The sequence below is a fragment of the Rana temporaria genome, chromosome 12 (genome assembly GCF_905171775.1).
Source record: "Rana temporaria chromosome 12, aRanTem1.1, whole genome shotgun sequence".
In the NCBI taxonomy this organism is placed as follows: Eukaryota; Metazoa; Chordata; class Amphibia; order Anura; family Ranidae; genus Rana; species Rana temporaria.
In genome coordinates, this window is record NC_053500.1 from 21886947 (window position 1) to 22175304 (window position 288358).

Here is a 288358-nt window from a genome sequence, read left to right on the forward strand (position 1 = left end):
AATGTAGGATTGCACTGTGAGTACGGGGATAAAAAAATCAAGACAGGCATACTGTAGCTCGCGCTACAATGCCTCATTTTATGCTAGAAGAAAACAAAAAAAAATTTTGTTTATAGGGTAAACCCCCGCTTTAAAGCGACACAGTGCCGGAAGCTGAAATTTCACCTGGGCAGGAAGGGGGTATATGTGCCCAGTAAGCAAGTGGTTAATAAAGCTAATACAACTATTTTGTGACCGTAGTCTCTATGTTAACTACCTGTCACCAGTTCTCAGATTCGAATACTGGCAGTAATTAAAACCAGTCCTGAGTCGACATACACCAGTGCTTAGAGTGAGCCCTGTCTGTGCTGGGAAGCTGTCATGTGTGTGACAGCTTCCAGCACAGGGCTCTATCTCTGGCCCCATTCAGCTGTCGGCCAGGAGATTCCCCGGCCAAAAGCGAAAAGTAAAAGAAAAATGGCTGGGGTTAGTGGTAACATCATTACCTAAAGATGACAGTCCCTATATTTGGGAAATGACTTCACTGGCTGAGCAGAGCCTGATGGAGAACTGAGAAACTTGTTCCCCCAACAGGTCAGCTTTACTTTTGATTTACAGCACACAGTAGTGGGGGGATTCCCAAGGCACCATTGAACTGAATAGTGGCTGTGAATTAGCCCACTGCTGTGTGCTGGCAGTAAACAGCAAGGTGGACCAAATGGAGAACTTGCCTCTTAGTTCTTCATCAGGCTTCGCCCAACCCTTCTACAAAGCCTTTCGACCATGCACCTGGCAGGTACATGAATTGGGCACAAGCACCAACACTTTCGTTGCTGCGTCCCGAAAGAAGTCTAAAGAGTGTCGCCAACACCCTTTATGAATTCCTCTAAATATCTTTATTGATTTCATTATTCTGATAAAAAAAAGTGCAACATCTGGTACAGCTGTGCATAGTTGCCAATCATCTTTTAACTTCAGCTTGTTCAATAATGGTTTGAAAATAACCCCAGGTTCACACTGACAGCAGGAATTAAATTGTGCGAGTTCAGCTGAACTCGCACGATTTCATTCCCGCATGTCAGTCCCGAATTTCGGGGGCGATTTCAGAGACATCTGTGCGGGTTTCTGCAAAAAGTAGTACAGAAACTACTTTTTGGGGAATCGATGCAGCATCGCACCGATTCGGACAGTGCCATTGCCGGAAATTGCTGCCGATTTGGGATGCGATTTGACATGTCAAATTGCATGCCAAATCGCATCAATGGTAACCAGGGCTAAAACCTGGAAGCTGATTGGTTTCTATGCACATCTGTACCAGTTTTTAGGAATTTAACCCTACTGAGCTTTTCTATTTTTGAGACAATTGACATGTGTTGATCCAACTGCCATTAAGCCTTTGAAATCGCGCTACTTCACTTGAAGTTGCGTGATTTCAAAGTAGCAAGGTCAGCGTGATTTTGCTTGCTACTTGAGAGAGATTTGTGGGGCTTCATGCTCAGATGTCTATTGAAGTTGCACCTGAAATCGGAAAAGGTAGTGCAGGAGCTATTTTTGCAAATCGGTGCAGTGCCGCAAAATCAGTGTCGCACCAATTGGAACAGTGCCATTGCCTCCAGTAGGCTGCGACTTGTCATGCGATTTGGTCTGTCAAATCGCATAAAAAATCGCTCCAATGTGAACCTAGGCTGAATGTGTTTGGCTACTATGAGGTCAAAGCAAAGAGCAAAGTTGATGTATAAAACAAAGGACTCTATAGCAGCCAATCAGATTGAAATTTTCCTACAGTATACTTCGCACTGCAAAAGACTTAAACTCACCTTATTAACCCTTCACCCCCACCCACCCAATTTAATTGCTAACTAAAATATATATATAATTAGTAAAAGACAGGTCTAGGCGACTTCACTAGGCATTACAGAAGCACATTCTTAAGATATTTGGGATCCTCAGGTTACCCGGAAGACTGCAGGAAGTGATACTGGTGGCACCTAAAAAACATTAGCTGTAGCCATATTAGGATACTTACCACAGCCCAGGTTCTGCATTTAGCTTAGGCACAGGTGACATCGCTCAGGCTTCCTGGAAAACCTGAGGCCTAGACGAGTGGCCTGGAAACTGAGGTCTTCAGTAAGTGTGCTATTCTTATTAACCACATCCAGCCTGGCCTATAGTAAAACAATGGCGGGGCAGTGCTTTAACCACTTAAGACCCGGACCAAAATGCAGCTAAAGGACCTTGCCCCTTTTTGCGATTCGGCACTGCTTCACTTTAACTGACAATTGCACGGTCGTGCGACGTGGCTCCCGAACAAAATTGGCGTCCTTTTTTCCCACAAATAGAGCTTTCTTTTGGTGGTATTTGATCACCTCTGCGGTTTTTATTTTTTGCGCTATAAACAAAAAAATTACTTTTTGCTATAATAAATATCCCCCAAAAATATATAAAAACATTTTTTTTTTTTTACTCAGTTTAGGCCGATAAGTATTCTTCTACCTATTTTTGGTAAAAAAAATTGCAAAAAGCGTTTATCGGTTGGTTTGCGCAAAATTTATAGCGTTTACAAAATAGGGGATAGTTTTATTGCATTTTTATTTTTATTTTTTTCGTGACTGCGACATTATGGCGGACAATTTTGACACATTTTTGGGACCATTGTCATTTTCAAAATGCATTTAAAAAAAATGCATTTAACCACTTGCCGACGGCGCACCGTCGAAATACGTCCACAAGGTGGCTCTGCTGGGCGAGAGCACGTAATATGACGTCCTCTCTCCCAGCCGCCACTAGGGGCGCGCGTGCGCCCCCCGCTCGCCCCCGACTCCCGTGCGTGTGCCTGGCGGGCGCGATCGCTGCCGGGCACACGCGATCGCTCGTTACAGAGCGGGGACCGGGAGCTGTGTGTGTAAACACACAGCTCTCGGTCCTGTCAGCAGGGGAAATGCTGATCTTCGGTTCATACAATGTATGAACCGTGGATCAGTGTTTCCCCTAGTGAGGCCCCCCCCCCCCCCCACAGTAAGAACACACCCAGGCATACTTAACCCCTTCCCCGCCCCCTAGTGTTAACCCCTTCACTGCCAGTGGCATTTTTATAGTAATCAAATGCATTTTTATAGCACTGATCGCTATAAAAATGCCAATGGTCCCAAAAATGTGTCAAAAGTGTCCGAAGTGTCCGCCATAATGTCGCAGTACCGAAAAAAAAACCGCTGATCGCCGCCATTACTAGTAAAAAAAATATAATAAAAATGACATAAAACTACCCCCTACTTTGTAAACGCTATAACTTTTGCGCAAAGCCGCAAACCAATCAATAAACGCTTATGCGATTTTTTTCTTACGAAAAATATGTAGAAGAAAACGTATCGGCCTAAACTGAGGAAAAAAAATGTTTTTTTTATATATTTTTGGGGGATATTTATTACAGCAAAATGTAAAAAATATTCATTTTTTTCAAAATTGTCGCTCTATTTTTGTTTATAGCGCAAAAACTAAAAACCGCAGAGGTGATCAAATACCACAAAAAGAAAGCTCTATTTGTGGGAAAAAAAGGACGCCAATTTTGTTTGGGAGCCACGTCGCACGACCGCGCAATTGTCTGTTAAAGCGACAGAGTCCCGAATCGCAAAAAGTACTCTGGTCTTTGGGCAGCAATATGGTCCGGGGGGTAAGTGGTTAAATTGCATTGTTTACTGTATTGTGAAAAATGACAGTTGCAGTTTGGGAGTTAACCACAAGGGGGCGCTGATGGGGTTATGTGTTCCCTGAAGTGTGTTTACAACTGTAGGGGGGTGTGGATGTAGGTGTGACGTCATCGATCGTGTCCCCCTATAAAAGGGAACACACGATCGATGCAGCCGCCACAGTGAAGAACGGGGAAGCCGTGTTTACACACGGCTCTCCCCATTCTTCAGCTCCGGGGACCGATCGCGGGATCACAGAGCTTCAGACCGGGTCGCGGGCGCGCGCCCGCGACCCACGGCTGGGTACTAGTACAGGACGTACATGTGCCCAGCTGTGCCATTCTGCCGACATATATGTGCAGGAGACGGTCCTTAAGTGGTTAATTGTTGTGACGTCATATGTGATGTCATATAACGTCCTGCACAACATGCCGCTTGTGCGCGCCCCTGGGGCATGCAGCGCGCCGATCGGTGGTGTATTGTGTTGCTTGGACACACCGCATCTCACATTAAAGAGCCTATGACGTAGGCTCTTTACCATGTGATCAGCTGTGTCTAATCACAGCTGATCACAGTGTAAATAGGAAGTGTCGGTTATTGACATTCCTCCGCTGACAGTGCGTGAGTAGAGGAGAACTGATAAGTGGCTTTCCTGACAGGGGGAATCTGTGCTGATAATCAATGCAGTGATTATCAGTGCAGCCCCATCAGTGATGCTTGCCAGTGCCCACCAGTAGTGCTTACCAGTGATGTCCATCAGTGATGCCTGTCAGAGCTTCCTCATCAGTGCTGCCCATCAGTATCACCTATTGGTGCACATCAGTGCTGCCTATCAGTGCTCATAAAGACTGCCTATCAGTGCTGCATATTAGTGCCGCCTCATCAGTGCAGTGAAGGAAGAAAATTACTTACTAAGTTCGATAACAGAAAATGAAGAAAAACTTTTTTCATTTGTTTTTCAGTCTTTAATTTGTTTAGCAAAAAATAAAAAACCCAGTGGTGATTAAATACCACCAAAAGAAAGCTTGATCTGTCTCAAAAAATGGATACAAATGTATCTTGGGTGTAGTGTTGCAGGGCAACGCAATTGTCATTCAAAGTTAGACAGCGCTGAAAGCTCAAAACGGGCCTGGGCAGTAAGGGGGTAAAAAAAAGCGGGAATGGAAGTGTTAATGTTAGGTTGACTCAACGTTAGTTCACTGAATGATTGATTCTGATTGGTTTCTGTGGGTTGCTGCTCATTGCCTTTTGCTTTACAGAATAAACGTCTGCTAGTGTCTAGTCCCTGACTTTGTGCTGATGATTTGTGTCCTAAAGCTTTTCCTTTAATATCTGCAAAACTGTTTGTCTGCCTGTAGTGTTCCTGCAGCATCTGACATGACATACTGTACTCTGGACAATTCACCAAAATAAGGAACAGTTTTCAGAGATGATGAGTACAGATCTGCAGGATGCTGCTACCTTGCTGGCGTGTTGCCCTGCACTCTACAGAATGTTTATTTGAAGATATCATTGACTGGCTTTCAAAGAGCTCAAATAAGGGAGATTTATAACTTGGTGAAATTTTAATCTTGTCTCTTTTTTTTTTATTATTCTTTGGTAAAGCAATCCATAAATGTATGTGTGATCTCCGCCATGAAAGGTGAGTGAGACTATTCTGGGCAATGACATCCAAGCATTAAACGCATTGTAATATTGATGTTGCTGTTCGGTGGAGAGGAATTATAATATTTATTCATTGTGTGTATGTATGTATTCCAATTAAAATGTCTCTGCATCCTGTGCCAAGCCCACCCTGCTAACTGGCTTGAAAGGCAACAGTGCCATCTATAGGGGAAATGTGGAAGGTGTGAGCTTATCAGCCTTACCAGTTTTTAGAGGTGCAGTGCCACTAGGGAGGCTGCATAATACCGACATTGTGACATTTTATATCTCTATATTCATAAAGGCCTGAATGTGAAATTATGGTTATTGTTCCATCTGTTTTTATTCTGTGTTTATTCCAAAATAATGGTTTAGGAGACTTTTCTTAAAGTAATTAGTTCCCTTGTGTCTATTCCTAATCCAATTCAGCATTAACATGAAGCATGACTACTGGAGTCATTCTTAAGTCATGCTTAATTTTTTCCAGAATGACATTATGTATGGGTTAATACAGTTGTGTATCTTAGAAACCAAAATGTGCTGCCTGCTATTCTTTGCTATGCAATTCTCTGCTTCCCAATAAATGGTAGAACATTGCATTCAGGGGCGGACTGACCATTGAGTCACTCGGGCACTGCCCGAGGGCCCCATGCCACTAGGGGGCCCCATCAGGGTTGCCAGGCTCAGTAAAACCAGGGACAGTATGTAAAAATCTGTGTTTTTTTTTACATCTGTCCCTGATATGTCCGAAACCGACATGCTTTTAATGTGAAAATCCTGAGATTTTAGCTGCCCCGCCTCTGCACTGCCTCCTGGCGTGGTGGCCATCTGTAAGCCCAGGGGCCCCATAATATTCTATTGCCCGGGGGCCCCATGAGTTGTCAGTCCGCCCCTGATTGCATTACTGGTTGTAGATTGTAGATTATATCCAACCAGTGTGGATATAAATCAATGTTTTTTGTTTTTTTAAATAATCAAAAAAATTAGATTTTTTTTTATTTAAATCATTTTTTTTTTATTTAAATCTATTTTTTGGATTTCTATAACATTTATTTTAATAAAATGCCTTTGGAGTAAAAATCTATCTAAAGATAGCTTTCTATTTAAGTTACATTAACCACTTCAGCCCCGGAAGAATTTACCACCTTCCTGACCAGAGCACTTTTTGCGATTCGGCACTGCGTCGTTTTAACTGTCAATTGCGCAGTCGTGCGACGTTGCACCCAAGCAAAATTGACATCCTTTTTTTCGCACTAATAGAGCTTTCTTTTGGTGGTATTTGATCACCTCTGCAGTTTAAATTTTTTGCACTATAAACAAAAAAAAGCCACAACTTAGAAAACAAAACAACATTTTTTTACTTTTTGCTATACTAAATATCCCCCAAAAATATATAAAAAAAATGAATTTCTTTCTCAGTTTAGGCCGATATGTATTCTTCTACATATTTTTGCACAAAAGTTAGAGCGTCTACCAAATAGGGGATAGATTTATAGAATTGTTTTTATTAATTGTTTTTTATTAGTAATGGCGGTGATCTGCGATTTTTATCGTGACTGCGACATTATGGGGGACACTTTTGGCACTATTTTGGGACCATTGTCATTTATACAGTGATCAGTTCTATAAAAATGCACTGATTACTGTGTAAATGACACTGGCAGGGAAAGGGTTAAACACTAGGGGGCGATCAAGGGGTTAAGTGTGTCCTTGGGAGTGATTCCAACTGTGGGGGGGATGGGCTACCACTGACATGACAGAGATCACTGCTCCTGATGACAGGGAGCAGTAGATCCTAGTCACGTCACTAGCCAGAACAGGGAAATACCTTGTTTACATAGGCATTTCCTTGTTCTGCAACTCCGTGACAGGATTGCGGGACACCAGCGGGCATCGAGTCCGCGGGTCCCGTGGGCATGGTCACGGAGCAGGGGGTGGGCGCCCCCACTAAGCCATGATTTAAAGGGGCCAAACATGTACGTCCATTTGCGCAGCTGTGCCATTGTGCATGTAGCATGAGGCTGTATATTCTGCAATATTTACATTTTATGAATCCAAGCTCTGCAAGCTGAGCTAACATGCACTTTGATACATTCACACAATTTCACAGTAACCATGAGATAAAGTTCAGGAATATTCCTTTATCCCATTGTTTTGCTAGTCTATGTACACTACAATCTGTATGATTGAATCGGTTCTGATATCGCAAAAAAAAAAAGCACTTGTGGGTTTAACAAATCATGATTTAAGTCACTAGTAAAAAGGCTTGATTTAAATCATAATTTTTAAAGAGCAACTGTCATTTCTGTCATGAGTGGCTCCTCCTCTGACCCGCTGTTGACTCACCAACAGTCCCATTCACTTTAAGACCCATTTCACACTGAAGCAGTGCCAGCATTGGCAGTAAAGCACCACTAGTTTTAGCGGAGCTTTACCGCTGTTATAGTTATACTTTTTGGGCGCTAGCGGCCGTGGAAAGGGTTAATAGCGCCTGTGTTGCAGCGTTGTCGAATCTCTTTGTAGGCACATTCGGCAGCCCTGCCCATTAATTTCAATGGGCAGGGGCGGTATACACCGCTCCCCCACCGCGCTAAAGATGCTGCTTGCATGACTTTTTTTCCCACCCTGCAAGAGCACCGCCCCAGCGTGAAAACACTCAGGCTTTCACACTGGGGTGGCTTGAGAGGCGCTATTTTTAGAGCTAAATTGCCTGAAATGCACCCCAGTGTGAAAAGGGTCTAATGGGACTTCTGGTGATGAGGCATTTACACAACAAGATGAGGAACGTGGCATCAGCAGGTGAGTGGATGCCCACTAACAGGCACTGCTATGATGGATCTGAAATGACAGGTGCTATTTAAATGTAAGGACTCATTCTTGCTGGTAGTTAGAATCTTTTATATTTGCAAACAAAATGAAGGTTTCCTACTTAGAATAATAAGCGGCCAGGTTAGTAAAATGAGGAGGAATGAGGGACCAAATGAGGACCATATAGTTGTATATAAAAGTGCATTTTATATACAACTATATGGATCTGACCAAAATGAGGAGGAATGAGGGACAGAGGGACATTGCTCCAAATCCGGGACAGTCCCTCGAAATCCGCGACAGCTGGGAGCTATGACTATGTAGTGCAAGAACCTAAATGATCTGATACATATTAAATGGATTATTTGCATACCTCCCAACTTTTTGAGATGGAAATGAGGGACACCTACTAGCAGAAGTATGAAAACATAGGAAACGCCCCCTGCCATGCCCCCTTAAAGGAGAATTGAGTGGTTTTTTTTTTTTACTATTTCTTTATATTGGCTTTTCAAATTTACAAATGCAGCAATTTAGGATTTGGATGAAAGGTTTAGCACTGGGAAACACTTTTTGAAGGGTACATAGTGCATTTTATATACATCTATATAGATCAGACCAAAATGAGGGACAAATGAGGAGGAAAGAGGGACAGAGGGACTTTGCTCCAAATTAGGGAAAGCCCTCGAAATCAGGGACAATTGGGAGCTATGCATTAGAGTGGTTGTAAACCTCAGACGTGAAATATGAAGGAAAGCCTGACAAGAATCTCGTCGTGTGTACGAGGCCTAAAAGTCCTGCTTCAAGTATTTCTTATTAGGCCTCGTACACACGACCGAGAATCTCGTCGTAAAAGAAACATTGTTTTCCTCGATGAGGTTCTTGTCAGGCTTGACGAGAATCTTGGCAAGCTTTCCTTGCATACACACTGTCAAGACAAAATCTCATTGTTCTCAAACGCGGTGACGTACAACGGCACTGTAAAGGGGAAGTTTGATTCCACTGGTGCCACCCTTGGGGCTGCTTTTGCTAATCTCATGTTACTGCATGTTAAAGTAAAAGTTTGGTGAGAGACGATTCGCGCTTTTCAGTCTGTTACAGCGTGACGAATGTGCTATCTCCATTACGAACGCTACTTTTACCGAAGGTGCCCTCCCGTCTCATACTTTATTCTGAGCATGCGCGGGTTTCTAAGCATACACACAAACGTGTTTCTCGTCGTAAACCAGCCCGACGAGAAACACGACGAGAAAATTGAGACTCCCGATGAGAAAAAAGAGAGCTCTTTTTTTTTCTCGTCGAGATACACAACGGTTTTCTCGACGAAAAACATACACACGACCGTTTTTCACTGCAAAAATGCTCTGCCGACATTTTTCTTGATGGATTTTGCAGAGGAAAACTGTCGTGTGTACGAGGCCTGACTTTTCCTGGATTCTTTGCCAGCAGGAAATGACTCGTAAATAGAGAGCAGAAGCTAGAGTACTGGAGAAGGAAACAAGTAAGAGACATTTAGAGATTGATTTATTAAGGCAAACAGACAGTTCACTTGGCAGGTGCAGCTGTACTCTGTAAAGGAATTTGCCCCAGAGCTTAGTAAATAAGTTAAAACTTCACTTTGCAAAGAATACCCAATCACATACAAAGAGGGGAAAAAAAACAGCATTGTTGCTTGCACATGATTGGGCGATGGAAGTCAGCAGTGCTTGACCTCATTTACTAAGCTCTGGGGCAAATTCCCTTGCAGAGTGCAACTGCAGTTGCAAAGTAAACGTTCCTTTTGCCTTTAGTAAATAAACCCCACTGAATAGCATAGCACCTCTTCTAATGAACATTGAGGTGGCTTATAGTTTTATCTGTTCCTTTACTACCACCCACCTAGTTTTTGGTCTATCGGTAAATAGGTTTAGGTGAGTTAAAAAAAAAAAATTCCTTTTTTTTTAAAGTTGTCGCTCTATTTTTGTTTATAGCGCAAAAAAATAAAAACCGCAGAGGTGATCAAATACCACCAAAAGAAAGCTCTATTTGTGGGAAAAAAAGGACGCCAATTGTGTTTGGGAGCCACGTTGCACAACCGCGCAATTTCCAGTTAAAGTGACGCAGTGCCGAATCGCAAAAAGGGGCCAGGTCCTTAACCTGCATAATGGTCCGGGGCTGAAGTGGTTAAGTGTCAATTTACTTGGCGTAACATCATATGGGCTAGCTTTGGTATTTTTATAAAGGGCAACGTACCTGTACGTGCCTGTGCCCAGCCGTGCCATTCTGCCGACATATATCCGCGTTAGGCGGTCCATAAGTGGTTAACATGTTATGCTTTAAAATTGCACACACTCGTGGAATGGCGCCAAACTTTGGCACTTAAAAATCTCCAATTTTTTTTTACAGGTTACATGTTTAGGCTGCATTTACACCTGAGCGTTTTCAGCTCGTAAATCACCAGAAGGAACACCCGAAAAATGCCCAACAACCAAAATCTCATTCATTTCAATGGCACCTGTTTACATCTGAGCACTTTGTCACCTGAAGCAAAATGTATACAAAAAAAATACTGCACAGGTCCAAGGACAAGTGAATAGTGCTGAAACTATACAAAACTAAAATAAAATAAAATAAAAATAAAAAATAATAAAAATACTACTGCAGCTTATATGTCAGATAAACATAAATAATAAACAGAAAAAGGTAAAGCTGCGCTGTAACAAGAATCAGCATAAATATCAATTATGCTTATAAGTGATGCACACAAAACACCAGTGTAATAAATGAATTAAGTGAAAAAATTATGTGCAAAAGTTCATGAAAGGATGTATCAGAAAAGTTCAAATGAGTGACAGAACGTTCTCCGAATGGGTGATTAAAGATGTCCAGATGATATTGTGAATCTGTATAGCAGATGACAGAATCCTCCACCACTTATAATCTAACTGCTTACCAGAGCAAGAAGTTAGTCAGGCATATAAACATATGAGCCATTTAAGGCAGTGGTCATCAACCCTGTCCTCAGGGCCCACTAACAGGCCAGGTTTTCTGTATTACCTTGGGGAGATGCAGACTAGAATACTGCAATCACTGAGCAGCAAATGATATCACCTGTGATGTATTTCAGTTATCTTGCAAACCTGGCCTGTTAGTGGGCCCTGAGGACAGGGTTGATGACCACTAATTTAAGGGATCCGGGAAATGCTGTCAGTCTCTCTCCAATCTCACCAATCCTCTACATCAGACCCAACTCTCTCCATAAGTATAACCCAGAGGAAAGAAACACTAATATAGCGTAATACCGTTGAGAAAGGTTTTAATAATAAAAAGTAGTGCACTTACAAGTATGCAGATAAAAAAGTGCGTGTATCGATAATAGCCGGCCGGCTCTACTGTCCGCTCGTCCTTCCGGGTAGACAGCGTGGTACGAATCGTGGTGACGTCAGCACGTCGCTCCTCCCTACGCCGTTTCGTCACAATAATGACTTCTTCCAGGGGCCTGAAGCAAAATGCCTGAAGCTTAAAGAAGTACATGAGCTTGTTTTAAGGCATATTACAGGCGCTGTTCTGCTTTTTACCCTTTTGACCTGTACAAAATCGCAATAAAAACGTGTGACTTTCTGCCTAAAAAAATACGCTTAGGTGTGAATGCAGCCTTATGCCCCGTACACACGATCGGAATTTCTGTTGGGATAAACTCCGAAGGAATTTTTCTGACGGAATTCCGTTCAGGCTGTCTTGCATACACACTGTCACACCAAATTCCGACTGTACAAAACTCGGTGACGTGCAACACTACAACAAGCCGACAAAAATTAAGTTCAATGCTTCCAAGCATGCGTTGACTTGATTCTGAGCATGTGTGTTTTTTTCTCCGTCGGAGTTCCATACAGACGAACGGAATTTCCGGAATTTCATTGCAAATTCATCGAAAAAAAAAGAGAACATGTTCTCTTTCTAAGTCCGTCGGAATTTCCGATGGAAAAACTCTGATGAGGCACACACACTTTTGGAATATCCGATGAAAAAATTCCTTCCGACTTTTTCCATCGGAAATTCCGATCGTGTGTACAAGGCATTAGAATAACAGATGAGGTCTAGTGCTAGAATTATTGCTCTCGCTCTAACGTATCTGGCTCTGATACTAGGCAGTGCCTCACCGGCCACTGACCTCGCTGCACGTCTCTGGCGACTGGCATACATTTAGCTGCAGCTTTTATCAGGGTTATAATGAATCTATGTTTTCAATAACCATGAGCTTTTTGCTTATTCCATGGCTTTCAGTGTGTGCAATAATCCTTATAGCTGAGCACATTGGTAAAACATTTCTATGTAGACTATTACACAGCCTATTCCTCATGAAAGCTCATCATAAACATTGTTGCACTGGCAATATGAGCTGAGCTTTAAAATTACCTATTGCCTATTTTGCATGTGCTGACTTTGCTAAACCTTTATTTTGGTGTCAAGCATAAAAAATGACTGCATTTTGTTTTATTGAGTTTTTTGTCTCATCTTTGCAGGACAGCTTTTTTACATTTTTTTTATTTTTTTTATTATTGTTTCTGTAAAATAAAGTTTGTTACATTTTGGTATGATTTTTTATTTTTTCTGTAATGAAGAATTAATTATTTGTCGCCCAGGAATTATCAATTATCAACAAGTTCTCTATTTTTCTCGTTGTGAGATTCTAGGCAGTTTTCTTGCTGAGAAACCCGAGAGTGTGTTTACTTATGCCGCGTACAGACGAGCATACATGTACGATGAAACCGGTCCGCCGGACCGTTTTCACCGTACATGTATGCCCAGGGATTTCTGTATGGTGGCTGTACTCACCATCATACAGAAATCCGCGCGTAAACAATACGCGGGGCGTGTCCGCGCCGTCGCCGCGACAATGACGTGGCGACGTGGGCGGCCCTGCCAGTTAAATGCTTCCACGCATGCGTCGAAGTCATTCGACGCATGCGAGGGATGGCGGGCGCTCGGACATGTACGGTAGCTCTGTACAGACGACCGAACATGTCCGAGGGGACTGGATTCCAGCGGGCTGTTTTAAAACAAGTCCGGAAATATTTGCCCGCTGGGAAAAGGCCCGGCGGGCAAATGTTTGCTGGAATCCTGCCCGCTCGGGCCTACACACGACCGAACATGTCTGCTGAAACTGGTCCGTGGACCAGTTTCAGCAGACATGTTCGGTCATCTGTACGGGGCCTTCCATGTCGCTGTGGAAACCCACGCATGCTCAAAATGACTTTCGACGCATGCGCGGTAGCTTCCTAGGCATAGGTAGGGTGCAGCAAGATGGCAGCGACGGCATCGAATGTGACGAGCGCATGCTCGTCGTACGCGATGACGTCGCCGCGTTCTTTACTTTCAAGAGAACCGCGGTTCTTTTGAAACAAGAGTCTGTACTACGTTGTTTTCCTGACGAGATTCTTGCCCGTGTGTACATGGCTTGAGAGATAGAGAGGAGAAGAGATACAAAGTATCTTTTAGTTCTTTTAGATCAAAGGGAAGAACTTCGGGCTCTTAATGCGGTCGGTTTAACCCCTTAAAGACTAAATATATAATATATATATATATATATATTAGCAGAGACCCTAGAGAATAAAATGGTGGTCATTGCAATATTTTATGTTACACTGTATTTGCTCAGCAGTCTTTCCAACTCAATTTTTGGGGAAAAAATACACTTCAATTAATAAAAAAAAAGTAAAGTTAGCCCAATATTTTTGAAAGATGATGTTACGCCGTGAGAATCATGAGAGAATTGTGATCTTTATTCCAAGCAAAAAAAATGTGATTCTCATCTTATCCAGAATCGTGCAGCTCTACCTGATATGTGTCTATTGTGCTATGTACTTGTGTTAAAAAGTATTCTGACCACGTTAAGTATAGAAACACATCCATCTCAGTGTGGTCATTTTTTAGGCTGTGTTAAGAGCACAGCCTGCTTGTCCTCCAATGATCAGATTTGTGCTGACACACGTCTTGCACAGCTCTTCCCTTGGAATATCAGTGCTCTGCTGTTTCTCCACCTTCATTTGTCTAAGCCCCTCAGGCAAACTTTAAATATTTTTTTTTTTCATATCTATAAAACATATAAAAACTTATAAAACTATAAAACAAATGTTTTGCCTTTCATTTATATTTTAAACTGAATGAGTTGTTTTACAAGGTAAAGGTTCACATATACTTTACAAACACAGTGACATGTTGCATTGTAAGTTAAAGTGCTTCTTAAAGCGGTTCTCCACCCTAAAGTGGAGTCCCGCTGATCGGAACCCTCCCCCCCTCCGGTGTCACATTTGACACCTTTCAGGGGGGAGGGGGGTGCAGATACCTGTCTAAAGACAGGTATTTGCACCCACTTCCGGCCCAGCATTCACGGGCAAAAGACGGGCATTCCGTCACATCCCGTCTGTCCCCCATTGTGTGCTGGGAACACTCGGCTCCCAGCACACAGCGGGAGCCAATCGGCGGGCGCGGCGCGACTCGCGCATGCGCCGTAGGGAACCGGGCAGTGAAGCCGCAGCGCTTCACTTCCTGGTTCCCTCAGCGTGGATGGCGGGGGGAGCAGCAGAGAGACGAGCGATCGGTCGTCCTCTGCTGCGATCGGCGCTGGACTCCAGGACAGGTAAGTGTCCGAATATTAAAAGGCAGCAGCTGCAGTATTTGTAGCTGCTGGCTTTTAATATTATTTTCCCGTGGCACATCCGCTTTAAGTCAGAAGGCGTTTTTTTGCAGTTTGCTATGGGGGCACCCGAGCCACTGCTCTGTGTGTCTATTCAGACTAGGAGCTGCGACTCGGCCCCACCCCCTCTCTCTCCTCATTGGCTCACTCACCAATGGCACCTAGCTGCTGTCTCAGCCAATGAGGAGGGGAGTCCCAGGCAGCCGAGACTCTTGCGCAACATCGCTGGATCAAGAAGGGGTTTTCATCCTAATGCATAGAATTCATCAAATTAATTAATTAAACCTACTGCCTTTAGAACCACTTTAAGGTCAGAATTGTTACTGTACTGGCCCTGACATTTGGCACTGGAACTAGCACTGCTTTCTTTGTCTGTCAGCCAGTAGACGCTTTTAGTGTGGGGTGGAAGCCTTTGCTCCTGACAGGTTATTCTTGACAATTCTGCAGTTTGCTTAGTCTTTGTGAACCTGGATCCCCCCTTCATGGCCAGGCTATTGTTTGCTATTTAGCATTGATCTACTTTTACTGGCAATTGCTCAGTTATGCAACACCGTATGCAAATTAAAATTAACCACTTCAGCCCTGGAAGAATTTACCCCCTTCCTGACCAGGCCATTTTTTTTGCGATACAACACTGCGCCGCTTTAACCCCTTTTGGTGGTTTTTGATCACCTCTGCGGTTTTTACTTTTTGTGCTATAAACAAAAGAAGAGCGAGAATTTTGAAAAAAAAAACACAATCTTTTTTAGTTTTTGCTATAATAAATATCTAAATAAAAAAAAAACACATTTCTTCATCCGTTTAGGGCAATATGTATTCTTCTTCTGTACATATGTTTGGTTAAAAAAATCACAATAAGTGTATATTGAGTGGTTTGCTCAAAAGATCCAACGTCTTCAAAATAGGGAATAGATGTATAGCATTTTTATTATTATTACTTTTTTTTTACTAGTAATGGTGGTGATCACCGATTTTTATCAGAACTGCGACATTGCAGGGGACAGATCGGACACTTTTGACACTTGTTTTGGGACTATTGATATTTATACAGCCATTAGAGCTAAGAATAGCCACTAATTACTGTATAAATGTCACGGGCAGGGAAGGGGTTAACACTAGGGGACAATCAATGGGTCAAATGTATGTTCCCTACGTGTGTTCTAACTGTGAGTTGATTGGACTGACTGGGGGAGGAGACATATCATTGTTCCTACTAACAGAAACAGACAATCTGTTTTTCCTCCCCTGACACAAATCCCCATTCCTGCTCTCGTGCCCGCAATCGCGGGTGGCCGGCGGGGATCGCCACCACTGGCTATGTGCATCTCAGAGGCCAAGGAACACACCAGACAGATCAGGGATAAAATTGTGGAAAAGTTTAAAGCAGGGTTGAGTTAAAAAAATATATATACATCTCACGGAGCTCTGTTCTATCCATCATCCGAAAATAATAACAGTATGGCACAACTGAAAACCTACCAAGACATGGGCGTCCACCTAAACTGACACACCTAAACTGACAGGCCAGACAAGTAGAGAATTCGAGTGGTTGTAATGCTCCCGCAGTGGTCCAGGCACACGGCACATCAACTGAAACAATGGCACGATTGATGACGTTGGCACATGCTGATACAGGGGATATCTCCTAAACCGTGCAGGTTTAGGAGATATCCACAGTAGCTACAGTTAAGTGTTATTATAGGCTTATCTGTAGGGAAAAGTGGTCTGTAAGGGTTTACAACCACTTTAATCAGAGAAGCAGCCAAGAGGCCCATGGTAACTCTGGAGGAGCTGCAGGGATCCACAGCTCAGGTGGGAGAATCTATCCACAAGACAACTATTAGTCGTGCATTCCACAAATCTGGCCTTTATGGAAGAGTGGCAAGAAGAAAGCCATTGTTGAAAGAAAGCCATAAGAAGTCTTGTTTGCAACTTGCGAGAAGCCATGTGGGAGACACAGCAAACATGTGGAAGAAGGTGATCTGGTCAGATGAGACCAAAAATTTTACTTTTTGGCCTAAAAGCAATATGCTATGTGTGGTGTAAAACTAACACTGCACATCACCCTGAACACACCATCCCCACCGTGAAACATGGGGGTGGCAGCATTATGTTGTGGGGATGCTTTTCTTCAGCAAGGACAGGAAGCTGGTCAGAGTTGATGGGAAGATGGATGGAGCCAAATACTGGGCAATCTTAGAAGAAAACCTGTTAAGCCGTGTACACACGATCGGTTTGTCCGATGAAAAAAAGACAGATGGACTGTTTTCATCGGACAAACCGATCGTGTGTGGGCCCCATCGGTGTAAAAAAATAAACTGTTTTAAATTTTTCCTATGGATAAAAAAAAGATAGGAAATTCCGATCGTCTGTGTGGAACTCCATCGGATAAAAATCCACGCATGCTCAGAATCAAGTCGACGCATGCGCGGAAGCATTGAACTTAATTTTTTTCAGCTCGTCGTAGTGTTTTACGTCACCACCTTTTGCCACGGTCGGAATTTAGTCTGATAATGTGTATGCAAGACTGATGAAAGTCAGCTTCATCTGATATCCGACAAAACAATCCATTTGATTCCATCAGAAATCCGATCACGTGTACACGGCTTTTTAGAGTCTACAAAAGACTTGAGACAGGAGATTCCCTTCCAGTAGGACAACAACCCCAAACATACAGCCAGATCTACAATGGAATGGTTTAGATAAAAGCATATTCATGTGTTAGAATGGCCCAGTCAAAGTCCAGACCTAAATCAAATTGAGAATCTGTGGCAAGACTTGAAAATTGTTTTTTGTCACAAATGCTCTCCATCCAGTCTCACAGAGCTTGAGCTATTTTGCAAAGAAGAATGGACAAAAGTGTCACTCTCTAGATGTGCAAAGCTGGTAGAGACATCCCCAAAAAGACTTGCAGCTGTAATTGCAGCCAAAGGTAGTTCTACAAAGTATTGACTCAGGAGGGCTGAATACAAATGCATGCCACACTTTTCACATATTTATTTGTAAAAAAAAAATTGAAAATCATTTATCATTTTTCTTCCACTTCACAATTATGTGCCACTTTGTGTTAATGGGTCTATCTATCACATAAAATCCCAATAAGGATAGATTTATGTATTAAATGTGGAAAATGTCAAGGGGTATGAATACTTTTTCAAGGCACTGTATATCTGAAAATGTATACGTACTGACGACCTACCTAATTTTTGGAGGCTCTAAAATCATAGGACCGTTCAAATACCCTCCCAAATTGCAATTTTTTAAGTAGACCATGCACAGTATTTCATAGGCATGGCGAGTTGTTTGAAGTTGTAATTTTTTGTCATGTTTTTTTTTAAAATTAAGAAACAAAATATATATATATATATATATATATATATTTTTTTAACAACTCTTTTAACATATTGTCGCAAGTGCAGTACAGCCTCATCATATGACTGGCGTGGCACTGGTCAGGGATACTGACTGGTGACAGTATGTAAAAAAATTTAAATAGATTATTATTCAATTGTGTAGACATTTTTTTACTTTTTTTTTTTTTAACTATTTTCTTTTTTTACATCTTGTCACCATAGTGACACTGTGCTACTCTGAGGTGGGGGTGATCAGGGTTTTTTTTTTTTTACACTATTATTTCTTATAACATTGATGATCACTGTTATAAGAAATAGTTTTAGCTGTCATAAATGGCTTTCATTCATAACAGATTGATTAGTATTGTGATCTGTGATTGGCTAAAGCTAATCACATGGTACAGGGCACTGTGATTGGCCCTGATACATGTATTAGCTGTGGGCCAATCACAGCATCACAATAGTAAGCAAAACAATCATGAATGTTTTGTGAACATTCTAATCATGTGACCATTATGACCAGCCATAACGAATACCCCGACTACTCACAGTGGCCAGGCACTGATCACAGAATCACGCCGCTGCATGGCCTGAGGGGCGCGCCAGTGCACATGATCTGTACGATGTATCAGTACGTCAAAGTGCCTGCAGCTGCTGCCTGCTTGCAGTAAATCTACTGTAAATGTGTTGGCGAGCGGATAAGGTATGCTCTAAATAAGGCATCTATATAAGAAGTACCTAAATATACAATACATATTTTTTTCTCTTTTCGACACTTGATGAATATTAAGGAAACTGTTATTTTTGTACCCAGTCAGGTGTTGAACACAAGACTGTTTGATGAGAATGTTCCTGATGCTCACAGACAGAGTACTCTGTCTAGTGTTCTACTGCTTTTCTAACATCGGCAGCTGAATCAAGTAACAGGTAAAATATTCTGTATATCACATTTGCCTTCTTTTTATTCAGGTCATGTCTTCACAAATCCGTGCAGTTTCTGGTCATAAAGCAGCTTGTTCTTCTGCCTTCAAAATCAGTGTTTAGCAAATCGATTATGTTGTATTTCTCTAACTTTCATTTAGGAACAAAAATGAAATGATTTCCTTTCATTTTATCCATCCAGCGTCTCTTTCCTACCTTTCTGGTCCCTGGTGTCTCTTGCCTGAGCGTCGACCTAAGGGATTTTTCCATAGGTAAGTGCTGACCGTTTTCCTGCTGAATTTAGAAGTTAGCAAGGGCCAGACAATAAACCAAACAAATTCTTCAAGACTTTCCATTTCTCTATATTTTGTTGTACCACAATTTTTTTTTAGGGTTTTGCAACTGTTGTACACATTTTCTATTCTGCAGCATGCAGTTGTGTGGCCACATTTGTAGTTCTTTTGCATTATATATACTACAGCTATCTGTGACAGTTGACAGATGTAGAACATCAAGGAATTGTGATCTCAAACAGTCACACAGAATAGCGTGCAATGCATTTGAAATTAAAATCTACCTGATGATAGGTGTGCTTTAAAGGGGTTTACGTTTTTTCACCTTAATGCATCCTATGGTGAAAAAACATCTGACAATTCCGCCCCAACCCCCCGTTTTACTTACCTAAACCCTGGAAAGTCCTGCGTCGCGAACACGCTCTTCCTTTGCCAGTTCTTCTCGGCTCTTCATTGGATAAATTGATAGCAGCACAGCCATTGGCTCCAAGGAGCCGAGACAGCCGCCGAGGGACCCCAGAAGAGGATATTCGGGGCCAAACTGCGCAAAACGAACTGCACAGTGGAGGTAAGTATGATATGTTTGTTATTATTTTAAAAAAAATTTAACCAAACCTATACAACCACTTTAAAGCTAAACTCCAGGCTAAGGTCTAAAAACACAGAGAACATTTTATATAAATGAGATGTCAATGGTTTTATTTTATTTATGTCCACCCAGTTCTAAGAGCTATGCAGCCCTGCTACAGTTAAAGAAACTTATATTTTCTGTTGCAGGTCAGTAAAGCCTAGTAAACATGGATTAAATGTCAGCCGGCATCGGCCGGGTCAATAGAAACGGCATTCGGCCCATGTGTATGGAAGCCGGTCTGAAAGAAGCCGGATGGCCAATGACTGAGAGCACCGACCAAAATGTTTTGTCGGAACACAATACCTCAGCAAGGGAGATCGCTGTACTAACATCGCATTGTTAGTACAGCAGCTCCAACCTGAGCTGACAGGTTTTTTTTCCTTCAACACGCAGGGTTGAAGAGAAAAAAAAACTAGTGTGTACCAGGCTTAACCTGGGGGTTAGGACTTTAATAGTCCATTCCCCACACCCACATTGGTTACGTGACAGTAAAAGTATAAATATCAGACTGATGAGCTCATCTCCTGTCACTCTTCTGTTTCTTTCTAATAGCATGCTCGTTATAGTTCAGCACAACACATTGGCTTCCTGTGCCGCTTCTCCCACCCCCAGTATTAAGTCTTCTGTACAGAGATTGCAGGAGGCCTATACCAAGTCAGATTTGGGTACTTACACTGCTTGCCGTAAAAAATACATTTAATGTTGTAATAATGAATACATTAATTTGTGTCATTTGATATCTTCCTGGAGTTTAGTGTTAATTAGTTAATTAGAAATTAAACATAGGTTGCCACCAAGTGCATTCTTATTAGAAGCCTGGCAAGGTTTGAAAAGTGAGCGTCATGTTAAAAAAAAAATATTTGTTGAGCAAAAATGTTTTTTTTTTAAAGTTCAAATGGGGTCCCCCCCACCCCCCCTTCATGCCCAATCCCCTATCTACACTACAAGTCTGTATAAGGACAAGTGATGACAGGTATGGCTGTTAATCAGCATTGCCAGCACACAACACTGGAGCCGGAGAGCAGAAAGCAGCATTTTTACAGAAAGCAAAGTGTCTATTAAAGCATTTCCAGGTAAAAAGCAGTTATGAATCATAACATGTACAAAACTAATAAAAAAGATAAAAAAAAAAAACTTGAACCTTCAATTTGGCTTTAAATTTCATATTAATAATGAAAAATAAACCTTTTTGTATAAACTTTCCATTTACCAGATCTCTGTCAGTGGACTTGCAGTCACATAAGCGTAGAGGTAAACAAGTCCTTATGAGTACGAGAGACAGAAGTATGTGATTAAAGCTGCTCCTTTCTGCTCGGTGGGCTGTATGTTCCTGGCTTTGCTCTACATATTTTCACAGCACTCCAATTCTGCAAAAATATTTATTGTAGTTCCTTAAATATTTATATCTAATATACATTTAATACATTTATTTCAAGGTACATCGTTGGTTTAAAAAACATAAAGCAAAAATCCGGAAGGTGTTTTCAACATTTTGGAAAACTGCCATTGATATAGACAAGCAAGCACTAGTTTTAGTAATAACTATGCTAAAAAAAATAATAAATCAGACTGGAATTCATGATGGCTAACATTTTACTTTTCAGGGTCCAAACATTTAAAGAATAATTTTAGGTTTGATATATTTTTACATAGTTACATGCCAAACCTAGCCAATACCCCTGGAACTTGGAAATCACTGAATAGTTATCTACTTCAGTGATCTCTACCAGTTTTTGGGTCCCATGCCGAGGGGCTAGCCTGATGCATTGTTACATCTCCACCTTGTCCAATCAGAAAACACTTTGTTTTCATTCAGAAAATAGCACCCGTGCTGAACAACCGACCGCCTGTATTCAGAATTTGTTAGACTGGTCACTTAGCACAGGACACGTAAGCAAGTGGAGAAAACTTAAAGCGGGGGTTCACCCTGTTAAAAAAAAAAAAAATGTTTTTTTTTATTAGACCATTACATTCGGCATCGTAGCGCGAGCTACGGTATGCCGGTCTTACATTTTTTATCCCCGTACTCACTGTGCTATGGCTCATTGAAGATTCCGGGGAATGGGCGTTCCTATGGTGAGAGAAGGTGTTTGACGGCCGGCCCTGGCACGTCACGCTTCTCCGGAAATAGCCGAAATAGGCTTGGCTATTCACGGCGCCTGCGCATAGCCTGTGCGCACGCGCCGTGAAGAGCCGAGACCTACTCCGGCTGTCTTCGGGGAGCGTGACGTGCCAGAGCCGGCCGTCAATCATCCTCCCTCTCCATAGGCACGCCCATTCCCCGCGGGAGTCGGATTCTACAATGAGCGATAGCACAGTGAGTACGGGGATTAAAAATTTAAGACCGGCATATCGTATCTCGCGCTACGATGCCGAATTTAATGGTCTACTGATGTGAAGGAGGGTGAACCACCGCTTTAAGTAACGGCGCCTATTTCAGTGTTTTCCAGCTATCAGAAACATTGGCCCGGTATGACATATATATATATATATATATATATATATATATATATATATATATATATTTGTAAAAGGAAGGAAAAATTTGCTCTAGGTGAATAAAGGAAAATAAATTAATATAAACTAGTGAAAGGTTCTGCTGCTAAACACAAAAGCTAAATACAAAGCAAAAAACAAATGTGGATAAAAAATGTGTAGCGCTAAAATAAAAGTCATGCCGTCACGTTTTTTTGCACTGCGCATGCGCGAAACGGCAACCCGTGTACTGATACGAACGGAGCTTCTTTTTTATACATCCTTGCAAGGAAATTGTCTGCAACTCTTTATAGAGAGTTTTTTTGCTGCAATTGTGCATTTTACAATACATTTTTATAACGTCTGCACTATTGGAAGCCTTTTCTCTTTTTTCCTATACCATTTGGCTTCACTAAATTTTCAAAATCTGGATCACCATTGCTTCTCTTGTGCTGGAACACCTGTCACTGGAGCACCAGAGGGATTGCACTGACCATCGCTACAGAGGGGATATATAATGGATCATTCCTGGAGGTCTCCACAGGACACCATTCGCAATCATCTGTATCTCTGCAGAGCTTGTATTGACCCCCCTGAGAAGGGCGGTCACAGGCTAGCTGGTAAGCCTCCCCTTACATTCATTGGTGGTGGGTCTTCACATATTTTGGAATAACACAGGATTACATCTTCCTCGTGGGAATATTTCCCATATGAACTTCATTCACCTTTTATTGGACACTATTTTTGTTATAATTATTTTTGAATCATTTTGGCAACATGTGACATTTTTCAGTGCTACACATTTTTTATCCACATATATATATATATATATATATATATATATATATATATATATATATATATATATATATATATATATATATATATATATATATATATATATATTACATTGGTCCAACTGAACCAGTGTAACTATAGGTACTTCTAATTTTCCAACAACCAGGTCAATTAAACAAATTGGTTGTTAAATGAGGAGCCACAAGTAATCAATATTTTAAGCATTCTTAACTACTGTACTGTACTGTATTGCAGAAAAAAGGTCTTAACAAAAAACTCCAGCTCAATAATATTGTTTTAATTTGCATAAGTACAGAACACAAACAAAAATTCTGTACTGTATTGTACTATACAATGATGAATAGCGCGTTGTTTGGGTGGGGAGCGCTGGTTGTAAGTCCGAGTGGTCGTTAAACAGGTTAGTCATTAAACGAAGAAGCATCTGTATGTAAAAATATACCATGCCTGGAATTATTCTTCAGGCTGCTGGAACCAGACTAGCAGTCCGGAAGAGACTGCAAGAGCGGAAGATTGGGTACTGCTTTTCCAAGTGCCCTAGACCCATATGATCATTTAACCCTGCCAGTGCGGTCACAACTCCATTGCAAGAAAGAATTTTTTATCTTTCTTGGAGTTCAGCTTTAACCTTATTATAAAGACACCAACTACTGCAGAGACATCTCACCATTGTAGTCTCCAAAAAAATAAGAAGCTGACAGGTAATTACATTTACAAGGAGGACAGGGGAAATAACGATTCTTTCAGCTTGTAGTCTTTTAAACATAAGAGCACATCATGGTTTGTGTTATACACATTGCTCAATTCGTCAACTGCCAAGTAGCGATTGAGAGGGCCAGAGAGGCATTCATGTGCTTCTACACTATTGGCATAACGAGAGGACAACACGGCTTTCTCAATTCTTCTTGCTAGGAACACACACTGGTTACTTTTTTTGGAACAGTGGTAGATATGCAAATCACAATACTTGCCTCTATGACACATCAGAAATGAACCATAAAGCAGAGCCAAGGTCGAAAACACAACAATGTTTTCAGCAATACCTGCCCGCTGCTAGAATTATGCCATAAAGCAACCCTTTTCTTTGCCAATGTTTACAGAATCCGCTGCCAAATATGAACTTCTCAGAATATAAACAACTTATAATTGCATAATCACTGAACAAAAACTCCAGCTCAAGTTTTTCCCTAGAGACTTAGTTAGTCCTCAGTTGAACACCACCATCTTGCTTCTCGCATAGCATAGAGAATACAAAGCCAGACTGTCAACTACAGCCCACATATCTAAGACACTTTTGCACTTTCTGTGACACTTGAGTGTCACTGCTGCCTGCATACTTTACCATACATCAGTGGTCAATATGAGTGGTTTGAGATGAGTGCTTGGCAGTTGACTTTTGACAAAAATTCTAATTTGCATATTAGTAACAGTGCTTTTTCATCAGATCCAGTTGCATGTTTTCGGAATGAAAAATTATATTTTAAACAGCTGGTGGAGCAGAAAGTACCACTATGTTTACATTAATGGTAGAGTTCACTTTTATTAGGCCTTTTTTTAGATTGTTACTCTGTGTTTGGGAGATTTGGGAATACTTACTGTTTGATTATAGGTTCAATTTAAAAAGAAATCCTTTTTTTTTTAAGATTAAATTGAATCAGTTAATTCATTATGGCAGTTGTCCCAAGGTGCTTCTCTTGCCAGTCACAAAAGCCCAAATAAAAGGAAGAAAATAAATGTTTCTTTTGTAAAATGGTAAAAAAATCAGTGGGTATTTCATTCACATCTGTGTGATAACAGCAGTCACAGAAACAATGGTTACTGGCAGAGATGTGCACAGAGGAAAAATCATGCATATTATGTTATCATTTTTAGCATTTCTCTGATCTTAACCATCTGATATTTCTAAGCTGCCTTGATAAAATAAAGCAGTTTTTTTAGCAAGTGAAATTAATCAGATTGGGGTGCTGCTGCTTTATTTTAAGCCAAAATAAATGTTAACAAATTATTTACACATTCAAAATATATGATGCCAGAATACAGTATCGCTGCTGCTGTTTGTGAAAATCATACCGTTCCGTAAAACACTACATACAGTTTAAAAACATCTCCCAAGCAGGTGATTGCAAGGATTGGTGTTTCTACTATGTCATATTCGAAGTGGCAAAAAGAGAGAACCATCTTTCTACTGAAAGGTATTCAAAAATGTTTTTATATATATATATATATATATATATATATATATATATATATATATATATATATATATATATATATAATGTCCCCCATGGCATTGCTCAGCACTCTGACCCTTTTTTACTATAGCCTGCATATTATTCCTAAAAATCGGCAGTATATGGTATCAAAATTTACCTCCTATAGACTTCATTGGGGTTTTGCAGATTTTAAGTAAGATTTGACCAACCTCTAATGAATCACACCTGTGGAGATCCACTAATCTCTAGTCCCCAGCTGACATAGGAACAAAATTGGGGGCTAAGGCAGCCACCTAGTTTGCTAAAATTGGTAATAAATGTGAAACTATAAAAAACAAACAAAAACCTTTTCCCCTGAAAAGCAATGTTTTAATCTTCTAGTATGCATCGCAAAGTAGCACATTATGTTAAACTTACCTTAAAACAAAGCCCTCCAGCTGCCCACTGTCACTGCTGACAGGGCTTCCTTCTTCATTTGGTCTTCCTTCCAGGTTTGCGAGCCTTGGAATGGACGAGCTGCGATGATGTCACTCACGTTTATGCTCGCGCAAGTCACTGTTAATGGCACAGGGCTCTGGAGGAACAGCACGGGTATTCCATGCCTGTCAGAGCGCTTGTGCTGGCTACATAAGTAAATATCTCCTAAACGATGCAGATTTAGGAGATATTTACAGTACCGACAGGTAAGCCTTTTGATAGGCTTACCTGTAGGTATATTATCAATATACAGCCTTTTTACCACTTTAAAGACACCTCTACATCACATTGGTTAGATCATGGCTTCTACACATATATTTAGCTGTAAAATTGTTCCTGATTGTATAACTTATCCTAGCTACACTATCAAAATAGAGAAGAACCAACCATTGTAGGTTTGTAAAATGTAAAACATGCCCCAAATCTCATTAAACATGTAAAAAAGTAAACTATTTAAAAATTCCTCAGACTAGGATTGTCATCTCAAAATTATTTTTCAGAAGCAGCTTTATTTTCTACGCTCAGATGAGGTATGGAATGGGGAGTCCATGAGTACTTACCTGATCCATACAGGGATCAAAACTCTTAACTCAAGCTTGTCATTAATGTACGGAACAAACTCAATGAAAGCTTGCTCTGTCTTTGTCCATAAATCAACTTGTAACTCAGAAGAAACCCATTAGCCGAGCATCAGCTTATAAACAGACTGCACACTTTGAAAAGCACCAGGAAGATTTGGAATCACTGTCTGAAGCCTTTCTTTTCACAAAGAAGCCATTATACAGCACAGTGAAACCTTAACTCATGCTTAAATGGTTTAAGTCACATAAACATACCTGTACCAAGGCAGAGTGGATAGTAATGACCAATGAGGTATGCCCTACTGTGTCTTTGTCTGAATTACAAGGACACAAAGCAGATACTGAAGGCTTTTAATGGCCTCTTAATATGGCCCAGTGGCATCACACTTCTTTCAAATTAGCACTTAACCTTGACAATTCATATGTGATACGTAAAATAGTAGAACTGTCTGCACTGTTAATTAAACTCATAGCTGGGTACATCCTTGCACACCTGCTTCTGACAAGGGGATTGAGCTATAACTGAATTATCTTTTGCAAATTCATCTTCATTCAGAACAGATTTACTATAATATAAGCCTGTGATAAGTATTGTGACAGTATTTATCAGATAAATGACAGTTACATTATATTGGTACAGAATTACTGTTAACAAAATACTATGGATAGAGAAAAAAAGAAGGAATAATTTAAGTATATTACGTTAAGCTGTATTGTTCTCTGTATATCTATTTCATTTGGGAATATATAAAATATTACTTCACATTAAAATTTAAAATGCTTGGTGGAGCTAGGAATTCATTGAATTTGTTTTAATAAAATAACCGTCAAGTGTTTTGACCTGTTTATTAAAGACCAATTCCACCAACATCTAAAAATTCTGGGCTGTTTGAGCATTGATCATTTGCACTGTTGAATACAGAGTGTATATATATATATATATATATATATATATATATATATATATATATATATATATATATATATATATATATATATACACTGTATATGTATTTATTTTGTTGCATAAACAAAATGTTACTATCTTTTCAATCATGTAAGTATTTAGTTTTCATTTTTATATATATTTATTCAGTACTTACAGCAAGGAAAAGCTTTTCCACAGGTTCCTTTTGCAACTATGGTAAAAAACACTCAACTGAATGATTTGGAGGAGAGACACACCCCCTCCCCTAGAAACAGTTGGATATTTGTTCCACGTTAGTGTCTGATCAAACATTGAAACGAGTGGGTCAGTTTTACAGCCAGGCAACTAATATTTACAGAAGGGGGGTCGCCAGCTTTTGTCTGTACCTCATGTCAGGTTTATCTTAGAGAAACGCTGTTACCTTGCCCATTCAGTGTAAAATGACAAAGCCTTTGTAATATTAGTTCTTTCCTGCAGCTTCTGTCTCGGCAGCAACCAGAAACAATAATTGGTGCTATGGTGTGGGTATGGTGAAGTATGTAAACTTCTCCCATGTGAGGGTGTTTTGGTCTAGTGACCATTTGATTGGCCTGACCACTGTTACATGAAGGCAGTCTTATGTGCGGGAGAAAACAAAGATTAATACCCTAATCTCCAACTTTTTAGACTTGTACCTGATAGTATTAGGAAAACATGTTTGGAAAATGTTTGCATGATAACCAAGTACTGTATATTAATCGATAATATAGGAAATGTGTATTAGGAAGATATTCAAATGTAAGTGATGTAGAAGTGATGTAGTTTTAGTTCTAAAGAAGATTTACAATTTTAGGATATATGTTTAAACGCTACAAAAGTCCCCTTTTTGTATAAATGAGAGATATACGGTAATACCTTAATGCCGCGTACAGACGGTCGTTTTATGCGATGTAAAAAAACGACGTTTTCTGTGAAGTAAAAAACGACGTTTTTGAAACTTCAATTTTCAAAAACGATGTTGCCTACACACCATCGTTTTTTCACAATGCTCTATCAAAGCGAGGTTACGTTCACCACGTTTTTCCATTGAAGCTCGCTTCATAACTAGCTTCTGGGCATGCGCGGGTGTAAAAACGTTGTTTGAAACTTCGTTTTTTGCTACACACGGTCAATTTCTGTGAAGTAAAAAAACGACGTTTTGAAAAACGACACATAAAATTGAAGCATGCTTCAATTTTTTTTTGTTGTTTTTTACAAGACATAAAGCAACGTTTTCCCCCACACACGGTCAATGAAATTGACGTTTTTAAAAACGTCGTTTTTTTACATCGCATAAAACGACCGTCTGTACGCATTAGGGTTCTAAGTAGTAGTAGAAAGCCTAACATTCTTTGCAGAATGATAGTTATGGGTACACACTGCAGTAAATGTCCCCCCTTAAAATATAAAATAGCGATGTTCTCTGTAGAACTTGAAGGTTTGATGGGGAAGATACTATGCCAAGGTAATAAATGTCAACAAGGGTGAGTTGTGTGTTGTAAATGTGTAAGCTTACGTTTGCACCTCTAGCTGACTAAGCGCTTTCAAAATATGCTTAATTTCCAAAATATTTTACAACTTTCTTCGATCCAGTTGTCAGGGTAGGTTTAAAGTAAAATAATGTTATCTTCTATGTATGCATCACTTCTTTCCTGAGCTTGCTGTCACTTAAGCTGTGGTGTGAAAAGCATGATACAACTTCTTTCAGTTTGAGTAGAATCTAGCACCCCTTTTTTTTGCCAACCTTTACAGGGTAGACCTCTGTGCGAGGGCCTATCTTGGCAACCAGCAAAGTGAGAAAACATGATGCAGAACTCCTTTGAGTGACATGGACCTGCTGACTACAGAGAGCCTACCATGACCATGGCTGGAGTGGACTCTAAGGAATGGGCAATCTTTTTTAGTGCTCTTGATGGTGGAGATGGGTTGACTGCTTTTAACTCCCAGGTCGCTAACCCAGTTATTACTACCAGCCAAGGCAAGGTAAGTGTGAGGCTCTGGTGGGGTGCCGGCCACTGGAATGATGAGCTGTAGATCAATACCGCACACAGTCAATGGGGGACTGAGTAACGTGCAGAGTACAGGGGTCTGAGTGGACTGGAGGTTGTTCAGCGCACATGATTTCCAAGAATGGATAATGACTCATCGCACAACATTTCTAGAGACAGGAAAGCAGATTGCACAGTGGAATTTCAGGGGCAGGGTACTGCTCAGTATGCAGGATTTCTAGGGAAAAATGAGCAGATTGCACAGAGGAATTACCAGGGCCAGGGTCTTTCCCAGCATGCAGGATTTCTTGGAACAGATGAGTGGAAGCCTAATGAAACTTCAAAGGACAGGGTACTGCTCAGCATGCAGGATTTCTAGGGACTGGTGAGCAGAGTTCTCAGTAAAAACTTCCAATGACAATCAGTCACAAAGTACAGGACCCACGTTGCTTGAGCAAGTATGACTGATCTGCTGAGCTTAAACAGAGCTACTGATTGCCAGACTGGGTGGAGATTGGTCCTATTTCAGATAGCAGGTGGAAGGCTGCAGTGCACAAGGCTGCCGTGTGCAAGGCCACCATGCCGAAGGCTGCCAGATGAGTGTAAGAGTCAGGTGAGAACAACCATCAGTCTCAGGTACACCTGGGACAACAGGTAATATCAGAGTAACATCAGAAAGTCAAAATAACTCTTTCTCAGTGTTTAAGAGACATACGATTCAGAAATAATTGGATTATATTGTTACCTATAGGATGATTTGGACAAGCAAAACCGCAGTGACTAGCCTGGCATAAAGCCTCCCACCCTCAACATGTCTTGTTTTTTGCTCGTATCTTAGGAGAATTTATGTATTTTTTCAACCTAGAAAAGTTATACCATATGCGCTGCTTGAGCTAGTAAGCTAACTAAATAATCGCCCGAAGAAAGAAAGTCACCGCTCCAGGTGGGTCTACTATACGGTCACACACTGTTACAGGATTCCAAGGGTGCTGGCGGTGCACTAGGCAAGCATAAAAGATAGATGAAGGATGGATGGCCGCACTCCAAGTTATACCATATGCGCTGCTTGAGCTAGTAAGCTAACTAAATAATCGCCCGGACCTCAATAGGCTGCACAGTTGTGGGGCCTGTCTGGAATTTGACCTGCAGGCCTTACTACGAATTAGGAGAGTGGTCATTAGGGGAATGTAACACACACTCCGTGTTCCTCTTCCAGGGCCATTCTGCATGAGGTTAATCCTTGCTGCCTACTACAATGACCTGGTCACCTCTGACCATAGAAACTTCACCTGCTTTCAGCAAGTTGGGTATTGAGTGCTCAGGGTTTTATTCTTTTTTTTATGCTGTATTCACATCTACGCGTTCATAGGACGGTTGAAGTAACGGTTGAAGTTCCATTCATTGTTAATGGCACTCCAAATGCAGCAAGCAGACATGCATTTTCACACATGTCAAAAAGCACAGTGAAAAAACGTAATGCTGGTTGAAATAAGAATTAGTGGACCTGGACTTGGTCTTTTTTGTGTTGTCATTTTTCTATGTAGCTATGTTTCTATGTTGGGTTGCGGAACAGTGTTTTCTGCACATGTACTTTGAGTGGCAACCTGGATGTTACTTGGAGTAAAAGTACCCATCTACCCCAGCCGAAGAAGCCTGGTCCGTAAGCTGGGAAGAATGACCTCTCAACTCTAAACTTCTGAGCTTCAACTTCTAATGCCGCATACACACCATCACTTTATGTGATGGAAAAAAACGACATTTTCTGTGAAGTAAAAAATGACGTTTTTGAAACGAAGTTGCCTACACACCATCGTTTTTTCACAATGCTCTAGCAAAGCGAGGTTACGTTCACCACTTTTTTCCATTGAAGCTCGCTTCATAACTAGCTTCTGGGCATGCGCGGGTTTAAAAACGTTGTTTTAAACGTCGTTTTTTGCTACACACGGTTAATTTTTGTGAAACAAAAAACGACGTTTTGAAAAACTACACAAAAAATTGAAGCATGCTTCAATTTTTTTTTGTCGTTTTTCACAAGACATAAAACAACGTTTTCCCCCACACACGGTCATTTAAATTGACGTTTTTAAAAAATTTGTTTTTTTTTCCATCACATAAAGTGATGGTGTGTACGCGGCATAAGGCAAAACCCAAGCCATTAGCCCAGTTTCACTGCAAACCCTGGGCCCCTAAATTCCCCAAATCTGCAGACTCTTTAGTCGGGTACATACAGATCAAAATTGGTCGGTTCAGCAAAAACTGTACAAACTTAGATTTTTGTGTGGTCCTCGCTGTTAGACAGAAGCCAATTATTAGATTGGCTTCTTTTAGAATGGCTCTGCTTAAACCTTATTTGATCAGTGGTCTGTAGCCAATGGCCAGTTGCACAGCTTATAACATCTCGCTTGTGTGGATGCAGGAATCTATAATAGAGTGTTTAGTGTTATAGAGGCCAATATCTTGCTCCTTTGTATTTCAGCAGCTGTCCTTATCTCCACTACCATTCATTATTGACCTTTTGGCTTGTTCCTTGACTATGCTTCCGCTTGATCCCAACCTATTACTACTTGTTACTTGCCTTTTGGCTTTTTTACTGTCCCTATTTGCCATATCTGCTAGTGGACCTTGGCTTGCTCACCTCCCAGTTGGGCGATCTTGAGAACCACGACCTAGTACTAACAGGCAGGAAAACCCATCTCCAGCATCAGGAGTTAATGCTTAGACCCCATACCTTGGGTAAGCCCACTTCATCCGCCAGGGTGACCTGCTTATGTACTCATCCTGCTGGTTGGTGGGAGCCTGCTATACTACTGCTAGTTCCTGGTCTCAAAACCTGACCCCTGACCATAACAGTGTTTTTCTTCCACAAGAAAAACTTTAAACTCTCTACTCCCAGACTCTGACTCTTCCACCTAGGAGACAGCAAGTACTGGGACGGATGGTAGCGTTTTTTTATGCCATTTGACCAGTTTCACTTCAGCCCCGTACAACTAAACTTTCTGTCACCACGAGACAAACTGTGTCGGCGGACATCAAAAAACTGTTTTTCTCTGGCCTAGCAGCTTAGGAATTCTGCTCTAGAGTTAGGGAAAACTCTCTCTCTCCAATCTCTTGGTCGATCATTACAATGGAAGCCAGCCTGTCCAGGACCTCCTGGCCTCCAGGTTAAACAACAAACTGTCTCTAGGTGCAGATATCCTCTGGCGGAGGAAATAGATGTTCTGATGGCTTTGTTGAATCAGTATACCTGGATCTAGGCCTTTCCTCCCCTGCAGCTCCTTGCTCGTTTGCTTTACAGGATCAAGATAAAAAGGCATTCCAACGATCATCATAGCTCCAGACTGATCCCTTACTGTGGGTTCTTCCAGATCGATTGGATCTTTTACTATTGCAAGGACCAGTTTACCTCCCTGCTTTAAGGTCACTGCTCTTAATGACATGGTTGTTGGAAGTCCAGGTCTAAGGTACAGGGGCTATTCTGACTCTAAGATTCCCACAATGTTAAAAGCAATATTTATAAAACTAAAAATTGTACAGTTCCCTTTTACATGCAAAATTTTCACATTTGATAGAGTATACCTTCGAAGCCTACTGATTTTTATCATGCACTGGGACCACTTGCTGTAATAATGACAAATACTTCAGAATTAATGTCAGCTGCTTTTGGCCTTGAACAATTTCTTTCGCTGTTGCTTGTATGTTAAACCGGTCAAGGAAACAAAGTTGTGTAGCCTGCTGTGTATTGTGATTGCCAACTGGCAAGCCCTCTTTATCTCTCCATATGACACACAGTTTCATGTTTTACATCTTCAGATCAGGGCGTGCAAGGGAGTATGTGATACTGCTGATATTTAAATATTTACCAACATTAAAAACACTAAGGCCCCGTACTCACGACCAAACATGTCTGCTGAAACTGGCCCGCAGGCCAGTTTCAGCAGACATGTTTGGTCGTGTGTGGGCGCGAGCGGGCCGAATTCCAGCAAACATTTGCCCGCCGGGCCTTTTCCCAGCAGACAAATATTCGTGGACTTGTTTTAAAACAGTCCGCTGGAATTCGGCCCGCTCGGACATGTACGGTCGTCAGTACAGACCTACCGTACATGTCCAGGCGCCCGCCGTCCCTCGCATGCGTCGAATGACTTCGACGCATGCGTGGAAGCATTTTAAAGGCGGGCCGCCCACGTCGCCGCGTCATCGACGCGGCGACACCGCGGACACGCCCCGCGTATTGTTTACGCGCGGACTTCTGTACGATGGTGTGTACAACCATCGTACAGAAGCCCTCTGGCAGACATGTATGGTGGAAACGGTCCGACGGACCGCTTTCACCATACATGTTTGCTCGTGAGTACCCGGCCTAAGGGGTGTGCTGAATTTCCACAGGGATCACACATTTCCAAGCTAATATTCTTTGTATAATATTATGCAAATAGCAAGAAGTATGTTTTTTTTTTTTCCTCTCTCTTTGCTTCAAGCTGTGTATCCCAAGGCATTCACTCACTAAGTTGAGACATATCACGTTTTAATAATAAATAGTACAGACAAACAAGTTGGAAAGTTTATACTATGTTAATAATGCTAGAAGATAGACCACTGGCAGTTTATTAGATAAACAAATATACTGCTGCTAAAAAAGTGGCCTTGTTTTCTCCACTTTGAATTATTGCATTTCATTTAGAGTCCTGCTAATTAGCAAGGAGCAAATTGGTTTTCAAATGAGGCAAAACTGTGAATGTATTTTTTTCATTACCTGAATGTATGCATGTATATCATGTAATTCTTGAATTACAATTACCTGGATTGTGTAATCGTGTGTAATCTTTACCAGATTTGTATGTAAATATTCAGGTTAATCGTAAATTAGCAACTTTCTAAATCTCATAATTAGATAATCACTAATAGTAATTAAAAGAACATTACTGACCCCTTTTAATGTGAAATACAATTACACTTTTTAATTAATTATGCTTTTCTTACTTTTATGAGTAATGGCAGACTTGCATGTGCAGCTGGTTAATTAAAACGTATCTGTAGCCAAAACCTTTCATTTTGAATACTGTTGTTGATACTTAACACCCTTCGGTTCATATCCTGTCCTATAGACAAAACAGGAAGTAAGTGGAAATCCCCAGTTTATATAGTCGTCACTGGAACATGTGTCCTCCTTGGAGTTTTTTTCTGTCAGTAACGTTTTGAATTCTCCATTTTCCATCTCAGTAACAGTGATCTCCAGGACAAATAAAATGAATCTCACTAGTGGGGACACAGACAGCAATATAAGCATGTCAATCTTACCCTTTCCTACTTTTCCGAAGCTAAAATATGTTTTTCTCCTTTTTTTTATAAGTGATCACATACCCTCTGCTGGAGGAGAAAAAACAGCAGGACACTGATCTTCCCAGTAAATGACTGCATGGGGGGGGGACATGTCAGGACAAGTTTTATCATTGAAGGAAAGCAGGCTTAGATTCAGGTGGAATCTCTGCCTTCGGCTCTTGAGACTCTGTTGTCAGATGAGGATCTAGTCAAGCTATTATCAATGACGTATAAGGAATTTTTCAAAAAAACACCACCGGCTCTATCCAAGTGCAGGGAAAGGTGGGCGGCAGAGGTTCCTGACATACATGGGGAAGAATGGGATGAAGTGTGGACACAGCCTTTTAAACATTTGGTATCTGCCAGGGATAGATTAATTCAGTTAAAATTTTTACATAGAAGTTACTACACCCCTGCTAGATTAACAAAACATTTTCCTACTGTCTCGGCTGAGTGTTGGAGAGGTGCGTTGAGGGTCGTCGTAGAGTTGAGACATGCTCTCAAAGAAAGTTTCCAAGGAATTCACAAGAGGGCTCCTTTGTTCCATCAGACTGTGGGCCCAAGCCTGTGGCTCTTCGGACAACAGGGAGATGACAAATCCCACTTTAACTACTTCCAGTCCTGGGCTGAAGGGCTAAGTACAAGGAACAGGCATTTTTGAAGGCTCTAAACTTTTTGCGGTCAGATGAAAATCGCTCCAGCGTGGGCACCCTGGGCTCAGGGGAAGCCATAATCGCTGTGGGGCTTGATGCAGGTTGAGAAGAGGCGGCCCCGCTGGTGGGTGCAGGAGCTGCGGCTTTTGGTGCAGCTGATCCTGAAAGTTGCTGGAGACGACCGTCAATCTGTGCATAGCCTTCCTGCAGTTTCTGGACCGCATCGGTGAGGGCTCAAGAGGAGAACGTGCTCTGTCGGCCTCTGACATGGCTGGTTTGTACTATCAGAATAGGGTACTTACCAATGCTGAGAGTGGTTCGCTGTTGCGACTAAGCACAGTCCGCCCCCTGGAGGTGGTACAGAGGGTGGATGGCACCAAGAGGCACAAGCGCTACCAGCAGGCAGGGTAGAGCTTGCGTGGAAGTCCTGTAGAACTGGAGCAGGGACCGATGGGTATCAGGGTACAGCAGAAGAAGACAGGTAGAAAGTCCAGAGCAGGCTGAGGCTCAAACACAGGTAAGCAGACAATCCAGGATACAGACTGGGGGTTAAGGCACTGGAGACGGGAGGCAAAACCGAGACACAAGCAGAAGGTCAAAGCACAGTAGACTGAAGGTGAATCCGGGTCACAGGCCGAGGGTCAAACACAGGAGGCAGGAATAAGTCCATAAAACAAGCCGAGGTCGGGTCCAGGAGAAGATCAGAGTAAGTCAGGGTCAATCCAGGTCACAGCAGGATATCAATCAATCAGGAAACAGGAACTCAGGTACAGGAAGCTGAAGACAAGCCAGCTTTTTCCTTTGGGCATCTGCTCAGCTTTATAGGCAGCCAGGAAGTCATGTGGTGCAAGTCATGTGACAGCCAGTCTGCAGCTGAAGGTTTCTTTGACAGCTCCCACTGACAACTTTGCTACCATCTAGTGTTCAGAATCCAATATGTTTCTCTGACACCCGGGTTCTCAAACACGTTTTAAAGCCTAATATGCAAGTTATTGTCGTAAAATGTGTTTGAGAACACGTTTTATTGTCGTAAAACGTGTTCTCAAACACGTTTTACGACAATAACTTGCATATTAGGCTTTAAAATTAGCACTTTTGAACGTTCGAGTCCCATAGACTTCTAAATGTTTGCGCGAACGGTCGATCCGTTCGAAGGTTCTGGTGCGAACTGAATGGGGGGGTGTTCGGCTCATCCCTAGTAAGGATGTATTCAAGGGACACAATTTGTGCAATCCCTGGGGAATTCTGTGGGACTGGAATACTGATGACATTGTTTAAAGGGGTTGTAAAGGTAAACATTTTTTTTCCCTAAATAGCTTCCTTTACCTTAGTGCAATCCTCCTTCACTTACCACATCCTTCGATTTTGATTTTAAATGTCCTTATTTCTTCTGAGAAATCCTCACTTCCTGTTCTTCTATCTGTAACTACACACAGTAATTCAATGCTTTCCCCCTGATGTGGAGAAAGCCTCTTGAGGGGGGAGGGGGCGAGCAGGGGTGTTCATTATAATGGTTTTCCCTTAAAAGCATATGTAGCTTTATATATCCTGTGGCACTCCCCAGTATACCTTACTCTTAAATATTTCAAATCTAAGGAAACAATACTAAACCCGTTTGTATGTGGAATCAACAGACATAAATTGCCTTGGCGTACAATGAAGAACCCCACCGATCTTGGAGGCGTGAGTGAGTGAAAAACTTGTATAGCGCAACACATGCAAACTGAATCGCCTCCGGGCGCATGGTATTCATTTCCTACTATATTTTGCCTTCAGAATAGATGGGTTTTGAGTTTTTTTCTGAAGGCCTGGTGATTCACTTCCGTTGGCATACTGGTTGGTAAAGCATTCCACAGTCTAGGTCCTTGGACTGCAAATCTTTAATCTCCTTTGGACTTGTAGCGAGCCTTGGGTATTTGGAGTAGATTTTGGTTGGTAGATTGGAGAGCAGGGGCATGTTGTCGTAGCAAGTCTCTTTTGGTTGGCGTGGAACAGAAGAAGTTCTGTTTTTAATCCATTGAGTTTAAGGTAACTCTCCGTCATCCAATTCTCTATCAGAGTAAGGTATTTCTCTAGTCCAAGATAATGATCCTTTTTTTTGCTGCTACGAAAGTAGAGTTGGGTGTCATCCGCATAGGAATGGTAGAGTAAATTCTGGTTACTGATGATTTCGAGGAGAGAGCGGAGATAAATATTGAATAGTACAGGCGACAGGGGAGACCCCTGAGGGACTCCGCATGACACTGTGCGTTTTTTAGAAGTGAAAGGACCTAGTTTCACTATTTGCGATCGATTTTCCAGAAAGAAGTAGATATTAGCCTACTAATATCCCTTAAATGCCCCAAAACTGGTAAAGACTGTGCCTTGGTTACAGTTATTTTATTAAGCTGGTGCTGTCATATTAATGGTGGTGATATACAGTGTATAATAAAATTGATGTTGGTACCTAGAGGCAAACGCAGCCCACCAATCAGAGGTAAACTCAATTCCAGTGTGTGTAGCTTTAAGATCTAGAAGCCATCTGACCAAAAAGCTGACTTCCTCCTGCAAAAGAAGACCAAGAGGGCCTAATGCAGATGAGGTGTGAAACAGGGCAGCTACAGGTAGGGAATATATTAGCGTCAGAGCCTTGGCTGTGCACATGTGTTTTTTTTTTTGTCTGATAAGAGGTGTACTTTCTGCGATTTTATTTTTTATGTTATTTTTCACATTTGTACTTTACATATCATACTTAAATAGTTAAAATGTGTGTACATATGTACTGAATGTGTCTTTACAGGACAGAGGTCATGTGTCTATGTGAATTTATGTTCTATAGAATAATTTTTAAAGTTAAGCATGTTCTTTATCTCCTTCATCCACATGCACGTTACCACACTCGCCAGAGGCACCTGCAGCACAGATGTGCGCTTCCTGAGCGTACCTGTGTCTCGTCATGGGGAAGTAAGTCAGAAGAGCACTCTTGGCAAAAATTTGCCAATCTGTCGCTGACTAGTAGAATGCTGACTAATTGTTTTGTCAGAATTTACAGGCAAGCCCAGAGCAAGAACAGCAGGACATTCCGAAAACATGAACCGAGTGGAGTCATTTAGAGGAATTTTCTCCCTTCCAAATACCAAAAAGAAATGTTGTGTGTAAAGGAAACAGGGAGAATTAGTATTTCCCTCATGTTTTCTCCGAGCAATGAATGCTATAAGTCCTGCTGAAATGGCAGCTATTCAAGTGTCCTAATGCCCGTTAGGAAACTAGCTGCAGAAACCTTCATCTTATGCCCGTGAGAGGTCATGTAGGCATTTTAGTGTCAAATCATAATGGAGTCAATCCTCCTAAAAGCATCTGCCAGAGCTCATTGTCCAAAGCTAGTGCTGTCTTCACATAGAACAAGAATTAACACAGTTTCACACTTGCTGTTCATAATGCGGTGCAGGAAAACAGCAAAACTCAATTTCATCAAAATACTTTGAAAAAAAATATGATTTATTTTTGTGCTGTTTATGTAGGGGTATAATAATAACATCATAGTCAGAATATAAGACATACTTTAATATGGTTTGGGCCCTGGGCAAACTTTTTTTTTGCCCACCCCCCCCCCCCCCCCCCCAATGCAATATTGCTCTTCATCCCAACATCTCAATAAACAGACACACAGATAGAATTATCTTTAAAAAAAAAACTTTGCAGACCTCTTCACAGCAGTCCCACGTTGTCCTCAGTTCCCTTTCATGTCACAGGGCTTTATTACATTGCAGCCATTGTCACATCACACATTCACATGTATGTGTTTGGGCGGCCCACATTTGCGCAGGCACAGCAGCCCATTCATTTGAATGGGCTGCCGTGCCTGCGTTTGACTGCGCAGAAAAAAAGGTGCATGCAGCATTTAAAAAATGCAGTAGCCTTGAAATCCATGTTGCTTTTGCACCATGCGTTTCCTACACACACAAACGCATTGTGTTTTTTAAAGCGTGTCTTAAACATCTTAAAATGCAGCAAGTTTGCCGGTGCAGGAACTGCAGGTAAGTTACATGATGCATAAGCAGAATGTGAGACAGTGCTGTATTTCACTGCTTTATGGGCATAGGTGTGCAAGCCTATTACATGATGCATGCACCTTTTTTTTTTTTTTGTGTGCAGGAAACACAGCTATGGCAGCCCATTAAAATTAATGCAAAATGTGGCAAAATTGCACCATGAATTTGCCCCAGTTTGCATTTCCAGCAGCCGGCAGTCAAAACTTTCCTATCCTGAATGCAATTCACACTTCCACTCCAGCTTAAGTGTTAAGAGTCACCGGTTATCTGAAGTCTGACTGGAGCTGCCTTTTGAAATGCCTGTCCTCATACTATAACTTCTGAGTGCATAAAGGTATCAAATAACAGACCCTTGTAGTTGTGTACATCCCTCTTATCTATGGAGCATTTTTAGTTGACAATTCATGCTCTCTTAGCCATTGGAAAAACGTATGTAACATTGAGCATTTGACAAGCAGACTTTGGGTGACCACTCACCCCTGATACTGATACTGAAGTGTCAGGAGTAGACAAATTAAGTAAAAATAAATAAGGGGACACATAAAAATATGTTAAAAATAAGGCTACCTCCACCTGTGTTCAACCCCCTTATGAATGTGATTAAGGGTATTCTTGCCTTGGGATACTGGATTAAGCCGCGTTGGGAGGCTGAGGTTATGGATATGGGTGATGAGAACTGGAGTGAGGTTCTAAATACTTGTAAACTAGTATCGCCTAAGTTAACAGCCCACCTTACACAACTAGTGTATATATTCTCCATTAAGCCTATATCTCCCCAGTTTGACTTGCCTGCTAGCGATAGGATCAGAATTGCCTTTGTCCTATGTGCACTCTTAGTCCGGGCACTTTTTATCATCTGCTCTGGGCCTGTCCTATTATTTAGGAGTTCTGGACAAATGTGGTGACATTTTTTTATGACACCATTGAGCTCCCCACTGACCCTACACCCCAAGCTGTGTCTGCTAGGACTTTATCCTAATCCAGACATGCAGACGTTGACTAAACTCTTTCTACATGAAACTCTATTCATAGCTAGAAAACTAATTGCAAGAAATTGGATGATGGCTGAACCCCCTAATTTTAACTCCTGAATTTGTGAAATCGTACATTACTCTATAAGAAATGTATCTACAGTATGTTCATAGAGGCTGCCCGTCCAAATATACCAAAATTTGGGATAGATGATTGCAGTCCTCAGCAACATGTGGATGACTGTGGAAACTGTGTATATATGTTACTTAGAGAACAGCGAACCAATTTGTATACCAATTTGTCCCGGATTGCGTTATGCTGAGATTGTCCAAAAATAGGGTTCTTTATTAATGGGCTATACACCTTCTATTGGTAAACTTCCACTGATCACTTATTAGACCCTATCTTAGCTCTTGTTCCCTCCAACTCACTGTTATGGGTACTCGGTTGACTCGGAAAAATTGTTTAGGAGTAAATCTCTTTGTCAGTATTTGTAATATTGTATTACATTGTCCATTGTACAGTAACGCATTATATTATCAGGGATTCCTCCCTTTCATGTGCTTGTATTTCCCATCCTGTAATCAGCGTGTTCTATGTAATTTCCCAATGTGTCGTGTTTTGAACAAAAAAAGAAAGAAGATAATGCCACAATTTTAAAATCATTTTGGGCTAAAAGTTCACATTCTTGCACAGTATAAGCCTAGGCATGTATTGTTCTTTTTACAGTTAACAAAGTAGTTGATATAGTTTGCAGACAACAGTGACATATTATTAAAGAATATGTCTCTTGATTGCGCATCCACTGAGACAGTACTGGGAAGAAATATTGTGATGCGTACTTCCTGACTTCATGTTTTTACAGTAGTGTTTTAAAGATGCAGAGAACACATCGCATATATCACATGAAGAAAAATATCCTGCAGTAAGTTTCTCCTATCCCAGCGCTATAAATATTTCACGTTAATGAGGCTTCCCTCAATGTTCACGGCTGTTCATTCTGCAAATCCATGCACAATTGACTATCTTTACAGCCAATAAGAAAGCACGTTAAAAAGAGAGGATTTTACTTAGCAACATGACCTGCAGCCATGCAGCATGCGCAAAGCCTAGTGGCAAAATGCTTTATTGACCAATATATCTTTATTGCTGCTTAACAGTGAAAGAATATGGAGAGATAAAAGCCAGTGGAGTACTAAAACAAGCTACATGTGGGTTTTACTGCTAAAGTGAAATTTACCTTCACAATTTTCTTTCCCAGTTAAACTGCAATAAAGTACAAAATAGTTGGTAAAATATTTCTTTTTTGCCATTGTTCAGTGGATATATTTGTTCTCCCTCCACCTGCTCTGTGCAGGAAGATGCCTAAATTATTATGAGTTCTACAAGCCAAAGATAATTTAGGCACATATTCATGGTAGTGTTATAGTGGGTGTTTGAGTACTATATTTTGTATGTGTTGTTATTATAATTATGTATACCTGCATCCCCCCCCCCCAAAAAAAAATACACCCCCACCTTCCTGCCCTTCCCCACAGTATATGTATATATTTTTACATACTTTCTGGCTGGTCTAGTGATGTCACGGGTCCTTCATGTTCACCAATGGAAGTTGCCTTTTTGGTGTGCTTGTGTAAAACTGCTCACTAGTGTGAAAGGGGCCTTAAGATAACTGTCTGATAATAGCTGCAGTTGCCCCCCCCCCCCCCCACAATTTGGTAGAATGTAGGCTACTTGGGTTGAATAAGTGCATGTAAAGTCCTTATCATATATTACTTTTATACAAAAGACTTTCCTTAGGTATAGCTGTCTATCCATCATACTAGAAAGCTGGAAGGCATTTGGAGCTTGAACAGATGAATTCTACACTTCACTTTTCCTACAGTATACATAGCGGAATATACTGGTAATCTAATATTTTGATAAGGGCGTTTTTTTGGCTTCAACGATCTTCCATTTATCTGCTCCAAACCTGCTTTTTAATTCAAGGTATCTACTAAATACTGTTTGGCCTCATGTACACTGCACCTGCTAAACTCATGTTTAGGAGCAGCAGAGCGTTTTTTTGTTTTGTTTTTGGAGCCCCTGAACTCTCCTCAATGTTGTCCATGCACACATAGTTGTTTAGAAGATTTTACAGGGAGCTGAGTTTACTGGCATTTCTCTGAAAGCACAAAAATCGCATTCAGGGCAATTGTTTTAGATCCATCATGGCAGTGCCTTTTAGCGGGCATTGACTCACCTGCTGGAGCCATGTCCCTTACCTTGTTGTGTCACTACCACATCACCAGACGTCCCATTAAAGAGAATGGGACTGTCGGTGAGTCAACAGCGGGTCAGAGGATGAGCCACCGCGGGACAGAAATGGCAGTTGCTCTTTAAAATGATTTAAATGTAATTGATTTAAATCAAATCCACCCTTCTAAAGGTACAGGCTGACTTTGCCACATTGAGGGGCCAATGGATGGGGTCATGTATTGTAAAATCTTGGATGAGAACCTTCTTCCCTCCGCCAGAACACTGAAGATGGGTTGTGGATGGGTCTTCCAGCATAGCAATGACCCAAAACATACCGCCAAGGTAACAAGAGTGGCTCAAGAAGAAACACATTAAGGTCATGGAGTGGTCTAGCCAGTCTCCAGCCCTTAACGGGTCACTAAAGGAAAAAAATGTTTGTCTTTAAAATAACAAACATGTGATACTTACCTCCACTGTGCAGTTCGTTTTGCACTGAGTGGCCCCGATCCACCTCTTCTGGGGTCCCTCGGCGGCTGTCTCTGTCCTCCCCGCAATTACTCACCACAGTCATGCGAGAGCTTGCATGGGGGTCAGTAATTGCGGGCGCGCTCCCGTGATACAGCGAGCGGCCATAGCCGCTCACTATATCACTCAGCCCCGTCCCTCGGCGCGCCGCGTCACAGGATGTGATCAAAAGCAGCGCCAGCCAATGGCTGCGCTGCTCGCAATCCATCCGCTCTAGCCATTCAGTGGCCAGGCTGAGCGGCGAAGAGGCTATCGGGAACGCGCAGGACTTTCGACGGGTCAGGTAAGTAAAACGGGGGCTCGGGGCGGCAACACCAGATGTTTTTTCCATGTTTTTTCACCTTAATGCATAAATTGCATTAAGGTTAAAAAAAATCATTAATTTACAACTCCTTTAATCCTGTAGAAAATGTATGAAGGGAGCTGAAACGTCAAGCCCACCGGGTGATCTATGTACATTGCAAGGATTATAACAAACCTTTGTTGCAGATTCCTACCTATTGTTGTTCTGAAGAAATCCATGTGTGTTTGGCTGTGCCTCTGTGCTAAGTGGGTCTAATAGGAGTGGTTTCATAGTTTTGAAACAAGGCTTGAATCAGGTCGATGGTGAGGGCTGGAACGCGGCGCCGGGCATGATGACATCACTAGTGGGTTACAGCTGTGTTTTGGAGCATGCCCACTGGTAGATGGAACCCCAGATGGGCTCCTTTGTCAAGCTTTGTCAATGCAGTTTCATGGCCATGGTCCCACAGTTCCTGCTGGCTAGGATTTCTCCCCCACAGGGAGAAAAATCAGCAGTTCAGAATGCCGCTCTGCAGTGAACGCCACGCCAGTGTGGATGCACTTGTGCCTTACTTCCTTAACCTCCATGTAAGTGGATAATGCACCTATATCTCATTAAAATGTTTACAGTTCTAACCTAGAGGCACCTGTGTTTCTCTTCTCATTTGCAAAACTGGAGTCTGCTTTCAACTCCCCCCCCTCAAAGGCTGCCGAGGTTGTTTTGGACTGCTAAAGTAATCTATACAGGTCTCCCCCCTTCATCTTTCCTCCACATATACTGAGTATCCACTTCAAGGACTAAATGATGCACTAAAGTATTAAATCTCATACTATTTAGCAGTGCCACTACCCATTTTTTTTGTATATACCCAGCCAGGGCCTTTTATTATCCAGGGAGATCACGCTCTTGAGCCTCCACTGCCCAATGGACTCCAAAAAAAGATAAAGCCTCCATAGTGTGTAATCTTTTTAATGTAAAAAGATTTTGATGGTCAGCAAAATGTCAGCAAAAATGTCAAAAGAAAAAAAAACAAACAAATCAAAACCCATTTAAAATGACTCGCGGGTTAAAATTGCTGACACCCAGCTATTGAAAAAATCGCCCTTCCCTGACCTGTCAGGTTGCATGCCCGAATAAGGGGACCCCACAGATTTTTTTTTATACATTTTGGCATGGGGTTCCCCTCCAAATCTATACCAGACCCCAAGGGCCTGATGAGGACTGGGGGGCGGGGGACGACGACGACTCTACGCAATTTTTTTTTTAGCAGAATGTATCAGTTTATCAGTTTACATGGATGAGTAAAACCACTTAACACTGATTCAAATTATTAGGTTTTATTTATTCATGCAAAATTTGTATCCTAAAATAAAAAAAATCAGTTTGCTGTAACTGCTTATAAAGTGTAAGCTAGAGTTTAGCTTCAATTTGCTAGTGGTTCTAAATCTGCTAAAACATTTAACAATGCCCCCCGACTTACAATGTTTCTGTTTGCTGTGCTCATTCCTCCAAAGTTATGTCTCACTAATGGAAACTAGTGTGTTACTGAGCAGATCACCAGGTGAAAGGAAAAAAGCCAAAGAAAAGAAAACTGATGCAGCCACCAGATCTACAGTAGTCATTGGTAATCTGCAATATATAACATTTTTGATTTTGCGTTTAATAGCACTATTTTGATTCTCAAATAAGCCTAATTGTGACTTGCGTCTAATCACTTGCCGATCAACTGCCGTCATTATACTGCGGCAGGTCGGGATGTACGCCATAGGTGTACGTCGGCACCTTTTAAGGGTTATGGCAGGCGCGCACACGCCCCTGAGGCCCCATACACACGAGAGGATTTATCCGCAGATACGGATTTCAGAGGATTTCTATGCAATGGCGTGTACACACCATCGCATTGAAATCCGCGCTGAAATCCTCTGCCGATGACGTGTCGCGCCGTCGCCGCTATTATGACGCGGCGACGGGCGCGACGCTGTCATATAAGGAATTCCACGCATGCGTCAAATCATTACGACGCGTGCAGGAAATCCCTTTAGACGGATGGATCCGGTAAGTCTGTACAGACGAGCGGATCCATCCGTTGGAATGGATTCCAGCAGATGGATTTGTTGTGCATGTCAGCAAATATCCATCTGCTGGAAATCCATCCCAGGGGAGATTTTTCTGCGGATAAATATCCGTTGGCGTGTACACACCATAGGATCTATCCGCAGAAACCCATTTGATGGGATTTATCTGCGGATAGATTCTATGGTGTGTATGGGGCCTGATGGCGGGGTACCCGATACGCGTGGCCGGCGGCCACGGTGTCCGCCGGCCACCAGCGATCGAGGGCACGAAAGACAGAATGGGGATTTGTGTGTGTATGTACACACGCAAATCTCCATTCTGACAGGGGAGGAGAGACAGATTGTCTGTTCCTAGTAATTAGCAACAGCCATATGTCTCCTCCTCTAGTCAGTCCCATCCCCCCACAGTTAGAAACACACAATGAGGGAACATATTTAACCCTTTGATCGCCCCCTAGTTTTAACCCTTTCCTTACCAGTGACATTTACACAATAATCAATGCATTTTTATAGCACTGATCGCCATATAAATGTCAGTGGTCCCAGAAATATGTCAAAGGCATCCGATCTGTCAGCCACAATGTCGCAGATCGCCACCATTACTAGTAAAAAAAAATAATAATGATAAAAATGCCAAAAATCTATTCCCTATTTTGTAGACGCTATAACTTTTATGCAAACCAATCAATATACGCTTAATGCAATTTTTCATCGGCCTAAACTGACAAAGAAGTTTGTTTTTTTTTTACATTTTTTTTGTATATTTATTATAACAAAAAGTATAATATATATTTATGGTCGTTACCCTCTAACCGAGAGAGATGTGGATCACATAAACACGCGACAAGACTTACAACATAAATAGACCTGAAGTGTGCCTTGGTGGTCTGGTCAGTATGCCAAGAAAAGGGGGCATACCCAAGGTAAGTAATGGGTAGTTAATTGAAGAAGGACATGCTGAGAAGTGCCCTGAAAAAGGGAAGGGCGGGAGGGTGTCGAATGCGATTAAATGCGCAGACTCACGGATATGAGGTGAGCTGGGAAGAGTCGGCCCAGTGACGTGTAGTACTGCACACTGAACCGACAAAGAGCATGTGTGAGTGGGCTGCTTAAATACCCTCCGGGCTCCTCCCATAAACTCAGGCCACCATACTGGCCTTCTTATTTATGGTCGTTACCCTCTAACCGAGAGAGATGTGGATCACATAAACACGCGACAAGACTTACAACATAAATAGACCTGAAGTGTGCCTTGGTGGTCTGGTCAGTATGCCAAGAAAAGGGGGCAAAAGACTCAGATAGGGAAATAGTTTATATTGATTTCTTGTATTTATTGAGCCAGCTTGGTAAAGGCTTGTGCCATTCCTTCATGAGGATTTGGGATGTATGTGGCAAAACAAGGAGACTTCCATCAGCCTGGTATCTTGATTACGTAGTCTGGTACTCCCTGTTGGGAGGCAACTGAGGCTGCTCCAATTCGGAAAGAATGTCCAGAGAACTGACTGGGGTTTGAAGCACAAGTTACTTAGGAGGATTCTGACATGCTTGACACACTGGCTGACACTCAGGGAGCTGGTTTAGAAAGGGTAGCAACGAGCTACCCTCAGATTGGCTGGGTAGATGGAGCAGTAGTGGGTTGAGCACCGTCACTGGGCGTCAGGCTGAAACAGGTTGATGTCAACCCCAGGGGCCTGTTTGTTGCGTTTGCAGACTGTGAGAGTGTAGTGGTTCGAAAGCAAGTCGGGTCGCGTCGGAGCAGTGTGTGACTGCCGGAGCCGCTGACTAAATTCACTAGGTTGTAGGGAACCGTAGAAGGCCTGGTAGATGGCTGTTGGGTGACTAGACTGGGCAAAGCCCTAAACAGGGAACGAGTAAGGATTTTAGACATGTCCCTAAAGAGGGGACTCTTGAAAGCTAGGCGCTTGCCACTGACTACAGTGCTTCTGTATGCCCTGTAGGAGGGATTTGACTGCATGGGCTCGAGAATACTGACGGTTTACTGGGGTCCTGCAGGGACAGGAAATGCTGGATGTCATCTAGATATGGCGAGATAGTATTGAGAAATGGTCAGCTGCATGTGGCAATACGATATGAAGGCTAGGATGTGTCCAACGTTGCCTATTGCTGCTCCGGGGCAAGGGGCCAAAAATTTGCGATTAGTGTTCCAAGCAGTGCGATAGGCCTTCAGTGTGTTGCGTGCCAAGGAGTGGTTAATAAGTTGGATTGCGTTGGCGAGATGCGACTTCAGTCCATCGTCAGCAATGTCCATGGTGGGACAGGGATAGTTGTTGGGTCGGCTCCAGGCTCTTGCTGGAAAAAACATCCATTCCAAGGTTGGAATAGGAAAGCGCATCAGCTGCTTTTTGCATTTGCCTGGAAAAGGTCTACATAAGATATTAACTGGTGACGGAGTGACAGCTGCGCGAGCCTGCGCAGGAAGTGATGGGGAGTGACTTAGATCTATCTTAATTGATGATGTCGGCTGTGGCCTGATTGTCTGTGGTGAAGAACAGTGTCTGTCCTGTTCAAGTGTGGACCCAGACCTGGGCAGCTGCCACGATGGGGTGCAGCACGAGGCGTGATGAAGACTGGGTGAAGCAAAAATTTAAGAGAATTTCTGGGGGCCAAGTTTTGGAGAACCAGTGGCGGCCTAAAAATGGCTGCAAAAGCCTTTGGTGGCTCGGCTGACACTGCCGGGATGAAGATTGAAATGATGTTCTATCAGGTGGGGAAGTTGTCCCACATAGCTAAGTCTGCTACTGATGCTTGGTCTAGTTTGAGAACTTGGACTGGATCTTGCATTGGTGTGAGAAAATCAAGACAATACACAGGTGCTCAACAAGACGATATACATGCACTCGCAGGCCAACGTGCACTCGCAGGCCAACGTGCACTTGCTGGTGCTGGATGAAAACCTGAACTAACCGCAGGGAAAAAACTGAGAAAAGATGAGTGGCCCGCGTGCCACTGAAGATGAATGGCCAACTGGGTGCCACTGTGTGTTTGTGTGGCTGATTGTTTGTCACTGAGGTGTGTTTGCAAGTTTAGTTTGTATTCGGGTTTGCACGTAGGTGCGTGCCGCTACGTGTTTTATACTACTGCAGACAATATTGTGCGGTTGCAAGGGTGTCAGTGAGTGTCAGGTTGCTGGGACGATATTGTGTGGTGGCAGGGGCCTTGAGTATGAAGGTTTGATGGTATTGGTGGTTGCAAGGGTCTCAGTCTGGTTTGCTGAGACGATATTGTGTGGTTGCAAAGGTCTCGATGATTATGAGGTTTGTTTTGAGATGGCATGGTGTGGTTGCACAGGTCTCAACAAGTGAGGGGTTGCTGAGACGATCTTGCGTTTTGCAATGGTCTCAAATGAGTGTCGGCCGCTGAGACAACTTTGTATGGCTGCAAGGGTCTAAATGGGTGTCAGGTTGCGGAGACGATATTGCATTTGCAATGGTCTCAAATGAGTGTCAGGTTGCTAAGATGACTTTGTATGGCTGCAAAGGTCTGAACGGGTGTCAGGTTGCTGAGATGAGATTGTGTGGTTGCAAAGGTCTAGAAGGGTGTGAGGTAGCTGAGATGATATTACATTTAGCAAGGGTCTCAAATGAGTGTCAAGTTGCTGAGACAATATTCCCCTTTATTTTTTTATTTTTTTTATGAAAACGACTGTGAATGAAACGCTGGTAAACATGAGTTACCGCATCTGGCAGTGTTTACAAGCTGTTACAGGCATTGGCGTTTCGAATGCCTCTGAACATCCGTCTGAACCCATTTTTTTTTTTTTTTTTTTTTTTTTACCAACAGCAGTGTACATGAGGCCAAAGATGATTTGTCTGGCTGCAAGGGTCTCAATGAATGCCAGGTTGCTGGGGCGAGACTGTATGGTCACAAAGGTCTTTGACGAGTGGGAGGTTGCTCAAGACAGTATTGCGTGGTTGCAAGGGTCTCGATGAGTGTGGCGCTGCTGAGACGGTATTGTGTTTGCAAGGGACTCAACAATGGTGTGAGGCTGCTGAGACGGTATTGCGTGGTTGCAAGAGTCTTGATGAGTGTGGGGCTGCTGAGACGGTATTGTGTTTGCAAGGGTCTGAACTATGGTGTGAGGCTGCTGAGACGGTATTCCGTGGTTGCAAGGGCCTTGATGAGTGTGGGGCTGCTGAGATGGTATTGCGTTTGCAAGGGTCTGAACTATGGTGTGAGGCTGCTGAGACGGTATTCCGTGGTTGCAAGGGCCTTGATGAGTGTGGGGCTGCTGAGACGGTATTGCGTTTGCAAGGGTCTGAACTATGGTGTAAGGCTGCTGAGACGGTATTGTGTGGTTGCAAGGGTCTTGATGAGTGTAGGGCTGCTGAGACGGTATTGCGTTTGCATGGGTCTCAACAATGGTGTGAGGCTACTGAGATGGTATTGTGTGGTTGCAAGAGTCTTGATGAGTGTAGGGCTGCTGAGACGGTATTGCGTTTGCAAGGATCTCAACAATGGTGTGAGGCTGCTGAGACGATTTTGCATGGCTGCAATGATCTCAACGGGTGTCAGGTTGCTGGGCTGAGATTGTGTGGTGACAATTAATTTTTTTCTGCTTTTTTTTTTTTTTTTTTTATATATATTTTTTTTTTTTTTTTTTGCGTTTTGTAAGGGTCATGTGTTGCAAGGGTCTTAACAAGGGTGTCAGGCTGCTGAGACAATTTTGTGTGCTTGCAAGAGTCTCCATGAGTGTGGGGCTGCTGACACGGTATTGCGTTTGCAAGGGTCTCAACAAGAGTGTCAGGCTGCGGAGACAAATTTTGCGTGCTTGCAAGAGTCTCCATGAGTGTGGGGCTGCTGACACGGTATTGCGTTTGCAAGGGTCTCAACAAGGGTGTCAGGCTGCGGAGACAAATTTTGCGTGCTTGCAAGAGTCTCCATGAGTGTGGGGCTGCTGAGACGGTATTGCGTTTGCAAGGGTGTCAGGCTGCTGAGACAATTTTCTGTGCTTGCAAGAGTCTCCATGAGTGTGGGGCTGCTGAGACGGTATTGCGTTTGCAAGGGTCTCAACAAGGGTGTCAGGCTGCGAAGACGAATTTTGCGTCATTGCAACGGTCTCAACAGGTGTCAGGTTGCGGGGCTGAGATTGTGTGGTGGCAATTTTTATTTTTTTTCTGCACTTTTATATTTCTTTTTGCGTTTTTTTTTTTTTTTTTTTTTTTTTCCGTTTTGTAAGGGTCATGTGTTGCAAGGGTCTTAACAAGGGTGTCGGCTGCTGAGACGATTTAGTGTGGTTGCAAGAGTCTCGATGAGTGTGGGGCTGCTAAGACGGTATTGCGTTTGCAAGGGTCTTAACAAGGGTGTCAGGCTGTGGAGACGAATTTTGCGTCATTGCAACGGTCTCAACAGGTGTCAGGTTGCGGGGCTGAGATTGTGTGGTGGCAATTTTTTTTTTTTTTTTTCTGCACTTTTATATTTTTTTTTTTTTTTTTTTTGCGTTTTTTTTTTTTCTTCGTTTTGTAAGGGTCATGTGTTGCAAGGGTCTTAACAAGGGTGTCGGCTGCTGAGACGATTTAGTGTGGTTGCAAGAGTCTCGATGAGTGTGGGGCTGCTAAGACGGTATTGCGTTTGCAAGGGTCTTAACAAGGGTGTCAGGCTGTGGAGACGAATTTTGCATCGTTGCAACGGTCTCAACAGGTGTCAGGTTGCTGGGCTGAGGTTACGTGGTGGCAATAGTTTTTTTTTTTTTTTTTTTGCGTTTTATATATTTTTTTCCTTTTTTGCGTTTTTTTTTTTTTTTTTCGCATTTTGTAATGGTCATGTGTTGCAAGGGTCTCAGCAAGGGTATCAGACTGCTGAGATGATTTGCATGGTTGCAAGGTCTCAATCAATAAGAATTGGGTTACTGAGAAAGGATAAAAACACCTGGTTTGTTTGTACCTTAAGCAAGCAGTATAAGGTAAAAGGACAACGCCTGTTTGAATCGTAGGTTCCATAGGGGCCACTAATGAACGATATGGGAGACAACGAATGGTAGCAAATTGATAGGACATAAAGAATGTGTAAATCTTACTTGCGACAGTGGGCCATGCGAGTGAGTTTGCGGCGGACTGTGGCTGGAGTGAAACATGTCGGGAATGTGTAGCGTGATGCCGTGCATGGGGCAAAACAACAAGGTTTGGTGTAGAAAATAGAACACGAGAAGTGCGTATCAATGCTTTGTAAGCTCCACTGCGGGAACAAGCAATTCCTAAGTTCCGCTGCGGGAACTAAAACACACGACATGGGGAAACAATGAATGACAACGGTAGAAAGTATGCAATGTATCTGATACAAAATGGTTGTAAAATGCATGAAATGAATCCGATACGAATTGATAGTAAGGAGTATTGAACGAATCTAATACGAATTGGTTGTAGAGTGTATGCTACCCCTTGCTTTGAAACCGAACACCTACCAACCACCCATCCCCCCAGGCTAATCAAGTGCAGACAAGGCACCATGTGAGTCCAATTAGCACCTCAATCTGCCAAAGAACCCATACAAACACATGTCAATCTCCAAATGGATTTACAAATGAATCGTATGTTTGGCAGAAGGAAGTTACAAATGTACTACGCCTGAGCCAAATGATGTTGGAACATGAGCAAAAGTAACTCAGAAGCAGATTTTTTCCCAAAAGGGATGCAGGATAGGAAGCATAACGAATTGTAAGATTGCACAAGATACGAAAAGGTTTGAATCCTACCTGCGAAGTAAGCGGGAACCGCCGGCGAAGACCATGAAGGGAGAAGCCGCAAAGCGCTTGCGATGTCGAATGCGATTGAATGCACAGACTCACGGACATGAGGTGAGCTGGGAAGAGTCGGCCCAGTGACGTGTAGTACTGCACACTGAACCGACAAAGAGCATGTGTGAGTGGGCTGCTTAAATACCCTCCGGGCTCCTCCCATAAACTCAGGCCACCATACTGGCCTTCTTATATATATATATATAATTATTTTTTTCAAAATTGTCAATCTTTTTTTGTTTATAGTTTAAAAACTAAAAACCGCAGAGGTGATCAAATACTACCAAATGAAAGCTCTATTTGTGGGGGGAAAAAAGACATCAATTTTGTTTGGATACAGTGTGGCACAACTGTGCAATTATCAGTTAAATCGATGCAGTGCCATATAGCAAATAATGGCCTGGTCATTAAGGGGGAAGAATCTTCTGAAGTGGTTAAAAACAATAACTACGTTGTATGATAAACGAAGTTAATTTACAGTGTTTTTTATTTCAACATATAAATATGTACAGTACAGTTAATTAAAACTATATCCAATAATTATGTTCAAGGAACAGAAACACTTTTAATAGTTTTAGTATAAATCCCTTCATGACCTTTCTGGTCTTCACTTATCACATATTAGCGAATGCGGCACTGCTTACATTACTTAAACTGCCATGTAAGAAATGATTCTAAGAGTTTAAATTAGCTGTACATAATTAGATAGTGGGTGTAACAGATTCAGTGAATAATGAAGGCTTCTGCTAAAGTACATTTACGTTTATTGTAGCCCCCCCTATCAAAGTGAATAGAAGATTGTTTATTTAAAAAAATAAACAAGTGCTTTCGATTTTTGTTCCAGCACCATTTTGAAACAGTACTCCGGACTCTCTTGGTTCTCTTGGGTCATGTGTACCTATACAAGGATGCTCATCTGCACAAATCTGCAATTTTACAGCCGTGCGAGTGTGGATATGTGGCTCTCAATGCAGACAGTTTATTCTCAAGAATAACCAAGGAAAACATATATATGTATCCAAATTTGCTACTGAATTAAAGCCCTATCTGTCACAAAAAATTAATGTAAGGGTAGACTACAAATGCTAAAAGGTAAAACGTGTGGTGGTTAGACATCACCAAAAAAAAAACACACTGGCACTTAAAGGCAGAAAAGGGCTTGGGGACTCAAGTGGTTAAAATTATAATTAAAATGGCACTTTGCTTAAAAAACACACCAGATGAGATTACTTGAAACGGGTAAACTGGTAAGAGTATAATGGTACCCCCCACTAGCTCTCCTCAATATTAATATTACTACTATTCCACCCCAATTTCCAAGTATGATGACACATATCTTGATAGCAGCTCACTTGTTCCATACGGTACAGTTGTTTATTTGTCTATTTTATGTACTCTTTATTTACTCCTTTAATTTTTTTTAACGTTCCTTTTACTGTTATATCATTGTTGTGTTTTGAACATTGGGTTATCAATCTCTACCTGTGTAAGTCTATCTACCTTGTGTGGACGCATATAGGTAGAACATTTTTGATCATTCATGAAGATTGACGTATATATACTTTATTTTCTTTGGTATCTTCTTGGCTTCTTTCAAATGTTTATGCCAGTTACCAGTACTTTCCTATATAGGAGGCCGTAGCTCCACATTGAGTAGTAGGATGCGCGGCCTCAGATTATTTGTGTTCTCCACCACACGGTAACACTGGGTTATGTATCACGACTTATTCCTTTTCTAAATACCGGTATATGTAGACCAATGTTGTACCTTTTGACTTTTTTTGTTTGTATTGAAAATCTTATAAAAACTAATTGAAAAAAGAGTAAAGAGTATAATGGTAAAAGTACATTATATATATATATATATATATATATATATATATATATATATATATATATATAATATATATATATATATAAAGAAAGCTACCTTGAACTTCTTTTGCCAATCATCTAGGGGCCAGATTCACAGACATTTGCGGCGGCGTAACGTATAGCATTTACGTTACACCGCCGCAAGTTTTACGGGCAAGTGCTTGATTCACAAAGCACTTGCCTGTAAAGTTGCGGCGGCGTAGCGTAAGTCCCTCTGGCTGAAGTCCGCCTAATTCAAAGGGGGCGGGGATCATTTAAATTAGGCGCGTTCCCGCGCCGAACGTACTGCGCATGCTCCATTTTGAAATTTCCCGCTGTGCTTTGCGCGAAATGACGTCGCACCAACATAATTTTTTGAACGTAGACGTGAGTTACGTCCTTTCCTATTCACTTCTATTCTCCTCCTACAAGCTTTAACCAGTAGACACAAGTTGTAAGACTGCTATAACCGCTGCTGAGAAAGGGTAGTTAGCAGTTTATATTTACTAAAATAATTGCATGTCCATGTGCTGTGTTCTGTGGGAGACCAGATATAGTGAATGCAGAGTCCTGGGTTTATTATTATACAAGATTTATATAGCACCGTCAGTTTACGCAGCACTTTACAACTTGAGGGTAGACAGTACAAATACAATACACTTTAATACAGTGGGAATCAGAGGGCCCTGCTCGTTGGAGCTTACAATCTAAGAGGGAGGGTCAAGACATACAAGCGGTAATAACTGTGAGGGATGTGCTGATGTGCTATGGAGAAAATAAATGTACAGTTGTTAGGTGAGCCAGATAGGCTTTTTCTGAAGAGATGAGTTTTCAGGGATCGTCTGCAAGTAGAAAAAGTAGTAGATAGTTGAACAGATTGGGGTAAAGCATTCCAAAGGATGGGAGAGGCTCAGACGAAGTCCTGGAGGCAAGCATGGGATGAGGTGACAAAGCTAGAGAGCAATTTTGGGAGGAGCAAAGAGATGTCGCTGGGGGCCAGGTTGTGGATGGCTTTGAAGGTTACTGTTAGTGTTTAGTAACACTTTAAGACATGTTTTTATCACCCCCCACCTCAACTGCACCCCCTTTAGCTGCAGTGGCCAGGGGTGTACACATATCGCAGCTGCAGCAGAAGTTATACACCCTGCCCTGGTTGGTGGGTGTAGCAACTGCCAAGAGGCCACTCTGCAAAAGCCCTGCAACCTTAAAGCAGGCATCATTGTGTTGCTTTCTCGCCACCTGCTTTAATCCCTTTGACCCTGCAGAAGAATGCATTTGGGGGGGGGGGCACTTGCAGAGTGGCCCCATTTACTTGAATGGGTCGCGATTGGCAGGCAGTAGCACCCACCAAAAGCAATATGGGGTTTAATTCCTGCTGCAGCATGTGTACACCTTTGAATATGGGTGTAAATACTCCTGCGCTACCAAATTGCTGATATATTGTATGATATATTGCTATCCTATTTTAGTATAAATGTTTTATGAATTGTCCACATAGGAATAATTAGCATGTGCACGTTTGTGCAGCACTTTACACTCTTCAGATTGATGTGTGCCTTAGCGGCTAAAGGGGGTAGGGATTGGGGTTGGTAAAACTGCAACTCAACTACAGGGTTTTACAAGCAAAATTAAAGCGACCCGTCCCACCGTGCTTACGTGTAAATGTGAACGCATGCGTTACTCCCGCACGCATATGTAAACGGTGATCACACAACATATGTGAAGTATTGTTACGAGCGTCAGAGCAAGAGCAATAATTCTAGCACCAGACCTTCTGTACAACTCTAAACTGGTAACCTGTAAAGGCGTTTAAAGCGTCGCCTATGGAGAAAGTTAAGCAATGTGGTTTGCCACCATTCTACGGGCAGATGCAATTTTGAAGCATGACATGTTAGGTATCTATTTACTTGGCGTAACATCATCTTTCACATTATGCAAAAAAATTGGTCTAACTTTAGTGTTTTTTTTTTTAATTCATGACAGTTTTTTTTCCAAAGAAATTGTGTTTGAAAAACCGATGCGCAAATACAGTGTGACATAAATGTCAATGACCTCCATGTTATTCTATAGGGCCTCTGATAAAAATATATACATATATATCTATAAAATTGATGTTTGGGGGTTCTAAGTAATTTTCTGCCAAAAGAAAGTAGATTTTTACATGTAGGAGCGAAGTGTCAGAATTGGCCCCGATAAGAAGTGGTTAAAGGGGTTGTAAAGGTTTGTTTTTTATTTTATAAATAGGTTCCTTTAAGCTAGTGCATTGTTGATTCACATACCTTTTCCTTAAATTTCCCTTCTAAATAGTTTTTTTTCTTTGTCTTAATTTCTCACTTCCTGTTTCTCCTCAGTAAGCTTGCCCCCATCATCCGAGCTGTTCTTTTTGGAGGTTAGTCAGCCAGAACAGCTTACTGAGGAGGAACAGGAAGTGAGAAATTCAGACAAAGAGAAAAAAAACATTTAGAAGGGAAATGGAAGGAAGAGGTTAGTGAACCAACAATGCACTAGCTTAAAGGAACCGATTTAGAAAATAAAAAACAAACCTTTACAACCCCTTTAAATCAGGTGTGAGGAGGCAACATTGGAGGACACTCTGCCTGGTGACCTTTGACTTCTCCTGTGTTGTTAAGGTAGATCTCCACCTCTAGAAGGTTGCCTACCCCTGATGTAGACTTAACCTGTGTTCCTTTAAAAGAGTGTACAGTATGTAAAGTAGCATTGTGTGGAATCTCACTCACCTCCATTGCCTAATTTTGTTAACCAGTCGAGTTACATTTCTACATCATGCACATCTTGGAACTTTTTTGGCCTACAGCTCTTTATTAGGCCATTGGAGATTTCCATTAAACACCTTTTAGGATGACAGTTCAGACAACAGAATTTAACAATTTGCAAATGCAAAGCTACAGAGCAGTCTCTTTGCATTGTGCTAGTGATTTTTTTTTCTGTCTGAACAGGTTAGCTATTTCAGGACCAAGGATAGCTCCCATTACTACAAGTTACAAAGTTTGTTTTCTATCCTACAGTATGTCCAGTATGTTGATTCAGTATATTTATGACTTGCAACTTGGCTGTCATATTCATTTATTTGTGATTGCCAATGTTCTAGAGAATCTATATCAGGTTGGATAAAGTAAATTGGTGACTTTACGTAAATGCAGTGGGACTACCCTGCTAAAGGCAGATAGGCTGCCCCAAAGCTTAGTGAATGTGGTGATGCAAAAAAAAAAAAAAATCTGCATTCTTGCTTGCAAATGGTTGATGGAAGTATGTATTCTCAAGTGCTTTTTTTTCCCTTCACTTTAGCAACAGCTCTATGGATAAAATGTTTTTAGTACAGAAAGCATTACAGTGATCTGTTTTATGGCAACCAAGACAAATAGCTCTGCATGTCTACATAATACATATCCAAAAGACACAAACGCAAAATTTTTAAGTAAAAAACAGTGTTTAGACCTATATATTTTTTTGAGTTTAAGGCTGGGTTCACACTGGTGTGAATTGGATGTGGTTTCCCGCATCCAATTCATAAGACAGGAGATTGTGACCGGCTCTCTATGGAGCCAGTTTACATATGTCCATGGCGGCTTCAGAGCTGCTTGCACAGTAGTGCTGTGTGTCTTTTGCTCCATTTAAGGGCTGAATTCAGGTGAAAATTCGTCCCTGATTCGTCCCTGAAATGGAGAACAGAGACGCGCCCCCCCTGCTGCGCGCCGCATCCATCTTAGATGTCAACCCAGCCAGAGTGGGCTCTTTATTAGTTTAAGCTCTGATCTGGATAACTTCTGGCTTTTGTGTTTTTCAAATAACAGCCATTACACATCATGCAGTTTAAACATGAGCTTCAGCTGTAAGCTGTTCACATATTGGTAGCCTCAAAGCGTACTCAAGTGATTTGCCATGCACCTAAAATGCTTTTAAATATTCCTTTCCTAGTGCTGGCAAGGCAGAATATACAATATGTGCTATGTGGCCCCAACCCCAACCTACATACATTGCTGGAGATAATTATAAACAAATGCCTCAGTCATTTAATTCTCCCTTTGTTGTCCTCAAGCATAGTATGCTGACAACACTGCATCTGCTGCATTAAAATTACAAGCAGTTTTGTACCATAAGGGGGAGTTGTTCTGTGATTCAGCAGGGGAGAACTCCAGCAGGGCTAACAACACTGCTTGAGATCAGAAGATGCAGTAATGTCAGCTCAGTCCAGGAAGTTGTGATCTCTCGATGGATTTCTGGCAGGATTTCTGTAGTACTTGTAGTGTTATTTAAAGTGGAAGTAAAGTTATTTTTTAATCAAATGGCTGACAGGCAGGGTATTTATGACAAAAGAGACCCCATTGATTATTTTGTTATAATCGCACCTAAAAGTTGGTGGGATATATTAGGTAGCAAGTGAACATGTTTTCCCCAAAGTTGATGTGTTGACAGCAGAAACAATGGGTAAGCGTAAGGATTTGAGCGACTTTGACAAAGGCCAAATTGTAATGGCTTAACGACTGGGGTCAGAGCAAGTCTAACACTTCAGCTCTTGTGGGATATTCCCAGCCTGCAATGGTCATGTGATGCATGTGATCCATGGAAAGAAAACCTGTAAACCGGTGACAGGGTCATGATTAGCCAAGGCTCACTGATGCACGTGAGGAGCAAAGGCTGCCCTATGTAGTCTGATCCAATAGAAGAGCTACTGTAGCTCAAAGTCACGTGATCGATGACAATATGCGTATGCAGAGCTGGGTGACGTCACATTCGGGAAGTTGTGTTGACAGCACCGAAGCAACACTCCGCATTATTTGGATGTTATTCTGAGTCCCGGTTTGTGCATAAATGAATGTAAGTGCAATACATCTTTTAATAAAGCATATTTTTGAGGTACACTGCACAAAGGGAGTGATTATCTTTGTTTGAGCAATACATTGTTGGTTCTGATCTAAACAAGAGCTGCAATCCCCCTTCAAGGGCATACACCTGAATGTGTATATGAGATCCAAAGGCTGAGAAAGGAGAGTTTGAAGTGCATTAACCCTGTAGATCAGGGGTCAGCAACAAGTCCCTGCTTTGCTGACCCTCTAGTTCAGGGATTACTAAAAGGCGGGTGTCAGTACAGTGCTGGTCCTTCCCCCTGCCTCTGTGCTCTCATCCTCACAGCAGAGTTGAGAGTGGGAGGCAGCACAGTTCTGGATGGAGGAAGCGTGAGCTGCCCCAGTAATCCTTTCAAGTTAAGGGTCAGGTGATTGGTTGCTGGGATGCAGGGTGAGCTTAACAACCAATCACCAGCCTTGTTAATATGTAAACTTTACTCTAGCAGCTCCTGCTCCTGCACATTGCCCAGAACTGTGCTACCTCCCGCTCTCCGTGCTGCTGTATACCTGTATACGATAGGAGAGTGAGGCTAGGACACTGCTGTATGTTTCCGTGGGGGAGAGAGGGTGATGTGAAGGGGACCGAGGACACTACTGTGGGGGGCAGTGGACATTACTATGGGGAGCAGAGGACACTGCTTTGGGAGGCACAGGACACTACTGTGGGGGGCATAGCTAATGCTTTTGGAGGCACAGGACACTACTGTGGGGTGGGGGAAGAGGACACTGCTATAGGGGGGGGGGCATAGGAGTAAAGAACACTACTGGGGGTATTGTGAAGGGGGCAGAGGACACTGCTCTGTTGGAAGAGGGTCAAAGGACACTTACAGTGGGTAGAACAAGTATTTAATACACTGCCGATTTTGTAGGTTTTCCTACTTACAAAGCATGTAGAGGTCTGTAATTTTTATCATAGGTACTCTTCAACTGTGAGAGACGGAATGTAAAACAAATCCAGAAAATCACATTGTATGATTTTTTAAGTAATTAATTTGTATTTTATTGCATGACATAAGTATTTGATACACCAGAGAAGCAGAACTTAATATTTGGTACAGAAACCTTTGTTTGCAATTAAAGAGATCATACATTTCCTGTATTTATTGACCAGGTTTGCACACACTGCAGCAGGGATTTTGGCCCATTCCTCCATACAGATCTTCCCCAGATTCTTCATGTTTCGGGGCTGTTGCTGGGCAATACAGACTTTCAGCTCCCTCCAAAGATTTGATTTTGGGTTCAGGTCTGGAGACTGGCTAGGCCACTCCAGGACCTTGAGGTGCTTCTTATGGAGCCACTCCTTAGTCTCTCTGGCTGTGTGTTTCTGGTCGTTGTCATGCTGGAAGACCCAGCCACGACCTATCTTCAATTCTCTTACTGAAGGAACGAGGTTGTTGGCCAAGATCTCGCGATACATGGCCCCATCCATCCTCCCCTCAATACGGTGCAGTCATCCTTTCTCCTTTGAAGAAAAACATCCCCAAAGAATGATGTTTCCATGCTTCACGGTCGGGATAGTGTTCTTGGGGTTGTACTCATCCTTCTTCTTCATCCAAACACGGCGAGTGGAGTTTAGACCAAAAAGCTCTATTTTTGCCTCATCAGACCACATGACCTTCTCCCATTCCTCCTCTGGATCATCCAGATGGTCATTGGCAAACTTCAGACGGGCCTGTACATGCATTGGCTTGAGCAGGGGGACCTTGCGTGCGATGCAGGATTTTAATGCATGATCGCGTAGTGTGTTACTAATGGTTTTCTTTGAGACTGTGGTCCCAGCTCTCTTCAGGTCATTGACCAAGTCCTGCCGGGTAGTTCTGGGCTGATCCCTCACCTTCCTCATGATCATTGATGCCGCACGAGACAAGATCTTGCATGGAGCCCGAGGGAGATTGACCGTCTTGAACTTCGTCCATTTTCTAATAATTGCGCCAACAGTTGTTGCCTTCCCACCCAGCTGCTTGCCTATTGTCCTGTAGCCCATCCCAGCCTTTTGCAGGTCTACAATTTTATCCCTGATGTCCTTACACAGCTCTCTGGTCTTGGCCATTGTGGAGAGGTTGGCGTCTGTTTGATTGAGTGTGTGGACAGGTGTCTTTTATACAGGTAACAAGTTCAAACAGGTGCAGTTAATACAGGTAATGAGTGGAGAACAGGAGGGCTTCTTAAAGAAAAATAACAGGTCTGTGAGAGATGAAATTATTAATAGTTGATAGGTAAACACATACTTATGTCATGCAATAAAATGCAAATTAATTATTTAAAAATCATACAATGTGATTTTCTGGATTTTTGTTTTACAGTAGATTTAGATTTTTATCGTGACTGTGACATTATGGTGGACACATCTGACACTTTTGACACTATTTTGGGACCATTGTCATTTATACAACGATCAGTGCTATAAAAATGCACTAATTACTGTGTAAATGACACTGGCGGGGAAGGGGTTAACCACTAGGGGGCGAGGAAGGGGTTAAAGGGGTTATAAAGGTTCATTTTTAATTTTATATTTTAAAACAAACATGTCATACCTACCTTTACTGTGCAGTTCGTTTTGCACAGAGTGGCTCCGATCCTCCTGTTCTGGGGTCCCATGGCGGCTCTCTTGGCTGCTCACCGCAATGGATAACCCCCTCGGGAAGCTCTCTCCCGAGGGGGTTACATTGCGGGCGCGCTCCCGTCTCATAAACTCTGCATCCACAGACAGAGTGTATGTCTCGGTCCCGTCCCCCGGCGGGCGTGTCATTGGATTTGATTGACAGCAGCGGAAGCCAATGGCTGAGAAGCAGTGGAGAAGAGGACGCCAGGGAGGAGCCGAGCAGGTGAACGGGCTCAGGTAAGTAAAAGGGGGGGGCAGTCATTGCCAGGTGTTTTTTCATCTTAATGCATAGGATACATTAAGATGAAAAAACACAAACCTTTACAACCACTTTAAGTGTGTCCTAGGGAGTGATTCTAACTGTGGGGAGGCTGGGCTACGAGTGACATGACATTAATCACTGCCCCCGATGACAGGGAGCAGTAGATCAGTGTCCTGTCACTAGGCAGAACAGGGAAAGGCCTTTTTTACACAGGCATCTCCCTATTCTGCAGCTCCGTGACATAATTGCGGGACATCGGCGGACATCGAGTCACAGAGCTCATGGCAGGGGCACGCGCGCTCCCGCACGATGGCAAATTCAAAGCAACGTACCTGTACGCAGTGCGCAGCCGTGCCATTATGCTGACATATATCTGCAGGAGGCGGTCGGCAAGCGGTTAAGGCTTGGTTCACATATGAGCCGCATGCAGGGGTCTGGTGCGTCCTGTTTCACCGTTTCAGGCCCAGATTTCAGCCCGAATTTTGGGCTGAATTCATTTTTTCACCCCAGGAGTTTGTAGTTTATTATTGGAAAAATTGTGAAAATGTGGCTGTAATGATGTGCTCAAACATATTGCTTAGTAAAAAAAAACTAGGGCTGTGGAAATTAACTTTTAATTAATCGATTAATCTTTAATTTTTTTGATCGATCAAATTTGTTTTGATCGATCAAAATTATTTTGATTTGTACTCACCTCTCCGCTGGCTTCAGGGAGTTCCGTCGGAGATCCAGTGATGTCACGGCCACCGGCGGGGCTTGCCATGTCCATCTGAAGGGCTCCTTTGCTGTGCCTTTATATCTGCATGTCGGCGGGACCTTACTATCTGCCACACGCAAGGGCTGTTACACTTTCCTCTATCAACCTGGGATTCTACAACCATCCACTGGGAGTTGTGATAGTTCCCTTCATGGGACATCTACATGCCGACGAACTGATGTTAACTTCTCCTCATCTGGATTCAGCAGTGGCATCGTTGTACACATTTTTATACCAGTATCATACTTAGCTACATGTTTTTATGACTGCTTTTGTTTCCATTTGGTATTACTCGCACCATTTTACAGTTTATGTAGCTACATCGATTTTATCTCCAGTGCAATATTTATTTGGTTACCTACTTGAAGACTATAAAAGTTTTAATGCTATTCGAGCGCTGCCTTTGTGTGTTTTTTGTATCCTGCTATCCATTTTTCCAGTGGTTGGTACAGTAGCTGCATTGGGAATCAGCCTGCAAGGAGGAGATCAGCTAAAAGTAGTTGGATCTGTATGTGTGTTATAAGTAACCGAAATTAGTCGATTAATCGATTAAAAAAAAAAATCTATTAATCAAACACAAAAATTTTGATCAGTAACAGCCCTAAAAAAAAAAAAAAAAAAAATTAACAGGAAACCTTGTACATCCAGCAGGGGCGTTGCTAGGTAGCAAAAAGACCAGGGGCTTCAGCCCGAAGCCGGAACCGGCTTATGCGCGCGTGTGTCAGTACACACACTGACGTGTGTGTGTGTATGAATGTCAGTTACACACTCCATGAGATCAGCATGCAAGGAAGCTCTTAGGCACACTAGCATGTCTTTCAGGGTTGTTTCTGATGCCTGACCTGTCCCACATACACTGGCCTGTCCTGTCCTACATACACACACTGACCTGTCCTGTCCTACATACACACACTGACCTGTCCTGTCCTACATACACACACTGACCTGTCCTGACCTACATACACTGACCTGTCCTGACCTACACTGACCTGTCCTGTCCTACATACACTGACCTGTCCTGTCCTACATACACTGACCTGTCCTATCCTACATACACTGACCTGTCCTGTCCTACATACACTGACCTGTCCTGTCCTACATACACTGACCTGTCCTGTCCTACATACACTGACCTGTCCTACATACACTGACCTGTCCTACATACACTGACCTGTCCTACATACACTGACCTGTCCAACACTGACCTGTCCAACACTGACCTGTCCAACATACACTGACCTGTCCAACATACACTGACCTGTCCAACACTGACCTGTCCTACATACACTGACCTGTCCTACATACACTGACCTGTCCTACATACACTGACCTGTCCAACACTGACCTGTCCAACACTGACCTGTCCAACACTGACCTGTCCAACATACACTGACCTGTCCAACATACACTGACCTGTCCTACATACACTGACCTGTCCTACATACACTGACCTGTCCTACTAACACTGACCTGTCCTACTAACACTGACCTGTCCTACTAACACTGACCTGTCCTACTAACACTGACCTGTCCAACACACACTGACCTGTCCAACACACACTGACCTGTCCAACACTGACCTGTCCAACACTGACCTGTCCAACACTGACCAGTCCAACACTGACCTGTCCAACACACACTGACCTGTCCAACACACACTGACCTGTCCAACACACACTGACCTGTCCAACACACACTGACCTGTCCAACACACACTGACCTGTCCAACACTGACCTGTCCAACACACACTGAACTGTCCAACACTAACACTGTCCTGTCCAACACTTACACTGTTCTGTCCAACACATACACTGACCTGTCCAACACTTACACTGACCTGTTCTGTCCTAGCCTCGGGCCCACAGTAACCTCGAGCCAAAGGCTAAAGGGTTCCTTCCACAAATTATGTTTGGGAAGTATACCTGACAGTGACAATCATAAAAAAAAAACATATTAAGAATATTAAATACATCTTCGTCGCAGAGATGGTAAATAGGGCTTACTTTGAGTTGGACTAGCAGCTGAAAATGACTGACGCCGGCGGCCTGCTTCCTAAGTTGTCCGGGGCGGGTTGGGTGTCCTCCCGGGCCGGCTCTCCCCCTGGAGTCACTCACGCTGGCTGGCTGGCTGCTCTAGCCGTCGACTGGCCCAGCCGTTCTCCACGCCGGCGCCATGGTCCGGCGCCATCTCCTCGGTCACACACAGACTCCAGTCTGTCAGCTGCGCCGTCAGGGAAGTCACGCTTTGCGCGCTTTTCCCATTTGAAGGGTCCGGCCAATGTAAACAAGACACGTCACGTCCCGGCTGCGGATTTGTCCACTGTGATGTCCATCATAACAGCACAGCGCGCCTATGATGGACATCTCACTGGCCAATCCTGGGAATAGCGTGCATGCGTCGCACTCGCACGGCACAGACAGTGAGCTTGAATGACTGCACTTGACTAATTTTACGGGGACCCGCCGATTCGGGGCTAATAATGTTAAATTAAACGGCCGAGACTCGGGGCTTTTCGGGGTACCATTCGGGGCTCCAGCCCACCAAGCCCCGCCCTAACGACGCCCCTGACATCCAGTCATGACAAGCTTAGTGCTTGTTAGGAGTGTGATAAAAAAGCTTTTTATATTAAAATGTTAGCATTCCCATGAGGAGTGTATGTTGCACATGGACAGAAGGTGTCCTGATAAATACCGCAAATTAACAAACCTGAAGATAATTTGTGGAGACCTGCAGCTTACAACAAACACGAGAGTCTGTATTTTTCCGGGACAGAGCAGTGTGCCTTAATCTTGGCTGCCTCTATTGACTTAAACGCATTTGCCAGTCTCGCAAGGCAACTCTTAAAAGTATATATATATATTTTTTTTTTTTTGACGGCTGCTTTCGTTTGAAGCCAATTTCTCAGCTGGAAACATGTTTTTTATTTTTTCAGAACTGTCTGATTTTCTTCTCTGGTGTTTTGGCCAGTCTCCACAGTTTCACTGATTAGTGTACATGTTTCTAACAGGCTGGTAGACTGAGGAGGGAGTATTTTTTATTGTAACCGAGAGATTATTCAATCAAGTTCACAGTGAGGACTGTGGTGGGAAAAAGCTTTCCAGAAGACCCTAAACAAAGCCCACCTCTCCAGGACTTATAACATCAAACAGGCCATTTTTAACAAAATATATTTTCGTGTATAGCCATTTTGGTTTGTCCTTGTAGTCTTAACCCTTTCAGTGACTTCAACTTTCCCAAAGACCTAGTGGTTTGGTGGAATACCCATCCTTGATGTAGCAGATGAGTTAATCAAGGACACAGAAAACCAATTATTTCTTATTTGAACCAGCATCAGTTCTTAGGCCCCATACACATGATAGAATTTATCCGCAGATACGGTTCAGCGGACCGTATCCGCGGATAAATCCTCTCTAAGATTTCAGAGGATTTCAATGCGATGGCGTGTACACACCATCGCATTGAAATCCGCGCTGAAATCCTCTGCCGATGACGTGTCGCGCCGTCGCCGCTATTATGACGCGGCGACGGGCGCGACGCTGTCATATAAGGAATTCCACGCATGCGTCTATTCATTACGGCGCGTGCGGGGAATCCCTTTGGACGGATGGATCCGGTAAGTCTGTACAGACGAGCGGATCCATCCGTTGGAATGGATTCCAGCAGATAGATATTCTGTGCATGTCGACAAATATTTATCTGCTGGAAATCCATTCCAGGGGAGATTTATTTGCGGATAAATATCCGTTGGCGTGTACACACCATAGGATCTATCCGCAGAAACCCATTTGATGGGATTTATCTGCGGATAGATTCTATGGTGTGTATGGGGCCTTAGTAAAGCTTACACAATGGAGGGAGGCAGCACAGGATGCAGTTTGACAGACAGAAAAGGTAGAAGAGAATTTGTGGCAGCTTTTTAAATACCTCAAACAATATTGCTGGAGGATACTGAGAGGCTTCTTTGTAAGGGCTGTTTCAATTTTTTTTCACAGAGTGATTTTTATGTCTTCTCACCCATGCAACAGATAGGGGTATATTTGTAGCTGCACGATCCATTCTCTTCACAATCACTCCTTCTTTTGCCTGTCAGAAGATTTTTAGACATTCATAAAATATATTCCCTGTGTTTTTTTTCAGAAGAAGCCACAGAGGCGGCCGCACCCCTAACTTTTGTTTTTTCCATTCTGCATTTGGTAATATTTCACGTATGCCTATGAAGGTTCTCATTTATCTAAGCCATAGTTTAGTCCTATACTGTAAAGAAAGGGAAAATTATTTTAGGCTCCATTCACACTTGTGCGACTTCAAAATTGTGCAATTTCCAGTGTGACTTTGATGCGACTTCTGTCCGCATTGATGCAACTTTGTATGGGTGCGACTTGGATGTGACTTATGGTTATAGAGCTGGCGGCCCCAGCTCCCGGAAGGATTTGCCCCATTAATGACCAGGCCATTTTTTTGCGATACGGCACAGTGTCGCTTTGCGTGGTCGTGCGACACTGTACCCCACAAATAGAGCTTTCTTTTGGTGGTATTTGATCACCTCGCGTCTGAGTGCCCACAAAAGCAGAAGCTAGTGCACAGATCACTGTACCTGTATGGCAATTCACACAGGAGAGACAACCTTCTGCAATATATCTGCAGCGGCTGGTCAGGAACCGGTTAGCAACCAGGTTTTTCTTTAAAAAAAATTGTCCCCCCCCCCCCAAAAATGCCCAGCAGGCCAGGAAAGGGGGGTGTTTTTAGGTAGGGGGGCTGCCCCTCAAAGCACCTTGTCCCCATGTTGATAAGAGCCTCTTCACCATAACCCTAACCTGGTGGTTGTGGGGGTGCGGAGTGTGACTTATCGGAATATGGAACCCGGCCCTCCCCCATGTGAATGAGTGAATAGTATCCCTACTCATTCACAAAAAAAGAGTTGTGCAAAGACCAAAAAAATTGTCCCCCGGTGTAGATCCATTGTCAATCACGATGAAAGCCGCTCTGCCGACTCGCATTAAAAAATAACATTGCAAGAGGGCGGGATCACCTGTTTGTTTATTTAGTGGCAGCTTCGAAGCAGAGCTGTCAGTCAACCGGAGACCTTTTTTTTTTTTTTTTTTTTTTTTTGAGGTGGCAGCCGGCGTTTATTATGATTGACATTGGATCTTCTGTGGGAGACGTTTATTTATTTTAAGCAAATGTTCATCCACTGACACCCGCAATCTCATAGGGACCAATGTATGTCCCTTTTTCATCCGCAAACGGATGGATGAAAAAGCGCACATACGGTCCGCAGGTGTGAAAGAGCCCTAAGGGCTCATGCACACTGCAGCTAAAAAAAAAAAAAAAAGCTTTTTAGGCGTTTGAGCTTTTATTTCTGCCTATAAAAGATGGAAGAAACTTGTTTTTTTTTTGTGCTCTCTCGCGTTATTAAGCTCTTTCAAGCTTTTTTAAGCATAAGCAATTTTTTCACAAACCCTCCTAGATAGAATTTTCTTAACCACTGTATAATCAAAACTAAAAGTCGGAACAAACATTTTTACTAGTTTTTGAGCTTTTTTTGAACTCTTTGGGGCTCTAGCTTCTTTTAAAAACACGAGTTTGGTGGATTTTGTATTTTTTTCTGCCTGTAGGAGCATATGCCTGAAAAAGCCCTAGTGTGCATGGACACATTGGCTAACATGGAGGGGAGTTTCTAGGCAGAAAAAAATAAGAGCTCAAAAGCCTGAACTCTTTGAACTCTTTTGAGCCGCACTTGTTCTAAGTTCAACTGTGACCCATTATTTTGGAAATTATATTGGATTAGGGTTGCCACCTCATCCCTTTAAACCCAAACGCATATTAACCACTTCAGCCCCGGAAGGATTTGCCCCCTTAATGACCAGGCCATTATTTTTAATATATTACTGCATTGCTTTAACTGACAATTGTGCGGTCGTGCAACGCTGTACCCAAAGAAAATGTATGTCCCTTTTTCCCCCACAAATAGAGCTTTCTTTTGGTGGAGTTTGATCACCCATGAGGTTTTTATTTTTTGCACTATAAATAAACAAATAGCGACAATTTTGAAAAAAATAATGTAATTTAAAAAACAAATGTATTTATCAGTTTAGGCTATATATATTCTTCTACATATTATTGGTAGAAAAATTGTAATAGGCATATATTGATTGGTTTGCACAAAACTTATCGCATCTACAAAATATGGGATAGATTTAGGGACTTTTATTTATTTTTATTGTTTTTACTAGTATTGGCGGCGACTGCAATTTTTAGCGGGACTGCGACATTGCGCCAGACAAATCTGACCCCAAATGACACTTTTTGAGGACCAGTAACATTGATCAGTGCTATAAAAATGCAGTGATCAATGTAAAAATGACACTAGCAAGGAAGGGGTTAACAGCAGGGTGCGATTAAGGGGTTAACTGTGTTCCCTAGGTGAGTTCTAACTGTAAGATAGGCTGGAAGGAACATGACAGAGATTACTGTTCCCGATTACTGGGAACAGATCTTTGTGATGTCATCTGTCAGAATGGGGATTCGCCTTGTTTACAAAGGCAGATCCCATTCTGCCTCTGTACTAGGTGATCACGGGTCGCCGGTGGACATCGGGCCCGCCCGACCCGTGGGCACGCTCCCTCAGTGTGCAGCGGGCGCGAGCTTGCGCCACCATACAATACGGCGATTTGCACAGGAGAGCCGACCAGCCCACCATATAGTGGTGGCAGCTGGTCGGCAAGTGGTTAATTCCACAGGTTCTGTGGCTTATTAAGGTGGTTAATAAACTCACTTGGTGCCTTATCTGCATTCAATTAGCCTCAGAACCTGTGTAATTCAAACATGTTCGAGTTTAAAGGGAGGAGGTGGCAACCCTAGGGCCTTGTTCACACAAGCGGATCCGCTGAGCGGAGTCCGCCAGATCATCAGGAGGTCTCATCGTTAATCTCCGCTGAGCCTGCGGATGACAGGTCCATCTCTGCTCACTGATTGTTCCTTTTGTATCAATAACAATTATGCTATTTTAAACAATCCTATATCGTAATCTAGTTGCCCTCAAAGTCCCGTTCCCAATAGGAGATAATTTATTTTTCCCTTACAATATTGGGATGTTGGCGACAGGATACTAGGTTCATGGTGGAACCCCCTTTTTACTGATCATCTTGGTACATTCAGCCTGCCCACACATGGTTCGAATCTCGGCCGGTTCCTGCTGACTATGGCTGGCCTTAAAATTCCTCCCCCAATGCCATACTGCAACTTGGAATATAAGAAAATGACTAGTACTTACTCAAAAATTACAGCTAGGCTTAGGTGTGTTTTAAACAGTTAACTAGCTAATGTATATTTCTAAGGACATTAAGTTAGAGATCTCCACGGTGAAGCTTCTGGCCAGTAAAAATGAGGCTCAGTGATGGTATGCACAAATTTCATGTCCTAGTCATCAAGTTGAATGTATTTCATGCTTACCCCACCCCTCTCACCCACTCCCTTATTTGTGGACTTCTACTTTGAATCTAATCTGAAAAATGTGCCATGGGCCAGTGTTGGTGTCTGAGCAAGTTATTGAGAACTTATTATTGCCACTTTCCAAGTGGAGGTAAAGGATGTCCTTATGCTGGAGTTTCATAAAGCTCCAGGTGTCCTGCAGCAAAATTATTGGGCAGGCCTGGACATATTCAAGTTGAACTTAGGAGTCAGTCTGTTCAAATTTGAAATTACCAGAAAATTGAATGGAAAACTGTTCCATTGACAACAGAAGTCTTCACAAAGAAAAGACGCTAGGTGCCAGACATGTTGGTTGCTGTACTCAACTTCTGTAATTACTGTAGCAGAATTTGTTATTTGGGCACCAGTCTTTTAAAGATATGTGCGCTTACTAGAATTGCTTGGATTTTGTCAGGTTACCTTTGTAGCATCTGGCATGCCGTGCATTAAACCTTGTCCTAAACATTTGGGATTTAAAAGCATCTACAGTATACAGTATAGTTCTGCTAAAGATTGTCTCACTAAAAGCTTGGTTAGTTAACAGCAAAAGCCAGGAACCATGCTTTTTAGACTGATTTTAATTTCTTTTTTTCCTACAAGTTGGCAACAGACGCTTTTTGATCTTTACAAAACACACAGTCGTTAGGCTGGGTCTTACATCTCCACTTTGTCTAATTATCCCTGACATCTCACAAATGTTTGTAAAGTTCTTCAGGGTAGGAAATACACAAAGCTTTGTCTCTCTGACAACAAAGAAGAAAGGAACGAGATGTGGTATTTGCATGGTGGGAGACATCTGTTTACTTCTTCGAAAAAAATGTGTTTTTCTTTCTCATAATAGATTATTTGAAAACCTGATAGCTGTTAGTTTTCCTGGTTATTTGTCATTCCTTGTAAATGTTAGATATATGGTAACCAAATAACAGACAGCTCATAGGTCTCTCTAATGTGTTGCTCTGAGGATCTTTACAATCAAATATTCAGACAAGGGAACGAGAGAAGATGTACTCCCCTGTTTGGTTCATAGAAGACTTTCTTTTCATTATAGCTGCTTTGTTCCACATCACAGAACAAAATACCCCTTTCTGGATGTGCCATTTGATGACTGGGTATTCCTTTTTTTTTTTGCACAGCCAGTGAAAGTTCTGTAAAGCAATTCCTCAAAGCCATGTCATAAACCATAGTTTTCATAGTGATATTGTTTCCATACCTATGTCATTTTCAAAAGTGATTCATCTGAGTATTAATTCCAGCGGTTTACCTCTTGGAAAACTAAATGTATTTTGTCTTTATCATGAGGGGTATATTAACCACTTCCATACCAGGCACTTACGCACCTTCCCGCCCAAGCCCATTTTCAGCTTTCAGCACTGTCGCACTTTGAATGGCAATTGCGCGGTCATGCTACACTGTACCCAAACTAAATTGGCGTCCTTTTTTCCCCACAAATAGAGCTTTCTTTTGGTGGTATTTGATCACCTCTGCGATTTTTTTTCTTTTTTTTGCGCAACAACTAAAAAAAGACTGAAAATTTTGAAAAAAAATTAAGTTTTTATTTTTTTCTGTAAATTTTTTTGTAAATAAGTAAGTTTTCTCTTTCAATTATGGGCACTGATATGGCGGCACTGATGGACATCGATGAGGTAGTACTGACGGGCACAGATAATGTGGCACTAATTGGCGGCGCTGGTATGCGGCACTGATGGGCACACATAGGCGGCACTGATGGGCACACATGGGCGGCACTGATGGGCACACATGGGCGGCACTGATGGGCACACATGGGCGGCACTGGGCACTCATAGGCGGCACAGATGGGCACTCATGGGTGGCACTTATGGGTGGCACTGATGGATACTTATGGGTGGCACAGATGGGCACTGATAGGTGGGCACTGGGCATGGATGGACACTGTGGGGTGGCACTGGACACTGTGGGGTGGCACTGATGGACACTGTGGGGCGGCACTGATTTACCCATGTTGCCAGTCAGTGCCCATTTGTGGGCACTGATTGGCATATTTTTTTTTCCAGGCTTTTTTTTTTTCTTTAGTTTGCCCTTCCCTGGTGGTCCAGGGTGGGCTTCCCTGGTGGTCCAGTGTGGTGATCTGAGGGGGGGCTGCACTGATAAACAATCACCGCAAACCCCCCCTGTCAGGAAAGCCGCCGATCGGCTCTCCTCTACTCGCGTCTGTCAGACGCGAGTGAGGAAGAGCCATTAACGGCTCTTCCTGTTTACATCGTGATCAGCCGTCGTTGGACACGGCTGATCACGTGGTAAAGAGCCTCCGTGAGAGACTCTTTACCGAGATCGGTGTTGCGGGGTGTCAGACCCGGGGGCGCGCAGCGGCTCAGAATCCTGAGGACGTCATATGACGTCCAGTCAGGATTCTACAACCACTTTGCCGACATCAATATGTCATTGGCGGGCGGCAAGTGGTTAAAATCAGGTAAGTGCTAGCTTTCCAGGGTTTTGCAGGCGGCATCACCAAATGGATTTGCAACATCTCATTAACCACTTTTTAACGGCTTTGTTCCCATTATTTCCAGAGCAGTTTTTCGATTTTGGAGATGTAGAGATGATAAGTTGATTATGTATTATTTTTTCTTCCAAGTCGCCTTACTAAATTTGAGAGTATTCTATTTAGGACAAAGTATTATGACAAAAATTATTTTTCTTGGACCTGTTTTTATAATGCGCTAGAACTTACTGATTCTTGCTAACAAGAATATATTTTTAGAAAGATTTTCTCTAGAATTGTATAATTCTATGTTGTATTTGTATACTATTATAAAAAGGCCAATTTTTCAAAGGGAAAGTAATACTTTATACTTACATCAAAATGTGTTTTTTAAGGCACATTTTCATTTTATCATCTGCTTGTTTTGAGTTATGAATTGAGATGAATCATCAGCTTTGATAACTGGCAATTTTGATTCCTTTTTTCCTTTTATTTAATGGCACAGGCAGCTTCATTAATTTAACTGGCAAAATTACCTATCTTGATGTATGTTTTTATGAAATGTCCTGTGTGCAGTGGCAGCTGGTGCTAAACATTTTTTGGGGGGGTGGCAAACAGGGCAATAACTTTTCCGCAGGATGTAGAAACCTTTCAAAAAAATCTGAATGGGGTAGGCAACTACAAGGCAAATGAGGTTAAATGTAGAAAAATGTATAATGCATTTGGGTGGCAAAAATATGAATGCAATCTATACACTGGGGGGAGAACCTCTGGGGGTATCTAGGATGGAAAAGGGCCTGGGGGTCCTAGTAGATGATAGGTTCAGCAATGGCATGCGATGCCAAGCTGCTGCTAACAAAGCAAACAGAATATTGGCATGCAATAAAAAGGGGATCAACTCCAGAGAGTACAAAGAAGAGCAACAAAGCTAATAAAGGGTCTGGAGGATATTAGTTCTAAAAAAAGGTTGTGAGCACTGAACTTATTCTCTCTGGAGAAGAGACGCTTGAGAGGGGATATGATTTCAATTTACAAATACCATACTGGTTATCCCACAATAGGGATTAAACTTGTTTGCTGAAGGGAGTTTAACAAGACACGTGGTCACTCAAAAAAATTAGAAGAAAAGAGGTTTAACCTTTAACTACGTAGAGGGTTATTTACTGTATAAGCTGCAAGGATGTGGAATTTCCAATAGGTTGGACTTGATGGACTTGTGTCTTTTTTCAACCTCACCCACTATGTAATTCTGTAAGGAGAAGCCGGAAACCGATAGCGAATATTGATTCGCTAGTATCACAAGTGGGAGAAAAAACTTTTTCAAGCCAATTAGAGCCTCAGGCCCCATACACACCATAGAATCTATCCGCAGATAAATCCCATCAAATGGGTTTCTGCGGATAGATTCTATGGTGTGTACACTCCGTCGGATATTTATCCGCGGATAAATCTCCCCTGGGATGGATTTCCAGCAGATGGATATTTGCTGACATGCTCAACAAATCCATCTGCTGGAATCCATTCCAACGGATGGATCCGCTCGTCTGTACAGACTTACCGGATCCATCCGTCTAAAGGGATTCCCCGCACGCGTCGTAATGATTTGACGCATGCGTGGAATTCCTTATATGACAGCGTCGCGCCCGTCGCCGCGTCATAATAGCGGCGACGGCGCGACACGTCATCGGCAGAGGATTTCAGCGCGGATTTCAATGCGATGGTGTGTACACGCCATCGCATAGAAATCCTCTGAAATCCTCGAGAGGATTTATCCGCGGATACGGTCCGCTGGACCGTATCTGCGGATAAATCCTCTCGTGTGTATGGGGCCTAAGTGTGCTTGAAAAAAAAAGACAGACCTCATAGAAAGGAATTAGGCCATAACCCCGCGTGCAAAATAGGGGGGTGGGGCCCCTTATGGACCTGCCGCCACTGCCTGTGTGCCTAATATGCACTAATCAAACTGTTACCATCTACAGGTATCATGCTCTTGTTTCTTTTATATTTTGTTGTTTACAAACTTTTATTGTAAAAATTCAAAATAACAGCACATGAGATTATGAAAACAGACAAATGTCAAATAATGACAGATATATATAAAACAATACAGTAGAATTGTAATAAGGTGACATAAATATACTAGATGCTCATTATTCCTGTCACCGAGTCTGGATCCCCAGGTGATGGTTGTCCAATAGCAAAACAATCTGAAATCAGAGGGTTATACCCAAGATGTTGAAGGGACAACTGTATATCATCTTAAAAGAAAACAACATTAACCACTTCAACCCCCGGACCATTTGGCTGCCAAATGTCCGGGCCACTTATTGCCATTCAGCACTGTGGCGAATTAACTCACAATTGCACGGCCGTTCGACGTGGCTCCCAAACAAAATTGATGTCCTTTTTTTCCCATAAATAGAGCTTCCTTTTAGTGGTATTTGATCACCTGTGCGGTTTTTATTTTTTGGGCTATAAACAAAAATAGGTATTTTAGGTAAATCCTTCCAGGGCTGAAATGGTCAATGTGACAGTATGTACAAAAAAAATTTGTATTTGATTTCTATAGTTGCAAAAAATTGTGACAAAAAAATCACAAAAACTACACATGCCTCTTACTAAATACCTGGGACTGTCTACTTTCCTAAAGGGGGGGGGGGTATTTATACTGTCCTTAGGGTCTCAAGAAATGAGACAGGCCATCAGTACATCAGGATTGATCAGTTTTCATATATACTGTATATACCATAGTTTGTACAACTCATTTTACACAGATTAAACAATACACACTGATTTTGGAGGGGGGGTTTACCAAAGAAATGTAGAAGAATACACGTTGGCCTAAATTTATGATGAATTATTTGTTTGCAAAATGTTATAACAGAAACTAAGAAAAAACTATTTTTACAATTTTCAGTATTTTTAAATTGATATAGTAAAAAAGATAGAAAACCCACTGGTAATTAATTGCCACCAAAAGAAAGCTCTATTTGTGTGAACAAAAAAAATACATTTCATATGGTTACAGTGTTGCATAGCCAAGCAATTGCCAGTTTAAAGTGGAGTTCTGCCCCCCCCTCAGCAAAAAATTAAAAGTCTGCAGCTACACATACTCTAGCTGCTGACTTTTAATATTAGGACCCTTACCTGTCCTGGAACCCAGTCAATGTCTCCATCGACTCTTGGGTGCTACCGCTGCCATTGCTGCGCTTTCTGAATGGCCCGGGAAGGAGAAGGGGGGCTGAACTTCAGAGTGATCACGTGGGGATGGGTACTTGTCAAAAATAGCGCATTTTTCCTTTTTTATATAGTTTCTGTTTTTAGGCAAGAAAAAGTATATTTTCCATTAATACCAACATCACATAAGCTCACCAAAGCATGCCTAACCTAAAATTATAAAGCTGGGAACTCTCCTAGAGGTATTCCACTGCAGTTCCTAGAGAATTTATCATTAAAGGGGTTGTAAAGGTTCGTCTTTTATTTTCTTTTGTTCGTCTTTTAGGTTCTTTTAAGCTAGCGCATTGTTGTTTCACTTACCTTTTCCTTCGATTTCCCTTCTAAATGTTTTTTTTCTTTGTTTGAATTTCTCACTTCCTGTTTCTCTGAAGTAAGCTTTCCACCATTATCCGAGCGGTGGAAAGTCAGTCAGAACAGCTTACTGAGGAGGAACAGGAAGTGAGAAATTCAGACAAAGAAAAAAAAACATTTAGGAGGGAAATTGAAGGAAAAGGTAAGTGAATCAACAATGCACTAGCTTAAAGTAACCTATTTAGAAAAAAAAAAACTGAACCTTTACATCCCCTTTAAGGGCCTGTTCCTACTGCTGCGTGGTGCGAGATTGCATGTGATTCACACTATAGTGCAAATTACAAATGATGTCCTTGCGATGAGAATTCAGCCATACAGATAGTATGGCTAAATTTGCATCGCATTCGGACCAAACGTGCACAGGACCTATATTTTGGTCTGCAGCAGAATCGGATCGCATGGGTGTTCACACTCATGCGATCCGATTCCTGTCCGAATTTGCAAATCGCACTGCGAAATGCGAACTGCTTTGGAGGTGTCATTAACTTTTAATTGACACTCCCAGCAGTTTGCATAGGGCAGTGTGAACTGCCGCCGGGAGACATACGATGCGGGAACCAGCAGTGAATTTGCAGGGTTCCCGCAGCGCAGCAGTGTGAACCGGATTTAAGACAACAAAAAGTTATATATCTGCAAAAAGGATGTTGCTTAGGAAACTAAAGGGATTTAAAAAAAAAGAAAATCTTGTACAGAACAGGTTTACTAAAGGTGGGTGATGAACGCTTTCACATCAATCATGGAGACTGTAATTACACATTCTGCCAGTAAATTCAGTATGTAGGGATAATCCCTTCCCTGCTAGTTAGATCAACTGTAGCATGCAGAAAAGCATTACATAAATGTACAGGGTGTACATAAATTGCAGGAAAGTTAGCTTTTTTTCAACTTTAACTACAGTGAACTTAAAAAAAAAATGGCCCAAATGTATTCCTGGTTCTGATGCCGCATACACACAACCGTTTTTCGGGTTCTAAAAAATTATGTTTTTGTTTTACCCGATCATTAAAACGGCCTTGCCAACACACGATCGTGAAAAAAAAAATGCTCTAGCAAAGCGCGTGACTTACAACACGTACGACGGCACTATAAAGGGAAAGTTCCGTGCGGATGGCGCCACCCTTTGGGCTGCTTTAGCTGATTTCGTGTTAGTAAAAGACGATTCGCGCTTTTCAGTCTGTTAAAGCGTGATGAATGTGCTATCTCCATTACGAACGGTAGTTTTACCAGAATGAGCGCTCCGGTCTCACTACTTGCTTCTAAACATGCACGTTTTTTTCATATCGTTAAAGCCCAAACACGACCATTTTTTTAGAACCTTAAAAACGTTGTGAAAAAAATAGAGCATGTTCGGGAAAAAAAAATGCCCATTTTTTAGATCGTGAAAAATGCTCTGAAGCCCACACACGATCGTTTTTTATGACATTAAAAAAAACTTCATTTTTTAGAACCCGAAAAACGGTCGTGTGTACGCAGCATTATAGTCTATCTAAGGCAAAGGTTTTACAAAGTCCACTGGATGAATGTTTCTTTGAGTCATGGCTGAGCGTAACTGAGCGGAGAGGTAACTGTCAGCGCAGATACAAAGTACATGTATAGGTAGGGTAGGGTGATTAGTCCATTAGAAATAATAGTAACAGGCAGTTCAATGGTTAAAAATGCAGGTGATTTGGCTGTTCAATGGCGGCTGCTGTCCTCAGAGAGCTGACTCTGTGGTAAACAAAAGAGGGGTAGAGAAAAGAAAGCGCCAGCTAAGTGCAGTATTAAAGAGGTTCTTTTAATGACACATTGTACAAAACACACTTAGAAGGTAAGGAAAGAAGGCTCATCTGTAACATTCTGTAGTCCTCATCCCAGATCCATGGGCTGCTTAGAAGTGAAGATAGCAGAATGTGTGGCATCTTCAGGCTTGTCCTGTGGCCATCAGGATGAGGCCTGTTGAAGCCTCACGGGTCACGTAACAGGTCACGTGATTACTTCCGACAGCCAATAGAAGGAGGAGTGGCTCCGAGCGCGTAGCTCAATCAGCCTTTGTTCTCCCTGTCTGACCCTCCTCCCGGGAGTGTTCTTTGGAAGTAATCACGTGACCTGTCACGTGACCCGTGAGGCTGGAACAGGCCTCATCCTGATGGCCACAGGACAAGCCTGAAGACTCCACACATTCTGCTATCTTCACTTCTAAGCAGCCCATGGAACCCGGGACGAGGACTACAGGATGTTACAGATGAGCCTTCTGTCCTTACCTCTTGTAAGTGTGTTTTGTACAATGTGTCATTAAAAGAACCTCTTTAATACTGCACTTAGGTGGCGCTTCTTTTCTCTACCCCTCTTTTGTTGACCAAAATGAAGCTTGCTGGATAGGGCCTGGAGAAGTTTGAATCCACCAAAACACTCCTAAAGATCATTCTTTAGAATACATCAGTGCTACAGAGATAAGTTTGAAAAAAAAAATGAAGGTTTGTGTTTTGCATCTATTCTGTAATGTATTAATATCATCTCATTACTAATGTATTTTGGTTTTGGAAATATTTAAGGTAATTGTTTGCCCTGGGCACCTGCCCTTCCTCTAGGAGTTGAATTCTATAAAATCCAAGCATTAGTTCACAGGCTTGCTGCAGGCGCCACATGACTGTCAGATCTGCTTTCATATTTAGAAGACACAGCATGATTAGAACGCTTGCAACAAAATAATGAGGCTGAAACATTCTTTGCCAGTATCAGAATTTTATACCTGGATTTCTTATGGTGTGAGTAGTCTGGCCTGGATATTCACTCTTGGCATACACAGCAGGGTGAGCCAGCAGCAAAATAGATGAATTAAACAAATTAAATAAATGTAGAGAACTCTAACTGTGCCAAAACTACAGATATTCTAAAACTTTATGTCCCCATACAGGTTTCTATGTTTCTTCTAAAGCTAATGATATTTCACACTTTTCAAGTACTATATTAAATTACAAAGTCCAACTTAGTAATGTAATAGACCAGTGAAAGGTTACAACTTCTGTTTTTGTTGCTGCCTGTGTCCATATAGGGGAGATTGTGCTGACTAGCTGGAAAGTGTGCTGGGGAAGTTTGCTCTGTATATTAAACTGCCCATGTGCTCCTTTACCCTTTTTGCTAGTTTTGTTACCTTTTTTGAATTTGGTGCCGGATCACACTGGTTGTCTTTAGCATCATTGAGTGATGTTGGTGGTGTATTGCTGTACAATACAAGAGACCCAGTTACCTCTAGCCAAGGTTACCAAGATTGGCAACAACAGCAAAATGAATTGAACGTAGGCTGAATATACTTACAGAATTGTATATTCACAGACATAAATTAATCATGGTATGGGGCCTCCCAGTCCCCCTAATGCCTGGGTAACCAATATAGAAGACCTTTGCAATATTGTACTGCACAAAGCAAGTATGTTCACATGTTTCAAGGTATATACCCACTTCAGCTTTTCTTCATATATAACACTGACAATTTCACAGCAGGCAGTCCATGTACAAACACGTGTTGAATAAAGTATAACAAATTGCGGTTCAACTGTTCAATCTTGGCATTCTACATAAAATGGTAGATACATTTCTTTCTTCAGTATCTGTACTCTCACTTTAATTTATTTAAACACTTTATGATCTCTCTGAGGCTTAATCAATAGTTTTGCCCACTCTATATTGCTGTTTGCTGGAACGTTTGCTATTGCAGTTTGATAGCACGTTTGCTTGTTTGACCATTTGCTGTTTGTTTGTTTGTTTTGAACATTTGTGGAAACTATTTTGACCATTTGCTTCCATAAAACAGAACTCTGAGTGGTGTGTGTCTGCTCAGATCTTCTCTCTCTGGTGTAATGAGCTGTAGCAGCTCTGCTAGGGAACTTTCCAGACAGAATGGGTGTAAGGCTGGCTGTGATTGGTCAAGACTCCTGCTCAATGTGAGATTGGCTGTGATTGGCCAAGACTCCTGATGAGTCACACAAGCTTAAAGGGGAGTTCCAGCCTTTTTTTATGTTTATTAAAAGTCAGCCGCTACAAAAAGTGCAGCTGCTGGCTTTTAATAAACAGACGCTTACCTGCTCCATAGTTCCAGCGACGCGCCGGCCAGGGATCCGCTCCTCTCCCCCCCTCTCCGGCCGGCGTCTTCATCCCAAGTGTGGGCACCCGAGCGTCACTGCGCGAGCGGAGCTGCACCGTCCGATTGGACAAGCGATCGCCTACAGGGAAGGGGTGCAGTAAGGCGATTAAGATATTGGCCTTACCAGCCCCTCGGCCGAAGGAGGAAGTCGGACAGGAAGTCCCACTCTTCCTGAAGCCCCCACTCCCCCCCAAAAAAATTACATGCCAAATGTGGCATGTAAGGGGGCGAGAAGTGGATTAAGCGGAAGTTTCCATTTTCCGCTTTAACTCTGCTTTCTGGTTTCAATTCTGTCGTGTCTTAAGCTTCCTTGCAGTATATAGAACAAATCTTAAAAGGCATATTTTCACTTTTGTTTCTGTGAACACAATATACAACTGTTACATGACATTCAAAACATGAAATCACAGTAAATCGCTCTGCTTTTATCTCTTACATATGAACATATGAACTGTATTAAGGTTATTAGAAGGTATAGCTGTATATGCATGTAAGTCATATTAGCAACCTAGGACAGGTCTTAGCTGGCCAGCTACACACTGTAAGAGATGTTTTGTACTTGTAGAAGAAACACTGCAGTGGCTTAGGGTCCTCACAATGTATGTGTTGTTGTAAATATGTCCCATGCTTCACCTTTTAAATGAGACCCATTCATTTTTTGACTCCTGACTGGAGTTGAACACTTGCTTTATCTGTAACCTAAAATAATTTTTAATTTCTCCTCACTCTATTCACTTCTAAACTAAACACCAATCCCTTGTCATATACAGTAATTAAGTGGGGTGTGTATTAAAGGTGGCGCTAAAACAATAATTCTGTGCCATAGACTAAATAGTGTTAGCATAAACAAATAAAGTGCATGGTGCTTAATAATTAATTCATAAGTGAAAAATACAGTGGCTGAGAATGATTCATCAATAAACAAAATGCATCAAAGACAGCAAACAAGATGATTGGAGTATTGGATGTAATAAAATGTCCAAAAATCCTTGTAAAGCAACTCTGGTCTTTACACCATCACCACTGCCCACAATTTTAAAAGACAACACCCGGTGAATAAGGCTAAGTAGCCTACTCACCAGACCACCAAGACCGGTCAGGTGGAGCTTTTATAGTTAAAGATCTGTGGTCTTTAGTGGGAAACACCATGAGGATATGCCTGGGATCTAGTAATTGCTCCACCGCAATGTAATTCAGAAAAAAAATGAAGAAAAGCAGGGCCATAGCGTAATACAGTTTTATTAAAATGATATACTTAAAACCACAAGCCAAATGGCCGCTTACTTTAAAATGTGCCTTTCCTCTGCACTGAAGGCAAACCGCATCTGTTATCAGATGGATTGAGAAGCAGCCGTTTCGCTCACGCTGTGGTGGATCAGCGTGCATACCACCGCCTGGATATTCAAAGACCAAAAGTGTCCGGAAGTACAATCATGACTGGGATGCGCCTAGACGTACGTTTCGACTTAGTGACGTCGTCAGGAAGGGGGAAATCCTAAACTAACTACCATTGTGTTGAATGAAGTGTTGTATAAATGGTTCAGAGCTTGGTAACTATGCTGGAGCAAGTGCATTGAGTCAGGAAAAGGGCTGCAAAGAGACTAGAGGAAGCAAACAGTACTCATATGTAAAAAGTATGTAAAAGAAGTAATAATGGTAAACAAAAAAATTTAACGCAAGTAGGTACTAATAAACTAAAGGCAGCTAGCAAACAGAAAACAAAAGGAAGGTAATAATAGATTGCAGGTGAGTAGATAAAAAATATGGGCAAGCTGAATGTCATAGTGTTTAAAGCGGAGGTTCACCCAAATAACATCTATATTAGACCAAATTCTTTATACTTCTAACATGTACAGTAGGCATTTTTTTTTTTTTAGGCTGTACATACCTTATAATCTATATTAGCAATCCGGCTCCCGGGTACTCACTCCCGCAGGAGTAGGCATTTCCAAGCTGAGCCGCAATGTAATCTGGGAGTTCGCCCAGATGATTGATGTCCTTCAGAAAATGTTCCCCCCGTTGGATAAGGCCCCCCCCCGTATTGCTTAGGCGCGTCACGAGAGTCACGGAGTTTCTGAAAGGATCCGAACATGTAGAGCTGCGAGTCGGCTCTTTACGGCGCCTGCGCAGTCAGCTCTACACGGCTCCTAGTCGGTGCACAGGCGCCGTGTAGAGCTAACTCGCGGCTCTACATGTTCGGCTCCTTTCGGAAACACTCTGTGACTCTCGTGAAGCGCCTACGCAATACGGGGGGGGCCTTATCCGACGGGGGGAACATTTTCTGAAGGGCATCAATCATCTGGGCGAACTCCCAGATTACATTGCGGCTCAGCTTGGAAACGCCTACTCCCGTGGGAGTGAGTACCCGGAAGCCGGATTGCAAATATAGATTATAAGGTATGTACAGCCTAAAAAATTTTAAAAAAAATGCCTACTGTACATTTCAGAAGTATTAAGAATTTGGTCTTTATATAGATGTTATTTGGGTGAACCTCCGCTTTAAATTTACTAGTTGTCTAGTTTTCTATTCAGTATTGCCTGTTCTGGAGTAGCTTAGGAAGCATGAAAGCTGATGTTTGAAATTCAGATATGTATGTAGAAAGTTAAAATAATACAGGTCTTCTGTCAGGATCAGCAGGTATTTTTCTGTACTTGCAGAAAATGTGTATAACCACCACATCTATGGACTGACAAGCTGCAATATACATGATCTCACAAAAGAGATCACACCCCTAACATCTGTGTAAATATTTTATTACATCTTTTCATGTGACAACACTGAAGAAATGACACTTTGCCACAATCTAAAGTAGTGAGTGTACAGCTTGTATAACAGTGTACATTGTCTGTCCCCTCAAAATAACTCAACACAGCCATTAATCTCTAAACCGTTGGCAACAAAAGTGATACACCCCTAAGTGAAAATGTTCAACTTGGGCCCAATTAGCAATTTTCCCTCCCTGATGTCATGTGACTCGTTAGTGTTAGAAGGTCTCAGGTGTGAATGGGGAGCAGGTGTGTTAAATTGGGCATTATCACTCTCACTCTCTTATACTGGTCACTGGAAGTTCAACATGGCACCTCATGGCAAAGAATTCTCTGAGGATCTTAAAAAAGAATTGTTGCTCTACATAAAGATGGCCTAGGCTATAAGAAGATTGCCAAGACCCTGAAATTGAGCCGCAGCACGGTGTCCAAGACCATACAGCGGTTTAACAGGACAGGTTCCACTCACAACAGGCCTCGCAATGGTCGATCAAAGAAGATGAGTGCACATGTTCAGCATCATATACAGAGGTTGTCTTTAAGAAATAGACACATGAGTGCTGCCAGCATTGATGCAGAGGTTGAAGGGGTGGGGGGTCAGCCTGTCAGTGCTCAGACAATACACTGCACACTTCATCAAATTGGTCTGCATGGCTGTCATCCCAGAAGGAAGCCTCTTGTAAAGATGATGCACAAGAAAGCCTTCAGTTTGCTAAAGACAAGCAGACCAAGGGCATAGATTACTGGAACCTTGTCCTGTGGTCTGATGAGACCAATATAAACCTATTTGGCAGCAACCAGGTGAGGAGTACAAAGACAAGCGTGTCTTGCCTACAGTCAAGCATGGTGGTGGGAGTGTCATGGTCTGGGGCTGCATGAGTGCTGCCGACACTAGGGATCTACAGTTCATTGAGGGAACCATGAATGCCAACATGTACTGTGACATACTGAAGCAGAGCACGATCCCCTCCTTTCAGAGACTGGGCTGCACAAACACACATCCAAGATGACCAGAGAATGCGACGAGCGTGCGTAGCTTCGTGGATCGCCGTAAACAGCTAATTAGCATACCCGACGCGGAAAACAACGCAAACTCCACCCAGCGGGCGCCGAAGTATTGCATCCTAAGATCCGAAGGCGTACGAAGCCGTACGCCTGTCGGATCTTAGCCAAATGCCGTTGTATCTTTGTTTGAGAATTCAAAATAAAGATACAACGCTGCAAATTTGAAAGTACGCCGGCGTATCAGTAGATACGCCGGCGTACTCTCACTGTGAATCTGGTCCCTGTTCACACTTCATATACTGTGTATTTGAAATGAAAGTGAGAGCTTCATTGCTGAGGCCAGTTGTCATGGAGCCCAGCCACCCTGTACTGCCATCCCTTAGGGGTGGGGTTGGCCTCCACTACATAGGAGCCAGTATTACCCATGATACAGAATTAAATGTGCTGTGACTGTGGATTTCTGTGGCCATCTTTGAAAGATATGTAACTACACTCAGACAGTGGGTCTCTCACTTTTGAATCTGTATAGAACATGATGCTGGGTGAAAGATCTTTAAGTCCTCAGGTCATATATGGATGTCTACATATGTGTGAACAAGCTTCACATTTGAGAAAACTCTAACAACTGTGGGCAACAGAAGAATCCTTTTTGGAAAAGGGCATTGTTAGGATGTGATCATAGAATTGTGTATTTCAACTTTGCTCACAGAGGCTTATGCACAATGCAATAAGACCTCACGTTCCGAAATTGCCGTAGGCCCTACATTTTGTTCAAATGATTTACCCTAAACTAGAATTAAAGGGAAACCTCAAATTAGATTAACCTCAGTATGATATAAACCAAGAACAGACAGAACCCTTGTATGATCTGTGTGGATCTTCGCCTCATACATTCCTGTCAGTCCCAGCATGGCTCAGCAACACACTCTTGAGCTTGCCTAGTCAGATCTCTAAGGCACTTGCACCTGAGTGGCAGGCCAAATGTGCACAAAAGCACCACAGAGACTGATACATGTTTAAATGTGTCTTTTGAAAAATGTAGGTCATGGTGCTGAAGAGAAACTTTCATACCATATCCTCTGTCTCAAAATCTGTACTTCTACTTCTTCAGATTTAATCTATAAAGGACATGCTCTTTAATATACTGAAAATAAATATATATATTCACAATAAAATGTTTGTTTAGCTAGTGAACTTTGTCAGTGTTTATCTTTAAATTCCCCAAAAGCTTCACAGCAGCAGTTATTTTTTTAAATATAGATTTAGTATTATACTGTTTTCAATTTGAGCCACCATATTAAGCTCTAGTGATGATGTGGTTTAATGTAGCTATTGATTGCAATATTTGTTGGTTGGTAGCGCCCAAGGGACCAGAAGAAAATTTGGATTGCTATAAAAGTGAGCCTAGAAAACTTTCATTATTCTAAATATGATGTGTTCTTCAATAAAAAGCTTGCAACTATTTTACAGAATAACAGGACGTTCAACCTAATGTACAATTTACTTAAAATCCAATAACAAGTGAATTTGACTAAAAAGCTAACATAAATACTATCATTTATCTTTTTGATACATTCTCCCTTAACCACTTCCCTACCGGGCCTATTCTGGCACTTCTCTCCTTCATGTAAAAATCATAATTTTTTTTGCTAGAAAATTACTCAGAACCCCCAAACATTATATATATTTTTTTAGCAGACACCCTAGGGAATAAAGTGGCGGTCATTGCAACTTTTTCATGAATTAAAAAAATAACAAAACAGTAAAGTTATCAGTAAAGTTATCCCCATTTTTTTGTATAATGTGAAAGAATGATGTTATGCCGAGTAAATAGATACCCTAACTTGTCACGCTTTAAAATTGCGCACACTCATGGAATGGCGCCAAACTTTGGTACTAAAAATCTCCATAGGCGACGCTTTGTGTAAACATCCCTTGTAATAGGAATATATTGTGACAGGTCCTCAATAAGACCCCACATCTCTCCTCCAGGCTGGAAAGCATGAGATCAGGGAAAAAAAATGTACCGATCCCATGCTTTCAGCCACGATTGCGGCTTTGTTTACTTTCGGGTACCCAGGAGTGACATCATAACGTCGCGCCCGGGCCTCAGACGGTCATAGATAAATCCTTATTCTCCTCATCTAGCACCAACCGATTCGTTCTCTGAGCATTCGATGGCACGGGAGAGCCCGGAGAAGCACCGGATGGCGGCGGGAGGGGGGTTAATTGTCCCTTCTGCTTAGCTAAACTGGTGATGGTAAAACCCAGCTTTTTTTCGACTGTGGTGAAGTACTGGATCGTTTGTCAAAACAGGGTCACTGGACGCCAGAGGACTCAGGGCTACCGATCAACATGTTGGAACATTGGGCAATCCATCTGTCTCTTCTGCGCTGCATTGATTGTTTGACAGGTCTCCATATGTGGGAATAGTGAACAGAAGCCATGGTATTAGTAGCATCTGATTCACGTGTTTCACCTCTGAAGCTCTTGCCTTGTAGGATCGAGGCAGAAGGGATTCCAGTCATTCTAGTGGCTCCAGATTCGCCTCTCAAGCCTTGGCACGTGACGTCAATGCCCTGATGCTTGCCTCTTTGTCCAAATCTTCTATCTCAAGGGCCTTTTTACTAACTATGCTCCAGGAATGGAAGGGCACTTCTCATTGAATCGATTATCGGATGTGTAAAGTTTTTTTTGCCTAGTGTGAGTCTGAATTGATCTCTCTGCAAGTTTATTTGGTGGCCAGGGTCTCGGTCTTTCTTCAGTGAGGGGGGGACCAGGGTCTAGATCTCAGGACATTCCTCAAAGCCTGTTAACCTTGTATTCTACAGGGTGTACTTTCATTCAAGAAGTTGTGCATGTTGTCCTGTCTTATCGACCTTCTGCAATGCTGTTGGACTGGAATTTAGCACTTTGGATCTTACAAAAGCCCTTTTTTAAGCATATGCCATTAATTCCCTTGTTGATGCTGTCTCGGAAGGTGGCTTTTTTGGTGGCTCTCACCTTGGCCCATAGGGTCTTAGAGTTGGATGGTTTGTCCTATAAGTCCCCCTTTTTGGTGTTGCACAGGAAAGAGGTACTGCTCTGACCTAAACCCTCCTTTCTTCCAAAAGTTTTGTCAGCTTTTCATTTGCATGAGGTTATTGTGTTACCGCCTCTCTGTCCCAAAGCAGTTCATCGGCAAGAAAAGGCTTTGCATTGCCCAGATGTGGTTCAGGCTGTTGGGGTAAAACCGGATGCTATGGCTCTCTTCCGTTAGATTGATTCACTTCCTGAACAACAGTCCTGAAATGGATTGGACTGATTATCATCCAGACCTTTTTTTTTTTTTTTTGGGTATGCAGCTTCCAGCTTCTGTCACTGCTCATTCCACTAGTGGTTAGTATGTCCTTGGCCTTTCGACACCTCGTTTCAGTTTTTCAAGTTTGTAAAGTAGTCACTTAGTCCTCTGTTTATACATTTACTAACTTTTATAAAATGTATGTTTTCGTTTCTTTAGATGCTTGTTTTGAGCAGAGGGTTTTGCAGGCAGCAGTTTGATTTGTTTCTTTTGCACCAGATAGTTTTTCTGTTTGCCTGCCCACCTGTGGGCACTGCTTTGTGACGTCCCAGTGGTCAAGATCTATAGATCTTCACAGTTTTCTTTATTGAACAGAAGAGAAAATAAAATGTTTGTACTTACTGATAAAATCCGTTTCCCTGCAAGCATTAATGGACATTACTTGTTGGGCATTGCCATTGGATTTGTCATGTTCCCCTTTTTACTGCTTGCTACTGAGAATGTGTTTGCAAATGGGGGGGGGGGGGTGACCAACAGTAGGGGTCGCCCCAGGCAGTTTTTTTTGTGTGTTGTACCCGGCATTGTACTCCAAGTGGCAAAATAACCAAGTGGTCAAGATCTTATCTGTGTCCCTCAATGAACATAGGGAATAGGATTTTACAGTGCGTACAAAAATCCAATTTCTCTTATCGTCCATGGACGGACACAGCTCCTTAAATCTTGACAAGTGGGTTATGTTCCCTGTTTACAGGAGAGGACTAGGCAGAAACATGTTAAATAGTTAAATACATGTTACATTAACAGAGTTGAACAGCCCCGCCCAGGGGGCGGTCCCTCCAGACATAACCCTCCTCACTGCAGCTTGCAGCCTCAGTTTCGTTCTGCCTAGCAAAGGAGAAGGACGTATGGCTCCCTTTGGGCCCAGCGCCCTGAGGAGAAATTTTATTTTATTTTACTTTACTTTTTCTTGAGGTCTCTTCGGAGTACTAGATAGGGTTTCCATCTATCGACAGAACAAAGTTCTGTCCTTGTGTCTTCCCCTCCCGGCACGTCGGTCTGCCTTGGGCAGTGTGGGATTTGCTAAGCTGCAAGGTAATTTTACCTTTCCTGCAGGACGAGAGTTTTGGGGTTTTCTATGGGCCTCAGGCCCTAAATACCTTTGTGAACGTCGGGTAGTTCCGCATGGAATCCATTTGTTCGGTGGTAGCTGCGCTTCATCCGGGGGATGTCCTGACGTCCTCGGACATCAGGGACGCATACATGCATGTCCCGTTTTGCACATGTCACAGTGTTTTTTTCTGTGCTTCGTGATGAGAGAAGGGTCTCTGTCAGCCTGTGGCCCTCCCTTTTGATCTGGCGTCAGCACCATGGGTTTTCAGCTAGGAGCTCGCACTTATTTGAATTTTGTTGGGACAGCGAGGCTTTGCCTCATTGGCTACTTTGACGACTTTCTTCTGAGAGCAGCTTCTGTCTCCGACCTAGTGGATGGGTTATTCCCATTCAGACCCTCCGAAGATTCGGGTGGATGTTAAACGTTTAGGCCAGAAAGTGTAGCTCAGTGGCAGCAAGCCTGCCCTACATGTGTGCGACCCAGGGTTCAAATTATGGGCATACTAGGTTCCGACTCAGCGTTGGAGTATCTAGTGTTGATCCAGACTCCTCAGTGGCAAGGTCCTTCTTCCCCTGGAGAAATTGCAGACTCTTCAGTCTGCGGAGAAGGTATTGGCATCACGCAATCGGTCTTCTCTCCGGGCGCCTGCTGGTTCAGGGTCTGTGGGTAGCCTCCTTCAAGGTGGTACTGTATGCCCAGTTCCACACCCTGGTTTTCCAGTGGAACTACTGTCCAGGTGGTAAAAATCTCTTGTCTCTGAAATCATTAGATTCCTGTGCGCCACCTAGTCAGAGTCTCTCTGAGTTGGTGACAGAGATTCCCGACTCTTCGGTCCGGGAAGTTGTTCCTTCCTTCCAGTGGTCGGTGTTTACGACGAATGCCAGCTCACGGGTTGTGAACCTGGAGGTTCACAAAACTGGGGGGTCCAGTCGGCCCTGAGTCGCTGGACTTGCGTGGACCTATGACCACACCTCCTTGAATGTGTCTGGTCTCGGTAGCTACCCAGGGTCGGGCCTGGCTAGTGCCTGGTGGAAGACCGCCTGGGAATACCAGGTGCTGTCTACTGTTCATTGTCCTACTATTTTAGGCGATCAGGCTATGCTTCTCCTTGTGGTCGACCAATCTGGTTTCAGCCGGACAACGCCACGGCCGTGGCTTCAGTCTACCATCAGGTATGCCGGCAGGCAGACTACTGGAGTCGCCAGATGCTGGACCAGGGCGACTGGTCTTTGTGCTTGGGGTGTTTCGGCTCCCTTGCAGGAGGTGAGCCTCACATGGCATGGATCTCCTGGCAGCTTGTCTCCGCCGCAAGGGTGTCAGTTAGTGGCCAGGTCTAGTGATCTTGTACAGACGCGTCAGTCGCGCTGGTGGCCCTGTGTTGTCTGTATCGGTGATTTTTTGCCATTCCTCCATGGTAGTTGCTTCCTCGGCCGCTCCACAGAGTGGATGCTGAGGAGATCCCGATGATTCTAATCGCTCCAGATTAATCTCGGCGTCCTTGGTACGCTGATATCGGGCGCCTGGTAGCGGAGGCACCCTGGCGATTGCCAGGGCAGGAGGTTCCTGTCTCAAGGTCCCATACTTCCTCCTGTTGTACAGTCACTGACTTGCTTAACATGGTTATTGGAAGCCAGACTTTAGGTGACCAGGGTCTGTCTGACTCGGTCATCTCAACAGGGCACCGTAGTCTTCTTCCGGAGGATCTACCGTCGCACCTCTCTTGGTGCGAAGGGATGAAGTGACGTCCACGGGCGTACTTTCAATGTCCAGGGTCCTGCTGTTTTTAAAGCTTGGATTGGATCTAAAAATTGCTTAAAGCACCGTTTGGGGGCAGATTTCAGCCTTGGCTGTGTTCTTTTAGTGGCCTTTTTGCGGCCCGTTCCCTGGTGGGTCCCCTTTTTTTTTTGTGTGCAAGGGGTTTGTCATATACTTTCCCCTCTTGGCCCATCTCTTCCCCCATGAGTTTTGACTCTGGTGCTCTCGGTTCTTCAGGAACCTTCCTTTTGGAAACATCAGAGAGATTTTCTCTTGACACTATCTCAGAAGGTGGCCCCTTTAGTGGCCTTTACCTCTGTTAGAGGGGTTTCTGAGTTGGCGGTCTTGTCTTGCAAGCCGCCATGCTTGATCCCCCATAAGGATTAGGTGATGGTGCGCCCGCGACCTTCCCTTCTTCCGAAGGAGGTTTCGGCCTTTCATACTTTAGGCGTGGTACGCGCTTTGCGGGTATACCAGCCTACTACGGCTCCATTTCGGAGCTTCTGACTCTCTTTTGTGTCGGTGTCTGGTCCACAAAAGGGCCTGGCGGTCTCGTCGACCACCATTTCTCGGTGGATCGGGCAGGCCGTCATACAGGCCTATGCTCCTAAGGGCGGGCCCCCCTTTCCGGTCACGGCACTTTCGACCAGGGCAATTGGTGCTTCCTGGGTTTTTTTTTCCCGACATCATGCGTCGGTCTCACAGGTGTGCGAGGCGGCGATTTGCTCGTCCGTTCACGCTTTTTCCAGAATTTACATGGTTGCTGTGAGTGCATCTTATGATGTTTTTTTCAGCCGCTAGTTTTTGCCGGCGGCTGTTTAAAGTTGCACCTCCTCCGTTGAGGAGCTCTGCTTGTTTTGGGGTGAAGTTAAAATTGTTTTTACTGATATATTTCCCACCCCTCGTTTTTTGACACTGCTTGGGGACGTCCCACTTGTCAAGATTTAAGGAGCTGTGTCCGTCCATGGACGATAAGAGAAAATAGGATTTTTTGTACTCACCGTAAAATCCTTTTCTCTGAAGTCCATGGACGGACACAGCTCCCACCCCTCCTTTTTAGGTTTGTACTGCTTGTTACGAACTGAGGCTGCAAGCTGCAGTGAGGAGGGTTATGTCTGGAGGGACCGCCCCCTGGGCGGGGCTGTTCAACTCTGTTAATGTAACATGTATTTAACTATTTAACATGTTTCTGCCTAGTCCTCTCCTGTAAACAGGGAACATAACCCACTTGTCAAGATTTAAGGAGCTGTGTCCGTCCATGGACTTCAGAGAAAAGGATTTTACGGTGAGTACAAAAAATCCTATTTTTTTTCACAGTCCAGTCCTGAAATTGACACAGCTCTTCCACACAGTAGAACGTTCTTTGGTAATGCATATTTTTTTTCCTGATTGATATTCAATAAATAACACGTACATGACTTGTCCCTGTCCCCATGCTGTGACTGGACAGTTAACAGGAAAGCAGTAGTCTGATAAGCTAATTTCTGTGTCACTCTGTTCTCTTCCCCTATCAGCATACTTCTTGCACTGCAGCTCAACTGATGGCTCCTGTTTGCCACTTCTCCCTCCCCAGTCTGAGCTATGCTGTACAGTGCACTGCAAGAGGCTGGTATCAGGCCAAATTATTTCATTTATTAATGCATTCATTAATACAGAGCTGCATTCATTTGTGTATTTTACTGTATAGTACTATATACATGAGTTCAGCTTTAAATTAAAACTCCAACTAACAACATTTTTGTTTGTATAGATCCACAGTCCAACGCTGTTTCTGGCTGCCTCCCCGACCCAGTGCCGGCAGCATAGGCGTGCGCACAGGGTGTGCCAGTTGTGCCCAATCACAACCTAATCAACCCTGTGCAGCACATTTTCTCTTTACTGTCCTGGCTCCCCCCCCCCCCCCCTCGTCCCTTCCCCTGCTGCGGGCACACACAGAGGGATGTTTTACAATAAGTGGTGGAAGGGGGTGGTAAATATGTCATTTGACGGCCCCTTTCCTTTCTGAATGAACTTGGTGAGCGATCAGTAGCATGTGTTTGAGGTTTGGGGTGCACACCCTAATGCAATTGTGGCCAGCAGTCCTCTTCGGGCAGGTCATTCTCTGGGCATTGCTATTCTGCCCATTTCCTGTAAACCCGGCCTGTTATTTACATGCCCGCCTAAGAAACTTACTCTGGTCGGATCTAATACAAATTTATGCGTAACTGGACTAAGGCCCCGTACACACCATAGAATCCATCCGCAGATAAATCCCAGCAAATGGGTTTCAGCGGATAGATCCTATGGTGTGTACACGCCAGCAGATCTGTTTCCGTGGATATATCTCCCCTGGGATGGATTCCAGCAGATCGAATATTTGCTGACATGCAGAACATATCCATCTGCTGGAGTCCATCCCAACGGATGGATCCGCTGGTCTGTACAGACTCACCGGATCCATCCGTCCGAAGGGATCCCCCGCATGCGTTGTAATGATTTGACGCATGCGTGGAATTCCTTATATGACAGCGTCGCGCACGTCGCCGCGTCATAATCGCGGCGACGGCGCGACACGTCATCGCCAGAGGATTTCGGCGCGGATTTCAATGCGATGGTGTGTACACTCCATCGCATGAAAATCCGCCGAAATCCGCTGGACCGTATTCGCGGATAAATTCTATCGTGTGTATGGGGCCTCAGAGTTACAACGGCATATCTGGAGATACACCGGCGTAACTCGTTTGAGAATCCGGGCTCTTCTAGACTGAAGAACTTATACTAAAGAAATGTTTATGTAACACATGCATATGACAGTAAAATGTTCTCTGTCATTATATTTTTTTAATTTCAATTTAAAAAACATTTGCAAGGTTCAGAAGGTTACTATAACCTGATTCTGGCAGAATTTATGTCACAAAGAAGCGATTATGGAGCTTATCTCATTATCTGTTATTATTCTGACACATTCAGGCACAATAAATGGCAGTTCTGAACTGCATTGTACCTGGATAACGCCTGCATATACATATTGGAGTTTTGATGTAAATAGCTTTATGTTTTATCCTCTGGCTGTCAAAATATCACTGATTGCCAATCTGTAGATATCGTTTTTTTTTGTTTTTTTTTCTGGTATATTTTTCCTTATATGCTGTAGCTTTAAGCAAATCTAACAATAAACATTCCTGGCTCTGTTGCATTGTATTGTATACATCACGTCCATTTATTTTCATACTTGTCAGCTTATGAATCTGTTGTTTTCTTTCGTATCAACTAGTTTTAGTTGTGTTTTTTGTATTTTTCTTTTTTTAATTTGTTCTATGCAATCTTACTTGTGTTATCACCTCTCATTTGTTCATTATCCTGAGAGCTCAGTAGTGGTAATGATCCTCTGACAATTCCGTTATTCTTACACTGCCTCACTGGTTACTTCTTTTAATTGGTCATTTAGAGGACATTTCTTTTGAACGGGTGTGTAAAATGTATTTATCTCTTTGTCACTGTCCTGTCCCCTTATGTTTTGTAAATTTGGCTGCAGTCCTAGTCCATGGTGATTACACGTCTTTAAAAGCTAGAACAATGTCTAATAAACAAACCATTTAAAGAATAAGCAAACTTGATGACATTTACTGTAGCTTGCTTAAACGACTGTTATTTTTCTTTCAGAAAATACCATTAACGTTTGTAAGCATTTTTCTCATCTCAGTGTTGCTATTCTTCTGCAGTCACTTTCTGTTCACCCCAGTGCCATCTGCACATACTTTCTTAGGGCATGCTTCTTGATGACAATGGAAGCATATTCTCCGCTGGAAGCATATGTGACAGGGTGACAACACAGGAAGATAATTGGAAGATCGGGACAGAGAATGGTCACCCTGTGACAGGAAGTGCTTCAACAAGGACCTTCATAGCAGGATCACCGGATGTAATTTTAAAGAAAGCTGCAATTTTTAAAATATGAAATTGGCTATTAAAGTTACATCAACTTGGTTAAAATGATGTGATAATTTAGTGATTGGATTTACGCCTACTTTAATTACCAGGGTTTGCTATAGTATTGGTGCTCTCCTATTTTCCATTATAAAATTCGATACACATATAAGCAGGATTAAGTATGCCTTTTAAGGAAACCCCTCCTGTTAGTGGGGCTAGTCTGTCCTATATAATCTTTATCAGGAAGAGCCTGAGATAGAGGGTGGTGGAAAAAGGCTGCTATGGAAGTGTGTTGCATTAGGAAAGGAATGCTCTTTGAGGTAGGCATGTAAAAGGCTTGGATGGAGAACCGACCTATAGGGGAGCAATGGTAAGGGCCATCAAAGACTTGAGCGGCTATCCCATGTTGTTGAAAATTATGATGTTGGGGCTATCATAGTGGAGGTGGATGCAGGGCCGGCCTTACCATGGTTCCCGCAAAGTCCATGGGATCCAGACAGTAGTTTAATAGGGGCGACACCAGTGTCATCTTTCACGCAGGGCAAATGCCCAGGCCCAGTCACTGTTTTAGGGCCCAAAGGAGCTGCCCCTGGAGCCCACGCTGCCTGCACATTGGGGGGGCGCCCCACGATGCCTGTAGTCCACAGGGGAGGTGGCGGGGCCAGAAGCGCTGCTCACTCTCAGACCCAGCCCCGATGCAGTCTGCATTGAGGAGAAGGATGAGGCTGCAGGTACACCGTGCAGCTAAGTACTGGGTCTGGAGTGGGAACGGCAGCTCTGAAATCCCTGGAGCACAGATTGGATGTGGATTGAGCGGACTGGCAGGTAGGTCCTTCTCCCCAATGCAATGGCTGCCTGTGAATTGTCTGATGAGGCACCACTGATAGGCTACACTGGTAGGCACTGATGAGGTGGCACTGATGGGCAGTGTTAGGCTGCACTGGTGGGCACTGATGAGATGGCACGGATGAGCACTGATAGGTAGTGATAGGCTGCACTGATAAGATGGCACTGATGGTCTGAACTGGTGGGCACTGATGGACACTGATAGGCTAGGGCGACAAGATTGGGGAGTGGAAACATAATGGTATGTCATATAATTTTGCATATAGACAAGGTGCTGTTGCATGTAAGTCTGACTTCCTTTTTTTTTATATAAATTCTTTATTTTCTCTGCAGCATTAATATTATACAATAATATACATACGTGCATTAACATTTTCATTCTACTTATGCTACTAATATTCTCTTCAACAATTACCAGCCAATACCACGTATTCACACAGTTGCATTATCTTAACATACCTATGTTCATCCTTAACTAGTATTTCCTCATAATTCTAATACAACTCTGTTATTATTCCCTAACATTAATGCAATACATTTTCCTTAACCAGGGTGAAGCCCTAGTTATCCTCCCAGACAGGTATAGATAGACTTATTAAGAAGACAAAGATAGATAAAGAATAGAGAAAGAACAGAGGTAGAAGGGGGAAAAAAAACAAAATTATAATAAGATAAAATGGAAAATTAAATATTAAGCCCGCCCCCCCAGGCCACCACATATCCACCTATGGATTTTGTTCCCTATATTTAATATATGGTATCCAGACCTCCCGATATTTTTCTTCTTGCTCTCTCAGTATCATAGTCAGATTTTCCATTTGCTGGATCTCCGCTATTCTCCCCATCCATTGTATTTTAGTTGGAGCTATCGCACTTTTCCAAAGGATCGGAATACAAGCTTTCGCTGCCGTGAGTAAATGCCTTACAAGAGAATTTTTATATTTTTCATTAGATAACGGGATATCATGCAGCAAAAAGGCTGATGGGTTTTCTCCAAGAGACACATCTGTAATTTCTTTAACTGTTTCAGACACCATTTCCCAAAATTCTTTCAGTCTGGGGCATTCCCAAAATATGTGTAGTATAGTACCCTCTGCATTTTGACAGCGCCAGCATTGATTGGATACTTGTGGAAATATCCGATTCAATACTGACGGAGTTCTATACCACCTGTTTAAAATGTTATACCCTCCTTCCTGGTACCTAGTTGCCATTGACGCTTTGTGTGCAAATAACAATATCTTCTTTTTCTGTATCTCCGAAAAGGTAATTCCCAAATCCCTCTCCCATGCTTGTAAAAAAGCCAATCCTTGAGGGGCTTCTGAATCTATCAGCAGGGCATACATAGCTGAGAGTGAGTGTCTAAGGCCCCATACACACGATAGAATCCATCCGCAGATAAATCCCAGCAAATGGGTTTCTGCGGATAGATTCTATGGTGTGTACACGCCAGCGGATCTCTTTCCGCGGAGAAATCTCCTCTGGGATGGATTCCAGCAGATCGAATATTTGTTGTGCTGCACAACGAATCCATCTGCTGGAATCCATTCCAACGGATGGATCCGCTCGTCTGTACAGACTTACCGGATCCATCCGTCCAAAGGGATTCCCCGCACGCGTCGTAATGATTTGACGCATGCGTGGAATTCCTTATATGACAGCGTCGCGCCCGTCGCCGCGTCATAATCGCGGCGACGGCGCGACACGTCATCGCCAGAGGATTTCCGCGCGGATTTCAATGGGATGGTGTGTACACTCCATCCCATCGAAATCAGCGGATATCTTTGAGAGGATTTATCCGTGGAAACGGTCCGCTGGACCGTATTCGCGGATAAATTCTCCCGTGTGTATGGGGCCTAAGTGGCATATCTGTTCAAACCCAGATGGTGTACGTGTTACTGGCATACGTTGCGTAAGTGACCGTAAAAAAGCATTGAGCTGTATTCGCCTAAAGGGGTCAAGATCTTCAGAGAACACACTTTTAAGTCTGATTTTCTGATAAATGTTATTTAGTATTATTATATCATGAATCCATAAAATAATGAATGTGGAGGCCTTTTGGTGGGTGTTTTTTTTTTGGGGGGGGGGGGGTTGGGGCATCAGTTCATTCCTGAACTCAGGCAGCACAGAGAATGGGACTGACCAAAGATGGTGTTGTTTCTTCATGTTACAGGTGTGTGTGTACTTTGTCTTGTTCCTGAGTAGTAAGATGGTGGAAGGGCCCTTGGCCAGTATGGCGGCTGTTGGTGATGAACAGGGACCCTGCTTTCACACATTACCAAAAAAGAGATAACTTACCTCAGGTTTCTTAAAGACGTTGTAAACCCAGAGAAAAAAAAACTGTAAGACAAAGGCATAAAGAGCTAGTTTGCATTGCATACTAGATCATTATGCAACACTTACCTTAGAATGAAGCCCTGCAGCGGTGCCAACACACCACTGAGACAGCTGACATCTTCCCCAGTGTTTCTTCCAGGTTCGTGGGCTCCGCTGCTGTGAGTGGCCAGAGCCACAATTACGTCACTCCTACAGATGGCCACGGGAGCCATTGTTTATGGCACCGCCTCTGAAGGTCCGGCACGGTGAGCCGGACTTTCAGAGCACATGCGCCAATGACGTCATTGGCTGCATGCACTGTGAATATCTCCTAAACTGTGTTTAGGAGATATTCACAATACCTACAGGTAAGCCTTATTATAGGCTTAGCTGTAGGTACAATTTAAAAATAAGACATTTTCATTCCTCTTTAAATCTACCTTTTCTGCTAAGTGCCAGATAACAATTGGTACATTGAGATTGAAGGCTTTGTACATCCTAGTACTCATTAAGGCTAAGGATGAGCTCAGGCGTGTTCGCAAACTGCACATGCAGAGCCCGCCAAGTCAGCACTGAGGAGCGCTAATCACAAGCAGTGAGAGATTGGGGTTATTTACGAAAGGCAAATCCACTTTGCACTACATGTGCACTCGCTATAAATGGGTAGATCTGAAATGAGGGGAAGCTCTGATGATTTTATCATCCAATCATGTGCAAGCTAAAATACTGTTTTTAATTTTCTTTGCATGTCCCTCTCGGATCTAGAGCGACTGCACTTCCAAGTGCACTTGTAGTGCAAAGTGAATTTGCCTTTTGTAAATCAACCCCATTGTCCCAATGTGCAGCTGCAGCGATTGGGAAATGTTTTACTGCCTGTGATTAGCGCTGTGCAGTGCCGACTTCCTGGCGGGCTGTGCACATGCCGTTTGCGAACACGCCAGAGCTCATCCTTAATTAAGGCCTTATACATGTAGCGGCCTGCTCCTGTTGAACACGCGCTGCTGTAAATTTAGAGGGGGCCAGAGTTATTTGATTTAGACATGTTTAATTATGGGCAATTTAGCCTCTGTTCCAGCCATGGCTGTGCTGGGAGTAACCACCATTGTTCGTCTGGGGGTGCTATTACCATCCCAGGCCAAGGGTGGTAGCAGCAGAGTCAGGGTGTATTGGGTGTCCCCCTCGGCAGCCAATCAGTGGGAGTGATCGTCCCGCTGAGCATGCTGGGGAGGGGTACTTAAGGGACAGACAATATTGGTAAGGGGTCTGTCGTCCCACACACCTCGTGGTCTGCCTGGCCGGGGGTGCGTGTTCCTGAATGCTGGCTCTGGACCACGTTGGTCCAGGGTTGTGGCTTCGTTGGTAGGCCCAGTAGTCAGACTGGGGCCTGCCCTTTCAAGGTGATCCTGTGCTGTCTGTCTTGCGGGAGGAAGCCACTTGATGAGGGTAACCAGGGGTTGACCTATCCTGGAGAGGACCATGCAAGAGGCTGGTATCTTGGGAGAAGGCCTGGAGACTTAATCGAAGGATGCGCCATACACTGAGAGGCTTGATGGTGGTCGCCTGTCAGATCTAAGTTCTACTAAAGTTAATCTGGAGATATCCGGTGCTGAATCCTGTGGCATAGGATTCTGGACCAAAAGTGTCTCCTCATAAAGGAAGGTCTGTGGCAGAGACTATACTTTATTCCATATGTATACAAAAGTACTGCTGTGTACAGCCAATCACTTGTATGGCAGGCTGCATGTTGTTCCTGCAGCTCCTCCGGCAAAAAGAAATGCAAAGAATGTGTTTACCTGGGCATATTTTCAGCCTCTCGCTTTCCTTGTACATGAGGCCTAAAGAGTCGGCTTCTCTGTTAAAATGAACGGGAACTGGCTGAATGAGGCTGACAATGCTGTCATTCCTGCCAGCTTCTGTCACTTGGGAAAATGCTAGACAAAGATCAACAAAACCTTTTTTACAAATCCGCTTGATGTTCTTTTGAATCCAGGTCCTGTATGGACCAAGTCAATTGCTGCTTCCAAAAGTAACCACTTTGGAGTATATTGTGCAAATTTTGTTATGCTCATTATCCTGGTCATATCGCATGAAATGATCAGCAACAAAAACAAGTGCAGCAAGCTTGTGTCAGTGTATTTAAAGCTACACTGGATCTGAGCGCCACAAATCTAAATCCGCTATTTAATTCACTTTTAATAGTCAAAGCAAATTCAGCCACCTATCTATCCATGTCTCCGTGCTTTATTTTGCTGAGAAATCACTTTAAAAACCACCCTCTGGCATTTCTGACAGGTGAGTGTCTGATTATCAAAAGTCAGCAGCTGCACTTTTTGTAGGTGCTGACTTTTAAATAGGTGGAACTTTGCTTTAAAGTGAAGCTCCGACGTAAAAATAAATGAAATTAAAAGCCAGCAGCTACAAATACTGCAGCTGCTGACTTTAAATAAATGGACACTTTCCTGTCCTGGAGTCCAGCGACGTTGGCAGCAGAAGACGAGCTATCGCTCATCTCTCAGCTGCCCCCACCGCCATCATCGGTGAGGGAATCGGGAAAGTGAAGCGTTGCGGCTTCACTGCCCTTTTCCCTACTGCGCATGCGTGAGCCGCGCTGCGCCATCCTCACTGTTTCCGCTGTGTTCTGGGAGCCGTGTGTTTCCCAGAACACAATCCGGGGAGGCAAATGATGTACTGCCCGCAGGTCCCCGCAGAGTCTATGCCTGGAAGTGGATGCAAATACCTGAAAGGTGCCAATTGTGGCACCGGAGGGGGGGAGGAATCCGATGAGCGGAAGTTCCACTTTAGGGTGGAGCTCCGCTTAAAGTATGGGGAGATGATTCATGCAGTATTTACTTCATGGAATCCATATGCCCTTAGCTTAACCACTTACCGCCCGGCCTATAGCAAAATGACAGCTAGGCAGTGGTTCAGTTATCCTGAATGGACGCCATATGACGTCCAGCAGGATAACAGCCGCCACGCGAGTGATCGGTGGTGTGGTGTGTCAGTCTGACACACCGCTACACCGATCTCGGTAAAGAGCTTCCGACGGAGGCTCTTTACCATGTGATCAGCCGTGTCCAATCACGGCTGAACACAATGTAAACACAATGTAAACAGGAAGAGCTGTTGATTGGCTTTTCCTCACTCGAGTCCTCACTACTCACAAGTAGAGGAGAGCCGATCGGGGAATCCCCTAACATGTGGATGGCCAGGTACGTCACCCATGGCCATCCACATGCCAATCAGTGCCAACAAATCGGTGATGCCCAGCAATGCCACCCATCAGAGTCAGCAGTGCCACCCATCGGTGCCGCCTATCAGTGCCCATCATCAGTGCCACCTTATCAGTGCAGCCATATCAGTGCCCATCATTGAAGAAGAAAGCATACTTATTTACAAAAAAATGTTTACAATGTTTGTTTGTTATTTGTTGCGCAAAAAATAAAAATCGTAGAGGTGATCAAATACCACCACAAGAAAGCTTTATTTAGGGGAACTAAATGCTAAAAAATGTGTTTGGGTACAGTGAAGCATGACCGCGCAATTGTCATTCAAATTGCGACAGCGCTGAAAGCTGAAAATTGGCTTGGGCAGGAAGGGGGTGTAAGTGCCTGGTATTGATGTGGTTAAGCATGGAGGCAGGAAGATGTGCGTCTCCCCTCCGGAAGACTCCTGGGATGTATGACATAATTTGCCTAGGCATGGAAGCTACAGAAATGTAAAAAAGTAAATAAAAAAAAGTATAACACAAGTAAATATGATCTACTTTCCTATCTAAATACCAATGCTAGCAGCAGAAAGATTACAAATAGTGAATCTTTACTTAGCATTACTAAGCTTTTACAAGCATGACTCCCTGAGGCTGGGTTCACACTACGACACTACTTTCATCCTACTTTGCTCTGCTACATTGGTCCTACATTTATCCTACATTGGTCCTACATCCATCCTACTTTCATGAACAGGATACTACTTTGGTCCGACTTCAATGATATTCAATGGGCCTGAAGTAGGATCAATGTAGGACCAAAAGTAGTACAGGGAGCATTTTCAAAGTCGGACCGACTTGTGTAGGACGCTACAAGACGCTCTCATAGGGAAACATTGAACACAGAGCAAAGTAGGATGAAAGTAGTGTAGTAGTGTGAACCCAGCCTGAGGCAGAGGTATGATGGGAATTGTAGTTCGGCAACAGCTGGAGGGCCACAAGTTGAGCACTAATGTTTTATACAGTGCACCTGGGCATCCCACATCTACACTAATTAAATCCCACACAACCATACAAGCCAAACCCCATCCCATACCCACAGCTGCATTCCACATGGCTAAATTAACTATATGAAAATGTTCACACAATAAATGTGTGAAGTCACTTAAATTATCCAGTCACATGAAAAGATTCTTGTTTATTTATTGTGCACTTTCTTGTATAACTGAAGTGAATCAAAAAATAAGTTGCAAACATCTCAGATTGTTCGGTAAACCAGCCTCATTTTGTGTATGGTCTTTCTTAGGAGATTAGATTGAATGTCGCTATCAAATTTTTGAGATGTTGAATGAAGTTTTAGGGCCAATTCACACGATATGCATTGACAGACTCTTTACGGCTTTGTAAAATGTCTGTCACTACAGAAACACACAGGAAACATTTGTGTCCCATTCACACTGTAACACAGCCTAGCACTGCACAAAATTGCAGATGTGCTGCATTTTATCACAGAGCACCGGGCCAAATCGCAATGCAATGTCGGGCAGTGCAGAGCATTGTGCTGCCTGACATTGCAGTGAATGAAGTGTACATTTGTACACTTCAAATAAAGCTGAAACAAAAAAAAGGAAGCCGTGTGGTGGGCTGAATCTGGCACCATGCTGCCCACTAGCACAGGTGACAACACAGTGGCTGCAGCAGTGAATCGCTCCGGCTGCTCTGCGATTTATTGGCCTTTAGGTGTGAATTTTCTCTTAGACCCCTTTCACACTGAGCCACCCATAGCGTTGGCGGTAAAACTTCGCTGTTTTTTCCACTGACGCTATGGGCAGATTTGGGGGTAAAACCGACCCGTTAGCGGCCGAGAAAGGGTTAAAACTGCCCGCAATGCGCTGCTGCAGCAGCGTATTGCGAGCGGTATAGCCACGCTGTCCTATTGATTTCAATGGGCAGCAGCGATGAAGGAGCGGTAAACACACCGCTCCTTCACCGCTCCAAAGATGCAGCTAGCAGGACTTTTTTTACCGTCCTGCTAGCGCAACGCTCCAGTGTAGGGATGAGCTCCGGCGTGTTAGCACAGTCCACGTGCAAAGCCCGCCAGGAAGTCTGCACGGCGCTGCACTAATCACAGGCAGGGAGACATATTCCCCATGCTCGGCTGCAGAGTGCACGCGGCCTGGTATGGTTCAGGCGGGGCGGCATGCTCAGGTAAGGGTCTGGTGTGGATTTTGGGGGGGACCCCACGCCTTTGTTTTTTTTCGAAATCCATCCTAGACCTAAAGGCCCTGGTATGGACTTTGGGGGGAACCCCATGCCGTTTTTTTGTGAATTTGTTTTTTTACATTCAGCGGGGAAGCCCACTGACAGCTGATGACTCATCGGTTGTTAAGGATGCAGCGGATGACTTCCCGGCCCTCTCCTTAGCAAACGGCTATATACAGCATTTTAAACTGAAAAATACAAAAATCTCACCACAGACACAACACTTGCATTTCTGGTGCAATTTCATTACCCGCAGATCGCAAAACGCATAGATGTGAACTTGTACCATGTTAAATGGACTGTTGTGCGTTTCTGCAAACTGCACAAAAAACGCATAGGTGTTAACCTAGGGTTACTGCTGTGAGAAAGGGTGATATCCTTGATCCTGAGACACTGTGCTGCATATCTGCTTGACCCTAAGGCTCCATTCACACTAATGCGTTTTTTGATGCATTTTGCAGAAATGCAGAGACATTTTTTAACATGGTTTTCTATGTTCACATCAATGCTTTTTTGTGCCTCTGCATTATTGTAAAGCAGCATTTTGCATGTAATAGAATTTAATGGACCCGCGTCCAAATCGCAAGTACTGCGTTTTTGCTGCAATTTTAACCTGTTTATAGCTGGTTAAAGCAAATGTAAAAAAATTTAAATTGCCGTCTAAAAAAATAAAAATTTATAAAAAAAAAACGCAAATCGCAGTAAAATTGCGGTAAAAACAAGTGTCGAAAAACGCAGCAAGCACCGCAAAAAGCACTGCAAAAACACTCAAAAGCAACATGCATAGGTGTCAATCGAGCTCTAGATGCCATGCTGCTGGTTGAAGACCTGGCCTGCTTGAAACGCTGCGCTGCTGGACGGGGAACTGGTCGTAAGCTTGCAGAGCTGTTAAACAGGTTTAGGTGAGGAATGCCTGTATTTTTTTATCCTATGCTGTATATGAGATAGGGCACTTTAAATAAAATATTCTAAAACACTTCCTGATCAACACCTGAGGCTGGACAACACACAGGAAGGCTGTTCCTCACACTACAGACATGAGGGCTCAAGGTACTTGGACAGACACCAGAAATGCTGGCTAGAAAACTCCATGCATTCTTGTGTTACTGCATTGTCCTCTCAATCATTGCTTGTTGCACTGCCTTATTATATTAGCCTTAAGGGGATGTTATTGTTAGTAACAATCCTCCTTTTCTAGGCTGCAAGAATGTGCTGATTCTTGTGCAGCTATTTGACTAGCCCTCCGCATGGGGCTGTGATAGCGGAGTATGTTCTGTAATAGTATTATTGCAAGGAAGCAAGATTTTAAATGAGGGTGTGTTTTGTTTTGTGAAGCAGTCTGTTCCCTCTTTATAATGACAAGTGCTCCCCCCTTATTTTATTTATTTTTTAAACCTAAATGGTTATTATTGAAACTTTCATGGCACTGTACAGATCCCCCAATCCATTTTGCTGGCCCTGCGACTCCGTATCAGTGTGTTAGAAGTTCCAGAAAGTCACTGTGTTATTCCATTTCTTGGCAATGCTCTGTATATTTAATCCTGCAAAGTAAAGTAACTCTTTCAGCTGGGAGGGGCTGTGCGTTGTCTAGGCATAATTCATCTTGTAGGAAGGTATGCTGTGCTACATGATATAAAAGCATTACATCCTTCCACTCTATGCTATCAAATGTAGCAAGTTCTAGCTTTGCTTTTTTTAATAGTAGGGTTTATCTAATGTGATCAGCTGGCTTTACTTTGAGAAGTTGTCTGGGTACAGCTATAAGACGGCTCAAAAACAAAAAATAAAAAGGACATCCTAGCACTCTTACACACGATCGAAATTTCCGATGGGATAAAATCTGATGGAATTTTCCATCGGAATTCTATTCAAGATATCTCGTCCGACCGTCCAAAACGCGGTGACGTAAAAGACTACGACGAGCCGAGAAAAATGAAGTTCAATGCTTCCGAGCATGCGTCGACTTGATTCTGAGCATGCATGTTTTTTTATCCGTCAAAGTTCCACACAGACGATCGGAAATTTCCATCGGAAAAAAATAAAACCTGTTCTATTTCTAAACTCCGATGGAAAAAATGCAATGGGGCCCACACACGGTTTGAATATCCGATGAAAAAATGATTTTCATCGGAAATTACGAATGGGTGTACAAGGCATTAGGCTTGATTCACATTAATGTTTTTTAATGCATTTTGCAGAAATGCAGGGAATTTTTTTAACATGGGTTCCTATGGAACACGTTCACATCAATTCATTTTTGTGTCTCTGCGTTTTTGGAAAGTGCCAGGGACTTTTTTCCCCCTGCAAAATACCGTTGTTCTTGTAGCAGCTAGCTAGTTACCATAATCGCAGTATCCTTTTCAAGAGCCAGCGGTTCTCTTTCAGATAAAAGTGGTTTCTGCGGCAGATTCGCCGCAAGATCACTTTTATTGGCGACAAGAGAGGGCCCCCCCTCTCCCAGCTCTCAGTAAAAATTCCATAAAACTATTCCATCGTTTGTAGATGCTATAACTTTTGCGCAAACCAATCAATGTTCACTTATTGGGATTCTTTTACCAAAAATATGTAGCCGAATGCATATCGACCTAAATTGAAGATTTTTTTATTTTATTTATTTATTGGATGTAAAATAGGAAAATATTGCTTTTTTTTTTTTTTCTCTAAAATTCCGCTCTTTTTTTGTTTATAGTGCAAAAAATAAAAAACGCAGAGGTGATCAAATGCCACCAAAAGAAAGCTCTATTTGTGGGGGAAAAAAGGACATCAATTTTGTTTGGGTACAATGTCGCACGGCCGCGCAATTGTCAGTTAAAGCGACGCAGTGCCGAATCGCAAAAAATGCTCCGGTTAGGAAGGGGGTAAATTCTTCCGGGGCTTAACCACCTAAGACCCGGACCTTTAGGCAGCTAAAGAACCCGGACAGTTTTTGCGATTCGGCACTGCGTCGCTTTAACTGACAATTGCGTGGTCGTGCAACGTGGCTCCCGAACAAAATTGGCGTCCTTTTTTTCCCACAAATAGAGATTTCTTTTGGTGGTATTTGATCACCTCTGCGGTTTTTAGTTTTTGCGCTATAAACAAAAATAGAGCGACAATTTTGAAAAAAATTCAATATTTTTTACTTTTTTCTATAATAAATATCCCCCAAAAATATATAAAACATTATTTTTTTTCCTCAGTTTAGGCCAATACGTATTCTTCTACCTATTTTTGCGCAAAATTTATAGAGTTTACAAAAAGGGGATAGTTTTATTGCATTTTTATTCTTTTTTTTTTTTTTTTTTTTTTTTTTTTTACTACTAATGGCGGCGATCATCAATTTTTTTCGTGACTGCGACATTATGGCGGACACTTCGGACAATTTTGACACATTTCTGGGACCATTGTCATTTTCACAGCAAAAAATGCATTTCAAATGCATTGTTTACTGTGAAAACGACAGTTGCAGTTTGGGAGTTAACCACAAGGGGGCGCTGATGGGGTTATGTGTGACCTCATTTGTGTTTCTAACTGTACGGGGCTGTGGCTGTAGGTGTGACGTCATCGATTGTGGTTCCCTATAAAAGGGAACACACGATCGATGACAGCACCACAGTGAAGAACGGGGAAGCTGCGGGACTCCAGCGGCGATCGGGTCCGTGAGTCCCGCGGCCACGGAGCTTCGGACTGGGTCGCGTGCACGCGCCCACGGCTGGGCTTAAAGAGCTATGTACGTGGATGTGCCCAGCCGTGCCATTCTGCCGATGTATATCGGTGTGAATGGGGCCTTAAGTGGTTAAAGGGTCGCTAAAGGAATTTTTTATTTTTTTAAATAACAAACATGTTATACTTACCTCCACAGTGTAGTTCGTTTTGCACAGAGTGCCCCCGATCCACGTCTTCTGGGGTCCCTCGGCGGCTGTCTCAATGCATAGATTGCATTAAGGTGAAAAAACATTTTCCTTTACAACTCCTTTAATCTGTGGTTAATTTGTCCTCTTGTTCTTTAGGACCCCTGTGCAGGAGCACAGGCTGCACAGATACAAAATCAGTTTTTTCATTTCCAAACAAGATTCTGTGCAGGATGATTGGCTTTGCCAACATCTTTTAGAGAATGTGTAGAGCAAATTAACTGAAAGTATACCTTGCTTGAAAGTTCTTTTGTTCTTTAAACTTAACAAAGCAGACAAAAAGATATGTGAAATGTTATCCCGGAGTTTTCCAATTGAAAATTTATCACGCGCAACTTGGATTTCTTCTTTCTACTGGTGGTGTAATTCCTGTCTGACCCACTTACTAGTCAAAATCTTCATGTAGTCAGGAACATATATATATTTCAACATTTTCTCCTACTTGGAAATGAAAAATTTACTTTCTGCTTGGAATTAAAAGGGTTCAGATTCTAACAGATGCTGAAAGTTTCCATTTACTTAATTGTTCATTGATCCAGAGAAGTTTCTGCCAATCAAAGTGTAACATTTTCAGACCATTTTGGGTTATTGCCTCATTTATTTAGGTTTAGGTTCACTACATCACATTCAGTCACATGATTTTTTTTTTTTACATATGCCCGATGCAGCAAAAGAACATTCTGTTAAAGCAGAATTACATTTAATTTTAAATGTTCAGATGTGTGTTTTTTTTTTTCCATTTTTGTAAAAAAAAAAAAAAAAACATGTCATACTCACCTGCTCTGTACATTGTTTACTTAGAGCAGCCCCTATCCTCCTCTTCTCGTATCCCTCGCCGATTCTCCTGGCCTCTTCTCCCTGCCAGACACCCCCGCCGAGTGCCTCATAAGCTAGCTGCTTGCTGTGGGGGCACTCGTGCGTGCTCACTCCTGAGCTGGCTCTGTGTGTGTGTGTGGCTCTTGCTTCCTGCTACCTTCCCATTGCTGTGTCTGAACCGATGAGGAGGGAGAGAGCCAAGAGTGCCTCTGCTCCCATGCACATCGCTGGATCGAGATTGGGCTGCATACCAGAGGTTTTCTTACCTTAACCACATTAATTGTGGGCAATTTCTCCTCCTTCCTGCCCTGGCCAATTTCAGCTTTCAGTGCTGTCGCACTTTGAATTACAATTGCGCGGTCATGCAACTCTGTACGCAAATTACATTTTTATCATGTTTTTTTGTTTTTTTAAACACAGTTTTTTTTTGGTGTATCAGCACTTTTTAATAAAACCAAAATTGTTTATATTTTGATAAACAAAAAAAGACAACGTTTTGAAGAAAAAAAAATGTTTTCTTTGTTTATGTTGGCACTGATAGGGCTGCACTGATAATTGGGGCCATGGTTATCAGCATAAACAATGTCCCGACAGCTTTGCTGGTTATCGGCTTTCCTTTCCTTACACAGACAGCATGTGAGGAAAAGACTGCCGTTAACCAGCAAGTCTGTTTACATGTGATCAGCTGTGTCCTAAGGACACAACGGTCACAGAGCGTGCCTGTCAGGGAAATAGCCATGGAAGAAATGGCCGTGGAAGTACTGGCAATCTTGCCAGTAGAAGAAATGGCCGCCAGAGGCACATCATGTGACAGGTGGATCCCCCTGCTGGCCTATAAAAGGCTGCCACTGTCTGACCCAAATTGCTGGATTGTCGTCAGCTTCCTGTCTTCCTGTGTCTGTTTACCTTGTAACTCCTGGCTTGACCTCTGCTTTTGGCTTGACCTGTGATCCCGATTATCTCCTCGCTCTGACCTTGGCTTAGCTGACTATTCTTCGATCCACTGCCCACTGTTTATGACCCGGCTTGCTCCTGTTTGCTCTTGGATTGTTTCCCGGTATAAGACCTCTGGCCTGGCTGCGAACCCTGCTCCTGGTTTATCCTGCATACGCCTACTCAGGACTTCTTCTTGCACAGCTACTGACATCACTACCCAGCTCACCCCAGCTACATTCTGCTTACCAGCCTGTTGCAGCACTACTGGCAACCCGTGCACCTTTGGGCACCGTATCCCCTGTATCACTCCCAGGGGAGCGCTGCACTTAGCCGCAAGGGGCACCCTCTCTGCCACTCGGCCTCACATCGGAGACTTGACAGTGCCCAATGCATGCCCCTGGGGCACTTGGGGGACATAGTTCTGGGTGGAGGATGTCCATGGATGTCTTTCCCAGAAGTAGAGAGATGTTTATTGGCAGTTGCAGGCATCATCCTGGTACCAGTTTTTAGAGCAGGCGGTCGGCTCTTCAGAGATACAGTAACAATCGATTTGGCTGTTATCTCGGAGACCTGCACTTCCGCCGGCTAGCTTGAGACTGGAAGGAAGCAGGAAACGGCTTTGATCCAGTCTCCTTAGTGTAAACATAGAAGCGACGTTGCAACGTCACTTCCGGTTTACACGGCTGCCAATCACGGACGTGGGTTTAAAAAAAAAATACAGTATTTTAAATCTCAGTTTTTGGCGATCTGAATACTTTGAAGTGCAAAGGAGGGATTTGGGGTCTTTTAGACCTCTGATCCCTCCATAAAGAGTACCTGTCACCACCTATTACTGTCATGGATGTTTACATTCCTTGTGACAGCAATAAAAGTGATACATTTTTTATTTATTTTTTGAAAGTGACAATATAAAGAATGAATAAATAAGAAAAATAATAATTTTTAATGTGCCTCCTTCCCCCACACAGCAAAGAAAACGCACACGTAAGTCTCGTCCGCCAATGTAAATGGTGTTCAAATCACACATGTGAGGTATCGCCGCTATTGTCTCCTCTTCCAACCTGGTAACCGTTATTTGTGTTTGAAAGATCACTGCGCAAATTCAGTTTGACTTAAAAAATTTCAACGATCGCCATTTTATTCTCTAGATTTTCTCTAAAAAAATTATAATGTTGGCGGTTCTAAGTAATTTTCTGGCGAAAAATACAGATTTTAACTTGTAAACAACAAATGTCAGAAATAGGCTTAGTCATGAAAGGGTTGAAGTAGGGCCAAAGCTCTTTATCCTTCTCCTTAGTTCTGCACTCCTGTGACCCCCCTATTGGGCTGAAAGCAGGCTAAAGTCTGCTGTCAGCTGACGTCATTCAGCTGGTCCAGGATCTGGGTGGATCCCAACTTTAATGTCGGGATCCACCCAGATGCCTGAGGGACAGAAAATTCACCCATTCAGCGCAATGCAGAGAGCCTGAGCCAACTATGCCTATCCACAGCCCAGCGCTATAGTGAGCACTGAAGGGAAGAACAGAAAGTTGCAGTACAGGGAACATTTTCAAAGTCAGACCGACTTGTGTCGGACCAGTTAAGATGGCTCTCATAGGGAAACATTGATTTTCACACGTCATGCGACATGAGCTCCCAATGTCGGAGCGTTTGTCGGACAAGTCTGAACCCAGCCTTAGGGTGCCACAAAGTTTCTGCAGCTGGACTTCACCTGACATATTTCTGCTGTTTGCTGCAGGGAAAACCCTGGATTGTGCCTCAAGTTTTCTGCACTTGAATGCTTTGGCACTCCTGTGTTATGAACACATGTAAATGCATATGCAAGTCCTGCATGCATACGTGAACGAATAGCGATCGCACTACACACGTGAGGTATCAAGCCTCGTACACACGACTGGTTTTCCCAGCAGGAAAGCTGCCATGAGAGTGCTTGGCCGGTAAAACCAGCTGGTGTATGCAAAAAAAATAGAGAACCTGCCTTCTATTTTGCCGTCGGAATTCCCGTCTGACTTTTTCCCGTCAAGAAAACCGGTCGTGTGTATGCTTTTCCGAGGGTAAAAAAAACGCACATGCTCAGAATCAAGTATGAGACGGGAGTGCTCTTTCTGGTAAAACTAGCATTCGTAATGGAGATAGCACATTCTTCATGCTGCAAATTATTAAGCCCGAATTGTCTCTCACCAAACTTTTACTAACACGCGATAACACAAGATCAGCAAAAGCAGCCCAAAGGGTGGCGCCATTGGAATAGAACTTCCCCTTTATAGTGCCGTTGTACGTGTTGTACGTCAACGCGCTCTGGACCGGCGGGATTTAGTATGACAGGCTGCAGACAGACAGCAAGAAAAGCTTGGCAGGAATCCCGTCGGGAAAACTGACGTTTTTTTTCAGAGGAGAAAACCGGCCGCGTGTACAGGGCTTTTCTGTGAGAGCAATGACTTTAGCACAAGGCTTCCTGTTTAACTCTAAACTGGTAACCTGGAAAGGCTTTTAAAGTGCAACCTAAATTCACAAAAACCCAAACATGGCAGTCAATATCACTGTTTTCTGAGCAGGCTGTTGTAAAAAATGAACTGAAAATATACAAAGTGAAAGGGTACACCAGCCTAGTACATTATTTCTAAAACCATTTATTTAGGGAAAAAAAGCATAAATTAATCCATTCCAACATCCAGACTAGCAAAGCATGTTAAAAATTAGCAATCAGTTTGTCCACTCCACTTTCTCCAGAGGCTAGTGGTTTTCCCTTTTCGAGGACCGTACCCTTTTCCTCAGAGCCAAACCTCCTTTTAGTAGTAATACAGATAAAAATACTATTTCCAAATGCTTCCCCCCCCCCCCCCATATATCCTAGTCACATAACGTCTCTTCACTTGCTCCAGACTGCACCATCCAATTGATGGGTGAAGCAAGCTATTTGCCGCCTTTTGCGTTTTCCTGTGGGCAGCAATCAAAACGTTCCTATCCTGAATGCGATTCATCTGCGTTCAAGAGAGAGAGGTTTAACCTCACCTAAACGCAGCAGCTCGTAAATGCTGATAAAAGTATATATGTACATGGACATATGTACATGGAATTGAGTTTAGGTGCTTTAGAAAAAAAATGCCAAAAGCTCCAACTCAAGTTTAGGAGCTGCTAGTGTACCTAATGCCCAAGAGTCCATGGGGAAAAAATAGCCAAAACAAAGTTTATATCTTTTTGTTAATTGTCACAGGAGACAAGTTTCGAAATGGTCATATGCTAGAGATGCTATCTTGGGGGGAAAACAAGTTAAAATATAAATTCTCCTTTTTGGGTAAGTTATAGCATAACAAAAACTGAATCTTTATGAAACTGGACAGCTATTCCCTTTGCTAGAAAGTAGTTTTTTGAGTAATCCCTTATATAAACTAAAAAAAAGTTTCACCTAGTTTTTCAGCTTTTTTCTCCTAGCACAGCCAAACAGGCATAATTCCAATTACATTTACAATTACACCTGCTTTACACGTTACAGGCAATTTACATCTGGTAAAAGAATCCCTTGTGCAGAAGGACTTTTATCTCTTTAACCCTGTACGCCCCTGCCAATGAATGTGTGCCGCGAGGAATAAATAGCTGGCAGAGAGGTGCAAATATGTGATAAGCGGAGATGGGGAAATATTTACAGACAAGCTTTCCATTTAATCAGAGGGAAGATTTCATATCATCTGTGTTCTCAAATAACTCCACAGAAAGAAGAATCACTGCTCACTTGCCGCAGAAAAATAAAGCAAAATGATATGCTGCCAGGTTCTGCAGAGAAGATATTTAAGGCCCCATACGCACAGAGTTTGCCCAGTTTTGCCTAAACACCATTCTTCCTGGCAGCAGCGCGTGGCAGAAAAAAATGATTGACGCGTGTAAACCCATTTAGGTGCGTCAAGCACTTAGGCGTCAATTAACTTAATTTATTCTGGAAATTAAAATGAATGAACACTTATGCGCTCGGATGGTCCACCTATACATGTGTCAAGCATTTTTTCTTCCAAAATTCTGCTGCTCCTGGACACGCTGGTAGTGGGTTTCTTCTGCCTCTATATGTCTGTGTGCATAGACACATAGGGCCAGATTCAGGTACATTTACGGCGGCGTAACGTATCGCATTCACAAAGCACTTGCCTGTAAAGTTGCATCGGCGTAGCGTAAATTCCTCCGGCACAAGCCCGCCTAATTCAAATGATCCAGGTAGGGGGCGTGGATCCTTTAAATTAGGCGCGTTCCCGCGCCGAACCTACTGCGCATGCTCCGTTTTGAAATTTCCCGCCGTGCTTTGCGCGAAATGACGTCGCACCGACGTCATTTTTTGAACGTAGACGTGAGTTACGTCCTTTCCTATTCACGGACGACTTAAAAAAAATAAATTCAAAATTTCGACGCGGGAACGACGGCCATACTTTAACATGGCAAGTCTATCTATGCGCCACGAAACAGCAGCTACGACGTAAGAGAATGCGACGGCCACGCGTACCTTTGTGAATCGCCGGAAAAAGCTAATTAGCATACCCGACGCGGAAAACGACCGGCAAACTCCACCCAGTATTACACCTACAATCCGAAGGCGTACAAAGCCGTACGCCTGTCGGATCGAAGCCAAAAGCCGGTGTATCTTGGTTTGAGGATTCAAACTAAAGATACGACGCGGCAAATTTGAAAGTACGCCGGAGTATCAGTAGATACTCCGGCGTACTTCTTCTGTGAATCTGGCTCATAGGGCCTAATTCACTAAGAATAAGGAGAAAAAGTAGTCGCTCTACATCTAGCTATTCCCAATTAGGACCTCAACTAGATGAACATGCAAATATAAAAGTGAGCATTAGTAAATTCCTATTTGGCATAATCGCCAACGAATTTCCTATATGGAACTGCACTGCGGTATTTATCTTTGATCATGTGTGTACATGTATGCCAATATACCATTCTTATATGGGATGTGCTCTACCTCGTTTATGGATATTTATTTATATTACAATTATTGTGCATCGTTTGTTTTCTTCTTTTGCTAACGAATGCTGTTCTGAATGATTATTACAGAGTAATGTCTGCTATAGTGTAAGGTTACATGAATTTATCATTTACAGTTACATATCTGTTATGTTAATGATTTTTTTTTTCATGTTCTATTTCTTTTTTAGGAGACTATAGATTTCTAATTATCTATGTTCATCATTTAACCACTTGCCGACTGCCACATGCACTTTTATGTCGGCAGAATTGCACGAACCGGCAAATGGGTGTACATGTACGTCCTGTTAAATTTGCCGCCGTGTGGGAGCGCGCAAGGTCCGTGACCATGGGACCCGCGGACTCGATGTCTGCCAGTATCTCGCGATCATGTCACGGAGCTGCAGAATGGGGGGATGTCTGTGTAAACAAGGCATCTCCCTGTTCTACCTAGTGACAGGACACTGATTGTCTGCTCCCTGTCATCGGGAGCAGCAATCAGTGTTGTGTCACAGTAAACCCAGCCCCCACACAGTTAGAATCACTCCCTAGGACACACTTAACCCCTTCCTTACCCCCTAGTGGTTAACCTATATCCTGCCAGTGTCATTTACACAGTAATCAGTACATTTTTACAGTACTGAACGCTGTATAAATGACAATGGTCCCAAAATAGCGACAAAAAATAATAATCAAGGTAGGGTTTGCTGAATGGACTTTCTGACTTGGAAACAGTATTAGTAGTTCACTCTTGTCTGTTCTTTATAACAACCCTATCACTGCCAAAAAACAAACAAACACAAAAGCGCTTGTATAAGAAGATGAGTTGGGATGCCTGGTCCCTCACTGTGCTCTGTAGTTTCCACCTGTCAGCTGCTATGTCACTACAGTGTCCTAAAGTTGTCTTCTGGTTCTCTACCCACTTCTATATACCCAGGTTGGCATGTCCCTTATCAAGTTGTCTGGGCTCACAGGAGAGGAGAACACAGCTTATTTTGCTAGATGAGTGCTGTTCTCTGCAGCTGGATTTAAAGTATGTATAAACAGGACTTTTTTTTTTAAAACTGGTGTTGGATGGGTAAGTTAGTACTTTGTCCCATGTCTTTAAAGTGGTTGTAAACCCACTATTTGGACTTTTACCTACAGGTAAGCCTATAATAAGGCTTACCTGTAGGTAAGGAGAATATCTCCTAAACCTGCACGTTTAGGAGATATTCCCCCCGCAATGCGGGCGGCGCATGCGCAGGGGGGAATCCACGGCTGAAGGACCGGCATCCGCCGGACCCTGCCGATTTTAAATCTCCCGCTGGCACGCGCGGGAGTGACGTCATCGCCGCTCCAGCGAATCACAGTGCTGGAGCGGCGATACCCGGAAGACACGCCGGAGCAAGATGACATCCTGCTCGGCGTGGACCAGGTAAGTGGTACACACCTCGTTCCGAGGTAAGTATTTCATAATAGGCTAGTATGCGGTGCATACTAGCCTATTATGCCTTTTGCATTGCAGGTTTGGGGAAAAAAAAAAAAGTTTATGCGGTTTACAACCGCTTTAAGTACTGCTTTCTAACCATAGTTATGGGGTCTGACCTGCCCTCCTCCACCCCGGACACAGTCGATGCGACAACACTAAAGCGGGGGCTAATTCAAGTGCAGTTTGTCTTGCCTGTGAGCACCTTCCACAGGCAAGAATCTGCAAGAGGAATACAAAGGGTTGGGCCTGTGTCAAACTCTGTTCCTCCTACTGCTGCTGCTGCTTGTCGGTGGAAATTGGTCACAGCGATATGAATTGGCCATCTCCTTCACGACTGTTCCTTTCTATGGTTATAAAAAAAAATGGCAACACAGGACAAGGTACTACATGTGCAGAACTGTACCTAAAAAATGGATCTTTAACTATGCAGCAGCATACTTTTGTTCTTCTAAATTCTCTTACACCATGATGGGGCTCGCTTTAATTTCTCCCTACCTGCATTCCTCTAAGTTTATTAAGTTTGGCCATGATTAAAAATCAGTCACTTCCCACAGCCTGCCTTCTAGCTTTATCAAAATGCCCTAAAGAGTGAGTAGAATGATGTTACACATCGCCCCCTCCTTGCAGCTTGGCATTTTAAAAGCATGCCAGCTTTCAGACATACTTTGAAAATTTCATGTGAAAACAGTAATGAATCCTTTCAGCAGTTGAGCTAAAACAATCTCTGAGCTCAGTAAAGTAATCTGACAAACTGTGCTATTTAAAATGTATAAAACCCACTGAAAGCGGTGTGGTATCACTACCCAGAATCCCTTGCAGCACTGAGAACTGTGTGAGATAAAGGTGCCTGCTGTATAGAATGCATGTAGATGTTTCAAGCTATCACGTATAGTATGTAGGGGGTAGACAAAGGCTGTCTCACTGTAGCGTTAGCTGTGTTTTTATGTCGGCTTCCAAAGACAATAATAGCAGTTATGCCATAAATAGAGATTTCTGTTTGTTTTATCGCAAATTAGCTTTTTCTGTGACCATGTTGTTTTCAAGGTACCTAAATGTAAATATCAAGACTGTACTGTATATGTTTCATAGTTGCCAACCTTCTATAAAAAAAAAAAAAAAAAAATCCAGGGACACCTTCCTCCCCTATAAAATGGATGTATTCCCTCTACTTGAGTCAAATAAGCACAGCAAATTTTCCACTCGGGCACCACACACATGGGAGAAAAGGGAATAATTCACATGACCCTCTATCCATAAGTACTTGGCTCCAGTAGGGGATCTGTATTGGCAGACAGTGGGCTATCCGGTGAAGCTGTAATTTATTCCTAAATGGGCAAAGTGTAGGATTTACTTCATTTATATTAAAATATAAATATTTTCAGATCTAGTCAGCCCGACCCAGTGAAATAAGATCTGGGGATTTGGGCTTGCTACCCCTGGCTTGTCTCCATTAGACCTAATTCTCAATAGGCTATTGACTTAACGTGGGAACTCAACCGCTCAGTGTGTCCTCACCCTTGGACTGAGTTTAATTTAAAGTACTGGGGAAGAGATATGATGAGAATGTCTTCCTAAACTATATCAAGGGATGCATATACTGTGACATTTAACGACTAATGGCATCTCAGGTTCAATTTGTTTTATAAACCTGCTTTGGCTATGTACAAAAACATTCATCTACTTTGTATTCTGTGTAGGTATTGTATACATGTAATACTTCAGAATGTGCATTGTTTATTGCACTGTTAAAAGTTGTTAATAAACTATTCTGGTTTAAAAAAAGGAAAAAATATTTTCAGATCTGACCACTCAAATGTCATACATACCAACCTTTTTTTCCCCCCCTCTTGTTGCAGTTCCTTCAAATAAAAACAGTAAATCAATGTATATACTTCTCGCCTGTCCAATGTACATAAACAGCTGGGTGGGTGGTCTGTAGTAACGGGAGGACATAAGTCCTCCCAGAATTGTGCACCCCTAGGGGATACACAGCAGCACGATCTGTAACCAACTGTGTCCACTGGTCCACAACTGATATCAATCACAGTACTGCGCTGCTGTGATTGCTGTGTCCAATTACAGTCAGGGCCGCTGATAGAGGGGACCACCAGTACTCTTGTAGGGGGCCCGAGCACACAGGGGGGCCCACACAAGGAGGATGGACAACAATTTCAGAACTCTTTCTCTCTGAAAGCTGGTCTCTCCCCGTCTCCCTGCTGCGGGCTTTTATCTGCTGAGAAAGAGACACTCGTCCCTCTCTAATCCCCTCCCTGTGTCGGGCTCCCTCCCTCTCGGCACTGGCTCTAAGGTTAGCTCTGCTCTTGAGTTTGTTACCTCTGTAACTTTGTTTCTCTCCCTCCCTCTCCATTGTCTCTGATGCCGGAACTCCAACAGCCCAGCCTGTATATTTTTTTCATCTCATCTTCATTTTTATTAATTAACTTTTATCTTTTAGATTTAGCAGGGATTATGTGAGTTATGTTGTATTTGTGTCTGCTAATAAGGATTTTTATGTATATTTAGCAAAATATAGCTTTAATATTTTCTTGGGGGGGGGGGGGGGGCTTGTCAGGTAGTGTGTATGGGGCCCCCTGCAATTTCTATCAGCAGCCCTGATCACAGTGATCATAGTTATAATAGTAAGGCTTTCATTCATAAACGCTGTGTTATCTTTGATTGGCCCTGGTACCATATGATCACTGTGACCAATCACAGTAGCTCTTTACCATGTTATAGTAGTAAGGTTTCATGCTGTCAGTCGGTGTCCCTAATCATCGCTACACCAGTCATATTGTCCCTGATCACAACTACACTAGTGCAGTATTGCCTTTGCCTGCCACCTGTACTAATCCTGGCTTGTTTATTGACCACATTTCTTCCTGCTGCTTGGACAGATCCTTTGCCTGTTTTGCAGATCTGTTTCTGCCTGTGGCTTGAATTGACCCATTTGCACATCCCGCTGACTACATTCGTGTAGGACACCAGACCAGTGGGCAGCTATGTACCAGTAGGCTAGGATTGCTTGACTTGAAAGACATGGTTTGATGGGTAATGGAACTACGGTTGGTGACGCTACACTAAACTAGATTGCCCGACACCTCATACAGAGGTGGCTATTACAGTTCATTTGGTTGATTTGTGTGATACAATGCCAGTACATAATCAGTCAAGACAGTGGAGGTCTCACACATGAGGTATCTCCATATTCGGGAAGTGTAGCAGAATGTGTTTTGGGGTGTAATTCAAAGTATGCCCATGCTGCGTGTGTGAAATCTTTTTAAACTGACAGCTTTGTGTAAAAGAAATATTTTTTTAATTTTCTTTCTGCATTTTCCAAAAACTTGTGACAATATGAAGTCTTCAAAACAAAAACAAAAACAGTCTAAAATGTGGGCATTTTGTGCAGACTGGCTATATTTGTTGGAAAAAAAGGACGCCAATTTTGTCTGGGAGCCACGTCGCACGACCGTGCAATTGTCAGTTAAAGGGACGCAGTGCCGAATCGCAAAAAGGGGCCAGGTCCTTAACCTGCATAATGGTACGGGTCTTAATCGGTTAATTGAATATAGCAAACAACAACTCGGTTATGATTCAATACCACTTAAAAAAAATTATAAATCTAATTTGGATACAGTGTTGCATGACTGAATAATTGTCGTTCAAAATGTGACGGTACTGAAATCAGAAAATTGGCCTGGGGTAAAATATCTGGTCTTGAGGTGGTTAATGAAGCCAGATTAAGCCCCTTAAACTGCTACTTGCTATTTTGCTAATTTTGCTCATTCCTACTGATATAGATCCTGTGTATCTAAATAATTAATTGCAAAGTACTCCACAGTGGAAAGAGGCAAAAGTTTTACCATTAGAATCTTGTTTTTCCTCGTTACTGCTCTTTGCAAAAAAAAAAGAATCTGCTTTCAACATTTACACAATATCACAAACTTCAATTAGGATAAGCTGTAAGATTGATTTAATGTTTTAACATACTGTAAGTGACAATCCAATACAATGGAATATACTTCTCTTTTTATATACTCCCGTTTAGCATGAATAAATATTCCGCAGTCTCTTCAGGGATGTCGCAGTGACAGACAGAACTGTATGTAATGACATAAGGGACTTATTGGAGTACTTATGATCTGGATTCTTGCCGTCTTCAGCTCAGTTGTCATGTTGATGCATTCATTCTCTACAATAATCTATTGGACTTGCATTACATATTGCTTCTTTCTAAATTGACCCAACATATACTTATAATTGGTCTATTTTTTTTGAATGGACCCACTAGCTAAAACTAAGCTTATGCCTGCCATCTGCTGGCTTTTATAGAGATTTGCAAGTATTTGTCCCTTCATAAATGCACTAAAAAGTTAAAGGCACCCACCAATCAAAATTGAAGTTTTTAAACCTTGAGCTGCATGAAGAGAACATGAATCTGCTCAGCACTTGAAAACCAGCTTAGGTTTTTACACAAAAAAAAAAAAAAAGCAGCTGTGGCTCGGCCTTCCCACTTGACTGGTGCCTAGTGTCACTCAACTTAAAAAGCTGAAGAGACTGTAAGGGCAAGTCATCGTGGCCTGACTCCATGAGCATTACACCCTGCACTTGCTCTATATTGATACATCGAGTGGCACTAAAGTAATAATGCTGGCACTTCTTTCTGCATCATCCAGGAAAAATGCCAACTACTGTTTAGGAGAGAAGAGGACCTAGCATGGTATGTGACTGGTCAAAAAGCATTAGCGTAAGCCAAGTTAAAACAAATTGCATAGGCCCTCCCGATACACATCCCAGCGGAATACTTTAAACAGGTCTATTCGACATTCAAAACATTCCTTTGGGCAGGGAAACATCCTAGAATACACAAGACGATAATTTCCCTCCCTAAACAATACGGAGGTATTGCGATGCCGGATGTCCGTACCTAGTACCACGCGACACACTTAGGCCGGCTGATCGACTGGTGCCACCACAGGGATACCAAACTTTGGCCGAGATTAGAGCAGGCTCAGAGTGAGGCCCCCCTCCAGTGCCCCTGGCACCCCCCTGGTGCCACACTGCTACACAACAGGATGTCAAACGACACCCGCTCATAGGAAACACCATCAAAATATGCACACGGCTACTGACAGTCATTTTTGTGCTCTCGCACCTCACCACTGCGCCCAGTGTTGGGCAACCTACTCTTTGAACCAGGTATGCAAGATCGAAGGTCCCGTGCCTTGAGAGAATCGGGACTCTATCAAACATCCCACTTCAGTGAGGCGGGGCGGTGGAAGACACGAGCGGAGTTCACGGTTGCCAAGATACGAGCGGCGTAAGTCTCCTACGCCGTCGTATCTTGGGGTGCATATTTACGCTGGCCGCTAGGTGGCGCTTCCATTGATTTCTGCGTCGAATATGCAAATGACCTAGATATGCCGCTTCACAAATGTAGTTCCGTCCGGCGCATCTATATACGCCGTTTACATAAGGCGTCGGTCCGGCGTAACTTTACCCCTCATAAAGCAGGGGTAAGTCATGTTAGGTATGGACGTCGGAACAGCGTTGTATTTTACGTTGTTTGCGTAAGTCGTCCGTGAATGGGGATGGGCGTAGGTTACGTTCACGTCGCCTAAACATTGAGCCGACGTATCTTAGGGAGAAAATTTGACGTGATACTGAGCATGCGCCGTTCGTAAAGCATGTCATTTACGTGGGGTCACGAATCATTTACATACAACACGCCCACTACCAGCCTAGTTTGAATTAGGCAGGCTTACGCCGGCGCATTTACACTAGGCCGCCGTAACTTAGAGCGCAAGTTCTTTCTGAATACGGGACCTGCCACTCTAAGTTACGGCGGTGTAGTGTATCTGAGATACGCTATGCCCGCCTAAAGATAGGCGATTCTCTCTGAATCTGGCCCCTAGTGTCCCTGACATGGGAAACCTATGCCTCGTTTCCACTGAGCGGATCGGTTCGGTACGGTTCGGTACGGTACGCTATTTTGGGTGTTTCCATTATGAAAGCGTGCCATAAAACCGAACCGTACCGCGCCATTCAGGGTCCTGCTTCTCATGTGGGTCCATAGAAAATGGAACGGTACGGTTAGGGCGGAGCTACTGGCGTCACACAGTACTTTCCACTGATTGGTGGTCAGAAAACATCAATGCTGACGTCAAAGCAAAGCGCCAAACAATCACCACGTCGCCTTATTAGTCCATATAAAGGAGAAGGATGCCAGCAAACAACAGCAGGGTTTGGTTATCTGAGGAACTATCTACGTTCTTAGCAATCATCGGCGATGGCGTTATTCAGAGTGAGCTTGATGGATCAGTGAGAAATGAAAAGGTCTATAAAGATATTTCTCAGCGGATGGCAGCCGAGGGATTTGAACGGACGTCGGGCCAGTGTAGGGCAAAGCTTAAAAAGCTTAAAGCACAATATAAAAAAATTAAGGACGCCAACAGCCGTAGTGGAAACTGTCCAACTGCTTGGAGGTGGTACGACGCCATGGACGCCATTTACGGTCATCGGCCAGCAAACCAAGGCAGGGAGGGAGGTCTGGACTCTGCAACTGTAATTCTCGAATCCATGGTAGACCCCTTTGGTAAGTTTTTTTTTTTTTAAACTTCGCTTAGAATATCGCTCTGCTTACCATTTAAAATATAATATCTAACCATATGTTTATTTTCAGAAACAGTTGATGGACTCTCCACTGATGCATCAAACTTATCAGAAGATGGACCTTCAATGTCTTTCAGCAGCAACAGCAGCAGTATTTCCTCAAGCCAACCACAGAGTAGCCAACCACAGAGTAGCCAACTACAGAGTACTCCCAATGCACCAAGGCACAATGGTAAGACATGATGATAATAAAGTAATTTTTAACTGTGCATTTTCTTAAACTAAAACAGCAGTGGGGCAGATGTGCAGGAGGTACAGTGTTGGAATAGATGAGAAGGGGGGGACCAGCTGTGGGGGAGATGTGCAGGAGGTACAGTGTTGGAATAGATAAGAAGGGGGAGATCAGCTGTGGGGGAGATGTGCAGGAGGTACAGTGTTGGAATAGATAAGAAGGGGGAGATCAGCTGTGGGGGAGATGTGCAGGAGGTATAGTGGTGGAAGAGATGAGAAGGGGGGGATTAGCAGGAGGTACAGTGGTGGAAGAGATAAGAAGGGGGGATTAGCAGGAGGTACAGTGGTGGAAGAGATGAGAAGGGGGGGATTAGCAGCAGGTACAGTGGTGGAAGAGATGAGAAGGGGGTTCAGCAGTGGGCAGATGAGCAGTGCTGTGTATTGGTGTAGCAGATGAGCAGGGGGAACAGAGGTGTGGCAGTGAATCAGTGTGGGGCAGATGAGAAAGGAGCTTACAGTATTGGTTTGGCAGATGTTACCAAAAGCAATATTTCGGTCTTTTGTATATTACAGGTGAAAGGAGAAGGTTACAGTTGGATCTGCGCACAGTCATGGAGGATATGCGGGCAGCAGAAGAAAGGCAGCTGGAAAGAATGGATAACCTTTCTGAGAGGCGGTTTCAAGCACTACGTCAGGATGCACAGGAAGCTATGCGCCAGGAGGCAGAAATTGCCCGGCAGCAGATGGAGCAGTTGGCTACCTTCAACCAGGCCTTCCTCGGTGTCCTTGGTCAGCTTGTTCAAGTGATTGGAGCCAATCGTCAACCCAGGTCACCACCCAGACATTAGTGCCTTTCATGCAGCACAGGACCTGTACCCATGTTTACGTTTAAAAATATATAATTAGAGTGGGTTTTAAAGGTTAGATTTTTTTTTTTTTTTAATAGGCTCCTTTGAGCCATCAGCGATCACACAAGATTGGACACATTTGCTCCTTGCTGCACATGGCTTTCTTTGTGCTGCTGCTTTGATTCCCTTCTGCCTCCTTTGCGTTATCACCCCCCCTTGGACGGTGGAGCCTGGATTTCAACAAAGGGCACCCCCGATCGCTTAATTTCTTCTCATTTTTGCATTGTAGATGTAATTGCGAATATACTTGGCATTTTTGGTTTACCTTTTCCTTTAATTTCCTTTTTAGATGTTTTTTTTCTTGGTCTGAATTTCTCACTTCCTGTTCCTTCTCAGTAAACCTGACAACATCATCTGAGCTGTGTTTAGTCAGTCAGCACAGCTTGTTGAACAGCTTACTGAGGAGGAACAGGAAGTTAGAAATTCATACAAAGAAAACAAAAAAAAAACATTTATTGGAAGTGAAATTGAAGAAAAAAACAACAATGCAATAGCTTAGGGATATGCAATTAGTGGATATCCAACTGTTTCAGAACTACAATTCCCATGTGGCATAGCAAGACTCTGACAGTCACAAGCATGACACCCAGAGGCACAAGCATGATGGGACTTGTAGTTCTGCAAAACAGCTGGATTTCCGCTAATTGCGTATCCCTGCACTAGCTTAATAAAAAACAAACCTTTACAAGCTCTTTATTGTAAACAATGTTTCTACATTATCAAAATTTTGCCTTTACAAAATATGTAGGAAGATGATTTTTTTTGTGGAATAAAAAACAAGAACGACTTCTCTGAGTATGTCTGATTTTATTTAGCATTTAGCAAAAAGTAATTAAAGATTTTAATTATTCACGGTAACAACGTTAACGTTAAGGTGCCTCATCAGAGCCTGACGTATTTCACTGCACTCTTCTTCCATATCCTGTGCTGCTATTACTGGTACTGGCTCTTCTGGAGATGTATTCCAATCCTGGTCAAAGTCTTCTCCATGGCTTTCACAAAGATTGTGAAGAGCACAGCACGTTAGGACCATGGATTTGGTAAGTTGAATGTCACTGTCATTCCTCTTCATAAGACACCTCCATCTACCCTTAAGTCTTCCAAACGCATTTTCCACTACAACACGTGCCCTGGATGTTTTCTTGTTGTAGATTTGCTGCTCTGTTGTTAGGCGCCCATTGTCAGGAAATGGTTTCAGGAGCCAATTTTGTAAAGGATAGGCAGAGTCCCCAAGCACATAATAGCCAACATTCACCCCACAAATGTTCTTAGTGCTAACAGGGTACAGGCCTCCCTGGCCAACCCAATCCCAAAATGTTGACAATCGGAGAACCCGAGCATCATGCAAACTCCCAGGCTTTCCTACATTCACATTCCAGAATAGTCCCTTGCCATCCACTACTCCCTGGAGGATGATGGAATGCCAGCCTTTTCGGTTGAAGTAGTCAGTGTGGTATTCTTGTGGTGCTATTATTGGTATGTGTGAGCCATCAATAGCACCAACACACTGTGGAAGGCCCCACCTGTTCTCAAAGTACTCAGCCATGTCTTTGAGCTTTTCCCTGTTAGGAAAATGAACAATTTCAGGCGCTAGCAATGTGCACACAGACTTACAGAAGTCCTGCACACACCGGCACACTGATGATTTGCTGACACCAAAAAGATGACCTATACTCCTGTATTCACTGTTGGTAGCCAGCTTCCACAGTGCAATGGCAATTCTTTTCCTTACAGGCAAACAGGCTCTGAAGTTGGTGCTTTTCTTTTCCATCACTGGACGTAGCTTTGCACAAAGGAATGAGAAGGTTTCCTCTGACATCCTTAAATTCTGCACCCACTGTCTGTGGGTGAATCCTGGGACGGTCACATTCCACCACTCATTGGCACGAGGGAAAGCCCAAATCACTGGTCGGCGGCGCTGCTTTGCCAAAAGGAGAAGCATCTGTAAAAAATGCAGTGTGTCAGTGTGTATAGGTCAGTGTGTGTGTCAGTGTGTGTGTGTAGGTCAGTGTATGTGTGTGTATAGGTCAGTGTGAGTGTGTCAGTGTGTATAGGTCAGTGTGTGTATAGGTCAGGGTGTGTGGGTCAGTGAGTGTGTCAGTGTGTGTATAGGTCAGGGTGTGTGGGTCAGTGTGTGTATAGGTCAGTGTGTGTGTGTGTGTCTGTGTGTCAGTGTGTGTCTGTGTGTCAGTGTGTGTATAGGTCAGTGTGTGTGTGTCAGTGTGTGTGTGTAGGTCAGTGTGTGTGTAGGTCAGTGTGTGTTTCAGTGTGTCAGTGTGTGTGTGTTTCAGGTAAGTCAGTCAGTTGTGCTTACCCTATAGCGCTGCTGTCTTTGTCTTAGCAGCACAAATGTATACTTCTCCTCCCGGCTACACATCCAAGCTAAAAGTTTTCTTCTCTTTTCGGCTGTGTTTCTCATTGCCGCTCGCAACCTTCTCTCATACAGTGCGGTATGAATTTTGCCTATAAAGAACCAAAAGGCTAGCAGAGAAAAGACGAGCTGCTGAATGACCTCCATTGTTGTTGTTGTTGTTTGGCTGACGCTGAGTGACGCTGCATCACGTTTCTCGTCGCACTAGTGTGACATCATGAGAGGCATTTTTTCTAAAACCTGTATGGCCCTGGCGGTCCGATTTGCAGTGGAAACGCTCACCAGAATAGACCGGACCATTCAAACCCGTTCCATTCTAAACGACCCGAACCGATCCGCTCAGTGGAAACGAGGCACTAGTAACCTAATAGTTCTAGGAATCCTGTAGTCGGACACCTTGTTTCTAGTGACTGTTAGCAGGAATTTCACAGTGCCTTCCAGTGGATCTCCCAAAACCCTCTGTGTTTGTGCACTGCAGCCATCTCTGGCTGTATGCCTACTGGCCTGTGATTCCTGCACCTCAGTGCTGCTAGAGATTCTTACCTGCTCATTAGCCCTTAGTTCCCAGTAGCTGCCTGCTTGGGTGAGTCTGAGGACTGCAACCTGGGAATCATCTACAGCGCAATCCATCTCTACCATCAGGAGCTCTGGAGAAGACCAGGCTGTTTCTTAAACTGGCTAAAACTATACAACTTTTATACAATTTTCTTGTATAACTTTCCTTTTTGATTTACCAAAACCATATAATATGAGGTCAAACCTAAACACTTTCAAATTGTATGCAATCAAGCAGACCCTTGCACTACATAGTTGAAGGTAAATCTAAAGAAAATTGAACAAAAGTTGTATAATGAATATCCAGCTTCAGACTCTGCACCTCGGCCCTTCTAAGGGCCCTCACCTTTGCTGTACACGTGGGCATGCTGGGTTCTCCTTGTCATTACCAATAGGTAGCAATCATATACACAGTTCCTTTCGGCGCTATCAGCCATATGCATGGGCATGTGAAACCTGGAGAATATAAAATTAGCTAATTCCCAGTGCAGCTGCCAACCACTGGAAAAAACAAGGAGCAGCACTCAATGGCAATAGCATAAATAACTTATAGTACTTTGAATAGGTAACAAAGTTAATTTATTGCACTTGAAGTAGAATCAATAAAAACTGCAGCAACTGTCAATAATGGTAAAAGTACTTTCAGATGGTTGCAAAGACAGTCCTAAAAGCATATAGCTTAATAAGATACTGGTATAAAATGATCAATGATACCACTGTTGAGCCCCGGTGAGAAGGGGTTAACATCAACCAGTCTTCTTGCAAATGGAACGTGGTGAGAGCTGTCACAACTCCTACTAAATGATAATGAAATCCCAGTGAAATAGGTATCAATAGGTATTCTTTTCTTAGACTCCTCATGCACCCCAACTCCTAGGACCCCTGTGCACCTGCATGTTCTTCATACGCATAGTTGCTGTTTTGTCCCTGTAAGTTTGGAATCCCCCTGCAGCCTGGTGCTGTAAGGGTACCTTACTCTTAACTCCTGTATGCTTGTAAGACCAATACCTTTGTGCTGCACTATACACTTGTAAATTCCTGTGAGTTCGGTATCCCATGCTTTACCAGTACCATGCCAGTACTATGAACCCCAGATATTTTCCCAGTATTATGCCATCCAATACTTTTGCCATCCCATACGTGTCCTGCTTGTCCTGTTGCAGTATGCCCAGATGCTACATTGGTCCATGTTTTTGTTTTGGCAGACCTAAGGGTTACCTCTACTAGATTGAGCTTTGATATTTCTGGTACCTTAGAATAGCCCAATATTGGATATGTCCTTTTTTTGTCTAACTCCTGAAGCGTTCTTTAGGGCAACAGTGGGTAGCAGTATGTTCCTCTGTGCTCCATGAGAGATTTGTAGGCTTATTCTCCAGTGAGCATGACTTGGCTGCTAGTGGCTGTGTTGGGCTTCACTCAGTGGGTTCTAACCTTGCTTGTCTTTGCTTCCTAGGTTCTAGTTTTGCTGGGTATAAATCTGCAGGTTCTTACTTTGAGCACCACTCAATGAACTTTGATGCTCCAAAACTACCATATGGTGGCATGACATAACCTGCTGGCTTAACCCTCCATTGTAGTTTTGATTCCAGAAGTTACCTCCCACCCGATCTGTGCTGCTAGATCCTCCTTATCTTTCAAGATCTTCCTAGTGCCCTGTTTAATGCTCTACCTTGCATCTCTTGTAATTTGCTCTGTCTTTTCAATGTTCCATTCTGAGCTTCATACACCTCTGTTGGTAGAAGAAAATTCCCAAATGGCCTATCTCCGTTGAGGTGCCCTCAGAGCGCATATATTGTCACCTCCATTCCCAAAGACTAGCAAGCATGCTGTTATATTTCGTTTTGCTATCAAAGTTATGCTGTTTACATGTTATCGCAAAAGACTTGTGTGTCCACGACTGGCTGTCCACCTGCTGCTGATTCAGTTAGCTACATGCCCAGACAGGCCATCTCCCTTTTTTATTTAAGCTGGGCTCGCTTCTCAGGCATGGACAGAGCATCCACAGTCACAAACATGTCTCCGGCGCTTGGGAATGGGCTCACTCAGGAAGGATATTCAAAATTTTCAACACGGTTCTATAAGGATATGTTTCATCTTGCTGCCCTCTAAAGACTGGGAAAGTCTGAAATTCTGGAACCACAAGAAAAAGAAAGGGTGCACCGACCTAGTGCAAATTTACAATAGAATAAAAACTAGTCTCATGGTACAGCCTGGTGCTAGCTACATCCACAGTGTAGTGTCAAGAGACAAGCAGTCATCTGTACCTAGGACCGCCAGCTCTGGCTCATACAAGTGTCAACAAACCTGACAGGGGAGCCGCACGGGCCCCCTGCAGCCTGGGGTTGGGTCATGACTCTTGCGTCTCCTATAGTTACGCCCCTGTGTTTAGGCATACAGGTGTGTGTTTGAATTATAAAAAGACCAGTTTCAGCAGACATGTTCGGTCGTGTGTACGGCCGACCGGACAAATGTCCGGCGGATCGGACAGGTTACCAGCGGACAAATGTATCTTAGCATGCTAAGAAACATGTCCGCTGGAAGCCTGTCCGTCGGACATGTTCGGTCGTCTGTACGACTTACCGGACATGTCCGCTCGGCCGAAAGCCCTCGCATGCGTCGAAGTGATTCGACGCATGCGTGGAAGCATTGACCTTCCAGGGTCGCGCACGTCGCCCCGTCACGTCACCGCGTTTGTTTTCCGCTGGGATTTTGGTCTGATGGTGTGTACAGCCATCAGACCAAAATCCGGCAGCGGACATGTCCGATGAAAACGGTCCGCGGACCGCTGGTGTGTACAAGGCCTAAGAGATGGGGCTTAGATTTAGAAAGGACACTGTGTTTTATAAGTAGCAGATTGGTATAAGGTAGGCATGAAGACATTTGTAACTAAAGAGAACTTGTTCAGAAGTGGTTCTAAAGGATACATTTTTTTTTTTTTACCTTTGTGTATTCTATGCAGCGACCCCCCCACACACACACACACACACACAATACTTACCTTAACTTCCTCTGATCCAGCAAGGTTCATGATGGTCTCAGCTGTCCCAGGACCTCTCTGATCAGCTCTGTCTTATGGATGCATAGAGCAGCGGTTTAGAAGCGTACATGCAGTGGTGCCCCCAGGGCAAGCGGCTTTCTCTGAGGGTACTGCTCGAGGGTGAGGAGCCAGGAGCATCGGCAGGGGACAGGTAAGTATAACATGTTTGTTAAAAAAAAGAAGCTTTATTAACACTTTAACCATAACAGAACATTATCTAAAGCTTTTATAACCGATTAGTCCAATTAGCCCTATAAACAGCAGCAGAAGACATTGCACAACTAAAGTTCCTATTCTGGATTGATCCTGTGGAATTTCCTCTGGTATTTCTGGAAGGAGGGCTTGCTATATCTTACAGCGATACAAAAAACGCCTACAATACAAAATTCCCACTGAATGTAAAAGATGAAATTCATGGAGTGATAAGCACATGCAACTCTCACGTTTGCAAAGTGAGAAATAACAGTTTGCAAAATGCCATTAAAAGTTGAAAGTAAACCTGTATTAGGATTGCAAAGTAAAAATTAACATAGCTCAAAGTAAAAGGTGCCTTGGCTGTGTGACATAAACTTCCCACCTACACCTTTTGAACCCTATAGAATCTACAATTTCTTAGATAATGACTTTCTAAAGAAAAAAGCATTTCCATAGCCTTGGGCACATCATTTTCTTTCTTTCTACATTGGAAATTTCACCCAGTATTCACTTAACCTAATTATGAAACATTCAACCCATCCGGAAACTTTAATCAACATTTACTAGGATGTGGATTTAAAAATTATTTTATGCTGCTATATGTATAACAGTCTCCATATTTATTAAGCCAAGATGCTACAGGATTGACATTGTAGCTCTGAACTTATGATAAACGAACCATTTAAATTATTCCCCAAAAATATCTGTACAATTTCTTTGACTAAGTCTACCATTTGACTCACTTCTGACAAAGAATTACATGATTCCTCAGCTAACATTAGCTGATGTTCTTTATAAGACTAGAAAATGCTGTTAGTGAATGCCTATTACTGTCTTTATTGGAATAGTTTACATGAGCCCCCTGATGACATCAGCATGCAGCTCCACATGCTGATCTGAAATCCGCTTACATTCGTTTAACATTTTTTGGTTTTATTTGCAATTACTGTTTTACTTCTGGTGACCACTTCAGCCCCGGAAGGATTTACCCACTTCCCGACCAGGCCATTTTTTGCGATACGTCACTGCATTACTTTAATTGACAATCGCGCGGTTGTGCAATGATGTACCCAAACAAAACTGATGTCATTTTTTACCATTTTGGTGGTATTTGATCACCTTTGTGTTTTTTTTTTTTTTTTTTCGCTATAAACAAAAAAATGACTGACAATTCTGAAAAAAACAATAATTTTTTACTTTCTACTATAAAACATACCCAATAAAAAAAAATAAAAAAAATCGAATTTCTTCATAAATGTAGGCCCCTGTTGTGCGGTGCTTCCAAAGCACTTTTCAGGCATTTCGGCAGTGGTTCCCATTCATTTCAATGAGCAGGGACAGTGTGGGAGTGGTGTATACACCGCTCCCACACTGCCCCAAAGATACTGCTTGCAGGACTGTTTTTTGCACATCTTAAATATAGGCTTTTCAATGACATACTGATTGTTTGTTTGAAATGCATATGCAGTATTTGTAGAGCATGTACATGGATAGTAAGCATTTGAGTAAATTACAAATTTGGAAACCCCCTTTTAAAAATCTTGCTCTAACCCCAATGCCAAGTCCAATATAAGCCAATCACCTTTCATTATTCCCTGAGAATACATAATGCATGCTATTTATAGAAGTATACACTAATGTTTGTACAAACTGAGATTCCATCAGTGTAAATCCATAAGACACTCCAGATTTTCCTTACATGTGGAGAATGTTGCTTTTCAAAGTTTGCAAAGTATATCTTGAAGATAAGAGTTGTGAGTCCATTAGTTGGGCTACTTCACTTACATTAGAGTGCAGAACTTTGAATATGCAGCCACTTACACCAGAGAGTTTGAAAAGATTCAGCACTTGTTCATTCATTTATCTTTCCAGAAGACATTCGGGTAACTGTAAAATCCTGAAGATTTGTTTAAATGCAATTACCTGTTCCAGTTATACTGTTCCCAAGTCTAACATTTCAAAGGCTGTCAATGGATGGGCATGATGAAATGAATAGAATATTCAGAACAGGTTTTAAAGTCACTACATATCTAAAGTCCTTTTTGCATGTGTAAATATGGTAGTGTCTCATTCCATGTGCTGGTTGTTGAGTGGAACAGGTTCTTGGAAGGTCAGCCAGAGTTCAGACCTGTATTAGGAGGCTCCCGATATTGCATCAAGGACATTAATGGATAACTGGCTGCATAGAAAAAGCAAACATTTTATAGGCCGGGTTAAGTCATTTTAACTGCCTAGAGAGAGTTAGCTTTCTTGGATTTGTTTTGAGTTTATATACATGCTGCCTTATAATATCTTCTGGCACACAAACTATACTTGCTGACTCTGTAGACTAAAGCCTTCTGTTTTAGGGTCAGTTTTTGGGAGGTTCATATGGTGTTCACAAATACTCTCCAGAATGTTGAACTTGGATCCAAAATTTTGAAGGCTTGACAGATGGACACTACTTCCCGAGATGCTAATGGAGTCCAAAGAGCACACCCTAGAAAGTTCCCCTTCCTCTGCATACACCCGAGGCTGGTACAGTTCTGTTTCATTCATATTGGCACTGAGCTTCTGTAAATGATGATAATACAACATATCAGTTTTGTAAGGGGACACTTCACTACAATTACATTTCCAGTGATTTTTCAAGAAGCAAAAAAATGTGTTTATTAAGGTTCATAGAACTTGGGCTGTTTTACCATCAGAGTGATTGCTGTGCAATTCAGTGGGAAGCAGTGTGGCACTATCTGACATACACGTCTTTTTGGATTTTTTTTCCTTTTTTTTTTTTGTTTAAATAATGCCAGTCATGAAACCGAAGACTCAAACTCGTTCATCTGATTCAATTCAGAGTTATATTATTTTTAACTGACAGTTGAATACCTCTTGGTGCTTTAGCAGCTTTTGAAGAATTGATGTAGCATGTGTGTCGCCACTTGTTGAATAATACCTGGGCTTGACCACACAAAGATGAACGGAATCGCCAGTTAATATAGTTAGACTGATTTGCTGCTTCCTTTCAAATGGCCCTGGAACAGATAACAAATGGCCAGGGGCTCTCCTTGAAGTTTCTAACACAGAGACAGAGTAGGACACAATGCACCCCTAGGGAATGTAGCAGCTTTTGACCACAGCTGCACCCCCACATAAGGATTGCAATAGTCACAGGGACACTGACCCATTTTATTTACCTTTTACTGGCATTGACTTCAGACACCAACTGCTGTGTTTGGAAGGAGCATGGTTGGGCCCCTGGTCATTCACTAAACCATAGGGTTCAGAATAGTTTGCCTTGTGGATGATCTGGCCCTGCCCTGCACACCAGTGGCAACATTAGTTTAACAAGGCACATATTTTTAGAGAGTGTTGTTTTTGAGCAGAGAGGTTTGCTCTATCCACCTCGCTTTAGTGTGTATTTGTTATTGTTTGTGTTTTAGAGTATGTGTGATTGATATTTTAGTCAGAGGGTGAAGTGGGCATTCTTCCTCCTACTGACCACCAAGGTAAGGGGGCATTTTTATGCTCTCTGGCCACTGCTGTAAGAGGGATTTATCCCTCTACTAACCACCAACATAAGGGAGCCTTGTCGTCGTCTATCCACCGATGTAAAGGGCACTTTTTTCTGCCATACATATAAGGGAGAAGTCTTCCTTCTACTGACCACCAACATTAAGAAGGCATTCTTCTCACTGACCTGCAGTATACAAGATTTAGGACTCCTTTAGGAACTCAGTCTTTTTTTTGAAGCATAATGGAGCCTCTGGCTCTAATCACATGCTTAAAAAAAAAGCCATAAACTGCCACACTCTTAAACAAAAGTCTTGATTTAAAAAGTAAGAAGTGTTAGCAGGCAATCAGCCACGTCAAATTTGTAAACCTAAAGGGCCATTTCATTGGCAGACTTGATGAAGTGTTACTATACTGTCCCTTTTTTTTATTCTGAACACGTTTTGTATTTATTATATTTTTAGACTCTGTAATGCAGTATAATGGAATGGAGCATAACACTTGAGGACTAGAGTGTTTTTGAGTAAAGACTGTAATTTTTTAGTACAGAATCATTATTTTTCCTGTTTGCTGATTTGTGTTGGATCTGGAAGCAATCATTAAGTGTCTATAGAATATAGTCTCTCCTTTACAGAGAAACCTATAGTATTAAATATCATATCTTGGAGAAGTATTACAATGTAAAGATTCTATAATAATTATGTCATGGAAAATAGACTGTGAATTGGATATTTTGAAATGTTTCGCTATGTATGACACTTTGTGAGCGAACAATGAATATTAACATTACAAAATTACAGGAAATGTAGCTAGAATGTGGTAGACTGCTTCACCTGTGATAGAAATTCTTTCTGCCCATCCAGTCTTGTGATACAGATGTCACTTTGGATTGCATAACCAGGTAAGTGATACTATTTCCTGGTTCAGCTTTCAGCTTCACATGTCGACTCTGACTTTACTCATGCCTGCTCATAGGACAAGAAGTTCATACCTCCCAACACTTGTTCACTGGCAGAGAGAAAAGTGAGATGGGCAGGGACAAGGACGGTAGTTGCAGGCAGGCTATTCCTCTCCCTGCGTGCTTGCCTCTGTTCCTCCTGCATGTTTGTACCTGGATGCTGGACCAGGCACCTGTGTGCCACCAGGAAGCAAGAAGGAAGGGGATAAAAGCTGTAACTCTTAAGTGGTTTCTTTTCTCCCTGTTGTATGTTCCAATCCTTAGTGCGTGTGTGTAAGTCTACCACCCACTTTGCACTTTTTATCCAAGCTATGCAATTTCTTGGGAATTCTTCCTCCTGACTGCAGACACTAGGGCAATTCTGCCTTCTGATCCCCAGGGCATTTTTTTTTCTCCGACTGCCTGGCAGGGCATTATTCCTTCCTCCCACAGACAGCCAGGGTATTCTTCCTTCCACTGACCCCAATTCAAAATGTAATTATGAAGTCATTTTTGCTTGGCACTGTTGAGCTTGATTGGCATTGGCCATTAAACACCAGAATTGGCAGGTCCGCCACTGGCGCCCTGTGTTTTTCACAGATAAAGAGCAGGTTCACCTTGAGCACATGTGACAGACGTGAAAGGGTCTGGAGAAGTCGTAACATCATTCAGCATGATCAATTTGGTGGTGGATTAGTTATAATCTGGGAAGGCATATCCATGAAGGGATGCACAGGCTAGACAATGACACCCTGACTGCCATTATGTATCAGGATGAAATTCCTGGACCCATTGTCGGATAGTGCAGTGGGTCCTGGGTTCCTACTGGTGCACGACAATGCCCAGCCTCTCGTGGCGAGAGTATGCAGCCAGTTCCTGGAGGATGAAGGAATTGCATCAACGCTCGCCTGACCTAAATCTAATAGAACACCTCTAGGACATGCAATGCCACCAGCTTGCACCTCTGTCTGTTTAGGAGCTTAGTGATACCCTGATCCAGATCTGGGAGGAATTACCCCAGGACACCATCTGTGGTCTCATTAGGAACATGCCCCAACGTTGTCAGGCATGCATACAAGCACGTGGGGGCCATACAAACTACTAAGGACCATTTTGAGTTGCTGCAATGAAATTTCAGCAAAATGGACTAGCCTGCTGCATAATTTTTTTCATTTTGCTTTTCAGGTGCCTTTGAATCTAGCCCGCTGTAGGTTAATCATTTTCATCAAACAATGTGGCATCTTTTCATCCCTAACACATTATCCAGTCCATATCAGTATAGATATCCAGCATGATATTTCCCCCCATTGAGATCTGATGTGTTTTCAAAGTGTTCCTTTAATTTTTTTGAGCAATGTATTTTGCACACAGACCTGTTCAGTTGCCCCATAGTGTTTTTGACTAGATTTTTTTACCTGTAGTAAAGCAGACTCCAGGGTCTTCAGTGGTTTTCTTTGCAGGGAAAGGCTACTGGCAGTCACAGAAGAGTATTGTCTAATTGACTGCAGAAAGAGGTTCAAAGAAGTACATAAATATTAGGATAATGACTAAAAGGTGCAAGTTAATCCAGAACCCCAATGGTTTTTGTAAGTAACCCAAAAGTAAACATAAAAAAAGCATCAATTTGTGTAGGTGATCCAAAGAAAATATACAACAGAAGTCCTCTATGTGTGACCCCAGTAAGCAACATAGAGACTTACCAGAAAGCAATGACCACCTGCTTTAGAGTGGTCAAAATATGCCTGCATAAACACTCCACAGCTTGCATCCTCCTTAATTTGTAACCAGCCTCATGCAGTCCAGTGTAAATACTGTATATCAAAGGAAGAGCCAAATGTTCCCAATGATGTGACCCCACAAATAAGTTATTAAAAAAATTAATTCAAGCGGAGCTCCACCCAAAATGGTGGAGCAGGTACCTGGTTTTGACAGTTACACACTCCTACTTTGGCCCCTCCTCCTTCCCCCTCACCCGGCCCATTGACAAAACGCAGCATGAATATTTGCGCATGTGTAGTAGGAAACTACTTCCAGTTTCCCTTAGCCTAGATGTAGGCGCCAGCACCCGAGAGCTGATTTAGGAATAAATCGGGTAAGGACACTGCTGGATGCCTGGACAGGTAAGTGCCCTGATAGTAAATGTCAGCAGCTACAGTATTTGTGACTTTTAATTGTTTTTTGGAAAAGTGGAACTTACGCTTTAAATACTCCTCACCCCCTGACATGCCACTTTGGGGGGTGGGGGGGGGCTGGGTACGTGGGTTGGAGTGGAAATTCCTGTCCCACTTCCTCTTTCTGACTTCCTAGGCGACGTATCGCTGGCTTGTGGGACAGATGAGGGTCTGTTTATTAAAAGTCGGCAGCTATACTTTTTGTAGCTGCTGACTTTTTTAATAAACTCCACTTTAAGTACACCAATATAAAAATAGTATTAACAGCACTGTATGGAAAATCCTATTTTGGGGACATGGTGATGCACTTCTGGTTGAGTATGGTGGTAACGGCTTTCTGGTAAGCCCCCATGTTCACTGTGGTGACATGGAATGGGAGTAAAAGCACTGTTGAAGACTTTGGAGTTGTAACTTGGACTTTTTGCATATGGACTTGTGTTGTATAATTTCTATCACCTACATGATTTGATGTGCCTCACTTTTTATGATTACTTATTTTTTTGGGTCACATACAAAAACTATTGGAGTTCTTGATGAAGGTGGTTGTAAAGTCCTCCTACATAAGTTTAACAGTATACTATACATAATTTACTCTAAACACTATTAAAATATGCTTTGAATAGGAGATTACATATTACATATTGGGAGAGACTAACTGAAACTGAAGTTTGAAAATCTGGTGTAGCACTGCACAGCTTTCAGGTTTTATTATGAAAGGTTAATTTAAAAAGCTGAAGTTCGAAGCTGATTGGCTACCATGCACAGCTGTACCAGATTGTGTGCTAAAGTTTTAGTAAATCTTCCCCATTGTGTGAGCAACATTTCAATATACATATGATCACTATAGAGTGTGTGTGTGTGTGGGGGGGGGGGGGGGGGGGGGGGGGGTTTAACTTACGGTATGCCTTAAGGAATGGTTGCGATTGACGTGGCCATATCTTCTCTGCCTGTGATAGTTTTCCCTGTGATAGCTCTGAAAAATAAAACATAAATTATTGAATGGACTGCTTTAGAATATAGATAACTATAAAGCCTCATAATTAGAAATATACATTCATTATTTCATTACAAAAACTACTATTAAAAGAGTAATATCACGAGGGATGACGTGGTGCACGTGAAGCACGCACGTCTGAGGGAGGGCTTCCCCATGCTACGGGCCTGAGCCGAGAGGAGGAGACGGAAGGAGGAAGATCCGACGGCGTCTCAGCGGCAGCAGCTACGATGCAGAGCGGGAGTCTGCGGAGCTGCTAGAGACTGAGTACGCCGGACACCTGACACGCTGCTCCACGCTGCTCTCCAGGAACCCAGCCTCCCCCAATCCACTGCCCCCCCCGAGGAGAAGGTAGGCACGGTACAGTGCAGAGGAAGGCATGGACGCCTCCATCGGCTGGTTAACATAGCAGCCGCCCTCCACCCCCTCTGCCTGCCGTGATATCTACTATTTTAAATCTCCAAGTTGTGTAAGGGAAAAAAAAAAAAAAAATCGCCTACCAGGTAATGTCAGCCCTCTGTTTGTTCCTTTCCTATGGAGATGATGTGGGACTGGGGAGGTAGATCTGTGTGTTGGACCCAGGATTGTACCTGGACAGAAGAGTGATGTGGTAAAATGGTCAAGCATACCACTGCACTGTAAGGCTCATTCAATATGCAATACATGCTATTTTGCCAGAGAAATTAGCCATGGTAATAGTTTGAATCAACCTGCGCAATACTGTTTTAAGCACCATATGACATCTAGCTGTTTAGTCTCCATCAAGATACATTAAGACATAACCCGTAACCATCATACAGTCTGTTTCTGAATGCTTTAAATGAATTAAATATTCACGGACGATCAATTTGTATCTCAAAAATACCCCATAAATACTGAGGTTATTGGTAAGGGGGTGCGGTTGAAAGGACCCCGGCTGCCGAGAGACATTGTATCCCCCTCGGCTCCAAATACCGTCAAATCACAGCGGGTAGGACCTGAAGCACGGGCGGAAATATTGGAGCCATTTATTCACCTATTCATTTTTGTCAGCTTTCTGTTTCTCCTTCCCACCCCCACTATTTGACCGTGGGTCCACTGTATGAGTATTGTCTGGTTTGTCATATTGGCTTAGTGGGGGGTAAAACATCCCCAAAATAGTGCGTGGGGGACCTCCCTTGCCCATAGCTGGGAGACGACCCCGTGATCCCCTAGAACACCAGTACAAAATCCTCAGAAAGTGAGGTTAAGGCTGTTCGGATTACCCTCCCTTCCCAAATAAATAAAAACCACTGCAAAAAAAAAAAAAAAAAAAAAAGGGGGGGAGGCGGGGAGGCAACCATCTGCTGTCCAAACTGGGGAAACGTATCAGAGGGACAAAGAAATATAACATGAATAAATCTACAAGGGGGGCCGCCCCTAAAATCCCCAAAGATAACCCCCCCACCAGTACGATCAGACACTACATGACATCTGAGGGGAGTTCTAAGAGCCCAGGCCTGTCAAAAAAAACAGAAAAAACTAGCACAACTAAAAAGGGTGTAGGGGGGGCAGCTACCCCAATCACGGACACCTCAATAGAAAGTGAACATGAGGTTAGTCAAATGGTCGACTCCAGACTGGACACTCATATCCCCACAAGGGGGGAAATGGATGGGATGTTAAGGAGAGTGGAAACTGCGATAAGAGAAGAAATTAGTGCATTAAGAAAGGACTTATACCATATGTTGGAACGGGTTGAGGAAGCGGAAAAAAAAATGGAAAAACAGGACTTAGAATTAACCGACCTAAAAATTCAACATCAGACGATGAAACAAAACCAGAGGTGGTTACAATACCGACTTGAGGACCAAGAGAACCGTAACAGAAGACAAAATTTAAGGGTGCGATCTATAAAGGAGGAGAAAGGGGAAGACCTGAGGAAAATTCTTAACGACCTATTCCTCCCCCTCTTAGACAATGGCGCGGAGGGCCCCCTCAAAATGGAACGTGTACATCGTGTTGGAAAGATGAGAGAGGGAGAAGGTAGTTGGCCCAGGGACATTATTGTGAGGTTCAGATATTTTGAGGACAAAGATGAGATCTGGACAAAACTCAGGAGAAAGGCCCCCCTACACTATGACGGGACTGATATTCAGATTTTCACGGACTTGGCCTGGGAGACTCTGGCCAGGAGAAGGTCCCTCAAACCCCTCCTGGAACAAATGCGCCAGCTTAATATTAAGTATCAATGGGGTTTCCCGGCATGTCTGATTGGCCGCAAAGAGGGGACCTCGGCAAAGTTGATATTCCCCGAGGACTTGGTAGGGTTCTGTCGCAAACTGGACATGCCGGTTTTGGAGATCCCAGGTTGGGATGAATAGTTCATTTTTGATACAGATAGCCTCCTCAAGCGGTTTAACGAGGGTTGAGCTAGGATGATCAAGGGGGACAGGGGGGTAAGGGGGAGGGAGGGGGGGGATCGAGAAGGGGAGCAAGGAGGCTAGGTCCGTACCCTACCCATGTAAGATCAACCCCCAGGAGAATATCTCGGGGGGAAAATGGGAGGGCGGGACGGTTGGAGGCCTACCTCATCCATGAGAACCGACGGGTAGGGGAGATCGAGGATCCCTACGGTTCAGAGGCGATGGATAGGCCTAGGTGGGGGGGGGGACGTGGGTGTTTTTGGGGGGGGAGACGCGGGAGGGGGGGGGAGGGATGGAGGAGGGTGGGGGATGGGGAAGGGAAAAGGGAACTTGGCTCCCATGGAATCTCATGGACAGTTCATTAAGAAATGATCCAGCCATAGAATAATGACTGAAGTAAAATTTTTATCATACAATGTTAAGGGTTTGAATTCAGCCGTTAAAAGACTCAAGGTCCTCGCAGAGATCGAACAACTTAAAGCGGAAGTCGTGTTTATTCAGGAATCTCACTTAACCATAGAGGCGAATATTAAACTTTTTTCACCCGCATATCCCACTTGGTTTTATGGGGATTCCATCTCGAAACGCGCTAGGGGCGTGGCAATTGGGTTCTCAAGGGGGTTTGGATTTACCCTAGAGGCAAGGAAGACAGACCCAGAAGGGAGATTTATATTCCTTAGGGTAAGGATTGACAACATTGTCTATACCTTAGCAAATATCTACGCCCCAAATGTACATCAAACCCAATATTTAGGGAAAATTCTGGGAAAGTTAAAAGACTTCGCCGAGGGTTATACGATCCTGATGGGGGACTTTAATTTTGTCCTGGACCCGAAAGAGGATAGTACGTTCCGTGGGAGGGTGACAAAAAATGGGCTTCTACAAAGAATTAAACAAAAGATTCATGACCACCAATTAGTCGATGCCTGGCGGATTTTTCATCCCAAGGAACATGACTACACGTTTTACTCCCCCCCCCACGGAACGTACTCCAGAATCGACTACATCTTGGCGGACCACAGGCTTCTGGACTCTATAACGGAAACGGACATAGGAATAATGACGGTGTCAGATCACGCTCCAATTTCTATGAAAATTAAACTGTCCATACAAAAGAGACAGAGGCCGGTGTGGCGCCTGGATGATAGCCTGATACGCGATGAAGGCGGGGCAAGCAGGGTGGAGGAGGAATTAAAACAATTCTTCCTCATTAACGATACAGAAGGGATAACCAGCGCAACCCTTTGGGAGACACACAAAGCCTACATCAGAGGAATCTTAATTGCGGAGGGTGTAAAAAAAAAAAAAGAGTTGAAAAGTAAAGCAAACACCCTGATTAAAGAGATAGAGACCTTAGAACGCGAACATAAAGCGCAGGGATCAAAAGAAACATATCTTAACCTAACAATAAAGAGAGACGCCCTCAAGGAGACCATGGAACAGGAAGCGAGAAATAAACTTAACTGTATCTCTAAAGAGAGATACGTATGGGGTAATAAACCAAGCAAGCAACTAGCTAAAATGGCTCAAAAAAAGAAAGCTAGAAACTATATCGATAAAATAAAAAGGAAAGACGGGAACTTGGTTTACGCAAATAGAGAAATAGCGGATACTTTTAAAAATTACTACGAGGAACTTTATACTCTAAAAAATCCAGGGTGGCAGGCAGGGGAAAGGGAGGTGAAGACCCGAGAATTTCTAGACAGGGCAGGACTTCCTAGTTTAGAGGAGATGGAAAGTTTTAATATGGACCGCCCCATAACTGAAGAAGAAATAAAAGAAGCTCTAAATTCCACCGCGGGGGGTAAAAGCCCGGGGCCAGATGGGTTTACCCCCCAGTACTATAAGAGATTCAGCAACATTTTGATCCCAAAGATGTGCAAATACTTCAACGGGCTAGGGTCTGAATTTGAAATCAGCAGGGAAGCTACTGAGGCCACCGTTGCAATAATTTTAAAGGAAGGGAAAGATAGCTCTCTCTGTTCGGCGTACAGACCTATCTCACTGTTAAATACAGACACTAAGCTCTTTGCCAAGATTCTGGCGGGGCGATTAAAAGGGGCTATGCACGTTTTGATACACCCCGACCAGGTAGGATTTGTGCCCAACAGAGAGGGCAAAGACAACAGTCTCAGGGCTATCCTCCTGCTTCAGACCATAAGGCAGAATGGGCCCCCAGGTCTATTCCTGTCAGTTGATGCTGAAAAAGCTTTTGACAGGGTAGACTGGGGGCTCATGATGGAGACTCTCAATGCTATGGGAATAGGAAAAAGGATGTCTCGCTGGATTACAACACTCTACCATCACCCTTCAGCAAAAATAAAAATCAATGGGATACTATCGGACCCCTTCGAGATGAAAAATGGGACAAGGCAGGGATGCCCCCTGTCCCCCCTTCTTTTTATTCTTTCTTTAGAGCCTCTGTTATCTACCATTCGTAACGACCCCGACATTAATGGAGTCAGAGTAGAAGGGGAGGAACATAAATTATCGGCGTTTGCCGATGATATTTTGTTCTATCTAACCAATCCGGCCAAATCTATCCCAAAGCTCTCCAAAGTGTTGCAACAATATGGTGCCATCTCTAATTTTAAAATTAACGAAACTAAATCTGAAATTCTGAACATTAATTTAAACAAAAAGGAGGTGGGTCGGGTCAAGGAGATCTGTGTGTTCCCCTGGACTAAAGAATTAAAGTATCTAGGAGTCAAACTGGCCAATACAACCCAGAAGATGTATAAAATAAATTATATTCCCTTATTAAACGAGATCAAGAGCGAATTAAAAAGAACGATTAACAAACCCATTTCATGGATCGGACGCATTAATATGCTAAAGATGGTTGTAGTCCCAAAAATTCTTTATAAATTTTTATTACTCCCAATAGCACTCCCTCAGCAATTTTTGAGAATTCTTAATTCCTTGTTACTAAACTATGTTTGGAAAAATAAGAAGCATAGAATATCCCTCTCTATCCTAAAACAGGGTAAGCCATTCGGCGGTCTGGCAGTTCCGGATATTAAAAGTTATTATAAGGCGGCGGTTTTAGCGCGTGCGGTAGAATGGGCACGGGATAGGAAGGACAAAAGGTGGGTGCAAATTGAGAAAGCACTAACTAGTAAACATTTGAACAATATTATTTGGATTCCTGCACAACACAGAGTACTAGACCACAAAACACATGATTTAACACGGGACACTTTAAGAATGTGGGACAAGACCCTGACACAAATAGAGGGTAAATTTAATTCCCCATTAATGAACCTCAAAGAAAATCCTTATTTTGCACCAGGGGAAAACAAAATTGGAGGGAATTGGATTAAGGTAGACACGGTATATTTAGGGGATATTATTAAAGAGGGAGAGATAATGACCTATGAAGATCTGAGATCCAAAACGGATTTTTGGAACTTGGATAGGTGGCATTACTCCCAATTGCATCACTTTGTGAGGCACCTCCCCCGTCCACTACGGACAGAGGCGGAGCTAACTCCACTCGAGAAGATTTGTAAATCTAAGAATACAAAGGGCACTATCACTAAATTATATGGATTATTGGTAAAGATAGGTTCACGGAACGAAGCACCCTTCATAGGTAAATGGGAAAGAGAATTAGGAACCACAAGAGGGACAAACAGTCATAAAAGGATTATGCATCTTACCCATTCATCCGCAATTGACGTACGAACCGCTGAAACAAACTACAAGTGTATCTCAGGGTGGTATATTACACCAGATAAAGTAAATAAATATAAAGCAGATCAGACCGCAGAGTGTTGGCGGGGCTGCTCTGAAAGAGGCACGATGGCCCACCTTTGGTGGTCATGCCCAAAAATACAAACTTACTGGGACATAATTTTGAGTCAAATTAAAGTTATTACGGGCAAAGAATTAAAGAAAGACCCCTGGGTCGTGCTCTTTCATTGTAGCCAAGAGGGGAAAAAAAAATATAAGCAGTCTTTGATTCCTCATCTCCTAAACGCCGCAAAGAAACTTATACCCAAAAAGTGGCAGGAGATGGAAAGTCCACACGTTTGGAACTGGATAGATGAAGTGGAGGAAACGTACAGGCTGGAAGAGTTAAAGGATAGGCACCTGGAGACGAGCGGTGGACACGGGGAAAAATGGGAAAAATGGCGGGAGTATAAAAAAACATGGAGTTATGCAGAAAGAGTTAGGGTATGCTACTAACAAGCCATATGTCGGCAACATGGAAATTATAAACATTTCCTAGGCTAGAGTCCTTCCCTAGAGTGAGTCACATATGATTCATGATCAATGAACGTTGGAGAGTGTTTTAGCTTGCGAAGGAAAAGTTAGGAGATTCCGGGGAGCCAAGAGGGGGGGCGGGGGGGTGTAAATCAATATAGAGCCATAATGGTAAGCTATTGTTACAATCCATTACCATCATTATTATAGTGTTGGCCTATATTTATTAAAAAAAAAAAAAAAAAAAAAAAAAAAAAAAAAAAAAAAAAAAAAAAACACAAGGAGCATAGTAAATATACCACACATGATGCAAACCACAAAACGAGACGTAAGACGCATCAAACCATGAGCCGGTCTCAAAGATTTGGTAAAAGCTGAGGTGGTAGTAAAAAAAAAAAAAAAAAAAAAAAGAGTAATATCACACTTGTGGCCCCCATATCGAAAAGTTTGGGTAGCCCTGCCCTAGAATAAACAAGCTTTTAAACCTTACAGTGAGGGGGAAGGGTGGCAAGATATAATATATTACAACTGTAGTGCTTTCCTTGTAGGAGCTGCTTAGTAGTTTTGCCCAGATCTTTTTCCCAGTAGTTTCCTTATAGCACAACACACTGTTCAATCACTCTTCAGGCTCATTCACCAGTCTAGGGGTATGCTTTATTGTAGAACTTGGATAGGTAATGGTAGGATACTCCAGTAACCCTTAGCACCAATTTGAGGACACTGAACTTTCTCTCACAGAACTATGAGCCAAGCTCTTGTAGAAGTAAAGGGCGAACTGGGCTTTGAAATAGCCACTTGAGGAAATGTATCTTCCTCTTTCTAGACAGTCCGCGCAAAGTCATTTCACTAGGAATTAAACAGTTAATCAAACTCTTCAAGACACAAAGGGGGTTATTTATGAAAGGCATATCCACTTTGCAGTGCAAAGCACACTTGAAATTGCACTGAAAGTGCATTTGGAAGTGCAGTCGCTGTAAATCTGAGAGGTAGATCTAAAATGAGGGGAAGCTCTGCTGATTTTATCATCCAATCATGTGCAAGCTAAAATGCTGTTTTTTTTTTTTCCTTGCATGTCCCCCTTCAGATCTACAGCGACTGCACTTCCAAGTGCTCTTTCAGTGCAATTTCAAACTTGGATTTGCATAAATTACCCCCAAAGTCTCTTTTTTTTAACCCACTGACTCTAGCACATGAGTGATTGCCTCAGTCCACAGTCTCTAGGATCTCTCACCAGTCTGTACTCATAAATGCCCCCCCCCCATAAGCTGTGATCTCCTTCTGGGGGAGCGTAAAAAAAAACCTAGCTGCTCTGCCTGAGAGTATTTATACAGACTCGCAGTCACCATCTGGGCCACCCTCTCAGGGATTGGCCAGGGCTGTATGAATATTTAGCTGCCGAGACTCTTCCTGCCCACTAACTTCCAGATCTTTCTGGACCAGCCAGGGTAAAGCAGTCGATTCTGCAGCCATTGAAATGCCGAACAGACCAGAACAATCAACAAGATGATTACATGTAGGTTTGGTCTAACAAACTGCAGCTCCACTGAATACAGTGAATCAAACCAAAGTTGGCTAATCCTAGCGCATACCTAGTTGTGCTACACAACTTTATTTTTTATTTATTTTTAAACTGTGCCGTGCTGTACATTTTGAATGGCACACCAATGCAGTATTACAGCACGTGTGCATTGCCCACTACTGTGTCTCAAAGATAATAGTTTCGGTACATGTTTTTATGCATTGAGGCTCATTAATTTCTTTCTTAAAGCAACTTGCATTAGGGCAGATAGAATGCTCATTTGTATAGTTCCTTTTTGTTTCAGATCTGATTTATTTTGTTTTTCTTCCACACATAGAGCTTTCTGTCCATGTTAACATTTTATTTTATTATAAATTAAAATTTTTGCTTTTTACATGACAATTTGCATAAGAAACAAAATGCAATGTTGATCTTCAGGAGATTAATATATGTGGCTGCTGGGAACGCCCAGGTAGCCAGAAATGTATTGTTCATGAAAATGACATCCAGAACACAGATGCAGGGGAAATTCTTATTTTGACTGTGGCTTACCGAATGTCGTCGTCTGTTAGCTCGATCAAAGGCCGTCCCTGCTACTATTTGGTTTCCGGCATGGCCATTGCTTTGCACCTAGGAGTACAGAGGTTTGATTGAGCTACATGTTCTATATCAAAACGTAAGACAGCACTACATACATTGCCAATGGATTTACATACCTGTATACTGTTTGAGCGTGCAACTCTAACTTTATTGTGCCCTGGTGCAGGTGCCTGCAACGCAATATGAACAAATATGGTTTTAGATATTTTATTCATTACCTATGGATGCCTACATGTGTTTTGCTTAACAACCTAATAGTTCTTAACCTATATATTTTATCAAGGTGAAAATTTATCATATTTTCGTTTAGTTTCTTTTTTTGACAACATTTGAAGTAAACTTTTCACCATTGTGGTTGACCAAATGAATGTTGCATTACAGTACTATGGGTCCTAGGTTTGGTTGCAACCAAGGGCAAAATCCTATATGGGATTTGAATATTCTGCCTGTGTTTATGCTACAGCTTTCATACACGATCCTGAAACATACCCGTCAATGTAAGCTACTTGGTGACAGGTGGTTCATTGTTCTGTGTAATGACTGTTCTAATGTCATGTGTAAATAAGTGAGTACAGAAAATTAGCTGCAGGCTTGGAGCAGAAACACTAAGGAAGTGTGGTCAAGCCATTACACTAAAGGCAAACCTGCCCATTTGTGGTGGACTGATTTGTAATCCTTCATATAGGCACTCTGTAGCTGCTAGTTTAAAAAATAATAATTTAGGGATACTGATATTTATTTGGATTATAGTTATTTGAAATTCATCAGATACAGGGGATTTGTTAATCAGTAATTTTGTACACCTTTTTTCATTTTATAATATTTGCATGAATGACTGAATTTGGAGCAATCTCTTTGGTATGACTGTCCGTATAGATTCTCCAACCAAACGACATATGACAGAATAGAACAGCGTGCACTTTTCACAAACACGTATTACTAGGACTTTTATGTTTTTTTTGTAACCCTGAATCACTTTTAACAGGTTGTCTTTGCTAGCTAGATTCTGAATTATTTTATTTTGTGCATCCTTTTCCTACATACCTTTTTTGTGATATATTAGTCCTTTATTGGGACTGATGATGAGTTAACCAGGCTGCATGTTTCCTTTGCATAGACGTACAGCTATTTTTGACAAGGAAAAGATTTGATTCAATTTGTTTTGGATTGATCTAATGTAATATATTTTGAAAGTGACAGATCTTTTTCTTTTTTTTTTTTGCTAGACATTTTAATCTAGCAGCTTTTTGTCATAATTCATGTCATGATCTATTCTAGGTTATTGGCTATTGCCTGTACAAGGATTTGCAGAACTGACAATTTGTTTATTTTTACCTTGTCACTGCTGTTACCCCATTTTGTATCCCCCCCCCCTTTGCCTTTCGGCACTAAGATGTCTTAACAAAACCCTCCTTCCTTTTTCTCCTTCCCTTGGGTACCTGGCTAAAAAAAGTTTTAGCTTGCTGATCTGCTTAGAATAAGAAAATATGCCAACTGTTATCCTTTCTAATTAGTCAGCTGTTACCAGTGTCTATTTCTACCTTTTACTTATGAGTATGTAAATTTATTCTTACTGCCTTTGTTACAGTCTTACAGATAATTCACAGGTTTGCTGATTTGTTGTTTTCATTGAAAATTGTGAAACTGCTCACATCCGGAGTTCAAATAAGCATCACCCCCCACCCCTTCCAAAATGCAGAACCTTCGAAACTGGAAACTTCCTTACCGAGGCCCTCCTGGTGCTGGATCTGTGAAAATTGCTGTCTATTTCCTCCTATCAATTAAAAAAAAAAAAAATAGGATGCATCTTTAGTGTGAAATAAGCCATAAGTAGAATTTTACTACAAAGAAACATAGTTCACTATCTTCTGCAATAAGAGGGATCACATGATTTAAACCGTGAAGTGTATTTTACACAAGCAATCCTGAGATAACATCACACATGTGGAACTACCTAGACTAAAAAGAAAATCGTCAACTACAACCTAGCTGGTGGTGATGCTAAAGGAGTGCATGAGTGTATAGCCTCCACAATTTGCCTAAGATCAGCTGTAGCACTTGTAAAAATGGTTCTTCTCCTGGACCTCTGTCAGTACAGACCCACACATAATTTAGTATCTCACTGCTTACTTCTGTAGGTCTTCCACTACTTCCCCTGCCAGAGCCAGAGAGATGACATCTACTGCAAAGCCCAGAAGAGAAAGGGAGTACTGAAACCTCCTCTGCCAACAAAGTGCACAACAGTGAGCGGTGACATTACAGTAGCGAGTGGTGAGCTGCTGTATTTGCTAATCCTCACTGACTGAGGTCTGGGCGGGCCATACAAGGATAGGGGGTTCTCCCACACCATTAATAGGGTGGGGTCCTTCACTTGTTCAGTGGTAAAATTGTCTCTGTGCTTCCCAATTAGCAAAGACATGGGATTGTTCCTCTTGAGGATGCAGGCTCCTACCTTGGTCATGTTTTCCTGGCTAACACTGACCAGAGGTGCAGGGTGCTGTGTAATGTAATGGGGTCCAGAGGTGCAGGGTGTTGTGTATTGTAAAGGGCCCAAAGGTGCAGGGTGCTGTGTAATGTAAAAGGGTCCAGAGGTGCGGTGCTGTGTAATGTAAAGGGGTCCAGAGGTGCAGGGTGCTGTGTAATGTAAAGGGGACCAGAGGTGCAGGGTGCTGGAACCCCACATCCCATCATTAACCGCCGCTGAGTAGCTTTTTTTTTTTTATAAAGCTACTGCATAGGTTTGAATTGGAGAAAGAGCTGACTCCTGTGATGACGGAGATGAGCAGTAATGACTGGGCCTCGCTTATGCAGACCATATATGGAATCATTTGTTGTTAGAAAATCAGAACTTTTCTGCATTTTGTAATGCGATAGTGACACCATTGCATTCAACCAACCAAGCCTTAAACTTCCCCTCATGTTGCTACAGAAAATACAGTTTATGGTCAGAAACCTTCTTTTTCTTTCAGGTGACAGCTCACGTGCATTTATTTTCCAATTTATATTTCTTGCAGGATCTTTGATATTTTTTCAAAAAAAAAATTCATGACATTTCCAACATGGCTGATCACTCAAATTCAATGACTGCACACAAATCAACCATTGCTTTGGCCCACTAATGGTGTGAAATTGGAACGGATATTATTAGTTTTGAATTTCGGAAGATTTTTTTTGGAATTTGACCCATGTTTGCCTGGCTTTAGCAACCTCCTGGGAGTTTTTAAGTGAGGCCTCGTACACACGACCGGTTTCCTCGGCAGAATCCATCAAGAAACTTGGTGGGAGATTTTTTTTTTGCAGAGGAAACCGGTCGTGTGTACATTTTTCAGCGAGGAAACTGTCGAGGAACTCGACGAGCCAAAAAGAGAGCATGTTCTCTTTTTCCTCGACGGGAATGGAGAAAATTGGTTCGTCGAGTTCCTCGACAAGCCTAACAAGAACTCGACGAGGAAAACCATGTGTTTCGCCCGCCGAGTTCCTCGGTCATGTGTACGAGGCCTCAGGCTTTGATGAGGTATGAAAATGGCCTACACATGTAGCAAGGGCATTATTCAACTTTGATCAAAGCTGCATTGTGTTTTTATCCGCAGATGCCCCTTATCTGCATAGGCAGTTTTTTGGTAAAGGTGAACTAACCCTTTAAACTAATTTTAAAGAAAAGGCTTTGCTGAAACAAGTGTATTCCACTGCTAGGAGGAGAAATCCTTTAAGGAGGATAAAAGGTTGAAAGATGAAATAAAAGAGCTGACGTTTAAGTTGAATAGGATCAAAGTTAAATAAGAAAAAAATTGATATATAAATTACCATCACTCTACCTAACATCTGAAATGTCATGACTTCTGACTGTATTCATGTAATCTTTTGTAGATGAAACCTTATGAGCATTTTATCTTTTTAGTCTAGAAACAGAAAATAATTCCTAAGTTGGCCTGCTCTTCTCTTATGATGATGTATACAGAACAGTCTCCTCTCTTACTCCAGCATAGAGATTGCTTGTTATTGAAACATGAATCAAATATGCTTCATAAATTAGGATAAAAAATCATGGCAGAATTTGAGGTTAGTTTTAGGTTCTCATACTTGTACAGAGAAGCTGCCATTCACTTTGAGTGCACTAAGGCAATGCACCTGGATTGTAGCATACTGCAGCGCATGGCAAAGCACAGGACTGAATTGTATTTGAAAAAATGGGCTAACTCCACTTTTTTTTTTTTTTTTGCACCATCTTACAATTGTATTAGGGTTAATTTTCTATATGTTCTGAGTCACTGATCAGAATGTCATAGCAGTTCACTAACTGTATACTTAAATCTGCCAGTGACTTAGAACATACTGAAGCTAGAGTCAGCCAGACATCTAGTATTTTCAGCAAAGGTAGCAAATGAATGCAAGAATGCATAATGCATGGGAGATGCAACACGGTGGAATGTGGTATGGTGGTTGAGGACATCCTAGGTGGACAGGAACAGATGTAGCAATGATGGCACTATTGGCTTCTTATAATGCCGCGTACACACCATCACTTTATGTGATGAAAAAAAACAACGTTTTAAATCGTGAAATAAAACAACGTTTTTGAAACTTATTTTTCAAAAACGATGTTGCCTACACACCATCGTTTTTTCAAAATGCTCTAGCAAAGCGCGGTTACGTTTAGCACTCTTTTCCATTGAAGCTAGCTTCATAACTTGCTTCTGAGAATGCGCAGGTTTAAAAACGTCGTTTTAAATGTCGTTTTTCCCACACTCTATCATTTTAATTGACACAAAAATGACGTTTTGAAAAACGACACAAAAAATTGAAGCATGCTTCAATTTTTTTTTGTCATTTTTCACAACACATAAAACAACGTTTTCCCCCACACACGGTCATTTTAATTGACGTTTTTCAAAACGTCGTTTTTTTTCATCACATAAACTGATGGTGTGTACGCGGCATTCGTCTTAAATACACCAATGGCTGACTCCTCCCACTAAACGTCATCTATAACGAAATATCACTTCTGGGAGGACTGACAATCTAAGGCTCTGTTTTGAGAATATTGTAGTAATTCATATATTTATTTCTTCTAGATAAATGTTTTGTCTTACATTTTTACATAATAAATTAAACCAGATAATCAAATGAAAACAAAACAATTTAATTTGTTACCTTGCTTGCAAAGTCAGCCATGTTTCCTATGTCAGGAATGATGGCGGAAGCCTAAAGTAAAAAGAGCAGACATAACATGTTTCCATCAGTTTCAACTGCACAGTAACATTTGCCACGTATGTAATAGTGACATTGAAAAGTACTGCTGTGTGTAGCCCCAGAAGAGAATGTAGTATTATTAAAATGTAGCTAAGTGGATCTTTTGGCACATTTTATGTTAAAGTGGTATTGACCATATCCATGCCACGCAAATTCCAGCACTTCTCTCCTACATGTAAAAAATCATAATTTTTTTGCTAGAAAATTATTTAGAACCCCCCAAACATTCTTTTAGCAGAGACTGTAGGGAAGAAAATGGCACTCATTGCAACTTTTAATGTCTCATGGTATTTATTTGAAAAAAAAAAAACACTTTCATGAATAAAGAAAACAGTAAAGTTAGCCCAATTTGTTTGCATAAAGTGACAGATGATGCTACGCCGAGTAAATAAATACCTCACATTACAAGCTTTAAAATTGCGCACACTCATGAAATGGCGCCAAACTTCGGTATTTAAAAATCTCCATAGGCAACGCTTGAATTTTTTTATTTTTTTTATTTTTTACAGAAGTGATCAAATACCACCAAAAGAAAGCTCTTGTGGGAACAATAGACATACATTTTGTTTGGGTACAGCGTCGCACGACCATGCAATTACACACGAATCTGAGCATGTGCAGCCTGAATCCTAATGCTCTGTTCTACCAGTAGATGGGTTGGAGTCATTTAAAGCAGTGGAGGATCAGAGAGACAGGATCAAATGGCCTTTATACACAATGCACAGGATTAACCCCTTCATATACAGATTGATGTTACTGTTGTGGGTTTAGAAACAGTTTAACCACTTGCGGACCGCCGCCGTCATTATACTTATTATTATTTATTATTATACAGGATTTATATAGCGCAGTTTTCCTCAGTTTAGGCCGATACGTATTCTTCTACATATTTTCCGTAAAAAAAAAACGCAATAAGCGTTTATTGATTGGTTTGCGCAAAAGTTATAGCGTTTACAAAATAGGGGGTAGTTTTATGGAATTGTTATTAATATTTTTTTTTTTTACTAGTAATGTCGGTACTGCGACATTATGGCGGACACTTTTGACACATTTTTGGGACGATTGCCATTTTTATAGCGATCAGTGCTATAAAAATGCATTGATTACTATAAAAATGCCACTGGCAGGGAAGGGGTTAACACTAGGGGGCGGGGAAGGGGTTAAGTATGTTCCCTGGGTGTGTTCTAACTGTAGGGGGGTGGATTCACTAGGGGAAATGACTAATCACTGTTCATACAATGTATGAACAGACGGTCAGGCATTTCTCCCCTGACAGGACCGGGAGCTGCGCGCGCCCCTATTGGCTGCTCGGCGAGATGACGTATAGCTACGTGCTTTCGCCCAGCCGAGCCGACCTGCCGCCGGTGGCTGGTCGGCAAGCAGTTAAAGCACCCTGTAGAAGTAAACGCATATGTGAGTAGCACCCGCATATGAAAACAAAGTTCAAACCACACATGTGAGGTATCGCCGCGAGCGCTAGAGTGACAGCAATAATTCTTGTTCTAGACCTCCTCTGTAACTCAAAGCTGGTAGCCTGTAGAAATTTCTAAACGTCGCCTATGGAGATTTGTAAAGGTAAAAGTTATCTTTCACAATTTAAACAAAAATTGGGCTTACTTTACTGTTGTCTTATTTTTTAATTTCAAAAAGTGTATTTTTTCCCAAAAAAGTGTGCTTGTAAGACCGCTGCGCAAATACGGTGTGAAAGTACGACAGTCATTTTATTCTCTAGGGTGTTAGAAAAAATGTATATAATGTTTGGGGGTTCTAAGTAATTTTCTAGCAAAAATAGTAGTTAATAGCATAATTTCAGGTCTGTGAGTAGCTGCACAGTCATTGCAGAATATAGAAAATAACGGTATCATACCTCACAGTCCTTGTTTCCTCCTTCTTCATTGTACACCATGATTGAATTCAGAGGCTCATTTTCAACTGGGATCATGACTTTAGCAAATTGTATTTTGCACAGCAGGAAACAAAGCACTAAAGCAAAAAACAAATAAAAAAAGACATGAGTACTTCCTGGAGACACATAACCAGGGGTTATTGGCACAAGAAAAGAGGGGCAACAGGAGTAGGCCGAGGAGTTACTGCAGAAAGGGAAGTGTCCTAAAACCAAAAAATGCCCTGTCACAGGAAGTCCAGTCTACAAGGTGTAAACAATGATGATGCCCCCACAGTGTGCTGTAAATTTGCAGCTGTTGTTGGCAAGACCACCTGGAGTGGTGGAGAAACCTATACCATAATCCAAAAGTGCTTGGGAAGCACCTGAGTTCATCAAATAAATACGAATACCAATGTCTACGCAAGTTAGAATGTGTTTTTTTGTGGTCATTGATTGTGTTTATGGCATATTAATCCCTTTTTGAATCAAACTCTTTGGATCTTTACAAGACTTGTGTCCAATTCTTATTTGCACAGACATTGATATACAATATCTCACAAAAGTGAGTAAACCCCTCATATTTTTGGAATTTTATTATATCTTTTAGTGTGACAACACTGAAAAAATGACACTTTGCTACAATGTAAAGTAGTGAGTGTACAGCTTGTATAACAGTGTAAATTTGCTGTCCCTTCAAAATAAATCAACACACAGCCATTAATGTCTGAACCGCTGGTGACAACAAAAGTAAGTACACCCTAAGTGAAAATGTCCAAATTGTGCCCAATTAGCTATTTTCCATCCCCGTTGTCGTGTGAATGGGGAGCAGGTGATACATTTGGTATTATCGCTCTCATACTGGTCACTGAAAATTCACCATGGCACCTCATGGCAAAGAACTCTGAGGCCCCGTACACACGACAGAGGAACTCGACGTGCTTGGCACGTCGAGTTCCTCGTCTCGTTTTGGGATGAAGCCGCCGAGGAGCTCGGCGGGCCGCCTTCTCCTATAGAACAACGCGGCCAACGAGAAAATAGAGAACATGTTCTCTATTTTCTCGTCGAGCTCCTCGGCGGCTCCATCGAGCCAAAACTGTACAGACGACAGAGATTCTCGGCAGAATCCGGGTTTTGACCGAGTTTCTCGGCGAATTCTGCCGAGAATCTCTGTCGTGTGTACGAGGCCTCAGAGGATCTGTAAAAAAGAGCTGTTGCTCTACATAAAGACGGCCTAGGCTATAAGAAGATTGCCAAGACCCTGAAGCTGCAGCATGGTGGCCAAGACGATACAGTGATTTAACAGGACAGGTTCCACTCAGAACAGGAATTGCCATGGTCAGCCAAAGAAGTTGAGTGCACGTGCTCAGCGTCATATCCAGAGGTTGTCTTTGGAAAATAGACGTATGAGTGCTGCCAGCATTGCTGCAGAGGTTGAAAGGGTCAGGGTCAGCCTGTCAGTGCTCAGACCATATGCCGCACACTGCATCAAATTGATCCGCATGGCTGTCATCCCAGACAAAATTTGAGAGCATGCTATCCCACATTTGTTGTCGGAAATTCCGACAACAATTGTCTGATGGAGCATACAAACGGATTATCCGACAAAAACCCTGCCATCGCACAGTTGTCGGAAAATCTGAACGTGTGTACGGGCCTTACAATTGTAATATTTACAAAAATGTAAGGGGTGTACTCACTTTTGTGAAATACTGTACATATTTAGAAGATGAACTTGGGTGCTTTCTGAGTGCTTTTAGATTAGTGGTTTGGATCAGGAGAAAAAGTGAGTAGCCTTTTCTCTGCTGATTCCCAGAGGTGGAACAATGCCCTCTGGTGGAAGTACTGAGTTAAGGCATCATGCATAACACGGATGTAACAGGAAAAATGTTACACTTATGCCGGACATTTGTTGTCGGAATTTAGGACAACAAATGTTTGAGAGCTGGTTCTCAATTTTTCTGACAACAAAAGTTCTTGTCGGAAATTCCAATCGTCTGTATGCAATTCCGACGCACAAAAATCCTACGCATGCTCGAAATCATTGAACTTTATTTTTCTCGGTCTGTCGTAGTGTTGTACGTAACCGCATTCTTGACATTCAGAATTTCCAACAACATTTGTGTGACCGTGTATATGCAACACAAGTTTGAGCCAACATTCTGTCGGAAAAAAATCCACGGTTTTGTTGTCGGAATGTCCGATTGTGTGTACGCGGCATTCTACCATTTTGTAGAGCAGACTGAAAAATTTAGAAACTAGTTTTTTCTTAGTAATTTTATCTTGTGTAATAAAAAGTAGAAAACCATTTGTGACAATATCTGCTTTAGCACTTTTACCTTTTTTTTTTTTTTTTGTTCAATGCAGCATAGCACAAGGATGGTTCGTTCCCATCTAGCTAGCTAAGTGTATTAGCCTGTCATTCATAATTTAAACCGGGGATATGCAATTAGCGGACCTCCAGCTGTTGCAGAACTACAAATCCCATGAGGCATAGCAAGGCTCTGACAGCCATGAGCATGACACCCAGAGGCAGAGGCATGATGGGATTTGTAGTTTTGCAACATCTGGAGGTCCACTAATTGCATATCCCTGATTTAAACACATCACAAGGGGGTTGATTAACTAAAGGCAAGTGTACTTGGAAGTGCAGTCGTTGTAAATCTGAGGGGTAGATCTGAAATGAGGGGAAGCTCTGCTGATTTTATCATCCAATCATGTACAAGCAAAAATTCTGTGTTTTTTTTATTATCCTTGCATGTCACCCTCGGATCTACAGTGACTGCACTTGCAAGTGCCCTTGTAGTGCAAAGTAACCCCTGTCAGTTTTTTGCCAACAGTGTCCCATTGGGGAGATTTCATTTCACTTTCTGTCCCATAGCCAAAACAGGAAGTAAAAGTAAATTCCTCCAAATTTAGGGGATCCTAGTGTGTCACCAGAGCTAATGTCCCCATTGGAAGATCTCCACTCTATTCGTGTTCTAAGGTCAACCGGAATTTTTTTTTTTTTTTTTTTTTTCAATGCCGACCATAAAAAAAGGACAAATAGAGAGGGCGACTCTCCCTAAAAGGGGCACAGACAGCAATAAAAACTGACAGGGGTTCTTATTACTCTTCGCTTCAAAACTGAAAAAAAATGTCTTTAGTTATACTTTAATTTATCCTGTGAACTGCACCTTGTTTGGGCAGAAGTATTGAGGGAATTGGCTTTTTAGAATCATACATTGGCCTTTCTAAACTGATCAAGTTAGTGTTCTGTGCAGTTTCCAAATGAACATGAACTGCACCTTTTTGGTGCAGCCCTGCTTTTCTTTATTGAAGTGTACCTAAACTTGAACCAAAATATATTATATTGGAGATAAGGCTGTGTGAATTTCTTTCCTGCAGCCACGGGTTACAGGAAAGACATTTGCACAATTTTCCCACCAGCACAGACAGGACAGGAGAATCCCTCCTGCTAAGACATTTCATACTGGTGGGGGTAAAAGCAGGTGGGGGAAGCAGCCCCCCCGCCAGGAGAAGACCGCTATTACCTCTAGCAGCTATGGCAGCCTTTTGCGATAATCAGAGGCTAATCTGGCAGGCTGGTTATATTCAAGACGATCAATCGATCAACTTGGTACATTCAGCTTGCCCATTAATGGTTCGAATCTCGGCTGGTTCCTGCGGAGCCAGCTGAGATTCAAACAGTGTATGGCCAGCCTTATGGTTGTGGGGCTGCATTTTTTTGAGGCGGGCCTTTCTTACGTTAATTTTTGAACTGGTGATCTTGTCAGTAAGAAACTTTCTATCCTGGGCTGACCTTTTCCCTCACCTTAACCACTTAAGACCTGGACCATTATGCAGGTAAAGGACCAGGCCAGTTTTTGTGATTCGGCACTGCGTCGCTTTAACTGACAATTTGCACGGTCGGGCGATGTGGCTCTCAAACAAAATTGGCGTCCTTTTTTTCCTACAAATAGAGCTTTCTTTTGGTGGTTTTTGATCACCTCTGCGGTTTTTATTTTTTGCGCTATAAACAAAAATAGAGCGACAATTTTGAAAAAAAATCTATATTTTTTACTTTTTGCTATAATAAATATCCCCCAAAAATATATAAAAAACATTATTTTTCTCAGTTTAGGCCGATACGTATTCTTCTACCCATTTTTGGTAAAAAAAAAAATTGCAATAAGTGTTTATCGATTGGTTTGCACAAAGTTTATAGCATTTACAAAATAGGGGATAGTTTTATGGCATAGGGGATAGTTTTTTTTAAATTTACTACTAATGGCGGCGATCAGCGATTTGTTTTTTTCGTGACTGCGATATTATGGCGGACACAACGGACAATTTTGACACATTTTTGGTACCATTGTCATTTTCACAGCGAAAAGTGCTATAAAAATGCACTGATTACTGTGAAAATGATAATTGCCGTTTAGGAGTTAACCACTAGGGGGCGCTGAAGGTGTTAAGTGTGACCTCATGTGTGTTTCTAACTGTAGGGGGGCGGGGCTGGATGTGTGACGTCAGTGATCGTCTGTTCCCTATATCAGGGAACAGACGATCACTGACATTGCCACAGTGAAGAACGGGGAAGGTGTGTTTACACTTACCTCTCCCCGTTCTTCAGCTCCTGTGACCGATCGCAGGACACCGGCGGTGATCGGGTCCGCGGGTCCCGCGGGCGCGGTCACGGAGCTTTGGACCAGGTCGCGTGCGTGCGCCAGCGACCCACGGCTGGGCTCTTAAAGGCGACATACCTGTACGTGCCTGTGCCATTCTGCCGACGTATATCGGCGTTAAGGGGTCCTTAAGTGGTTAATGTATCTACGTACGAGCAGCTTTGTCACCCTAGTAGGAATTGATAACAGTCCACAAGAACAATGAATACAGAAAGTTATCAGCTTACTAGATTTCTGGCAGGATTATCAGGCATCTTTGCACTTATCTAACAGATACTTGGAAAACCCTTTCAGTTGTATATTCAACAGATTAACCTCCCTGGCGGTATGATTCTTTCTGAAAAAACATGCTGAAAGCAGTACAATTATTTGCAAGGAAATTTGGTGTTTTATACTGTAGGCCTGTGATTTTTAGGAATAACTCACTTAAATCTGGCCAAACAAGAATCTAAGGCCCCATACTCACGAGCAAACATGTCTGCTGAAACTGGCCCGCAGGCCAGTTTCAGCAGACATGTTTGGTCGTGTGTGGGCGCGAGCGGGCCGAATTCCAGCAAACATTTGCCCGCCGGGCCTTTTCCCAGCAGACAAATATTCCTGGACTTGTTTTAAAACAGTCCGCTGGAATTCTGCCCGCTCGGACATGTACGGTCGTCAGTACAGACCTACCGTACATGTCCAGGCGCCCGCCGTCCCTCGCATGCGTCGAATGACTTCGACGCATGCGTGGAAGCATTTTAAAGGCGGGCCGCCCACGTCGCCGCGTCATTGTCGCGGCGACACCGCGTCATCGACGCGGCGACACCGCGGACACGCCCCGCGTATTGTTTACGCGCGGACTTCTGTACGATGGTGTGTACAACCATCGTACAGAAGCCCTCTGGCAGACATGTATGGTGAAAACGGTCAGACGGACCGCTTTCACCATACATGTTTGGTCGTGAGTACCCGGCCTAATAGGCATCCCGGGTATGACATTTTTTTAAAAACAAAATTTTAAATTATAATATAATAAATAATTATAAATAATTATAGCAAGTAATAATATAATTAAAATAAAAATTATTCAATAATGTAATCAACTCAAAATCACTGAAATTTGCTCAGTTGCAGAATTGTTGCTGTCATTTATTATTTTTTTTTTATGACGAATTTCCCCGCAAATCGCTATCGCACAATTCTGCAAGATTATAATTTATTATCGCTGTTTTCTAGCTGATCTAAAACCATTTTTGACATAAAAAGACACTTTTGGTTGCTATGGACAATCTACAGTTTTCAGGCAGAAAGAAAGGTTTTTATTATATAAAATGACATGTAGGACACTGGGCAGACCACTAGGGACAAGGGGTGTGTGTTTTTTTTACATACAGTACTGTAATCTATAAGATTACAATATACTGTATGTATAGTGTTTGTTTACTTTTTTGAATTTGGCGCCGATCTCCGCTCCCGTGCGTCGTAACGTCGCAGGGAACGGAGATCGACGGCACAGGAGGACGCTGTGTGAATCGAGCGAGGTCCCGCTCGCTCACACAGCGCGGTGACATCGCTGGATCCAGGAGAAGGTAAGCCAGCGCGCGCTGCAGGCTCTACATATCTACCCCGAGCGTGACTCGGGGTTACCGATTTTGGTAGAAAAATCAACCCCGAGTCACACTCGGGGATACCGTCAGGAGGGTTAAAGGAGTAACAAAGATTCATGGTTTGGGTTTACATACTAACTGCACTCAAAGGACATTGTCCCTTTTTTTTTTTTTTTTATATAAGACATTATTTATATCTATTTTTTAATTCATGACCATAAGTGATAAATCGAATAAAGTGTAAATGTCTGCACAAAGGAATCTCTAGATCCAAATAAAATCTTTCTACTGTCAGATAAGTCTTGAAATAATAAAATGATTTTAAACTGGCTGTAAAGATAATGCACATCTTTTCTTTCCTTTTACAAAACCAGTTTCCATTAACCTCTGTTTAGAATATTTGTTAGCAGTTTAAAAATTAACTGTCCATTTAAAACAATACCAAAAAAAATAAAATACTTACAAAGAAATAATATAGGAGCCAGTAGTAACAGTGCGATTGCTCCCCCACTAAGAGTCGGAGGGGCTTGCATTTTTTCAACGCAGGCATCGCCACCTAAGCAGTCACACACATACACTGTCAGGTTCTGGTGGGAGACTTTTCCTTGCAGGTCATAGATCTCAAGGTGTAAAGTGTGATTTCCTTGGTACGCATCTTTCTCCTTCTTAACTTTGATTATATCATCTAAAACGTAAACAAGGAAAGTAAAAAAAAAAGAAAATCAGTACTGACCCTTTTTGAATGGGTCCACAACACCCCACAAATGGTTCCATGGTGTGCTGGCAAATATCTACATTATTAACTTTAAGACACTCGTAGCAGTTCTCACAAGGCAGTGTGAACTGCCTGCAGGAGAGGAGCGATGCTGGAATTGGCGCTGTAATCGTGCTGGTTCCCACATCGCATCAGTGTGAATCCAGTGTAAGGGTACTTTTATAACTGCAGTCGCGAACGGGCGGGGGGGGGGGGGTTGAAACCATGTGGTTGAGCCAGGTTTTTAATGCCCCCACCGCTTCCCCAACTACTCTTCTTTAGCCACAAAAGACAGCAGCCAGGGGATGTACATAAGCCACGGATGCAATGCTCTGATTTGTGGCCACAACAGGATTTATAACTTATGTCACACTTGGTGACCGCTACCTCACGCTAAATGCGACCCATTCAAGTAAATGCCCCCGTCTGACTATCTTAGTGCTGCTGATCCCCAAGACTCAAAGCTATTAATGGGGGTGCGGGGGGGGCTCGATTTTGCAGTAAGAGGTGTAAGCAATATTCTGACCCAGAAAATATGGAATGCTACTAAATTAAAAATTGATAGTACCTTTGTCCTAATATGGACTTTCATGGTACAGTACACAGTTATAATACAAAAGAATACATTTATTGCACAGAACATAATCATTAAAAACATAGAAAAATATACATATATACACTGTACAAAAAATGCTGCTCAAAAGAGAAGCACCCTATTCTCTGAAACAATCTGGAAAAAAGAGATGTGAAAGTTTTTCACACTGATTTCACAGGAACAGTATTCCAGTTGCAAACACTACATGTTTCGCTGTGACCCGCTTCTTCAGGAGTATACTTTCAGAGAATTTGAATCTAAAAAGAAAACATATACAATCATAAGCCATCATAAACATAGTTATATAATATCAGGCTACACATCATAAACATAGTTATATAATATCAGGCTACACAGGATTTTCCTCCGTCCTGTGTAGTCTATTATATAAATATGTTTATATTTGTATATGTATATATTTTTCGATTCAATATTTTCTGAAAGTATACTCCTGAAGAAGTGAGTCACCGCAAAACATGTAGAGTTTGCAATTGGAATCCTGTGCGGAAAACTTTCACATCTTTTTTCCAGATTGTTTCATAGAATAGAGTGCTTCTCTTTTAAACAGCATTTTTTGTATAATGTATATTTTTCTATGTTTTTAATGATTATGTTCTGTACAATAAATGTATACTTTTGTATTATAACCGTGCAAGTCTACGCTGTACCATTGAAAGTCCATGTTGCCTCTCCAATTGCCAGTTTCAATATTCTGGCCCGACCAATAGTTTCAGTGCTACCAGGACTGCCCGCACCAATCTTCCTAAGCTGGATGACCAGCATATGGGAGAAAGAAAGTGTTGGAAGTGCAGGTAGCTATGCTCCTTGTACGCATGTATAGATTTCTTTGTAGTTTATATATCAATATTTAACATTTAAAGAACCAAGTTTCAAATAAGCTAAATTATGTTCTCTGAAAACTGGTAAAACAGTCATTTTGTAGAACTTGTAGTTTCAGCTTAAAGTTAGGTAAGGAATGAAGAGTTCTGTGGCTTGTTATTGAGAAACTAATATAGCAGCAATAGGGAAGAGTGGTAAACAGACTCCCCTTGTTCATGTCAGTGAATGTTTCCCCAGCGTGGGCCTCACAATGTTGCCTGCCTGCGGGGTATAACGTAGAGTTTGTATGTGCGTCTCATTCTTCCAACAACCTGATCTTCAGGTTAGCCAGTATCCTGCTGTTTATTAGCTCCAATAATGTGACAGGTCACTTATGGGGAGGGTCGAGGACACCCTGCGATGTGTCAGGCATGTCAGAAGAAATGAATTGCTGTAATTCTTTCAGGTCACAATTTTGTTGTTTCTTAGAGACACATATGCTTATGCAAACTGACTTGTAAACCATTAAATATTTGTATAGCTCTAACAATTTTCCCAGTGTAAATAAAGAGAGACGGTACATTTTAGTACTATTCCGTAGGGCCCTGTTTGAGCTTACCATCCAAAGGAAAGGGCAAGTAAAAAGGAAGTGATCAAAAGGATATTAAAAGTACAGTTTTCAAGTAGGCTTTTATGATAAGATAAGATTTCAGGGATTTCTTAAATACAGACAGTAGAAGACAGGCAGGCAGGTTGCAGACATCCCAACCTGCAAAAACTCATTTCAGGGAGATGGCGCTCTGCGCCCACCCGACCAAAAGACACACAATTCGCTCCGGAGCCGCTGTGGAGATGTGTGAGCCGGCTCCATAGAGAGCCAGTCACGATCTCCTGCTATTCAAATTGTATGTGGCAAAAGCTGCATCCCATTCAGTCCAATTCGCAATAGTGTGAACCCAGCAAAACAATACAAATTCCTGCATCACATTTGGGTATAATATTCAAAACTGTTGCAGAGATATATAATGAAAAAACAACATAGGCGTTGAGTTTAAAACATGAAGGTTAATGTCTGATCGGCAACTGAGAAAACTCTGTAAGGCTTGGTTGACATGCGAGAAACCCTGCAAATCCATTATGGGGTTCCCGCATTGAACTGTGTAAAATGCTGTGTAAAAGTAGGCCAATGATCAGAGATTTGCATTAGTCTAGACAAGAGATAACAGGGCAGTGAATAAACAAGCCATAGATTATGCAATTTTCTTTCCTTCAATCACCGGTGCTTTCAGTGCTGATGGGGGAATCTCTCCCACTGTGCTATTTAATTCTGACAGCGGAAGGTTTCCCCGCCATCAGAATACAATGATTGCTGCCAGTGGCGATCACACCCTACAGGCTGGTTGTACGGAAGTCTATCGATCAAGTTGATTGGTAAAGGCAGGGGAGGGAGACTCTGCCGCCTGTAAAAATAATCCAGCAGCTCTATAGCCACTAGATTACAGCAAAGGGAATCACTGGCTGAAAATCTATATCATAAATGCAGTAGCCCTTGCCATCCAGTGACCCATCCAATGACTTGCTGACAGACGTTTAAAATGCGGTTTTGACTGTTGGAATGTAATGAATGTTTATTTTAGTGGGGTATATATTTTTATTTATATGGGGTATATAGTGGGGTATATATTTTTTTTATATGTATTTTTGTTATTATGGGCTAAAAACAAGTATAGTATTGGAGTGCTCAATAGCTTGAGGTTTAAATTACACTCGCGCCCGAACAAGTGAGAACCGGCTTCTGCCATATGGCCCTGTTCAGACAAACTGAGCCTTAAGGCAGGCAGCTTATATTGAACTCTCTATCTACATAACCTGAATCGCTCTGGGCATCCTTTGTCATCCAGTTAATGCTATTTTCAAAGCAAAGATTGTGCATGTGACAAAATGGAACATATGACAGCAAGCATGTGAAAATCGGAAAGGCCTTTTAAAACTACATTTAAGCAAACTAAACCCAAACATTTTATTTTGGTGTGTGCTCCATTTTGGAGTACTCCCGTTGCTCTTTCCCAAAAAGTAAAGGGAAGTGAGAGGAAATCCACTCTTCAATACACAGGAATGTGTGCCCCAATTGAATGATTCCCCCCCCCCCTCTATTTTCCTTCTGGTGGCAAATAAAATTAGGCTTACACATTTACCTTTCTGTGCAGTGACAATGGTCAGACCACTAAAAGGGTGAATCACCCCAGGGGGGACACAGATGGCAATAAAAGCTTACAAGGGGTTCTAAGACTTCCCAACAAGCAAAATAATTTGTTTTGCTTTAGTTGCAATTGAAGGACAACAATGCCACATTAACCCAAAATGTTTCGTTTTTCGAGACCCGTGCTCTCCTTGATTTCCGGTGGTAGACTATGGTTTGTCATTGGTAAACTGGTGTGATATTAACTTATACAGCTGCATATTCTGTTCTTACCATCGTAGTTTATCAGTTTGAGTGGCTTCTTGTCATGGTCTTTGTCCAACACATTAACATAGAATGGGCCGGAATAGGGTTCCAAGTCCTTGTCAATGATGGGTGTTAAAAGAAAAGCCTCCTCTTCATTCTCACATGTTGTTAGGTACGCACTTTCTAGATTCGGGGAATTGTCATTAATGTCCTTCAGGTTTATAAGCAGAGTTGCTGTACCTGTCATTGGGGGGACCCCTAGGCACAGAAGGAAATACATATTTAAAAGATCTTTAAAGATTCTATAGTTAGAAAATAAATATCTAAAAGTCCAATATGCATCTAAACTGACCACATTAAATTAATAAAGAAACTGTGAAAAAGACATGTGTTGATAAAAGTAAACCAATTATTTGGTAATAATAGTTATCAAAGGTAAGTTGTCTTTTTTTTTTTGTTTATTTTTTCCATACTTCTATACTTGCTCCCCACAAAATGCTTTGACATTCTGGAAGGCTTTGTGACTGATAGGGCTAGTTTACACCTGCTTCAAAACATGGCTTTTTCGACACGCTTTGTTAAAGCTCTCTGAACGCCAGTCAAAGCTCCTGTCACTAAATACAATGGTTAGCTTACAGTCCTGTTTACACCTTGCTTTTGCTTGGCGCTTCCATAAGGCTTCGGTGGGGCTTCAATGAGGCTTTGGTGGAGCTTAGATGGGCTTCGATGAGCCTTTGGTGGGGCTTCAGTGGAGTTTTAAGCGAGCTTTGCCATAGTCTTCTATGGACTGTATAGGGAATGGTGCCCCATTTTTGGTGTCGGTGGTAGGAATAATGGCCAAGCAAAAGGCAACAGCTTGGAGACCACTGACTTAGAGGATATCCAAACAAACACAGGGGACCCTCAGCTGGCCTTGCTGGGAACTGAATTCCAGATTTTAGTACTGCAATGAAATAGTGATAACCACTTAGCCAAAATGCTTCCCTCTTTGATGTGCATTTTATCAACCTACTGGTGACCCCCCCCCTTTTTTTGGGGTGGGGGGGGCGGGTCACACATTGACTAGCTTAATTAATAAGGCACTGCCAAATCCATTGAAAAATGTGTAATAACCATGGTAAACAGTCATGATGCAACTTAATCTGCATCAAGATAATGAAAGCGAAATTCTGATTAGTTGCAATAGGTTACTGCACTTGCTGTGGGATTTGTCTGCACTTGCTGAGTGCAGACAAATCCACCAATCGGCTTTAATCATCTGGTTAAAATAGATGATTTTATAGTTTCAGTAAATTGAATTGCAGTGCCTCAAGATGAAATTGACCTTTTATGCAAACTCACCATCATCCACAGCCAGAACTTTCACAATATATTTGCTCTTGATTACATGGTGTGACTCCCGGTCCAGTTCTTTCTTAGTTGTGATAACGCCAGTGTCTTCGTTAATAGACAGCCAGTCTCCAGTGTCATTTAGTAAACGATACCTTAGAAATGAGTAGAACATTATGAGTTATTTCAGGCAGGTTGTGCAAACCTGCTAGGTCACAGTGCTGTTTTTACTGTATAGAAACAAAACAGGGCATACTTTACAAGATCAGGTCATTACTGAAGATGAGGTTTCTTTCACAATTTTTTATTTTTTTTCTATCCTGTAGACTGTTAAAATGAATTTCTCCTCTGCTATATCTCAGGGTTGAACAAATATGTATTGAATACAGAAACCAGACATTTTATCATAGAGTGGGCTATTGACAACAATAAAATAAGTTCATTACATTGGCTGTGCTTTTTGAAGTCCATTGGCCATTCAGCTGTCGTATACTACGCTCAGACTATTTTTTTAATTGAATCAACAACAGTCTTTCTAACAGATTGTTGCAGGCTGTGTTCTTATTACAAATTAAAGCAGATCTTAACCTAACTTTTTAAGATCCACACTAACCAGGGGTGTAATAGGGATGGTAAATAGACTGAGTGATAAAAAGTACTTAAAGTGGACCTGAACTCAAAGGGGTTGATTTACTAAAGGCAAATAGGCTGTTTACTTTGCAAATAGGTCTTCTACAGAGCCTAGTGAATGTGGTGCAGTTTTACTTTACAAAGAATATTTTGTGCAAGGAAAACGAAAAAGAAATGCACTTTTCCATGCATGTGATTGGATGATGGAAGTCAGCAGAGATTTAACTCATTTATTAACTTCTGGAGAATATTCCCTTGCAAACTGAAGTCTATTTGTCTTTAATAACTCAACCCCAAAAAGTCAAGATTTACTTCCCCAGAGGGAACATCTACAAATGTTAACTGTACCTAACCCAGGGGTGCCCAATGCCCAACCTTTTGAAGAGTGAGGGCCACTTAAGCGACTTGGTAACCGGTCGTGGGGCACAATGAGTGGAGCAGGTGGATGGCTGCCCACTCTACCCAATTTATATCTGCCACTCCTTAGACGTGAATCGAGGGTTTGATTGGGTCAGACTCACCATGTGAAAGGTCACACTGATGCACTGTTTGTTACCCGCACTGCGGTAAGCTGCCATAGAGGTCTATTATATCCTATAGGTCTGGTGCACTTTGATAAAGCATACCAAATTCGCAGGTAGTAAAAGTCCATGGCTCGGTGCACGTAACTTGCAGGTGCACTGCTCTGCACCTGCGGATCAGTTAGAAAGCAGCCCACTGCAGAACAGATATACCCATCTATACACTGTAATTTTAGTAATAAACTTGCCTTTAAAGGGGTTGTAAAGGTTTGTTTTTTTTATTTTCTAAATAGGTTCCTTTAACCTCCCTGGCGGTATGATTCTGTCTGGAATTACGTACTAAAAGCGGTACATTTATTTTGCAAGGAAATTTGGCGTTTTATACTGTAGGCCTGTAATTTTTAGAAATAACTCACTTAAATCTGACCAAGCAAGAGTCTTGTAGGCATCCCGGGTATGATTTTTTTTTTAAAACAAAATTATAAATTATAATATAATAAATAATTATAAATAATTATAACAAATAATAATATAATTATAATAAAAATTATTCAATAATGTAATCAACTCAAAATCACTGAAATTTGCTCAGTTGCAGAATTGTCGCTGTCATTATTTTTATTTTTTTATGACGAATTTCCCCACAAATCGCTATCGCACATTTCTGCAAGTGATTATAATTTATTATCGCTGTTTTCTAGCTGATCTAAAACCATTTTTGACATAAAGGGACACTTTTGGACAATCTACAGTTTTTAGGCAGAAATTACATTTTTTATTTTTATAAAAGTACATGCAGGACACTGGGCAGACCACTAGGGACAAGGGGGGTGTGTATTTTTTACATACAGTACTGTAATCTATAAGATTACAGTATACTGTATGTAAAGTGTTTGTTTACTTTTTTGAATTTGGCGCCGTTCTCCGCTCCCGTGCGTCGTAACGTCGCAGGGAACGGAGATCGGCGGCACACGGGGACTGTGAATCGAGCGAGGAGGTCCCGCTCGCTCACACAGCGGGGTGGCATCGCTGGATCCAGGGACAAGGTGAGTAACTTGCCTGTGGATCCAGCGAAAGGTAAGCCGCGGCGCTGCACGTCCACCCCGAGCGTGACTCGGGGATACCGATTTTAGCATTGAAAACCAACCCCGAGTCACGCTCGGGTTTACCGTCAGGGGGGTTAAGCTAGTACATTGTTGGTTCACTAAAATCTTCCTTCGATTTCCCTTCAAAAAGTTGTTTTTCTTTGTTTTCTTTGTCTGAATTTCTCACTCCATGTTTCTCCTCAGTAAGCTTGCCCCCATCATCTGGCTGGGGGTTAGTCAGCCAGAACAGCGTACTGAGGAGGAACAGGAAGTGAGAAATTCAGACAAAGAAAAAATAACTTTTTGAAGGGAAATCGAAGGAAAATGTTAGTGAACCAACAATGCACTAGCTTAAAGGAACCTATTTAGAAAATAAAAAATTTACCTTTATAACCCCTTTAATAACAGTATTCTATTCTATTCTATTCCATCCCAGAGCAGGATGTCGCGGGCCACATCAGAGGGCTCTGTGGGCCACATGTGGCCGCCGGGCCACTGGTTGGGCATCCCTGACCTAACCAGACAAATGTATTTGTTTGTCTTGAATTCCCCCTGAATAATATTAATGCATTTCCTGTGGCTATGTGCTCCTATTCTGTAAACTAATAGCTGCATATCTGCTGTGTTAGATCAGACGTACCGGGCTTTCACAATTCAGGTCCACTTTGAGGCTCGGTTCACATATGACCTCACAGCAGGGGTCCAGTGTGTGCTGGTTCATTGTTTTTAGGTCTGATTTCAGCCCAAATTGTGGGCTGAATTTGGACCTGAAACAGACCAAAAGAAACTAATTTTTGTGAAAAGCACACTGGACCCGCTGCAGCGATATGTAAACAGGCTCCATAGAGAGCCAGTCAAAATCTTCTGCTATTGTGAATTGGATGCATGTATTCTGCATCCATTTCGCAATGGTGTGAACCCAGCCTAAAAGTCCTATGACAAAGATGTCTTGTCTTAGGATCTAGGTGTTGGGGTTGCACCGATACTGTTTTTTTTTCGGTGAGTACGAGTACCGACACTTTAGGTCAAATACTCGCCCATACTGATTACCAATACTTTGCAGTGCGATTTGCGTCAATACAAAAAAATTGTCAAAAGATAATCGCATGCAATTTCCCCCACTGCTCATGTGTGTAGAAAGGGAAAAGTGCCATCTAGTGGCCAGTTTATTAAAAGTGCTGGATCTCACAGTACATATCTGGCCAAATGCGAAATCTTCAGAGTTGTCCTGGTTCCGCTAATGATGGCAAATCACGGCTGCTGGAGTAGAAGTCCTGGGACCCCATGGGTATAGGGCGGAAGTGATGTCAGCTTAGGGGCAGACCACCTCTAGATCTCCTCCAGCCCTGTGAGCACCTCCAGTGGTCGTAATTTGTTATCATCAAAAGTATCGGTTTCGGTATCGGGAGCATTTACAGGAGTACCGATACTTATGCAAATGCTTGGTATCAGTGCATCCCTACTAGGTGTCATATGGTTTTCTCCAGCTTTGCTTTGTAGTTGCTGACATCAGCAGATTCTTCATTCACTTTGAAGACAGAGGACAGTGCTGTGTAACTTCGCAGGAACTCCTGCCAAAGGTTGGTAGGCTTGCATACCTCTTTAACCAATTCAGGACCTTACACATAGAGCTCACTTTCTAAAAAAATAATAATAAAAATGTCCTACATCCTAAACATGTCCCCCTTGCCGCTGCTCCACTGGCAAATACCAGCTGTCAAAATTACATCTGTGAATTGCTACAAATTACATAGCAGGAGTGCTTGTCAAAATACAGGTGTAGAAAGAAAATTTGGAAATAGTCTGCAAGTGTTGAGTAAATCAGTCAAACAATTTGTTACACACTGTTTACGGTTTCATTCACAGGTAGATCAAAGGTGTAACTTTTGATCTGTATAAGACATCACTTGAAGAAACATTAATTAAGTCAACTAATTCATATTTGTAACCAAATGTATTTCCAATTAACGCTTATTAGCCCTAATTAAATCATTCCTCCCCTTAGTTGTTCTTTTTTTTCTGCACTTTTTTTTGCTCCTAATTTTTTATTTTTTTATTTTGTATTCATCGCTGTTGTGTTTTTTTTTTGTTGGTTTTTTCAGTGTCGCATAAAAAAATTTGCAAAATAACAATTTTTTCTACTAGAAACAACAATTATAGTGTCATTTTAAAGAGGTAATTTTATAGAATAAAAAGAATGCTTAGTATTCTTAGTAAAACTAATCATACTTTGTTTGCTTTGGAGGCATACATTGTGTCTATTATAAATGTTCTAGTGCCTAGAACAGCTTGCAGAGTGACCTTTTTTGTTACAAAAGAATCATTGAATGTTTGGGCTCCTGACGTCCTTCTACCAACAGATGACATCATTGGTTGTAATGATGCCGGTGGCTGGAAGGTTGTAATGGTGCACAATGAATACCTGTGATTTTGTGTAACTGAAAGACAGGCTTGATCCACCCGCTGGCTTGTATGCAATTTTCAGGCATTTTGCCAAGGAATTCCAGGTACTGTACCTTGAGTGCCCTGGGCACCTAGGTTGAAAGGCTGTTATAGAAAGAGGGCTGAGAAGGATTGTGTAATGTGGGATTATTGCAGTTGTGGACAGTTGATTTGTATACACAACCTTACACTCTCGGTGGTGTGCACATGGTAATAGACCTCTGAGAAAAACTACAATATGCCTTTTTTTTAGAAGTACATTTTTTTCCCCCACTTTTTTACTTACTTGATTTTATTTGTTGCTACTATGTCCGGGTCCTTGGCTTCCACTGTTGTCAGTGTAGTGCCTGGTGTAATAGAATGCTCTACCAGACTGACTAGGATTGTCTGTGGCTTAAACACTGGAGCATCATTCACATCCTGGATATCTACATTTATTGAACCAGTCTGCGCCGCTGACTGTCCTGTCCGACCCTTGTCCATTTCTATCTCCCACAGGCCTTTTCTAGGCTTCTGCTTGACTTTGCAGCTATACAATGGCTCCTCGTTTGAAACTGCTATGGAAAGGATGTCTTTGGTTCTTTCTTCATAATCCAAGGGCTGTCAATAAAGAAAATGGGCTTTAATGTTTTATATATTATATGGTGATATTTCTAAAGTTCTGAGGAAAAGTGCTGAATTGCTGGGTTCACACAGTATAAGAATTGGATGCGTTTCTTTTTTTTTCTTTTATCAAGTAAAGCAACCAGACAGAATTGAGTTGAGTGCATTTAGGACAATAAAATATATTTTATGTTGACTGGCAGCTTTGGACAACAATATTCTGACAGTTACTGATGCCTAAAGCTAACCATACAAGGCTTGAATTTTGGCAGAATCGACTGATGGTCGACAATCAAAAACCCAAATCTATGTAGCTGGGTGGAAAAATATTTGCTGAACAATGATGGTGTCTCACAGTTTAGGTCTTCAGACAGCTTTGATTGGCTGGACAGGGCAAAATCAGTCTCACTTCTGCATAGAAACCAATCAGCTTCCAAGTTGTATTACCAGGCTTAATTGAACAATCTGTAATTAGAAGCTCATTAGTTTCTATGTAGAAGTGAGCCTGATTTTGCACTTTCCAGCTTTAGTAAATAAACCCCATTGTGTATTTAAAAGTGGGGTATGCCTGTATGCAGTAGGCAGCTGTGCAGAGTCCTTCATACATGCTGTTTAGTAATTGTAAATAGCTGACACTTTAAAAAACGATTGCAGCCAATTCAACATTAAAGTAAAAGGAGGGCTCTTACATTTTTTCTATTTTTTTAATGTTTTTTTATTCCTCTTCTCTATTTACGACTCAAATGAACCCAAAAACCTGTATATATTTATAGGCCCGGATTCACAGAGCGGGCGCACATTATGCCGCTGTAGCGCAAATAATATACGCTACGCCGACGCAGCGCAGAAAGGCAAGCATGGAATTCACAAAGCCAATGCTGCCAAAACTGCGCTGGGTTTCAAAGGCATAAGTCGGCGTAGGTGGAAGTGGGCGTGAGCCATGCAAATGAGGCGTGACCCCATGCAAATGATGGTCCGAGCGCCAGACAAGTACGTTTAACGAACTGCGCATGCATCGTGCCGTGGACGCATCCCCCTGTGCATGCTCACAACCACGTCGGAACAACTGCCTAAGATACGCCGGATCACTGCCTACGCCATGAACGTATCCTACGCACAGCCAGACTCATGTTCAGTGTAAACTACGTAAAATACGCCGGCTTGTATTCCTTGGTGCAGACCTTTGCATGTCTGCTGCTGGGTTACACATCCTTTATGGGGCTTAACTTTACGCCGGACGTACAACTTGCGCGCATCAGTCGTAGCCTGCGTCAGGCGCACTTACGTTCCTGAATCGCCGTATTTTCCTCATTTGCATATTTGAATGGCTGATCAATGGGAGCGCCACCATGCGTCCAGCCTAAATATGCGCCCACGCGACGCCGGCATATGCAAGTTACGTCGGCTGGATGAAGCCTATTTTTAGGCGTATCTTAGTTTGTGGGTCCGGCGCACAGATACGTCGGCGCATATTTGCACTTACGCAGCGTATCTTGAGATACGTCAGCGCAAGTGCTTTGTGAATCCGGGCCAATGTCTTTATATTTCCCATAGTTTCTGTCTTGGTGACAATGGTCACAGAACACATAGAGGATGATTCCCCTTATCCAGGACACAGACAGCAATAAAAAAGGTAAAAGGTGTTCTAATCGGGGCCCTACCATGGGTTCCGCTGGGTCCAATGGATGCAGGCGGAACTTTCAGAGGCATGGTAAATTGATCCCCAAGATTTTTTTTCCAGCAGTTTTGTGTGTCATTCAGGGGCAGACTGGGTTGAGGAGCAAGATGACAACTGTTTTTCCGATGGAAAAACTCAGATGGGGCATACACACGGTCGGAATACCCAATGAAAAAATTCTGTTGGACTTTTACCAACATGTACGCGGCATAACACCGGCTGTTAAACACCCAAGCACACATGACGTGCTCCAGACCAAGCTTAAGCTATACAGCTACACAGCCTAACATAGGAACTGGATCCGGCCCTAAAGAACTCCCCAGGGACTCCTAAACACAGATGAGCCTTTTACCTTCTTACCTCTTGTAAGTGTGATTGCATACCTTGCCATTAAAATTATTTTAATACTGCACTTAGGCGGTGCTTTCTTTTTCTCTATACAAGGAGAAAAATGTGCAAGATCCGAATACAACGATTCCTTAATATTATAAAAATATGCAACAGTGATAGTGGTTATAAATAAATAAATATATATGTAAAATATATATAAATAAATAAATAATGTGCATGAGATTTGCACAATACAGAAAGAGTCCAATGCTCCAGGCGGGGGGGTGGGGGGATGGGGGAGTCCAGGAATGGACGGATAAAAGTCTTTGCAGGGGTCACAACTATTACCTTAGGGCTGCCATCATTGAAGAACAGAAACCATGTTCCGAGACTGTAACAAAAAGCAAGGAAAGAGGCGCCTCTAAGTGTAGATGTTTAACATAATTTAATATATAAAACAGTACAGGCAACTCACATTTTAGAAGTTAAAAATAGGCATTGTACATATTTCTTTAGAGGTGGTCATCAGTTCTGTCACTTGTGGTCCTTCTTCTGCTGGGCACTGTGCTGAGCGAAGCTGTCCTTCACCGCTGTAGGGTGTTGAATCCGGCGGCGGTGGGGAAGAGAGCTTGTAAGCCAGGCAAACAGAGTGGAGATGTTGTAGCAGTAGGATGGCACCAGTGACGTCACCAGTGCCATCCTACTGCTACAACATCTCCACTCTGTTTGCCTGGCTTACAAGCTCTCTTCCCCACCGCCGCCGGATTCAACACCCTACAGCGGTGAAGGACAGCTTTGCTCAGCACAGTGCCCAGCAGAAGAAGGACCACAAGTGACAGAACTGATGACCACCTCTAAAGAAATATGTACAATGCCTATTTTTAACTTCTAAAATGTGAGTTGCCTGTACTCTTTTATATATTAAATTATGTTAAACATCTACACTTAGAGGCGCCTCTTTCCTTGCTTTTTGTTGCTTTCTTTTTCTCCCCTTTTTGCCATTATACAACCCTAGCCTGCCCCTATACTACTCTAGCCTGTCCCTATACCAGGGCTCAAAATTTAAAATCCTGAGCTACTAGCCATTAGGGATGAACTTTGTGTTCGAGTCGAACCCATGTTCGACTCGAACATCGTATGTTCGACCGTTCGTCGAAATACGAACGTTACGGGCCGTTCACGCCAAATTCGAGTGGCGCGTCACGGCCCATAAATCACTGCGGCATCGCAGTGCATTGCTGGCTGATGATTGGCCAAGCATGCACTATGACCCGCATGCTTGGCCAATCACAGCGTGCAAAAAACGGAGAGCCATAATTGGCCAAAGCCAGGGTGGCTTTGGCCAATTATGGCTCAGGGGGTTTAGTACACGCCCCACACTATAAAAGGCCACCTGCAGGTCGGCCGTGTGTAGTGTGTTGCGGCGGTGGTTAAAGACAGACAGAGAGAGAGAGTGTAATTTTTTCTAGGTAGATAGAGCAGGCAGGCTAGTTAGTTAAATTTACAGTGTGTAGAGGATATATATGCATCCCAGGTGTTGTACATATATGTATACACTGTATAGTTTAGCTAGATCAGCTATTCCTAATTTACTGGCAGGCAGTTGATTGTGCTAGCTGCAGTATTCTTACGTGGTGTATTGCCTGTGTCCTCTGTAGTTTGCACCTAAAGCTACTTGGTGTGTACTGCCCGTGTCCTCTGCAGTTTGCACCTAAAGCTACGAGGTGTGTGTACTGCCTTTTGTCATCTGCAGGCCATTAGTATGTCTGGAAGGACAACAAGGAGAGGCAGAGAGTCACAAGGGCAAGCAGGCTCTGCGTCTAGAGGCAACAGTGCTGGTCATGGACACGGTGCATCCTCATCAGCACGTGGCCGTTGGACATGCTCGTCCTTGTTTTCGGCAGCTGGCCGTGTTGAGCCGCAACATGCCGAAGACTTGGTAGAAAGGATGACCAAGCCGTCCTCATCCTCTCTCACCCAGGCTCAGGGTACTTTGTCTGGCAAATCTGAGGGCTGCCCTATACTACCCTAGCCTGCCCCTATACTGCCCTAGCCCGGCCCTTGGAATTTAACATAATGGTATGTTATATCATTTTGCCTATAGACGAGGTGCTTTTGCATGTAAATCTGACTTGCTGATAAATTTTTACTTTAGTTTAATAATTATCATGATATAAAATAATGCATGTGTGGGCCTTTTGGTGGGCGTATTTTTTAATTTGTTTTGCTTTTTTTGGGGGGGTGTCAGCATTTAATTCTTGGACCCAGGCAGCAAGTTTTTTTACACTTAGTACATTTCTGCCACACTCCTTTTTTTGAGGCTGGGTTCACACTGCTGCCGGATGCAGTGCATCCCTGTTCTCCATTTCAGGGACGAACGTCTGAATTCGGCCCTGAAAGGCCCCAGGACTCCTGTGCAAGCCGCTCTGCAGCCACCATGGAGATCACAAAGAGCCGGTCCCAATTAGGGATGAGCTCCGGGGTGTTCCCACACTACACATGCAGAGCCCGCCAGGTTGTCGGCACTGCGCTGCGTTAATCACAGGCAGTGAGACATTGTCCCCATCTCTGTAGCCACGCATCGGGAAATGTCTCACTGCTTGTGATTAGTGCAGCGCAGTGCCGACTTCTTGGCGGGCTCTGCACGTGGAGTGTGCGAACACGCCAGAGCTCATCCCTAGTCACAATCTCCTGTCATTGCGAATTTGATGCAGAGAAATTCACATCCAATTTGCTCCAGTGTGAACCCAGCCTACCTAAACCTTTTTGTAAATTTGTGACTTGCTCTGCCGAATATGAGCGAACTGTTTTATATATACAAGAAATGGTTACATAGTTAGTCTGGTTGAAAAAAGACACAAGTCCATCTAGTTCCACCAATAAAAGGGGAAAAAAAGAAGAAAAAACATATACGCAATCCTATACCCACAGTTGAGGAGGAAGGCAAACAAAATACAGCCAGGCATGAGCCAATTTACTCCAGCAAGGAAATTAATTCCTTCCTGATCCCCCAAGAGGCAATCGGATATTCCCTGAATCAACTTTATCTATAAATATTAGTATCCAGTTATATTATGTACATTTAAGAAGAAATAATCCAGGCCTTTTTTAAAGCAATCTAGAGAGCTGGACAGAACCACCTCTGGAGATAGTCTATTTCACATTTTCACAGTCCACACAGAATTTTCTAGTTTTAAAATTACCTTCACCACAGTAAGAATGCCTTCATTTGTTTGCGGGTCAGTTGTTATCTCATAGTTATCATCATTGTTTCCTTCAATAATGGAGTACACGGCTCTCCACCCCGAAGTAAATGGTGTATCACTGTCAGTTACTCCAAATCTCAAGATGGTCAAATTGGCTTCATGTTCCGGTATGGAGGTCTGTAGCTGTTGTGAGGAAAAACTCTTTACAAACTGGAAATTCTAAGTAGAGACATGTGTTAACTGGACTAAATGGAGGAACAGACATTTGGGTTGTTCAAACAAAATACAATAAATCACTCTGTGCAATAATACATTTATCTGGAAACTGGTGACATCTGTGGTAGCTCTACACAAAAAAGCAAAGAAACCCTATTTGCACGTGGTGAACATACCTTGCAGCCCTAAAACTGTGATATCTATCCTTAAATGAAGCATCTGAATTATGTACAAAACAAATGTGCTCAGCATAAGGGGATTAGAGAAATATGCAGAATATTTTTCTAATATTATGTGAAAGTGCCTCCTCTCTTTCATATTCTTCTTTTTCTTATTTCTCCAGTTCTAATGTCGCGTACACACGATCATTTTTCAGCATGAAAAAAAAGACGTTTTTCGGCATGTAGGAAAAACAAAGTTTTTCCAACTTCATCATTGCCCACACACCATCGTTTTTAAAAAAAAATGCTCTAGCAAAGTGTGGTGACGTACGACGGCACTATAAAGAGGAAGTTCCATGCGGATGACGCCACCCTTGGGGCTGCTTTAGCTGATTCCGTGTTAGTAAAAGACGATTCGCGCTTTTCTGTCTGTTACAGTGTGATGAATGTGCTTACTCCATTATGAACAGTAGTTTTACTAGAACGAGCACTCCCATCTCATAACTTGCTTCTGAGCATGCGCTGGTTTTTAACGTCGTTTTACCCACACACGATCATTTTTTACAACCCGAAAAACGACAAAGTTTAAAACGTCTTTAAAAAATGCAGCATGCTCGAAAAAAAATGTTGTCGTTTTTCGGAAGCCGAAAAATTATGTGAAGCCCACACGATAATTTTAAATAAAAAAAAAATTAAATTAAGTTTTTTTCATGCCGAAAATGATCGTGTGTACACAGCATAAGGCTAGCTAGCTAAGCGAGCACACGCATCTGACACAATATGAATGTGTTTCGCTAATAAGAAGTTCATAAACATTTGTAACCAAAAAAAAAACATTTCTTTTGTGGTGACTGTGAGGCTGATGCAATCAAATTGGAGAAAACAAAATTTACAGTAGCAAAAGAGAAAAACTTGTCATCCACAACTTATCAAGCTTTCATTTTATAATTACCTTTCATTTTATGGGAAAATGTATACAATGATTTTGATTGGTTGCTTTCTCAAATTTTAAGGTATTGGACCCAATATATATAAACATTATAGCTTTGATCAGAGTAAAAATAGATTGACTTTCAATCTCTACATATACTGTAGCATCCCAAATCTACAGGTATTTGTTTTTAGATCCTCATTTTTACACACCTTTTTTTTTTAATGCAGTCAGTTTGCACATAAAAACATAAAGTCTGGCTTACGCTAACCATTAAGAAGGGGGAAAAAACAGAACCAGGTTATAATGGCCTTTGTTTAACTGCTCACTGCCCAAAGCGGAAAGGAAATTAAAAATCAATGTAACGCTGGAGGAAGCAAAATGACTATTCTGTTGTTCATTAATAAAATTACTGTGTTAGTCTACAGTCATGCTGTGAAACATGTTGTAAATGCAATCAACATTGATTAATCAGACACACAGGTTGATTCTAGCACAGCGATCCACATCTTTGTTTTTTTAAGTACGTACAGATGGTGATGAAAATATTGGAGCGTTGGTGTTTCTATCTAACACAGTCACATGGACCTCGCAGGTGCTGCTCAGCTGTATCTGCACACCTTTGTCTTTTGCTTCAATCATCAGCCTGTACCTCCTATTAGTCTGAAAGAGATTTTATGGAAACAATCGATTACTGCATGATAACATTTATTTTAAGCCTTTTAGGCTTTTATGTGCTCTGCTGTGAAGCTAGTTTCACTTTGTTTTAAAAATTTGGACCTTCCCCTGCCGTGGGCTAAGCCACGCCCACCACCCCCTCAATGAGGGTACCGTTTTTGGTGGCTGAGACACTCTCGTGGCACAGGTTATCTCCTTGGTTATAAAATAAAAAGTATAGTTAAAAAGTCAAACCTGGATCAGAGGCATTTCTAGCTATCAAAGGTAACATAAGCTGACCTATGGTGCCTGCTCTTATTTCACCTTTTAGCGGTATACAGCCATCTGGAAAACTGATTGTCTAGACCAGTGGTCTCCAAACTGCAGCCCGTGGGCCAGATGTGGCCCTTTGCTTGCCTTTGTCCAGCTCTTGGGGCATATTCCTCCCATTGATATGAGACACTATTCTGCCAACTAACAACAATAGTTAACCATTTCTCCCACGGACACCAACGATGGGGCACCATTCCTCCCAATGATACCAACAATGGGGTACTATTCCTCCCACTAATACTAAAGGTAACAATGTTTACACCCATTGATGCCAGGAAAATTTCCACTTCTGCTGGCTACAGTCCGGCCCCCCAAAAGGACAAACTGGGAATCGGTTTAGAAATCTTGGAGACCCCTCGTCTAGGCTGCCAATACTTGGTCTTAAAAAGGCAAGTAATGCTGTTAAATTAAACTTTTGATTCAAAGGTCAGCCTGTGTGGAGGTGTTTGTGACTTTTTTTCACTATAAAGGCACAGAAAGGACCCTCCTCTCACAGAATGTATTCCAGAGTTTCTCTGCTGTGCCACTTGCCGGAGAAAACTGGTGCTGCAAACTCTAAAAAAGACTATATGGAAAACCATATATTTTTGCTGGATTTCAGATTTCCAAACTTTGCAAACAGGGGGCAGGGATCTAGCACCAATTGACTCTAAGCCCTGGTTCACACTGGGCTGCGGGAGTGAAGCCGTGCGAGTTCAGCTGAACTCGCACGATTTCACTCCCGCCGGCAGTCCCGATTTCGGCCGCGATTTAAGAGACATCTGTGCAGGTTTCTGCACAGATGTCTATGTAAATCGCGGCCCGAAATCGCAAAAAGTAGTACAAGAACTACTTTTTGAAATCGGTGCAGCGCCGCAGATGCGGCGTCGCACGGATTAGGACGGCGCCATTGCCGACAATTGGCGGCATTTGAGATGCGATTTCACTTTCGAAATCGCATCTCAAATCGAATGAAATCGCACCCAGTGTGAACCTGGGCTGAAAGATGAAGATCCTCCCATGTTACTAAATAGGAGACCCATGCACACTGTGGTTTTCCTAAAACCATTTCATTTTACAATGATTTAAAGATTATAGTTATTAAAGGTTTTATAATAAACAGTTCGGCAGTGCTGTGAAATGACAAGCTGCGTCTGTGGTGCCGTACCTCATAACTTAGACAACCCTTGAATGAGATGAACCCCTTGTCCTGGTCTACGGTGAACTCCACATTCGGGTCGGTGGGCGTCTGAGACAGGATAAAATAGCTAACCAGTGAGTTGGGACTGTTTTCGCTGTCCTTGTCGTAAGCCAGCAATGTGAAGACTGTATTACCTAAAACAGACATATCTCTTTGTTATGAAGGGAAACATACCAGTCCTCAGGCCCCAAAACCAGCAGACACACAAGGCCATCAGTGGCACTAATGACTATTCATTCTGCTGCTTTTTATGCCTAGCTGTGAAATTCCACAGCCATGCTTGGTATGAGAAAAAAGATTAATATTAAAATGGCCACTGGATATTTTCTGAACATAAATATATGCTATATGCAGATGAAAGAATGAATATTTAGCCCCCTAGTTGTACTTTTTAAACAACAGGTTTTTCCTCCAAGACTTGATGGATTTAAAAAGAATCTGAAAAAGATTTGTTTGGTAAATAGTTACTTTATACATGCTGTGTAAGTGGGTACAGCAATTCTGCTTTTACTTTTGGGTTCTTTATCTTGATATTGCAGTTAATACTGTCAGCTCGTAGTGGTTAATTATTTCTTCAGCCTACTATTATAACTAGCATTTTTGCTATGCAGATAACTAGACACAAATTGCCAAAGGAACTAAAAGTCAATGTTTGTGTTTTATTTCTCTTTGCTTTAATTGCTTGGTCATTGTATTGTAAAAAAGAGTGGCAACCTATTATTATTACGTTTATGTTTTTGATTGTATGAAAGCCTCTCAGTGTAAAGAATAAAATAAACAAAAAATTATAGTACCATCATCCTAAGCATAAGTTTGAATAGAAGTAGGGTTTATTGGGACCCCAGAGGCCCAAAAAAGCCAAGAGGGTAGGTAGGGGCCCCTACCTACCCTCTTGGATTTTTTGGGCCTCTGGGGTCCCAATAAACCCTACTTCTATTCAAACACGTTTATGTTTTTGTTGCTACTAACATTTCTTACAAGGTTATAGAAGCTTGTTCTAGAAGCAGAACCGTAACAATCCATACACTAGTTTAACTTGAATATTGCTCATTCTGTTATTGACAATACTTTTGCCTAAAATTGTCAATAATAAAATACATTTTACAGGTGCAGCTTTTGGAATTGGTTACTTGCTATCATGTTCTAAATCGTAATATCTCTCCGTTCTATTGCTTCTACCTAGTGGTGCGGCTGCAAACTTCAAGACAATCTCTGGATCTCGAGTCCTTTCTGTCTAACTTGCTAGATCCTCAGATTACATCCCACCAAAAGGATGCCAAGCTTTTCGGCACCCCTTTACCCAACTCTTCCCCCCTCCACTGCCCCCTCCCCCTTCTCAGGACAGTTATTGCACACATTAAAAATCTAGAGTGCCAGAGATGTGCAGGGAAGTTATTCAATTTATGGACAGGTGCTTCCCCGTGCACGCCCTTGTTTGGTCATGTATCATCAGAGATCATCAATTTTCATTATCAAACACATGAATAGTCGTTATACAGTGCATCTGGAAAGTATTCACAGTATGTCCTGGATTTTTTGGTAAAATGGTGATAGATTACAATACCTATTAGGTTTTTATTGCTGTCTGTGTTGCGGTTAGGGAGATTCATCCTCTCTATTTGTCCTGTTTACCATCATCATTGAAAGCAAAGTAAAAAAAATCCCAAATTTTGGGTTGTCTCCAAAAAAATAATTGAGGGGAAACCTTCCAATGGGGACACTAGTTCTGGTGACCTGGGGGTAAGGGATTCCTTCAGCAGGGATCTCTTCTCACTTCCTGTTTTGGCTATGGGACAAGGCAAATCTCCCCAATGGAACACAGATGGGCAAAACAAAATTTGACAGGGGATATAATCCTCCATTACTCTGTCCAAAATGGGGGGAAAAATACCTATAGTTCTACTTTAAGATATGTATTTAACATTCCTTTCACTGGAGCTATACCACTGCCTAGGCTGCATTTTGAATTGTGAAATGGAAAGTAAAGCAGGTACATCAGCTGACCTGGTTTTAGAAGATGCGATTTGTGTTATCATGTTATCCTATTTATTTTCTTTCATGTTATCCTATTTATTTTCTACTGTACTCCATTTTGTCTACTAGAAACGTCTAGTAGGAAAATATAAACCGATTGATATTTAACCACTTGCCAACCAGCCACCATCATTATACTGCGACAGGTCGGCTCGTTTCCGCAAATCGCTGTATCTGTACGTTGGCCCTTTAAACAGTTATAGCAGGCATGCATGCGCTGCACGGCTGGGAAATGTATGCGCTTGGCCGGTGACCGAGATGTCCGCTGGCCACCCACGATCAAGGGAAAGAGAGCCAGAGCGGGGATATGTCAATGTAAACCGATAGATCACCGTTTTGTCAGGGAAGTAGAGAGAGATATGCTGTTCCTAGTGATCAGTCCCCTCCCCCCACAGTTAGAAACACCTCCTAGGGAACACTTAAAGTGGAGTTCCACCCAAAAGTGGAACTTCCACTCATCGGATTCCTCCCCCCCTTCGGTGCCACAATTGTCACCTTTCGGGGGGAAGGGGGACAGGATATCTGTCTTTGACAGGTATCCTTTTCCACTTCTGGGGATCCGTGCCGCGGACTGTGACGTCAGCGCGGGGGCTCCATCCTCCATCTCCCGGCCATCGGGCCAGTAGGAGAGAGGAGCGGGCCTTGTGCATGCACATTAGGGTTCCCGGCGTGAAGCCGAAAGGCTACACTACTGGGTACTTTTATCCGCAATGGCGGCGGCAGCACCCGACAGCAGATGGAAACATCAGCTGCTGGTGCCGACATCGCTGGACTCCAGGACAGGTGAGCGTCCATTTATTAAAAGCCAGCAGCTGCAGTATGTGTAGCTGCTGTTTTTTATTACATTTTTTGGGGGGCAGAACACCACTTTAACCCTGTGATCGCCCCCGTATTAACCCCTTCCCTATCAGTGTAATTTATACAGTAATTCGTGCATTTTATAGCACTGATCGCTGTATAAATGTCACTGGTCCCAAAAAAGTGTCAAAGGTGTCCGATGTGTCCGTCGCAGTCCCGCTAAAAATCGTTGATCATCACCATGCTATAACTTTTGCGCAAACCAATCGTTATACGCTTATTTTTTTTTACCACAATTCTGTAGAAGTATACATATTGGCTTTTTTTGGGATATTTATTAAAGCAAAAAGTGTAAAATATTGTTTTGTATTTTTCTGCTAATAGCCCAAAAAATAGAAACTGCAGAGGTGACCACCAAAAAAAGGTCATTTTTTCCCCACAAATAGAACATTATTTCTGTTTGGGTACAGCGTCACATGACCACGCAATTATCAGTTAAAGCGACGCAGTGATGTTTTGCAAAAAATGGCCTGGTCATTAAGGGGGGGAAATCTTCCAGTCTTTAAGTGGTTAATAAATATGCCTCATACAGTTGAAGAAAAATTGTGTTTTCCTTTAATATGTAGACTAGGTGTTTATTTACTCACTGCTATTAGGAAAATATAAAGACATTTTTTTTCTTCCAAGAGCAAATAAGCTGATGTATAGTCCTGACAGGCACAGTTTATTACCATTACATCAGATAGCAATTTGTGCCTAGCTGTGCAATTAGCAGCAAGCCGAGGAGAGCAAATGAGCTGACCTGACAGCAGCGAGCAGATGGTACATCGAGTCTTCTATCCATACTGTACCTTGCACAGCGCTTTCATTAACAGAGGCGTGAAAAGTCTTGTTTTTGAACTCTGGGGCATTATCATTGATGTCCAGGATCTTCAGATGAATGCCGAGTCTTGTACCCACTTTCCTGGTAGTTTTGTTGATGGCGTTGAACTTCCACTGCATGTAAACAAAAAAAGAAAAAGTTGCTGAGAACTTTGGCAGGCAGCACAGTTTAAGCAAGCTTGTCAAAGGCAGTAGCAGTGGTGAGGTATAACGTGGCAGCTGTCGAGAACAGAGACTACACCAGATGGAAAGTTGCAAGCAATTATCTGTTAGAAAGATGATCGCTTTTAATTGGGGCGCTAAAACTTAAATCCGCGCGATATTTTCTTCATACGAAGCAAAAAAGTACAGTCGGTGCTTAGCGTGGCAGAAAACAAACGCTGGTACTAGCTCCTGTGCACAGGTTTATGAAAACTATTCTTCACCTGTGGTTTTATCCAACCTCTTCCTGAATCTTTTGATAACAAGATAAAGGTTCCACGTTGTTTTTAAGATTCATATTCTCATGCTGTCACTCTCCATAGCATAAACAAGCATGCTCTGCCAATTGGAGCGTGTGTATTTATAGACCCATCAGTTGAGAGATTATTCCAGGTGGATGTTGGATCAGTTGTGTCTGCCGGTACATCTGCCTGACTTTCTGCACTGTGCCACAGCATTCAAAGTGATTCTTTCTTTTGTAGCAATGGCAGAAAGGATCTAGTTAAATCAATCTTTTTAAAGTGGAATTCATTCTTCCCCTGCCTACCTTGGGTTAAGTTCTATATTATTAATTTTTTTTTTGTGGCTGATCTGGTCACAAGATCCGTCAGCTCAGCTCTTCTATGTCATTAAGCATTGGATGCAGGGAATAGGCGGGAGCACCAACAATGGCTGTGCCATGGGAGTCTATCGATGATGGCACAACTCCTGGAATTCCTAGCCATTGTTGAGCGCTCCATGACATGGACCAGTTTATAAATATCCCCTAATGGCCAGGTTCATACTGCTCCGACACAAAAGTCATACAACTTCCGACTTTGCCCTGCGACTTTTTGGTCCAACATCGATCCAACTTTCATGAACAGGATCCAACTTGAGATGACTGCGACTTGGGTCTGGTATGGATTTCCACACCAAATTTACAAAAAAACACGCCCCCCCCCCCATCAATACTAGACCCTTATCCGAGCATGCAGCCTGGCAGGCCAAGTGAGGGGGTTGCTTTGGGGCCCCCCACCCCAAAGCACCTTGTCCCCATGTTGACAGGGACAAGGGTCTCTTTTCCAAAACCCTGGGCTGTGGTTGTTGGGGCCTGCGGGCAGGAGGCTTATTGGAATCCTTTTTTTTTTTTTTTATTGTGGCAGAGGAAGACCCCGTGATTGATGTTGGATCTACATCAAGGGACACTAATAATTTTTAATAAAGGACTTTTTAAAAACTGCCTCCTGTTTTTTGTTACAGTACACAATTTTTTTTGGGGTGAATGGGTAAGTGTGGGGAAGAGACCCTTGTCCCCATCAGCAAGGTGCTTTTGGGGTGGGGGCTCTGCCCCAAAGCACCTTACCCAGCCATGTTGGGGGCATGTGGCCTAGTATGGTTCGGGGGGGGGCTCAGGCTGCATGCTCAGATAAGGGTTTGGTATAGATTTGGAGGGGGGGCTATGTTGTTTTTTTTCCAATACATTTTGCATTGCTAACTTTACCTCTGAGCACAATTCGCATGTCACAAGTCGGATCAGGTAAGATGCTAATCTGACTTGGATGCTACTTGCATTCAATTCTATGGGCTGTTTGAGACCGAAGTCCGACCAAAGTAGTGCAGGAACCTTTTCCAAAGTCGGCTGACACAAGTCGGACCAGTTAAGACGGCTCTCAATGGGAATCATTGATGTTTACATGCCATGTGACTTATGCTCTCAGTCGGAGCACATGTCACACCAGTGTGAACCGGCCCTATGTGTTCATGCACATAAGCACTTAAGAGGCAGAAATAAACACTACCAGCATGTCTAGGGGTGGTAGCATTTTGGCAGGAAAAAACACTTGATACTTGTACATGCATCTGAATGTGAGCTAATGCTAGGTGTCTCAAGCACTTGAGCATTAATTTATTTCAGTAGCCAGAATAAATTTAATTGGGCAGAATCATTTATTCTGGCCACTGAAATGACACGTTTATAAGCGTCAAGCTTTTTTTTTTTTATTTCTGACAAAACGCTGCTTACCAGAGAAAAGGCGTCTAGGAGAGATGGACAAATGCCCCGTGTGCATGAGGTCTTAAAGTGAAACCCTCCACTACGAAATCCAAATTTAAAAACAAAAAAACTATTATGATGTTCTTTTCGTCGCCTAATAAAAGCAAATGACTTACCTGAAACAGAGAGGTTTGTTCATAGTCAATTTTCTGATGAACGTAAATTGATCCAGTGTCTTCGTTGATATGGAAAAGTCCTTTGGGATCCTCGTCTACTCCTTTCCCTTGCAGCTTGTACTGCAGCTGAAATTCTTCCTCCAACTGCACCTGTCAGATAACAGTCACAAGATTTAAGCAAAAGCAGAAGTAAAATACCTTAATTATTCTGCACTTGCCAAGCTTGCCCACAAGGCATATGCAACTCTCCAGTACGGCCTGGGGGCAGCAGGGCCCATTAACCGAAATCCACGTCAAGCATGATTATATTCATAAAGTCATTACTTGGTGTACTTCTATATTTTCTATATTTATAAGTTCGATTAACCTTTTTTCAATAATTTTTTCTGCTTTTTTTAGAGGCCATTCACCCTTGTGCATAGTGGCAATGCATTCATTAAAGTTCATTAATACAGCACGTGACACACTCACCCTTGTGTGATGTCATTCATTGTGAGTGGCACCGAATGCACCTGTCACAGAGCATGTATGGTTTAAAAAAACCTGCATTGTGGTACATTAGTAGTCCATTGATAATTAATGAGCTGTCTTAAGGCAATTCACGTAATGCGTACCAAAACTCCTGTTAACGCATGTGCATTGACATACTGCAAAAAAACACCCAAGTCTGAATCTGCCCTTAGAATTTATTCCCGCAGTTCATTTTAACTATGAATTCAAATCGCCCAGAATTTTTGGGGGATTTTTAGGTGTTCAACGTACCTGAGTATGAGCAACATACTGTAAATCGTGTTCTTTATTGCTCTACAAGCAACGTCCACTTATTTACTTTGACCCAGTGCTTTAATGTCAAAATGCTAAAATATATTGGTTTTGCACAGAGCAGCCCAGATCTTCCTCTTCTCGGGTCCCTCTTAGGTGCTCCTGGCCCCTTCCTCCTGTCGAATGACCCCACAGCAAGCAGCTTGCTATGGGGGCACCCGAGCCGAGTCGCAGCTCCATATGTTTATTTAGTCACGGAGCCTTGACCCGCCCCCTTTCTCTCCTCATTGCTTTACTGAATTTGACAGCATTGAGAGCCAATGGCGCCAAGCTGCCATCTCAGCCAATGAGGAGGGAGAGTCTCTGGCAGCCGACATAACCCCTGCAACATCGCTTGATAGAGATGGGCTCAGGTAAGTATGAGGGGGGCTGCTGCACACAGAAGGCTTTTTATCTGAATGCATAGAATGTATTCAGATAAAAACCCTTTTGACTTTACAACCCCTTTAAACACTTCAGCCCTGGAAGGATTTGCCCCCTTCCTGACCAGGCCATCTTTTGTGCTATGGCACTGCTTTAACTGACAATTGCGCATCATTGTACCCAAACAAAATGTATGTCCTTTTTTCCCCACAAAAAAAGCTTTCTTTTGGTGGTATTTGATCACCTCTGCGTTTTTTATTTTTGGCGCTAAAAATAAAAAAAGAGCGACAATTTAGAAAAAAAATCTATTTTTTATTTTCTACTATAAAACACACCCAATAAAAAAAAAATCTAAATTGAATTTCTTTCTCAGTTTAGGCCAATTTGTATTCTGCTGCAAAAAAAAAAAAACAATAAGCGTATATTGATTGGTTTGCGCAAAAGTTATAGCGTCTACAAAATAGGAGATAGATTTATGGTATTGTTTTTTTTTATACTAAAAATGGCGGTGATCTGCGACATTGCGATGAAATGATCGGACACCCAACTGACATTTTTGTAATTTTTTTGGGAACCAGTGGCATTATTACAGTGATCAGCGCTAAAAATATGCACTGACTTTTTACTAATGGCACTGGCAGGGAAGGGGTTAACATCAGAGACAATGAAGGGGTTAAGCGTGTTTACTAACTGTATAGGGAATGGGCTGCCTGAAACACACAGATCTGTCTTCCTGCATAGCAGAAAGACAGGATCTGTGTGTCATCCTCCGACAGAAATAAGATCTACCTTGTTTACTATGGCAGATCCCCGTTCTGTCTCTGCGGGGAACGATCGTGGGTGATTGGCTTCCCCGCTGGCCAATTGGTACGCGCGCACATCCACAGATTGCTGTGTACGAGTCCGACGTATACCTACGGCGATTTGCGCAGCCAAGCCATCCTGCCGCAGTATACTGCAGCGGCTGGTTGCCAAGTGGCTTGTACTGATGGTCTCACCGGTAGTGTATAACAAGTATAAGCCCAAACCGCATGCCATATTTGCTTTACACCAGCTCGCAATTACAGAATTGCTTATTACTAACTAACTAGCCAATGAGCTTTCAGTGGCATGCCTTTAAACCGGTCATCCAGCAAAGGTCTGCAGTTTTGTTTCATCTGTAAAAACATTCTTTCTTTTTGTACATATTTTTATATTGCAGAACAGTATGTATGTACTCCTTTATTGTTTTTTTTTGTTTTTTTTACGGTCCTGCCCAAGTATCGTACATTGTTAGCATAACTGGAATATATCCACTGTAAAAATAATTAGTGATGTTTGCACAAACACAAAGGCAGCAATCAACATTTTAACAGCATAAAGATGAGGGCATTGAAAGTGGAATTAGCTTCAAACTTAAGATATGTGTAACAAGGTAGTAATTTAGCATGCTTAGTTCTTTTTTCTTTCTTTTACATTTAGGATCAAGTGAAACCGCATGAAAGGTGATTTACAACAAGCAGCAGGTGTTCTGTACAAAGCTGTAGGCTGTTTTGAGGTGTGTCAGCACAGAATATGAATATCCATCATAGATACCATCTGTTAATTGTAAGTATAGGTTTGTTCAGTACCAGTAATCTGTACTCAAGGATCATGGCACATGGCTGTAATCGGGTGTTAGTGTGCACATACTGTAACACTTTTTTTGTCTAATGCCGCGTACACACAACCGTTTTTCGGTTTTTTTTTATGTCATTAAAAACGATCGTGTGTGGGCTCCAGAGCATTTTTCACGATGTAAAAAATGTCCATTAAAAATTTCGAACACGCTCCTAATTTTTCACGCTGTTTTTAACGTCGTAAAAGATGGTCGTGTGTGGGCTTTAACGACGTGAAAAAAACGCCCATGCTCAGAAGCAAGTTATGAGATGGGAGCGCTTGTTCTAGTAAAAACTAGCGTTCGTAATGGAATAACGCTGTAACAGACTAAAAATCGCGAATCGTCTTTTACTAACACAAAAGCAGCCCAAAGGGTGGCGCCATCTGAATGGAACTTCCCCTTTATAGTGCCGTTGTACGTGTTGTACGTCACCGCGCTTTGCTAGAGCATTTTTTTTTTACGATTGTGTGTAATCAAGGCCGTTTTAATGATCGGGTTGAAAAAAACTTTGTTTTTTCTAGACCATTAAAAACGTAATTTTTTACAACCCGAAAAACGTGTGTACGCTGCATATCTTCCAGGGGCATTTAGCTACACAGCATGTATGTAATTGTATTGCATTGCTTGTTAATGTCCCATCCCTCGTAATTAACTGCACTTGACCCATTCATAGTGTGGGAATCTACAGCAGTGTATGTTCAGAACAAGTTGTACTATTGAAAAATCCCATTAAAACCCCTATCAATGCCAAAGGCTTTTTGTGTGCGTTCTTTAGTTTTAAGATGTTAACTCTTGTTAACATCTTTTTTTGTTTCTGTTTTTCACAGATTATGAGGGGTGGCCTGTGTGATACATTATATATCGGAGCTTAGAGTACGCAAACCCTAGAAATAAACATCTCTTTTGATTTAACTTGCTTCCATTTAGTGGTATACCAACAGGGAATGGGGGGGAGTCTGCCCATGGGTGCCACACATTGTGGGGGGGTGTCAGGCAGGCCGGAAATGGCAATAGGGCACCCCAGGCACTTGCCAGGCTGCTACAGGCTCCCAGTCTAGTATCTGCAGGTGAACAAGTGGCCGCCCTTTGGAACTGCAGGCTGGGCTCATCAGGCAGGACTCGGGAGTTGGACAAGGTTAACAAGGGCTTGGATAGGGGGTGGGGTGCGTGGTGATGTTATGGAGCGGCAGGACTCTAGACTAACTGACCTTCCTTCACACTGGAGCCTCTACTGGGTAAACCCCAAATGATACAGCAGAGTATTCAGCAGCTTTGCCCTGGGCCCTGTCACACTGACCTTGAAACCCAACATCTGTGACACGTAGGGTTGCCACCTCACCCCTTTAAACAGGAATACATATGAGTTACTCAGGTTCTGAGGCCAATTTGATGAAGAGAAGGCACCAAGTATGTTTAATTACCTCTTTAATAAGCCATCAGCATGTGTAATATGTGTTCGGTTTTAAAGGGATGGGGTGGCAACCCTAGTGACACAGACTGGGTTGGGGGCAGGGAAATAACACATGTATATGTACACAAAATTTTTTTTTTTAAATCAGAATTGATCTAACACAGTGCTTCTGCCAAGGAGTCTTGGCAACCTTGCTTGGATTACCTCTAGAAGTTAAAAGAACATCTCCTGCTATGTTATGGAGATTTGGAGAGGGAAAGGTGTTGTAGTCCAAAGTAATATGCAGTCTAGGGTGAAACCACGACCATTACATAAACACAGTGTTGTCTCCCTAGCACAGAAAGTATGTTATTGGCAGGATCGCCAGGTATAAATAAGGGGGGGGGAGCCCAACAAAAACGATTGCAGCCACCACATCCGAGGACTGGTAAGCTGCAAAGCATAACCTTTTTGTTCTTGGATTTAGATACACTTTAACGCGTCACAGACTTGGAATGTAAGGAACATGTTTGTTAGGCGTTTGTTAAAAACTCTGTTCCAAAGAGTATATCTCAGCACACAAGCATTTGGTGAAGCTACAGTTTGATTTGTGATCATATGATTTATAGTAAACCTGTACTGCGCATAACAGAGTTATTGTTGCGGGAATGGTTAAAACGTGTGACACGAAGAAGGCTGGATGATCAGGAATCTTGTATTCTCGTGAATTTGAGTAATTTTTCAGACTTCTGCCCAAAAGTGCATTAGCTTAGAGCAGGACCAAAACATGTGGAGCAGCGTTCCTCTTCCCTCCTGGCATCTCAAGCAATGGTCCGTTGTATTGGGATAGCATTTGTGTAACATATCCGTCAAAACTTTTAAAGTTGGCTTCTTGAATTTTTGTGCCGACTGACAATTTTAAAGAAAATCAAATAATGTTTTGTTATTGGTCCTATGTAAATGTACAATTTTTAACTCCGTTTCCCATTTTCTCATACAAGATAGGGGTGGTTGTACGGAGGGAGTGCTCAGTATAAAACTTGCGCCAGGGTTCCATCATCCGAACAGTATTCATCAAAAGCAGGGGTGGACTGACAACTCATGGGGCCCCCGGGCAATAGAAGATTATGAGGCCCATGGGCTTACAGATGACCACCACGCCAGGAGGCAGTGCAGAGGCGGGGCAGCTAAAATCTCAGGATTTTCACATCAAAAGCATGTCGGTTTCGGACATATCAGGGACAGATGTAAAAAAAAACAAAGATTTTTACATACTGTCCCTGGTTTTACTGAGCCTGGCAACCCTGATGGGGGTATTGTGTAATTGGAGGGCATTTCAAAAGGGGAGATTGAAGGTGCCTGTGTTGCTTGTCAACGAGGCTTTAGAAGGCCATTGTTCTGCCACAAAATCAATGGGACGCTTGACCAAGGCCCGATTGGTGTAGGGTCTTGAACGTATGAGATCTAAGGCCAGGAGAAAATAATGGGTTCCCTAGAATAGGAAATGAGGGGAAGTCTCGGATAGAGAGGGAAACCTGTGCACAGACTTGTGAACATATACAGAGTGTGGTACCTAGTAGAGGATGTGATTTTAACTGAGGTGGTATGTTATCGTAGAACCACAAAGCTCCTTTTATCGGGATGTCTGTAAAGGCACGGTGCAAGTAGAAGCAGTTATTTTATGATGTTTGCTGTACCGCAGGACAGTTATTCATTCTTTGTCTTTGGTAAAGATTCACTAGCAAATAAATGGGTTTTTTATCTCAGCCCAGTGTTTTCCCACTGGTTTAGGCTAGAGCTGTAAACGGGATATTTAATAGCTTAGTCTCCCTGCTAAAATCACTGCCCGTTAATCGAGACCAGTAGCAATTGATCACTTTAAACAGATGGAACAAATGTCTGTCAATTGAATAGACCACACAAATGGAAAAAGCTAAACCCTAAGCAGATAGAAAAGACACAAATGAATGCAGCTTTGTAATCTTAACCATTTCAGCCCCGGGAAGGTTTGGCTGCTCAATGAACAAGGCCTTTTTTTGCAATACGGCACTACGGCGCTTTAACTGACAATTGCAAGGTCATGCAAAGCTGTACCCAAACAAAATTAACATCCTTTTTTCCCACAAATTTTTGGTGGTATTTGATCACCTCTGCGTTTTTTTGTTTGTTTTTTGTGCTATAAACAAAAAAGAGCTCTAATTTAAAAAAAAAAAAAAAAAACACAAAATATTGTACTTGTTTGCTATAATAAATATCCCCAATTATTATTAAAACATTTTTTTTTCCTTAGTTTAGGCCGACATGTATTGTTCTACATATATTTGGAATAAAAAATTGCAATAAGTGTGTATTGATTGGTTTGCGCAAAAGCTATAGCGTCTACAAAATAGGGGATAGATTTATGGCATTTTTATTATTTATTTACTTTTTACTAGTGATGGCAGCGACCTGCGATTTTTTTTTATCGGGACTGTAACATTATGGCGGACACATCGGACACTTTTGACAAATTTTTGGGTGGATTGACACAGCGATCAGTGCTATAAAAAAATGCACTGATTATTGTAGAATATGTCACTGGCAGGAAGGGGTTAACACTAAGGGGCGATCAAGGGGTTAACTGTGTTCCCTAGTGTGTGTTCTAACTGTGGGGGGAGGGGACTCACTATAGGAGATGACAGATCGTGGTTCCTAGCTATTAGGATGTGTGACACACGCGTGCGTGGCCGGCGGTCATTGTAACCATTGGCACCCTCGCAGTGCAGCGGGCACAAGCGCGCCTGCTTTTGCGCTTAAAGGAGCCGACATACAGCTATGACGGTTGGCCGGATCGTGCCGACCTGCCGCAGTATGATGACGGCTGGTCGGCAAGTGGTTAATACATCATTACATGTATTTTGAAATGCAAGCATTGTTCTTGCAGCCTTGTCTGTGTCTGTACAGCAGAGCTGGCGTGTGAGAGGAAGAAGCAGAAGAAGGAAATCAGTTCAGGTGCAAAGAAGCATGCTGGGAGGAGAGAGCAGAGTGATCTACTGTAGATAGACATACAAAAGGAGCTGATCTGAAATGGATAGAGGTAGTGTCTCAGTCCAAAAGTAGTATGCACACAACAAATATTTAGCCCACGGGACTTTTAAAGAGTCACACCTCAAACAAAATATATGAAAAATGTATTCACATATATCTAAAAACCACATACATCAATGCATAAATAGTGTATCACATGAAAAAAACTTTTTGGTAGGACCTACAAATGCTATAGAGATACCATCAATCTGCAGCAACTGTGCAACTAATCTCGATGCTTCTTCAGGAGAGGCACAGGGGAGTATGGTTAAATGCAAGATGCTTGTCAACTCACATCATGGTGGTCAGGCTGCAAAGTACTTGAAAAAATCATATATAGTCGTGTATATGGTACCCCAATAGAGCCTACCAAGAGGTCCACTATTCTTCCCCCGGGAGCTGTGAAGGGACGGGGAAATGTCAAAGTGATGTGCTCACAAACAGGCTGATCTACTGTAGAGATGAGCTTATCATTGTGCTGCTTCTCATTTTACTGTCTAGTCACACAGTTGGGAGGGTCCAGGATAATCTGGGCTCAGAGGAAATGGGTTGAATAGCTATCAGACTGAGGACATCTAGCAGCAGAAAAAAATACTGTGGGGAGATTTCTGGATTAAAGGTGACAGCAGGTGCTGCTTTTTGTTTTTAATAGGATATTCTTTTTTTGTTTTTTGGCTGGAGTTCAGCTCTAGTCTCTCAGGCCCCGTACACACGACGAGGAACTCGACGTGCCAAACACATCGAGTTCCTCGTCGAGTTCAGTGTGGAAGCCGCTGAGGAACTTGGCGGGCCGACTTTTCCCATTGACAGAACATGTTCTCTTTTCGGCCCGACGAGTTCCTCCTCGGCTTCCTCGCTGAAAAGTGTACACACGACCGAGTTTCTCGCCAGAATCCAGCTCCGACCGAGTTTCTGGCTGAATTCTGCCGAGAAACTCGGTCGTGTGTACGGGGCCTCAGGATTGCACAATGCTCCAGTTGTTTGTGCAGGATTGCTACTACAAGAAATCACTAATAATTTTAGTTGTGTGATAAAGCTGCTATGAATTGCTAATGCAGCTCTAGCCTAAAAGGGTCCTGTCAGACTCAGACTGGCAACTTTGTAGCTGCGGTCATTCTCTGCTACAAATCTCTAATGCTGGTTCCAATCACTAGTTCTAGTACTAGTTCTAGTAATCATTATAGTTCATGGTGATTTGTTTGAAAAGTAATTACCCCCTTGGCACCGACCGTACGCACATATGTGGCCTCGGATTTAAGGGGTTATAATGGGATGATGCATGCATAATCCTGATACCGTTTTTTAGAGCAGGCGGTCAGCTCTTCAGGGATAACAACCGATGCAACTAAAAGCCGCTCGGTTGTTATCCCGGAGGAGCAGGAGGGGACGTCCCCTCCTTCTGCCGCCTTCCAACGCTCTTCTCAGGCCTCTCATCCCACCGAGAGACCTGAGCCACGATCTGCAACTTCTGTCCGATACAATGAGACTGGAAGGAAGCCGGAAACGGCTTCCTGTGTAAACTTCCATGTGTTGTGTTGCTTCCATGTGTTGTGTTGCTTCTATGTGTAAACATGGAAGCAACTTTGCAACGGTTTACGGTTTACTTTACTGCTAATTGTGGCGATTTAAAAAAAAATGCTGTTTTTGGCGATCTGAATACTTTGATGTGTAAAGGAGGGATTTGGGGTCTTTTAGACCCCTTATCCCTTCATAAAGAGTACCTGTCACCACCTATTACTGTCACAAGGGATATTTACATTCCTTGTGGCAGCAAGAGACCATGTAAAAAAAGATAATAAATAAGGAAAAAAATGTAAAGCACCCCCGTCCCCGCGAGCTTGCGCAGCAAAGAAAAACGCACATGTAAGTCTCACCCACATATGTAAATGGTGTTCAAATCACACATACGAGGTATCGCCGCGATCGTCGGAGCAAAATAAATAATTCTAACACATGACCTCCTGTTTAACTCTAACTTGGTAACCGTTAATTGTTTTTAAAAGGACGCCTATGGAGGTTTATTTTTTTTTTTTTTGGGGGGGTTTATTGAAGATTGCACAATATAATACATATTGGTTATACAAATTTTAAATTAAGTAGTTGTGTATATTTATAACTTTTTTATCTTCTCTACAATTGTGTAAAAGGAAATATAAAACAAGTATAAGACATAATATAATATATAAAATAGAATAATAATGAAATAAGATAATTTAAGAAGTACCAATTGTGTACTTATAAATTATAGTATAATTTTAAACATGCAAAGGGTAAGATAAATCAGATTAAATAAACAAACTGTCAGGGGACAGTCAAGATCAGCTTATAGCATAACAGGGGCCAAGATCCGGCTAGGTGGCTTGGCGCGTCCTGAAGTGATACGTTCATGTTTTTTTTTTTTGTTTGTTTTTTGTCCCACATAAAACTAGCTTTACCGACAGTGTGTGTAAGGGTTTCTTTTAATTAGTTTAGTTTTATTTGTTTTTTACATTTTAGTACAAAAGCCCCTTTACCAGTTCCCCAGGTCAGAAGCTGGACAATGTGCCACCCCTTACCGGACTGGTAACTTTTTCAGAGCCAACCTTTCCAGGAACAAGAATTTTACAGGGACAACACCAGCCCTTCTTTTAAAGAAAGGGTTATTTGCTTCATTTGGCTGTAATAACAGCCTATTGTTTGCCCGAGAAAAGACTGGCTTGGAGGGGGTCTTCTGTACTGTTGCACACAAACCATTAACTGTCCAGTTGGCCATGAACCATACCAAAACATTAAAATACTTAATTTTTCTGTACTTTGCATTATTTTTTTAGTGACAGGCTTTTTTTTTTTTAAAGTCATAGTTGGAGTGTTTTTTCCTTTGCTTGAAGTGATATTAAAGGCAATTTAAAAAACAAACAAAAAAATAACAAACATGTCCTCCTTGTCTGCTCTGTGCAGTGATTTTATACAGAGCAGCCCTAAACCTCCTTTTCTCGGGTCCCCCGTCGGCGCTTCTGGCCCCTCTCTCCTGTTGAGTGCCCCCAGAGCAAGCGGCTTACAATGGGGGGCACCCAAGCAAGCGCGCTCCCAAGCTTCTCTCTTCTTATTGGCTCACTGACTGTGATTGACAGCAGAAGGAGCAAAGATGGTCATGCCCAGCGTCAGTCTCTGGGTATGTCTACACAAGGGAGGGTTTTACAGGTATTTAATATGCCTAATAATAATTTGTGTGTTCACCCAGAATGCACATGTTTTGGTTGATGCTGAAGAGTTTCTTATACTTTGAAGGACTTGTTCACACGATGTACAGTAACTGGAATTTGTCTGCACTGGACTGCACTGCAATGCCAGTTACTGCAAGGGCAACTAGAAAACGATTGTTTCCTGTGTGACCTGTAATTGCCACAATGCTGATGTGATGTGTGTTGTGATACAGTGTGGAAAAATACAGCATGCTTGTGTGGTTTAAAAGTGATTTTAATATGCGTTGGAAGGGACTCTTAGGACTCATTTATAACAAACTGCATGTATGAGTATGTGCAGTCATGTGTTTTTGAATTTCATTGTGCTGGGCTGGGAAGTAGAGAAGAGCACCGCCTGCTGTGGAAGTGAGGAGTAAGGTAAGTATTTTATGAATTAAGCCATTAACTATTGGCAGTGCAGGGGGAGGGTTAGGGTGTGATTTTTCATTTTCAGTATATTGGTGGCCTTCAGCTTTAAAGTGGTTGTAACCAAAAGAAAAACCTGCTTCGGTCGGACGTGCATGCTGGAAAACCAGCAGCCGACCAACTACTGATCAGTGTTCTCCGCCAATGGCAGAGAGGGCTGATCAGAGTGTTCTGGTGGGGGGCCACCCTACTGGATTGCACAAAAAAAAATTGTAGAGTGTACCGGCTTTAGTGGTTGCTGATCCATGATTACTGTGATCAGTTTACGTGCCCACAGTCTCTCCCCCTCCCTCCCTGCCTGTCAGCTCAGGAGTCTGTGTGTCAGCCATCTACTCCCGTCCCTCCCCTTTTCTGTAAAATCACGAATCCCAAATCCTGGAAGCCCCTCTGTTACAGAGAAATAAACTGTGCATTATCTGTGTTTTAAAAATGATGCAGCAAAATGCCTTATGTTGGTTTGACGTCAATAGGAAATCTATAGTCCTCAGAAAGCTGAAGTCTTGTGAGTGCACAGCGGCGCTCTCAAATAAGGTATTTTACTGCATAATTTTTTTTTAAACACAGATGTAGCATATCTTTTTGTTACAGAGGGGTTGCGTGACTTTACGACCACTTTAACAACCTGTGGAGTATGGAAGGAATCTTCCCTTTCCCGAAGAGGGTTTTTTGTTTCTTTCTCAAACTGGAATCTTGTGTTAGGGCTGGGCTCATCGTTCCACAGTGCCTCACCTGGTGATCATTTCCTGCTCGTCAGCCAACCCCTTCTGGCTATTTAAACTGCCTGGTTCATTCTCACATTCCTTCGCCTTAGTCAACATATCTGAGGGTTCTTTGCTGTGTTTTTGTTAAAAACTTGCCTGCCTGACATCCCTTCTGGTTCCTGATTCTGTTTGCTGTCTCCAACTACGCTGACCTCTGGCTTCTTGATTTACTGGCTTACACTGACTACCCGTTTGATTACCAAACCCTGGCTATGTTGTTACTACGTTTACTATTTGTACAATTTTTACCCCCCCCCCCCTTTTTTTTATTAACTGTGTAAACACGGTTGTTGGGATAATCCACATTTTACCTAGTCATTGTCCCATTAAGTAATTGCTGAAACATGAATACATACATGAGTACATACATGAGCTGAAAATTTGCAGAAAAATGGTCGGTTCAGCAGGAAGCGGATTAATTTTTACCCATGCGTACAGCTGTCTGTTCTACAGGAAAGAACAAAAATTGCACCATCTGTGGCCTGCCTTAGTATGGTGATCTCTGGTTTGTTTTCATTCAGCCCACTGGGTTGAATGAAAAAAGACTTGTAGTCGGATTCAGAAAGACTCACGCCGGCGTATCTAATGACGTAAGTCTCCTACGCCGTCGTATCTTGGGTGCATATTTACGCTGGCCGCTAGGGGCGAATATGCAAATGACCAAGATACGCCGATTCACGAACGTACTTGCGCCCGTCGCATGAGTATACGCCGTTTACGTAAGGCGTACGTCCGGCGTAAAGATAAACCACCAAATAGCTGGTCTAAGTCTGTTAGGGTATGGACGTCGGAACTGCCGTCGGATTTTACGTCGTTTACGTAAGTCGTACGTGAATGGGGCTGGGCGTAGGTTACGTTCACGTCGTTGCCATTGAGCCGTCGTATCTTAGGGCGTAAATTCAGCCTGATTCTGAGCATGCGTGCGCATGCTCCGTTCGTTCGGCGCTTCATTTACATGGGGTCACGATTCATTATAATACAACACGCCCACTACCTGCCTACTTTGAATTAGGCGGGCTTACGCCGGCCCATTTACGCTACACCGCCGTAACTTAGGGAGCAAGTGCTTTGTGAATACTGGCCTTGCCTCTCTATTTTACGTTGGCGTAGCGCATATGAGCTGCGATACGCCCGCTTAAACATACACCGCTCTACCTGAATCTGGCCCTTGGTGTGCACCGGGCTTAAGTACAGTGGTAGCTGCTTGTGTAATAACAACTTGGTTTAATAAACATTCCAAAGTACACTAAGGCTTACCGTGCCAACTAGCATTGGATAGGGTCCAGGAAGCTCTTCTCGGAGTGTGAAGGTATCAATAATCCAGTCCCTCTTTTGGCGATGTAATGCTGTTTTTTTATTGAGTTCCTGAAGAATGATAAATAGTAGTGTTATGAAGATATACATGGAGCAGCTTGTATTTTGTTCAATAATAAAACTGAAAAAGTTTTAGCCTAAAGTCGAAGCTCAACCAAAATCAACTACCAGCCCCCCCCCCCCCCCCACCCAATCTATCCAACCCTCTAAAAAAGATCTGTACACTTGCTTATTCTGAAGTCACTCTGGTCCAGTTTCATGATCTGTTCTATTTAAAGCGAGATCGCTGACAACAACTCCAAAAGCATGGGAGATTACATTACCCATAGACTTACTATGGGGTGTTCATTGTTGCCTGTTCCTCCTCTAGAGTTGGTAAGTATAGTATACATATCTTTTCTTTACAGGGTTAGATGGAATAGGCTTAGAATGGGAGTAGGTTTAGATTTCGATTTTGGCTAAACTTCCACTATAAAGCAAAGCTGAGGCTAGGGTACGGAAATCAAAGTGCTTGTGCTTTACGAACATAAATGTAGCTCCAAATATGTGGATACTGATTGTAGACTGTGCAGGCACTGAACTGTAATTCTGCCTGCCATTTCTCCGCCAAAATCGCTTATCCCTAAGTTACTCTGTCTGACCTGTAATCAAGTTGTTGTGTCTGCCCCCCCTGACAAGTAGGGCAGTGTAACCAAAGGCTATTATGAAAGCATGCTGGTCTGATCTGACTGTCTAGGTTACACAGTGCCAGCCTTCAAGTGCACTCCTGAGTGCTGCACAGAGATCCCGTTACTCCGGGAGCCACTTTGTAAATGAGCAGGCATGAGCTCTGAAGAGAACAAGCAGAAACTGGCATCTGTAATCAACCCCTGGTTCTCATGGAGGAATACAAGATTTTGGCACCCATGGTTTTCCTACAGCCATCTACAAAGTCCTGAGATATAGATGTTGTACTATCGGCAGTGTACTTATTCCCATTCATTGCCATTGGGTTCTCATTCATCACCCCTGGTTACCCCAAAGGAATTAAGATGGTAGTGCCCATAACACTGTAACATCCCTATGCTGAGCCCTAGGAAAAAGATCTTGAACAGTACAATATTCTCTTCAGGGTAGGCACCTCCAATCATTACCATTTGTTAATGACTGGTGTTCACATGGCCTGGGTATAGGATTTTTTTTAAAGGGGGATTCTTAGACACACTCAGTTTACTGGACTAGCTTGCACCATGCAGTTTTAATTCAGGTTGCTGTACCCTTTTCTTCTATACCTAAACTACAAGCAACCAAAGAATATAATTCTGTCCCATCCAATATTGAACTGCACCCTATGAACTAAATGCTTAAGAAAAAAGTTCTTAGCAAGCAGAAGTGATTTAAATTAAGGTTATTTGCAATTTTATCCTAACTGGAGATCTCAACTAAAAAAAGCAAGTCATTTCAGGTACAACATGTAAAGAGTCTGGGAAATTTTGACTACAAACTATCTCAGTTGCTTATGGAAAAATAGTTTTCTTCTAAATGATACACCCTAAGGCTTCTTTCAGACTTTCGGTACTGCTTACTGCCCTCTGAAAATACATGCTACTGCTGTCTCCTGAAAGCTTGTGTTTTTTTTTTTGTTTTTCAATTGCCAAGTGGCAATTTTACATTGCTAGACTGCACTGCAACGCGTTGAGCATTTGACTCCCAGTTGTGGTGCAACTGTATTGAATTCAATAGCCAAGTTTGACAGGTAATGCTACCTGTCTAACTCTGTACCCCGAGATATAAATGCAATGGCATGTGTAACAGACCTGTCTGGTCCTATTTATTACTATTCTGGGTGGGCGCCCATCTGAAACGACATTAAAGCATACTGCACACACAGAAATGGCTTTTATCTTTTGCTCATTCTATATCAACTTGTATTTTACTTTTTGTGGAGTAGAACGTTTTGGAACACCTATCTAGTTTTTATGCCGTTTGACACTGATGGGCGTTCTCCCTAATTCCTGTCCTGGGAACATCATGTTTCTTCCTCTTGGTGTGGCATCTTCCCTACAGCAACAAAGCAGACAGTGAAAACCCTTTCATGGGTTCAAATATTTTTCCAATATCATTTGGGAACAAAACTAGCAGTGGACCTTCACAGGGGTTCTTGAAGATCCCCAGTCTCAAAACTAGTTGTAGCACTACCCCCATAGGAGCTGCTGATTAGGATGGATCCTCTGTTTTTTGCCTCGCCCCGTTTTTCAAAAACCTCAGCCACTCTAACCAACCAGTGTACAAACATACAATATCATAGGAAACTACTGAGGGTAAAACTTAGTACCCAAAGGAAACAAGCACCATATCAAAGGAAACAGGCACCAAACCAGTTAAAAAAAGCAAACTTGATATATTGTGACCCAATATGGTCGGTAATTAATTAAGCATAAAACAGTTACAATACAATGGTAACAATGCAATTTAGCATACAAAATTATTAACCATAAAGACTAGGCATAAGATGACATTTAGCGTCTAGATCAGCATAAACAGTAGCAAGGCCAAATCAAGTGCAGCAGTGAAGAGTAGTGAAGTTTACTTGGTGCTGGAATTATACTGCCAAAGTGCATTTATGGTGGCGCTACTAGTCCTAGATGACTGGGTATGCACTGTCCAAAAGAGGGGGAGGGGCAGGGCAACAAATGGGAATGGCAAAATAATTAGGTATGGGGCAGTCCTATTGAGATGTTATTTTGCCTGCTATTGTTGGGGCCTTTTATAAGAGCATTGGTGCACTTAACATTCCCAGTTAACCTGCATGTAGTATAGGTACAATATAGGTGTGGCATTGTCTTGGCACAGGTGTAAGGTAGATATGGTTCAGATTCGGTAAAGTTTCAGCAATGCGGTATAGCAGGGGGTATCAAACTCAATTTCTTCACGGGCCACATCAGCATTATGGTTGCCCTCAAAGGGATGTTTATATCTGTAAGACTAGGTGTCCAGAGCACCATGCCTCCCCTTACATCAAATTTTAAGAGCCTTCCCCCTCACCATCAGAAGTCAAAAGTCCCGACCCTTACATCCCAGTGCACCCCCCCCCCTCCCCCCTTACCTTGTGCTGCTGGGAGCAAAGCTGGGAAACAAAGTTCAGGGTGTGGAGGAGGGCTGGAGTCAGCTGCCAGGGTCTGCTGAATGCTTAGGCCAGGGAAGACGGAAACAAGGGGGTGCTGTGGCTGCAAAGAGAGAAGCATGACCTGCAGCAGGAGCGGTGCAAGGGCCACTTGAAATGGCCCGGAGGGCCGGATTTGCCCACCGGCCTTGTGTTTGACACGTGTGGTATAGGGTTGGTATTGGTGCAGTCGCTCTGTTGCCTAAGTCCCTGCTAGCAGTATCAGTAATTGGCGAATAGCACTCTCACCAGTCCCTGGGATTCTGTGGTGACCTCTCACTGTAGAAGAGGGGGCCTCCAGTGATCGAGGGGAGGCAGGGATGAGTGAATGCTCCCCTCTCCCAACGACAGCAGTGCAGGTGCCGTGAAATGGGCCTGGGTGTCCTCATTTGCAGGCGCAAATCTCCTCTGGTATCTTCTCCCGCTGGCAGGCGAATATTCAGATAGAGGTGTGCTCTCTCTCTCTCTCTCTTTTTTATCTCCTACTCCTCCTACTGCACAAGGTCTATTGATCCCTGTAGTGTAAGGGGTCAATTGGCATCATCATATGGCTGCCATCTCCCCAAAATTTTACGATCAGGATTCCCCCGCCCTCTGCAAAAAAGTTTGTGGACTTTCATGGCTTTAGCACTCCCTTTGCTGGGTGGAGGAAAATGATGCATCATAACATCAGTATCTCAGAGGGAGAGAAGAATAAAAGGCAATGTCTCCTTATCCATATTGTTGTATTGTTATAGCCTAGTACCTGGCTACATAGTAAAAAGATGAAACATGGATGGAAGCAAACTTAAAAGTGGGTATTTTTAACCGCAATTTCCAAAATGGCTTGTATAGCAATTATGTTTGCTGTGCTTTAGCAGAAAAATGGTATACTTAATTGCAAAGTACAAACCGTGAACTCATTCATCTGTTAAGGCAGGGGTCTCCAAACTTTTCATACAAAGGGCCACTTTATCTTCCTTCAGACTTTAGGAGGGCCGGATTGTGACCAAAAGTGGCAGAAAATGTCACAAGCCTAGCATCGGAGATAATAAATATGGCCTCAGGGTTGGTGGTCAAATGGAGGAGGAGTATTCCCCCTAATAGTAGGAGGAATAGTATCCCATCATTGGTATCCGTGGAAGATATAGTGCCCCATTGTTGGTGTCAGTGGGAGGAATAGTGCCTCATATCAGTGGAAGGAATTGTGCCTCAAGAGCCGGATTAAATCTGGCCCTCGGGCCGCAGTTTGGAGACCCCTGTGTTAAGGGAACAAACCAAATAAGGCCTTTCTGTGGCCAGAATATACTACATACGTTTCCCTGGGGTGTTAATTGGGCTCCTACTTGGATTTCATAACTTTATTATAAAGTATACATCATGAGATTTTAAATAGGGATGATGACAAAAACATAAATCTTGCCAAATATTAAACTCAACATATGGAACATGTAGGACCAAGCTGGCACAGTATTATTTTTTTTACAAAGCAACTTACGGTTCATCAGCTGTTGAGAAACTACTATATGTGTTCAATCAACAGCTGAAGGGAAACAATTTTAAGCAAAATGCATTACAGAAAAAAAGAGAAAAAGACTAGGATGCCCCATAACTTTTTATATTCTGATGTTGTTTCTTTTGGTTTTTAGTTGTAGCAGCAGTACCTAAGGGCAAGCTCCTTTTTAAAGCACAGTAATTTCTTGTTATAATTTTGTGTTTCTGGGAATTGGTTTGTGAGGACTCATGCCAATTACTTTAATTACAGTTATTTACACAGTGTTTTCTTTATTCAAAACCTTTTAATCATGATGTTACTTTGATGTTGGCAAAGGTTATTTTTTGTTTCACTAGGACATAGGTCCAAAATGGCCCCTTTATCAAGTAAAGCAGGTTAATATCCTTCCTGGATGATTTTCCTTTTTCTTTTCTTTTTTTTTTTTCCGAGTTGAACATGAAATACTTTTTTTTTTTTTTTTTTTTATAATCAATTTGCATTAGGTTTTTACATGCTGATACAAACAGGTATCACAAAGGAAACAATCCAACAATGTGCTGCTATAACACGTCACCAGCGTGGATTTTCAGTGAACTACCGGTAATACAGTACAAAGTGCAACCTGATTATAAGGCGCACCTTGCACAGGGTAAAAAAATAGGCAATCCGATTCATATCAAGACTATTATACAGTACAATGTCAAGAAGCTGCAGATAGAAATGCCATTCATTAAAAAGGATAAAAATAAAAGAGAAAAATAACTACACATTATTCAGTGACATTAAAGGAATGTGCATGTCTTGTGACAAATACCAAGGATAATATGAAATACAATTACACAGACTACACTCAATAAAGCAAAAAGTTATGAGCCAGCATAAGAACATTAACCTGTACTGGACAGGGTATTAATTGTCTGGTATTTCGTATGAATAGTACATCTAACCAGCCCAGATTTCTTTGAATTTAACATGTTTATTTTTAACAAAATGGATCCAACATTCCGCTTCCATAATGTCATCCACCTCTCTTTTCCAAAAAATCTATTTTCTAATTGAAAGCATATACATGATCAAAATGTTATATTGTATATTTCAACATTGTATTTCAATTTCTATTCTGCTCCTATTACTTTGAAAAACCTTGAAGTTTGTATCATTATTTGTGATGTTTCCCACACATTTACTTGAATTCTGAAACCTATTCACTGTTCCCTGTTGATAAGCACTGCTGTGTCACAGAATTCCTAGAGCCTGCCTTCTAAACTGCAGAGGATTTGAAAGGAGGAGTTTCAAGATGGAGAGTCTGTACAGGAATCCCTGCATGCAGACTGCAAGGTACCATTGAATATGTAGTCCTTGGAAAGTAATTGAAAGTGAGGCCCCATACACACCATAGAATCTATCCGCAGATAAATCCCATCAAATGGGTTTCTGCGGATAGATCCTATGGTGTGTACACGCCAACGGATATTTATCCGCAGATAAATCTCCCCTGGGATGGATTTCCAGCAGATGGATATTTGCTGACATGCACAACAAATCCATCTGCTGGAATCCATTCCAACGGATGGATCCGCTCGTCTGTACAGACTTACCGGATCCATCCGTCTAAAGGGATTCCCCGCACGCGTCGTAATGATTTGACGCATGCGTGGAATTCCTTATATGACAGCGTCGCGCCCGTCGCCGCGTCATAATAGCGGCGACGGCGCGACACATCATCGGCAGAGGATTTCAGCGCGGATTTCAATGCGATGGTGTGTACACGCCATCGCATAGAAATCCTCTGAAATCCTCGAGAGGATTTATCCGCGGATACGGTCCGCTGGACCGTATCTGCGGATAAATCCTCTCGTGTGTATGGGGCCTAAACTGCATAGGAGAAAGTGCAAAGCATGCAGAAAGTTGTGGAATGAGATGGCCAGCAGATAGGCAAAGTACACAACCTGAAAAGATTTTTAATTATTACAACGTTACACCATGGTTTATATTATTACATGTTTTAAAATGAAAATGTGTGCTATGACTATAGATTTCCTTTAAAGTGTTACTAAACCCAGAACCTGCATTCACTATATCTGGTCTCCCACAGTACACAGAACATGGAAATGTAATTATTTAAGTAAATATAAACTGATAAATAATTTTCTCATCAGTAGTATAAAGCAACCTTGTGATTTCTATCTTTTCATAGTAAACCTTGTAAATAGCAATGGGGGTACAGCGCTCAGGTTTTTCAACAGGAACGGTCAATATAAGGGTTAAAAGATAATAATCAAATTAAAATTAAAATTAAAATAGAAACACAAACCACAACGGCGACGTGTAGTCAGAAAGTTCATGAGTCCATGTTAAAGATGGTAATAGGATCAATCCAAGCAAAAATTCAGTAAGGGTATGTAGAGAGCTGTGGATGATCAGTTCCAATGGTGATCAGAAAATCAAGGCAGCTGTCCAGGAGCGAAGTCAGCTCAATATATGTAAGACACTTGATAAAGGAGCGCGCAGGTCGGATCCTTTGCGCATGCTCTGAAACGCGTTGTGGTCCCTCTCGCCCTCCGTCCAAGCTGACGTCACGTGATACCGGATGTCTCCATGCTGATATTGTAACACCAACCATGGACATAGCCGGCTCCCTCCGGTTCTCCTCGGGTCGCAACAGCTACACTGCATCTGGACGACATTTGGTCCACTGTTCGCCAGACTTTTGCCAGCTCCCCATCTGCAGCATAGCTATTTGTGATGTAAGTGCTGGATTATTATAATTGTTATATTAAAAACTCAGTTTATTCAGTGGCGCTTTTTCTCCTTACTTTTTTGTAGTAAACCTTGTAGGAGGAGTTTTCATACTGCACTGATCCTCTGTCTGGACAGTGCTGATTGGCCCAGTGCTGATCTCATGCACTCTGCCAAGAAAAAAAAAATATAGCAATACACACCAAACTGAGCATGTGCAAGCCCGTCCACTGGCTCTGTGAATATCTTTTTTTTTTTTTTAGATAGTGGATCAAGTAGGGGATCAGAAAAACAGGATCAAATAGCCTGTATACACAATGCAAAGGTTTAACCCCTTAAGTTCCACCGTTAGTATAACAAGCATGCTTTACTGCATATACAGACTGATTTTACTGTTGTGGGTTTAGTAACCCTTTAAGCAAAGTGGTGGATATGTGCGCACACTAGAAGTTAGGGGAGGTGCAGAAAATCTAAGGATCTCTAGGTTGATATATACCTTATCCAAATCTAGAAAAGAACACCAGCTGACAGATATTTTTGGAAATTTTGAACAGTTGCTAAAACACTGAGATGTGTGTTAATTTTTTAGTTTTTTTTTGTTCTGTTAGTATTTTTAGTTTTTTTTTTTTTTTACAGGCAGGACAGACCTCAGTGCCAGGCTGTTCTATTTTAACAGCGAGGCCAGAATACCCTTTTAGAGACCGCATTTGATTGGACCTAGTCACTGTTCAACTAACAATTCTGTCTGGCCCCTTCATTTGGATAAAATGGTGGAGTTAGAACTTCTGTCAGTGTCCTATTGTGAAAGATGTCAAATTTGATCGCCACAAAGGTTCTGTTATCTTATCAGAGGCAGTCTGTGTGGTATAAAACCACTAAACCCACTATGCAATGTCTTATTAAATGAATGACAAAATTTACTCTTTTACATACTTTTTAAAAATCTTGATCATTGTTTCCCAAATAGGGGAAGAAAAAGTGGACATGCCCAGACCATTTGTAGAAACATACCAAATTAGTTTTAAAGCGGGGGTTCACCCCAATTTTTTTTTTTAACATTACATTCAGGCGAGTTATGATAATGACATTACGCAGTTTTTTTTTAAATCCTTGTCGTACATACCGTTATATATGGAACAGAAGGTGTACTGTAGGCCTATAATACACCTCCCGGCGCCAAAATGGACAGAAACTGTACAATAATCAATAACAGAGGATTGTCAATAGATCGATCATCTGTGTATTACAGTAAATTAAATTAAAAAAAGCAGCCGTTTAATAAAATACAAACATATAAAAAGAGATTTAAAATCTATAAAAACAGAAGTTGTCAGCATAGAAAAAATCACAAACAGCGCTAATAGTGGTATGTTCTAGCGTAAATCCCAAAAAGGAACCACTTATACACTCGGTGCAGAATAAAAGAGTGTGTCAGTAAAATAAAGAAAAGTCCATTGATACAGTGTCCGATATAAGGAAGAAATCAGATCGCAAACACCTTCCACCCGAATTCCTTAAAGGGCACCACGTGGGACAAAGTAAGCCCCCTCTGGGGTGCGAACTCACCGCAACACAATGAATACAAGGCGATGTATAATATCTCCAGACTGACAAAACTCTTCAGGTAGGGTAATCAGAAACATCTGCTAATAGTCTCCCAAACAGACCAAAAAAACACAGAGAAATGCCATAGCGTAATTCCGTTTTTAATGGTAATGTAAAACAAGAGCCCCACAGCACAGATTCCCCTCAATCAATGCACGTACATGTAAATAAAATCAATAGCGCAACATAGTCACCATCTCCAAGGACTGGAGTAGCATCATACTGGCCTGGTGTAATCTCGTGGGAGACAAACTGTCCTGGTTCCAGCAGAGGCTCTGGTGGAGCGCATAGGTCACTTCCTGAGCGTCGTGATAAGCCACGCCCTGACGCGTTTCGTCATAGGACTTCGACAGAGGGCGTGACTTCACGACGCTCAGGAAGTGACCTATGCGCTCCACCAGAGCCTCTGCTGGAACCAGGACAGTCTGTCTCCCACGAGATTACACCAGGCCAGTATGATGCTACTCCAGTCCTTGGAGATGGTGACTATGTTGCGCTATTGATTTTATTTACATGTACGTGCATTGATTGAGGGGAATCTGTGCTGTGGGGCTCTTGTTTTACATTACCATTAAAAACGGAATTACGCTATGGCATTTCTCTGTGTTTTTTTGGTCTGTTTGGGAGACTATTAGCAGATGTTTCTGATTACCCTACCTGAAGAGTTTTGTCAGTCTGGAGATATTATACATCGCCTTGTATTCATTGTGTTGCGGTGAGTTCGCACCCCAGAGGGGGCTTACTTTGTCCCACGTGGTGCCCTTTAAGGAATTCGGGTGGAAGGTGTTTGCTATCTGATTTCTTCCTTATATCGGACACTGTATCAATGGACTTTTCTTTATTTTACTGACACACTCTTTTATTCTGCACCGAGTGTATAAGTGGTTCCTTTTTGGGATTTACGCTAGAACATACCACTATTAGCGCTGTTTGTGATTTTTTCTATGCTGACAACTTCTGTTTTTATAGATTTTAAATCTCTTTTTATATACCGTTATATATATATATATATATATATGTGTATGTTCACCGCGGCTTCCGGGTATAATCTGCGGGACTGGGCGTTCCTAATTGATTGACATGGTTACGACCGGCGCATACAGCGCGTCACGAGCTGCCGAAAGAAGCCGGACTGCGAGTCGGCTCTATACAGCGCCTGCGCACCGACGTTCGGCTTCTTTCGGCAACTCGTGATGCGCTGTATGCGCCGGTCGGAAGCATGTCAATCAATTAGGAACGCCCAGTCCCGCAGATTATACCCGGAAGCCGCGGTGAACATATATATATATAAAACGGTATGTACGGCAAGGATTTAAAAAAAAAAACGGCCTAATGTCATTATCATAACTCGCCTGAATGTAATGTTAAAAAAAAAGATTTTTGGGTGAACCCCCGGACTTGAAGTGCAAAGTGGATTTTTCTTTAGCAAATAGAGACAACTCTGCCTGCTTGCAGTGTCTATCAGAAGAAGATGGGCAAGTGCCCACTCACCAATCCCTGAGACTGGTGGTGTTGCAAAAAGAAAAAGATGTGGATCTTTACAACGACTCCCTCAGGGAGTGGCGTCTGACCTTGCATTGCGCCATGCTGCGGCCCAGCTGGATATGGTGTGTGTGGAGCAGGAGTGGCCTCCAGGCTGCCACCGATCAACCAGATGATGCTGGCACTGGATGTCCCTTGAACATACACACAATGACTCTTCTTTGCACAGGCTGCAATGCAGCCACAGCACACTCAGACACAGTCCTTACTTGCAGATCTAGGCCGGGGTGCCAAGAGAGCGATCTGGGCCTAGCACAGCCTTTTTTTTTAAGCTCTCCCAGCAGTCTGTCCTTCTCCCCCAGCGGTCTGGTAGTTGGAGTTCAAGACAGTCCAGCTAGAAGTGAAATCCCAGTTTCCTGAACTACATGTTGCTTTTCTTTGGATTTAGAGCTCAGTTACTCTACATTCAGGAAAGGACAGCACAGAATCCAGGCTAAACACTAGAGGAAAACAGCTCCACAACAGTAAAGCTGCACAATGTCTCCTGACTGCAGGTAAAAATAGCAGGCTCTTGTCTACAGTTACATAGGATTCTGTAGGATACTTTCTATGTATTTATTCTCTATTTTTTTTCTATCGGTGGAACTCAATGGCTGATTTTTCCCTTTTAGCAGAGATCAAGTGAATAGTGATGGTCATCATGTGATTTGATCATGTGAAATGAGCTTGTGGTTTATGCAGTCTAAAGAAGAAGGAATATATCATTAGTTACATAGTTGCCTAGTAGTTGAGGTTGAAAAAAGACACAAGTCTATTAAGTCCAACCTATGTGTGTGATTGTATGTCAGTATTACCTTGTATATCCCTGTATGTTGTGGTCGTTCAGGTGCTTATCTAATAGTTTATTGATGCCCCCTGCTGAGACCACCGCCTGTGGAAGCGAATTCCACATCCTTGCCGCTCTTACAGTAAAGAATCCTCTACATAGTTTAAGGTTAAACCTCTTTTCGCCTAACTTTAATGAGTGGCCACGTGTCTTGTTAAACTCCCATCCGCGAAAACGTTTTATCTCTATTGTGGGTTCACCAGTACGGTATTTGTAAATTGCAATCATATCCCCTCTCAAGCGTCTCTTCTCCAGAGAGAATAAGTTCAGTGCTCGCAACCTTTCTTCGTAACTAATGTCCTCCAGACCCTTTATTAGCTTTGTTGCCCTTCATTATACACGCTCCATTTTCAGTACATCCTTCCTGAGGACTGGTGCCCAGAACTGGACAGAATACTCTAGGTGCGGCCGGACCAGAGTCTTGTAGAGTGGTAGGATTATCGTTTTATCTCTGGAGTTGATCACCTTTTTAATGCATGACAATATTCTGTTTGCTTTGTTAGCAGCAGCTTGGCATGATTGAATGCCATTGCTGATCATCTACTAGGACCCCCAGGTCCTTTTTTCTATTCTAGATTCCCCAGAGGTTCTCCCCCCAGTGTATAGATTGCATTCGTATTTTTTGCCACCCAAATACATTACTTTACATTTTTCTACATTTGCCATGTGGTTGCCCACCCCATTAATATGTTCAGATCCTTTTGCAAGGTTTCCACATGCTGCGAGTTATTTCCCTGTTGTTCATTGTTTTTTTTTGTATTCTGCCTGGCTTTCTCTTTAATGTGCACACACATGCTCCTAAATCACTTATTAATGGTTACCTGCTCCTGCTATTGGCAGAGTGATTGAGAAGCTTGAAGGAAAAAAGGTCTCGTCATTCTCTGAGCTCTCAGTGTGTCTAAGATTTAATCTGGTGAGTGGCTGGGTAGAGGTGGAATGCATCTAACTCATCAGACAGAGGAAGAGCCTCCTGATTAGAATTGATTCAGTGGCCATCATGAGGCTCTGTGCTTCTGATAATTATTGAATATAGATTAGCACTAGGGGGCTGAGGTATTACAGTTCACAAAAGCAGCATGTGATGTTATGCTGGCTAATAAAGATTAATTATGATATTATTTTGGTGGAATGGAATTGACGTGAGCTCCTGGGAGCACTCAGAAGTTCAGTAAATAGTCATCAGAAGCAGTCGTCTTCTTTTAACTGTTAATTGAATTGGAGCTCTCTCTGAATATATCTCCTTGACGCTGCTACGGGTTCATCCCTTCTGATCAGCATATGTTCTGTTACTCAGCTTACATTGAACACCGCTTTCTGTTAATTCGCAGATAGAATAAAAACCACAGAACAATGGAAACATTTGAGAAATGGAGACTGAAAATAGGGGAAAATGTTTTTTATTCCCTTCATGGACCCTCTGTTGAGTTATGTTTGCCTGAATGTTTCTGTAAGTTTGCTTCAGTTTACTCTTACAATACAGAAACACATTTGGTAGGTTACTATGTTCTGACTAAACTAAATGTAGAGAGGCATACTCATGACTGTGGTAGTAAGATTTAGATTGTAAGCTCTTCTGGGACAAATACTGCTACTAGTAGCTACTTTGCCATCCTTCACATTGGAACAAATTCGCCAACGTAGCCAAACTTATGTTTTGTTTGCGCATTTCATTCCAGGCACAATTTGCCCCACACATGTTTTATATCGGGTCGCATGCTAAAAAGCACATGAGCAATAATGTTAGCACAAGAGCTCCTGCGTAACGATAAAGCATCTCTTTTGCAACATATTTTATAATAACGTTTTTCCAGTGCTTGAGGCCTCGTACACACGATAGGTTAAACAGAGGACAACGGTCTGATGGACCGTTTTCATCGGTCAAAACCGATCATGTGTGGGCCCCATAGGTTATTTAACCATCGGTTAAAAAAGCCAACTTGCTTTAAATTTAACCGATGGATACCTAACCGATAGGTCAAAACCGATCGTTAGTAGGCACAACCATTGGTTAAAAATCCACGCATTCTCAGAATCAAGTCGACGCATGCTTGGAAGCATTGAACTTGGGTTTTTTCAGCACGTCATTGTGTTTTACGTCACCGCGTTCTGACACGATCGGTTTTTTAACCGATGGTGTGTAGGCGCGACGGACCATCAGTCAGCTTCATCGGTTAACCGATAAAAATGGTCCATCAGACCGTTCTCATCGGATGGACTGATCGTGTGTATGCGGCTTCAGACAAACACCATTTTATTCTGTGCAGTATTATCTTTTATATTTTACCAGAAAATTGTGTCATTTGTTGCATTTACAGTGATGTGAAAAAGTATTTGCCCCTTCCTGATTTTTTTTTACACAAAGATAATCAAAGTAAATACAAAATCCAGTTTTTAAATTATGAAATTTATTATGTGCCTGGCCCTATGTGAAACAGTACTTGCATTAAGACCCCCCCCCCCCCCCCGGCATGTTACAACGTGAATAAACTGTGATCAAACCCATTTTTTTAAATGCAGAGTTAAACTTTGCTTGCCATGCCCAGGCCTGATTACTGCCAGACCTGTTGAATCAAGAAATTACTTATCAAAGATGTCTGACAAAGGGGAGCACACTAAAAGATCTAAAAAAGCAACACATCACGCGTTCTACAGAAATTCAAGAACAGATGAGAAACAAAGTAATTGACATGTATCGGTATGGAAAGGGTTACCAAGCCATTTCTAAGGCCTTGGGACTCCAGCAAAACCACGGTGAGAGACATTATTCAGAAATGGAGAAAACTTGGAACAGTGATCAACCTTCCCAGGAGTGGCCGGCTAACTAAAATTACTGCAAGAGCATGACGACGACCCATCCAGGAGGTCATAAAAGAACCCAGAACAACATCTAAAAAACTGCAGGCCTCACTTGCCTCAGTTAAGGTTGGTGATCATGATTTAACAATATGAAAGAGACTGGGCAAAAATAGCAACCATGTGAGAGTTCCAAGACCAAGGCCACTGCTGACCAAAAAATACAAATCACATTTGCCAAAAAATATCTTGATTATTCCCAAGACTTTTGGGCAAATATTCTGTGGATTGATGAGACAAAAGTTAAACTTTTTGGAAGGTGTGTATCATGTTACATTTTATGTCAAAAATGAACACAGCATTTCATAAAAAGAACATCATACCAACAATCATACTTGGTGGTAGTGTGATGGTCTGTGACTGCTTGGCAGCTTCAGGACCTAGACGATTTGCCATAATTGATGGAACCATGAATTCTGAGCTTTACAAGAAAATCATGGAGAATGTCTGGCCATCAGTTAAAGACCTCAAGCTCAAATGCACTTGGTTTATGCAGCAATTACTTTTTCATGTAGGGCCTGGCAGGTTTGGACAGCTTTTTCCCCTTTTAATAAATTAAATCATCATTTAAAATTAATATTTTGTATTTACTTTGTAATAAAATTAGTTTGATGATCTGAATCATTTAAGTGTGACAATACTTTCACAGCACTGTACAATGCTGTGAACAAGTATTTGCCCCCTTTCTGTTTTTTTTTTTCTTTTTTGCATATTTGTCACACTTAAATGACTCAGATCATCAAACAAATTGTATTATTGAAAAGCAAGGAAAGAGGGTGGCACATGCAGGAAATGAAGATAAAGATGTTTATTGAAAATCCATGAAGATTAAAAACATGACAAACAAACGATCCAGGGTGCTCAGTAGACGCGTTTCACACAAACATGCTTACTCCTTACTAACTAGCCCCTGGTGTGCATGTTCATTTATAGCCAGACAGGTGAAATTTAATCACCTGTCATGAAAGAAAACAACCACACACACAAAGGGTATATGTGATGTAATGATTAAAACACACACAAAAAATGAAATAGATGAATACGTATAAAAAAAGAGAAGAGCATTTTAGGGGCTAAAGAAAACAACTAAAAGAAAAAAATATATACATATATTTTCAAATTACAAAAGCAAAGTTAAAGCGGAGGTCCGGTAAAAAATTTTTTTTTTTAAAGTCAGCAGCTGCTAACACTGTAGCTGCTGACTTTTAATAAGGACACTGACCTCTCCTAGTCGCCAGCGATGTCAGCCCCCGCCGAGGCCGATCCTTGATCCTGGCAGCTCCAGGCCGCAGCCATCCACAGTAAGGGAAACATGCAGTGAAGCCGCGCGGCTTCGCTGCCCGTTTTCTACTGCGCATGTGCGAGCAGCGCAGCGCTTTGTGAATGGGCCGGCTGCTTTCTGGGATACACACAGTTCCCAGAATGCAGCGCGCCTCATTCACAAGAAGAAACCGAGTGTAGAAGGAGGAAGAGAATCCACCGCTAAAGATGAAGAGGCAGATTCTGGACTTCCGCATAGCACCAGCTATTTAGGGTAAGTAAAACATTTTTTTTTTTTTTTTTTAGATTTTTGGTGGAAAGATTTTTTTCGTGGTGGAACTCCACTTTAATAATAAAATAAACCGTGACATAAGTAATCATAGAAAAGGGAAAGAGAAGATTACCCATCATATAGACTGATGGAAAAATTTCAAATTTAAATAATGTGAATGTACCATCAGAGTGTTAGTACAAAAGTGAGTACACCCCTAAGTGAAAATTTCCAAATTGTCCGACGACCCCCCCCCCCCCCCGGTGTCATGTGTCTCATTGGTGTTACAAGGTCTCAGGTGTGAATGGAGAGCAGGTGTGTTAAATTTGTGTTAGCACTCTCACTCTCTCATACTGGTCACTGGAAGTTCAACATGGCACCTCATGGCAAAGAATTCTGAGTGTGTCTTGCCTACAGACAAGCATGGTGGTGGGGGTGTCATGGTCTGGGGCTGCATGAGTGCTGCCAGCACTGGGGAGCTACAGTTCTTTGAGGGAACCATAAATGCCAACATGTACTGTGACATACTGCAGCGGAGCATGATCCCTTCCCTAACATCACTTTCGCCTAGACGCTGTGGAAGGAAACCTAGGGAAGGGTACGTTTTATTACCTAATCCAGATGTTTCAGACTTGCCTGCCTGTTCCGGTTTAAGGGTTCTTGCGGTAGTAATGCTTGAATCATGAATAAGGTGGAGTCTACACCTTTGAATAGGACATCACAGCTTGAGCTATTAAATCTAAATTTAAGATTGCTGTGGTAGTGGGACCAAGTGTAATATTATGCTCGTACACACGACCGGTTTTCCAGGCAGGAAAACTGCCATGGGAGCTTTTGGCCGGGAACCCCGGCCATGTGTATGCTCCATCGCAGTTTTCCCAACAGGAAAACAGCGGGGAAGAAAAGAGAACATGTTTTATTTTTTCCCAGCGGACTTTTTCCTGTCGGAAGAAACGATGGTGTGTATGCTTTCCTGAGGGGAAAAAAATGCGCATGCTCAGAATCAAGTATGAGACGGGAGCGCTCGTTATGGTAAAACTAGCGTTCGGAAAGGAGTTGGCACATTCGTCACGCTGTAATGGACCGAAAAGCACGAAGACTGAAAAGAGCGCATAGTCTCTCACCAAAGGGTGGCGCCGTTTGAATGGAACTTCCCCCTTATAGTCCCATTGTATGTGGCGTACGTCACCGTGCTTTGGACGGGCGGTATTTGGCCTGAACGTGTGTATGCAAGGCAGGCTTGAGAGGAATCCCGTCGGGGAAAAACTTTGTTTTTTTTTCCTGCCGAGAAAAACAGTCGTGTGTACAGGGCATGACACCTAAAGCTGTTATAATTTATGAGAGCATAACTGCAATCATTTTACAACCTTTCTTTTCAATAATCCAAAATACTGTAAGGCCACTAAGAATGAAGGAAATACATAGCTAAGCAATCTTTTTATTTATTTATTTTTCCTAAGCTTATCACACAAATTTGACTTATGAAAGGTGAGACAATGGGTTACTTGTTAGTCTTTGAAACCTGAAGCATTTTTTCCCCTCACATGGAATGTACATACTACTTAGGGCTAATTGGTTGCCCCTGCTATTTTCAGTCACCCAATACAATCATGGCACATCAGCATTGTCAATACCTGACAGTGTAAGATCACCTAGGAGATTAGTTGCTGACCCTGTAGGCATCTATCTTTAAACTGCTCAAATACCGCAGATTATAAAGTTGTACTAGGAAAGGAAAATATCAGGCGGAAAGATGGAATTGGCTACTGTGTAGTAGCTAATTGGCAGATGGTCGACTGAAACACTAATGTTAATAATGTAGTCTGCTAACGAGTTGACAAGCAAGAGTCATTTGGTTCGAATACCCCTTTAATCTCATGAAAGATTATAATTTCCAACTATAACAGTCATCACTGATGACGGGCACTAACAACCTAAGCAATGGCCATTTTTTTAATACTATAATGCGTGCGTGAAAAAGTGCTAAAATGTTGTTGTCTTCAATTATACAATTGAACAGGTGTAAGGCAGGTTATTTTGGCCTTTTTACAGTTACTCATTTGGAATGAAGAACTAAACTATTTATTTATTTATTTTTTTAAACTCTAGCATGAGTGCTGCACAAATAAGCAGCCATTAAATAAGAATTCCTGACTGAAATACTTATCCCTGGTTAGTGACTCCCTAGGTCTTCAAGGCAGAAGATTAACATGACAGCCAAGGAACTAGCATTTCTAAAAGTGGTCAGGAATGATAAACCATGCATTTGTCTAGGTATAGCTTCCATCCATACAATGATCAGTGCATACCTACGTTTTTAAAATTCCATTTTGCTTACCTTATTTTTGTTTTTGGCATCACTTGTACTACGTGATAAAGCATGGCTCTGGTGGTGGTGTAGTAGTGCAACCAGCACCTAAAATGAAAATGAGACATTACGTCAGACTCCTTTTTATAGTATGCAGAAGAAATAGAAATGCTTTGATGTACAGTACAACAGCGCAAAGGCTTCTGTGTTGTGATAATCTGTATATACTGTATGCTAAGCCTTATAGTTGTCAGCAGGGATCGTAACAGGTTTTAATGATTTGGTGCTCAGTAAGGCCCCCAAAGACCGCTCAAATTTAAGACAATGTCTGCTAAATTGGCTAAACTTCGAGCTGTTTAAAAAAAATCTGAAAATTAACAGGACAAACAATGATGACATCATATTACTTCCTTGTTTTCCATTTTTTATTTCTCCTATAGAATAAGAGATGCAGGCATTCAAATCCTAGCAGTGTAACCCTTTCTTACTCTATCCAAAGAATGTTCTAGCTGGAGCAAAGTTTTAATGTTGATAAAGTACAGAGTGTATAACCAGCTTTCAAAGATGCTTACAAGAGTAATGTAGGCTGTCATCATTGACTTCCTTTTTAAAACCAGTTACCAAGTCCTTATGCTGATCCAATTTTAAGCCATTAACATTCTCAGTAAGTATGCAAATCGGTTCTGGTTTCACTTGCTGCATGTTTGTCCTGTCAGCCACCCAGTACTGAAGCCAGAGGCAGCCAGAAGATCTGAGTTTTATACAAATATTTTCACTTCGGACCACTAGATCATTAATACGACTTATTGTAGATAAGTCGTATGGGTCCATGCATTTCATTTTCCCATAATACCAAAACAAGCCAGTAAACCAGTTCAAGCGGAGTTCCACCCAAAAATGAACTTCCACTTTAAGTGATGATGACCCCCTGCCATGCCACATTTGGCATGTCATTTTTTTAGGGAGGGGGGCGGGTACCCAGTTTTTATGGACACTTAGCTCCTACTTTTTCCTCTGGCTCCGTGGTGCCAGAAGGAAGTTAACTTCTCGCCCTTGTCTCCATGCAATCTTCTGTGACACGTCACGGGTCCCAGAAGATTGCCCGGCCATTCACAGCGTGCCCACAGTTAGAATGTCGGCGCTGTGGAGAGGAGGGGGAGAGGAGCGGGGCTTCCTGCGCCCGCATCGCTGGACTGCGGGACAGGTGAGTATCGGATTATTAAATGTCAGCAGCATTACTTTTAACTTACTTGTAGCTGCTGACTTTTAAATGGGTGGAACTCCACTGTAAAGAATAAATTGTATTCACCAGTGAAATGGTTTGCTAACAGTCCATGATTCAGAAAAAAATATCTTGGTTTTCTCATTCTCTAGCTTTCCTCATTACAGAGTTGCAAAAGCCAGCCATAGACTGAATTATGATCCGCCTGAGCAGGCTGGTTGTAGTGAAGTTGATCCATCGGTTGGTTTCAGTACAACCAGCCTATCTTTTTCCTGCCCAATCACTGTCAGGCCCTGTACACATGATCAGTCCAAAGTGATGAAAACGGACTGAAGGTCCGTTTCATCGGTTAACCGATGAAGCTGACTGATGGTCTGATGTGCCTACACACCATCAGTTCCAAAACCGATCGAGTGCAACGCGGTGACGTAAAACACAACGACGTGCAGAGAAAAATTAAGTTCAATGCTTCCAAGAATGCGTCGACTTGATTCTGAGCATGCACGGGTTTGAAACCGATGCTTTTGCGTACTAACCATTGGTTTTGACTGATCGGTTAGGTGTCCATCGGTCAAATTTGAAAATAAGTTCGATTTTTTTTGACCGAAGGATAACTGACCGATGGCGCCCACACACGCTCGGTTTGGACCGCTGAAACGGACCTTCAGTCCGTTTTCATCAGTTTGGACTGATCGTGTGTACAGGGCCTCAGTGGCTACAGCTACCAGCAGTGATTATTGTATTCTGCCGGTGGGAAAGGCTCCCCATCAGAAAAACACAATAGTTCTGTGGGAGGGATACTCTCAACACTGACTGTGTTGCTGGGGGAATCGAGGAATTTTCTTTCCTTCCACCCATGGTGCATAATCTATGGCCTATGGTTGCCTACACATTTCTCTCATGACATTCTCCTTTACCAAAATACACTTCTTTGAAAAAAGAAAATAATTTTTATCATCAATGTCATGCTTTGATTTAGGCTTACTAGTCATACCAGTCATAAAGTCAGTTAATGGCCCTTTTAAGATGGACCATCTTTGACCTCCTTTCCAGAAATGTATAAAGTATAAAACTTGTGTGATATGCAGTTTTGAAGATGGGGTGATGGGGAAAAAAGCTCTCCTGGAGGGTTCTGTACTTTGCTTAATGATCACTGCTATATTCTGACATTATTATTATAAAATAACAGGCAGGCAAGCAGGTGCAGCCTCACAATACCTGAGTCAGGTTTCTTTCCAACCACTGTCATTAATCTGAAGGTTCGTGAAATTATTTTGCAACATTTACACAGGTTCAGCTCCTTCTCGCTCGTAACAATTAGTCAACTTAAAACAGGATATTAATGTAAAAGTTCAGCGCATGAACATAAAACTAGGTTTTGAAGATCTGTTACTAGGCGAAACCAGAAAATTAATACCTGCCATTGGCTGTAGTTTCTTGAAATTACAGTGGTTTCTTATGCCACACAATACTTCAGTTCTTTCATTTAGAGTTCGCTACTCAGTGCGCCATTTAATTTGGGAGAAAGAGTTGAGTTTTTCAATGCACTTTCTCTTGAAACTCATTTTATATTGCCTTTCACATGTACTTTATAGAATAAGCTGTGTTCAGATAAAATTGATGTGAAATGTTACCCCATTTTATATCAAGTAATGGAAAAGCAGAATATTGTTAAAAAAGAAAAAAGAAAAATGGCCTGTACTGAAATGTTACCCAACATGGACCTAGGGTCAGATATTTTTCATGTACAGTGCATGCATGCTAACCAATGTGTTGGTGTAACACAGGCATATACTACCATTCAGATACAGTACTCCCCCTTCACAGGAGTAAATTGAAATACCCAGCACTTCCGGTATGAGAGAGTATTGTTCTTCCTTTTTCCACATAAAATAATTTTTTTTGCCTCCCGATTGGCCCAGCGCTCTCCGTAGGGCCTCATACCAATATGTAAGATCGAGGTTTTCTGGTTTGGAGTGTACAAAGAGATACTTTCCTCTCCTTTTTACTGACTGCTGAATGGAGCAGTGGGGGGATGAGGAAGGATGATGCTGCAAAGTGAACTTTCATGGGCAAAAGGAAAGGATCCATTTTAAGGTTCATCTTAGGAACTTGGGGGAGAATGGAGCCAAGCTAAGCTTTTTCAAGAATCCAGCTACTTATATCACTGGTCTGATATTTTGCTATGGAAGCTACATTTGCTCATTATTTGTAAGTATTTAAATTGCTTGCCTTTGTGACACTTTCTTTTTTTATTATTCCTTTTTGTTTTTTGTTTTTTAGCAGTTTTTCTTTTTAACCTCTACATATATTAACAGATTCTTAGAATTCTAGAAGAAGAATTATGAGTGGCAATTATCCTAACTGCATAGCTGTAAAAAAAAATCTGTTCTCTAATATAATGAACAAAACGGCCAAGGAAATATCATTAGAATGTGTTTTTTTTTTTCATAGCCCAGTTTACTTTCGTTGGTTTATGGCTTTGCCATTGCTATAAAAAGATCTGTACCTGTTTCTAAATTGCAATCACATGATTCACACCTTTATCGAAGCAGCATGAATGATTACACAAGGTAAGAAAATCTGTGAAATATAGTTGACATAAAAGACTATTAACATGTATTTGCAGTTTAACTGCAAGATAATCAGTAAGCAACAGGTTTCTCTCTGCAGATAGGACCTATTATAAGATTGCATGACTTTTGGGTTTTGGCACATCAGTGATAGCAATAGGGTACACGGCTGTAAAGAAAGAGAAGATAACTTGCCAGACATGTATTAATGTCACGCCATTCAAAAAATATTGTCTTCTAATGGATGGCATTGCTGCAACTGTCTTTTAACAGTATAACAGAAATGTGATATATAAAAAAAATGAATGCATACATGTAAGTGGGAAGTGAAGCTAAGGAAATTCCTTTGTCATGTTCCTTTTTGTTTTGTTCAGATCATGTATTCAGTGAGCACACATGTATTTTGAGCATTTTATGCAGATTTAACCCTAAACTTGATTCACTTTGTTTTTTGTTTTTTGTATTGCAGTTTCTAGATTAGCCACCAAAGGCAGATCAAAGTGACAACTACCATTATTCTGCTTTTGCTTAACAATAGCTGAGTAACTGAAAGCAATTTTTTGCATGCTCTTTTGTTTATGGGGGGGACTTATGGGGCATGTTGGAGTTGAGTTATACTAAGGCATAGGCATGTACCATCAGTTTGAAACCTCCTAATATGTAGACACTGGGTTGAACCAATCGGGTCAGAGCCACTGTACTAACTATCCAATGGTAATACAGTGATCTCCTCTACTGTGCTATTGTGTTGTCTCCCCCCCGCCGCCAGAACACTCCGGTCAGCGCTCTCGGGAGCCGGTCGGCTGCTGGTTTTCCAGCAAGCTTGTCCAACAGAAGTCAGCTGCCATACACAAGAGTAGTGGTGCAACGGATCGTCATTGATCCGTGATCCGAACGGGTAAACATGTTTGGTTCGACACACCATAGGAAAGGCCGCAGCTTCGGCCTAGCTCCCAGAGCGGCGGCCATCTTGGTACTGCAATCAATAGTAGGAAGTGGGCACAGGGAACAAAAGGCTAATATGTTTCACATCATGGATAGATGCTTAGTCATAGATGGCTAAGCATCTATCCATGATGTGAAACATGTTAGCCTTTTGTCCCCTGTGTCCACTTCCTACTATTGATTGCAGTGTTGCATGAATTTTTGGATGTCATACAGCTTTGGATTTTATCCTTTATTTTGTTTCAATAAATCACCTAGCAGAGTGCGGCAGTCCAGGATCATTTTTTTTCCCACGGATCAGCGCAGAGTCTGCACCTGTTGGTGCTACAGGGCGGGAGCACAGCATAGGTCGCAGGGCTTGGAGCGGTACTTTTTCTCCATCTTGGTACACCCTTTAGCATCCATTATGGTCTTCTAATGTTTTTAAATATATGTGCCATTTGTTGTCTTCTGCTACATATATCCGACCCCATAGCCTGTCTATCATTTAATTCTTCTCCTCCCCTTCCGCGCCCATCTCCTTCCTTTAAAATGAGCTTATGCTGTCCTCTGTGTTAAGTCTGTTGAGAAAGGAGCGCGGCTGAGCATACGATCATATCATGCATGCTCAGGAAACGCGTCCACTAATGGTGACGCCATCTCCCTGCTGCCATCCCCGTCCTGAGTTCCAAGTTTCCTTTTGATCACAAGTTCCTCCTCAGTAGTCGGCATCTACATGGAGTGATATTGGAGCCATAATTAACTACCCAGCGAGTGACAGAGAGACGCGGACAGAGGGAGCAGCTTTGCAGGAGCATCCACCTTGACCTGATATTGGGACCTACCGGTATATGCTCAAGTAACTTCATCTAAATGTGAGTGCATTAACCACATGTTTATCAAATCTTTCTATATACATTGGGGGAGATGTGGATATTACAGTGGGGGAGATGTGGATATTACAGTGGGGGAGATGCGGATATTACAGTGGGGGAGATGTGGATATTACAGTGGGGGAGATGTGGATATTACAGTGGGGGAGATGTGGACATTACAGTGGGGGAGATGTGGATATTACAGTGGGGGAGATGTGGATATTACAGTGGGGGAGATGTGGATATTACAGTGGGGGAGATGTGGACATTACAGTGGGGGAGATGTGGATATTACAGTGGGGAGATGTGGATATTACAGTGGGGGAGATGTGAACATTATAGTGGGGATATGTGGATATTACAGTGGGGGAGATGTGGATATTATAGTGGGGACTTTTTCTTGTCTTTTTTTTTTTGCTGATCCAAAAAATGATCCGATCCGTGACTCTGATCCGAGGAACAATCTGAACCGTTAGTTTTTTGATCCATTGCACCACTACACAAGAGCCAAATTTCGGCAATTTTTTATTGAACCTGCTGATGTCACCCGACATTCGGCCCGTGTGTACTAGACTTTAAGGCTGCCATGCACTTTAGACTGTAGGTGCCCCTGATGGCATTACATGGTACGAAAAAAGTTGATTGTTCAATAAACTTTTGCCAAATAAGTTGTGGAAAATAAAATAAAAGAGTGTAGTGGGTGTATACATTTTTATTACAGGAAGACAGTTGACAACTCACACGAAGTAAAACGAATTATGCTCATCACGGTTCTCAAAATTATAATGGTCTTCCTTTTAATATAATTAACAGTTAGTCTGCGCACTTTGCTCTTTGTCTATTGGCTGCCTAGAAATCTCTTCGGTCTCTCAGAAGTGCTGGGTTAGGTGTGCTGGATTGGATTCTTCAGCACTCCCCAAAACCATAGGATTTGTCCTGAGGATTTGGACCACACTATGCGGTCTATCCATGTACTGTCTAAGCCCAGACTGCACCCATTGCATCATATTAACATTTTTTTTTTCCTGTTGTCTGAACAGTCACTTCATCCAGTCAGATGCAACCATTGTTTAAGTATTCTAACAGCCACGGTACCTGCTGTCAGAATTTAGTAGCCAGCAAAATAAATGTGTGCATTTGTGCTGTCTGGTGTGGATGGAGAAATCTGTTAGATGTGCATACATGGCAAGCTTTAGTCAGAGCCTAGACCGAGCAAATACAAATGTGCATTTTGGCAGGGCCGTCTTAATGGCATCATGGGCCCCTGGGCAAAGTAATGCTCTGGGGCCCCTACAATGATGACAGTGCAGGTAAACAGACATCAAGTAGGTAGGAGGCAGACTGCCTCCCCTGTTTATCTATCACTCTCAGTGCCATCATGGAGCCCCCAATTTTCGGGGCAACGTGGGCTCAAAAAACAGTAGCTTTGGTGAAAGCAGTGCCCAGGTGTGCCCTCTCATTAAGACAGCCCTGCATTTTGGCTGGACTGGCCCTCTTTAGGAGCAAAATATTGTGTTTGTGAAATAGTAAAAAAAAAAAAAAGAAGAAGCAGAAACTGTAGTCTGACAATGACCTTGAATAGATCTTTGAATAAGCCCTGGGCTGTATTCTAGGCACAGCATAACATGAACAAACACAACTCAACAAAAAAGCCTGCGGTGAAAACTGAGCTGTTCTCGTCATCTCTAAACAGGTCTGAGCAAGAAGACACCTCACAAAATGGCCAGTGTCCAGCTCCAGGGGTTAATTTCATGCCTTTTTGAGGTGTTGGTATCTATCTCCCCTCTATAAATATAGAAAAAAACTTAACACAGGGACAGGGAATTCTTGTAGTGTTCAGTAGTAGCCCTGGTGCTAGCTTTATTACTATTGCCTTATACATTAATTTGTATGTGTGTGTTTTTTTTTCCCCCTTTCCCTCAGAGATTCAGCCAGATTCACGTAGAGCGGCGTATGTTTAAGCGGGCGTAGCGCATAACATAGAGAGGCAAGTACAGTATTCACAAAGCACTTGCTCCCTAAGTTACGGCGGCGTATCGTAAATGGGCCGGCGTAAGCCCGCGTAATTCAAAGTTGCGCACATTCGGACTTACGACGCCGTACTACTGATACGTCGGCGTACGTCTCTGTGAATCCGGGCCATTGTGTTTTGTTTTTTTGTCTTAACATATTAACATTCTGCCAAAACTTTTGTGAATCAGTACTGATTGGACCTTGAAGAAGCGGACACACCCCGAAAGGTTGTCCTGAAAATTTGTAATATCGTGTAAATATAAAAAATATCATATCATATAATATGGCTACAATCACCTCAAATAGTCAGTAGTAAAGAAAGGGTTGGGTCATGTGCTTTCAAGTAGATCCGATTTCTAAGTACTACCGAGGGCATGTTCAGGTAATTAGGTCACATTTTTCTAGTGTTTGCTGTGAACTTGGGGATATAGATCACTCCCAGATTAGTGCTTCTCAAGAGAATTTATCACAAACCAGGTGAAAAAAAAATGCACTTGACATTACAGGGAGAAGAATACTAAAATTCTATGGGCAGATTAACCACTTGCCAAATAGACCAATTCTGACATTTTTCTCCTACATGTAAAAATTATCATTTTTTTGCTAGAAAATTACATAGAACCCATAAACATTATATATATTTTTTAGCAGAGACCCTAGAGAATACAATGGCGGTCATTGAAACTTTTGATCTCGCACAGTATTTGCGCAGCAATTTTACAAAATGCGTTTTTTTTGGGAAAAAAAGTTTCATGCTTTAAAAAAAAAACAGTAAAGTTAGCCCAATTATTTTGCATAATGTGAAAAATTAAGTTACGCTGAGTAAATAGATATCTAATATGTCACGCTACAAAATTGCACACGCTCGTGGAATGGAGCCAAACTTCGGTACTTAAAAATCCCCATAGGCGACGCTTTAACCACTTAACCCCCGGACCATATTGCTGGTCAAAGATCAGGTCACTTTTTGCGATTTGGCACTGCGTCGCTTTAACTGACAATTGCGCGGTCGTGCGACGTGGCTCCCAAACAAAATTGGCGTTCTTTTTTTCCCACAAATAGAGATTTCTTTTAATAAACAAAAATAGAGCGACAATTTTGAAAAAAATGAATATTTTTTACTTTTTTGCTATAATAAATATCCCCCAAAAATATATAAAAAAAAAAGATTTTTTTTCCTCAGTTTAGGCCGATACGTATTTGTCTACATATTTTTCGTAAAAAAAATCGCAATAAGCATTTATTGATTGGTTTGCGCAAAAGTTATAGCGTTTTCAAAATAGGGGATAGTTTTATGGCATTTTTCTTAATATTTTTTTTTTACTAGTAATGGCGGCGATCAGCGATTTTTATCGGTACTGCGACATTATGGTGGACACTTCGGACACTTTTGACACGTTTTTGGGACCATTGGCATTTTTATAGCGATCAGTGCTATAAAAATGCATTAATTTACTATAAAAATTCCACTTGCAGGGAAGGGGTTAACACTAGGGGGTGAGGAAGGGATTAATCATGTTCCCTGGGTGTGTTCTAACTGAAGGGGGGGTGGACTGACATGGGGAAATGACAAATCGCTGTTCATACATTGTATGAACAGACAATAGGTCATTTCCCCCCCTGACAGGACCGGGAGCTGTGTGTTTACACACACAGCTCCCTGTTCTCGCTCTGTAACGAGCGATCGCGGGTGCCCGGCGGTGATCGCGACCGCCGGGCACACGCGTCGTGTCAGGGGCTAGCGGGGGACACGCGTGCGCGCCTCCGGATGCGCGCACCCCTATTGGCTGCTCGGCGAGGTGACGTATAGCTACGTGACCTCCCCCAGCAGAGCCGACCTGCCGCCGTATAACCGGTGGCTGGTCGGCAAGCAGTTAATTTATTTTACTGGTTTCATGTTTTGAGTTACAGAGGAGGTCTAGGGCTAGAATTATTTCTCTTGTGCCAACGTCTGCGGTGTGGTATGTGGGCGGGACTTGCGTATGTGTTCGCTTCTGCCTGCAAGACATTTTTATTTTATTTTTTGCTAATTTTACTTAAAAAAAAAATCAAAAATATATATAATTTTGATCACTTTTATTCCTATTACAAGAAATGTAAAACATCCCCTGTAATAGGAATATGGCATGACAGGTCCTCTTAACAGTGAGATATGGGGTCAATTAGACCCCCTATCTCAATTCTAGGCTGGGAAGCCAGAAATAAAAAAAAAGGGATCTTTGCTTCCCAGCCGAGGCGCTTGCCGTTTGTTTGAATGCAGAGGCCGGGCATGATGTCATAACATCGCATCCGGCCTCCGAATGATCATAGAGACTCCATCAACCATCTGGTCCGCCAAAAATCTTTATGGAAAACATCCGGGGCCAGCGGATTCTGTCTATGACTCACCGATCGCTATGATCATTCTTATGGTGTAGGGAATCGCTGGCTAAAAAAAACAATGTTCGAATGATGCCTGTAGCTGCAGGCATCATTCAGATATACCCCCACAAAGTCAAGGACGTCATATGACGGCCGGTGGTGGGTAAGTGGTTAAAACGACGAAGTAAAACAATTTGCTATTAATATTTGAACTACTAGAGAACTAAAGTGCTGTTAAGGTGCTCACAGATGAAATTTTTCCATGCCTGTCTTTTTTTTTTTTTTTCCATACTTGACCAAATTTAAGATATTGTTAGTTAAGATATTGTTAGTTAAATTCAAAAGTAATTTTTAATGATTATATATGAGGCTTGCATCAAAATACTTCTGCCATGAAGATACTTCCTGTCTTAGGATGACAACTTTTTGTCCCCGTCTGACAATTTTGCCCCATGTTCTCACCTTGGCAGACAGGTTTCATAGCACTGGCATGGTAACTGTTTTTAACCACATTCCATCAACCCACAGTACACTTATTGTGAGCAGACGGCAGCTCCGGGCTATGCTTACTTCCTGGTTTTCAAGCGTGCTGTGCGCGCCCCCTGCTGGTCTGTGCTGTGATTGGCCAAATCCCGAGTCTCTCAGCAGGTTACAGCCAATGATTTTGAGTGTACACCTGCTGATCGGCTACGGCTAATCACTGCACAAGTCTCTCATCAGGTTACAGCTAATGATTTTGGCTGCATACCTGCTGATCAACTATGGCCAATCACAGCACTATTCTCTCAGAGGGTTATAGCCCATGATTTTGGCTGTAAACCTGCTGATCGGCTATGGCCAATCATAATTTGGACCTCTGTGTGTTTGTAAACAGAACCAGTATCTTCCTCCCTGAGCAGATTCTGTGAGTACAAGCAGCACGTATACACTTTTTAGGCACATTGAACCCCCCGATTGCCCTCCATTTTACTCTTTGATTGCCCTGTCACCCAACCAGTGTCCTTAGTACAGTGACAGTGTACAGTATTGTCACTGTATTGGTGTCAGTGTGCCTCCCAGCCAGTGTAATTTGGCGCCAGATTGCCCGCTACACTATCACACTATAGGTCACTGATCACTGCCATTACTAGTATAGTGTCTGCATAGACCAGTATCTTGATCACGATCAGAACTATACTAGTGTCCCCAAAATTGCAGCTTGGTTGTTACCAAAGGCATGTAGCTGAATCCATTTTAGGCTAAATGTATAAATAAATTTGATTTTATTGGATATGTTTTATAATAAAAATTAGAAAATGTGCTTTTTAAAGAAAAAAAAAACATATAATTTTTATAAGGATACAGGATATGGTGAGAAGCCCAACACGGATGGCCCATTCTATAACAGGTTGAGAGATCTAAACTGTGAAAAGGAAGACAATACAGGAAGTGTCATCTCCCCTCTTCTGAGTAGGAGGCGGATTATCTGTGTACTGTATGCTAATCTGTCTATGAAAACTATACACTGTTAAAGTCAATGCCATGGTCCTAATGCCCCGTACACACGATCGGAAATTCCGACAGCAAAAGTCCGATGTGAGCTTCTGAATGAAAATTCCGACTGTGTGTAGGCTCCATCGGACTTTTGCTGTCGGAATTTCCGCCAACAAAAGATTGAGAGCTGGTTCTCAAATTTTCAGACGGAAAAAAATCCTATCGTCTGTAGTAATTCCGACGTGCAAAATTATGACACATGCTCGGAAACAATTCGACGCATGCTCGGAAGCATTGAACTTAATTTTCTTGGCTCGTCGTAGTGTTGTACGTCACCATGTTCTTGGCGGACAAAAGTTCAGAGAACTTTTGTGTGATCGTGTGTATGCAAGCCAAGCTTGAGCGGAATTCCGTCGGAAAACCCATCCAAGGTTTTTCCGATGGAAAATCAGATCGTGTGTACGCGGCATTACTTTGTATTATGGAAAACTTGAATAAAAACCATTGAAAGATAAAAGAAAAAAAACCCAGTGGTGATCAAAAACCACCAAAAGAAAGTTATTTGTGTGAAAATGTTTTATAGATTTAATTTGCGTACAACGTTGCATGACACAGCAATTGGCAGCTAAAGTAGCACAATGCTGAATAGCAAAAAATGGCCTGGTCATAAATGGGACAAAACCTTCTGGAGATCAAGTGGTTTAAACTTGTCAACATATGAAAACCCACCCTGAGTAAAGTTGAAAACCCCATATGTTGTATAAAAGGGAAAACTTTTCACAATGATTTTAGCAATCTAAATGTCATTCAGATGGGGTTTACATCTATGTTAAACTGTCTTTGCATGGCTTAAATTGCATGAGTGCTGAAAACGCTCAGCCCCTGAGATAAGCCAGCACCAGGATCCATGCATGGCTCCTCCTCCCTCTTCTCTTGTCATTACTAGGAACAAATAACTGGCACAAAATGCAATGTAAAGTTGGCTGTACAATATTAGCATTTTTGTATACATTTTTTTTTTTTTTTTAAATGTATGTACATTCAACGGCTTGATGTATGTCATTCAAAGTTAATTGATCATCAATGTTGAAACAAATGGAAACCACATACACTGTTAGCAATTTGTTCGTTCGAGAAAAAAACATTCGGGAAAAAAACATTTCCATCCTGCTCCTTTTGAATTTTATCATCTTTGTGGGTTGAAAACGAGTGTCTGTTTGACCCCACCAACTTGAAGAAGAAAACGGGATGAACTTTCTTAAGACAAACATTTCAAACCAGATTCTACTGGTGTATACCCAGCTTAAGACACACAGGTCTTGCATTCAGTCTGAACATTTGCTAATGTCCAAGGTGTCTAAAGCCCTGTACACATGATCGGTTTGTCTGATGAAAATGGACCGATGGACCGTTTTCATCGGACAAACTGATCATGTGTGGGCCCCATCGGTTTGTTTTCCATCGGTGAAAAAAAATAGAACATGTTTTACAATTTTCCTATGGATAAAAAACTGATAGAAAAAAAACGATCGTCTGTGTGGAACTCCATCTGAGAAAAATCCACGCATGCTCAGAATCAAGTCGACGCTTGCTCGGAAGCATTGAACTTCCTTTTTCTCAGCACGTCGTAGTGTTTTACATCACCGCGTTGGACACGGTCTGATTTTTGACTGATGGTGCGTAGGCAAGACTGATGAAAGTCAGCTTCATCAGATATCCGACGAAAAAATCCATCGGATTGATCGTGTGTACAGGGCATAACTCCATTAATTCAGGCATTGGACACAAAGTATTGCAAACCTATCTTTTGTTTTATTTTTTATTTTATTTTTTAGGGAAAAAACTGAAAGCACAACTGGGGGTGTAGCAAAATTAGACATGTGCACAGAAATTTTTTTCGTTTTTTTTTGTTCCGTTTCGTATCGTTCCGTAGGTTCGTTCCCGTTCGTTTTTCGTAAGACGCCCGTTTTCCTGTTCGTTCCCGTTCGTTTTTCGTACGACGTGATTTTTTCATATTCCGATCGTTTCGTATTTTGGTTACAGTTTTATTTTCGTACATGCGGGATGGTTCGTTATTCTGTTTAATTCATGTTCGTTACTTGTTAGACAATAATTTTCGTGAATTTTCGTCATTTTGTACTTTCGTAAATATATCGCTGGATTCGCGGCACTTTCAACACGCGGCTCATCCATATTAACTATTGTTAAAACCCCATACACTTGGTCAGACGTTTTTAACAACAAACATAAAAACGATCGTTTTACCGAACGTTCGTTCGTTTTTAAACTCCATCAGAAAACCATTTTTGGGTTCCAGGTTCAAAAGTCTGGCCAATTGATCTCCCTTCAGACGAAAATCCACAGAAAAGTTTATTTGGCTTTACTGTACTACTGTACTACTCAGCACAAAAGAGAAGCTGCTTCACTAACTAACTACACTCACTGCCCATTCAAAAAAACGAAAATTACATCTTATAACAAAAGATTTGCATTCTGTATTTTGAAACCAAATTACGAACAGAAAAAAGGAATACAGAATACAAATCTTTTGTTATAAGATGTCATATGAACATACAAACAGAAAAAGGATTCAAACAAAATACAGAAATGAAAATCTTTTGTTATAGATGTCATATGAACATACAAACAGAAAAAGGATTCAAACAAGATACAGAATGAAAATCTTTTGTTAGATGTCATATGAACATACGACTGAAAATCAAAATACGAACAGAACAAGGATTCAAACAAAATACAGAATGCAAGTCTTTTGTTATAATGTCATTTTCGTTCTTTTGCCGTTTTCGTTTTGTCGTATTTTCGTCGGATCGTTCGTTCGTATTTGCGGTTGTTCGTTATGCGGCTCATTCGTAATCCCTCGTTTTCGTATTTTGGTGCTTTAATTTTTTCGTATGTACACATTATTCTGCGGGTACGAAAATGAACATTTTCGTACGAAAATAACATTCGTACGAACGGGAATGCACATATCTAAGCAAAATGTGTATTTATATTCAAACTATTTTTTCCACTGGGAACATCTAAGGATCTAGGAATAGACAAAGGGGGTTGCTATTGCTAACCTGTTTGCATTCATATTCTAAACGGCTGTAAGATCACATATCTTATTACCTTACTGAAGGTCAATGAAGAACACTTAAAGGGGCTTTGAAGTGATTGAGGTGATTATACTGCTTGTAAGCATTTTGCTTAAGCATATGATATGTAATGCACATTGTACAAAGAGGGACTAAATTCTTATCCCGGTGTATTGTCACATTCTGCTGCCTATCGTAAGAATGCTGCGGAAGTCACGTGGCGGACGCAATGCGTTCCAACCGCAAGTGTGATGCGTTCCACAGGATTTACGACACTACCCTTCAGTGAACCCATCACAATTTGTCACGGAAGTGACGTATTACCATACACGGAGCGGGGGGAGAGAGAGAGAGACACATTCAGAGCGAGAGAGAAATAGAGATACTGAGATACATTCAGAGCGAGGGAGGGATACAGATATAGAGATACTGAGAGGGAACGGGGGCTCAGGGAGGGGATTACATCCCCTATGTGCATTACTTCTCTTATATAAAATATATGTTCATGATCTCTCTCTCGCTCTGAATGTATCTCAGTATCTCTATTTCTCTCTCGCTCTGAATGTGTCTCTCTCTCTCTCCCCCCGCTCCGTGTATGGTAATACGTCACTTCCGTGACAAATTGTGATGGGTTCACTGAAGGGTAGTGTTAAAAAATCCTGTGGAACGCATCGCATTTTCTGTTGGAGCGCATTGCGCATGCGCAGTTGGCCTCCACGTGACTTCCGCAGCATTCTGCGATAGGGAGCAGAATATGACAACACACCGGCCATCAGGAATGATCACTTTTGGATCACCTTAATAATTGTCTTTGTGACATACTTCAAAGTTACATTTTCTATTCACTCTGCTGTCAATTGCTAACATCAGTAGATTTACAGTATCAAGCAGTCTCGTGTGTGTTTTTTCTTTTTTTAAATACACCATGAAAATGTGTCTGGTAAACCATAATACTTCAGTAATGCTGTTCCCGTAAGAATGAACACTTAACATCACAACTGAAATAGAATGTCACATTTTCACATGCCTATGAGAGGGTTTTCGACGTGCCCTTGCTATGTGCTTGCTTTTAGGGTAATGTATCGCACTATAGTGTGTAATACATAACTGGAACATTTCCTACAAACTCTACAACAGCTTGCTTACTCAATTGGCCACCAATTACCTCATTGATTAATTGAATAGTTATCGATTAATATAGAAAGGGTGGGGTTTAACCACGTCATTGCCAGTATGTTTCATCCCCTTCTTTACCAGCATGTTTCTTCGTTTTTAGCTTCTTCTTTTATATATATATATATATATATATATATATATATATATATATATATATATATATATATATATATATATATATATATATATATATATATATATATATATATATATATATATATATATATATATGGATAGTGTTTTCTTTTGGTGGTACTATATAAAAGAAAAAGTAAACAAATATGTGGGAAAAAATCCTGTTCCCTTGCTTCCAGTTATAAAAGCAAATAGAAGTGCCAGGACAGGAGGAAAACCCCCTGAAATTTTGCGATTTTTTTTCCCCTATTTGTATAGTAAAAACACCAAGGTAATCTCTAATATTAAAAAAAAAAATTTCAATGTATTGAGGGAGTTAAAAACATGGAGCTTGGTAATGATGCAATAGACAAAGTATAGGAGTTAAAGGTATTAATGTACAGGTCACATACAGTAGGAGAATTAAGACAAAGGGGTTAATGTACAGATGTGCCGGATAAGGGAGATGAGGGGTTTATACACAGGTCAGGATGGAGATGAACTTTACAGTAGAGAGTTGAATGACATTAGAGGAGCGTTTTTATTTTATTGTTGCCACTGGTACAGGATTGCATTAGTGCTGCCTGGTAGTCCGGCAGGCTTTCTTTCCTTCCCCCTGGGATGTGGTGGTTGGTAACAGCAATCACATGGTACTGATCCACTTTTATTGGCTCTGTACCATTTTTTCTGTGATTCGCTGTGTTCATAGCGCAGGCATGCACAAGAGCACAGTTTCCGTTTGTTCTCCTGGAACTATAGCAGCCATTTTTGTGCAGTGGGAGGTTTGCAAGAGGTTAAGTGATGCCCTTTATTGGCTGACATAAGTTATGCAAGGGTTCCAGGATAAAGTAACTTTCTGTATAACTATCTGAGTTTCTGAACCATTTTTCCTAAATGTTTAAAGCCTGAAGAAGGCATTAAAGTTAACCAAGTAACCAATATTAAACCAAACTTTCTGCAAATTGTGGACATGTTGTAGCAAGACTGATTCGATCTGGAAGAAGTCATTCCATTAATAGTTTCTGTAATTTCAGCAGATAAGGCTAAGGCTCACCATTGCAATGTTTGGAGACCATGTTACCATGCTATCAGTCATATTGGAAGATAATTAAAATATGTGACAAGTATTTGATTTTCTTTTAAATATAACCTATAAATGAAACCTCTGCAGTTAAATTTCCAAAAAAGCTGGCTATGCAGACATACTTGACCTCCCCTGGGCTTGGCCAGATGTTTCTGTCAGCACAGAGGGGAAGGGAGATGACGTTCGCTAAGATTCTGGGTTTTGCTGGCAATGCTTATTTTAAGGGGGCGGATTGCACCACGGCAGCTTTTTACAACCTGCCAGATAGAAAGTTCCTGTAGACAGCAGGTGGCTGGCTGTCAGGTATGTACTCACCGAGGCCGAGATGCCGAGAGCGGCTCACCTTTGCAACTCAGCGCACTCCACCCCCTGGAGGTGAGACAGCGGGGGAGGGCGCAAAGAGGCACCGGTTACCAGCAGAGAGCTGAAAGTTGATAGTAGATCAGGTGCTGCTGTTCAGCGAGCTCAGGTCGTAGGAAGTAACGGGAACAGGCCGTGGGTCAGGTACCAGAGAAGTTTCAGACAACTGAGAGTAGGTTCAAGGCTGAGACTGTAAGCAGGTCCAGGATGCAAGCCAGGGTCAAGGGGCTGGAGAAGGTAACAAGTCCGAAGTACAAGCCAGTGGTCAGGGGTTGGAGACAGCAGCAGATCCAGGGAGATAAGCCGGGGGTCAAGTTCAGGAGAGAGAGCAGAGTCGTCGGGTCAATCTGGGTCACAATGAGTTCAAGCACAGGTACAGGAAGAATCAACAGGCAGGAGCTGACAACAAACCAGCAACCCGTCATGAGACTGGGGCTGGTTTAAGTAGGCAGGCCAGGACTCTGGTGCGCGTGTATGCACTCGTGTGCGCGTGCCGTCACGCAGAACTGCGCATGCGCGAGCCATTCGCGCACGGGCATGCGCCAAATCGGCACTCGGCGGCTGGCCATGCCAATCCTCTGACACTGGCCGTGTCAGGTGCTTTTCATAGGCCCTAAATTGTTGCCAATCTGGCTGAAAATGTCAGAATTTGGAGACATGCCATATTGGTAAAAGCATCATTGATCGAGCCATATCTCTAAGAGAGTGGTGAAGCAAACCTTTTCCCAGCATATACCTTCAATTTATTTATTTGTTACAGAGGGTCTCATATTGTAACTGATGGCTCTCACTGTTGCATGGCATACAAGAATATAAAGAATTGTACAGCTGAAGTTTCTTGTGTTAATTATAAGTGACAGTATCTATACAATGCATCTCGGATTGTATTGTTAAGTTAGATTCCACATTCAGACATTTTATTCTGACTTATTTTCTCCTTCTAAAATGCGTTTCCCCGCCTGGAAACTCTGGCACGGTTTCAAAATTGACTATGCATACAGCTGAAGACCATTGCCAAACAAAACTTGAGTACAGCGCAGTTACTATAAATATTTCATTGTTTTCTGCCTGTTAATTGGCCAGCTGAGTAGATGTTTATGTGGGATTTCTGTTTTCAGGGAGAATATAAGTAACAAATTGGTTCATTTTGCAGCTAGCCTAGATTGATAAGGAAATAAACTGTTGATTTATTTATTTTTTTCCATAATAAGCCACCTTCTCAGATTTATGGGAACACTGCAAGTTTTACAGAAAATCCCTGCTGTTTGCAAAATACTTGCACTCTGTTTTCATTTACATAAACGCGTCTCACATAGACAAGTGAAAGCCATTGCTAGGAGCTATTTTACCATGTCGAAGTCTTAGTTTGCTAGTCTCTAAACCCTGTAGTAGAGATAGTTAATTCAAACACTTTCTGACACTCATTTATGGCATGCCTGTTTCTACTTAAGTCAGATACAGCCATGAAACTAGTATTTTCTTCAGGAGGCCAGCAATGATGGTGACCATACTTCCCTGCTGACAGTGTCATGTGGGGAATGAGCCTCGCGTTGAGAACAGTTCATTGACCTAAACAACATTGAAAAGTGACATGTGCCCTTTGCTGTGGGAAAATCAATCCACTTTGGTAAACACAACCTTGCACATACACAGTAGTACAACCCGTATAAGACTTGATTCACACCTAGCATTTTTAGTGCTTTTTGCATTTTGCAGATTTGCACTACAGAACGTGTTCCATAGGAAACCATGTTAAATGGACTGCAGTGCAAATCTGCAAAATGCACAAAAAATGCATAGGTGTTAATCCAGCCTAAGGAGGCCTAAAACTTGGGCTCATGTTCCCCTGAGTTAGGAAGACTTCTTAGCCAGTGAATGGCACAGAACCCCAGGAGGGGGCCAGAAGGATTGGTAATCATGCTACCACTGTCCCAGTGATCACATATTTGGAAACCAGTCCCACCGGCTACTGATCTTTCCCCAGACCAAGTACCATCCTTTACAGCTTGGTGAGAGCATACAATGAATGCGCTCTCAGCATATGAACATGGGCTGCCCTGCAACGGATAGGTGCAGCGTGTGAACTTTAAAGCCCACTTTTGTGCCATCGAACATACGTATTGAGCAGTCACAAAGGGGTTTAAAGGTTAATTATCGTTAGCAGCTAGACCATTGTGGTCATTTCCAGTAAATGCAAATTATTAATATATTAAAAATATTGATGTACTTTATTTTACAGCGGTACTTTTCCTTTCTAAAGCTAGCCATAGATGAATAGAATTTAAAATAAAATTCCTAGGGAAAGTCTTTGGAATGACATTCAAATGTTCTTAGCGAATCTTCTAAGATCTCATTTGCTTTTAACATTAGATTTTGTAATGAATGAACGTTACGGCATGAAAACCACATACGTTGTTAGAATTTGTTCACAAACAATATTGCATCCTGTGCCTTCAAATCTTCTTTTCACTGCAGTCAAAAAACAACCGTCCTTTTGATACTTATGACAAACTTTTTTAGAATATTATTTCCCTAAGAATTTTCGATAGGAATTCTACCCATTTATGGCCAGCTTTAGAAACACAGTTTTATTGCCCAAAAAAAAGCTGATTGATCCATCCATTGTCTTTGCAGCAGAAGCTTTTTTTTTATTGGGGTTTGAGATAAGAGTAGTGGACTCCAGTTTGTAAAACACAAATTTATAACAGCCAGGTGTTACATTCGTAGGTTATTATGTGCTTTCCTTTTTAACAAGATGTGGTGAAATTGGAGTAAGTTGCTCCCACCCTGAGATGAGACTCGCAAGAAAAAAAAGCGAATTTTCTTTAGAAGGTAAACATTCCATAGAATTTTGCTTTTGAACTTGTGTGATTTGATACATACTTACTGCATTACCTGTCACTAATGAGTTTAAAAACTGTGATTCATCTCTTTAATAGTACAAAAGACATTAGTGGCACATGTCACAACAAACACAAATATGTTGCCACTAAGAAATCGTTTTGTTTAAATAAACAAATTAAAATAATAAAGAAACAATGGTAAAAAATGTTGTTAAAAATGTAACAATGGAACTGTTAAAAAAAAAATGTAACAATGGAACACTCTGGCACACTTGATTTGAATCCAATACAGCTGCTGATTGCAGCCAAATCAACAACCCTTCCCTGCGTACAACACACTGCTAGATAAATGAATTGCAAGCATTCACCAAACTGCATTTAACAATCCAGGAATAGCTAAACTTGTTAAATTGGGTCCACCCAACTCACAATGGAAGGAAAAAAATTGCAGGCAGCTGTAAATGAGCTTCTTTAGCTGGTCAATAAACAACTATTATTTAAATTGTAAATCCAACCAAAAATGTGTTAAATCCAACAATACATATCTTATAAGGAGAGTTTTTAGTCACCCCATTTGGCCTTCTTGACAACAAACTGTTATCTCTGATAACTGTTATCATCCATAAATCCTATTAATATACGTTTGCTGTGGAGTGTATATCACCTCTAGGATATGAAGAAACGAACTGACCCAATACATAATAAAAAAAAAAGATATAGTAGTATGTTTTTCTTACCAATGCACCAAGAAGTCTCATTTGAATTTCCTTCATGGTCAAGGGAAAGCCAGCAAAGTCAAGGGGGAAAGTATCCGTACATACAGCAAGTTTGTTCTGCAAACTTACACCTCTGCTAACATTCCTTTCATCTGTTTGCAAGTCTCTGTCTCCATCTCCTCAGCATAACCCCCCCCCCCTTCCCCAAAGGAGAGTAGCCGGTTATGCAAATTGGATTTTTTTTTTTTTTTGCAGGCTGTCATTTTCTCCAAAACTGACCTATCCTCTTCGACTGTCATGTAAACTGAGACGTGTGTCACTTTTAAGAGTTTCAGGAGAACTCCAAGTGTACTTTGACCAGCAGGGCTGGGGGGGGGGGGTCTTTTTGGGTCGTCTATCTTCTTGACTGATACTTTTTTTCACTCGACTAGCTTTTTCAAGTTATTTAACTTTTGTAGCATTTGACAACCATTTTCTTTTTCAGGGCTCACGGTTTATGCTATCGCTGTCTATGGATATAGAATCAATTCTAATTTAAGGTGTATACTCTTGACATTGCTCACCAGGTTGATACTGTAGAATGCTTCTGTACTTAACCACTTGCCTATGTGGCACTTTCACCCCTTCCTGCCCAGGCCAATTTTCAGCTTTCAGTGCTGTCGCACTTTGAATGACAATTGCGCGGTCATGCAACATTGTACCCAAATTATTTTTTTATCATTTTCTTCACACAAATAGAGCTCTTGTTTGGTGGTATTCAATCACTGCTGGGGTTTTTATTTTTTACAAAAAAGAACAAATAATTTTGAAGAAAGAAAAAAGCTTTTCTTAGTTTCTGTCAGTAAATTTTGTAAATAAGTAATTTTTCTCCTTCACTGATGGGCACTGATGAGGCTGCACTGATGGGCACTGATAGCCTGCACTGATGGGGCGACACTTATGGGCATTGATTAGGTGGCATTGATGAGGAGGCACTAATATGCCGCACTGATGGGCACTGATAGGTGGCACTGGTGGGCACTGATAGGTGGCACGGATGGGTGGCACTGATGGGAGGCATTGATGGGCAGCATTGATGGACACTGTGGCAGCAGTGACTGGCATCAGTGCCCTGATTACATCTCCGGCTGTTCCCTGCGAGGAGATGCCGCTGATTGGCTCTTTCTTTGCCACACACTGTGTCAGTGTGAGGCGATTAAAGCCGATCACCAGCACTTCTGTGTTTACATGTGACTGGCTGTGATTGGATACAGCTGATCACATGGTTAAAGAGCCGCGTGATGGGCTCTTTACATGGATCGGGGTCATGCTGTGTCCTAGTAACATGGTGCGGCCACGATCGCCACGCTGCGTGTTCCAGCAGGCACGCAAGAGCTGCCGTTCTGGGGCGAGGTCATATGACGTCCACCCAGAACGAGATCCGCACCGTCCCTCCATCATTTGATGGTGGACAGGCGGCAAGCACTTAAAGTACCTATACATGCACAAGGTTACTGACAAGCCAGTCATGTAACTTTTCTATTTGACCTATATACCCATATACTGTTAGGTACCGTGGGATGCATTTTTGACTGCATTCCAACTGCAAAGACAGCCCAAAATCCAGGTTATCTTATAAGCATAGTTTACACTAGTGCAGTGAAAAAGATACAGTAAGCTGCATATTTCTGCGCTGCAATGTGCGTAAATGCACGAAAATGCAGTGCACATAAAAGCCCAAAGATGAAAGAAATGCAAGCTTATGAAATATAAACCACAAATGCTTGACAATGCATGTAAAAAGATGCATTTCAAATGCACATCACTGTGCATGGAAAAAATGCACAGCTTAAATGGCAATTGCCATTTTAAAAAGTCATTTCCCACACACAGCATAGACATACTTAAGCCGTATACTGTACACACGATCGGACTTCCGACTGACTTTTCCGTAGATTTTGCACACGGCAAGACTTTTTCAGCCAACAAACACGAACGTAGTGACGTATGGACATTTGTTGCCGGAAAGTTTCTCTGTTCTCACAGCGAACATTTGTCAGATGAAAAAGCAAAAAAGTTTGTCTGGATCGTATACACGGTCGGATTGTCCGCTAAAACAGGGCCGTCGAACAATTGTTGTCAAAAAGTCAGATCGTGTGTATGGGCCTTTAGCCCCCATTCACACAGGCGGACTCCGTCGATACGGAGTTCGCCTGCTCCCGCCAGCTCAGCGGGATCTGTCCGCAGATCTCCGCTGAGCCGACGGATGACAAGCTCCTCTCTGCTCATTGAGCGGGGAGGGGCTTGTCGGGCACCGCTGTCTCCTATGGAGTGATCTGATGAAAACGGACAGCATGACTTCCTATAAAAAGGTGCAGATGTTTAACAGAAAAGGTCAATCAACTATCCAGATTACTTGTCACAGATGGAACTTATGTCTTGTATATTTTTCTGACTTTTCAGTGTAAGAATATAACCAGTTCAGATGACAAGTAAAAATACTGACTGTCCTGACTCTTCTTAGAAGTGACAACCGGGTGTAAATATTACGCCATAAATCTTTCTGCTCTGTTTTACATGTAAGCCCTATTTAGTCCTTAAGGCTTACTGAACAAATAGTCTAAAACAATGTCTGTTCTGAAGACGTCACGTATGTATGCCTTCCCCCTAATGAAAAAAACTAGATCATGGCTGTTCCTTTGTTAACTCAAAGGGCCAGATTCACAGTGGAGATACAACGGCGTATCTGCTGATACGCTGTCGTATCTCTGTTTCTATCTATGCGACTGATTCATAGAATCAGTTACGCATAGATAGCCAGAAGATCCGACAGGATCTTAGGATGCAATACCGCGGCCGCCGCTGGGGGGAGTTCGCGTCGTAAACCAGCACCGGGTATGCAAATTAGGAGTTACGGCGATTCACGACGGATTTTCGCGTTCGCTACGTCGCCGCTAGTCTAGTTTCCCGTCGCAAAGTTAGTCGTCGTTTTAGGTGCCCTAACTTTAGTCAGCAAGTGTATTGCTGTCTAAAGTATGGCCGTCGTTCCCGCGTCGAAATTTAAAAACCAACGTCGTTAGCGTAAGCCGTCCGGGAATACAGAATTACGCTACGCGCGTCGCCGTTCGAAAAAATGACGTCACGGCGCGCAATGCACGATGGGAGTTCGGAAACGGAGCATGCGCGATAGGTCCGGCGCGGGAGCGTGCCTAATTTAAATGGCACACGCCCATTTAAATTGGCCCGCCTTGCGCCGGAGGCTGTCGGCGTAGGTTTTCATCGCAAGTGCTTGGTGAACCAGGCACTTGCGATGAAAATTGCGGCGGTGTAACGTATCTACGATACGTTATGCGCCGCTCTCCTATGTGAATCTGGCCCAAAGTTCTTAAATCCCTCAGGTTTAAAGCAGAACTCAAAAGATATTGCTAAATAAAAAGATAAAACACATACAGTACATACTGTTTTTACCTGCCAAAGGACTTTTTTTTTCTTCTGCTTTCCAGTCTGTCTGTCTGGTGGGGCAACATCCCTGAACTTTTTTTAGTTGCAGTTGAGGACCTACAGGTCCACAGCCTTTGACTGTTGTGAAGTAAAAGAAGAAGCAGCAGACTGATACGCTAATCCCTGTCTTTCTGCTATTGCCTCCTATTGGCATTTTCCCCAAGGGCCGCTCTAGATTCAACAGGTTCTTTCCCAAAACTGTGCAGAGGCAGCCAGACACACGGCAACAGTCTAGTCCAGTGATGGCGAACCTTGGCACCCCAGATGTTTTGGAACTACATTTCCCACGATGCTCCACTACCCTGCAGCGTGCATGAGCATCATGGGAAATGTAGTTCCAAAACATATGGGGTGCTAAGGTTCGCCATCACTGGTCTAGTCACTCCAGCTAAGTAAACAGTCTAGGGATGTCTTTTCAGTATTTTTTGCAGAATTTTTTTTATTGGGAGGGGGACAATGGGGAATGGGATAATTCCAAATGCTGGAGTACAGTTCTGCAGAGAACACTTCCCTCTCAAAGCAGCAATAACCATCTTTCACTTACAGCTAGGGACCATGAGACAAAGTTCAGCACAAACAATAACAGACTGAACCCGTCCGAGTCATTACAGATCCAGGTCTCTAGGGAAATTGGTAGCACAAATAAGCAGACTGGAACAGTCCAAGTCCTTACAGCTGAGGTTAATTTTTAGCATGACTATACAAACTGAGGACTATGAGTAGCCTCTGGCACAGGGATTAGACTCTATTCAGGTCTCCGAGCAGAACAAGTTCATGGGCCTTGTCTGTAGGAGATCAGTCCAGCAGCACTTCAGGGGCAAACAGCCCCCTGAAGCTCGCAGATTAGCTCCCTGACACCAGAGCTGGGGAGGGGCTTCAGTCCGCAGCTGTGCTAGTGTGAGGCAGCCGATGGGGAGAGAGAGATGCTGGCTTTCATATAGAGGTCGCAGTGTAGGTCACCAAACACCCCGCACAAGCTGCAGAGCAGGTGACACTACAATATCCCATCCCTGCTGGGCAAGTCACTGGAGCCACGTTCCCTACCAGCCCAGCTCCCTCAGACACCTGCCTTAAGCTGTATACACATTATACATTTTTTTTTATAGCCCTTATATTCACCTTTAACTATGAAGTGCCAGGGCCTGTCTGATTGCATACAATTTTGAAAGTGTTTAGGTTTGACCTCCTTTTATATGGTTTTGGTAAAGCTAAAGGAGAGTTGTACAAGAAAATTGTATAGTGTGTAGCCAGCATTAGGCTAGCTCGGGCCCTGCTAAACCTGGTGCACTCAGAATCCAGTGCAGCTGTGCCTTTTTTTGTGAAAGCTCACTGTTAGAAGCTGATTGGTTACTATGCACAGCTTCACCAGAATCTGTATGCTTCAGTTTTAGTAAATCTACCCCAATGATTGATGGGTGGGCCTGAAAGACAGGGTGGTCTGCATCTGGAGCGTGCCACAGCCTAGTCGAACACAGCAACCACTTTTACTCTCTTTCTTCTCCTACCTTATCCTCTCCTCTCCCCCTCCCCCCTTTTTTTCCTGCTTCGGGCTTGCAGGAGATTCCTCTGGTTTCCAAGCATGTGCAATGTTCTTGGTGATGTTGGGGCTTTCTGTGTATTATCCTGAGATTGTGATACTACTGCTACCCAGAAGATACCCTTGGAACTCACCCTCAATTGTGTATTTTTTTTTTATGTTCCTGATTTGGTGGTGTCTGTATTTGTTTCTGCTTTTCTTTTGTTGTTTGTTTGGTTTTGTACTGTATTAACATGTATACGGTGTTGTTTGCACCCTACAATTATAGTTGAACTCGCCTGGCCGGTGACGGCCCATTGACTATCTTGGAGACTCTACCATCTGTGTTGGTAACCTGTTGGGTCCTGTTTTGGTATTATGTTATGTTTGGTGTTTCCATTTTTGTACTCCTTTTCTAATAAAAAATATTACGGAACAAAGAATTTCCCCCAATGAGTTTTCCCTTTACTAACATTCAATGCATAAGCCAGGCATCTAGATCTTCAACACTTCGTTAAGGCCTGTACACACGGTCAGACTTTTTGCCAACAAACTTCAAAATGAGCAAGTTTGCAAAAAAATCCGACCGTGTGTACGCTCCATCGGACAAACTTTTTCGTTTTTCATCAGACAAAAAGTCGCTCTGCAAACGGACAAACTTTTCGGCAACAAAAGTCCGATGGTGCCTAGTCCGACCGTGTGTACAGCAAGCCATCTGACTTTTGTACAAAGTGCATGCACGCCCAGAACCAATGTTAAAATCAACCAACAATAGCAGAAGTTGACGGTAAAGAGCAGAAATGTGATGTTGGGAACGTTTTAGGAAAGTTTGCAGAAAAGTCAGAGCGTGTGTATGCTATGGGTGTGCCCGGCCAACTCCCTTCGGACAAAAATCCAAGGAAAAGTTTGGTTGAAGTCCGACCGTGTGTACGAGGCTTTAGGGCAGACAGTGTCCAAATCTAGTTTACATCCATTGAGCTATTCCAGTGCAGTGCAAAACCGGGTTCATTTTGGTAAACGGCCCCTTCTTACCATTGTATTTTCAGAAAAGAGCAAGTAAAACGTTGGCAGCTATTTTAAAATATTTTTTGTTCTGCATTGTGGATGAGAACATGTAATAAACATAAAAAGGTGTTATCCCAATTTGGCTGCAAAAGTGTAAATACACTTTAAGAGAACTTTTTCAGAAAACAATTAAATGAAACTTTCCAGTTGTAGGCATGAACATCTTTTTGATGTGACAGACCTGATCAATGCTCCTACGGCTCAGGCTCACTCATTAACTGTGCTAAAGAATTGGCTTGAACACTTTGATAATCAAAACTATGTATGTAAAACAATATGCTTTTTTGGGCTCCTGACAAAATGACATTTGTAATGGTAATTGGTACACCGAAAGTCCCCACACAGATATTCCTGCTAATGGGCCGCTGTGCCCTGCGGGAGGGATTTTGTACTAGTTAATGCTATTTATGAACCGCATACTGTATATAGGAGGCAAAGGCTGCTTTTGGAGAATGTCTATCTGTAAAAGTGCTAATGCACACTAACTGGTAACAAAAAAATATGGGAAGCTCTGTCTAAACATGTCTGTGACTGGTGCAATATAAGTTACAGATATGTTCAAATTTTCTTCTGACATTCATCCTGTCCACCCAACTACCCTGCTAGCTAAATTCCTTGTTTGCTACTGTCAGTATGGTGTTCAGAGTGATCCTTAATCCTAGGCTTGAAAATGTAGGCAAAGGGTTAACGTTGATTTATGTTTCAAAAGTACAGTATACTGTATACAAACAATTAAAATGTTTGTAAACCCTTAGTGTCGATTCACACTGAGGCGGCTTCAAAGACGCACAAATCTAAAGCCGCCCTGCAAACGACTTCTTTAATAGAAGTCAATGCAAGCTGCTCTGATGTCACCCCCAAGAAGTACAGCTTTTTCTAAGTCGAAGTGACTTGAGTCGCTCTGATTAGAACGGTTCCATTGCACTGCATGGAGCACGCTTTGTCAGGTGGCTAAGTCGCCTAACAGGTTGCCTTAGTCAGTGGTTCTTAACCCTCTAGTGCTGTGACCCCTTGATAACATTTCCCAAGTTGTGGGGACCCCTAATGGTCACGGTGATCACAGGTAGTGTCACTCACTGTGTCTCCGGCTTCACTGTGTCTCCGACTTTGTGGTTTCTCGTAGCAGTGACACCTATGCCGAAATCAGGAGATAGGGTCTCCTCCAGCCCCTCCCACTTCACTTTCCTCATTAGTCAGCTGACCTCTAGTCTTTGCCCCCAGCCATGCCGTGAACTGAATGGGCACCTGCGAAGAGGCTGCAGGCTCCAGGAACAGCCCAGCTGGGCGGCCACAGGATCCAGGGATAGCCCTGCTGGGTGACCGCAAAAAGGCTGGGAGAGTGGTGTGGGCTTCAGGAACAGCCAAGGATTCGGTGACCCCTGGCAAATCATCATTCGACCCCCCAGGGGGTCCGACCCCCAGGTTGAGAACCACGGCCTTAGTGTGAACTGGGACTTGCATATACCCAATCAAGTGACTGGCATCAGGTGATACTGAGAGGAAACAAATCCTCCTACTTAAAGGGTTACTAAACCCAGGACCCTACATTCACTATATCTGGTCTCCCACAGTACACAGAACAATCGAAATGCAATTATTTTAATAAATATAAACTGCAAAAAAATTCTTATCAGCAGTATTTAGCCATCTTGAGACTTCTATCTGTGTCTGGTTAAAGCTTGTAGGAGGAGTTTTCATACTGCACTGAGCTGTCCTATCAGGATGCAGGACCTCTGACCCTTTGGACAGTGCTGATTGGCCTCCCAAAAAAAAAATTCTCTAGCAATACATACCAAACTGAGCATGTGCAGCCTGACTCCAGTAACTCTGTCTTATCCGGACATGTTTTGGGGACAATGCAAGACCATCTGTGCATACAGGATTAAACACTAAAGGACCAGAAGGATTTACCCCCTTAATGACCAGGCCATTTTTCGTGTGATGCTGTACCCAAACAAAATTGGTGTCCTTTTTTTCCCACAAATAGAGATTTCTTTTGGTGGTATTTGATCACCTCAATTGGACTTCGGCAACAAAGTCCAATTGGACGTAACGCGTACTGGGGGAGGAGCTATGTTCGGATGACGTCACCCGCTGCCACCTCAATCTACAGATTTGTTTTCTCCGTTGCATGTCTCAGAGCTGGACTTTGATTGTTTTAATGCAAGTAGATACTTTTAATAAAGCCTTGGAAAGTTCAAGCAGAGCGCACTTGGGTCCCTCTTTTATTTCATGTATCTGTTCGGACTTCCTGGGAGATTGTTGCTGACTGCACTGGCCACCATTTACCCCTAAGGGGACACATGCTACTGATTTCATGTTAATTCAGGAGTCCTGGTTATAGGTGAACGAGCTAGCATATAGTGGTAAAGGGATTGTCACTCATACCATTACTTCGGATTCTTACTTTCCCACATGCAGATCTCGCTTTCTTTGCTTAGGGCTTTGTGGTTCATCCTATGAACTTGTGTGGACTTTCATCCTTTTTTTTATGTGGATTGAAATTTGACTGTTTTTGCGCTGCACTATTCTGTTTTTTTATTGTATATGAGGTTTTGTTATTACTTCCTAGTGCACAGCTGGCAAATAATTATTTATTTTGGTGTTTGTGCTGATTGTTTTAAATTTTTTTCAATTGTTCATATTTAATTTCTGAGGTTTGCAACCACTTTAAATATGAATTCCAGGTATGGATATTTGATACATACGGTACTGTACTGTGGACCAGCTTGGACCAATAATAATTATGTGTATACCATATCTTGCCAATGCCCCTGGAAGCTGGAAATCAAGTAGAGATTGCTACTCCAGTGAATATCCTTTTGCTTACAGGTTCCGGGTAGCACCTGCTGCATTCTTCACCTCATTCAATCAGAAACCACTTTTGTATTCATTCACTTCCTTAAATTAAATCTCACTTGGATACTAATATTTATACAGTACAGACCAAAAGTTTGGACACACCTTCTCATTCAGAGAGTTTTCTTTATTTTCATGACTATGAAAATTGTAGATTCACACTGAAGGCATCAAAACTATGAATTAACACATGTGGAATTATACATAACAAAAAAGTGTGAAACAACTGAAAATATATTTCATATTCTAGGTTCTTCAAAGTAGCCATCTTTTGCTTTGATTACTGCTTTGCACACTCTTGGCGTTCTCTTGATGAGCTTCAAGAGGTAGTCACCTGGCGCAGCACCCCATCACTCTCCTTCTTGGTCAAATAGCCCTTACACAGCCTGGAGGTGTGTTTGGGGTCATTGTCCTGTTGAAAAATAAATGATGGTCCAACTAAACGCAAACCGGATGGAATAGCATGCTGCTTCAAGATGCTGTGGTAGCAATGCTGGTTCAGTATGCCTTCAATTTCGAATAAATCCCCAACAGTGTCACCAGCAAAGCACCCACACACCATCACACCTCCTCCTCCATGCTTCACGGTGGGAACCAGGCTTTTTTTTTTTTTCAATCAGACTAGCTATGTAACATTTATTAGCAGGTTATTGAATAATTATGCGCTGGAAGCTTGTTGTATGCAGCAGAACACCTTTACTTTCATGGAGGATATCTTTATCATGGAACAGGAAGAGAAAAACAAACAAGTGCATAGAGAGGAAAGCAAGCACTTCCTCTTATTACATTACCATAGAATACACAGTTTACAGTATATAAAAGCAGATTGCTGTTGTTCTTCCAACAACTTTCATAAACAAAACCTCTTTAAAACCGAGTTGATAATTTGCCCCCCTCCATGCCTTTTTTTATCAAGATGAATAATACAACTATAAAACCCTCCCCCCACGCCAAGGTACTAGGTGTAATCCTAGACTCTGATCTGTCCTTTCAGTAACAAAAGCTTGTAGACTTCACTTCCGTAACATCCCTAAAATTCTTACCTTTTTAACTAATAAAACCACCAAGCTACTCGTTCATTCCCTTGGTATCTCTTGCCTTAACTATTGCAACTCCCTTCTCATAGGCCCACCTCTCCATAGGCTATCCCCTCTTCAGTCTATCATGAATGCTGCTGCCAGACTCCTCTACCTATCCCGCTCAGTGTCTGCAACCTCTCTCTGACAATCCCTCCACTGGCTTCCAACATCATAAAAAGTAATTTACAACTCTGCACCAAGCCCCATCACCAATAAGGTTACCACCTGTCCAGGATTCACCCGGACAGTTCGGGTTTTGAATCATGTTGTTCGGGTTTCAGTCCTCCTGAAACCCAGACACAATATTGAGACAGGAATGTGGCTCAGAACAGGGCCAGACAGAAGGGTGAGGGGGCACTATGCACGCTACATTACCGTTTTCTTTGGGGCCCACAAAGGTGATCTATTACAATCCTCTAGTCACTAGTGCCCCCCCCCCCCAAATTTAAATTAAAGTGTTCGGGTTTGGCTTGAAGAAAAAGTGGCAACCCTAATCACCAATCATATCTACAAATATCACCCAAACCATCCTTTCTGCTCCTCCTAAGATCTCCTGCTCTCTAGCTCCCTTGCCTCCACTTCCCATGCTCCATCTCCAGGACTTCTCCAGAGCCTCTCCCATCCTCTGGAATTCTGTACCTCAATCTGTCCATCTATCTCCTACTCTGGCTACCTTTAAGCGATCCCTGAAAACTCATCTCTTCAGAGAAGCCCATCACGCCTCCAACTAATCTTGTATCACTTCAGCTCATCCCCCACAGTTATTACCTTTTGTACCACTTGTCCCACCCTATTAGAGTGTAAGATCTTATAAGCAGAGCCCTCTTAACCCTCTTGTATATTATATTATTGTATTGGAACTGTACAGTACTGTCTTCCTTTTTATATTGTAAAGTGCTGCACAAAGTGTTGGCGCTATATAAATCCTCTATAATAATAAATAATAATGCACGGCATACTCTGATTGGTGTCCGTGCTGAGCAGCTAACCTCCTGTGTTCAGAATGCAGCAGAGAGGGACAAGATCATGATGACATTTAAAACATTATATAAACTATAGGTAACTAGTGAAGAGAATACTTACAGTGACTTGCGAAAGTATTCGGCCCCCTTGAACTTTGCGACCTTTTGCCACATTTCAGGCTTCAAACATAAAGATATAAAGCTGTAATTCTTTTGAAGAATCAACAACAAGTGGGACACAATCATGAAGTGGAACAAAATGTATTGGATATTTCAAACTTTTTTAACAAAAAAATGAAAAATTGGGCGTGCAAAATGATTCAGCCCCCTTGAGTTAATACTTTGTAGCGCCACCTTTTGCTGCGATTACAGCTGTAAGTCGCTTGGGGTATGTCTCTATCAGTTTTTCACATTGAGAGACTGAAATTTTTGCCCATTCCTCCTTGCAAAACAGCTCGAGCTCAGTGAGGTTGGATGGAGAGCGTTTGTGAACAGCAGTTTTCAGTTCTTTCCACAGATTCTCGATTGGATTCAGGTCTGGACTTTGACTTGGCCATTCTAACACCTGGATATGTTTATTTGTGAACCATTCCATTGTAGATTTTGCTTTATGTTTTGGATCATTGTCTTGTTGGAAGACAAATCTCCGTCCCAGTCTCAGGTCTTTTGCCGACTCCATCAGGTTTTCTTCCAGAATGGTCCTGTATTTGGCTCCATCCATCTTCCCATCAATTTTAACCATCTTCCCTGTCCCTGCTGAAGAAAAGCAGGCCCAAACCATGATACTGCCACCACCATGTTTGACAGTGGGGATGGTGTGTTCAGGGTGATGAGCTGTGTTGCTTTTACGCCAAACATAAAGTTTTGCATTGTTGCCAAAAAGTTAGATTTTGGTTTCATCTGACCAGAGCACCTTCTTCCACATGTTTGGTGTGTCTCCCAGGTGGCTTGTGGCAAACTTTAAACAACACTTTTTATGGATATCTTTAAGAAATGGCTTTCTTCTTGCCACTCTTCCATAAAGGCCAGATTTGTGCAGTATACGACTGATTGTTGTCCTATGGACAGAGTCTCCCACCTCAGCTGTAGATCTCTGCAGTTCATCCAGAGTGATCATGGGCCTCTTGGCTGCATCTCTGATCAGTCTTCTCCTTGTATGAGCTGAAAGTTTAGAGGGACGGACAGGTCTTCGTAGATTTGCAGTGGTCTGATACTCCTTACATTTCAATATTATTGCTTGCACAGTGCTCCTTGGGATGTTTAAAGCTTGGGAAATCTTTTTGTATCCAAATCCGGCATTAAACTTCTTTACAACAGTATCTCGGACCTGCCTGGTGTGTTCCTTGTTCTTTATGATGCTCTCTGCGCTTTAAACGGACCTCTGAGACTATCACAGTGCAGGTGCATTTATACGGAGACTTGATTACACACAGGTGGATTCTATTTATCATCATTAGTCATTTAGGTCAACATTGGATCATTCAGAGATCCTCACTGAACTTCTGGAGAGAGTTTGCTGCACTGAAAGTAAAGGGGCTGAATAATTTTGCACGCCCAATTTTTCAGTTTTTTTATTTGTTAAAAAAGTTTGAAATATCCAATAAATTTCGTTCCACTTCATGATTGTGTCCCACTTGTTGATTCTTCAAAAAAAAATTACAGTTTTATATCTTTATGTTTGAAGCCTGAAATGTGGCAAAAGGTCGCAAAGTTCAAGGGGGCCGAATACTTTCGCAAGGCACTGTATATCTAATAGCAGCCCATTTACCTGATGTAGCTAAAGCAAATGCTGGCTTTTTACTCTTTAAAGCAGTATTAAACCCAAAAGCAAACACACATATATATATATATGTGTGTGTGTGTATATATATATATATATATATATATATATATATATATATATATATATATATATATATATATATTGCACTTTACCAATTCTTAGATGTGATGGCTGTATTATTTCCTTTTTTAGCTTTTCTTTCAGCTAGTAAATCTGTTGTTTTTCACAGCACAAGCCCTCATGCAGAATGTTTCAGTTTTACATGGATGAGACAAACCACTTAACACTGGCAGGGTGATTTAAAATTTGATTTTATTTATTCTTTATTTCTTCATGCAAAATCCCAAAAGTACAAAAGTTAGTTGTAACTCATTAAAAGGGTTTGCCTTCAATGTTGGGCTCCATTCACACCTAGGCAGACAAATTCGCCGCAAATCGCGGTACAAAACGCCGGTATTGTCCGCCTATATGTGCCCCAGATTGACCCCCTCTATGGATATGGTTCCCATCTCCTAGCCGAACGCCGAAAGCCACCTGAAAAAAAGGTCCGGGACCTTTTTTCAGGCAGCAGGCGTCCGGCGTTCGGCGTGGAGATGTGAACCATCTCCATAGAGGGACATGTGTTTTCATGCCTCCTATGGCAACGGCGTAGCACTACAGGCGTTAAAAAACACCTAGATGTGAATGGGGGCTTAGTGGTTCTAAATCTGCTAATACATTTAACCCCCCCAGACTGACAATGTTGATGTCTGCTGTGCCGCCTGTACTCATTCTAGGGTTATCCCGATACCACTTTGTTAAGATACCTTTTTTCAAGTACTCGCCGATACCGAATACCAATACTTTTCTTTAATCTCATGTGACAGCGGCACATGTGTCAGTAGTTTTTTTATCTTTAACCATTTTTTTTTTTTGACAATTTTTTTTATTTACAATGTTTTCTTTTTTTTAAGGGGGGGGGGTGGACCGTGTCAGTGCGTTTTTTATTTTATTTTTTTATTTTCTACAATAATTTTTTTTATTCTTTTGTTTTTTTTATTCTTTTTTTTTTTTTTCAGCCCTGTTGGGGGTGGCTTTGGTGAGATATCAGGGGTCTTAACAGACCTCTGACATCTCCCCTTTGAGACAGGGAAAGGGACTAGGGACACATGTTCCCCAGTCCCTTTCTCAGCAGCATCAGCTGCGCTGAAAATGAAAGGAGAGAAGACAGTGTCTTCTCTTCATTCATAAACTGAAACATTGTAAACACAGGTTACGATGTTTCAGTTGTGTGAATGGACAGAGTCAGTGATCCACTGACTCTGTCCATTCGGAGCAGTAAGCAGCCGGATTTACTGGCTCCTACCCCGCTCTCCATCCTGACAATTCCAGAGGGTGGAGGAGGAGCACGGAAGGGGAGAGATACACGGCGGAATACACGGAGGGATACACGGCGGAATACACGGAGGGATACACGGCAGGATACACAGAGGGATACACGACAGGATACACAGAGGGATACACGGCGGGATACACGGAGGGAGAGAGAAACACGGGGGGACACGGAGAGAGAGAGAAACACATGCACCGCCGACAGTACAAGTACTCGGGCAAATGCTTGGTATCGGTCCCAATACCAATACTATTATCGGTATCGGGACAACCCTAACTCATTCCTTTAGAGTTGTGTCTCACTAATACAGGAGAGGTGTTAGAATAGCATAAGGAATCTGGGAACCCCCAAGGACCCAAGAGAACCAACAAAAACAAGGTGGGCAGGGAGGACTATTTCGGTACAAAGTGAGTAGGTAAACTCAGGAAAGAGCAGTAATATCAAAAAAGTCAATTTATTAATATAATAGCAAAAAACAAGAAATAAAAAAACATCACACATAAAAAACACTTAAAATAATACATATATCGTGACACCCGATCAAGTCAAGAAGGTGGAGTCCCCAATTGGGGGATCCAGGTGAGTGTAGGAGTCACGGTACGAGGAATCTCTCTTCTTGTCAGGAGAAAATCTGAAAGTATGGTATACAAACAACAACATAAGTACATTCAAACAAGTATACATAAAAAATCCGCTGCATGTGGAGTATCCACCAACGGAAACAAATATTTGCAATAAATATTGGGATTGAGGAGTCGTGTCGCCTACCTAGGAGCAAATGTCCCATCAACTCAAGCGCCCAAAACAACCACAGAAATAGTATCTCTCACGGCGGCCAAGGGGGTAAGTATGGAGGGGAACCTAGTGATATATATATGTATAAACATGAGTAGTTGGTTCTCTTGGGTTCTTGGGGTTCCCAGAGTCCTTCTGCTATTCTATTAGATTTTGGATGATGGTACGGTTCTAAATTCATGATTACTTGTTTACCCTAGAGGCTAAAAATTAATTCACAGGAGAGATGTTACTGGCCAAATCAGCAGGTGAAAACAGAAGGGGAAAGCCAAAGAAAAGAAAACTGATGAGGCCACCACATCCCCATGATTTGTAAGCTGTAATATATTACATTTTTGGTTTTAGCTTTAATACCGCTTTAATAACTAAAATACTCAGAAAATTCCAGAATTCGAAAATATTTACTACAATAGAAAAACCAGTCAGGTCACATACATGTATGGATGGATTTTATTGGCCTTGCGTCACTTCAGGCGCCTTGGGCATTTTGGGGACAGATCATCACTTCAGGCCCCGTAAATAAAATGCCAATTATTGTAAGAATGTTTACAATGCAACTCCATGTAAAGTCCAGAGAGTAAGGGTATGGAGTTAAAATTTTACCTCTTAAACTTTGAGTTAAAAGGATTTCTTTAAGAACGCTTATCGCATGGGTAACACTCATGTCTCTTATTCCCAAAAAGTCATTCCACACAGTTGCTGGGATTTAACAACATGCTGATGGCATGGAGATGGGGTCGTAGGTAAATTTGGTAATGCATCTTGTATTCCCTTAAGCTGCTTATCACAACTCCTCTAAAGTAATGTTTGTAGTTCTACAGGCACAGACATTTTTTTCTTGAGGGAATAAAATAATTACCCTGTGACCTTTTTAGAACCCATTGTTTTTTTTGCAAGTTATTACTGTTTACTTTTTGCTGAACGGAACATATTAATTGAGTGCATGGTGCATTATTTAAAACCAAGCCTTTTTCGAGCTAGATGGCTAACAGCATACATACCCTGGCCAGCAAATATGGCACATCTTACTAGCAAATTATAGGTTATCTGCAGTAGCTGAGTCATTGAATTAGTAGTAGAATATACCTAGTTTTGAAGATGGGACAGGTGAAGGTATGTCATATATTCCTAGCTGTGCTGCAGAGATCTGTTGCGCATGCGATAATTGTTATGCTTCAGTTGCTCGCTGCCTAGCGCCACCTGCTCTGCTGTTGTTATTTGCCATGCTGGTGTATCCTAGGGTCATGTGTGAGGGAGTCCTCAGTTGATCCCCCGTTGTAGTTGATCATAATGTTAATCTACATGGGCAGGGGAGTGTGGATTGGGGACCTGGCTGCCTGAGATGCCGGCTCCCGTCCTCAGGGCTGGACCGTATGCCCTTGGTCCATACCAGCCAATTATGTCTGTTGGTCTTCCCTTTGTTTTTCCTCTTCTGCTGTTTGCATTGAAACAACCACCTCCCCCCCCATAGGGTGGCACCTTTTCATTTGCTCAGCTTGAGAGCCTCTGGGGTGCTTTGAGACAGTGTCTCATCTGCGCCTTTGGCGTTTTAGTATTCTTTGACTTCTTTTCCTCCTAATCTCACTCTCTCTACTCTCCCTCTTCTCCTACTCCTTCTCCCTTTTTCACCTCCCCCCTTTTTTTTTTTATTGTTATTATTTATTATGCCTCATCCAGTCGCGACCATTCCCACGGGTAAAACAGAGCTCATTCGTCTCGTCTCCATCAACGTGAAAGGTTTAAACACCCCGGATGAAATTCTCCATGGTGCGGGCAAATCTGACACATATGTTTCCTTAAAGCGGTAGTTCCGCGGGAAAACGTTTTTTTTTAAAGACGTTTTTGTAAAGCTGATGGTACAACGAAAATTGTACTCACCAGTCTCCTAGTCGCAGCCGCCACCAGGACGATTTCCCCCAAAAGAAGATTTTATAAAATCTGATGATGGACATTGCCATCTTAACTGCTGGCACCGTGAATCCCTCCTGTATTTTCTTCCGGGATGCGGTGTCTCCTGAGAATACCAGGAGACGCGCCGTGTTTGAAATCTCGCGATATCTCGCGGGTCACGTGACTAGTCACATCGGGGAGTGTCCTTTTCAGGACGCTGCCGGCTGTTGTCCTAGCAACTATGCAGTGTGACGGCGAGCCGCGCCGTCAACACTGCATAGTTGCTAGGACAACGGCCGGCAGCGTCCTGAAAAGGACACTCCCCGCTGTGACTAGCCAGACTAGTCACGTGACCCGCGGGATTTCAAACACAGCGCGTCTCCTGGGATTCTCAGGACTCGCTCCCAGGAGACATAGCGCTGATCGGGGATTTTTTGAAACCACGCCCACTCCCGCGGGGAAATGTGAGTGACAGCTCACAAAAGGCCCTCAATCCAAGGTAAGGAGGCCTATTAAAAAAAAAAAAAACGGATAGATACAGTACAATGGCTGCTGGTTTTAACAAGAAAAACTTGACAATTAGGGTGAACCACCGCTTTAAGGAGACGCATTTCCGTGTAGACAAACTACCAAAACGTCATGATCGCTTTTTCCCAACGGTTTACCACGGCTGCTTCTCTGATTCTAAGTCGAAGGGGGTGAGTATTCTGATCCGGGGGAAATACCCCATGGCAGCTGAAAGACCAGTGGAGCAATGCAGAGGGAAGGGCTCTTTTTGTGAAAGGGATGCTGGGGGGAACTCTGGTGACCTTAGTCAATCTATACCTCCCCAACTCAAATCAGATTGCTTTTTTGGAACCAATTCTGACCAAGTTAAGTGATTTTGCTGAAGGGGCAGTGATACTGGGCGGGGACATGAACTTTGTCATGGACCCAACTCTGGACTCCTAATCTGGACCTCGCAAATCTCTTATGCGACATTGAAAAGACTTAAGAACTTCCAATGCGTTCCACTTGGTGGCTGTATGGCGCATCCTCCACCCGAGCCACAGAGACTACACATTCTTCTCACACCCCCACGACCCGTACACCAGGATCAATCTGTTCATGTTGCCTCAATCGCTCCTATCTAGGGTCGCCTCAGCCTCAATTAGCTCTATCGCCTTCTCGGACCACGCCCCGGTTCTTGTAGACATTGACCTGCATCTGCCCTCAGTGAAGCAGCGGATTTGGAAGCTCAACCACTCGCTGATCCAGATGCCAGAGGTGGCCGAGGAGGTGTCCAGGGAGCTGAGACAGTACTTTTCCACAAACGTGGGCCCGAGGTTGCTCCTACAGTGGTGTGGGAAGCACACAAAAGTTACATCAGGGGCCTCTTGATCAAAATAGGGTCGTGTATCAAGAAAGAGAGATCGAAACAAATTGTCGATCTTCTGGAGAAAATTAGATCTTTGGAGGCTGTTCATAAACAATCAATGGCTGCCCGGACCGTTGTGGAGCTAACTGCCCTGAGAAACCAGTTCAGGTCCCTGGCCTTATTCAAGGCCAAGAAGGTGATTGCTAAATGCCGCTGCACCTTCTATGAATGCAGCAATAAGTGCGGTAAGCTGCTGGCACAGGCTCTGAGAGCTTGTACGTTTGTCCCTGAACTTCTTAATGACGTCCACAACAAAATTCACACTACGGAAGGCATCGCTGAACTGTTCCGAGAGTATTATACCGCCTTGTATAATCTCCCATGCCCGAAATCTGAGGGGGAAAAATTGTCGGAGCAAAAGAAATTCCGAGAGTACATACGCCGGTCTGGCCTTCCCCAGCTTTGGGAGGTGGAGCTTTCCGATCTTGAAAAAACGATCTCGGTAGAGGAGGTACACTTGGCAATGGCCCAGATGCCCCTGGCCCGGATGGCTACTCCCTCCTCTATTATAGGACATTTGGGGACATATTGACCCCACATTTTGTCTCTTCCTATAACGCAACTGAAGAGGGGATGCCCCTCCCGGGAGATGCCTTGAGGGCACACATTTCAGTGATCCCAAAGGAGGGTAAGGACCCACTACGATGCCAAAATTATCGCTCAATGTGGATCTCAAGATATTCACAAAAATCCTATCCATGCGTCTAATAGGCTTGATGCCGCAACTGATCCACCCTGATTAGATTTGTCCCCATTAGAAAAGCGCGCGATAATACTATCAAAGCTATCAACATGATACACGCTGCACGGATTAAGAAGATCCCACTGTTGCTCCTCTCGACGGACGCCAAGAAAGCATTTGACAGGGTGAGTTGGCCCTTCCTGTTCGAAACTCTCCGCCATATAGGACTGAGGGAACGCATGATGAAGTGGGTGCAAGCTATATACTCCCGCCCGTCGGCCCAGGTCAAGGTCAATGGCCAAATCTCCTCATCATTTCAGATAACGAACGGGACAAGACAGGGTTGTCCCCTATCACCTTTGATATTTATCCTAACCCTTGAACCCTTTTTGTGTCTCGTCAGAGACAACCCCAATATCACGGGCCCTCGTCTAGACGCCACCTTGTCCCCGAAGATAGCAGGATTCGCTGATGATCTGCTCTTTTTTCTGACTAATCCCCTGGTGTCTATTCCAAACTTTCTCAAGGAACTGAAGACGTACGAGGAGTTGTCAATGTTCCGTATCAACTATCAGAAGTCGGATTCGCTTGATGTCGCCTTGCCCCCCTCATTAGCAGCACTGTTTCCACTAGACTTTCCTTTTCAAATGGGCTACGTCCCACATTAAGTACCTGGGCATCCTCTTGGCCGGTAAGACGGAGGAGATATTCCCCCTCAATTTCCCTCCTCTTCTGGCAGTCATTAAAAAAGACATACAGGAGTGGCAGCATGGTATGTCCTCTTGTCCTCTCTCCTAAGAGCAGTGAATTGAGTGCTTACCCTGTTTGTATGGTCCCAGAAACCCCCAAGGTCAGCGCAAACAGTTATTCGACTCCCAAAGCTGAAGGGAGATATGGCCTTGCCAGATGCCAATCTTTACCACACAACATGTCATCTTACCCGTATTTTGGATTGGAGCCGCCATAGCACCTTGAAACAATGGGTTCTAATGGAGCAATCCCTGACAGGGATGCATCTAGACTCGCTGCCCTGGTGCCAACTGCCCCTATCAAAGCAGGTCTCTAACCATCCCACGGTGGGGGTGACGGTCCGGACAGCTTTGAAGGCGTTTCGTGAACTGTCGGTCGCACCGCTTCCATCCCCTCTCACCCCGGTGGTTGGCAACCTGGCCTTCAGCCCGGGACTTACCGACCCTAGATTCCTAGACTTAAAATGTGTTGAGAGATCCCAGGCATGACAATTCCTTTCCAATGGCCAATGGAAAAGCAGGCAGCAAATCTTGGAAGATCCAGCCCTGGCGGGGCTATCTTTCTGGCAAAAGTTACAGCTTTCCCACTACATTAGCTCGCTGCCCTCCCCAGAGGTCTTCAGGAGCCAATTAACCCCCTTTGAACTACTAAGCTTAGACCAATCCCCGCTAAGACATGCGATCTCTCTAACTTACCAATTACTGGTATTGGGTTCATCGGATCACGCAGAAATTCACAGATCAGGTGATACCGTTCTCCCCTGAGTTCTTCCTTCTGCTTCACCACAGGATCCCAGGTAAGGCCTATAGAAGATCCATTTTGCCGCTCCTGATCACAGCGGCAAAAGGCTGCATTCCCCTGAACTGGAAGCAGACCCAGCCTCCGTCGGTGGCTGGTTGGTTGAGAAGATTGGCAGATATCCATGCAATGTAGGACTTGGTAGCCACAGAAAAAGGCCTGAATGAAAATTTTTCCAAAACATGGTTCCACTGGCACGAATTCATTTACTTTGAGGAGTACGGACAGTTGATGGCCCGGTTCCCCTGAAGGGGGTTGACTCTAAATGCTCCCCAGCTGGGGTGACTGCGACTGGATGGTGGTATTATCCTCTACCCTCCCCCCCCTCTTTTTTCCCCCCCTTTTCCTCTCCCCCTTCTCTTTTCTCCCTCTATCTTTCATTCCTTACTTTGATCTCCTTTCTCGTTACTATGTCGGATTTTAGAGGCTCGAATTCAATTTTTTTATTTTTCTTTAAAAAAAAAAAGGACGGACGCTGCAAAAATGGCCATGCGGAATGCAGAGGACTCCTGGTCCTTGGTAAAGCACTGTGAGCTCCCTCGGTTAGCATATTTCTATTATATGAAGTTTCTTACATGTATGGATATGTGGGGAATGCTAAACTCACTGTAATATACTTCAGAGGTATTTCTGTATGTTCTTCCTTACTAAGACCCCTTTCACACTAAAGCGTGTTTACAGCGTTTTAGCGTTAAAAATCTTTGGAGCAGCTTTTGGGCGCTGAAAAAAACGCTCCAAAAACTCCCCTCTCCATTGAAATGAATTGAAAGCGCTGTAAAAACACCTTACTCTTTCACACTGAGGCGTTGCACTGGCGGGGCGTTGAGAAAAGTCCTGCAAGTAGCATCTTTGGAGCAGCTTTTGGGCGCTGAAAAAAACGCTCCAAAAATGCCCCTCTCCATTGAAATGTATTGAAAGCGCTGTAAAAACGCCTTACCCTTTCACACTGAGGCACTGCAAAACCGCCCAAAATTGTTAGGGTCTCAGTGGTGCTTTACCAGCACATTGCAGATGAAGCTTCGCTCGAATAAAACTTGAATAACGCTCGAAAAACGCCCCAGTGTGAAAGGGGCCTTAAAAAAGAATTTACAAAAAAAAATTGTATAAATAGTAAACATAGTCAAAACATGGCCAGGGTTCAGTACCCAAAGCGGGTTGTCACAGCAAGACCGTAAATCAGGAAGCCAGAGATCTGCATAGTCGAAAGCAGCAAACAGGATCAGAAACCAGAAGGGACATGAGCCATAACAGGAACACAGCAAAGAATTTCCAGATGGGTTTGACAAAGGCAAAGTCACGGAATGAATAAACCAGGAAGTTTAAATAGCCAGAAGGGGCTGGCTGACGAGCAGTGCCACTCTCAATGTGATAGGGCACAGTGGTAGCCAATCAGCGGATGGCCGCCGTGACCCACCGAGAGGCAGATAAGCCTTCTGCCTGTGTAAACAAGGCAAACAGTGGATCTGTCAGGAAGGTAAAGAGAGATCTTGTGAGTCAACTAAGCTGAATCACGGATCTCTATTTTCCTTCAGTGTGACACTGACTTAACCCTTTGATCGCCCCTGGTGTTAACCCCTTCGCTTCCAGTGCCATTTATATAGTAATCGGTGCATTTTATAGCACTGATCACTGTAATGGTGTCACTGGTCCCCAAAAATTGTCCCGCTAAAAATCGCAGTAAAAAAAATAAAAGTCCTTAAATCTATTCCGTAGTTTGTATGGATATGCGCTTATTGGGATTTCTTTTAGCATTAATATGTAGAAGAATACATATTGGTCTAAATTGATAAAGACATTTGTTTTCTTAAAATTTATTTTTTGGATACGTGTTATAGCAGAAAGTAAAAAATATATATTTTTTCCAAAATTGTTGGTCTTTTTTTGTTTATAGCGCAAAAAATAAAAAGTGCAGAGGCGATCAAATGCCATCAAAAGAAAGCTATTTTTGTGGGAAAAAAATAACATCAATTTCATTTGGGTACAAAAATGGCCTGGTCAGGAAGGGGCTAAAACATTCCGGAGCTGAAGTGGTTAATCACTTTTGTAACACCGGAATTTTTTCACTTTGGACTTTTTATATTTATGGTTTAATGCAATATATGTTATGAAGTTACACTGTATTGATTTCAATTCCTATATTTACTCTTTTGGTACACATTGGGCCAAATTCTCAAAAGAGATACGCAGACTTAACTCCATTTTTCTAAATTTACACGGCGCGTATATTTGCGCACGATCGTCAAAACGACTTAAGCAAAGATTTCCGTATTTTCAGCCGTACTTTAATTAGTTACACCTGCGCATTCCCGGGCGCAAATTACGCTAGGCTCGCCGCTGTTTTTGATAGGCAAAGATGCAAATGAGGGAGTTAGGGCGATTCTCAGAATTAAGTGTGTGTGCCGTATTTTCCGCCCTGTGCGCACCTGTTAGTTTTTCTGACTAAATTTCCACATTATAAAACCAGCCCTAATTTTACACATGCTGTGGAAGGGTTTGCTGAAGGTAGTGACTAGAGGTTAGAGCTCTAGTTGTGAAGGTTTTTGTTTAAAAATGCCAGGACCAGCGATGATTTTGACGGCACTTGCTGCCTTACAGGCACAAAGGAGGAGGAGGGCACAGAGGAGGAGGATGAGGGCACAGGCGCGTGTTTATCGGCCACGGCGTGATATTTGGCAAATGCCAGCTTATGAGGTGATTGGCAACTACCGATTTGATAGGGAGGCCATCCTGGAGATCACCCAACTCCTTCATGAGGATCTAATCGCCCCAACCCTACGTTCCCATGCCCTGACACCTCTTGAAAAAGTGATGGCAACCCTCCATTTTTTATCGAGTGGCTCATTCCAGCGAGCATCTGGAGGTGTGGCTGGGATGGTGCAGTCAACCATGAGCAAATGTCTACATCAGGTGGTCCCTGCCATACTGCGGTGCATGAGCAACCAGTTTGTCATGCCCACCCAGGAGGACCAGCGTGTGCAAGCAATGACAGACTTTTACAATATTGCTGGCTTTCCTAAGACCATCGGGGCGATTGACTGCACCCATGTGGCACTCCAGCCCCCCCATGATACTGAACACCTGTTCAGAAACAGGAAAGGCTGGCATTCGATCAATGTCCAGGTGATCGTAGATGCACATGGCCTCATCTGGCACGTTTGTGCCAAGTTTCCCGGCTCGTGCCATGATAGTTTCATCCTAAGGCAGATCAAGATCTACAGAGACTTTGAGATGAACGTGTATGGAGACAGCTGGCTGATTGGTGAGTGACATTGGTGTCAGGTATGCCCCCCCCATGATGCAGACATCACAAGGGGCACATGCATGACTAATATCCTCCTGTCATTTCCCTTACAGGTGACTCAGGATATGCCTTGGGACCCCACCTGATGACCCCCTTTAGGAACCCCCAAACACCCGGAGAACGAAAATTCAATGAGGTGCACATCCAGACCCGGGCTATAGTAGAGCGGACTTTTGGCCTGCTAAAGTCAAGATTCAGATGCCTTGACAAGACTGGGGGTACACTATTGTATTCCCCAGACTTTGTATGCCAAATTATTGGGGCATGTTGCATACTGCACAATTTTGCTTTAAGAAGGGGCCTGCATGTGGAGATATGTCCTGACCTAACCCCCCACCCAGGCAATCCCCCCCCCCCCAAACCCCTCTACCCGGTCTGCTGAGGGCCAGGCAATCAGGAGACAACTGTCTGAAGGCATCTTTGCCCAGTAAATGGATCCTAATTATATTTTTGTTTTTGCTTTGCCCAGAACAAATCACAGAGATTATGTGACCTTTAAATCTTTACTTTGCAAAATAAATGCACATTACTTATATGCCAATGAGAATGTTTATTTTTATATACAAAACGCACATTAATTATCTCACAATGAGAATGCATGAATGCACGTCACTGTGGTCCCTAGCACAGACACATCACATGCACATCGAATTGGATTAGATCCAAGTACCCCCCCCCCCTTTGGTACTTGGGAGCAGTAACGCCCCGCCACGGCTCCAATTATGTCACTGTGCATTCATACACCATTCAGGAACCTAGGATGACTTCTCCCTGGTCCTGGGGATCCCTACTCCACCAAAACTGAGGGTGACACCCTTATGTTTTCAGGAATGCCACCCCCCCACATTCACACATCATTCACACACATAAACCAAATCATAAGTACAGTGTAAAAAAAATAAAAAATAAAAAAGTACCCCTGCAAATTAGGGATGTTGCCGAGTGCTCCTTCTGGGCTGCCCACGGGCACGGGCACGGCCACGGGGACGGCCACGGCCGACTGGGGGATCTTCACGGGGGGGGTCTGTGCAGGGGAGGGAGTATTTTCAGGGGGGGGGACTGTACAGGGGAGGGAGTATTTTCAGGGGGGGGGGACTGTACAGGGGAGGAAGCAGCCTCCCCTGGTGTCTGTCCTCCTGCTGGCCTTCCCTCCAAGGCAACGGCTATCCTTGTCAGACAGGAAGTAATGTCAGCCGTATTGGCCTGCACAGCCCGGGTATTGGCCTGCACAGCCTGGGTGAGGGCAGTCACCTCCTGGGCCACACCTGTTGTGGCGTTCCTCAGGTCCCACAAACAGGTGATGACCCCCACGGAGTTGGTGGCCACGTCACCCAGTGACTCCCTCATTGCACCCAGGCTGCGCTCCACCTTGCTCATTGTTTTTTGTATTGCAGACAGACTGCGGGTCTGCCGGACATTGTCCCTCAACAGACTGACCGGCAGACGCACCAACCCCCCCCTGTTTTCAGGGGTCGGCATCCTACTTGCCCCTGAGGCTTGTGGCCTTGGAGGAGGAGTTGGAGTGAGCCATGGGTGCTGCTGCATGTTGGAGGAGGGTTGGAAGGGGCGACCCATGATGGTGGCCTGACTGCTGGGCGCCTGTGGGGTTCCCTCAGGGGATGATTCAAAGGTCATATCTTGGCCCATCATTATTTCCTGCCCAATCAGAATATTGTCATCTTCCTCCCCCTCATCCTCCTCCCACTCAACATCCAAATTAGGGGAGTTGTGGGCACTCCCCTCCCATGGCGAATCCTGCCCTTCTTGGGACTCTGCATGAGCCTGTCTTGGGGGTGGTGCAGCAGCCTGCCCTGATGGGCCTGCAACCTCCTGACCTGATGGGCCAGCCACCTCCTGGGCTGATGGGGCTGCCACCTCCTGGGCTGATGGGGCTGCCACCTCCTGGGCTGATGGGGCTGCCACCTCCTGGGCTGATGGGGCTGCCACCTCCTGGGCTGATGGGGCTGCAACCTCCTGGCCATCTGGGGAGGACACAAAACAATCACAGGTTGTTGGATCCATACACTTGGCACATCTTCCCTTCCCCCACCCACACATGCTAATCACCAGATAGAATTTCCAAAAAATTACCTGTCCTCATAAGAGGATCATTGTCAAAGCCAGGCAGGCCCACCACCTGCTGTGGGTGGAAACACTGGGCCACTGCCAATTCCTCCTCACTCATCCTGACTGGGCAGGGTCCCCCTCCTCCAGTGCCCCTGGTATGGGCATGCAGCGTTGCCAGCTTGTTCCGGGACAGGCTCCTCAAGTCATTTATTTTTTTTTTAACTCCAGCGATGGTCCTGGTCTCCCCCCCCCCCCCGCCGCATTGATCCGATCGGTGATCTTTTGAAGGATCTCCTTCCTCCTGGCCGGGGTGGTGGTGTGGCTCTCAGGGCCATGGAGAAATCGCCCAAATTTAATGACGCCCTGAGCAAGTATATGCTTCTCTGCCAGGGTAAAATTAAGCTTCCTGCGCTTGGGAGCCATGACAGACAACACCCAGCAACAGGGAACTCACCCAAAAAACAAACAACAATACACACACACAACAAAGAAAATACAAACAAGCCAAAATAAAAAATATACAGACAGCTACTATTAATTCGAAAACAAACAGGCAAAAAAGGAAAACAAAAAATATAAACAAAACCAAAAAAAAAAAATTATCAAAAACAAACAGGCAAACAATCAAAACAAAGAACAAATTATCAAAAACAAACACCAACTATACCCTCCAACTCCACAAACACTTTTCTCACAAACCAATCTTACCAACAAACACTGACAAACGTTCAAAGCAGAAGCAACTTGCTTTAGGAAGGGAACACAGGGAAATACTTTTGCAATTGAAGTCTGTTTGACTGGGGCTATTTAGACACAGGGCGATCTTCAAACTAAGTACGCTTGGCCTTTTACCTATCTCACTGATTGCGCTGACCAAAGTTCTGCACATGCGCAGTGAGGTCCAGATTCGTGCGCGCATGCGCAGTACGGCCGGCACTTAATTTGCATGGGGTCACGGCTCATTACAATGAAGCACGCCCACTTCATTCCCACTTGCCATAACCACGCCTTACGCATTGAAACTTAAGTTAAGGATGGCGCAGTTTTGTGCGCAAATGCACTGAGAATACGGTACTTACGACACCAACTTAGGGCGCCGTAACTTAAATGACATAAGTTAGATAATCCTAAATTTACACATGTTTTTGAGAATTTGGCCCATTGTTCTTGTTGTTTTGGTACTTTATTGGCCCATATATGATTTTGAGAGGCAGTTCACATTTCATATTTGATTTATTTTTTAGCGCTGCACTTTTTATATACTATATTTGTTCACAATTTGTTGTTGATTTTAGTGCTAGCAGCTACATTTAATATTTGTTTCTAATCAGTGAGTGCGGTATTCCACTATAAGCTAATGTTTAATGTTTTCAGAAGGTGGTCTGTGGTCTGTATTGACTGGCTCCATATTTGTGGGGGAGGGATACAATAAAACTGCTTTTCTGATGGTAATTGCTCTTTGGTGTTTGGTTTTGGTTCTGACAGCTACTCGTGAGCCAAATTCAGGTAGTTCTAATTTGCTCCATTTCTACACTGTGGTGCAATACCTGTGCCAACTTTGAAATAAAATACAGACCATTCATATCTTATGAAAGTGGAGCTAATTAACACTAACTTTATTTTGACGTACCGAGACAGTTTTTGCAAAAGTGTCTTGTGTGCTTTCTAAAAGTAAAGCAGCATGCACCAAATTCAAGTAGAAGTTCTATACGGGTATAGGAATGTGGGACACGCTAGTGCCACTTTTAGAATGCTTGTGAGACACTTTTTCAAAATCTATTTGCGCCAGTCTTTGGTGAATTCCAAGGAATATTCCCTTAAAGCAGAACCTCCTATTCTTTACAGTCATGGAAGCTTCCATCTTAAATTCTATTTGATCTGAATTTTCCATGGTGCTACACATGTGATCAGTTATGATACCAGCCATTTGATGATTAGACAGTTCAGTCGTGAGCTCAAGCAAACGTGATAGCTATGAATCACGGTACTACTTGAATGTAACTTTTTAAGGTACCGTTTAATTTTGCATGGCCACACGACTGCTAACCTGTTCATCCTGCATTGTCTCCATAGAACAAAAATCACTCAATGCTTCCATATCACATAAAACTTTTCCTTTTTGCGACTGAAAGGAAAAATGAATAAGAGAAAATTATAGATTTAGCTGAGCACTTTCCTAATTTCAGGTTGAACATGTCGTTCTTTTGCCATGAAAGGTGAAAGCCATTTATATTGAGCAATAATATAATATTTTTGCCTAAAGCAGCCTTTGTCCTGAATATGAATTGCGGCAAAGATTCATTAACATGTTCCCACTGGATAGATTAAATTAACAGTTATGCGCTAATCACCAGGTCTCATAACAGCTTTTTTACCCAGGGTAAACATTAGGTCTGAGGTCATAGAAAATGCTAAGTCGTACTAAATAGGTTTTTTTATGCAGTGGTGAAGCATAACTAGAACCAAAGTGATAAACACACATAAGAACTATTTTATAAAGTAATGTACATACTACTGTTCCACCCTCCTGTGCTGTGCTATGGTTGCATGGTATTAAGACTTAAAGAGGAGCTCCAGCCTCCTTCAGAAAAAAATAAGTCAGCATATACAAGTACTGTAGATGCTGACTTTTTTAATATTAGGACACTTACCTGTCTAGGGAGCTCTCGATGTCAACACACCAACCGATTTTTATCTATCGGCTTTCGGGTGCTGCCGCCGCCATTCCTCCTTGCAATTTCACAGCTGGTTCCCTACTACTGCGCATGCGCATTGTGCTTTCTGAATGGTCCCGGTGGCGGGGGAAGGAGGAGGGGGGCAGAACTTCTGGGTGATTGTGCTGCGGTGCGATCACCCAGAGCAGGTACCTAGAAAAACAGTTAACTGCTCCCCCCTAAACGGTGCCAAATGTGGCGCAACACGGGCGGGGGGGATTAAGCTGATAAGCAAAGCTTCTAATTTTGAATTGAATTCCACTTTAAGCCTGGCACACACAATGAGCTTATCGGACGAATGATTGTCTGTGTTTGTTTTTTTTTTTTGTTGTTTTTTTTGCATGCTAGTCTACGTATCAAAAAATAAGAGGTTGGATGTGTCCCAGGTTTATGTGATGACTTTGTTGTTGTTAATATAATTTTTTGTTGTAAATGCCGGCACTCTCTTGGCCGGTTGCTGTCCACGTTGGGTGGCTTGTTGTAATCTGTATTGTATGAAATTAAATAATAAAAAAAGAATAAAAAAAAAAAGAAGAGGTTACTAAAATACGAAAAGCCTTGTATGACAGAATACAATTTGGAAGTAAGATAATGTATTGAATGGGTTTCACTCTAACTTCAGTGTTTTACTCATAGCTGAGTAAACACTGAAGTTAGTGTGAAACGCGTCAGCTGTCCTATGTTCCGTTGCTGTGACTTGTAGTGCCTGATTCCAGTTTTTTACATTAAAGTTACGTTGGATTGGAGTGCGGCTGTCCTGATCATCTTTTGTTCTTATTTGCTATGTGCATTGCTAGCACCCTCAGTTCCTGAGAAGAAGATTGCACCCAACAAGACCTGCTTGGAGCAGCAATCTCTGTCTCTTTATACTTCTTGGACTTGCAAATGCAAGACTTAATTGTGCTTCAATCGCGCTAAATCGCACTAAATCTACGTCGTTTACGTCGAGTTACGCCGCGTAAAAATAGGGCTGAGTCCTATTTGACTAAGCCCTATTAAGTATGGCGTTGAAATTTTAAACTCTATGTCGTTTGCGTAAGACGTTCGTGAATGGCGCTGGATGCCATTTACGTTAACGTCTAAGCAAATGACGTCGGAGCGACGTCAGTTAGCGCAATGCACGTCGGGTAAGTTACCCGACGGAGCATGCGCAGTACGTCCGGCGCGGGAGCGTGCCTAATTTAAATGGGACTCGCCCCATTAGATTCGGCACGCCTTGCGCCGGACGGATTTGATTTACACCGCCGCAAATTTCCAGGTAAGTGTGTTGTGGATCGATACCTAACTTAGGAAATTTGCGGCTGTGTAACTTAAATCACTTAAGTTACGTTGCGCTGCGGGGCTGTGGATTTGGCCCTATGTTACTAACTTTTCCAGCAGCGCAATCAGGAAAGTGTGTAGCCAGTGGCCAATATAGACACTTTTCCATTTAATCCTGTACAGGGTCACATGACCATACACAGTGAATGGAAAAGCAAAATAACAAACAGCTTTAAGTGACCATTTCTACTCCAGTATGCATATCAGGAGTAGAGTCATTAAAGACCTGAGAATGTTAGCATGGAGCAAATGTAGTACTGATGTTCAAAAAAAGGGTTGAGATGTTTACTAGGAAACTACAGAGCAGTGAGCCTAACTTCAATAGTATGTAAAGTTTTTGCGGGAATGATGAAGAACTACTGTATATTACAGAATGATGTAACTACTGTATATTACAGAATTTGTCAGCAATAAGCCTAGGTTCACATATATGCGGTGTGGTAAACACAGCAATCCCTGCACATTGAAATTGCACTGTATTTTTGATACACTTTGGGTGTCAATACAGAGTTAATAATACCCCAAAGGGATAGCAAAATGCATGGTACAAAAGGACCATTCTATGCAATTGCGATGCAGCTCCAAAAAAGGTGCCTGCACTTCTTTGGTGCGATTTGAGCCCATTCAAAATGAATAGGTTAAAATCGCACCGCACTGAATCACATTTGAATTGCACAAGAATGTGCTATTCACATGCGATATACAGTGTGAACCAGGGCTAAAGATATGAAAAGTAACAAGCCGCATGGATCTAAGATTGTTCTTTTCAGATCAGCCTGTTAATGTTGTAGGTTGGAGTTTACAGGAAGGCCAATAAACCTAGTCTGTCTGGAATTTGCTAAAGCATTCTACACCGTACCCTCATAAATGTTTAATTTGTAACCTGAAGTCTATTGGTACATGAGGGGGAAACTGGTTATGTAAACAAAGAGAATATAGATAAATGACTCATTCCCCAGATATTCTAAGGTGTGGTGTGCCCCAGGGTTCTGTTCTCAGGCAAATACTTTTTCAAGCATTTTGATATTGAGGTTGAAATTTAAGAATTACATTTCAGTGCTTCTTGATGATACTAGATTATGCAGGGAAATAAGTTCAGCAGACAATATGAAATACGCTCATTGGGAGGGGTTTTTCTTGGAGAATTGGTGATTGAAAATTTTAGGGTTCCTTGTAGACTAGGGTGACCAGACATGCCCGGTTTCTGGGGATAGTCCCCGAATTGAGGACACTGTTCCGGACTAAGTCTGTCCCTGGTTTTGTCCCTGGATTGGATTTGAACAGGGGCTGGGGCAATTTCAAAGATAGTCAGTGCAGAATAATAATAATAATAATAATAATAAAAAAAAAAAAAACAGTATTACACCCCCCCACGCCTACTAGCTTAGGGGGGTGTATTTTTTCCCCATTATCTGTGCCCCTTTCTGATGGTCATGTGCTGGTCGGAGTGGAGGGAATATTTCTTCAGTTTCGGGTGCATGCCCATTCAGCTCCGCTCTCATTTTCTTCTGCCTTGGCTCAAGTCCTGGGCAGCCACCTGCCTGATTATCGCCTTGCTTTCCCTGGCAGAGTGATCTTCCTCCGATCCCCACTGGGGGCCCGGAGAGTTAAGCCTCGTACACACGATAGGTTAACCAGAGGACAACGGTCTGAAGGACCGCTGTCTTGGGTTAACCGATGAAGCTGCCTACACACCATAGGTTAAATAACCTATCCTGTCAGAACGCGGTGACGTAAAACACAATGACGTGCTGAAAAAAATGAAGTTCAATGCTTCCAAGCATGCGTCGACTTGATTCTGAGCATGCGTAGATTTTTAACCGATGGTTTTGCATACTAACGATCGGTTTTGACCTATCGGTTAGGCGTCCATCGGTTAAATTTTAAAGCAAGTTCCTATTTTTTTAACCGAAGGTTTAATAACCTATGGGGCCCACACACGATCGGTTTTGACCGATGAAAACTGTCCTTCAGACCGTTGTCCTCTGGCTATCCTATCGTGTGTACGAGGCCTAAGACTTGACAGGCTGTGAGGCGGGCGGCGATGGGCAAAGAGTCGCTGATCACCATTATTAGTAAAAAAAAGATATGTCCTCAGATTTAATTAAAAAAATCTGGTCACCTTGTTGTAGACCAGACTTGGCAATGACAAGCTTCAGATAACAAAGCTAGCAGTATACTCTACTGGATTAAAAAAAAGCATATGTTCAAGGGGTAAAACAAAAATTCTACCCCTTTTGTAATACACTGGTTCAGCCACATCGTGAATATGCCATTTAGTTCTAGTAATTGATCCACAGGAAGTATGTCCTTCCATTAGAAAGAGTTCAGCGAAGGGCAGCAAAATACAGGGGCTGGAGGACCTTAGTTATAGAGGAAAGATTACAAAAATGACCTCTATTTGCTCTGAAGAATAGGCACTTAAGAAGGAATATGATCACAATATACAAATATATCAAATGTGACTATAGTAACTGTAATAAAATGTTTACTACTCGTATTTCTTTTTGGGATTTTAATATAATATGAAATATATGAGGTGCTTAGAAGATACAGAGTCCCCTCAATCTCCTGACTTCCAGAATATGGGTCGAGTAGCAATAGTCTGATTTCTAGTATATGGGTAGAGTAAGCACATGACCCATGTGACAATGCCTGGTGCCCAAGCAACCTATTGCCAAGTCCATTTAAATACCAGCAGAATATGTGCTGTTCCTCTATTTAATTGTTTATATAGTTTTCTTTTTCATATACTTTACAGCATAGGTACACTTTAATTACTGCAGAACACGACTTGTGTTTTGGGTTATCAGGACACATAAAGGGTTTTCGAAGATACCTGTAGATTTATCCTTTGTGAATGTTTGACAGTAAAAGACTAAGTGTCATGGTTGATATGGTTATTTTAAAGGTGAATTGGCAGAAACATGAGAAAAGAGTTGCTGGAGAAATGTTTATACATCTCCCTAGACTCCAAATGTGCTGTAGGTTGTAAAACGTCTTTTACATTCAGGGAAGTTTACGATCAATCATATAAGTTACAAGCAACTTCCTGCTGATGTATTTACAGGTGACCCAGTCACTTTTTCTGCATCCAGGGACAGCATATGGACAGTAAATCTTGAGGAACCAAAGATGAAAAATATTGTTTTGTGGTTTAAATCGTATTCATATAGTTTAGATTGAATCGACATTAGTCATGAAATCACAATATCCACTGATAAAGTAGATGGCTCACACTGATCTTTTGAAAGGGCAGAAGGGGGGAGGATTTGACCACACATCAGGTTTTTCTGTTTAAGGTATCTTAGACTGTTATTCCTTAATCTCAGACATCTTGCACACGGACGTAATTTATATTATTATACAGGATTTATATAAAGCCAACAGGTTGTGCAGCACTATACAATGTTAGGGCAAGTAGTGCAGTTACAATGCAATTCAATACAGGAGGAATACTTTTACCAATGCTTATACAAAGGATCTTGCTGGCAGAATTATTCTAAGAAAAAAATGTATGTTTCGTAAAGGCCTTGCATACATGTATGTACAGGCGCATACATGTGCATATGGGTATAGTTGTGTATACAAGCATATACGTGTAAATTACTGTACTCAAATAGAATTATTTTTCCACAGTTTTGAATGCAGCGTAAGAATGCCATAGACAATGCACTCATGTTCAGATTGTGCAAAAACAGCTGCAACTGCGGTATTTTTTCCCGGCCATGTGCAAGAAACATTTGTGTACCTTTTTTTAGGAGTACATTTTGGTTCACCTACAATTGTTATGACAGGCAGAGTTTTAGCCAGTTTGTCGCTGTCACCTACTGGAACAATTTCCTCTATATATTCCTATGTTTGATTTATCAGAGGCCCTTTAGTGGTGGTGACCATGAAAAAGATATAAATATTGTTCACTCTACTGAGGTTTCTATTCTAGAATACAATTTATACATAATATGCCAACCATTTACAGCAGTTACTTTGAAACCATGTCTTGCTCTTGACCCAGGCTAGAGTGTTTCATTTAAAAGAATGTTCGTTATCTACTATTTATTGCACAGTCGCTGGTGCCCTGTGTACTGTGGTTTAGCATGACCCACCTTTGTAGGCAGACGGTCTGCAAATGAAGCACTATATGGTAAATCTGCACTTCTCTGAACTAGCATGACTCTCCCAGAAATGTCCCTTGTATGTGCCAGGATTTTACACTTCCAATTCTGGGCAACAAGTAGCCAAAACAATGACCCTTCTTACTTAAAGGGTCACTAAAGGATTTTTTTTTTAGCTAAATAGCTTCCTTTACCTTACTGCAGTTCTGGTTTCATGTCCTCATTGTTTGTTTTTGCTCTGATGTTGCTGTAAACCTTCTCTGTTCTGAACAGTCTGTTTCTTGATGAAAAAAGTCATGGGAGCTTTCTCTCTGTGGTCACTAATCAAGGAGGTGTGATTACTGTGTGTCTAAAACCCCTCAACACCAATCAGTTTCGTTTTCCCAACCATCACTTCCCTGTATTGGGTCTTTGTCTCTGTTCATCACAGAAGCATGAAACAGCATGCAAAAACCAAACTGAAACTGTAGGTACATTATATGATTGATTTTTATCTATTTTTAATCATTTTTAAAAGGAATCAGTTAACTATTAAGTCTCTATACCCTGTAAACTGTCACTTCAGCAAAAAAAAAATGTTTCCTTTACAACTCCGGGCGGAATGCTCTATTGTTCTGACAGGACGTCATATGACGTCCTGTCATTTAAAGCCTCTAGGGGGCGCGGGCACCCGTCGCGTCACTGGGAACACAGTGCGCGTGCCCGGTGGCCGCGATGGGTGCCGGGCACCCGCGATTGCCCAGTAACTGAGCAGGGACGTGGAGCTCTGTGTGTAAACACAGAGCTTCACGTCCTGTCAGGGAGAGAGGAGACCGATCTGTGTCCCTTGTACATAGGGACACAGATCGGTCACCTCCCCCAGTCACCCCCCTACAGTTAGAACACACCCAGTATACACATTTAACCCCTTCCCCTAGTGGCTAACCCCTTCCCTGCCAGTCACATTTATACAGTAATCAATGCATATTTATAGCACTGTTCACTGTATAAATGTGAATGGTCCCAAAAATGTGTCAAGTGTCCGATGTGTCCGCTATAATGTCGCAGTCCCGAAAAAAAAATGCAGATCGCCGACATTCCTAGTAAAAAAAAAATAAAAAAAATCATTATGTCCCCTATTTTGTAGGCAATATAACTTTTGCGTAAACCAGGTTATTGCGTTTTTTTGTTTTTTTTTTACCAAAAATATGTAGAATAATACGTATCGGCCTAAACTGAGAAAAAAAAATATATTTTTTTAAAAAATGGGATATTTATTTTAGCAAAAGTGTTTTTTTTTTTCAAAATTGACGCTCTTTTTTTGTTTATAGCCCAAAAAATAAAAACCGCACAGGCGATCAAATACCACCAAAAGAAAGCTCTATTTGTGGGGAAAAAAAGGACGTCAATTTTGTTTGGGAGCCACGTCGCACGACCGCGCAATTGTCAGTTAAAGCGACACAGTGCCGGAAGCTAAAATCTTGTCTGTGCAGGAAGGGGGTGTATGTGCACAGTAGGCAAGTGGTTAAAGCTGAACTCCAGCTTTTGCTACACTTTATCTAGTTTGTTTGGGCCAAGTTGGCCCAAACTAACTATGTCCCTCACTAACCTGTGAGGCTGCTGGATGTGTGGTATAAACTGTATTGGCTGAGTCAGAAGCGGGCTGATGATGTCGCAGACTCGGGTAAATGGAGGAATATTTCTAGAATACATCACTTTCTCTGGTTGGCTGAGCGCTGATCAGATAGACTCTAGTGTGTTAATGGGTATGAGACAGGAAGTCTCGGCTCAAACCCGGGACACAGTATGGTATGCTGTATGTAACCTCAACTACTTACACTTTATACTGCATATCCAGCAGCCTCACATGTTAGTGAGGGACATAACTAGTTTGGGCCAGCTTGGCTCAAACAAACTATGTTAAGTGTAGCAAAAGCTGGAGTTCAGCTTTAAGTACACAATGTAATAAGTACTGTGTACTTCATGGATTAGTAGAAAACTAACAGGTAGCATGTTCTCTTTAAGCATAAAAAATACATAATTTAGAGATGAGATTGTAGCTGATCTACGGATTCAGTTGCAGAGTGTTCTATGTTAAAAACTGTGTATTCCTTCCTGGCCAAAAAAACACAATACCTGATTTACACATTTTGACCTTAGCGAGGAGGCTCTGGGGGGAAAGCACTTACATTGACATTCAGATCAGGCATATCGCAAGACTTTTCTACAGTCCTGGCCAGAAGCCATACACCATGCCTGAACACTGCTAGTGTTTTCTTTGTAATACATAATATATTTGTTTAGATAAACTTTTCATTAAAAAAAATAAACTTTTAATGAAGAATGGTCCTGCAGTGTGAAGATCGGCTTGTTCTGCTGCTGGGATTTCTGCCAGGTAGTTTCGGTCCATAGGATTCTTGCTTAGGATGAGGAGAGCATGCCAAGTAGAGGTTATGTTTGGGCTTAGGTAAGGTTTGTGTTTTAAGCTTGTCAGTTAATTGTTGCTTGGAGGTTGTTGAAGCCTAAATGCAGACAAATTGTTTTAATTTGAGATAGAGGGAAAAGGGTTAGAACCCCTATCAACTACAAGGTTTGCATTACTTTCTAATTTCTGCAGTAGGCTAGACATGTGGGCTTATTTAGCTTTTGTTGACATAATACATGTATTTTCATATACATGTTAATACACAATTATCACTCAGGTTTATAAACCTTTCCATGTGCAAAAATACAGTTTGTTATGACTTACACACTCAGCTTTACCCTGTGCAGAGATTTTTCAGCTCCTGGGACAACAATCTAAGTGAGATCAAACTAATAGTAACTGTCACTTAAAAAAGGTCAACTGAGCAGTTAAAGCAGATCTTCACCCTAAATGTCATATTCTGCCGCACTACCTTCTGCCCTCTCCCTCTTTCCTTCTGAAGCCAAGCAGCACTTCTACACTTCTTGTCAAGGTGCAATGTTCTCACTACCCCTGTTCATGCTCAGATGTGCCACAGGAGTGAGGTCCTGAGAACCCATGTGCAGCATCTGTGCATGCGCTGGTTCCCCAGGTCATCTGTGTATGCAATGGGGTTTCCCGCACACGCTTAGACTACTACCAGGAAAGCCCAAAACCTTCCCTGTTTTTGTGCATGTGCAGAAAATCCCCTTCACAGGTTCAAATGTGCCTCTAGGTTCTGCCAAAACCCGAAGGTAGAGCCTGTGAGAGCATCTGTACATGCATCATAATGGTGGTACCCGTGGAAGGGGGGGCAAATCCTCTCAGGAGGGGGACTGGAGTTCTACTTTAACTCTTTACATAAAAACATGGTAGCTGCAACCACATGTTTTCTAGAAAGCATCCTGTTTTCAACATCCACTGTTGCAATTCTGTCCTTTAAAGAAAAATGTATGATACTGCCACACCCAGACAAGAATGAGTTTACACTAGCTGCAGGGCCGTCTTTACCGCAGGGCAGACGGGGCAGCTGCCCAGGGCCCTGTCACTGTTTGGGGCCCAAAGCAGAGCTGCCATTTAGCCTGCGTGCTGCCCGCAAATCGGCACATTGGCCCTGTAAACCCCCCCACACACAGCGCGCACAGTGCAGCAGGGCCAGTGCTGCATTTTATCAATGGAGGAGCTGGCCGTGGGTGGGCGGGGCCTTGAGCACCATGGACGCTCTGGCCCCGCCCCTTGCTATGTGTGCACCGTACAGTCACTGCTGCCTGCCTAGTGACATCACGACGAGGAGTGCGGAGCCCCAACATTCAGAGCGATCCGGAAGAGGATTCCTCCTCCTCGCGCCTAAGCTCTGCCCCCGACTCCACCCCCCAACTCTGGGTCTTCCCTGATGGTGAAGGCTGTTCCTGCCTGGAAAAAAGGTAGGATAAATGCTCCCTGCACTGCCCTGAGTAGCTCATGGTCACTCTGCTCCCTCCCATACACTGCCCTCCTCCAGTCATGCTGTACAGTTCCCCCATACTGCCTTCCACTACCCCCCCATTATACTGCTCTCCACTAACACCCCTCCCATTATACTGCCCTCCACTAACACCCCTCCCATCATACTGCCCTCCACTAACCCCCTCCCATTATACGGCCCTCCACACAATCAATTGTGGATCAGTATCTGCCATATCTATGCCCACACTAACGTAGTAACCGTGTATCTATACATAGACTGGGGCTAGATATAATTTGAATCACAGTTGGGTTCGTTAATATACCTATTCATGAACGACCGCAATCAAATTGCATTGTGTATTCTCAGCCCACTTCGTTTCCACTTTCATTTGCCCGATCCTTATATCGATCCATGTATGGTTCAAGGTTTTCATAACTTCTTGGAAACTATTGCTCACGTAGGGATGTTTCTCTCTTTTATTTTCATTTAAAAAATTTTTTTTATCATACCAATAGATTTCATTTTTTTATTTTCACATACGTGATACTTTTAACACTGGTTTGCACTCTATTTTGCTGCATATATGCCTCCGTGTCCCATCTAGATGCTCACATCTGGTATCACGGTTTGGTCTTCATTTTATTTTTACAGCATTTTACCACATATACACACAATTATAGGTTCTTTCTAGTACCATCCTTTTTTTATATCTATATTCATATATACAGAGGATCTTGCTTATATAAGGAATCTTTCTGTGCATTATGCAAGTCCATATGGACCTATATACGTTTATACATCCGATTTTGCATATGAATTCATGAATACTCATATAGATGTTTATAGATCTTCACTGGTGCACTCTTATACAGTATATGGGATATACCAGTATTGTATCATCCCTCTCATATTTGCTTATCCACTTTTTATATTTACATATGTCTGAATATCTGTCTACACCTGTTTCTAGCTACGTTCATACGCACATATATATGAGTTACTCTAGCTATTAGGGTGGGAATGTATCACCAAAATATCCCTATTATGTTTTCACATACATGTATTAATAATTCTTTATTTATTCTATTGATTTATTTATTTTTTGGAATCTATGTATGCACTGTATAGGGTTAAAAATGGATGTGTTTTTCTATTCACATGTGTTCTTTTTAATTGCTTCAATTTGGGTGTGTATCACCTCTAATTAATTTCATCACGCCATTGGCTGATAGAAATCACATGTTTAAATTGTTTTGTAGTATATATTGTTTTGCATTTGAACCATATTTTAGCCATGACTAAGCACTAGTTCAGAGTGCGAAACGCGTCGGCTGTCCTGTCTTGTGGTTGCGGTGACTGTACATGTTCAGTTGAAAATAAAGACAACTTTTTTAAAGTTACTTCGGAGTGCGGCTGTCCATCTTCCTTTTCCCATTCTCATTACTCCTTCTGCCTTATTGTCCGCTCATATGGACCTTATGGATTTTCAGGCAGGAAGCAGATTGCGTGGGTATAAATACACTTAAACAGCAGGAGATCACGTTACACAGGCTGGTCAACATTTTACCATCAGATTATTACATAATAGAAAAGCCGCCATGATCTTTCCAATTGCTGGCTGTGAGAGATGACCCTTAAATATGTGCATGTTTTTCATATTTACCTGAATATAGAAAATCACTTTTTTTTTAATTATTTTGTTCTTGACACAAGTAAATCCCCAAAAATCACTTTGCATTATCTTTACCCAATAGCTCTACTGGCTGGCTTACCTGTCTTTTTATCAGGAATATACAAAAAAAAACAGATGGAGAGAGTATTATTCTGTATACATGTGTATTCTGTATATTCTGTATTATTCTGTATACATCTGTTACAGTAACTGCTGTATCACACCGACAGTGTGTCACACCATTCTCAAGATTTTCACACCTATCACCCACACCGGGAGAGCGGACACTATGCATGTTCAGTTTCACACATACTAATTAGCAGCATGATTTCTTAATTAAAATAAATTTAAGAAATTCTAGATTGGAGTTGAGAATAGCGTATGCATTGGACAGTTGTGTAGATAAACCAGATTTTTAGAAACTATCCATTTTGTGCTTATGCCCTATCTTTCTGTGTTTTACATATAAAAGTGACGTTCATGATGACCTTCTAATTTTTGGACTGTGATTATTATTATTATTATTATTATTATTATTATTATTATACAGGATTTATATAGCGACAGTTTGCGCAGCGCTTTACAACATCAGGGAAGACAGTACAGTTACAATACAATTCAATACAGGAAGGATCAGAGGGTCCTGCTAGTTAGAGCTTACAGCCTAGAAGGGATCCTAGAAGATCCTGTGATGAAAAGATCAGTGTGTATTAGAAGCATCTTTGACTGGTTTGTTGCCAAGAAAGCATTTAAAGCAGTAGTAAACTGCCAACATCCCCCCCCCCCCCAAAAAAAACAAAACCTGCAAGACAATAGCATAATATGCTAGTATGTATCGCTTACCAGTACTTTATGAAATACTTACCTTAGAACGAAGCTCCCGCAGCTCACCCGGTCACCAACAAGGGGTCTGACATGTTCCCTCTGCGTTTCTTCCGGGTTCGCGGGCTCCTGCGCTGTGACTGAGCCGCATTGAACTGGGAGTCTTCCGTTCCGTCACGAACCGCCGAACCTTCAGCGCGTGTGCTGACGTCAGCGGCTGCATGAAGGGTGAATATATCATAAACCATGCAGGATTAGTAGATATTCATTTTACCTACAGATACAGTAAGTCTTATTATACCAAGCGGGCAATTTAAAGAAAATAATTAAATGTAACTTTTATTGGTGGCAGGGAAGCTGAAAAAGGCATTCCCTGGTATCTGGGCCATTGTACAGAAAATGTATGTGTTTTGGCCTCAAAGGGAAGTTTTAGCATTTTTTTTAACCACTTAACCCCCAGACCATATTGCTGGTCAAAGACCAGGCCACTTTCTGACAATTGCGCGATCGTGCGACGTGGCTCCCAAACAAAATTGGTGTCTCTTTTTTCCCACAAATAGAGATTTCTTTTGGTGGTATTTGATCACCTCTGCTGTTTTTAGTTTTTGCGCTATAAACAAAAATAGAGCGACAATTTTGAAAAAAAATGAATATTTTTTACTTTTTGCTGTAATAAATATTCCCCAAAAATATATAAAAAAACTATTTTTTTCCTCAGTTTAGGCCGATACGCATTTGTAAAAAAAATCGCAATAAGCGTTTATTGATTGGTTTGTGCAAAAGTTAGTGTTTACAAAATAGGGGATAGTTTTATGGCATTTTTCTTAATATTTTAGGACCATTGGCATTTTTATAGTGATAAGTGCTATAAAAATGCATTGATTACTATAAAAATGCCACTGGCAGTGAAGGGGTTAATCATGTTCCCTGGGTGTGTTCTAACTAAAGGGGGGGGGGGGGTGGACTGACATGGGGAAATTACAAATCGCTGTTCATACATTGTATGAACAGACCATAGGTAATTTCCCCCCTCTGACAGGACCGGGAGCTGTGTGTTTACACACACAGCTCCCGGTTCTCGCTCTGTAACGAGCGATCGTGGGTGCCCGGCTGTGATCGCGACCGCCGGGCACGCGCGTCAGGAGCGAGCGAGCGCGCCCCTATTGGCTGCTCGCTAGATGACTTATAGCTACGTGATCTCGCCCAGCAGAGCCGACCTGCCGCCGTATAACTGCGGCGGCTGGTTGGCAAGCAGTTAAAAAAAATTGTAAAGGAATGGACATTGCCTGTTATCAACTCATCTGTGCTTTGCCCTGTGCCCTGTGCCCTGTGACCATAGGGTGCAAGGTGCTAGTTTTGCATATCCTATGCCACTGCACTCCCCTGCTTAAAGCTGAACTTCACTCTCTCAATCAATGTTGACTCTCTTTTTAATCATTATTGTGCTTGTACTTTTTTTTTTTTTTAAATCTTTAGTTTTTTCCTGGTTTCCAGGCCTAGGCAAATAATATCCAGTGAATTTTCTCTTGTTTCTGCTCTGAACGACAATGGACATTACATTATTCTCTATGGTGCAGCACAGCTTCAGGATATTTCTGAAAAGATGCAAGCGATTCTTTGGTGCAGTTGCACTGTGTTTTTTCCCCCAGAGCTCGCCAGGAAGTCTGCACGGCGCTGCGCTAACCACAGGCAGGGAGACATTTCCCGATCTCTGCAGTCGAGCATCGGGACAATGTCTCCCTGCCTGTGATTAGCGCAGCGCCGTGCTGACTTCCTGGCGGGCTAGGCATGTGGACGGTGCGAACGCGCAGGCGCTCATCCCTAGGCCTAACCAGTGTTTTTTTTTTTGTAATTTGTGTGCTATTATGTGTTACTAAGGGATTTAATGATTTTTTTTTCCCCTGCATTGCAGGGAAAGAAAATCCATCACACTCCTGCTGACAGGACAAAGCTCTGCTCTGTGTCTCCTCGCCGATCAGCGAGTGCCAGCAGACATCCATTGGCCGGCACCCACTGATCAGCTTGTGCAGGTGTCTAATCACGGCACAAACGCGGCACCGGCATTTATTTCAAGGCAGTGCTGCATTAATTGATGCACTGCTTAGATGCATTGAGTGCCATTCAGATTGAAAGGATCTGCAATACACTGCACTGTGTAGCATGTTTTATCACAATGAACAGACGTTCTTATCCTTAAAAGTGGCTGATGATCTGTTTGCTTTAAAGTTATATTGGCAGTTTTCAATTGGAAAGTTAGGGCCAGCAAATTAAGCCCTGTATAGGATGAAACCTGTCAGAAAGGGCATCAATTTTCAGTGGCAATGTTGTTCAATAAACAAAATAGCAAAGAGCTTTGGAAGGCCAACAAATTGCTTTTTGGTGCATATAGCAGGTTGGACCGAGTGTCCTTGACCACACCTGTAACAGAACATTTTTACAAGCTGGGAGAATATCCAAGTCGTGAAATGTGTATTTTTTGGCATATTAGCCTTTGTTTGCTGGGAAAATATATATTTTTTCATCGCATCTGCTTTATATATCCACATAAGCCTACAGTTGAAAAAAAAGATTGCATCGCATTAAGATGTTATATGAATTCAGCAGCAAAACTGATACATGAGAAATAGGTACGGTGTATTGTTTGGCACCGTTACATTTTCTTCTCTGATTTAGATATAAATCTCCTTGTCCTGACATAATTGGTTAAGGGACTTCACATCATCAGTCCTGTAGCGTCAGGCAGGATCTTGCCCTATAAAATATTTTGTTCACGGTTACATTTATTTTGCAGCCATATGTTGATCTATCACTTACTGTAGCACCAGCGTGGAGTGCAAAATGAATTTAGCAGGTCCCAGAGATGTAGCATATGTTATGTCAAATACATTTGGCTTCGTGGTACTGTAAAAAATGAACTTTTCTGATGCACAATCAAGTATTTTTTGAAGGCACGGCAGGAAAGCCATTTAAAACTGTACATGATGATGACCTTTGAACATGATCCTTTTCATACGAGGTAAGGTGTCTTGTTCATTAATTTCCCCACCTATTTCTCTGATGTGGTTTCCTGGTCCACATTATTAATCTTGGGGCAAAATACCTCTCGTGCATTAAATCAATCATTATCATGTGGGGTATTTTTCCTAAAGGAAAATGGGTAATAATTGATGATCCGTGAAGTAGCTTGTACTGACATAAATGCCTCTGGTTTAAATGTAAGTAATACACTCGATTCAGGTCCAGAATTGTACAAAGGTCACCTAGTTCCATCCCTATGGCACTATATTTTGGAGCCATTTTGCTGCTACATTTTAAGTGTTTTTCTTTATTGAAACTAAGCATCATGAGTAAGAAGTGCTAACTAGGAGCTATTGGTGTTGCATAGTAGTTGAGGTTGAAAAAAGACACAAGTCCATCAAGTCCAACCTATGTGTGTGATTGTATGTCAGTATTACATTGTATAACCCTGTATGTTGCGGTCGTTCAGGTGCTTAGCTAATCGTTTTTTTAAACTATCGATGCTCCCCATTGATTCCACCGCCTGTGGAAGGGAATTCCACATCCTTGCCGTTCTTACAGTAAAGAACCCTCTACATAGTTAAAGGTTAAACCTCCTTTTCTCTAATTTTAGTGAGAGGCCACGTGCCTTGTTAAACTGCCATTCCGCAAAAAAGTTTCATGCCTATTGTCGGGTAACCAGTATGGTATTTGTAAGTTGAAATCATATCCCCTCTCAAGCGTCTCTTTTACAGCGAGAACCAGTTCAGTGCTCGCAACCTTTCTTCATAACTAACATCCTCCAGACCCTTTATTAGCTTTGTTGCCAGTCTTTGTACTCGCTCCATTTCGAGTACATCCTTCCTGAGGACTGGTGCCTAGAACTGGACAGCATACTCTAGATGCGGCCGGACCAGAGTCTTGTAAAGCAGGAGAATTATCGTTTTATCTCTGGAGTTGATCCCCTTTTTATTGCATGCCAATATTCTGTTTGCTTTGTTAGCAGCAGCTTGGCATTGCATGCCATTTCTGAGCCTATCATCTACTAGGACCCCCAGGTCATTTTTCTTCCTAGATTTTCCCAGAGGTTCTCCCCCCAGTGTATAGATTGCATTCATATTTTTTCCACCCAAATGCATTACTTTACATTTTTCTACATTAAACCTCATTTGCCATGTAGTTGCCCACCCCATTAGTTTGTTCAGCTCTTTTTGCAAGGTTTTTCACATCCTGCAGAGATTGCTTAGCAAAGTATTGTCCGCAAATACAGAGATTGAACTGTTTACCCCATCCTCCAGGCGGTTTATGAACAAATTAAATAGTATTGGTCCCAGAACAGAACCCTGGGGGACCCCACCACCATTCTGAGTACTCCACATTTATCTCCATCCTCTGAACTTGCCCTTGTAGCCAATTTTCAATCCATGTACTCACCCTATGCCAACGGACCTTATTTTCTACAGTAAACATTTATGGGGAACTGTGTCAAATGCTTTTGGAAAATCCAGATACACCATGTCTATAGGCCTTCCCTTATCTAGATGGCAACTCACCTCCTCATAGAAGGTTAATAGATTGGTTTGGCAAGAACGATTCTTCATGAATCTATGGTGATTACTGCTAATAATACCGTTCTCATTACTAAAATCATGTATATAGTCCCTTATCATCCCCTCCAAGAGCTTGCATACTATTGATGTTAGGCTAACTGATCTGTAATTCCCAGGGATGTATTTTGGGCCCTTTTTAAATATTGGTGCTACATTGTCTTTTCTCCAATCAGCTGGTACCATTCCAGTCAGTAGACTGTCCATAACAATTAGTAACAATGGTCTGTCAATTACTTGACTGAGTTCCCTAAGTACCCTGGGGTGCAAGCCATCTGGTCCCGGTGATTTATTAATGTAATTTTAATTCTGTCCTCTGTTAAACATGGAGGTGCTTCCTGTGATGTCATGATAACCTCACCTACTCTGTGGAAGCTTGTTGGAGGGAGCAGACAGAGAAGGTTGTTACCATCAATGGTTGTAATTTAAAAAATCCTTTGTCAACATAATTTGTGGTGCATTACTGCAATTGCCGTACAGTGAAATAGAAAGATGATTAAAGCTCAATTCACTATGCAATGTATGCAATTGCCAGAACATATTTAGACTTTACCTTTTTCATTCATTGGCTCTAATTACTAAAAATAACGATTTGTATGGCACATACAGTAGGTATCATTGCAGGTTAGTGAATTAAGTTCTTAAAGCAGATCATTTTTTTCAATTTTCCATCTATTAACCGATTCGGGACCGCCCATGTACATTTACAGGGTGGTCTGGGTGCGCAAAAACATGTACCTGTACGTGATTTCAAGGACGCAGTTTAGGGGGCACGCCGCTCCCACTGTGTTTGGACACAGTGGGAGCCAATCAGTGGGTTCCTGCTGGGGAAGGTTGCTGGTATCAGGTAAAGTTTTGACCTTGACCTTACCACATCATCAAGTTTGCCGGGTAGCAGGACAACGCACAGCAGGGGTGAAAGATGGACAGATGGAGGGGTGAAGTGGCACCGGGATAAGGCTCCTGGGTCAAGGCAGGTGGAGAGGAATACACTAGAGACCTGGCTGTAGTCTTTGGCCCCCACACGGTTTGGCACCTGCAGGTTCAGGATACAGTGACGTCTCTTCTACCTGCAGAGAGGAGCCTGATCTCATACCCCCTTTGTGGGCACAGGAATTTATAGATCAATCATGCAGATAAGCTGATTTCTTTACACATTGTTACAGGTTACAAAAACCTATGTTACAGATGTGTAGAGATTAAGACGAAAGTACACTTTGAGGTACATAGCAATTTGTAAAAGGCAATAATGTTAACTGGAAATATACAAGTAGAATTTTTGTTGAAATCCTTTAGTTTAAAGCGGGGGTTCCCATCACATTTTTCAATTTTTAAACATCTCTGCTTTCATCTCTCATTGTAAATGTCAATATAGTGTCACTTACTATTTAAAAAAGTCCCACCGTTCCGCCGAGTTATTCAAAAGGAACATTTTATTTTGTTGTCTGCAGAACGTTCTCATTTTGCTTGTGGGCATTGTGAAGCCCACAAGCAATTACTTCCGGGAATACTGTGGATGACTAGCTGAAAGGGCCGCGCGTCCCACCCTATTCTTGTGCGTCCGCAATAGAACTGCAGCGCCGAGCCGTCAAACACTTGGGTTGCCATCACGAGCGGCGGCGAAAGTGCACGCTGTTGTGATGGCAACCCATAAACATCAACAAGCCGGGAGACACATGGGAAGCGCACGTCATCCTGGGAGCCGATGTCAGGATCCGAGGTGAATAGGAAGGCAGATTTCGTGGGACTGCATAGCAACAGGCATTTCGAGGTGAGTAAAAAAATATTTTTTTTTTCAGGTCTAAGCTACAATATAAAGCAAAGTTATATTTTTTATGGAAACTCCACTTTAAGGAATGCTTATTTGAGTTTCCATTCGTTGGTGAGGTTAAATCGGTGCTTGTTTTTCGACCGCGGTAATGAGAAGATTCAAAGGATCAGGATGAAGTACTTTGAAGCACTTTTGAATGGCATCCAAGCTATGGAAGAACAATCTTTTACAGTAGGACCAGCTTTACATAAAACCGAATGCTGGGTTCTTTCTTTATGCTCTTTATACACCTCTTCTCATGAAGCCACTATACTCTTTTTCTGCTTTATCCTATACAGTGATATCCAAACAACACAGGACTGCAATGTTCCTCATTATATCGAGCCCATTCAAGTTTAAACCCATCAGGTTAAACTGTTCAAATTCATGAAGTTTAAACAAACAACCTGACATTTTAATGGAGAATTTTGTACAGAAACAATAACGTTTAGTTGTGTTTTTAATGAGCTCAGGAAAAGGGCATTAGATCTCCACAGACCTGATACAGAAGCTAATAATGCAAGTGCAAACAATCAGCATTTATCACTGGGATTAGTGCAAGTTTTACACTCTAGTCTAGAAGAAGAAATTGGACTGTCGGAAAGTGTTATTGTGTTCTGAGATCTTGTTTCAGTCTTCTGGGATGGATGATCTGTTGTGTCAGTGATATAAGAGAGCTGGTGGTATTCAATATTTACCCAAGTATCAGATCTGGGTGTGTCTGTACCGTCCTTGGCTAAATATATGAATACAAAAAAAAAAATAGCGCAACATCAACACACTGCTGTCACTCAGATAAGGTCATTTAATTTAATAAAGGGCTGGCAATTAGCATATTGCATGTATAGAGCATCCACAGATGACATTGTTGAAATGTAGCCAAGGAATCTTCCTGAAGGAAAGCACGTAGACTGTACAGTACTGTGTGATTCTGTGTCCCATTACCTTCTGTAATCTCCTCCTAGTTAGGTAATGTGCACATGACCACTGTGCCCTCCTATTCTCATTCTTTTGAATATAAACAAATATATATATAAAGTCTTGAGAGATGCGAACTACAGCAAGAATGGGTTCATAATTGGCAAATATTTACAAGTTGGGGGGAGGGGGGGTGACCCTTTACTTCTATTACATTGCTTTCCAAATGGTTTTATTATTTAGAATTCACTAAAGATCCGCAATGGTAGAAAGCCCAGAGCACAGGGCAGGATGAATGTCTGAATAAAAGGCAATTGTTATTCCGCTACACACGTGCATGCACAGGGGACATTATGGATCACGTACATGTGTTTGTGCACAGGGAACACTCTGGGGTTGATTTACTAAAGGAATATAAACGGAGCGCTTTGCAAAATGCAGTTTCTCCAGAGCTTAGTAAATGAGGTAAAGATTCATATTGCAAAGAATACCCAATCACTTGCAAGTAGGGCTGTTACTGATCAAAAAATTTCTGTTCGATTAATCTTTTTTTTTTATCGATTAATCGACTAATTTCGATTAATTATAACGCACATACAGATCCAACTACTTTTAGCTGATCTCCAGGCTGATTCCCAGTGCAGCTACCAACCACTGGAAAAATGGATAGCAGGATACAAAAAACACACAAAGGCCGCGCTCGATGGGAATAGCATTAAAACTTTTATAGTCTTCAAGTAGGTAACCAAATAAATATTGCACTGGAGATAAAATCGATGTAGCTACATAAACTGTAAAAATGGTGCGAGTAATACCAAACGGTAGCAAAAGCAGTCATAAAAACATGTAGCTAAGTATGATACTGGTATAAAAATGTGTACAATGATACCACTGCTGAATCCAGATGAGGAGGGGTTAACATCAGTCCGTCGGCATGTAGATGTCCCGTGAAGGGAACTATCACAACTCCCAGTGGATGGCTGTAGAATCCCAGGTTGATAGATGGAAGTGTAACAGCCCTTGCGTGTGGCACATAGTAAGGTCCCGCCGGCATGCAGATATGAAGGCACAGCAAAGGAGCCCTTCAGATGGACACGGCAAGCCCCGCCAGAGTCCATGACGTTACTGGATCTCTGACAGGACTCCCTGAAGGCCCGGAAGCCGGCAGAGAGGTGAGTACCAATCAAAATAATTTTAATCGATCAAAAAGGCCGACTTTGATGTAAGAGGGGACTAATATAAGAGAGACCTGCGATGTAAGGGGGCACTTCGATGTAAGGAGGGACTTTCAAATTAGGGGGACTCTGTAAAAGGTGACCTTTTATTATAAGGGGGCTCCTGATGTGTACAGGGGTGTAATAGTTACTAAATTATCACTGCCGTGCTGCCTGGAAAGCATTTTTATTGGAGAAGTTTTATTTCTTTAGATAATTGTGGTGAGTGTTTTTAGATGTCTGTTAGATTCAAGTTTTATGTAAACGCCCATCTAAGACCCTCCCTCTCTTGGCACAATCTGGTCACACCCAGAATTCCACTCTGTGCATGCTTAGCTTTATTACTGAAGGGTGTATTTTGGTATGGGAAGGTGTTAAAATAATGTGCATGTGCAGACGGCTGCAACGTGACATGGCTCTCCCTTGTTGCAGGACCACCAATTTGATCTCAACTTCTGTTCTTGCACATGGGCCCAATGCATTCAGAAAACAACCCTGCTTATAGTAGCGCTTACCGTGAAGCAGTGGCGGTGCGTCCATAGTTGCATTGCATGAATCTATCTATTGTCTCCGCTGCAGCCCACTATTCAGGTGTTTGGCCTCTTGTCGAGCGCTGGCCATCTGAATTACAGCGGTGGGGGTGTTTTGGAAGTGCCTGATTAGAGCCATAGACTCTCTAATAGGCTTCCTGATTAGATGGAAAAAAGGGGGGGATAATCCTGCGCTAATAGTAAAAATAATTGATATAATCTAAATATGGTGAAAAAAAGCTGCAACACAAAAAACATGTGATAATCATGTGATAACAATAGAAAAAACAATATATAGTTGCGCTAAATAAACTGAAGTGATGGTAACTATATTACTGGTATTGTTGAATCAAACACCAATATGTAACCATATATGAATGATCATGGTAGAAAACCTCTACAAGAAGTGAAAAGTAACCCCTGTGACAGATCTCCCTGGTTGGCTGAAGCGACAGGCGCTGTGATTGGACTCCTATTAGGCGTCCAATTACAGCGTCACTGTGTCACAGCAGAGGACGGGAGAAGGGAGTTGACGGCAATTGATGGGCACACTGGCAGCATTTGATGGGGCAAACTGGCAACAATTGATGGTTACAGTACTGTAGCTGCGTTTGATGTTTTATTTTTTTCAGTTTGCCCCCCAAAAAAAAACTTGAGCACCAGCCGCCACTGCCGTGAAGTATAGGTCAACACTTCATTTACAATACTGTTCTACAAAACCAGAAGCTTGGCTTTCTAAAACACAGTCAGGTATAAAGTCACCTTTGGTAAAAGAGAAGTAAGGGTTTTTTTTTTTTTCTTCAGAATCATACTTGCCTAAGTAAATGCAGCATTGATCTAATATTGCATCTGTCCCCCGCTTCTCTAAGACTGAGAACCGAACCATCAAACACCGCCAATCGCTCGGTTCTCACAGCTCCCTGAGCAGAGAGCTGGTGACTGTCAGTCAGTCACCGCTCTCTTCTCTGCCTCCTCTCTCCCCCCCCTCATGCTCACTGAGGCACTGGGCTGTGGAGGGGGCTGGAGCGGCTGGCTTAGGCTCTCAGTGGCTCACTGGGAGGCTGAGCTGAGTGCCGGTCCAGGCATGCTGGTCATGATCCTTTCCGAGCTTGGAGCGGCTCTGTGACATCAGCCAACAGCGGGGTTCAGCCCTGCTGCAAACGGGTCACAGGAGTGCAGTACAAACTACAATCCTGTGATCCACGGGAGAAGTACAGTCAAACGAGCTTTGGCTGTACGTCTTCTTTTAATGCAGACAGTGGTTTGATGGCCTTGAAAGTCACCTCCATGATCCATACAACCTTTTGTACATGTCAATGGTCCAACACCAGCCAAGACTAGTCATAGTGAAAATAGTTTTCTGTGCACATCAGGTTATATTTCATATAGTACTATAATAGTATTCAGTAAGTCCCCCCCTCCCTGTCCGCTAACTGTCTGTTTTACTATCATGTGGTGCCGATGCCCATTGCCATTAGTCACATTTGCCTTTACCAGCATTTAGAAATAAAAGATACAACCTGGCATGTTGCTATCAACAGCTCCACTTTTGTTCTATTTTGTTAGTGTGTCTTAAAATGTTAAAAGAAACCGAACACGTAACCACTCCCATTAAGACTTGATTTTAAGAGTGCTAAAACCTGTTCTCCCGCTGTCATCCATCAGATTCCACTGCAAGAACCTGCCATGACAATTTATAAGTGGACATGATGTAACCTATACTGTACACAGAGCAACCTTGACTTGGAAACTCTTGCCAAAACTTGTTCTGATTACTGTATATGTTTAGGACACGCAACTCTTGTGTAGCAAAGTTCAGGAACCTTGATGGACATGGAATTTACTGTGGTGACCCTGGGAGGTCACTAACAGTAAATAATGCTGTTCAGTTAGTCAAATATAATACGCCGACATATTTCCTGAAGCTAGTCACTGTAAAACAAGGTCAATAAATCAAAGTAACTAATAATATCTCATTAGTGTGTAGAAATTCCATTTTTTTTTTTTTATAACAATCTGTACACCATCTCAACCTCATTCCTAACCTTTATTTCTGTGCAGTTTTTCTCCTGTTAGCCCCCATTCACACCTGAATGCTTTGCTGCACAAACCCCCCCCCCCCCCCTGACGACAACCAAAATCCCAGTGGGGTAGATTCAGGTACTGCTGCGCACTTCTTACGGAGTCGCAGCGTTACGTTTTTATGCTACGCCTCCGTAAATTACTTGCGCTACGCTTGATTCAGGAAGCAGTAGCTCCGTAATTTGCGGAGGCGCTCCATAAAAATGGCCGGCGTAAGCGCGCGTAATTTAAATGATCCCGTAGGGGGCGTGGATCATTTAAATTAGGCGCGTTCACGCGCCGAACGTAGTGCGCATGCTCTGTCGGGAAACTTTCCCGACGTGCATTGCGGCAAATGACGTCGCAAGGACGTCATTTGCTTTAACGTGAACGTAAATGGCGTCCAGCGCCATTCACAATTCACTTACGCAAACAGCGTAATTTTCAAACATCGCGACGCGGGAACGACGGGTATACTTAGCATTGGCTGCCCCTGCTAATAGCAGGAGCAGCCTTACGCGGAACCCGACGAACATAAAACAACGTAAAATGCATACGCAGGGCGCGCGTAGGGTTGTGAATCGGCGTGAGTATGCAATTTGCATACTCTACGCTGACCACGACGGGA

The 288358-nt window shown here is 42.5% G+C and overlaps 1 protein-coding gene and 1 long non-coding RNA gene across 4 annotated transcripts; one reads left to right on the forward strand and one right to left on the reverse strand.

Moving 5' to 3' along the window:
• The first annotated feature begins 4894 nt into the window (after window positions 1-4894).
• On the forward strand, window positions 4895-205688 carry LOC120919217. 3 transcript variants are annotated; one of them, XR_005744536.1, is made up of 6 exons: window positions 4895-5304; window positions 18959-19067; window positions 19264-19333; window positions 187058-187183; window positions 203256-203367; window positions 205405-205688. It is a non-coding gene; the product is annotated as an uncharacterized LOC120919217 (long non-coding RNA). The 3 variants fall into 3 exon arrangements; XR_005744534.1 differs by having other exon boundaries at window positions 4899-5304; window positions 203281-203367; XR_005744535.1 differs by lacking the exons at window positions 4895-5304; window positions 18959-19067; window positions 19264-19333 and adding an exon at window positions 103754-103813 and having other exon boundaries at window positions 203281-203367.
• LOC120919216 (cadherin-like protein 26) lies at window positions 129975-236435 on the reverse strand. Its single transcript, XM_040331270.1, has 20 exons — window positions 236287-236435; window positions 215464-215541; window positions 197357-197464; window positions 184412-184561; window positions 182029-182173; window positions 178313-178479; window positions 176707-176838; window positions 174865-175050; window positions 169337-169650; window positions 164385-164527; window positions 163071-163301; window positions 158893-159114; window positions 152162-152277; window positions 150196-150246; window positions 146771-146818; window positions 145161-145214; window positions 144997-145074; window positions 136237-136311; window positions 134583-134669; window positions 129975-131294 (listed from the first exon to the last, which is right to left on the reverse strand). Exons 1-20 carry the CDS (start codon window positions 236320-236322, stop codon window positions 131049-131051), a joined length of 2667 nt encoding a protein of 888 aa, XP_040187204.1. The 5' UTR covers window positions 236323-236435; the 3' UTR covers window positions 129975-131048.
• Between the last annotated feature and the right edge of the window lie 51923 nt (window positions 236436-288358).

What these genes read in the sequence shown, in the direction of transcription:
- LOC120919216 (XM_040331270.1), bottom strand. Translation starts at nt 236,322, where the DNA reads ATGAAGGAAATTCAAATGAGACTTCTTGGTGCATTG. An exon ending in TAATGAAAGCGCTGTGCAAG is followed by an intron (nt 178,480 to 182,028) that starts GTACAGTATGGA and finishes TGTCTGTTTTAG; the next exon opens with GTAATACAGTCTTCACATTG. An exon ending in CACGCTCAAACAGTATACAG is followed by an intron (nt 145,075 to 145,160) that starts GTATGTAAATCC and finishes CTGTACTCCTAG; the next exon opens with GTGCAAAGCAATGGCCATGC.